General features: G+C 51.5%; 2 protein-coding genes across 3 annotated transcripts; one reads left to right on the top strand and one right to left on the bottom strand.

Moving 5' to 3' along the window:
• The first annotated feature begins 36,336 nt into the window (after positions 1-36,336).
• On the top strand, positions 36,337-42,114 carry gpr34l (G protein-coupled receptor 34 like). Its single transcript, XM_072507698.1, has 2 exons — positions 36,337-36,446; positions 39,927-42,114. The coding sequence occupies exon 2, from the start codon at positions 39,943-39,945 to the stop codon at positions 40,984-40,986; it is 1,044 nt and encodes a 347-aa protein (XP_072363799.1). The 5' UTR covers positions 36,337-36,446; positions 39,927-39,942; the 3' UTR covers positions 40,987-42,114.
• A 40,340-nt stretch (positions 42,115-82,454) lies between these two features.
• On the bottom strand, positions 82,455-213,576 carry LOC140421010 (amine oxidase [flavin-containing]-like). 2 transcript variants are annotated; one of them, XM_072505280.1, is made up of 15 exons: positions 213,508-213,576; positions 204,484-204,578; positions 198,572-198,709; positions 160,069-160,173; positions 154,588-154,679; positions 145,261-145,402; positions 142,960-143,109; positions 133,835-133,994; positions 120,232-120,328; positions 113,630-113,683; positions 111,743-111,800; positions 95,499-95,596; positions 94,649-94,760; positions 93,837-93,899; positions 82,455-83,170 (listed from the first exon to the last, which is right to left on the bottom strand). In XM_072505280.1, exons 2-15 carry the CDS (start codon positions 204,532-204,534, stop codon positions 83,024-83,026), a joined length of 1,467 nt encoding a protein of 488 aa, XP_072361381.1. In that variant the 5' UTR covers positions 204,535-204,578; positions 213,508-213,576; the 3' UTR covers positions 82,455-83,023. The 2 variants fall into 2 exon arrangements, with proteins under 2 accessions (XP_072361381.1, XP_072361382.1); XM_072505281.1 differs by lacking the exons at positions 204,484-204,578; positions 213,508-213,576 and adding an exon at positions 168,634-168,754 and having other exon boundaries at positions 198,572-198,701.
• Between the last annotated feature and the right edge of the window lie 3,950 nt (positions 213,577-217,526).

The following is a 217,526-nucleotide window of genomic DNA, read 5'->3' as shown; positions in this document are numbered from 1 at the left end:
TAGATGTAAATGGCCCAGCATTCTGCTTACCTGGATTGCAAGCAATTCCCAGCCCCGTTGGTGTATGATTCTTGTGCAGATGTTTGCGAGGTCCCACATAGATCCCCGCTCGAGCTTTGGATTGAAGCCAGAGGCTCATGGTGACCATCACCTTGAAGGCCACCATATCACCGCGGTGCCAGGTGAGCCACAACTGTGTGGTGGGGATGGTCAACGTGTGCTGTCAGTCACCCCCATGTTAAGAGGCTGGTCCTACAGCTGGGGGTGAGCGAGGGAGGTTTGTGTTTGCTGGGAGCTTAGTGCAGTGTGATGTGGTGCTTGGGTGTTACACACTGGCTGTGAATGAGAATTGGTCAGGTTTCCTGACAGAGGGCAGGATGGATGGGTTCAGGGCATGGTGGGTAGGCAAGGCTTGGAGACAGCTCATTATCCTGAGGGGTGGGCTAGCTGATAGTGTCACTGGTAAGGCCTCTACTCTGAGAGGGGCAGTGTGCCAGGGAGGGCCCGAAAGGCCACGGTGCAGGTGTCCTTTAGATTATGTGAGCTCTGCTATTCCCCTTCTTCCTCTGCAGTTGGGCTGTGCTTCTGAGGAGTGCACCGAGGAGTGCCAACACCTGGTGGGCCTGCGATTGGGCATGGCCACATCCATTGATGATACTGCTGTGATCTGAGGGTTCCAGAGGGGTGGGCTTGGTGGGTTCTCTGAACACTTACAGGACATAATCAGCGATCGGCAGCGTGTACAGCCGGGAGCCTGCACGTTGCATCAAAGGAGTGCATTTAAATGCAGCAATGGTTGTCTGAGCCAGGCCATCTCGATCCCGAAGGAGATACCCCGAGTGCATGGACCTGACACCAAGTTGTTCCCCTAATCGCTGTGGCCCAGGCAGCCAACACCAGCAAGCCCGACAAACGTCGAGAGTTTTCTAACCTTCTCACCCCCACTCAATGGCCATGGCACCCTGGCCCCACTTAGAAATACTTCCACCAAATTGTGCCTTTGTGACTCCAGCCTGAGAGGAGGTAGCAGAGCGCGGAGGGGTGGAGCATGTGGTGTAAAACCCATTCATTGCATTCAAATCCATGCAAATGACAGATTTGCACAGGGGACGCCAGTGTGAGCCTCAGTGCCACCACCTGCGGGGACCGGTGCATTGCATCGGAATTGGCGGCAGGCACAAATATTTGCCTACTCAAGATTCTCCGCCCGGTCACGATTCTAGCTTTGTGGCTGCCGGAATCAATCTGAGGTAAAAGCCTGCGCTTGCTGGGGTGAACCCGCACCCTGGTCGCCTTATTGGTTTTCCGAGTCATGTCACCCTATCAACCAATCATCCTTTAAAGATTCCAGACACATTCCCTAAGTCCTTTTATACAATGATAACAGTTAGACTATACAGTTCCCAATAAATTTAACATTTAACCCATTCAACTAGTCCATCATAGATTTAGGGAGCATTCGAACCGAATTACAACAAACTGCCGTGTCGAGCATTTATAGCCGGGTGTTTCCTGGCGCTCAGAGAGCCGAGAAAGACAACGCTAATGAATGAGACTTCGTGACAATCTGCAGCCTCAGGGGAGAACGCCCCCCTGAGGCTGCACTTAGGCCAGTTTCCTGCACTGAAGAGCTCCTCCTGCACTGAGAACTCCTCAGACCATGAGGAAATCGGGATGCCATTTTTAATGGCGCCCCGAACTCCCGACCCCCCCCCCCCCCCCCCCAATGTGCCAACTCACCCATAAGGTTGGCTCGATACTTCACTACTCAGACAACCAACTGGCAATACAATTTCAGGCTGTAGTACCGTCTGCTGGGAATTCTCTTGTCCACATAAGTGGTCCACATGTTTCCTGACAATTCTACCTTGTGCAGTCATTTTGTAAGATAGTGGTCCTGTCTTGGGTACAACAAGTCCTGGGACCTGGCTTGGTCCACTTCTAAAATTTCTGACATACACTGCTTCATCTATTGCAAACAACTTTGCTGCTTTGCCGGAATCCTGGTTTTCCTTCTGATTTCTCTGACTAGCCTCTATCCTCCCCAGCAAATTCAGAAATACCACGCTTAGGCTGGTCCTAGAATGCCAGCCCATTAATAATTCTGCTGGTGGCGGTCCTGTCATAGAATGCGTCTGAGAGCGTTTGGAGACATATCCTAGAGGTCCCAACATCCATTATATGAGAGAAAATGGCACCAGCGCCAGAAGTTAACACCAATTTTCTGGATGAATCAATGTGCACCAATAAAAAGACAAATGCACTTACTGCTTTGCCTTGTTAACAGATTCTCCCGGAGGTGTCCTCCAAAACCAACTCTGGGCAGCACGGTAGCATTGTGGATAGCACAATTGCTTCACAGCTCCAGGGTCCCAGGTTCGATTCCGGCTTGGGTCACTGTCTGTGCGGAGTCTGCACATCCTCCCCGTGTGTGCGTGGGTTTCCTCCGGGTGCTCCGGTTTCCTCCCACAGTCCAAAGATGTGCAGGTTAGGTGGATTGGCCATGATAAATTGCCCTTAGTGTCCAAAATTGCCCTTAATGTTGGGTGGGGTTACTGGGTTATGGGGATAGGGTGGAGGTGTTAACCTTGGGTAGGGTGCTCTTTCCAAGAGCCGGTGCAGACTCGATGGGCCTCCTTCTACACTGTAAAATCTATGATCTATGATCTGGTGCTTATTTAGCAACGCAAGTGTGGGGGCCAACAATGTTGACAAATTCGGCAGAAAACACACATAATAATTCACCATTCCTAAGAAGGACTCAAGCTTAAATGTGTCTCTGGGGACCAGGGCCTATTTTTTTGCTCTAACCTTATCTTCCGTGGGGTGCAACCCATGTGCATCTATCCGGTAACCCAGGTAAGCTCCTTCATTGGTCTGAAAATAAGTTTCTGCTTCTTGAGGCAAATATCAGCCTCATGAAATCTTCTTCGCACCTCTTCCAAGTTAGCTAGGTGTTCAGCTTCTGTCGAAATCATTATCAATACATCACCCAGGTATACGATTATATAGGGGAATCCTTGCGACAAACTTTCCATCGTTCTCTGGAATATGGCACAAGCTAATGGGAAGGTCCCCATAGTCCCAGATGACCATAGGCTGCTTTTCCCTAGGGGAGAGCTGACTGGTGGTGGTGTAACCTGAGGATCACCTCGGCGAGAGGCCAGGTTGAGAAGATGGACCTTCAGGAATAAACTTCATGAATAACAAGCTGATGACATGCCCAAAGGCAGGCGCATATACTGGTTACAAAAGCCTTGTGTGGGTTAATTGTAGCATGACTTCGGGAAGCATCTTGCAACTCAAGCTGCTGATAAGCATGGTGATGCACGATCAATTTAACAGAGACTAAAGTTGGGTACAACTGTGGCTTTATTACAGTCAGATGTGTGGCCTCCTGCTGCAGCTGGCGAAATGGCAGTGCACTGGAGGTCATGCATATTTATACAGTTCTCCGTGGGCCGAGCCAGCCGGCAGGAGCTACCGGCGAACCTGTAGTGCAGGTCCTACCTTACATCTCCTATTACAGTGGTTCACCACATTCGCCCCCTGTTAAAAATGAGTCTGGCGGGGGTGACGTGAAACTATATACAATTAGTGCAATTATGTACAGTGGTAAGGAAAGAAAAGTCCATGTTGACGGTCCGGAGTCCGTCAAAGGGTCAGCCGGTCCGGTGCTTTGGTGCTTCGTTGGGAGCGGCGTAACGGTGGCGGCGAAGTCAGTGCTGACGGTGGTGGAGGTGGCACCGATGGCGGTGGTGGCGGTGCTGATGCTGGCCAGTCATCGGGGAACTCCGGGAGCGTGCCAAAGTCCTCTTCGTCCTCTTGTGCGGAAAAGGGGAGGAGTGGTCTGGTGGGGTCAATATTGGCGGCACGGTGGGAGGCCACATTGGTGGGGGGGGGGGGGGGGGGTGTTGGGGTGGAACCTGACAGTGCTAGGTCCCTGAGTGAGACAGTATCTTGGCGGCCATCGGGGAACTCAACGTAGGCATATTGAGGGTTGGCGTGGAGCAGGTGAACCCTGTCCACCAAGGGGTCCGCCTTGTTAAAGTTAAGGGGTAACCTGTTAAAACACTGTCACGGCTACGGCAGGACCACAATTATTTAAGGCAGCTGCAAAAGTGAAGAAGGAAACTTATCTCAGACTATATAGAGCTATTTAAATGATTAGATCAGTAGAATGCAAAGTTTCACCAAGATAGCTTAATTTCATCACAGGGACAGCGCAAAATGTACATTAACTTTAAATCGAGAGGGTTACAAGGAACAAAGAACAAAGAAATGTACAGCACAGGAACAGGCCCTTCAGCCCTCCAAGCCGTGCCAACCATGCTGCCCGGTTCTGTTTTGAATATCCATGTAATGTCCATTTCTCAACTGTAACTAAACCTAAACCCAACAGTAGCAGGGTATATAGAAGTGATCATAATGTTAGCAGTGTGGGGGATGTGGTTGATGTTAAGTGTTAGTTTGAATGTTTTGAATTTTAAAGTGGTTATGTTCTCGATTCTTTCTCCCTTTGCCTTTTCCACAGGCCACAGCAGTAACAGTAGGCCACTGACAAGCCTGAGTCAGAGCTGTGCGTGTGCCAGGTTCTTGGAGAGAATGTATCTGGAGTAGCCCAGACTGGCCTGTATTGCAAAGTTAGCAACCCTTAATGTGCCAAAGAAAATACACCCATTTTTAAAATGGCGTAGCATTTAGCAGTGAAGCAGCAATACTGGACTTACAAGGCATATGTAATTTTCACAAAGCAGCTTTTAATGTGAGGTTACAAGTTCAATGGTGGCTTGGCAGGATGTGGGCTCATACTTGTGCTAATTCCAACTCAGTTTGGCCATTCGGGAAGTGGTAAGTGGGCACAAGAGAAATATTCACTCTGTAAAAGTTAAAGACCAGTTTCAATCAGGCAGAGAATGCGGAGAAATCAACTTTTTGGAGCAGCTAATATTATCTTCCTAAACGCAGATATGGATCAGGCACGATCAGAGGGAGATGTTTTAAAGCTATATTCCTTGATATTCCTTCAGGCGGCGTCTGTGGCCCAGGACATGGCTGCCCTCTCACAGGAGGCCATGAGCCAGTGCCAGTGGCAGATGGCAGAGGGGCTCAACTCCATGGCGCAGTCTCTGAAGGCCATGGCCCAGTCTCAGCAGTCCATAGCCCAGTCTCTGCAGGCCATGGCACAGTCTCTGAAGGCCATGGCCCAGTCTCAGCAGGCCATGGCCCAGTCTCAGCAGGCTATGGCCCAGTCTCAGCAGGCCATGGCCCAGTCTCTGCAGGCCATGGCCCAGTCTCAGCAGACCATCGCTGAGGGCATCGGCGCCATTGCCCATGTGCGAGCCGGCGTCGCACAGTCACAGACAGGGATTGCCAAACCCCTGAGCTCCATGGCTGCAAATCTGCAGACCTCTGTCGATACCAGCACAGGCATCCAGGACTGGCAGCGCCAGATATCGGGGGGCATTGGATGGCCAGTCCATTCGCATCCCCCACCCATGTAGAGGCCTGGGGGCCATCGGGCACCCCGAGGGAGGAGGAGGTGCTGAGGCCCGTTCCGGGTCCCATTGTAGGGGAGGTCCCGGAACACCTCAACACCTCGGGCTGCCCCCCCTTCCGTCCCAGGTGCATCGGGTGGGCAACGGGCAGGACAGGCTGGCAGCTCACCATCCCAGTCGCCCGGGCCACAGCCTGGCCCATCTAGGCCAGGACGTCCCAGGAAACGGCCGCCAAAGGGATCCCGTGTCAGAGGGCAGGAATTGCAGGAGTCCACCTCCAGTTCTGCTGTACCGTCTGGGGAACCACCTAGGCATAGTCAAAGGGCCCGTAAGGCCAAACAATTAGTCACTGAGTAAGTTGGCACGGGTGCAGGGCACAGATGAGTTTTAGGGGCTAGGGCACGTGCATGAACTCCTTTGGTTATTAAAGTCAATGTTACACCTACAGAAGCTGCCTTTGTGCTCTGTCCAAAGCGTGCGGGGGTGTCATGTACGTTGAGCGCAAGTGGTCTTATATGAGGGGTGGTCTTACCTCAGCCCCAGGTGAGTCTGCCCCCTTCCCCCTGGGCCTCCCTCACCATCCCCCCGGGCAGAGGACGGGACCGTGTGCTGCAGTGTCACAGCCGCATGCAGGGATGGTCTGGGTGGATGGTGGTACTGTGGCCATGGGTCAGACATAGTCCAATGATGTGGAGCCAGGAGCTCATCGCAGAGTGGGTTGTCATCATCCTCCATGGCCTGCGATAGACACGCGTCCACCCGCAACTGTGTAAGCCCGGCCGTTGTGCCGCAGGTGGATCGGCAATGGGGGGGTGGTGTGCATGCGGGTGGGGTGGGTGAGGTTGGGGAGGGGGGTGAGGGTGCTGGATGGGTGGATGGGTGGGGGGTGTGGGTGGACGGGTGTTGCCATGGTGTGCGGTCTGTGGCCATACTACCCGATTCCCACGCCCATCTAGTCAGTGAAGCGGGCGTCTATCAGCCTGTCCCTTGCCCGCTGGCCCAGCCGGTAGCGGTGGACAGCCACCCGCCCATGTCTAGCCCGTCTGCCCTGACCATTGCCCCCATCCCCCTCATCTGGGAGGACTGCGCCTCTTTCTGCTGCTCCTCCACTCCGCCGTCCTCTGCCTGCGGCACATTGCCCCTCTGCTGGGCTATATTGTGCAGGACGCAGCACACTACAATGATGTGGCCGACCCTATCTGACCGATACTGGAGGGCGCCCCCAGAGAGGTCCAGGCACCTGACACGCATCTTCAGCACGCCAAAGCACCTCTCTATCACTCTCCTTGTCGCTACATGGGCATCATTGTAGCGGTTCTCCGCCTCATTGCGTGGCCTCCGTATAGGCGTCATCAGCCACGATCGCAATGGGTAGCCCCTGTCGCCCAGCAACCAGCCCCTCAGCCGGGGATGGCGTCCCTCGTACATGCCGGGGATGTATGACCGCGACAACATGTATGAGTCGTGTACACTGCCCGGGTAACAGGTGCAGACGTGCAGGATCATCATGCGGTGGTCGCAGACCACCTGTATGTTCATCGAATAGGTCCCCTTCCTATTGGTGAACACGGCCCTGTTATCTGCAGGTGGCCGCGCGGCGACGTGCATCCCATCAATCGCGCCCTGGACAATGGGGAACCCGGCCACAGCAGAGAAGCCCACGGCCCGGGCATCTTGGCTGGCCTGGTCCACAGGGAAGCGGATGTAGCGGTGCGCAATGGCATATAGGGCGTCTGTCACTGCCCGGATGCACCGGTGCACCGATGTCTGCGATATGCCGGACAGGTCCCCACTCGGTGCCTGGAATGACCCCGTTGCATAAAAGATCAGGGCCACCGTAACCTTGACGGACACGGGGAGAGGGTGTCCCCCGCCAGTGCCACGCGGTGGCAGGTGCGCCAGCAGGTGGCAGATGTGTGCCACGGTTTCCCGGCTCATCCGGAGTCTCCTCCTGCATTTCCGGTCCGTGAGGTCCTGGTATGACAGCCAGGGCCGGTACACACGGGGCGTCCTCGGGTGCCTCCGTTGCCGTGGGTCCGTGACGTCCTCCCCCCCCTCCTCGTCCTGTCGGTCAGGTGTCCCTCCAGCCTGGGCGGCTGCCGCCTGCCCCTCTGCGGCAGCCTGCGGTGCCTCTCTGGCATGCTCCTCATCCTCCTCCTCACCCAGGGCAACATGGACATTAGCGGCTGCCGCCACAGCGACCAACATCGCTGGCTGACCGGAAAACATGACGGCCTGTGCGGGGGGGGACATGTCATCATTGCCAATACCCCCTCCTCCCCCCCAGCCAGGTGGTATGGACCGCATGGGTCCGACTGTTGGAGGCTGGCACCTGGCCAGTTGGACCAACTCACTTGCCCTCGCACCCCCCCTCCCCGGCACGGATCCACCCCCCCGTTCCCCCCCCCCCGGCACGGACCCCCCGTCCCCCGTCCCCCTCCCCGGCAGTCATCCTCCCGCCCCGGCACTCACCCCCCCTCCCCGGCACGGACCCCCGTCCCCCTCCCCGGCACGGACCCCCCCCATCCACCTCCCCGGCACGGACCCCCCCCCTCCCTGGCATGGACACCCCCCCGTCCCCCTCCCCGGCACGGACCCCCCCACATCCCCCTCTCCGGCATGGACCCCCCCCGTCCCCCTTCCCGGCACACCCGTCCCCCGTCCCCCTCCCCGGCACGGACCATCACCCGTCCCCCTCCCCGGCACGGACCCCCCCCCCCGTCCCCCTCCCCGGCACGGACCCCCCGTCCCCCCTCCCCGGCAGTCACCCTCCCGTCCCCGGCACTCACCCCCCCTCCCGGCACTCCCCCGGAGCCCAGCCCACTCTAACCCCACCCCACCCCCCCCCGCGCCACACACACACACACAACCCTACACACACCTCTCCCCCACACATACAGACTGCGGCCACGCCATCACCTCTCCAGCGGCCAACCCCCCAGGCCGTCACCCACCTCCACGCTGGTCGGCGTAAACCTTGAGCGCAGGTTGACGCCGATTGAAAGGTGGTTTGATTTACGCCGACGTGACCCGTCATCACATCGACGGGTCTTCGGCCCATCCGGACGGGAGAATATCGGCAGTCCCAAAATCGATTGCCTTGCGCCCACCCGTGCCATTCTCTGAGGTGTGCGGCGCGATTGACGCCCCGCCGACATTTCTCCCTTCGGAGAATTCGGCGGGCGGCAGGGGGGGGATTCACGACTGCCAACGGCCATTCTCCGACCCGGTGGGGGATCGGAGAATCTCGCCCCCGATGTTGCATAATACTTGAAAGTAAGATTCCTCTCTCTCAGTCACTGCTGTCGCTGTCGGGTCTCTTATACCTAACTCAATTCTATCTTTAATGAGATCATCTTTTAGTTGCCCAAACTCACATGTTTTTTCTGCAAGCTGTGTTACTGCAGTCACATACTGATCAACGGGCCCTTTTTCACCTTGCGCTCTGGGGTGCAATCTAACAGAAATATTTCGAAGTGCCATTTGTGGTGGATTTTGCTGGCAGTTTCTTCCTGGCTCTGTGGGCGAGTTCCCCACCACTATCTAACCGCACACAGTCACTTTTCTGGGCCCTGGGGACTTTCTCTCTGGGCTTGCCACACTTTGAATCATTTTCATCACTGGTGAGCTGAACCCGCTGGATCCTGCAGAACCTCCAGCCGATGGCGCCTGTCCATCCGGGGGATATTGGCAAGCCCAGAGACAAAGTTCAGTCCAGGCATCACGGTCTGATTGGGATGCCAAGCAATAACCCCCACATGCTACATGGCATGTCTACTTATGATAATCCACTTGGAAAGAAACATAACTACAATTGCCAATTCCCAATTAGCAATAGCCTTCAGCCTCACGGCCAGAGGCCTCCACGGCCAGTGGTCAGTGGGGCAGGCAGGCAGGGGCTAGGACTGCCCCCAGAACAGGGACACACGATCCAGTGATTGGCATGATGAACCCACGGGCAATTACATCCCTCCACCCCAGCCGATACCATGGGTGGCCACCCCACCTGCTGCACCCACCTCCAACCCCCCAAGGTGGCCTACCTCGAACGGGGCAGGAACTCCAGTGCCTCCAGGCCCTTTGCCTGGGAGCTGTGGTGTTGGGTGCTCTGGTGCACAGATGAGCCAACACAGTTGTATGTGGTACAACTCTATTTTATTATAACTCTTATAATACAGTTCGTTCTGGATACTCTGCACGTGCTGTCTCCCTGAGTGTCCCCGGCTATAGCTGTCTCCTGGTTCTCCCCTGCCGCTCTTTCTGACCACCAGGGGTTGTGTCTGTGCTTTTATATCTTTCTGTCATTGGTTGTGGTGTTGTGTGTTCTGATTTGTCTGTTGGTGTGTCTATCATGATGTGTGTGTTTGAATATCATGACATCCCCCTTTTTTACAAAGACAAGTGCCTACGTGGTTATAAATACAATTGTGTCGTGAGTGCATCTAAGAGTGTGCGTTTGTGTTGTGTACAGCGTGTGTTTATGACGTAACTATTTACATGGGGCGATGTCGGGTGCGTCACACTAACAAGGTTGTACCATAACAAAACTTGGATGCGAGAGAAAAAAAAAACTTGAACATTGGTCCGGTCAGACGATATCTGGAACAATAAACAACAACAGGTTATAATACAGAAGTGTTTGACTTTTTGAACGTATTAACAGCGTTATAAGTCCAGTCTAGTGGGTGACCGCCTCAAGAATGGGCTGGTCCTCAAGCCGGTTCAGCTGTGGAGATTTGGGGTCACACTGGTTCACCTTGGACTGTTGGAGGTGATGCTGTTGCCGAAGTCTCTACTTTACCATTTGTTGTACTTCCTGCAGTGCTTGGTCTTTTTCATTCTTGCAAATATGACATTCAACATCTTTGTTAGTGGTGCCCTGGCTGTGGTTTGGTTCCGGTGGCGATGGAAGGGGCATGATCCGCCACGAAGTCATCCTTGGGAACCAGTGGAGGATCCGGCGTGTGCGTACGGTGCAGTTGCGAGCGTGGAAGGCGGCACAGAGCCCGCTGATTGCGCCTACGCACCAATCCATCCGCCCTGCATGCCAGGAACAAGGTGGAGTCTGTTTTCTTTTTATGTTTGTGGTGGACGGCATCTTGTAGCCGATGGGTCGTTGCCATTGAAGTAGCACCATCACTAATATCATGCAAGGCGATGACTGTGCCAGATGTGGAAGTTGGCCAAGACCGTGTACGCTGGTTCCGGCCACCTGCTGTGCCGGAAGGGCGACTCCGCAGAGAAACGTCGAAGCATGTCGCCTTGGATAGAGAATTGTTGCTCGCATCAACGTCTGGCGAAGGCGCGAGTTGGTGTGTCCATCTTGGACCGCCGGTGCTGGTTGCCACTGCCGACCCAGTGGGACTGCCACGCGATCCATTCCCTGTCGCCGTGGCATCTGCCGTCACCCTGAGCGTGCCATCACCGAGGCCGCGACACCGCCCGTCCGGAGCAAGGTCTGGCGTGCGCAGATCAGAGTCGGCGCTTGGCTGCTCCCCATCTGGAGTCCGGTCTGCCTTCCGTCGATGCCCCCCATCCGGAGTCCCAACAGGTTCACTGGAGGCAGCCGAGATTCCCTGAAGCTGCACTTCTGGAGTCGGAACATGCAGGAATGCACCAACCAGTGGAGAGGCTCGAGCCATCGAGGGTGGAAGCGGTGCGCCGCCACCGCAGTCGTCAGTGGTCCCACCGTGATCGTTGAGTGCCTTGGTACGCACTAGGCGAGGTCTGTCACCTTGCACCTTTTGCATGGGAAGTGGGATGCTGTCGTCACTCGTCTCACATCCCGTGGATAGATCGTCATTAGCAGCTTGCTGTTCACTAGGGTTGGGTAAATTGTCAGAGTTTTCATCTGGTGGTGCACACCATGTCGGTGGACTGTCATTGTCTTGCCATTGTCCTTCATTTGGGCTTTTCTTCTTTGGAACTTTAAATCTTCCCCCAGACATTGCAGAACCTTGTTTATTACCCCCAAATTCTCCCATATGTATGGTCTCGAATATAGTATCCACTGTTTCTATCGACATTGTACCATTTTCCAAAGAACATTCCGTTTCACTTTTCTTCTCAGGTACTTCATATGTAACTTTGTTTGATGTACATGCCTTCATGGTCTCTGGGTCTGATTTTGCTGGGACTGGCATGGTCACAGTCTCTTTTTTACTGTTCTCAATTGCCCACATCATACTCCCCATACATAACTGCTTGAGCACTGGGGTTAGTGTGGTACAATGGATAATCGGTTCGACCTTATCTGCATCTTCATCATTAGTGGAAAGCACACTTGGTTCACTTGAAACTGCTGTGGGTGTTAAATTCGTTATCTGGCTACTCGATGTCGGTGTCCTCAGGATTCTTGCTCCAATGTTCTGCTCAATAATCAGTGGAGTGTGTATAGGTTCAATGCAATTAATGTTCCCTTCCAGGTTTGAAGAGTCATTACTGACTAACTGCTGGTCTCCGAAGTTGGGATTTTGCGGCATTGTGTTGAAGGGAGACATTTGTCCCTGCCGTGGATATGAGTCAGATTGTGTTATTTCCATCACCTGAGGATCAATGTCTTGTCCATTTTTTCGATCCGTACTAAAACACTGGCAATTCTCAGTCTGCTCCTTGCAAGTTAAACATACAATTAATTTCGTTAGGAAATCCTCAGCATCCTTCTGTGGCCGTGCTGCATTATTAATCTCTGTTCGGCTACACTGATCCTGAAGGTCAGCGCATAAACCTTTTTTCTTCGGGCTTGGACGAGGCGATTCCTTTGGCTTGTCTTCAGTTGGGCTTGAACAGTCTTCAGCGCTGTGCCCTTTATTGTAGCATGAGAGACCGTCATGGTCATGCTGCTGTGTAGTGGAGCATGGTAGGCTGTCATAGCCTTCCTGCTGTTCACGGGAGCATGGCAGACCTGCATCGTCTGCCGCTGGTTGGTCAGGAGAGGTTGCTAGACCCTCATGGTCTTGTTCCTGCAAGGACTGCGCTCTGGAGTCCTGCGTTCCTTCCATCGTGGAGTCCGTCCACGAGCTCTCTGTGGAGGCTTGTGACACTGGAGTCACTTCTTGTTCGTGCAAGGACTGCGCTCTGGAGTCTTGCGCCGCCTCCACCGTGGAGGCTGTCCACGAGCTTGCCGTGGAAGCTTGTGACACTGGAGTCACTTCTGGTTCATGCGAGGACTGCACTCTGGAGTCTTGCATGTCTTCTTTCATAGAGTCGGGAACGTTGAGCGGGACGTGGACCACGCTCTGTGTGGCAGCAGGGCACCCTCCGTGTGCTTGCACCGCTCCCCGTCTGGTAATGTCAGGCCGCAGCATCATCCGGTACTGATAAGTTGGAACGTCATATCTGCTGGGTTGAAGATCCTCAAATCCGAAAAATGAATCCGCATCTGCGTCGGATTCAGTATGGGGGCCGCCAATGTGCACCACGAAAGGTTCGTCCGAGTCATAGTCATATAGGACCACGGAGCTATCATTGGGCTCGCGAGGTCCGGAAACACTGTAAAAATCGTCATCGAAGTATTCAAGGTCGGAATCATCGGCTTGTGCGTAGGTAACTGCTTGTCGGAGGGTTCTTCGGAGGTAAAATTCATCTCCTGGGTCAATTTGCGGCACTGCGCTGTCATTCCAGGTGAGGGAAAGTTGTTTTACAGCTTTAACAGATTTTTGTTTTTTTGATTTGGGACGTTTCCCTTTTAAATTGGATTTGGGACATTTCCCTTTTAAATTGGTGCAGTCTGGGGCCTCTGACATCCTGACGCTCGGTATGTAGCACGTAGGAAGCGACTGCGCATGCTCAGATCGCTGTTCCTTTACCGATGGCCGTTTTCTTAACTGCGCATGCGCACCATATTGCGCATGCGCATACGAAACTTCCGGTTCTGCGCACTTCTCGCGCAACTGTGCTAGCGTTATACCTTTAGCAAGATGGCCGCCGACCTCGACCCAGCCTTTTCTCAGGCCCGGGACCTCGGGCTCCGGGATCCCAGCCACGAGGTGAGTACTGCAGCTTTTCTTACCTTTAAGTCCCCATTGGATTGCGTATTCTTCACAGTACTTGGCGAATTTGCCCATGACTGCCTGGTAATCGTACCTTTGGTGCCTCCTAGAGAACCTGAACCTTCTGAACATTGCTCTTGCCCTTGCACCGACGACGATGAGGAGAAATTCAATTTTTTCCCTATCATCCAGGTCTTGGAGTTGAGCTGCCGCCAGGAACAATTCGAAATTTTGCCGGAATCGCCGCCAGTTTTCGTGGAGGTCGCCGTCGCACTGGAGCGCCTGCGGAACCGGGAGCTCGTACATCATGTCTGGGCACTGCTGGTTGTCTCTGTACACTGGATGTATGCCGGCAGGTATCGATCCACTCCTGTACCATGTGGTGTTGGGTGCTCTGGTGCACAGATGAGCCAACACAGTTGTATGTGGTACAACTCTATTTTATTATAACTCTTATAATACAGTTCGTTCTGGATACTCTGCACGTGCTGTCTCCCTGAGTGTCCCCGGCTATAGCTGTCTCCTGGTTCTCCCCTGCCGCTCTTTCTGACCACCAGGGGTTGTGTCTGTGCTTTTATATCTTTCTGTCATTGGTTGTGGTGTTGTGTGTTCTGATTTGTCTGTTGGTGTGTCTATCATGATGTGTGTGTTTGAATATCATGACAGGAGCGAAGGTGGCTACTCACCTCCTTGGGTCAGCACAGCAGCCCCTGCAAGAGCTTCACATTTTTGAAAAGGTGTGCTAATTGGCGCCCGCATGACCATGTGCTGGGGAGGCTGTTAGATCATGGGACGCCATTAAATAGGGGGTCGCTCCTGTTAATTGTATGGAGATTGGGCTTAAGTGGTGTTATTGGTTTCTCGCTACGCCATAGTGGGATCCTGATTTCGCCAAGGGGAATAGGTTAGATAGCAAACAGATCGTCGCCCACCGCAGTTCACCGTATTGGCCTCCCCCCAGAACAAGTGGAGCCCTTTTCAAACTCAGATATATGTTCACTATGGGCTAAAATGGACAACCCTTAAACAGGAGATTTAGAAATTTGGTAGAGGGTGACAAGATTATGATAGCTTTAGATAGATAAGTCAAGGAATGAAATCTCGCCACAGTCCCTGAGGACAGGCTGTTCCCCCCTTTGAGAAAGAGCTGACGTGGTGGTGATTTAACCTGAGAGTCAGCGCACCTCAGGCGAGGGGCAAGCTTGCGAAGGCGGTGCCTTTATGGATCACCTTAGCCAGGACTGGAATTGACCCTGCACTGTTGGCATCCCCCTGCATCATGCACCAGCCATCCAACCAACAGAGCTAACACGATCGTTGCACGATCGCTAGGTGCTCAGGTATACAGGGATGATTTCAGAGTTTCATTAATTACAATCAAGGTGTGTTGCAGACTGGGTGCAACAATAAAAAAAGGGGGAGAAATTCCATTTGTTTGAATCTAGCACTGATATCTCTTAGTTTGATAAACTGAAGAATTTACCCTTCAAAAGAAGTTTCAAAAATCCCGATTTCAAAATCGGGGGAATACCAGCATTGTGACCTGTAGTGACCTTTACTGTATGTCCAGCAATTATGTGCTCTTAGCGCCAACTCACAGAAAAATCCAAACCACATAAATAAATGAATCAGAGTTAAGTAAAAACCTCACTTCCCAATTCCACCAAAAATAAAACATAACCTAATAACTGATACTGGAACCTCAGTTCCAACTGTGGAGAGTCCAGAACTGAGGGTCATAAATATAAAATAGTTACCAATAAATCCAAAAGAAAATTTGGGGAAAATGCCTTTGATCAGAGAATGGACTCAACACCACATGGAGCGATTGAGACGAATAGTGTAAGTGCATTTCAGGGGAAGTACGTACGTATATGAGAAAAAATGGATTAGAAAGATATATCGATAGGTCAAATAAAATAAATCAAGAGGGAGGAGGCCCAGGTAGGGCATAACCATTGAAATAACCTGGTTGTGTGTCATAAATCGGATGCTATTTCACGTATTTCACCACAATTTGCTGAAATAATTCTGAGTAACCTTGCAATATTGGCCATAAAGCCCTTTAGTCATTCATAGAATCAGTACAGTGCAGACAGAGGTCATTCAGCCCATCGAGTCTGCACCGACCTATCCCCACCTAACCTTTGGACAATGAGGGGCAATTTAGCACGTTCAAAGCACCTAACCTGCACATCTTTGGACTGTGGGAGGAATCCAGAGAACCCGGAGGAAACCCATGCAGACACAGGGAGAATGTACGAACTCCACACAGTCACCCAAGGTCGGAATCGAACCCGGGTCCCTGGCGCTGTGATCACGATGGCACCCAGTATATCATCGCCAGTGTATGTTTATTTTTATTAATTCACAGGCTGTAGGCATTGCTGGCCAGGTCAGCATTTATTGCCCTAACTAATTGCCCTTGACAAAGTGATGATGAGCCCTATTCTTGAAATACTGCAATCCATGTGGTGTACAGGAACACCCTCAGTGCTGTTAGGAAAGGAGTTACAGGATTTTAACCCATTGATCATAAAGGAATGGCGATACAGTTCCAAGTCAGGATGGTGTGTGGTGCTTGGAGGGGAATTTGGAGATGATGGTGTTCACATGTATCTGCTGCCCTTGTCCTTCTAGGGGATGGAGGTTGCTTGCTTGGAAAGTGCTGTCGAAGGAGCCTTGGCAAGTTTCAGCAGCACATCTTGTGGATTATACGCACTGCTATTGCTACTGTGCGTTGGTGGTGGAAGGAGAGAATTTTTAAGCTGCTGAATGAAGTGATGATCATGTGGGCTGCTTTGTCTCAAGTTAAAGGACACAAACAATGAGTGGCAAGGTCACCACTGTCCTCAACTGTGATAGCCGAGGCTCAGTCCTGACCAGCTGCACAATATCAGCTAACATACTGCTCATACAGAAGACATGTTGTGGTCTCTATGGTCAGACCTTTCATCCCTTTTCCCAATGAATAGCATGACCAGACGGCTGGGAAAAAGTTACCAGGCGAGTTATTATGATCTGGAATGCCTGAATGGATGATGGAATCAGATTCCAAATCATTTTCAGAAGGGAATTTGATATGTACTTGAAAAAGAAAAAAAATAATTCTGGACCAAGGAGGAAAAGCAACAGAGTTGGAGTATTTGCAAAGTTCTTCCAAAGGGAGAAGAGCAGTCCTATCATTCTATGTTTCTATGACCAGTGTCATTGTACAGCTGCATTTTCCACAGTGCAGGGGCACATTGACGGTTGCCGCAAAGGAAACCACAGTCCATCCTGGATGTCAGTTGGCCATCAGTTCTGTTTTTATTTTTTTTAACATTTTTAATTTTTATTTTTCCAATTAGGGGGCAATTTAGCATGGCCAATCCACCTACCCTGCACATCTTTGGGTTGTGGGGTGAGATCCACGCAGACACGGGGAGAATATGCAAACTCCACACGGACAGTGACTCGGGGCCAGGATCGAACCCTGGTCCTCGGTGCCGTGAGGCAGCAGTGCTAACCACTATGCCACCGTGCCGTCCATGCCATCCGGCTCTTAACTCAAGGCTTTAAAATAGGGATACAATGCAATGACAGGGTTGCTTAGCAGAGTGAACACTTGACATAAGTAAACAGTAAATGGGGAATAGGTTGACAAGCAACAGATGTGACACTGATTTTGAGATCATCTACCTGATACATGATCCAACTGAACGGTCCTATCTTGCAAAATTCCATGGATGGGATTTTCTGGCCCTTCCCACCAGCAAGAACACCTGGTCCTGTCGAAGGTGCCCCCCCAATCCCCATTCCCAGCCCCCTACCCTCACCCACAACGGGTTCCCAGGCAGCAGGATGGGTGAGTGAGGCAAAACGCGGAACCGGTAGTTCCTGCCGGTGACCAATGGCGACCCGCTTCCACTGCAGCAAAACACATTGTGGGAGGGGGGCCGGAAAATCCCAGCCTTTAACTTTGGCAATTCACCTGCATCTGTTGCTATATTCTCATTGTGTTGTAGATAGCACTGAGCGTGACATTGTTGGAGGTTGGAACATCATAGTCAATTAATTCTTTAACCCCTTAGTCTCAAGTTCCAAAACGATTCAAAGTGATAACTCCCTATCGGTGACAATGGTCATATTTTATTCAGTATAAGTAAGACATGACCTAAACTAATGTCTGGGTAGTCATACCACAATACATTACCATACCACAATACATTACCATTATGTCCTGGGTAGAAGAGCTATCTCCACGTAACTACATTCCTAGTCAAGACCCAGGGACTGGTACATCAGGCAATGTGACATGTCATAGTTCTGTGCTCGGGCAATCTCCTCTTATATTTTCTTCACACATCCAAGCCCATGGAGACCAACTTAACCCAAGCACTACCTCAGCAGCCTCAATGTAAAGGATGCCATTTATCCATCTACCTGCACAAGCAAGGTCATCCCCTCAAAATCACTGATTTACCACATGCGGACTCCTTTGAACTCATAAACATTTCAATGCTAGTGTCTAGCCAAAGCAAGCAAGCATTGATAGTTGTCTAAATTGGCTCTAACTGCATCTGGTCTCTGAAATTCTAGGCGTTTATCTTGTGTTCTCACACAGCAGGCTGTCAATTTTCAGACTAGATTTTTTTTGCAGTTTACTTTTTGACCATTTGGTTCCTTCAAAACCTTTCAGACCAATAAAACATTTAGTCAATGGGAACCCAAACCAGTTTGTCATTTAATTCAGCATACGCAGTATCATTTCACAACTAATGAAAATACCGATTTACAATCAGTCAGTCTTAGTATTCCAATTAGCTGTTAGCTGCAAGCAATCCAATGTAGGGATTTCCTCAGTTTGAAAACTCTCAACTTTTGCTCGAGAAGAATGCTGTCGTGCTCTGAAAATGATGCTCTGGAGTAAGGACAGGACAGATGGGCAGTATGGTAGCGCAGTGGTTAGCACTGCTGCCTCACGGCACTGAAGACCCGGGTTCGATCCCAGCCCCGGGTCACTGCCCATGTAGAGTTTGCACATTCTTCCCGTGTCTGCATGGATCTCACCCCCACAACCCAAAAGATGTGCCTGAGGGGTGAGTAGGCCATGGTAAATTGCCCTTTAATCCGGACAAAAAGAATTGGGCACTCTAAATAAAATAAAAGAACAGGACAGACCTCTTCACATCCATCTCATGTAGCAAAATAGTTATTTAGATCAGTGCAAAGTCAGACCATCCTTCAAAATCATTTCCAACTCTTTAAAAGGGCTCCAATAATTTGATCATCCTCTTAAAGGGCCATTTACACTAAGTGATTGCTTCTGTATAAATTTGTGCTGCAGCCCTTTAAGTGAGCTTATGACAATGATACATGTGTGCTGGCTGGATGGTATCTAGCAAGTCAGCTTGCCATTCTACTGGCACATGCTTTAAATCTTGGACAGTGGACCTGCCAACTTTCTAGTTATGCACACTACATCAGCTCTACAGCAGCTATTCTCTCTCCCTTGCCCCTCGCCTGAGGTGTGGTGATCCTCAGGTTAAACCACCACCAGTCAGCTCTTCCCCTCAAAGGGGAAGCAGCCTATGGTCATTTGGGACTATGGCGACTTTACTTTACTTTACAGAGTAGAACATATTTGGAAGCTCTCTGATAATGCTACAACATCCAGACGTTTGTTCAGGTTTTTTGTTGGCTGACATTGTAATAGTGACATCACCACACAGGTCGGAAACAGAGAATTGGAATGCATGACAGCCCATGTAAAGTGGGAATTCAGAAACACAGAGAGCTTTGTATGTACAAACATACGTGCACAACTCCCCAAGTCCCTCATATACACCCCCAAACACATGCAGCAACCCTCAAACACACTGTTCCTCCCACACATAAGAACACGCAATTCTCCCAACCACACACAAACGCACACCTGTCAGCACCACCCCACCTCAACACACAGACATAACCTACATTAACCACCCCCCCCCCCTCCCCCTACACACACACAGGCCATCCCAACATTCAGACATGCGTCAAACACATCAGGTCATTTCAGGGGTGGAGACCCACAGCATGGCATTCCACTCAGTCTGAGACTGTCGCAATGCATACAAAATAGGGACTAGCGCACAAGAGGCACGGAATTTGGATTAGACTATCGCTTCAAAAAATGGGAGCCAGTTGAAAGGAGTATGTGGGAAAATGTTCTTAATAGCATTTAAAATGTGTCTGTGGTTTTCTGGCAACTCGTTTCAAATCTCTGGGCTGATGTCACAGAACAAAGGCTGTGCATGACTGAAAATATCGTGATGTGGTCACGCTGTGGTAAGACAAATAATGAAGTGTGGATTGAAGAGTTTTCTCAGAAAATCCTCCAAGAAACATGAAAAGTCATGCATGCGGGCTGAAGGCCGTGTACTACAGAACAAAGAGAGAAGCACAGCTGAAACATGTTTAGGTGAGAACAAAACTTTGATCATTCCTATTGCAGGACAGTCATCAAGTTATTCACACACATACAGACCTCCACTTTTGTTGCAGACAGTAATGACTCATAACTGTAGAGGCCCAGTCCAGTTAGAATGCATTGTGTGACTAATCAATGCTGGGAACACCACACATCTCTCCCATACGATAATGAAATACCAAATACTGTGAGGTGTTTGAGAAAAAGAAGTGCAATTCAAATTGCGTAATACACTAAAGGCATAGTTGTAGATATTGGGTGTGATTTAATGACCACGCTGCCCCCGAAAAGCAGTTCGCCGTGACGCAGCGTGGTCGATAAAAGTCGGGAGACCCTGCTCTCAGGATCTACCCTGCTTGCAAAGACTTGTGAGATCTAACACGGTCTCAAGAGATGTTGCAATGTGAATCCAGCCCATTGTCAGCGGGATCACTTTTTAGCAAATCTGTATATTAAAGCGAGACAGCTAGTCTCACTTAAATGTGTAGATTACAGAGTTACCTTAAGCATGGGATCAATCTCCCTCACCTCAGAGACCTTGGAGGAGTGCTGTTCAGTACTGGCCACCACAAAATGGGGACCAGATGTAATGCCATTTGTGGGAGTCTCCCAGGGGATCAGAGGCCCCCAGGTGCTTCCCCTTTGGGCAGGGTGGTACCCTAGCACTGCTGGTGCCACCTGGGCACCCTGGCAGTGTCACCTTTGTGGGTGTCAGCCTGGCACTGCCAGGGTTCCAGGCTGGCACTGCTAAGGTGCCAAGCTGATATATTTTGTGTGGGTGTGATTGGGGGTTTGGGGGGTGGCGATTGTGCTGGGTGCCTTTGGGTTTGGGAGGTGGTTGAGGGTCACTTTGGGGGCCTCAGAGATCAGGACACCATTTAAAATGGTGCCCGACCTCTCGCTACGCTGAGGAGTTCAGGCGAGCGGAGCTCCTCAGTGTACAAAATGGGACTCGGCCGCATGCCCCCCATTGAGGCCCATGATCAAACGGGAGTCGCGTTTTATAGCCATGTGTTTTTCGGCGCTGTGAGCGCTGGAAAACACGTGTTTAAGCGTGCTCGCGATGGGACTTTGTTCCTATTTAGTTAAATCGCACCCACTATCTTGGCCATTACTAGTAGCCACAGAATACTGTTGTACTTACATGATACAGAACGTGTTTTGTGCCTGTAAGGCTGATGATTAGGAATTCTACCTACTCTTTAGGATGCATTCAAATCTATTCCCTGCATAAAAGCATCAAAATCAACTACTTCCAATCTAGACTGAATCACAGTTTTAAAATTTAGAGTAGCCAATTTATTTTTTCCAATTAGGGGGCAATTTAGCATGACCAATCCACCTACCCTGCATATCTTTGGGTTGTGGGGGCGAAACCCACGCAAACACAGGGTCAGTGACCCAGGGCCAGGATCAAACCTGGGACCTCAGCGCCGTGAGGCAGCAGTGTTAACCACTGCACCACCGTGCTGCCCCTAATCTAGACTGATTCTTGATGAGAATTTTTTAATATTCTAAAGTAGAGTTTACCTTCATAAGGTGAAAAAATAACTAAAATAATGAAGTACAGCATTTGCTTGTCTAATATTGCTTTTATGTTAAAACGGTGCAACTGACAATGGCCAGAACTGCAGAAGCAAATACTGTAACATAAATTTGAGGGCTACCTCAGAAGGTGGCATTCTCTAAACTACAGGTTGGGAGGCATGGGTAGGCATGAGTTGTCATGCGGGAGTATGTGCAAGGGTGAATGTGAAGGGTGATGGCTAGAGGACTGTTTTATGTTTCACTGTCAATTTTACATTTGGGACTGTGGCTGCCTCCGAACACTTTCCAAGGGTGGCAGGCCTGACTCCTGTTATCACCCACCCTCCCACCCCAGCATGAAAATCCTACATTTGCGAGTACTTTCTTCTCTGAGGCAGGCAGGTCAAGCCGGGAAATTACTCAACTCCTGATACCCGCCTCTGGGATGAATATACAGTCCATGGGTGTTCCTTTCATATCATACTTCACATATGTCAATCACTAAGCAATGTGTTAATGGCAATGCTCCCTCTAAGCTGCACAGCTGCCCAATCCAAAAGCCCCAGTGCATTCCACACAGAAGTCAGCCTCATTAAGTTACAGTGGTTAGCACTGCTGCCTCACAGCACCAGGGACCCCAATTCGATTAAGGCCTTGGGTGACTGTGTGAAGTTTGCACTTTCTCCCTGTGTCTGCGTGGGTTTCCTCTGGATGCTGTGGTTTCCTCCCCACAGTCCAACCATGTGCAGGTTAGGTGGATTGGCCATGCTAAATTGTCCCTTGGTGTCCAAAGATGTGCAGGTTGCATTGTTCTGCGATCAAACCATTGCAAGGATGAACTAAGAACATCTAGTTGTTTAACTGGAACAAATATTTATTGATGAACACGTGGAAAGATAAGACAGAAACTATGAAACAGACTAAGGTTGCTGTATGACTTCTACTGGAACTATTCTAACTGTGACCATCCTACTACCAACTGGCGGGTATCTCAGGTATGTGAAAGATGTCTGGTGTCACCAGCTGGTTGGAGGTCGCGTCATGAGCTATCTACAAAACTGTGCACAGGTATGTCACCACATCCCCTTTCCTTTGGAAATGTTAATGTTAATGGTTAAATGTAAATGTGTGTTACAAAACATGATTTATTTATGGCCATTTTACACATGTTATGGATAAATATATATACAACTATGTTTCAAACAATATGATATGCTTGATGAATGTGTCCCTGGTGCACAGCTTATTGTACATCTACGACAATTGATCTTCTGTACACTTATCATCTTCCCGACGTCGCTTTTACTGCTGGACTACCGGTTTTCTTGTTGGTGTTTTTTTATTTAACACCTCTTGAGTTTAGCCTCTTGACTCTATCTTTTGATGGGTCTTGAAAAACAGTTTCCTTGCTTGCCATGCCTGCATCACCAGCTTCTTTAACTTTTTAATGCAATGCTTTTTTTTGTTGCCGTTGTGCACTTTCACTTTCTGGCCTGTCGGCCACATTGCCGATGTCTTCTTGAGTAGTGCCACAGATGGGATTCACAATATCCCCACTCTCCTTCTCTTCCCCTTCTTTTTTGTGGGAGGGATCCTGTGAGTATGCCTCTTCTTCTGTTTGGCCTTGATTGCAGCTGTCCAGCCACTGGGGAGTGGTTACTTGTGGATCATCTGTGAAGACGTCCAGTGTCGGCATTCTTGTGAGGGAATGTGCAGTCGTGGTCAAGTCTGCATCTTCAGCATCGGGCTGCAGAGCCTCGCACTTCAGTGTCTGAGATTGGCTCCACTTCTCCCATGTTGGGTGTTGCTCATTCATCCTGAGCTTTAACCCCAAGTGATGGCTCATCGTCACTCGAATTGATAATGTATGCATCAGCCTCTGCTGAAGAGGCCATTAATGGCTCACCCTCGTCTGGTTGTATGACGTATGTATCGTCTGCTGTTGTCGAGCTGCATATAGTCATCTGCTCCTCTAGCAATTCTTTTGGTGGAGTGGCCTCAAGTATCAGGGGGTCCACTTCCAGAACCATTTTGTGGGCCTGAGATGATTCACCATTTGCTTCTGGAGCCAGTTTCTCCAGAATTGGGATAATTTCTTCCATTATCAGTCTGTTCGGAGCTGAGTAGCTCTCATCTGAAGTGTCTGCTCCTGCAATCTCACTCTCAGACTTTGCATGTGCCATCGTAGAGGTTCACACTCCTCGGTGTCCTGTGCAGACCAGGCGTCCCTTGTGATCACGATGGTGCATTCAAAGCCTGAGAGTGAGATTGCAGAAACAGACACATCCTGGAGAACCTGGATCCCTGTGCATCCAGTGATTTCTGGTTCGTCAAAGAATGAGAAACTAAACCCGTCAGGTCACGATTCCATCTGGTATACTTTTGTGACTACTTCACTTGTGAAATACTCATTGGGCTCAAACTTAAACTCCAGAGTGAAGCTCATTGGCTGTTCAAGCTTGGAACAGTTAACATTCACACCTTGCAAATGCTTCAATATAGGCTCATCATGCTCCTGTATCAGGCCACTGAGTAAATACGCATTCTTAAAGACTGTCAACCAGATGTTTGGGATTCCCTTCAGCTTTTCCATCTCTTCATCTGATTTGTCGTCCTCCGACTTGACATTCCCTTGCTTCTCATTGTATAACTGTGCTTGCATGTCTCATTGCGAATCACAGTAATCTTCTGTCACCTTGATTTCCGGAACGTACAACAGTCCAACTAGGTCCAGGGCCTCACAGGCATCCGCTCTTTTGAAGGGCTCGCTGGCCGCGTCCACAATGGAAAACGGTAGTATGTGAGTTTTGTCGTGCACAATTCAAGTTCACATACACCCAGCGCCACAATCTCCTTCCCACGTGGTCTATGAGCAGTCCCGGCTTTTTAATTGGTGGAGAGTTCAAATGACTAAAGAGAAAAATGTTTTTATTGTATTTCAGCTTGCTGGTTACTTCCTCAAATTGGAGGATGGCAAAATAAACTTTCCTTCAACAACTGGCACAGTAGCAGAAGCGTTCACCATCCACAAGATGCACTGAAGCAACTCATCAAGGCTCCTTCGACAGCACCTTCTAAATCCATGATCTCTACCTCCCTGAGATAAAGACAGCAAGTGCGTGGGAACATCTTCCGGGAGCAGAGACAGCCGGACCTGCGAGGAACTCATCTACTGGGCAGCGGACTGAGTTTGAAAACAGTAATTTCATTGTTTGGTGAGAAGCTACTGTTAGGAAGTGTGTTTAAATAGCTTTAACTAGAAAAATTGGGGATTTATAATGAAGTAGCTCCTTGAAGGAACACTAGCAATAAGGAAGTAAAGTTAAATCAAGTCGAAGTGAAATAAGATAATTTAGTAAACAAAGTAAGATAAGGTTAGAGAGCAGAACCGGAGAGAAAAAAAAGAGCACAAAAAAGAGCAAGACTGAGAGTGGAACCAGGAGGATAAAAGAGCGTGAGAAAGCATGAGATTCTGAGTGGAGCCGGGAGGATAAAGGAGTGTTGAAAGTGCCAGACTGGCAGCAGGGTGCTAGCTTTGAGTGATGTGGGGCAAGTGGAAACATCTGATTGGATGAGTACGGTAGGGTAAGTATTTACTACTTTATCACTTATAAATAAATAAAATTAAAATAAATAATCGCTTATTGTCACAAGCAGGCTTCAATGAAGTTACTGTGAAAAGCCCGTGTCTGCGTGTGTTTCCTCCGGGTGCTCCGGTTTCCTCCCACCGTCCAAAGACGTGCAGGTTAGGTGGATTGGCCATGATAAATTGCCCTTAGTGACCAAAAAGGTTAGGAGGGGTTATTGGGTTAACTGGGATAGGGTGGAAGTGAGGACTTAAGAGGGTCGGTGCAGACTCGATGGGCAGAATGGCCTCCTTCTGCACTGTATGTTCTATGATCTATGTTCTGCTGGCATTGTTCTGCAATACAAGCCAGCTATTTAGCCCACTGTGTTAAACCAACACATATATTTATCGTGTGTAAGGTCTATATTTTGGGGCAATAGATTGTAAGGGCTAAATTCTGTAGTCATGAGGACCAGGGAAGAAGGATCCAGAGTAATTGATATTATTTGATTTTAAGTATCTTCTAAAAGGTTTAATTTAAAGTGGTAAGTCATGGCAGGAGTGCCCAAAGCCGTGGTGTGCTCCTCCTGCTTTCTGGAAGCCAGGAACGTTTCCATGCCTGGGGCCAGCAAGTGTGCAGAAAGTGTCTCCAGCTGCAGCTCCTGGAAACCTGGGTTTCGGAGCTGGAGTGATGATTGGAGACATTGTGGAGCACCCGCGAGGTGGAGAGTATCATAGGGAGTTAGGAAATAAGTTGAAAAATATGGACCTCAAAGGTAGTGATCTCAGGATTACTCCCAATACCATGTGCTTGTCAGAGCAGAAATAGCAGGAGATATTAAATGAATATGGGGCTGAAGAGATGGTGTGAAGGGAAGGGTTTCAGATTCCTGGGACATTGGGGCTGGTTCTGGGGGAGGTTGGACCAGAACAAACTGTACCGATTCCATCTGGGCAGAACCAGGACTGATGTCCTGGGGGAGTATTTGATTGTGTAGTTGGGGAGGGTTTGAACTAAAATGGCAGGGGAATGGGAACCTAAACAAGGAGTCAGAGGAGGATACACAGACAAGAACAAAAGACAGAAAGGGGAATAAGAAAAGTGATATACAGTGAAATCAAGGATCAGAATCAAACAAGGCGACAGTGAAAAATAGTGGGAAGGAGGCTTTGTGCCTTAATGTGCTGGGCGTTCGCAATAAAGTGGATGAATTAATCGCACAAATAAACATAAACGGGTATGATATGGTCGGGAATATGGAGACATGACTGCAGGGTGACCAGGGATGGGAATTCATTATTTAGGAAGGACAGACAAAAAGGAAAAGGCAATGCCATTGCATTGTTCGTTAAAGAGGAAATTAACGCCATAGTAAGGAAGGATATTAGCTTCAATAAGGTGGAATCTGTATGGTTAGAGCTGAGAAACATCACGGGCCAAAAAATGATAGTAGAGATTGTATATAGACCTCCAAATTGCAGAGGTGATGTTGGGAATGGCATTAAACAGGAAATTAGAGACACATGCAATAAAGGAACATCTGTAATTATGGGTGACTTTAATCTGAATACAGATTAGGCAAATCAACTTAGTAACAATGCCGCAGAGGAGGAATTCCGGTTCTGTATATGGCATGGTTTTCTGGACCAATACGTTGAGGAACTAAGTAGAGAACATTTTAGACTGAGTATTGTGTAATGTGAAAGGAATAATTGGCAATCTATCTGTGTGAGGCCCCTTGGGGATGAGTGTCCAGAATATGATAGAATTCTTCATTAAGATGGAGAGTGACGTAGTTGATTCTGAGGCCAGTGTCCTGAATCTAAATAAATAAAACCGTGATAGTGTGAGGCATGAGTTGGTTCTGATGGATTGGGAAATGTTACTGAAAGGGATGACGGTGGATAGGCAATGGTAAACATTCAAAGAGCACATGGGTGAAGTGCAGCTATTGTTCATTCCTGTCTGACGTAAAAATAAAATGGGAAAGGTGGCCAAACCATGGCGTACAAGGGAAAATAGAGATAGTATTAGATCCAAGGAAGAGGCATACAAATTGGCCAGAAAAAAACAGCAGAGCTGAGGATTGGGAGCAGTTTAGAATTCAACAAAGGAGGACAACGGGATTGATTAACAGGGGAATATAGAGGATGTCATGAACCCCATTGATGTTAAATGTGAGGGTATCCCAAAACCCAGAGGGATAACTTGGAATAGCGATTCTTGGTGTATATTTTCAGTTTGATATCCTGTGAGAAAAGATATGCAAACCAGGGATGAACAGTCAAGGTGTTTTGTGATCAATTAATAAAGAATATTTATTAACTTAAAAGAAAATCACACAACAAGAAGGACTATCACACACTACAACAGTACACTTAACTACACTGATGGCTATACACACATGTATTATATGAAGTTACCCCTTTGTTCCCAACTACCTACATTTGCTGAACTCTGAGATGTCCGTTTTCCCAAACAACATCCAATGTTATATAACTCTACGAGCTAAATAATTATTGTCATGATATGCAAACATGCAACCAATGAACACTCAGAATAGGACACAACCAATGGGCAGTCAGGACACTCAGAGGTGGCATCACCACAAGGGGGCATGACATAAACACGATAAAACGGATGAGGCACTCACACCCTGCCTCTTTCCACAGACAGACATCTAGAGAGTTAGACAGGGTTGATCAGCAGCATCACACCCCAGCACGTGGCTTAGAGCAAGCTGGTACAGTTAGACTGAGTTACTACAGTTAGATTAGCAGAGAGTCAAACTCATTTGAGAACTGTGTTAATCGTTCAATAAACACGTTGAACTCATTTCAGAGCCTGGAGCATCCTTTAGTTAAGACTGCATCAAGTGGCAGCCTGTGTTATTCAAAGCAGCAGAACACAACAATTACCATACGCAGATTATGTGGCCACGTTTGGGAAAACCGTCTTCAGTTTCAGTGAAGGCCTAATTTTCTTGGTTTGAGTTTTGGATTTTAACCTGTTGCCCCTTTTCAATAACTGTTTTTTGGGAGACTGTGGCTGTGATGGTAGCTACTACTACTGTGTCCATTTCTCCAGTTATTGTGCTATGGAATATCATTCTTTCCTTTTGATGCTACCCACCCTGTAGGTCCGGTTTTCAGCATATAAGCACCAGTTTCTTTATTTCTCCACTTTGAAGTTACCTCTTTGATACCCCATTGATTTCCCCTAGTCACAGTGGTAAACACTTGCTTTTCTCACTGGTACGATAATCCACGGGCGGGATTCTCCGATAATCAGCGCGATGGCCAGGACCCCGTGCCAAAAATGGCGCGGATCACTCCGGCGTCGGCTATCCCTAGACGGCGCAAAGTCTCTGGCCCCGAATGGGCAAGTAGCGGCGTGACGCCATTCGCGACAGCGGCACCCGCCGCAGATGCGCGCCGTCACAGCACAAAAGACCCGACTAAGACCCCCCCCCGGAGACCCGACAAGATGGCCGCCCGCCGCGCAGCCCAGAGGTTCCAGGAGCGCGACATCGAGGCTCTCCTGGACGCAGTGGAGCAGAGGAGGGAGGCCCTGTACCCTGGACACTGCCGCAGGGTCGCCCCACGCCTCAGCCGGCGCCTGTGGAGGGAGGTGGCAGAGGCCGTCAGCGCTGTGGCTGTGACACCAAGGACAGGCGCCCAGTGCCACAAGAAGGTGAACAACCTCATCAGGGCAGCCAGGGTGAGTACCCCATCCCGCCCCCCGATGTGCGGCACACCCCCAGGTGCACCTAACCATAACCCGAGTGTGCTGTGCACCTCTGCCAATATACGCACACTGCTGTCCTGCATTTATATCCCTGTCTAACACTGTTGCCCTTTATCCCTGCCACCCACCCGCCCGCCCCCCACAGGAGAAGCGCACACACAACAAAAGGGAGCGTCAAAGGACTGGAGGGGGCCCAGCTGATGAGAGCCCATCACCGTTCATGAGGAGAGGGCCCTGGAACTGGCAGGCGGACCCGAGGACTGGGAGGTTGCCGATACAGAGGTCGGAGGTGCCAAGTGAGACACCCACGGCCCGTCCCCATTCCACTATATCCCCCTCCCCCATATCCCCCTCCCCATATCCCCCATATCCCCCTCCTCATATCCCCCCCATATCCCCGATATCCCCCTCCCCATATCGACCATATCCCCCTCCCCCATATCACCCCTCCCCATATCCCCCATATCCCCCTCCCCATATCCCCCCTCCCCATATCCCCCATATCCCCCTCCCCATAACCCCATATCCCCCCTTCCCCATATCCCCCCTCCCCCATATCCCCCATATGCCCCCTCCCCATAACCCCCATATACCCCCTCCCCCATATCCCCATATCCCCCCTCCCAATATCCCCCATATCCCTCCTCCCCATATCCCCCTCCCCATATCCCCCAAAGCCCCCCTCCCCATATCTCCCCTCCCCCATATCCCCCTCCCCCATATCCCCCAGATCCCCCCTCCCCCATATCTCCCGATCACCGCCTGCATGTCCAACCATGCATGCTGTATTGTGTATTGCAGGACCAAACGTCGAGGCACCCGTCCCTTCAGATGCCGACCGCCCGCAGGACGCCGCAGTGCGGCCACGAGACAGGGACAGGCCCGGCCCCTCCGGCATGCGACACCCACACAACGCCCCAGGCCGGCCACGTGACGGACAGGCCCGGAGAAACAAGGAGACGACGACCCCGTCTCGTGCGAGTGCGGCGACGCAGGCGTGTGACACCCAGCGACGAGGGGGGCAGCCACAGGCCCCGTCGCAGCCGAGCCAGGACAGCCCTACCCAGGACACCACTACCCAGGACACCACTGCCCAGGACACCCCTACCCAGGACACCCCTACCCAGGACACCGACACACATGACACCCCTACCCAGGACACCGACACACATGACACCCCTACCCGGGACACCGACACACATGACACCCCTACCCGGGACACCGACACACATGACACCGAAATACAGGATACTGTCACACAGTGGACGGGTGGACACGAACCGCCACTCCAGGGGACCATGGACCCTGGGTCGGATGATGCTCACGACACAACGCCACTGCTGTCTTCAACACCCTCCACCATCGCAGAGACACGCACCTCGGTTGGGCACTTTAGTGATGAGACGTCTGGTACACTCATTGGTGCGCACAACACAGCCGTCCCGGTACAGCAGGTGGAGGTAGGAGCAGCAGAAGGACCGGGAGGTCGGAGGGCATTCTGGCGCAAGCAAACATCTGCCACCCAGACGGGTCCGGGTTCCTGGAGTTACCACACCCACCCATAGACCCGATGCAGCCACCGAACCTGGGACGAGCGAAGAGGGTGACGGCCGGCTTGCAGCGGCTGCAGTCGCAGGTGGAGGAGTCCACCCGCGTCCAGGAGCTGGGAGTGGTGCCGGTCCTGCGTGCCACCCAGGTTGAAACCGCGCGGGTGGCGTCCGCGGTGGAGGCAATGGGTGCGACGGTGTCAGACATGGGGAACGGTTTGCGAGGCCTGGGGTTTTCCGTGCAAGCGGCGTCTGTGGCCCAGGACATGGCTGCCCTCTCACAGGAGGCCATGAGCCAAAGCCAGCGGCACATGGCAGAGGCGCTCAACGCCGTGGCCCAGTCTCTGCAGGCAGTGGCCCAATCTCAGCAGGCAGTGGCCCAGTCTCAGCAGGCAGTGGCCCAGTCTCAGCAGTCCATCGCTGAGGGCATCGGCACCATTGCCCAGGTGCTGGCCGGCATCGCCCAGACACAGACAGGGATGGCCAACTCCCTGAGTTCCATGGCTGCAAACTTGCAGACCCTTGTTGATACCAGGGTGAGTCTCCAGGTCTGGCAGTGCCAGGTGTCGGGGGGGGCTTCGGATGGCCGGTCCGTTCGCACCCCCGATCCATGTAGAGACCTGTGGGACATCCGTCACCCCGAGGGAAGAGGAGGTGCAGGGTCAGTCCCGGGTCCCCCTGTAGGGGAGGTCCCGGCACACCGCAGCACCTCGGACTCCCCCCCCCCCTTCCGTCCCAGGTGCATCTGGTGGGCAACGGGCAGGACAGGATGGCAGCTCGCCATTCCAATTGCCCGGGCCGCAGCCTGGCCCATCTAGGCCAGGACGCCCCAGGAAACCAAAGGGATCCCGAGTCACAGGGCAGGAATCGCAGGAGTCCACCTCCAGTTCTGCTGTGCCGTCTGGGGAACCACCTAGACGTAGTCAAAGGGCCCGTAAGGCCAAACAATTAGACACTGAGTAAGTTGGCATGGGTGCAGGGCACAGATTAGTTATAGGGGCTAGGGCACGTGGCTGGACTGTTTGTTATTAAAATCACTTTCACACCTACAGAAGCTGCCTTTGTGCTCTGTCCGATGCGTGCGGGGGTGTTGTGTTCATTGCGCGCAAGTGTGTGTGAGGAGTGGTCTTACATCGGCCCCAGGTAAATGTGCACCCCCCCCCCCCCCCCCCCCCCGGGCTGCCCTCGCCATCCCCCCGGGCAGAGGACGGGACCGTGCGCTGCAGTGTCACGGCTGCATGCAGGGATGGTCCGGGTGGAGGGTGGTACCGTGGCCTTGGGTCAGACATTGTCCAACGATGTGGATCCAGGAGCTCATCGCAGAGTGGGTTGTCATCATCCTCCATGGCCTGCAATAGACACGCTTCCACCGGCCACCGTGTGAGCCCGGCCTGTTGTGCCTCAGGTGGATCTACAATGGAGGGGCGGTGTGCATGTGGGTGGGGTGGGTGTGGTTGGTGGGTGGGTGGTGGGGGGCATCTCCGTCGCCGTGGCGCCACAACTTCATCCTCCCCCTCCTCGTGCTCCTCCTCCTCTTCGTGCTCCCCCTGCTCCTCCTCCTCATCCTGTCGGGTGGGCGGCCCTCCAGCCTGGGTGGCTGCCACCTGCCCCTCTGCGGCAGCCTGCGCCGCCTCTCTGGCACGCTCCTTCTCCTCCTCATCTCCAAGGACAACATGAAGAAGTGCGGCTGCCGCCACGGCAGCCAACATCGCTGATCAGCAAACTTGATCAGCAAAAGGGATTATTATTTAAATGATAAAATATTAAAACATGCAGCTGTGCAGAGAGACCTGGGTGTGCTAGTGCATGAGTCGCAAAAAGTTGGTTTACAGGTGCAACAGGTGATTAAGAAGGCAAATGGAATTTTGTCCTTCATTGTTAGAGGGATGGAGTTTAAGACTAGGGAGGTTATGCTGCAATTGTATAAGGTGTTAGTGAGGCCACACCTGGAGTATTGTGTTCAGTTTTGGTCTCCTTACTTGAGAAAGGACGTACTGGCGCAGGAGGGTGTGCAGAGGAGATTCACTAGGTTAATCCCAGAGCTGAAGGGGTTGGATTACGAGGAGAGGTTGAGTAGACTGGGACTGTACTCGTTGGAATTTAGAAGGATGAGGGGGATCTTATAGAAACATATAAAAGTATGAAGGGAATAGATAGGATAGATGCGGGCAGGTTGTTTCCACTGGCGGGTGAAAGCAGAACTAGGGGGCATAGCCTCAAAATAAGGGGAAGTAGATTTAGGACTGAGTTTAGGAGGAACCTCTTCACCCAAAGGGTTGTGAATCTATGGAATTCCTTGCCCAGTGAAGCAGTAGAGGCTACTTCATTAAATGTTTTTAAGATAAAGATAGATAGTTTTTTGAAGAATAAAGGGATTAAGGGTTATGGTGTTCGGGCCGGAAAGTGGAGCTGAGTCCACAAAAGATCAGCCATGATCTCATTGAATGGTGGAGCAGGCTCGAGGGGCTAGATGGCCTACTCCTGCTTCTAGTTCTTATGTTTTTATGACGGCCTGTGGGGGGTGGGGGAGGGGGGGGGGGGGGGGGAGGGAAACAACAACATGTCATCATTGCCCATACCCCCCCTATGCCCCCCCGTCCCCCGCAACCAGGTGCCATGGGCTGCATGGGAGCGACTGTTGGAAGCTGGCACCTGACCAGGCGGACAACCTCCCTTGCCTTCTTCCCCCTCCCTGGCACTCGCCCTCTCCCCCCACCCCGGCACTCACCCTCTCCACCCTCCTCGGCACTCATCCTCTCCCCCTCACCCTGGCACCCGCCCTCACCCCCCCCCGGTACTTGTTCCCCCCCCCCTCCCTGGCACTCGCCCTCACCCCGGCACTCGCCCTCTTCCCCCTCCCCGGCACTCGCCCTCTTCCCCCTCTCCGGCACTCGCCCTCACCCCGGCACTCGCCCTCTTCCCCCTCCCCGACACTCGCCCTCTCCCCCCTCCCCGGCACCCGCCCTCTTCCCCCTCCCCGGCACTCGCCCTCTCGCCCCTCCCCGGCACTTGCCCTCTCGCCCCTCCCCGGCACCCGCCCTCTTCCCCCTCCCCGGCACTCGCCCTCTCGCCCCTCCCCGGCACTTGCCCTCTCGCCCCTCCCCGGCACTCGCCCTCTCCCCCCTCCCCGGCACCCGCCCTCTTCCCCCTCCCCGGCACTCGCCCTCTCGCCCCTCCCCGGCACTTGCCCTCTCGCCCCTCCCCGGCACTCGCCCTCTCCCCCCTCCCCGGCACTCGCCCTCTCCCCCCTCCCCGGCACTTGCCCTCTCGCCCCTCCCCGGCACCCGCCCTCTTCCCCCTCCCCGGCACTCGCCCTCTCCCCCCTCCCCGGCACTCGCCCTCTCCCCCCTCCCCGGTACTTGTTTTCCCCCCCCCCCTCCCCGGCACTCGCCCTCACCCCGGCACTCGCCCTCTCCCCCCTCCCCGGCACCCGCCCTCTTCCCCCTCCCCGGCACTCGCCCTCTCGCCCCTCCCCGGCACTCGCCCTCTCGCCCCTCCCCGGCACTCGCCCTCTCCCCCCTCCCCGGCACTCGCCCTCACCCCGGCACTCGCCCTCTCCCCCCTCCCCGGCACTCGGCCTCTCGCCCCTCCCCAGCACTCGCCCTCTCGCCCCTCCCCGGCACTCGCCCTCTCCCCCCTGCCCGGCACTCGCCCTCTCCCCCCTCCCCGGCACTCGCCCTCACCCCCCTCCACCACCCACTCCTCTCACCCCCCCTCCACCCCCCATCCCTCTCACCCCCCACACACCCTCCCCCCCTCACCCCACACACACACCCACCCCACACACACACAGACTGCGGCCATGCAGTCACTTCTCCTGCAGCCACCCCACGCCGTGACCTACCTCCGCGCTGTACGGTGTCAACCATCAGCACTGGTTGGTGCCGTTATATAGGTGGTTTAATTTATGCCGGCGTGATCCGTGGTCACATCGGCGGGGTTTCGGCCCAAACGGCCGGGAGAATTCGGGCAGCCCCGGGATCCATAGCGTCGCGCCGGTCCCCGCCATTCTCCGAAGCGGGCGGCGCGATTCATGCCTCGGCGACTTTTGTGGGGTCGGAGAACCCCGCCCCACATATCTAAACCCCTTCAAACAGTTGCCCTTTTCAATTCCCCTTTTTACTGTACCCCAAATTCATTTTTAAATCTTAATTTCCCCCATTTCATAACAAATGCGAGAGTAAGTTTGTGGGGAACATAAAAACTGACTGTAAAAACTTCTATAGGTATGTGAAAAGAAAAGAATTGGTGAAGACAAATGTAGGTCCTTTACAGTCAGAAACAGGGGAATTTATAATGGGGGCAAAGAAATGGCTGACCAACTAAATACATACTTTGGTTCTGTCTTCACAAAGGAGAACACAAATAACATACCAGAAATGTTTGGGAACACAGGATTTAGTGAGAGGAAAGAACTGAAGAAAATCAGTAATACCAGGAAAATGGTGTTGGGTAAATTGATAGGATTAAAGGTCGATACATCCCAAGGGCCTGATAATCTGCATCCCAGAATACATAAGGAGGTGGCCTGAGAAATGCTGGATGAACAGTTTCTACAGATTGGAGGATAGTTAATGTAACCCCACTATTTAAGAAGGGAGGTAGAGAGAAAACAAGGAATTATAGACCAGTTAGCCTGAAGTCCATAATGGGGAAGTTACTAGAGTCCATTATAAAAGATTTAATAGCAGAGCACTTTAATAGCAGAGGAATACAGTGGCAGGATGTGACAGAGTCAGCATAGATTTATGGAAGGGAAAACATAGTTGGCAAATCTACTGGTACTTTGTCCAGATCCTCCCTCATGTCTTTGCAGTTACCTTTATTCAATTGTATACCGTTATATCTGATTGCATCTTCTCCCTCTCAAACTGCACGGTAAATTCTATCATATCGTGGTCACTGCTCCCTAAGGGCTCCTTCACCTTAAGTTCCCTAATCAAGTCTGCCTCATTACACATCGCCAAATGCAGAATTGCCTGTTCCATAGGGGCTCTACAATAAGTTGCTCCAAAAAACCATCTCGTTGACATTCCACAACTTCCTTTTCTTGGGATCCGCCACTAACCTGATTTTTCCACGTCCACCTGCATAATAATAATCATCTTTATTAATGTCACAAGTAGGCTTACATTAACACTGCAATGAAGTTACTGTAAAAACCTTCTCGTCGCCACACTCCAGTGCCTGTTCGGGTACACCGAGGGAGAATTCAGAATGTCCAATTCATCTAACAAGCACGTCCTTCGGGAGGAAACCGGAACACCTGGAGGAAACCCACGCAGACACGGGAGAACGTGTAGACTCCGCACAGACAGTGACCCAGCCGGAAGTCGAACCCGGGTCCCTGGCGCTGTGAAGCAACACTACTAACCACTGTACTACCGTGCCACCCATCTTGAAGTCCTCCATTGCCTTTCTTACATGCCTTTTCTATCTCCTTATTTATTTTCTGCCCCACATCCTGACAACTGTCTGCTACTAAGGGGGCTGTACTCTCAGGTACTTTTTAACCTTGCATTTTAAATGATAATCAGGTGTCACAAAGAAAGTCTGTGCGTACAGGATGCCTTTAGGAACATTTTTAATAATGATGCATAGCATCACACAAAGCGTCACAGATGTGGGTTTTAACCTCCCCATTATCATAAGACCGCCCAAGTGTTACTGAGTAAAAGTGTTTTTGGAAGGAGAAAGAAGTCACATGATGGTGACCAGTGTTCACTGCCTCTCAATTTTCCACACTTAAAGCACAATAAATTACTGTTCTGTTGAAGATTTTTGTGGCTTCTAAGGATTTTAAATTGCTTGTATCAAAAGACTTTTGTCTAGTCCCAAGTGACTGCCTGCTCTTGTTTAGTCTGATAAGTTTCTCTTCCAATTTTCATTATGAATAATGAGTCACGGAAGTAGGCGTATGTTTAAAACCACCGAGACAGAAAAAAAGACATGCAGCACAGACTACGTCAGGAAGCACAAGCGCATGCATTGGTATGGGGAGCACAGCCTACGTATTCCTGTCAATGGAACTTCCACTGACTGAGGAATAAAACAAACTGCAGTCAGCTCGTCACACTTTCATTGAAACAGAAGCAAGAAACAGTACAGAACAGGTAAGAGGCTACAATACAATATAACTCATATCTTCAGTTACAGGTCAGAACACAAAACATTTGCTTCACTACATTATTATTGGGTTGTTACAGTAGCTGAAGCACATAGCCCTTCGTTCGTATTTCCTGATTACTTTTTATAGTTCAACCCCTGGGAATTTTCGTGAATGTGAAAAATTTGACAATCTCATATCATATCTGGTTGTATGTGTGATGAGTTATTTGTTGCATTCTCAAATGAAACGTTTTGAAGTTAGTGGAAATGTACCTTTTGCAAAGCGGGTGATGGTACAGCAAGTGAGAGGACACAATTGATGTACAGGTACAGGCAGTAAAAATTCAGCTGGGGTGATGGATGGAGGCAACAAATGTGTGGGTACAGACAGTGCAAAATTGCCACATGTATCAGCAATAAGAGGTCCTTCACTGTGTTTGGTACAGGCCACAATATTGTGTAATAGGTGATGGTCACAGCAAAAGTCTAATCAATGTGGTGGATACTGGCAGCGTGGGTGTACATGCTGTTGGGAAGGGTTTCTGATTTATCGTACTTCTCTCTGTCATATCAATGGTTAAATGTTAATTTATTAAATGTGAGCAACTTATTGCCAATCTTAATGAAGTGCATCTACACTGTGCTTAATTGCTCCATCTGGCTGAATATTTCATGGTCTGCGAAGTTCTGACTAAAATGTTTTTGAAGTCAGTTGTGCAGTTTTTCGGTGTTCAATAATGTGAAGGTAAAATTGAATGAAAATCGTACTCTGTTGCTTATCATGGCTCTCATTTGAAATGACTCTGAAATTTTAGATCTGCTTAGAAGCATGTTTAAATCTTGCTGTCATTAGTAAACAGAAGCAAGCAGTACAGTTTATGAGGAATGATTTGTGTCTCTCTGCGGGTTCCATACACTGTGGGGCAATTTATTTGTGGAGTAATCTTACAGTGGTTTTCATTGTGCATGTAGAGATGTCACTGAATAATGTGCCAAGAAATAGAGGAAGTGTCAGCAAAGGTTCCTCAGGTGTTTGATGATAGTGAGGCTCAAGATTCAATATAACATGCAAGTCAGACGTATCCATTCTGTGTGGGAATCGATACAGCCATATCTGTGCGCACTCTAATTTCAAAGTCTTTGGTCAGAGTTATATATTGCTCAGGTGGGCACGTACCTGGCTCGGAGTGAGTGAAATCGTGCAAAAAGACATTGGGTGTGTGTCCGACGTCATCGCACACTTGAGCAATATTTAGGTAGGCGGGCGTACATGAGAGTTGGATGTGTGCCCGCCCACCAACAATCAAGCAGACAACGTAGCCCATTAAGGAGCCAATTGAATGCAATATTACATGGCCCGTCTGCTTTTACAGTTGGTGGGCTGGCCGATTGGCTAGGCAGCCTTTACATTTTAGCTTCAACCTCAATCCAGGGCGAGATGAACTGACCGGGCTGGAAATAAATTTTAAAAGCTGTCTGGGGGATGAGTTTTGTGTTTGAGTGTACTGCCTAGTCACTCTTTACATAGTTTTTCCATCACTATTAATTTTTTACACTTCTGCAGCTCACTGAGACAGCGCTACAGCAGCTGTCCCCCTGGGGGAACACATTGGAGGCGCCAATTCGCACCCTCCTTTTTTTCAGCGCCTGCCCTCTTCCCGCCTTCGCTGGAAGCACTGATCCTTTCCCAGCGCGTGTTTCATGCTGGCTGCCCATAAATTGGCTAACCCGGGTGAAATCGCATTCTGGGGCCGAGCATGGCTGATAGTGCGTTTTATGCCCCTTTCCAGGCCTGCTGACTGCACCCTCTAGTGAATGAGAAATTCACATCTTTGTCTTTTCTGCCACATCACTCAGTCTCCTGACATTGGGGATCAGCCCCATGACTCCTCTGTGCATTGACTTCAGCTCTTGAGTCTTCATCTTGTTCTTCCAGAACTGGCCAGAACTGGACACGATAGTCAACGTGCAATCTGACCAGAGCATTGTACAATCATACTGCCTTGTATTCTATTGCATTGACTATATATACATGTAGTTCATATAATTCATATATTATGTACATTGTCGATTGCTGGATGGACACGGTAGTGCCAAATCTACTAAGAGGCCGAGATCTATTTCAACCTTGGCTTTCTCAACATCATTCAAACAGTTTATATACTATCATTTTTCCTTCTACATGCAGTTTTACCTGTACTAAACTGTCCAGCCCAACTCATTCTGTAACTTCTGAGCTGCATCCTTCAATTCCACCTCCTCCCAGTTCGATATAATCCTCAAGCTTCCACTGATTTTCTGAACCAAAGTCATGAATATGAATGGGAGACAGTAGGAGTCCCAATGAGTCCTGAGACACCCCACCCAAAACATACCCGCATCTCAGCATAACTCCTTTCTGCTAATTGCGCATTGCATTCCATCTGAGTCCATTTCTTATCCATCCCGAAATTTACCCTGAATTTCAACAGCTTTACTATTTACCTTTCATGCGGAACTTCGTATTTGAGTGTACCATGTGATGAGGATTTCCACAGTGCTTTTCCACTACTTTCAGATGTTGAAGTACGTTGGTCAGACAGAATCTCCCTTTCGAAAGCATGTTTGGTTCCTGTTTTTGACAAAGTGCCATTAATAGAAGTAGTGCAATTGTTCTTAAAATACTTCATCGTAGTTGAACTCAGTTGCAATTACACATTAGCGTTCTATGTACATTTTCTGAATTTCGTTGTTTATTTTTTCCTAATTTTAGTATTTATTTGACCCATTTTTTGTTTGGAGCAAACCCCTTGTGCTTTCCTCCGCCTAACAGATATTCCCCAGCTGTGTAATAGTGTGGTAATGATGGAAGTGCCTGACCTAGGGCATAATTTAAAGGACGAATGGCAACTTTGAGGGGCTCGCAGGCTGTCAAACGTTTGCCACCAGAATCAGTTGTTCATCTGAGCTGGGGATCTGTGCCAGGCAGTTGAACAGACAAAACACCAATCAAAACTTTTCTGTATGAAAGTAGCTGATCCCATTGTTATTTTAAGAGAATACTTTATTTTTAAGGTTTTTAATTGATTGGGGGGGGGGGGGTGGTTGAGGGGCTTGTTACCAGTTTAACCCCCTCCAAAAACCATAGATGCGACATCCTAACTGATGTTAGATATATTTCAATTCAACTGAATTGTCTGATTCGTTGGCGGCTGAAATTTGGATCAATTGTAATCTGAAAAAGCCTTCACACGTGAGGGCCAGATGATGTTGGGTTCCATTTAAAGGAGAGTTTAATATCTGGAAAACAGAGGTCTGCCATTGCTGCAAATGTTAGACAGCAGGGAGACAGATAGACCTTGTCTTAGGAACGTTAGAGATTAATACCTGGGATAGCACATTTGCACCACCGAGAGAGATGGAAATAGGCCTGCCTTAAAAAAATGTGACTGTAATAGAGTGATTTCATTTTCAAATTAGAACTCATGTTTTTCCTTTCTTTCCAGGATTTTATTTGTAACTATGGCTGATTTGTCATCTTCGCCATCTCCCTATGTCAACGTTTCGCAGCCAGTAAAGGACTCCATTGCAATATCCAGAGCCATTAACTGCACCATTTCAGATGGTTTCCTCTCGATGGGTTTGCCTATTTTCTATATTATTATTTGTGTGATTGGGCTCCTGGGTAACTTATTGGCCTTATGGGTGTTTTTCTTCAATCAGCGGAAGCCAACATCTATTTCTATTTACATGAAGCACCTAGCTATGGCCGACCTCCTGTTATTACTCTGTCTTCCATTCAGGATTGCCTACCATATCGGACAATACAAGTGGATGGTTAAGTGCTACTTTTGTAAGATCATTGGGACATTTTTCTACATCAACATGTATGCCAGCATTGTATTCCTTGGATTGATCAGCCTGGACCGCTACCTAAAGATCACAAAACCTCTCCGCAGGTTCAGGATCCACAGTGTGAAATGGAGTTCAGGCATATCCAAGGCTGTGTGGTTTGTCACTGTATTATTCATGTTACCCTTTTTTGTGGTGAGCGGCTTAAAGTCAGATGAGACAAAATGCTTCCACTACAAACATCAGAGCATGTTAGCAGGTGCGATGAACCTAGCAGCTGTCATGTTTATTTTTATTCTCTCCTTTCTCTTCCTGGTGTCCTATGCCAAGATTGCAGTCAAACTCTACAACATGTCGAAAGGGAAGAAAAAGCTGCAGATCAGGAGAGTGAGCACCAGAGCCATCGTAAAGACTTTCATTGTCCTCGCCATCTACGTTGTGTGCTTCATGCCTTATCACATTGTTCGAGTCCCATATGTCCTCTCTCAGATGGAGATAATTTCCAGCTGCCAATGGAAGCAGTTTCTGCACATTGCCAATGAACTGGTTCTGTGCCTCTCTGCTCTAAACAGCTGTCTGGACCCGGTCATCTATTTCTTTCTATCCAATTCTTTTCGCAGGACTATTATTTACACCATTAAAGGCAAGTTCAACAAAACGTTCCCCAAAACCAATGGGGCCAGGAGCAGTTTTAAATCCATCACAGACATCTGAAGTTCAGAGCTGCGAATATTGAGGTCATGGAATAGAAGCAGAATTCGTGGCCATCCGGGGAGCACTATGGCAGTGACCATCTTGGCCTAAGATGATGCTTGGAGTTGCGGTATTTTAGGCAAGGTTTTGCATCATTACATTCCTATGAATAGAAGCAGCCTTCCAAAAGACAGCAGCGATAGCCACCCATATATATAGAATGGCATGTCAAGTACTCAAGATAAATGCCCATGCTATTTGGTCGTGACAAGGAAGCTTGCCAACAAGTGAGTGGAGCTGCAGTTTTATTGAGCTTCATGTATCTTACTGCATTATTGGAACTCACATGGAATCCAGAAAACATAGAATCACAGCAAGAAGTTCTGATACCATCATGGAGCTATTTCCAACTGCTTCCAGTATGTAAGTTTTCCAACATGGACTTTGTAAGATTTTGCAAAGAGGATGCAAAATCTAATTGAACAGTATAGCAACAATTTGAACACTGCACCAGAACATTACAGGTAGGAGCATTTTGAAATGCAGCAAGACACATTTTCTTCCAACACAAGCTCAAAACCATAGTATTAAGACCTGCGTGGGCCTGGTAATTTTCCATCACCAACTTGTGTGGATACCAGGAAATGTTGATCCTCTGGAATAGGCAAGTCTGTATTCCACATTTTTCACTCCCCATCGTGCACAAGAGTTTTATAGAAGAACAAAAGTATAGAGGACACTTTATGAAGAAACAAATTTGTTGTTTTATGAAGAATCAATCTCCTGTACAAGACATTCAAAAATAAAACAACACCGTTGGTCTTGCCAGTTACATCTGAGCAGAATGCTCATCTGACTCTTGTTCTTATAGAGAATGCATTTCTCAATGCATAAAGACTGCATAATTTGTATAAAGCCACAAAATATTGTGCTGAATAAAGGATAAATTAGACCCGATATCTTGTTGTGCAATAAAGAATAGCTGAATATTAGATGTGAAAATTGTTTTAAATGTTTTATAAATAATTGTCCCTTAAATGGGCCCTGTCAGCTGTGGGACATTTGGATTATTACACTGTGACTAAATGTAAAATGTAAACATAAACTTTAAATTACTAAGTATAAATTGTGTGTTCTACCAGCACTTTAGTGAAAAAGGTCTTTTTGTAAAAATTAAATATACTATTTTCATTAACCAATTTGGATTTATTTGTTTATATAAAAGAATCTCTACTCTCTGAGATTGTGCACACTTTACTAAAACATTTTCACAGCATACACACTGAATATTTTCCTTAAAGAAGATTGCTCTTGTAATGAAATTCCACTAGTTCATGACAACACAAACTACCGCATCACACAACCTTCCATAGCCAGTTCCCTCTGGAGTTCAATGTGCTGTGGAGTTCCCAGTACTCTGCGCAGATACCCACAGTGGAGCTCCCAACACACTGCATAATGCCACCTATGGACTTCCCAGTATTCTACACAGTTCCCAGCACACTACTTAGTTTCCCTATGGAGTTCCCAGCTGGGGATTCCATAGTTCCTCTATGGAATCCCCAGCTCACAACAGTTATTCCCACAGGTTGCACAACTCAATGCACTCTCAAGGGTTTCCCAGTTCATGACATATTGTACAGGCTCCACATAATCCTGCAGGAAGTATATGTTGACCCAGTGACCTACTACACACAGGGCAACCTTTCTCCATGTTTACAACTGCAGCAGAGAATATAATTACCTGTGGAGCTATTATTATTATTTCCATTAGACATACGTTGCTAATTTAGATATTATGCCCTGATCCGAACCAAGAGATCCTATAGCTATGCGGCAAGCCTGCACAGTCTTGGCTTACTGCTGTCTTCTCTCCACATTCTCGGACATGATGCTAATTTTATCCACCTCACAGGCACAAAATGTTGAAATTATCATAAAAACAGGCAGGTGCCAGTTGGCTTGAATGCCACCTCTGCTTTAAATTGTATGTAATGAGAGGCAAGATTATTGACTAGCGGCATTAAAACTACAATCCTTTCTTCCAATTTAAAGTACAGATGCCATTCAAACCAACTGGACGAGGCCAATGTTTTTGATAATTGAGCCTACGCTTACCCACTTCATTATAACAACAACCATTATGAGCGCGATTTAACGGAAACATTTCTAAGTGTCATTTTGGGCACGATTGCTGGGGTGTTTCTCGATGGCCATGGTGGCGAGCTTGCGGTCCATATTTAATGGCACTTAGTACCTGAAATGAGCCACCATGCGCTTCACGCTGTTCCTGGCTGTCTCACTGTCTGATTCGCCTGACTCGCACCACAGCGTCTCACCGCTAACAAGGGGGAGCTGCTTTTAAACACTTCCCCGCCTCTCACTCCCAGTTAACACACAATTATGGCAGCGCGCAGACCTGCTCCTCTCTTTGACGAAGCCGACCTGGACAGGCTTCTCGTCACCTGGGCATCCTGTTCCTCGGAGGACCAGCAGCAGGGCCACCAATACCGCCTGGGAGGCAGTCAATGTGGGCAGCATGACCAGGAGGACCAGCATCCAATGTCTGAAGAAGACCAATGACCTCCACTGAGCTGCAAGGGTAAATTACCACCTCTCCCCTGGCATCAGTTCTGCCTGCCACCCCTGAAATTACCAACACCGACCCCCTGCCCACAAATCAGTGGCTGCCACTTCACATCCTCCTCACATCCGATCTTTGTGTCCCTCAGCACCCACTAGCACAACTCCCTCATGGGCCCACACATGCCGCCTGCTATAGACGCCCTGATGCATCAAACGGGCGTCTCACAATGCCCTCTCTTTGTCCCCACGGGAGAAGATAGCCCATAATAAACAGGAAAGGGCCAAGATGGGGGATGGAGTACCAGAGATCTGAGTTCTCACCCTCTATGACGAATGGGCCCTGGAGATCACGGGGTTGACCGAGGAGAGTACAGTCATTGGCAGCGAGATTGGTCTGCACCGCAGCGGTGATGATCCACTGTCCCTTCACTCAGACAATCGGACTTACGTGAGTGTTCATGTCAGTGTGGTAGTACCAGGTATTGCGGTACCTAAGAGGCTAATGACCATTGGTTAGACCCAGGAGTCTACCATTGGCTGTTGTACGTAGCTCCGCCCTGACAGGCGGAGTATAAGAAACGGTGCCGCCCCAGCAGCCTTCACTTTCTGTATCGAAGCTGCTTGGGAAAGAGTTCTAATAGATTAAAGCCTTCACTTATGAAATCACTTCATCTTGAGTGTAATTGATTGCGCATCAATTTAATCTACTACAACTTAAGCTGGAAGGATGGATCTCCGAATCAAACCGGAGTGCCTTCAGCTCAGCCCCCACGCGGAGAACTCTGCTGCAATTTTTAAACACTGGCTGGCGTGCTTTAAAGGCTACCTCGAGACGGCCGGAGGCACCCCCACTGAAGGACAGAAAATGCATCTCCTATGCTCACGGGTTAGCCCTGGGTTCTACCCCCTTATCGAGGAGGCGGAGAACTATGCAGCCACGATCGAACTGCTAGAAGGACATTGTATCCGCCCTGTAAACCAGGTCTACGCTCGTCACCTGCTTGCGACTAGATGGCAAAGCCCCGAGGAAACGTTGGAAGATTTCTACCGGGCGCTACTGGTGCTGGGCCGAAACTGTGGCTGCCCGCAAGTTTCGGGGAGCGAGCACACGGAACTTTTAATCAGGGTTGCTTTCGTAGCAGGTATGAGTTCCCTTTGATGTCACTAATGGGGTCTCGGTCTTCCAGCGAGAGATGGACCGAATGGTTGACCGGTACGGCTTACGCGCAACGTTCCCGTATCTGGATAACGTCACCATCTGCGGCCATGACCAGCAGGATAACGTCACCATCTGCGGCCATGACCAGCAGGACCACGACACCAACCTCCGCAAATTTCTCCAGACCGCGAAAATCCTTAATCTGACCTACAATAAGGATAAATGCGTGTTTAGCACTGACTGTCTAGCCATTCCAGGCTACGTAGTGCGAAATGGAGTTATAGGCCCCGACCCTGAGCGCATGCGCCCCCTTATGGAGTTCCCCCTCCCTCACTGCCCCAAGGCCCTGAAGCGCTGACTCGGGTTTTTCAGCTGTTATGCACAGTGGGTATCCAATTACGCAGACAAAGCCTAACCCCCAATCCTGTCCACAACCTTCCCCCAGTCGACGGAGGCCCGCCAAGCCTTCAGCCGCATCAAAGCAGACATTGCAAAAGCCACGATGCGCGCCATCGACGAGTCCCTCCCCTTCCAGGTAGAGAGCGATGCGTCCGACGTAGCTCTGGCGGCCACCCTCAACCAAGTGGGCAGACCCGTGACTTTCTTCTCCCATACCCTCCATGCTTCCAAAATTCGCCATTCCACAGTCAAAAAAGAGGCCCAGGCCATAGTAGAAGCTGTGCGACACTGGAGGCATTACCTGGCCGGCAGGAGATTCACTCTCCTCACGGACCAACGGTCGGTTGCCTTCATGTTCGATAATGCACAGCGGGGCAAGATTAAAAACGACAAGATCTTGTGGTGGAGGATAGAACTCTCCACCTTCAACTATGAGATCTTGTACCGTCCGGGGAAGCTAAACGAGCCTCCTGATGCCCTGTCCCACGGCACTTGTGCCACTGCACAAGTGGACCTCCTCCGATCCCTCCACGAGGACCTCTGCCATCCGGGGGTCACTCGCTTTTTCTATTTTGTCAAGACCCGCAACCTGCCCTACTCCATCGAGGAGGTCAGGTCAGTCACCAGGGACTGCCAAATCTGCGCAGAGTGCAAACCGCACTTCTACCGGCCAGAGAGGGCGCTCCTGATAAAGGCTTCCCGTCCCTTTGAACGCCTCAGCATGGATTTCAAAGGCCCCCTCCCCTCCACCGACCGCAAAACGTATTTCCTGAACGTGATTGACGAGTACTCCCGGTTCCCATTCGCCATCCCCTGCCCCGACATGACCACAACCACTGTCATCAAGGCCCTCCAGGGTGTCTTTACACTGTTCGGTTTCCTCGCGTACATACACAGTGATAGGGACGAACTGCGTCAATTCCTGCTCAGCAAGGGCATCGCCTCGAGCAGGACGACCAGTTACAACCCCCGGGGAAACGGGCAGGTAGAGAGGGAGAACGGAACGGTCTGGAAGACCATGCTACTGGCCCTACCGTCCAGGAACCTCCCAGTCTCCCGCTGGCAAGAAGTCCTCCCGGAGGCCCTCCCGCCATCTGGTCGCTGCTCTGTACAACCACAAATCAGACACCTCATGAACGTCTCCTTGTTTTCCCCAGGAAGACCTCCTCCGGGACCTCGCTCCCAACCTGGCTAGCGACACCCGGACCCATCCTGCTTCGGAAGCACGTGCGGGCGCACAAGTCGGACCCGTTGGTCGAGAGGGTCCACCTGCTGCACGCCAACCCCCAGTACGCCTACGTAGCGTTCCCTGATGGCCGGCAAGACACAGTCTCCCTTCGGGACCTGGCGCCCGCCGGAACCTCACGCGCACCCGAAACATTGTCCCCACCCCCACCTCCCCCACAGCACCTCACTGGAGGGTCAGTACTCCCACTGCTCCTGCCTAGGCCCGACCACCCACCGACGCCCCCTACAGGCGCCCCCCACCCGTGTCAACCTTTTAACCCCACAACGCCGCCTAGGGGTGACAAAGCTGCCAGGGAGGATGAAACCACGCTCCCGGAGTCGCAACCGCCGGTACCCCCATCAGAATCACCGCCGAAACCCAGACACTCCAGAAGGCTGACCAGGCCACCCGATCGACTGATTGCTGCACTGTGAACACTTTGTAAATATCCTCGACATCACGGTACCTCCATATCTGGTCATACCATGCTAAAGGCGACTATTAACGCTGACCACCACCCCTGCCGGGCTCTTTTTTAACAGGGGGTGTATGTGGTAGTACCAGGTATTGCGGTACCTAAGAGGCTGATGACCATTGGTTAGACCCAGGAGTCTACCATTAGCTGTTGTACATAGCTCCGCCCTGACAGGCAGAGTATAAGGAACGGTGCCATCCCAGCAGCCTTCACTTTCTGTATTGAAGCTGCTGGGGAAAGAGTTCTAGTAGATTAAAGCCTTCAGTTATGAAATCACTTCGTCTTGAGTGTAATTGATTGCGCATCAGTCAGGCAAAGTGTTCCTTCCCTCTCACTGACCACATGTCCATTCTCTTGCAGGATCTCCATATGATGGGGCCAGGCCATCCGGAGTTGTCCACCCCACGCCCCGGCCACTCAAGAGGCCACCTTGGAAGAGAGGTTTGAGGAGACCACTGGTGAGGCATCACAACTATCACCCCCACCTTCCACCAGCGCAGAGACACACACCTCGGTGAGCGACATTAATAGACAGGCTTCTGGGGCACAATCTGGTGGGCACTACACAGTTGCTGATACACATCAGGTGGAGAGAAGAATATCCAAGTGATTCAACAGTAGGAGATCTGCTGGATCCCAGAACTCAGCTGAGTACTGGTCAGATACTGAGCAGCTGGACAACGTCTTCCCAGAGCTGGTGGAGATGCCAGGACACAGTCATGAGATTCAGGAGGGGATGTCAGTGACATTCTGATGAGTACATAGCTGATTGGAAGAGTACCAAAAGGTACAGGTGCAGGAGATGATGCCGACAATTTGTGGCACCGATGCTACAAACTGCTAGGGTGGCGACCGCAGTGGAATGTCTGGACCATGAGGTCAGGGTCTTCATAGAATTTACAGTGCAGAAGGAGGCCATTTGGCCCATCGAGGGTGCACCGACCCTTGGAAAGAGTACCCTTAGGCCCACACCTCCACCCTATCCCCGTAACCTCACCCAACCTTTTTGGACACTAAGGGGCAATTTAGCAATGGCCAATCCACCTAACCTGTACATCTGGACTGTGGAGGAAACCGGAGCACCCGGAAGAAACCCACGCAGACACAGGGAGATTGTGCAGTCTCCGCACAGACAGTGACCCAAACCGGGAATTGAACCTGGGACCCTGGAGCTGTGAAGCAACTGTGCTAACCACTATTCTACCGTGCTGCTTGAGTGGTGATGTCTTAGGCATGGCTCAGTCAATGATGACCATAGCTGAGGGCCTCAACATCATTTTCCAGTCGATGAGGGACATGTTCCGGATGCAGGTGGACATTGCCGAAGCACTCAAAAGCATGGCCTTGTCACTGAGGATCATCGTTGTGAGTGTCGATACCATGGCATAGACCAGTGTTCTTCAAAGTCGGGGGGGGGGGTGGGCGACCCGCAGGTTGGTCGCGGGCGGTGTGTCGGGAGGGTCGTGGAGCCGTTTTCCGCTGCGCTCTCGATGACGCACATCCCCGCGCAGCAGCCGGCTTTTCATAACGCCGGCTGCAAGCGGCCGCGAACATGTTTAAAAAATGAAATTTGGCCGCATTGCACATGCGCGCACGATGATCGGTGCGCATTCGCAGTGCAGCCGCTATTTTTTTAAATGGTTGCAGCCTTTTGTTTTACAAGTTCTGTAGTAGTTTTTATTCATTTATTCATTTATTTTATTCATTTTATTTTTTTTACAAGTTCGGGGGGGGGTTTTATTCATTTTTTTCATTTATTTTACTCATTTTTTTTTTACAAGTTTGGGGGGGGTTTTATTTGATAACATTTTACAGGAAAAGAATGCAGAACTTTGGACAGATGGAGACTCCATACTTTCCGACACCAGAAGGCTTCACCTTCATCTAACAGGTTCCATTGGAGGAGCGTGTACGAGGGCCAATGGGACCCAAAACCATTTCCTCCATTTTTGTCAGCAGCAAACAAGGTAAGAGAAAATGGTGGGTCGCGCAGGTCGGCCGGCGTGGGTCGCGAAGGTCGGCCGGCGTGGGTCGCGAAGGTCTGCCGGCGTGGGTCGCGAAGGTCTGCCGGCGTGGGTCGCGAAGGTCGGCCGGCGTGGGTCGCGAAGGTCGGCCGGCGTGGGTCGCGAAGGTCGGCCGGCGTGGGTCGCGAAGGTCTGCCGGCGTGGGTCGCGAAGGTCGGCCGGCGTGGGTCGCGAAGGTCGGCCGGCGTGGGTCGCGAAGGTCGGCCGGCGTGGGTCGCGAAGGTCTGCCGGCGTGGGTCGCGAAGGTCTGCCGGCGTGGGTCGCGAAGGTCTGCCGGCGTGGGTCGCGAAGGTCGGCCGGCGTGGGTCGCGAAGGTCTGCCGGCGTGGGTCGCGAAGGTCTGCCGGCGTGGGTCGCGAAGGTCTGCCGGCGTGGGTCGCGCAGGTCGGCCGGCGTGGGTCGCGAAGGTCGGCCGGCGTGGGTCGCGAAGGTCTGCCGGCGTGGGTCGCGAAGGTCGGCCGGCGTGGGTCGCGAAGGTCTGCCGGCGTGGGTCGCGAAGGTCTGCCGGCGTGGGTCGCGAAGGTCTGCCGGCGTGGGTCGCGAAGGTCTGCCGGCGTGGGTCGCGCAGGTCGGCCGGCGTGGGTCGCGAAGGTCGGCCGGCGTGGGTCGCGAAGGTCGGCCGGCGTGGGTCGCGAAGGTCGGCCGGCGTGGGTCGCGAAGGTCGGCCGGCGTGGGTCGCGAAGGTCTGCCGGCGTGGGTCGCGCAGGTCGGCCGGCGTGGGTCGCGAAGGTCGGCCGGCGTGGGTCGCGCAGGTCGGCCGGCGTGGGTCGCGAAGGTCGGCCGGCGTGGGTCGCGCAGGTCGGCCGGCGTGGGTCGCGCAGGTCGGCCGGCGTGGGTCGCGAAGGTCTGCCGGCGTGGGTCGCGAAGGTCTGCCGGCGTGGGTCGCGAAGGTCTGCCGGCGTGGGTCGCGAAGGTCGGCCGGCGTGGGTCGCGAAGGTCGGCCGGCGGGGGTCGCGAAGGTCTGCCGGCGTGGGTCGCGAAGGTCGGCCGGCGTGGGTCACGAAGGTCGGCCGGCGTGGGTCGCAAAGGTCGGCCGGCGTGGGTCGCAAAGGTCGGCCGGCGTGGGTAGCGAAGGTCGGCCGGCGTGGGTCGCGAAGGTCTGCCGGCGTGGGTCGCGAAGGTCTGCCGGCGTGAGTCACGAAGGTCGGCCGGCGTGAGTCACGAAGGTCGGCCGGCGTGGGTCGCGAAGGTCTGCCGGCGTGGGTCGCGAAGGTCGGCCGGCGTGGGTCGCGAAGGTCTGCCGGCGTGGGTCGCGAAGGTCGGCCGGCGTGGGTCGCGAAGGTCGGCCGGCGTGGGTCGCGAAGGTCGGCCGGCGTGGGTCGCGAAGGTCGGCCGGCGTGGGTCGCGCAGGTCGGCCGGCGTGGGTCGCGAAGGTCGGCCGGCGTGGGTCGCGAAGGTCTGCCGGCGTGGGTCGCGAAGGTCGGCCGGCGTGGGTCGCGAAGGTCTGCCGGCGTGGGTCGCGAAGGTCGGCCGGCGTGGGTCGCGAAGGTCGGCCGGCGTGGGTCGCGAAGGTCGGCCGGCGTGGGTCGCGAAGGTCGGCCGGCGTGGGTCGCGAAGGTCGGCCGCGTGGGTCCCGAAGTTTGGCCGGCGTGGGTCGCGAAGGTTTGCCGGCGTGGGTCGCGAAGGTCGGCCGGCGTGGGTCGCGAAGGTCGGCCGGCGTGGGTCACGCAGGTCGGCCGCGTGGGTCCCGAAGTTTGGCCGGCGTGGGTCGCGAAGGTCTGCCGGCGTGGGTCGCGAAGGTCGGCCGGCGTGGGTCGCAAAGGTCGGCCGGCGTGGGTCGCAAAGGTCGGCTGGGTTGAGTCCCGAAGGTTGGCCGGTTGGCAAAAATGGTACCCGGAAAAAAAGTTTGCAGAACACTGGCATAGACAATGGGGGGGGGCGTCAGGACTGGCAGAGCCAAATAACGCAAGACCTTGGCAACTCACTCCAGCTGCCCTTCCATCCCAAACGCCCCGATGCAGATCTTGTTCAGAGTGTGAGCGTGCTGTCAGGAGTCAGACAGGAGTCAGACTTTGGCATAAACTGAGGAGCACCAGAGCTAAACTTACAGCACGTTATCATCACCATTATGCCCGTGTATAATGACCCCACTGGCAGTGCCAACAGGCCCATTACCCTGGGGTGATGTTACACAGACACTGGGAGGATGGAACAGAGTAGTCTGGAGGGAGGGGAGGTGGAGGGGAATGGGGACGGAAGCAGGGGAATGGGGGTCAGGAGGGGAATGGGGGTAAGGAGGGGAATGGGGTAAGGAGGGGAATGGGGGAAGGAGGGGAATGAGGAAGGAGGGGAATGGGGGAAGGAGGGGAATGGGGGAAGGAGGGGAATGGGGGAAGGAGGGGAATGAGGAAGGAGGGGAATGGGGGAAGGAGGTGAATGGGGATGGAGGGGAATGGGGGAAGGAGGGGAATGGGGGAAGGAGGGGAATGGGGGAAGGGGGGAACGGGGGAAGGAGGGGAATGGGGGAAGGAGGAAGGAGGGAAATGGGGGAAGGAGGGGAATGGGGTAAGGAGGGGAATGGGGAAGGGGGGAACGGGGGAAGGAGGGGAATGGGGGAAGGAGAAATAGGAGGGTGAGCTGACAGACAAAGCATCGTTCTATGAGAATCTGTTGAGGGTGAGGGCCTTCCCGGTCCTCCGCGCATGCTGGACTCTCGCCGTGGTCTGTCCTTCATGCTCTGGCTCCACCTGCGGGTCCTCCCCGGGTTTCCCTCCTTCCACTCTTGGTCTTCCTCCTCCTCCTCAGATGAGGGCACATGTCCTTCCTCCTCCTCCAGCATGCCACCCCGCTGTTGTGCCACGTTGTGCAGGACAGAGCAGACCACCACAAAGCAGGAGACCCGCTGGGGGGTGTGCTACAGGGCACTACTAGAGTGGTCCAGGCATGGGAACCACATTTAGAGCAGTCCAGTGCACCTCTCAATGACAACATGGGTAACAACATGGGCCTTGTTATATTAGGTCTCTGCCTCTGCCCTCTGCACTGGGGCATCAGCCAGGATCTCCAAGAGCCAACCGATCATCTCGAGGTGGTCCTTCTGATGAATGTGATATAAAATAGTTAGTTTAAATATTAGTTACAGTAATGTAGATGTAGGCCCGTTTAATTCTAGTGAGTTCACAAAAGACAAAGCACAAAGGATTTCAGAAAGCATGGCAAGGAAGGGGGGAGGGGTGTCTGGTGGAGGATGGGAAAAGGATGCTGGGTAACAAGAGGCCCAGGGTTAAGGAATGAGAAGTGAGCCAATTAGGATGTATGGCCAGGTCAGGAGGGGTATAAGATGACCTATGGGAATCTGTATGTGAAACTTGATGCCATTTGAATGTATTTGCAGAGATCCCTTTGTCTCGGACCTCATTCAATTCCAAGGGGTCCAGGAGACTGGTTCTGTATTCTGTGTCCCTGAGAAGCGAGTCAGACTTGCAAGTTAGTTAAAAATAAATAATACTATGCCTACAAATCCATTTCGAGTTTTATTGAGGCTAGACTGACGGGTAAAGAATTCAACATTTGTCATTTGGTACCGAAAACCATGGGATTTCTCCAGACGGTTACCGACCAACTGCGAAATCAGAATTAGACTGATTTTGGACAAGGAAAGTGGAAACGTGCCCACAATGTGTGTAGCTGGAAAATGACACACATTGGTTTTCCCCTCTTCTCATGGTCTGATTGGTCTGGTCACTCGCGGTTGGTACGGAAAGATCGTCTCGACGAAATCAAAGGTCAGTCTGGGGATTAGAAAATTTAACTGATAGGATATCATAAATTGATAATTCGGTTTTGGGTTAATTTTGGAATTGATGGGACATCGAATTGATGGTTTAATTCCATATGTGTGTAGTTTTGGAATTGATGGGACATCGAATTGATGGTTTATTTCCATATGTGTGCAGTTTTGGGATTGATGGGACATCGAATTGATGGTTTAATTCCATGTGTGTGTGTTTTGGAATTGATGTGACATCGGATAATGGTTTAATTCCATGTGTGAGTGTTTTTGATGAACTGATGGGACCACAGAAAGGAGGGTTCAGTTCCATGAGTGTTTTTAAATCTATAGTTGATTAAGCTAAAATTGTATCCTTGGACTGTAGTGGTAAGAAACACAGTCTTGAGGACTAGTTAGAGATTATGGGGAAATGTTTGGATAAATTTCAAAACAAAAGAACATCCATAGAACTGGATGCTGCATGTTAGTTAAAGCAGAAGTCTCTAAAAGGGTTAACAGCAGCCAAAGTTAAAGACTACAGACAGTGCTTCTCACATGGGCCTTGAGATAACAGCAGCAGCCTGTGGTGTAATCGGATACCTTTCTTTCGAGTCAGTGAAACTCCAGCAAACTTACGTTTTGAATTAATTAAAGGAAACCAGTGGATTTCTCCACCTCTTTGATAAAAGTTAATTATTTTAGCAAGCAATTGATTGAAATTGCCAGAATCTTAAGTTTGAATCACTTGAAATAATGTTAATTTCATTTTATTTGTGAATTAATAGAAACTTAAAGAAACTCACTGACACATTTAAAAAAGTGTAAATCTGGAGATGACAGTTGACTTTGCTCCGGTATACATCACCGCAGCAAACTGCTCCCTTATTGATAGCAGCCAACATTTTTGTGAATGTAAGAAAAACTTGTTAAAAGAAAAATTGTTAAGATAAAGAATTAATTAAGTTGTAAAAGTTATACAAGTTTGTGTTAAGCAAATCGTAAATTCAGTTCTGAGTTGAGATCAGAGCTAAGCTTGCAGTTTGCAGTAATTCAATTTGAATTTTCAAACATTTTAAGTTTTAAAAGAACACTGTTAAAAGCTTTTAAATAATTTTACCAAGTTGCAAAAATTGCCATTGGTTATAAACAGGCAAATACTTTTTTACTCTTTTTTAAAAAGAGAGCCAAAGTATGAAAGCTAAAGAGTTAATTAGATTATGGAGACAGTATTGTCAACATGAGAGGGATAAGATCATGTTATTAAGTTGGCAAGAAAATGCCCTTAAAATGGGGATTCCAATTAGTGAAAGGGGGAACCAGGAAACTCTGGAGATCTTGAAAAAGGAGTGTGCATTCAAAAAACGCGCAAGTAAAGAAAGGGTGGACTCAAGTAAAAAAAATGAGCTACGTAGTTCAATGGCTGGCCTTGCATTGACAGAAGGAGATGAGGACCCAGAGAATTGGACAATGTCGGCCAGAGTCCCGACTTCACCAGTAACATTGCCTGCACTAATTCCGGAACGACCAGGGTATCATAATTTATATCCCATCACTGCTCCCCAGATTCAAATCATGCCAGCCTTTCCAGCCCCTTCGGTTGATAGCTTGGGTCCTATTTCAGCATCTTCACCATTTGTTAGAGAAGGGGAGCTCTGTTAAACAAGCCCAGTTAGCTCTAGGACCCGATCTTGGACAATGAGAGAGGTGCCTGATCCTATCCAGAAACAATCACGCATACCACCTAGATCCCTTCAGACCGATATGGTAGGACAGAAAAGTATGAGAACAAAGAAAGAGGATGGGAATGGTTCTGAGGAGCTGGAGCTCCCCCTAGTGGAAGAAGGATGTCAAAGTTTTTGAAGAACCAGAGGAATCCGCTAGAGCGCCCCCTAGTGAGACTCTGAGACAGTTGCCGATTAGGAAAATACCAAACCCTGATGCTGTAACGGCAGCCGCCCAGCCCACAATAGACATTTATTTCCCATGGAGACCCAGTGAGATGATGGCTATTCTGGCTCAATCCCAGACAGGAAGAAATCTCCTGCTGTTTTCCTGGATTATCTGACAACTACCATCTCAGTTTATCAAGCTGATTCAAGGGACCTCTGGGCCCTAGTCCAGCAGGTTTTAACCCCAGCAGAGTACCGCAATAATCTCAATCACTTGAATTATGCTAGCCACGCCGCACTTCAGCAAGCCCATGCTTTGGATGATGATAGATGGGCACAAATCCTGAATGTGTTGTATGTCACATTTCAAAAGCCCATAAACATTTCTGCTATCTTAGACCTCAAACCTAAAAAGACTGAAGAGCCAAGGAATTTCTGGAACGTTTTAATGAAATCTACCGTGGGCAGTCAGGCGACTTGCCATACCAAAATGGTCAGAATTCCCCTCAATATTGTGCTATGTTAATGCATTGCCGACCACCTTCCATGGCTACTGCCGTGAAATGTAATAACATGAATTGGACAGAGAACGACCCTTCTCAGATGGCCAGGGCAATCAGATTTTATTGGAAGGAGGGTGTAGGCCAGGAAGGAGGCTCAGTTACAAAGATTAAGACTGAGTATGTAATGAAAAAGGATGATCTGAGACCCCAACCAGCGGCAGATACGGTGGCTTACCAGCTGGAACCCCATTATTGTGACCTTGGGATCAACACAGGGGAGGATATCAAACCCACCCAAATGGACCCTCAGCTCCTCTTTATGGCCCACTGTATGCACCAACAGCTTTACAACTGCCGCCCCCTCTGAGGGGCCATTGGTCGACTGGGAAAAGAGGACGGGGCAGATATAGAGGGAGCAATGCATGTTTTAATTGCGGCCGTGCAGATCACTGGCAACAGGAATGCCCCTTTAAAAGACAGGCAGCAGAAGGAGACTACCCGACCCAAAGGAGGGGGTACCCACCAAGGGGAGGACAGACGAGGTACACCGACCTCTCCCAGGCAAACCCTTTCCCAACACAAGATTGACTAGCTAATTTAGTCATAAGGACTCTCCAATCGGACAGGGAACCTATTATCTCTCTGCAGATAGGGGATCAACATCACCCATTTGTAATCGACACTGGAGCAGCCATGTCTTCGGTACAATCAGAACTTCGACTACCACTATCCGACCACATCCAGCATTTGTCGGGGTTCCAAGGACAGGTGTGTGAGTATCCTATTTCTGAACCTGTGACAGTCACTTATGAGAATAAGTCTGCGGATCATCAGTTTGTGGTGACTACTGGATTGGACTGTAACTTGTTGGCCCGAGATTTACTGTGTATCTTCCAGCTACAGCTAGAGTGCGGAGACGAAGGGGTAACGGTTCAATCATGGAGGATGAGACAACAGTGCTATATTTCTATCACTCCCCAGTGGTGGACGTTGGACATTGAACATTCACTGCATCACGTAACCCTGGCCTATGACAGAACCGGACAAAACAGGGAGTTGGAGGACAAATACCGGCCGTTAATTGGGACCGAATGGCCAGTCAAGGTTACAGTCACGGGAAAAGAAGGTACAGCCGATTTTGTTACAATACCACCACATTTATGGCCACAGTCAGCTTCTGTGAGCCCTCATATTACATGCCAGGTCCACGACCAGTACCATGCCAAGGATCTGGGGCCTATGGTAAGGAGGGCAGTGGATCATTCAGATCCAACAGAGTACGCACTTCAAGTCACGCCAGACGGCACTGCCATAAAATATTTTGAGGTCCCTGAAACGATTAACACTCGACTTCAGCCAACCCACAGCTCTGGAAGAATAGGGGATTCCTTATCTCGGCCGGCACGGAAATATCCCACCAGGGTTTAGTCTAGCTAATTTAGTCATAAGGATTCTTTATGCCCGCGCAGATTTCCGACCCCAGTTGACGTTGGTAACGAACAAGCAGATTGTGCAGCGCGGACAGCAGCTCAAATTCAGCAAGTGATGGTGCCTAAGATGTTAAGTCAGACTAAACGATCTACTATAAATATGTTTGCTTCTGACAAGCCAATGCCAACCATCCAAGACGTCATAAGGTTACAGGAGGACGATCCTGAGAGTGATAAACAAATGTGGAAACGGTTAGGTTGTACATATGATTCTGTTTACTCTTTATGGACCACCCCAGCACATCAGACTTGTATGTCTGATGTGCTGGCTTTATGGGTCATCGAATGTGTACACTTTGCAATTCATTGTGGGGCTCGGGGGACTAGTGATTTGTTGCTGGACACTTGGTGGCACCCTAAAATGCAGGGGTTGGCCCAGAATATCCGTAATCGGTGTTTGATTTGTCAGCAAAATAACACCGGCAAAGGTATCCCTTGTGGTATGAGGCAAACCCCATTGCCCAGTGGTCCCTTTGAGACGCTCCAAATGGATTACATTGAGTTGGAAAGGTGTCAATGTTGTCAATGTTATAAATATGTTTTGGTCATTGTGGATGTGTTCAGCAGATGGGTCGAGGCATATCCGACTACCGATAATAAAGCTGCTACTGTGGTTAAAGTTCTGATGCGGGAAATCATTCCCCGGTACGGTATACCAGCTCAGTTAAGCTCTGATAATGGGCCTCATTTTATTGGACAGATTAATGGAGAGTTCTGCTCCCAGTTGGGCGTACGGCAGCAGTTGCACTGTGCGTACAGACCGCAGGCGGCCGGGTTGGTTGAGAGACACAATCAGACCCTCAAAACTAAATTGGCTAAATTAAGAGCAGACACGGGACTGACATGGCTTAAGTTGCTCCCCGTTGCCCTCTCCCAGCTGCGGGTTACACCTGCGGGACCGGCCCGGCTCTCCTGCTGAGATCCTTTATGGCAGGCCCCTTAGAACTCCCTGGAACCTGCGTGTTCCCAGACTGGTTCAGTTTCACCATATGACTGAAGAAATGACCAGCTATGTTCTAGCCCTCACTAAGGTCCTCAAAGAGCTCAATGGCCAGGTCCGCGCGGCTCACCCGCCACCGCCCCCATTACCTAGCTCACTTTCATTGCAGCCCGGTAGTTATGTCATGGTCAAAAATTGGACTCGGAAAGGGTCGGAGCAGCGATGGGAGGGGCCCTTCCAAGTTCTCCCTACCACCCCCACTGCAGTTAAAGTGGAGGGGCGGAGTGTTTGGGTCCACCTCCACCACTGTAAATTGGGTCCACCTCTACCATTGTAAAAAGGTCGGTTACTAACCTGCCTCCCTTCCCCAACGGGTTGTCTGCTACCCAAACCCCGCAGCGGTGTCTAGGTTATTTTCTGTTTCACCGCTTTGGGGCACTCCCCAAACGGTGGTTCATTGTCAGCATTCCGAGCCACCGCCCGAGCAAGTCATCTTCCTTATGATCCGGGTTCAGCACCACCGGTTATTTGCCTTCCCCTTCCTCGGGATAATTCCCACTCACAGTATGATAGGCTGCAACGGTTGAGGGCGTACATACCTAGCCACTTCACTCCCAATAGAGACTCCCGGTCGTACGAGAATTGTTTCGGCAGTGACGGGTACGGCTGTTTGCTGGTAGAGGTGGAAATGAATATAACATGTCTGTTCCCCACCTGTACGGACAGGAGGTGTCATATCACTCAGGCGCCTGCCACAATGCGTCTGCCACAACACCACCGGCGTTCCATTGAACGCCGGCCTCCAGCTCCTTTGTGGCTAGGTGAATGTCTCTCATATCACTGTTGGGACTAGGACTTTCCGCATTGCTGGGAGGCCCGAATGGGCGTTTCGAAGCTGGCTAAACTGGGAGGTGTGGGGGGTTCCTTGGCGGTCAGCGATAGGAATTATTTTATTTGTGGCCTTACCATCCTGGGAAACAAAACCTTGGGAGCCCTCGGGGCAATAACCAAGGAATTGTCTCAGCTGCGGTTGCTTGCAATGCAGAACCGGTATGCTCTTGTCTATCTTCTGGCCCGTGAGGGTGGGGTATGCGCCATAGTGCAGAGCAAGTGTATCATGGGAGTTCAAGACCTAACCGCTAACATCACTAAATTTATGGATCGCATACGGGATTATCTGGACGGAATGCAGGACCTTGGTCTTGGGTAACTGGGGATTTGGAGGTTGGAAGGACTGGTTGATAAATATGGCCATGTATTTAGCAGTGGCACTCGGCTGCATCTTTGTGGGCCTGGCCATTCTTAAATGCGTGATGGGTAGAATGCGGGGTGCACTGGAACAGTCCGCCTGCGGTCTGTACGCACAGTGTAACTGCTTCCTCTAGTGTCTAGCTAGGTGTAGTGTATGTACATTAACCCTTTGTGTACCTACAGTGATGTATATCACCACACCCGGGATCTCCGAGTGTCCCATGAGCACTCCCTGGGAAGCGCGCACACACGTGCATGATCCAGGGGTGGTTGTCACACATGAGTTGAACAATCAGGGAGTGGAACACCTTTCAGTTAATGAAAGGCATTCCCTGATGCCCCGCTGTGCGCAAGGTGACATGCGTACCCCCTGGACCTGGGGCATCCTGGTGATGGCAGAGAATCCTGCAACCCGGGCATCTTGGTGGGCTTGGTTCAACTCAGATTTGACACAGTCTGCTGCTTGGGCATACAGGGCATCCATGACCTCACGGATGCACTTGTGGGCTGTAGCTTGGGAAATGTCGCACAAGTCCCTGCTCAAGCCCTGGAAGAACCGGTGACATAGAAGGTCAGGGCTGCGGTGACCGTCACAGCCACCAGGAGTGGGTGTCCTCCTCCTCCACAGTGTGCCACGTCTGCAAGGACATGGCACAAGTGCCCTACTGTCTCTTTGTTGAGATGGAGTCTCCTGCGGCACATGCTGTGCATCATATCCTCGAAAGACCAACAACGCCTCTACACCGTGGGCCCTAGCTGGTGTCCCCCTCTGGGTTCTTCCTCGGCCTGATGTGTGGCCGGGCAATAACCATCGCCAGAGACATGGCACGTGTACCCACGAGAGTCCACTTGAGAGTATTTTGCTTATTAAACGATGAACAATACCTTTATACAAAGAGATGAAAACCAACTACTTAACAGTCATATATCACACTAACCATTACTTAATAGGAAAAGGCACCGTGCCATACACACACAAATACCTTTTCGCTATAGAATATCAGTACAAACACAAAACAACAACAGTTGATTCATGTTGTATGATGATACAACACACTGTATCATCCCTCCTCGCAGGTCCTCAACAGAACCGAGGATCCTTGCTGTTCGGTCGTTTTGCGTTTTACGAGTATCAGACTCTGCCCATGAGGGTCAGTGTCCATGAATAGTCATTGTACAGGCCGCCTTAATCAGTCTGCGTTCATCACAACCAAAGCTCAGAATCCACATGTTCCACTGGCTTGCAAGGTGCAATAAAACAGCCTCGCGTCCAATATGTTTGACTCGCAGCGACATGCTAGTCGAAATGCAGCACTCACCACATTCACAGTAAAATCACCAGCAATCTGCAAAAAACATTACCTTCATCAAGTTGCTCATTTGGATCAATGCGACTCTCACTCTCCCTCCTGAAGCTCCCAGCAGTAGACTCCTCAGCAGGGGAAAATTGAACTGATGCAGAACATGCCAGAAGAAGGAAAGAGTTCCCCTTCTCCACCTCTGGCAGCAGGTCATCTTCCATCCTCCATTCCCTTACTCCTGGCTACTGATAAAGAAGGAAACAGGACCAGCAGCCTCCAGGCATTTACAGCCACACGTAGCACCAAGTAACAAACGCAACCTGCAGCCCCACTTGAGTAATATTTTATTGACAAAAACGGTCAACATTAACAAAAATTTGAAAATCAATTACGCAACCTTCCACAGATCACACTAACTATTAATCAACAAGGAAACGTCACCATTCCACAGTGGTACCAACACAAAGCTATATCAGCTAATTTTCACAAACAAAACCCCAACACATGATATCACCCCTCTCAGGTTCCTCAACAGAAATGGAGGATTATCCTGGGAATGCTTTACCATAGAAATGTCTAGACCTTTGTCGTAGAAATGATCTGTTCATCAATGCGTTACTTGTTGGTTGTTCCACGCATTAGTGCCATTCTCCATCCATGAGCCGCAGCTGTGCAGGTCTTCCACACGGTTCAATCTCATCGGAACCAAATCCTGGCATCCACATATTCCACTGGCGGTCAAGGTGAAGTTGAACATCTTTGGCTTCCAGCGTGGTTTGACCCACGGTGACATGCTAGTTACATGCACCATTCACCACACCAGCGACAAAAGTATCAGCAATTTGCAAAAGTATTTCTTCAATACCTTCATCAGGTTGCTCACCTGGATCAATGTCACACCAGATACCGCACACCATCTTGCTTCAAACCTGGTTGCCTTCTGGACTCATACGTCCCCCTGAATCCGATATTCTAGGTTCCAAGCATCTTAGAAAAAATTGTCCTTCGTTTAGGCTACAGAAAAGAAAGGAAACAGCAGCAGCAGCCTCCAGGCATTTGCAGCTACAAGCAGCAGCAAGCAGCAAACTCAATCTTCAGAATCACTTGACAGTCATGACATACTTTCGCAACTAACAAGGCCAATTCCTTCTTAGCAATAGCCTTCAGCTGTGAAGTTAGAGGCTGCTCACAGTCAAAGGGAGGTTAAAGTGACTGTCAGCATATAACCTAGAACAGGGTTCGGTCCTGGAAGTGTTTGGTAGAACTGACAGTCTGCAGCTGTAGTTGCTCTTGTTACAATATTTAAAGATGGTTCAAAGGCCTCATAGACGAAAAGCCACCTCCACCCCACAAGCGACCCCCATCCTGGAATACTTCACCTCCTCTGAACAATCCCAAGCCCCCTGAGTAATGGGTCCTCCCCCCTCCACTGAACACTGGAACAGTAACTCCAGTGCCTTTAAGCTGCATGCCGGAAAATGGAAATGTCTACTCACCTCCTCAGTTCCCCGAGAAGAAATATAGGGACAGGCAATCAATGTTGGTCGAAGAAGTAGGTTTTCACTAATATCTTGAAGGTGGGGTGGGAGAGTGAGAGACGGAGAGGTTTAGGGAGAAAATTCCAGTGCTTATGCGGCTGGGGTTAGTGCCTTATCTGATTTCATCGACAAAGCTATGGGTGTATGGGTGCAAAACCTATGGTAAGATTGTGACTTACAATCAACAATGGGATAAACCTCAAACCTAAAGGAACAAAATGTTATCCTCCAGACACAGCTGAGGGACAGAATTTCATCTTTCGGGCACACAGGGGCCATGAAGTGTGCCTTCCTGCACGGCCATTGAAACATGTATGTTGCAGATAGGGAGTAACAATCTTCACTGAAGGAATTTTCAATTCCTTCCAACCATGTTCAGGAATTTGAACAAATCACCTGCACCTTCCTGATGTCTTAGAGATAAAACCTATAGCCTTATTACGTTGTGCCATCAGCAATATGTCCATTTCCCTCTTGAACATTTAAACCAGACCCACGATAATTTATTGTTCTGGGTGGCAACTTATTCCAGATAAAGTCAGTCACTCCTTTTAGTAGCTCATGCAACCAGGAACCCATTTGCAAGGTGGAACTCAGTCTGCAGCTTGGGTTGGAGTGCTTAAGTCTACGATTTTTGGTCTTTTCTCCATTCTGTGCTCATGTTTGTTTGTTAGTGCTGTTGGTGGGACCCTACGGTGCATAAATTGTCCCACTTTTGCCTATGAAACAATATTGTGTGCACTTAAAAAGCTTGCATTCCCAGCTTGCAATGAGGGCTGGGTCATTGAATATATTCAAAACTGAGTTAGAAAGATTTTTGATTGACAAGGGGGTCAAGGGTTAAAGAGAGGGGAGGGTGTGTGTGTACAATCAATCAATCACTCACGAGGCGAGAAGAAATAAAGTCAACCGATGGCTTTATTACGCAGACTTGTTCCCCAGCAGCTCGGTTACAGAATGCGGCTGCTGGGAGAACCCGGGTTCTTATACTCCACCTTACTGGGTGGAGCCAGCAGGCGGCAGATCCAATCCGGATCCAGTGTGTGTCAACCAATAGTCTCTCGGCATCACTGGGTACCGTACTACCCCTAATACATACCACCACAGTGTGCAGGCAGGCAAGTGCAGTTAAGGCCACAATCAGATCAGCCTTGATGTTGTTGAATGGTGGAGCAGACTCGATAGGCCAAATGGCCTACTCCTGCTCCGATTTCTTATCTCCTTCTGTTCTTTTACTGAATTAAGTCAGCACTTGTGCTAAGATCTCTCTCTCATGTGCAAGTCACTCCTGCCCATTTCTTTGAAAATGTCTAACTTTATTTTAAGAGCTAAATAACCTTTTCCAAACATGACTGTAATAATAACGCACAGACATTCTCTGTTCTGTTCAGCTACTGGACTCATTTCTGTGCCTTCACAGTCTCTAGTTCACCTTCAAATTGCAAATATAATGTCACACATTCAGACTGTAATACAGTAATTAAACTGACATTGAAACTGTAATGCAGCAATTAAACATGTACAGGAGTAAGTATATTAACGGACTTCTCAACAAAATAATATAAAGATCATTGGTCTAAGAATGAAACTAATTGTTTCCAAATGACTTTACAACCCACAAAAGATTCTTCTTTTCACGGTGGGAGTTTATAAAAATCCAAGCTGCGTTTTGGCAACTTCAGACTGATTTGCTTTGTTTCAAGGGTTTCAAACTGACTGGTTCCTTATTTCAACGAAGCACTGGTTTAACTTTCAATTTAAACACACTAGTCCAGGAAAGTGCTACTGGGACTTGCACTGTGGGTTGGCATCCTTCCAACTGTGAGGAATGATGGGCTTGCAGCCGTCGATCTTTGGTCAGGTCAGACACGGTCATCAGCTGCCCTTCATTTGATGGCTGAACAAAGGGATTCGGTCTGTCACAAATGCCACACATGAAGCTGTCCCTAGTCAGTGGTGAGGCTGATCCCACGGGCTGGACTTTCCACACCCCAACCCCCGCGGCGCGTTTTGTGGCGGCAGAGGTGCCCCCGCCATTGGCCAGCAGTGGGATCTTCTGGTCCCGAAATGTCAATGGGGTTCCATGCACCCTCCCGCCGCCGGGAAACGTTCTCAGCGGGGTTCATCCTCAGCAGGACTAGAAGATCCCGTCGGCAAGAGCAGCTGAAAAATTTAGGCCTCTCGGCCTGAATTTCGTACCTGCATTCACGCACGTTCGGCAGGCCCAGAAGCAGATGTCGAATCCGCTCCCGGGCAACATTGCGGGGCAAACGTGATTTCACCCGGGTAGTCAATTAAGGCTTGCTCAGCCTGAACCGCGACCTCTCGTTGGGCTGACAATCCAGGTGCGGTGGGGGCTGATTGGACGCCGGGCCTGAAGGGGAGGGCGTGAGGGGGAAATCAAAAATTGAAGAGGCGGCTCCCTGAGGCTGTTAGGATTTGTGGGGGAGGCTGAGGGAGCTGTCTGCAAGAAATTGAACAACTGTCCTGTTGTACCGTCATGGCCTTCGTATCCGGTGGGCATGGAAGGCAGGAGAGCAAGTCCGATGGGCACTCTGCCCCCGTTTTTGAGATGAGTGCCTAGGCATAGTGAGCAAGGAGTTTAGTGTCAGGCATTATGTTCTGATGCCAAGGCTGGAGGAGGGTACCTCACCTAACAAAGAAAGCCTGGACAGAGGTGGTCGCCCAGGTCAGTGGGCACGATGTGGTGAGCCACACCTGCAGACAGTGCCTCCATAGGTTTAATGATCTTCTGCTGCCATCAAGAGTGAGTATAGAGTTAGCATGGAACCATGTGAAGTTGTGTAATCAGGTGGTCATTCCTCTTGCTGCTCACCGCTTTAAGAATGTGTGTGTCAATTGGCACTGATGCCTGTGCTAGCCAGGGCTGGGAGGTCTATCTGTTTGGCCTGAGTGCATTGAAAGGTGAGGTGTGATATTCTGACACATCCCGCAATCTCCTTCATGGGCAGGCTGGGCCAGGCTGGAATGGTGCTGCAGGGTGAGGGAGCACTAATGATGAATTCTCTTCTGCCCATTCAGAAGAGAAGCCACAATTCAGCTGAGAATACAAGAATGAGCTAAACAGATCAATAGGTCAGTACGGCCCAAGCTCCGCGGGATCCTTGTCCTTTTTCAAGGTCAAGGTGATCGATGCTTGTGCCAGTGTAGCTGGCAACATCCCCCGGGACAGGGAATCGTTGACCATATCCAACATAAGTGGAACCAGCAGCCCAGCAACTTGTTTCTAAAACTGGGCAGTGAATCCACCCGGCCCAGTGCTTCACCTGGCTGCATTAGACAAATACAATTCAAAATCTCCTCCTGTCCAATCGGCGCCTCCAGCTCCAGCCTTCTATCCTGCTCCACCTGCAGAAAGGTTAACCCACTGAAACTTTTAGCATTGTCGACTCCTCCTCCAGAGGCTCAGACATGTATAGCCCACGGTAAAAGCTCACAAATACCGCAGTGACTTTCCCCGGGGCAGAAGTTAACCCATCAGCCGAGTCCCTAATCTGAATCATCTCCCAGGAGGCAGCCTGCAGGCTCAGATGGTGAGATAACAAGTGACTGGCCTTCTCCCCAAACTCATAAACCGTCCCCCTCGAGCGGCAAGGGGAGAGCGAGACCACCCAGTTCTTATTGAACTCCACATACTCCCTATTAATGGAGGATATACGCTCTCAAAATCCCTTAACAGCAAGCGCTGCCATGTTCAACCTCCATTGATATATTCTGATGGGATGGCTCTCCCATCTACACTCTTGATTGTCCTTTGCCCATCTCAGGACCTGCTCCTTACTGAGGTATCTATCGAACTGGACAATAATCGCCCATGGTGGCTCCCCAATCTTGGCTTCTGTCTCAGCGATTAATGGGCCTGGTCCAACTCAGGAGGAGTCGAGAAAACCCCCTCCCCCACCAACTTCCCAAACACCTTACAAACATAATCAGTGGCGTTTGTACCTTCCAGACCCTCCGGCATCCCAACAACTCTTAAATTCTGTCGTCTAGTGCAATTTTCCACATCATCGACTTTGGCCTTTAACGACTTTCTTTCCTCCGCCAACAACGCCATCTTTGCCTCCAACAGATAATCCAATCGCTGTAATCATTCAGCGCCTCCTCCACCTTCTTAATTGTCGTTCCCTTTACCTCCACCCACTGGTCCAACCTTCCCAACGTTGCATGAATAGGTGCCACGGGCCCGTCAATCACCGTCAACAAATCCTCAGCAACCTCTTGTTACTGTTTCCTAAGTTCACCCGACACAAAGTCCACTAACTTCTCCATCAACTGAGGGGGCAACAACTCCACAGAGGCCTCTGCCATTTTTTCCCCTTCTGAGGCTCGAGAGACATCCGAATCAAATGGAGATTCATTACCCAACTTATGCCTTGTGTTGTACCCCCCAAACATCACTCACCAGAGTGGATCTAATTCTGTCCATCTGTAACAATTTCTTCCTAAAAATCACCCATTAATCGGCCAAAAAAATAAATCCCCAGGTGGGAGAATGCTCACTTCATATCAGCCACCACAAAGCCTTGTCAATTATACGGGCAGCACGTTAGCACAGTCGTTAACACTGTTGCATCACAGCTCCAGGATCCCAGGTTCGTATCCCTGCTGGGTCACTGTCTGTGCAGAGTCTGCACGTTCTCCCCGTGTCTGCGTGGGTTTCCTCCGGGTGCTCCGTCCAAAGACATGCAGGTTAGGTGGATTGGCCATGATAAATTGCCCTTAGTGACCAAAAAGGTTGGGTGGAGTTACTGGGTTGCGGGGGTAGAGTGGAGGTGTGGCTTGAATGGCATGCTCTTTCCAGGGGACGGTGCAGACTCAATTTACTCTGACTGTAAATTGTATGATTCTATGATGAAGGAGTGGAATTCTCGTTTGATGAAAACATTTGAAGACATTCTGGATGCTGGAAATCTGGTATGAAAACAGAAAATCCTGGAAATAGTCAGCAGATCTAACAGCTCAAAATTCAGATCAGAAAGGTGATGAAATGTCACAGAGCTCACATTTAACTCTGTTTCTCTCTCTATTGATGCTGCCAGACCTTCTGAGGATTTCCAGGATTTTGAGTGTCTATTTTATATGATGCAATTCAGAAGCATTGGGTATGGAAGGTGGCACCCTCAGGGGCTGGTTTAGCACAGTGGGCTAAACAGCTGACTTATAAAGCAGAACAAGGCCGACAGCGCGGGTTCAATTCTCGTACCAGCCTCCCCGAACAGGCACCGGAATGTGGTGACTAGGGGCTTTTCACAGTAACTTCATTTGAGGCCTACTTGTGACAATAAGCGATTTTCATTTCATTTCATTTAATCAGAACAGATGTGACGGAGACAGAGGAACTGTGAGGATGGAATAGGGGGCGGGATTCTCTGATCCTGAGGCTAAGTGTTGACGCCGTCGTAAACGCCGTCGCGTTTCTCGAAGGCGTCAACATGGCCTCAGGAGCAGCAATTCTCACCCCTACAGGGGGCCAGCACGGCACTGGAGCGACCCACGCCGCTCCAGCTGCCAAACCCCGGCATCAGATGGGCGCCGCGGGTCTGCGCATGCTAAGTGGGACCGTCAGGGTCCCCCGACACAACATGGCCGGCCCGCCGATTGGTAGACCCCGATTGCAGGCCAGGCCACAGCGGAGGTCTCCCCGCGGTCGGTCCCCCCCCCACCAGGCCGCCCCTGGATGCATCCAGGCCGAGGTTCCGCCGGGTAAGAGCAGCTGCTAATGGCGACGGCGGGGCTCGGCTTTTTTAGCGTGGCCGCTCGGCCCATCCCGAGCTGAGAATCGGCGGGGGGTGGGGGGACTCGTAGAGCAGCCCCCGACTGGCGCCGCACCGACCACTCTCCAGAAAATTGACGGACTGGCGTCAGGGCGGCGTGGCGCGTTTCGCGCAGGTCCCGACGATTCTCCGGCCCGGCCCCGGGGTGAGAGAATCCCACCCAGGGGTCTTACAAGAATTTTTTTAAATTTGAAATTTCGAGTACCCAATTCGTTTTTCAAATTATGGGACAATTTAGGATGGCCAACCCACCTACCCTGAAGACCTTTTTGGATGGTGGGGGAGAGACCCACGCAGACACGGGGAGAATGAGTCCTTACAAGAAATGGGAGGCAAGTGTAATCAAGGTAGCTGTGGGAGTCGGAGAGCTTCTCATGGATATAGGTTGATAACCCACCCTCAAAAATGGAGATGCAGAAATTGAGGATGAGAAGAGTTGGACACATGCATTTGCATGAGTGCAGTGACCACACGTGGATAGGATATTCTAATTATCCCATCATTCTCAGCAAAACAAATACCACCAGCAGTTTTTTAACTGGTGCCCACTGATCCTAGGGAATTCAATTTCTGTATTTTCCTGCTTTTACTGAGTTGTAATCATTGGTTTCTGCAATGATAACACATTCATAAGAACATACAAAACAGGAGCACGACTGGACCGTATAGCCCACCAAGACTGCTCCGCCATTCAATATGATCAGGTCTGATCATTGGCTTCAACTCCGCCTGTTCCCCATATCCATTTCAGGAACAGAAGTTAGGACAACAATCACTGTGTGTCATAATTACAGGAAGTCCCCTCAGCAGAAAGCTTGCGAACCACTTATAAACTGCTATTCCACCCAGCGACTTACTATCTATTGTCTCAGGTTAAGGCATTGGCCATTTCACATTGAGATGAGGTACGTTTTCTTCACTCGGAGGATTATCTACCACAGAGGAGTGTGGGTACTCAGTCAATGAAGTTAAAGGTCTGGATTCTCCGCTTCGCGAGACCAAAATTGTGAATCGTGATCGGGCGGAGGATCGGGCGATAGCCGATAATCGAATCTGGCGCCGGGCTCCAGTGACAACGTGCCCGGTACGGTCTAATGCCTCGATCTAGTATGTCTCTCTTGTGGGGACCATGAATTGAATTCAATTTGTTTTTTGGAGCAGGCAAGGAGCTGGATTAGGGATGTGTCCATGTCCACACTCCGAGCTCTGGCTTTGTATCTCTGATAAAGTAATTTAAAAAAAGGTATGGGTGTGTCCGATGCTATTGGGGAAGGTGGCATCGGTTCATTGGCTTCCTGCTCAAAACAAAGTTCATCGGGGAGGGGGGCTCTGTTGCTTTCTATCCCGTTATATTGTTTAAGCTTTGCCACAACCGACGAGAGTTTGTGTCGTTAGTCTGGGTCTCTAGCTTAGTCTGGTATTGTCTCTTGGCATCCCTGATGGTGTTGTGGAGGTCATACTTAGATTTCTTGCATTGGTCAGGGTCATTGTCTTGAACGCCTCAGATCTGGACTTCAGTAGTGAGTGGATCTCTGGGTAAGCCATGGTTTCCGGTTGGAGAACGTACGTACTACCTTCTTTGGAATGCAGTCCTTGACACACTTACTGATGAAGTCTGTGGCGATGCTGGCATACTCATCTGGGTTGGCCGCCGAGTTCTTGGATATGGACCAGTTAACTGACTCAAAGCAGTCGCCCAGGAACTCTTCCGTTGCCTCGGACCAGCATTGCACGACCTTCTTAACTGCGTCCTCCAGCTTGATTTTCTGAAATGCAGTCGGGGGGTGGAGCGGTAGGTGCCCTTGATGGTTGTGTAGCAGTGGTCAAGGATGTTAGGGTCCCTGGTGGGAAAGGAGATGCGTTGGTGGCATTTTGGCAGGACACTCCTGAGGTTGGCCTGCTTGAAGTCCCCAGCTTTGATGAACAAGGCCTCCGGGTATTCCATTTCCAGGTTGTTTATATCGGTGTACAATTTATCAAGCACCTCCTTCACTTCCGCCTGAGGTGGGATGTAGACCGCTGTGATGATGACAGAAGGGAACTCCCGTGGAAGAAAGTATGGGCAGAACTTCACAGACCGGTATTCCAGGTCAGCGGAACAGTAATCCGCCAGGGTCGCCACATCTGAGCACCAGGAGGAGTTGACGAGGAGGCAAACCCCACCACCCTTCGCCTTGCCCGATGACGCCGTGCGGTCCATCCGCTGAATTGAGAAATCATCAGATTTAATGGCACAGCCTGGTGGGGCAGGAGTGAGCTATGTCTCTGTGAGCAGAGCACACAGCCGTCTCTCACTTCACTCTAAGAGTTAAGTCTAGTGTTAAGCTCATCCAGCTTGTTTTTCGATTGCTTGGATGTTTGCTAGGTGTATGCTGGGGAGGGGAGATTTGAAACCTGTTGCTTTAGTCTCACCTGCAGACCGGCTCATTTTCCTCATTTCCTTCGCCGGCAGCTGGTCCCGGGGTCCAATGAGAGGAGTCTGATCCTTCTGGAAGGCAAGTGGTTGAGTCAGGAGGGTTCCTGGGCTCTGGTTACGATTTGGGGGTCGTTGAGGGGTGCATGTTCGTGATCCGGTCGGGCCCCAGGTTTCTACGAAGTTGGGTCTTCCTTAAGGTGTGGTCAGGTCCCCGTGTGGGGTCTTCTCTGTTTTGGGAGTGATTATGTTGCGTTTGGGACGCTGGCAGTGTCTTCCTGGGTCGGTGGGCGGTCCGAGTGCTCTTGCGATCAGGCCTCCAACTCGGCCTGGTCGGGCCTCCACGTCGATTACCTTCCTTCTCTTCTCTGGTGAGTTGGGGCGCTGGGCCTCTCTGGGTCGGGTCAGGCCGGGTGCCTGGTCAGGCACTTCGGTCGCTGGGTAGGGCACTTTGGAAGTTGGGTCGGGCGCTTTGGATGGGGGGACGAGGTCCAGGGCCTCTTCATCGGGTCTCCTCGGCTTCCAGGTCGAAGTCGGGGTCAGGTTGCCATTCGATTCCTGCCGGATCGGGCCAGGTCATGTGGGTCGATCCTCAGGAGTCGGAGAATCTCCAGACATGAAAATAAACATAAATGTATTGATGGGACCTCCCTTTCCAAAAGTCCGAGACCCTTCTGGGCAGCAACTAGTCCCTGAGAACGGGCCACCTCCCGACTGTCTGCCCCTTCGGAGGTTCCTACCTCCACCTGATGAACTACAGCATGTGTGTGTCATGTGCACAAGAGAGTGACCCAGGAGCCTCTTCACTATAATGACCCACCCAGGTGAGACCCTCTGGGGTAGTGGAGGGTGTCAATGAAAGCAGTGATGAGGAATTGGTGTCGTCCCTGGACTGGTGCTGAGGGTTGAGGGGTTGTGGCTGGGGGCGAAGGAACCCGGACAGTCCGGCCTCGTCGGGAAGTGATCCTGCAAGTCAAAAGACAAAACACATGGTAAGATGATGGCTAGGTGTGGTGTGGGATAGAGGCGGGACTCACGTGCCATAAAGACATCACAATTCATTGCAGGCTCACTTAGTGTCCCATCCCGGCCTCCTGTTGGGCGACTGCTTGCTCTCCCACCCCACCCTTCTGCTGCGCAATGGTGAGGATCCCCAGACCTGGCTGGCCCCCTCAGTTCCTCTCCCCCTCCTGGTGGTTGTGGGCCATCTTCGCTTGGGATGACAGATCACACACAATGTGAGACAGTGTGGGACAAGGGCTGCACAGGGGATCCGCACTTGGTAGCCTTTTTGTGCAGGGCACCCAGCCATGGTGGGCAATACAGGCATTGGCATGCAAGGTGGGGTGCGAGGGGACTGCCGGCGGCTGGGGTTCAATCGCCCTCTGGGAGGGGTCCAAATGCCCTCGGGGGGGGGCACGTGTGAGATGCGGGACGGGGGTTCATGCCAGGGCCACATAAGTGGTGACTCACCCGGGCTGCCCTGAGGTTGTGCAGCTTCTTTCGGCACTGCTGCTCGATCCTCGCGGTGGCACCCAGGCCACATCCGCACAGGCCCGGTTGACCTCGGTGGGTGGCAGCCTCCTTCCCACCGGGAACATTCCCGATTTAGTCCCGGCATCAACACTTAGGGCGCGATTCTCCCCAAAAATGTTTAAGTTTATTTCATAGAATCATAGAATTTACAGCGCAGGAGGAGGCCTTTCGAGTCTGCACCAGCCCCTGGAAAGAGCACCCCACTTAAGTGCATGTCTCCGCCCTAACCCTGTAACCCAGTAACCCCTCCTAACCCTTTGGACTCAAGGGCAATTTATCATGGCCAATCCACCTAACCTGCACATCTTTGGACTGTGGGAGGAAACCGGAGCACCCGGTGGAAACCCACGCAGACACAGGGAGAAAGTCAAACTCCACACAGACAATCACCCGAGGCAGGAATTGAACCTGTGACCCTGGAGCTGTGAGGCAGCAGTGCTAACTATTTGTGGTGTGTTTTTAGGGAGTTTCCTCCTGGCTCTGCCGGCGAGTTCCCCACCGCTATTCAATGACACTTAGTCACTTTTGTGGGTCCAGGGGAGTTTCCCACTGACTTCGCCCACAGTTAGAAGTTTAGCACTGGGGAACTGAAATCAGAGGGCATGGTCTTCCTGAAAGGGAACAAAGTCGAGAGATCGGGATGCCATTTTTTTAAAGCGTCCCAATCTCCAAGGCCCCGAACAGAATCCATGACCCCCCCCCCCCCCCCACAGTCTGAACCCAACATGGGAGGGTCCTCGCAACCCCACCCTCCCCAACACCCATTCCGGGCAACCCCAGCCCGATCGCGTGCGCACATGACAGTGCAAACCTGGCAGTGCCCCTGTCATCTGGCAGTGCCACCAGGACACTTTGGCAGTGCCAGGGTACCCAGGTGGCACCAGCAGTGCTGGGGCACCACCCAGTCCAAAGGGCATGCAGCTGGATGCCTCCGATCCCTTTGGGGATCCCCGTTTTTGGGTCCAGTACCAAATGGCGCTCGCCCGAGGTCCCCGCAGTGCCAAAATACGCATGGCTATTCAACGCGACTGACTTTGAATAAGGAGCCTGAACGGGAAAGAGGCAGTGAGCGACCGTGGCTGCACATAGCGAAGGAATAGAATCCCAAGCCCGCAGGTACCTCAGTGATGCTGACCTGGGGCGTCTCCTGGACGCGGTGGAGGCCAGGAGGGATGTCCTGTTCCCCCGAGGGTCCCGGAGGGTGAGCCACAAGGCAGCCAGTGCTGCCTGGGACGAGATGGCGGCAGCAGTCAGCGTGGGCAGTGTGACCAGGAAGACTGGCCTCCAGTCTCGGAAAAAGGTCAACGACCAGGCAGTCAGAGTGAGGCGACATCAACATCCCACCCCCCAACACCCCAAGGGAGCATCCCCCCAGGCGACGCCCAACCCTCCCTCCATCTCCCTCCCCTTCAGCACTCTCTCCACCCACCCCTCCAATCCCCCCCCTCCACCCTAACCCTCCCTTCACCCCCCCCCCCCCCCCCCCCAACGACCACCATCACCAGAACTGTGAACCACGCATGCGGCTAACAATACCTCAGGAAAAGCTTAATCGCCAGGAGAGGGCCCAGACTGGCGGTGGGGTGCCGGGCTTGAGAATCTTCACCTCCTTTGAGGAGCGGGCCCTGAAGGGGACTGGTGTGGCCGAGGACAGGGCGATCACCAACGCGGAGGTTGGCGGACGCCGTGGAGGTGAGGAACCATTGGGCCCCACCGGAGGACCTGTCAAAGGTGAGTAGTGATTGCCTTACTGACTGACCCACCCCTCCCACTGACCACATGTCCATTCTCCCGCAGGTCCAGCAGCTGATGGCACCGGCCCATCCCGGGGGGCATCTTTCCTGACTCCACAGAGAAGAGCTCCAAGGATGCAACTGTTATAGTCGCGGCACAGCTGTCATCCCCACCCTCCACCAGCGCAGATACTCATACCTCGGTGGGGAATGTTAGTGGTCAGGCGTCTGGGGCACAATCTGGTGAGCACCACACTGCTGACAATGTAGATCAGGTGGAGGCAGGAATCCCCAGGCGAGACAGCAGTCGGAGGTCTGCTGGATCCCTGGACCCAGCTGGGTCCCAGCCTGATGCTGAGCCTCTGGAACAGAGTTACCCGGGGCTGAGGGGAACGATAGGGAGCGGCTGGGATGTTCAGAGGGAGATATCAGCATCACTCCCGCAGACCCATAGCCGCTTGGAGGAGTCCCAGAGGCTACGGGCGCAGGAGATGGCAACGGCAGTGAGTGGCATCGAGACAAACACTGCTCGGGTGGCAACTGCCGTGGAGAGCCTGGTGCACGACGTCGGCACCATTAGTGAAGGTGTCCAAGGCGTTGTGCAGTCGGTGACGGCCATGGCTGAGGGCCTTGGCAGTTTGTCTGTCTCACTGGGGGATGTTACACACATCCAGGCCGACCTTAATGGGGTTCTGCGGGACATGTGCCGCTCTCAGGTGGGCATGGCTGAGCGCTGCAGAGCGTGTCCTAGTCGCAGGTGGGCACGGCTGTGGCACAGCAGAGCATGGCCCGGTCACTGGGGATGTGGCCCAGTCACTGAGGAGCATCGCCGAGGACGTCGACACGATGATGCGGACTATGGGGAACCACCAGGACTAGCAGAGCCAGATGAAGCAGTGGCAGCCAGGGCCTGAACCAGCTGCCCCTCTATCCCAAGGTGAACCCCAGGGACCTAAGTGCACTGACTGGGAGGAGGGGGCGCTGAGTGCCAACCCGGACTCGTCCCATGGGGCGGTGACGGTGGCCACTAGCACTCCCGAGTTTCACCCCTCTGATGAGGCTGCGTCTCGCGGTCAGCACACGGGACAGGGCAGCACGGCTGTGCATGTGCTGTCGACAACTGAGCCGGGGCCCTCCGGCCCCAGAGCCCTCAGAGGACGCCCGCCGGGGCATCGAAGGCCATGGGACGAGGTAAGGTGCTGGCTGCCTCCACCTCAGATGTGCATCCTGGGGAAACACCGAGACGTGGTGGTAAAACTAGAAGGGCCAGGTACATTGAGCATCACTGACGGCACACGTGTAGGGGAGGGGTTAGGTAGGGGGTGGGGAGGGGGTGTCGTTGGGGGCCAGAGGGGTTGGGGCAGTGGTACTATCGGGAATGGGGTATTGTACAGCACATTAAACAACTCTTTGCACAACCATTATGATGCTTCTGTCACTTTCGTCCGCAATGCAGGCTGGCCCCCCCGACCCTTTGCCTGTCTCTCCAGGCAATCCCTGTCCCCGTGGCACCCACCCACCCTCCATCCGTGGTCATGTCCAGGGACCTGTGACCCATCCCCTGGGAATTCGGATGTTGGCTGCAGCGTGTGAGGTGTTGCCTCACACATAGTGTGTAGGCATCAAGGTTTGATTGGAATGCTAGGAACTGACTTCCACATGCTACATTGCCCGCCTACGCACAGGAACCCACTTGGTATCTGTCAAGTGCTCGCTTAACCATGATTGCCAATTCCCTATTAGCGATAGCCTTCAACTGCGCAGCCAGATGGCTCAGAGGTCTGTGAGGGTTATGGGTGATCAGTGGGGCAGACGGGCAGGAGCAGGGCTTGCCACTGGCATCGGGTTGGGATCCAAGGGTTGGCACGGTGGTGTAACGAGCATTAGCCTCCCCCAGTTGCTCACCCCACCCCTCCCCCAGCGCATCCCTCCCCACCCACCCATGATGCCGTTTTTTGTATTCTCTGCCCCCTGAAAAGCGTTAACACGGCCTCAGGCCAATGCCTGAGGCCCGCCCGCGATGTTCAGTCCCCGACCGGCCAGGTTTCTGACGGCGTGGGTTACGTGTGCTCACACCGTCCGGGAACCGCGCGTGGCGGCTGCGGACTCAGTCCGGCACCGCCACGGTCGGGGGAAGGGCGATCCGTGGGCAAGGGGGGCTTCATTGTGGGCGGGTGGTCCGGGGCGCGCGAGCTGCCGAAGGGGGCACTACTTTTGCAGTCCGGGCCCGCGGGCTGAGTCCACCATGTTGCCCGGCGCGGCCGCTGCAGGCTGCCGCCATGCGCACGCGCGGCCATGGAACCGGACGTGCTCAGGGTCGTATCGGCAGCTAAAGCTGCGAGCTCTATGCTGCCTCCCTGCCTTCCCCCTGCAAAATGGCCGCCGTCATGGGGACGTAGTCTCCAAAACAGAGAATCCAGCCCAGGGAATCAAGGGAATAGGGCAGGAAAAGTGGAGTTGAGATAGAAGATCGTCATATTGATTGGTGTAACAGGCCCATTCCTGCTCCTATTACGTATTATTTTATTGTTAGCAGCAAGGATAGATGAAACATTACAGAAGATGTGCAAATTTGTGATAATCGGGTCATTATGATTGATTCTGTGACCAAGCTAACCAACTTTCAACACTATGGCTGGATTTCTCCACTGCGGGTCCGCCCTGCTACCGCTGCTAGCGCGGATGGAGTATTTTGGTGCTCGGCCAAGTCTCCCATTCACAACAGCGGGACTGGAGAATCCCGCTGCGTGAAAGGATGGAGAATCCCTCTCTAAACTTCCAGCACCTCCCCTCTTGTACTTTCAGTCCAGTTTCTCCCAGTCGTGTTTAATCAAGCTCTCCTTCAGCTCCCTCCACTGGCTGTAAATGTTAAGGCAGCTGCAGGTTTCCATCCTGCACAGCACCTCAGAACAATGCAATGGAGAGGCTATCTATCATCAGCTACATTTTCCACTGAGCATGGGAATCCTGACTGGTTCCAATGGGCATCTGGCACAAATTTTGATCATCAATGTCTTTTGTGAGCACCGATTTGTTCACTAAACCAATTCTGCTTGCACTCTTGCCGCATTCAGTTAACGCTTGCCCAATATCACATAAATGTAAGAACAAATCTAGGACTTGGAAAGGAAATTCAGCTGATTGAAACTTATCCCTCCTGAACCCTACCTCTCCTGTTACAACAGACAACTGCAATGGTCCCTCCTATCGCATTGCTATTAAACTTGGGATCGGTGTTCGAAGAAATACCTTGAATTCCGTCAATATGACCGACAGTGCTATTGCCAAATTAAGAAAACCATTGTACTTGCCAATGGCCTGTTGAGAGGGTGACATGATGGTTTCCTGAGTTACACGTTTGCAAAGTTATTGGTGCAGGCATTGATGTGAAATAGATGTTAGCAGCTGAAAAGCAGGAACGCTGGTGTAACATTTTAAAGGTGCTGTTGAGCTTGCGTTAGCAGCACTCTGAGGGACAAGCAGGGCCGGGCAGAGGTGAGCTCCACTCTTGTATGTCCCTCTCTGCACGTTTACCAGGATTTGATTGCCGTTGGACAGAATTATGACTATTGCCAGAGGAGTCCAGAGGCTTCATCCAGGGGAGGAATTCAGAAGGTCGGAGGTGCAAACCTTTAAATCCTACTCAGCAAGATTCAAGGCAGGAAGCAGAGTCCAGAATGTGCAACACATTAAGTCTGCCAGCATGGAGGCCACTTATGATGCCCAGAGGGACATGACACTGGCACGGAGTACTACTCCCTCACCACAAACTCTAATCAGTGTTACAAATGTCCAGTGGTTAATAAATACAAAGCCCATACTTTCTTGGGTGGAGATAACATGATAGGTTGTAGCGACAAACCGTACCTTCTTCCACCTGAAAGCTGAGCAGTAGGTAAGTCTTTTTTTTAAATTAAGTAGTGAGAACATAGAACATCCAGTGCAGAAGGAGGGCATTTGGCCCATCGAGTCTGCACCGACCCACTTAAGTCTTCACTTCCACCCTATCCCCATAACCTAACCTTTTTTTTGGACACTAAGGGCAATTTAACATGGCCAATCCACGTAACCTGCAAGTCTTTGGACTGTGGGAGGAAACCGGAGCACCCGGAGGAAACACACGCCGACACGGGGAGAACGTGCAGACTCCACACAGACAGTGACCCAGCGGGGAATCGAACCTGGGACCCTGTGAAGTCACAGTGCTAGCCACTTGTGCTACCCTGCTGCCCTCAAGTCTTATAATCTAATAGATGGAGCACCCCGAGTGTGCACATGCTGTTCCATATGGGAACCTCAGGACATTTCCCTTACCCTGGATAACCATATATGTAGGAAGTGTCAACGGCTGTAACAGCATGAGCTCTGTGTTTCGGAGCTGATGGACAACTAGTGTCACTGCAAAGCATCTGCAAAGTTGAGAGCTTTGTGGATAGCATGTTTATAGATGCAGTCACATCGCAGCCAAAGGGTATGCCGGGGGAGAGGGAATGGGGTGACTACAAGGCAGTCAGGGAAAATGGGCAAGTAATGCAGGAGGCCCCTAAATGCATCTCACTCTCCAATCAGTATTCTGATGAAGTTAATGGATCACCTGGGGAGTGCAGCCAGAGCCAAGTCTGTGGCACCATGACTGACTCAACTGTGCAGAGAAGCGAGAGGACGATAGGAGGTTTGAGGAGCAGACAGCCATTTCTGTAGTCACAGATGTAAATCCAGAATGTTATGTGACCTCCCTGGTGTCAGGGTGAATGGTGTCACTGAATGGCTGCAGCGGCTCGATACAAACAGCATAGATGGAAAGAGGATGTGGTCTGCAGGCATCATTTAGAGAACAGGGTAGGAAATTAGCAAGCAAAATGTCAAAGGTTGTAATCTCCAGATTAGATCCCGATACAACACGCAAACAGAGATAGAAATAGGATAGAGCAGATGAATTTGTAGCTGGAGAGATAGTGCAGGAGGGAGGGCTTTGGGAATTGGGATCAGCTCTGGGGGTTATAAGACCTGTGCAGGTTGCATCTAAGCAGAGCTGGGTGTGTGTTATTCACCCTGGGGTAACACGGACTGCAACAGGATGCAGATGAACTGTAAAGCATACACCAAACGTAGGCGTTGGTTCAATACAATTTATTGAACGTCTGTAACAATGCATGCAGCTGGCTGTGGGTTGACACTCTACTACTCTAAGTGTACTAACTCTAGCTTACTAGACCAGGCTAGCTCTGATCCACGTGTAGAAGGTGCTCACTGATATATACACCCTGAGTTGTCACCAGTGGAAAGAGGCGGAGTGCTGATGCCTCGTGTGCTTTATAGTTGGAAGCCCCTCTCTGGTGTTCTATCTGGTGATTGGTTGTGTTCTGTCCTGTATGTTGATTGGCTAACCTGGGTGTCTGTCACTGCCTGTTTTTACCTCATGATGTGCATGGGTGCATATTATGACACTGGGAGCAATTTCTTTGCAGGGCGAAGGTTTAACCTATTTTGGCAGTGGTGTTGGAACCAGGAGGCAATATTTTAGATGATTTTTTCATTATTAGATGTGGATGCCACTGGCTGGGCCAGCATTGTTGCTCCTCTCTAATTGCCCTTGAACTGAGCATATTGCTAGGCCATTTCAGAGTCAACCATATTGCTGAGGAGAAGCAAAGGGAGAGGGCGCGAATCTCCGGCCTCATTACGCTCTCGCTCAAGCGAAACGAGAGCGGTGAATAGTGGGAGAGGCCAAAAAACGAGGACCACGCCAGGCACCAAAGAGTTTGCAATGCAACCGGCCTGCTTCCGAAGGTGAAATCAGGATCTCTTCGTAGTGTGGTGAGAAACCAATTATCACCACTTAAGCCCCATTTCCATACAATTAAGGAGAGCCACCCCATATCACTGGCCTCCAATCATTCACCGGCCTCCCCAGCAAGTGGTCACGCTGGCACCAATTAGTACTCCTTTTGAAAAACATTAACCTGGCGGAAGGGCTTCTGCGGGGAGCCAAGGAGGGGAGTAGCCATTTTTGTTCACAGGCAAAGAGACCGGGGGTGCTGCGCCTGCCACCCCATTGCTCGGTGGAGGGCGGCGGACACTCGGTTGGGGGTGGGGGACCCTCCACAGGGGTGGGCTGCCATGGGAGGGTGAGAGCGGTGCGCTGGGGGGCAACCGGGCGGCAACTGCGCGCGGCACCACCATGCCAAGCCCTGGATTGTGTGTACCCATTCCTGGGGCCTCCCTTGTCCCTGCCCGTCTGCCCCGCCAATGACCCATAACCCCCACCGACTGCCGATGCCTCTGGCCGTGCGACTGAAGGCTATCGCCAATGGGGAATTGACAATCGTGGTTAAGTGGGCACTTCACACAACCCAAGTGGATTCCTGTGGGTAGCCAGGCCATGTAGCATGTGGGCATCATTGCCTAGCATCCCAATCACACCTTGATACATGGACTCTGTGCTTGAACACAGAGGGAAATGAAATGAAAATTGCTTATTGTCACAAGTAGGCTTCAAATGAAGTTACTGTGAAAAGCCCCTAGTCGCCACATTCCGGCGCCTGTTCGGGGAGGCTGGTACGGGAATTGAACCCGCGCATCTGGCCTGCCATGGTCTGCTTTCAAAGCCAGCTATTTAGCCCTGTGCTAAACCAGGACGCAGTACCACAGACGCAGCAGTCGACATCTGAACACCCAGGGGATGGGACACAGCTGCGGGGACATGTCCACAGTTGGAGGGTGGGTAAGTGCCACGGGGAGGGGAGATGCCTGGAGAGATGGACCAAGGGTTCGGGGGTGGCCCACATAGCGAAAGAAGGTGACAAAAGTGTCATACTGTTTGTGCACAAATGTGTTTATTGTGTTTGACAATGCCCCACTCTCCCGATGGTGTCCCCAAGATGCACAGCTGAGGTGGAGGCAGCCAGCTGCTTACCTCGTCCCGTGGCCGTTGATGCCCCTGGCAGGCATCCTCTGGGGGCTCTGGGGCCACACGGCGGCACATGCACAGCCTGATACCCTGTTTCATGTGCTGGCTGTGAGACACTGCCTCATCAGAGGGGTGGAATGCAGGGGAGCTGGTGGCCACCATTCCCATTCCATGGGACGGGTCCTGCTTGGCACTCGGCGCACCCGACTCTTGGTCGTGCCCATAGGACTCTGGGTTTCAACTTACGATGGGGATACAGTTGGTTCGAGCCCCTGCTGCCCCTGCATCATCTGGCTCTGCTAGCCCTGGCGGTTTCCCATAGTCTGCACCCTCGGCGATGTTCCTCAGTGACTGGGCCATGCTCTGCAGCGCCTCGGCAATGCCCACCTGCGACTGGGACAAGCTTCGCAGCACCTCAGTCATGCCCATCTGAGAGTGGGACATGCCGCACAGAACCTCATCAAGGTCAGCCTGGTACTGGGTGACACCCCCAGTGAGGCAGACATACTACGAGACCCTCAGTCATGGCTGTCACCCATTGCATGACGCCTTGGACACCTTCACTAATGATGCCGACATCGTGCACCAGGCTCTCCACTGCAGTCGGCACCCCAGCAGTGTTGGCCTCGGTGCCACGCATTGCCGGCGACATCTCCTGGCCTGTAGCCTCTGGGACCCCTCCAAGTGGCTATGGACCTGCTGGAGTGCCGCTGACATCAGCTCTGGGTAACCCTGTTCCACAGACTCAGCATCGTACTGGGACCCAGCTGGATACTGGCTTCCAGCAGACCTCCGACTGCTGTCTCGCTTGGGGTTTGCTGCCTCCACCATCAGCAGCTGTGTGGTGCTCACCGGATTGTGCCCCAGAAGCCTGACCACTAATATTTTCCACCAGGGTATGTATCTGCGCTGGTAGAGGATGGGGATGACAGCTGTGCCTGGAGCTCTTCTCCGAGGTGGTCTCCTGGGAGGCTGGAGAAGGGGCCACCCGGGATGGGCCGGCCCTGTCGGCTGGAGGACCTGTGGGAGAATGGACATGTGGGCAGTGGGAGGCATGGGTCAGTCAGTAAGGCAATAACAACTCACGTTTGACAGGTCCTTCGGGTGAGGCCGGTGGGTCTTCACCTCTGCAGCATCGGTCAGCCTCCACGTGGGTAACCGCTCTGTCCACGGCCACATCAGTCACCTCCAGGGCCCGTTCCTCAAAGGTGGGGAGGATTCTTATGCCCGGCATGCCACCGCCAGTCTGGGCAATCTCTCGCCGATTGTGGGACAGCTTTTCCGGACAAGATACAGAGAGAGCATCATTAACCACACGCATGGTTCACAGTGATGGGGTTCACAATGAATGACCTTGGCCTTGGTGTTCAGAGCGCATTTTCAAAGTTTGTGGATGAAATGAAATTTGGAATTATTGTGGAGAAGAATGCAGAATTTCAAAAGGACATGGAAAGGTTGGTCGAATGGGTGGATAAGTAGCAGATAAAGTTCAATGCAGAAAAGTGAGAAGTGATTCAATTTGATAGAAAGAACGCAGCGAGACAACATAAAATCAAAGATGTAATTCTAAAGGGGGTGCAGGAGCAGATGGAACTGGGGATATATGTACATAAATCATTGAAGGGGGCAGGACAGGTTGAGAGAGCGTTTACTAAAGCTTGGGACATCGAGGCTTTATGATTAGGGGCAGAGAATACTAAATCTCAAAGGAAGATATGTTAGACTTGTATAAGACACTTCAACTGAAGCATTCTATCCACACTTTAGGAAGGATGTGAAGGCCCTATAGAGGGTGCAGCAAAGACGCACAAGAATAATTTCATGAATGAGGAACTTCAGTTTAATAGATAAATTGGAGAAGTTGGGACTATTCTCCGTGGAGAAGAGAAGGTTGAGAAGAGATTTGGTAGAGGAATTCAAAATCATGAGTGGTCTGGACAGAGTAGATAGGGAGAAACTGTTCCCACTGGGAAAATGATCAGAAGGGACCTTGGGTAGTGCTCTGGGGATCATGGTTCGATACCTGCCAGGGCGGATGGTGAAATTCAAATACATTAAAAATCTGGAATTAAATGTCTAATGATTACCATGAAACCATTGCTGATGGTTGTAAAAACCCAAATGCCCTTTAGGGAAGGAAATCTGCTGTCCTTACTGGTCTGGCCTATATGTGACCTCAGACCCACAGCAATTTGCTTGACTCTGAAGAGCCACATAGTTCAAGGGCAATTAGGGATGGGCAATAAATGCTAGTCCAACTGGCTACGCCCACATCCCATGAAATAATTTTAAAAAATAAATCAGAGAGCACAAATTTAAGGTAATTTGCAAAGGAAGGAATGGGACACGAAGAGAGTGGTGGAGGCAATGGAAGCTTTCAAAGCAGATTCGGATCATTATCTGAAAAGGAAAGATTTGCAAGGCTATGGGGAACAAGCAGAGGTGTGGCACTAGATGAATTGTTCCTTCCGAGAGCCAACACAGACATGACGGGCCGAATGGCCTCCTTCTGTAATGTAACTATTGTACGATTCTGTGAATCCAAGAACAGGTTACAGTGAGTAGAGCTATGGTGAATCATTGAAACAAGGCACAAAATGGATTGCAATAATACTTTTATTTGAAGATCTCAGCAGTGGTACAATACACACAGTACGTTACAAATTTCTTTTGAAACATGAACAAGCTTTTAGCTAGGAAATGGTTATCACATCAAAATGTATGTATTTTTCAAAAGAGCAACCACCGACAAAAGCTTGAAGTGGGCATGGACAGATACCTTCACTATTGTGAGCCCACCTGGCTTTTTGTTTGAAAACTGTTGGTTTTAAATTTCTTGGGCCAGCAATTCTTGGGCTTGTCTTTTTTGGCGAGGAGCGGGGGGGGGACACAAGATCTGCGATGTGGGTGATTCTTTCACCCAGCCTCTCGCCCTTTTACCCCGTACACCTTAAACTGTACCAAGCTGTTCAGTCTCAGTAAGGGAGCTCCTGAACATTACTGCCTGATATTTTTCTTATCTTTGGGACGATTCATTACAGTCGAGATCTTCAAGACTGTGTTGAGAATAAAACAAATTAAGGGATTTAGTAAACTCCAAGAGCTCCGATGCTTTTAACAGATGATCTTTGCAACAACAGATTTCCATCCACTGCAAAGCAACAAAGCGAGTCCTCAAGCCCTGGGCAGACAGACGTTCCTGGACACGACCACACTAGCAACTGCCATACAAGTGGAAAAGCTGAGCACCATCAGAAATACCGGCACAGAGGGCAGGTGCCGCTCCCAGAATGTCGTGATGATTGGTCGACCTGGAAATTCCTGAGTAGGGGTAAAGAGTAAACGTTAGTATTTCCTGTCCAGCAATACAATGTACTGTTCTTGCATGTCATTCACGGTTTTTATTTTAAGAAGTATATCTCTATCCTTTTTTAAAATGTATTCTTTCAGGATGTGGGTGTCGTTGGCGAGACCAGCATTTATTGCCCATCCCTAATCGCCCTTGAGAAGGTGGTGGTGAGCTGCCTTCTTGAGCCACTGTAGTCTTTGTGGTGCAGGTACACCCACAGGGCTGTTAGGAATGCAGTTCCAGCACTTTTATCCAGTGATAAAGAAGGGATGGCAAAATAGTTCTGAGTCATAAAAGTGAATGGAGGGGACTTGTAGATGGTGATATCCCCATATATCTGCTACCTTTGCCATTCTGGGTGGTGACGGTCATGGTTTTGGAAGGTGCTGTTGAAGGAGTCTTGATGAGTTGCTGCAATGCATCTTGTAGGTGGCACTGCTCCTACTGTGCATTGGTAGTGGAGGGAGTGAATGTTTAATGTGAATGTGGGATGTGTCATGTGAGAGTACCTTTAAGAAATGGGTATTTAAGAAATGTACCTTTAAGAAATGGGTGTGTATCAGTGATGTCAGAGTGTGGGTGGAGCTAGGCTATCTGTCAGATTTTTACTTTTGTTTTAGGCTGTTTGCTGCAGGGTGTGTTTTAGTTTTGATTTCAGTGTTGGAGCTGAAGCCAGACAGAGCAGGTCTACTGTTGATCTCTCTGCCATGAAAAGACTATCTCTTGATCATTTGGTGAATTCAGAATTATAAATGTTCTCAGTAGTGAATGTAAACCTAATGTGCTTCTGTTAAAAGGTGTTTCTTTTGTCTTCTGGATGTTGTTTGGGAATTTATTAAGGATTACTTAGTGTTGTATTCTTTGAGGGTTGTATTTGAATTGATGGTTGCTAAGATGTTCACTGTATGTTTTAAAAAGGTTAACTTGAGTTCATAGAATAAACATTGTTTTGCTTTTAAAAAATACTTTTCCATTTCTGCTGTACCGCACCTGTAGAGTGGGCCGTGTGCTCCCCATACCACAATCTATTAAAAGTTGTGGGTCAGGTGAACTCCATGATACACTTTGGGGTTCTCTAAACCCTGGGCCATAACAGACACCAATCAAAGCAGGCTGCTTTGTCCTGGATGGTGTCATCGAGTGTTTTAGGAGCTTCAGGCCAGAATTGTCTGGCCGTTCGCTGGGCGGGCATTCTCTGGTCCCGTTGGCAGCGCACTCCCACTCACGGCATTCCTAGCCGAATGTAGGTGTCTTCAATGGGGAATTCCATTGACAGTGGCGGGAACAGAGAATCCCACCGCCACCGCCAGCGAACAGCGCGCCGCCTCCTGCCACCAAGAAACACTCGGCGGGGGGACCGGATATTTCAGCCCACAGTCATCGAGCCAAGAGAGTATTCCATCAACCTCCTGACTTGAGACTTGTAAATGGTGGACAGACATTGGGGAATCATGAAGTGAGTTACTCGCTGCAGAATTCCCAGCCTATAAACTGCTCTTGGAGCCACAGAATTTACATGGTTTATATGGTTGGTCCAGTTCAGTTTCTGGACAATCGTAATACCCAGGATGTTGATGGTGGGAATTTAGTGATAGTAATGCCTTTGAATGTCAAGGGGATTGTCATAATATACACATCAGTATATGATGGTGCAGAGACACACACTGACTGACGCACTGCAAGACCAATCAACACACATAACACAGCAGCCAATCACCAGTTAGGGCACGGTCACTATAAAGACAGAGGGCACTAGTTTTCCCGCTCATTCGGGATGCAGCCTCTGAGACAGACAGAGCCCACAGTCAGTAGCACAAACATCCGCCATGTGCTAGCAGTATAGGCTGGTCAGGTTTGGCCACAGGTCTTCAGTCAATCTAACATAGTGTCGACCCACAGTGCAAGTATGTTTAACAGCTCTTAGTTAAATAAAATAGAGTTGTACTATTACAAGTGTTGGTAGCCTGTCTATGTTACTGCTAAGGTAAACGCAGTCTCCACAGATCCAGAGTACCCAACACATCAGGGATATGATTAGATTCTCTCTCATTGGAGGTAGTCATTGACTGGCACTTGAGCGTCGCACATGTTATTTGCACATATTAGCCCAAGCCTAGATGTCTTGTTGCATATGGGACACGGATGGCTTCAGTATCTGAGGAGGTGCTGAACATTATGCAATCAAAAGCAAACGTTCCCGATTTAGACTTTATATTGTGAAAAGGTCAGTGGCGAAGCATTTGAAGATGGTTGAGCCTATGATATTCTCCTGAGGAACACCTCCAGCAATGACCTGAGATTGATTTACAACAAGCACAACCATCTTCCTTTGTGCTAGGTATGACTCCAACCAGTGGAGAGGAGCTCGGGCTCCATGATGCCACGGTCAGTCAAATGCTAACTTGATGTCAAGGGCAGTCACTCACATCTCACCTCTTATGTTTGGCTCTTTTGTCCATGTTTGGACCAACGCTGTACAGAGGTCAGGGCTTAGGGGAATCCAAGTTGAGAATCAGCGAGCAACCTATTATTAAGATAGTGTTGCTTGATAGCTCTATTGACAACCCCTTCTATCATTTTGCTGATGACCGAGAGTAGACTGATGAGGCAGTAATTGGCTGGGTTGAATTTGTCCTGCTATTTGTGAACAGGTCATACCTGGGTAATTTTCCAATTTACCAAGTAGATGCCAATTTTGTAGCTGTACTGCAGCACACACCTTCAGTACTACTGCTGGGATGTTATCAGGGGCCATCGCCTTTACAGTCTCCTGTACTTTCAGCAGTTTCTTGATATCGCGTGGGGTGAATCAAATTGTTTGTAGACTAGCACTGTCTTGCTGGGGACGTCTGGAGGAGGCCAAGATGGACCATCCACTTGGCACTTCTGACTGAAGGTGGTTGCAAATGCTTCAACATGGAGGAGTACTGATTCATCAGCTGAGGGGGCTTGGTAGGTGGTATTCAGCAGGAAATATACCTGCCTACATTTGACCTGGATGAGTTTCGGATTCAATGTCAAGGACTCCCAGGGCAACTCCCTCCCAACTGTATACCATTGTGCTGCCACCTCTGGTGGGTCTGTCCTGCCAGTAGGACTGGACATGCCCAAGGATGATGGTGGTGGTGTCTCAGATATTGGGCGGGATTCTCCGTCCCACCGCACCCGTTTTCTGGTGAGGCACCCCCCGCTGGCAGAGGGATCCTCTGCCCTGGCAGCCGGCCAATGGGGATTCTCATTGTGGACACCCCCACACTGTCGGGAAATCCGCGGGCGTGAGTGTGCTGCCGGCGAAACGAGGAGCCTGCCGATGCGGAATCCAGCCCATTATCTGTAAGGTATGATTCAGTGTATATGACTATATCAGACTGTCTAGGTAAGGATGGCAAATTTCCTCCCCTAAAGGACACTAATGGACCAAGTGGGTTTTTATGACAGTTGATGATGTTTTCATGGTCATCATCACTGAGACTAGTTTTTTAATTCCAGATTTATTAATTGAATTTAAATTCAAACTGCTGCCATGGTAGGATTTGAACCGTTGTCCCCAGATCATTAGTTTGGGCATCCAGTGACCTTACCACTGCCACTATGGCCATCGCCACTCCACAGTTGTGGCTCCGAGCTGGTACGCCAAGATTGTAGATAAATTTATTTCAACAAATGCCAATGACTCCCAAGGACCTTGTAAAGCACTCAAATAAAACAGAAAGAGCTTGAATTTATATAGTGCTTTCACATTTACAGGGCCTCCCAAGGCACAATACAACCAGTAGTAACTTATCTTTTCAGTAAATTTGAGTAAATTCAGTAAGATCCTAAACTGTGACCATAGGGCCATAACTCTCCAATTCGTACTTCCATCTGTTTACTCTCCGTTTTGTGAATACAACCTTTCTGAATTTGCTTTAAGTCTGAAGGTTTCTTATTCGCATCTCACAGCAATAAATGACCAAATAATCAGCCATCCTGCCGCGCACCCCACTGACTGCCCACTGTAGTCCGTGGATGCATAGAACAACCCAACCCAAACCACCCCCTCCATCCCCAACCCCTCCCTCCACCCCACTAAACCCCCCCACCCACAACCGACCCACATGACCTACCCAAGGGCAATGCCCATGGTAGCCGCTACAGTAGGATGCTGGGCTGCAGAGCATACCTCTGGCATGGGTGGTGCCAGCCACCAGTACCCCTGCCGACAGGGACATTTGCCGGGGTCGGAGACCAACGCGTTGCTGGACGCCGACGGGGCCAGGGGTACGGTGCGGAGGACAAAGTGCCAGGGAAACAGCCAGGGGTGGGTGTGAGAATGGTGGAGGAGGGAGATGTGGGGCAGGGGCTGAAATGCAAGCTGGGCCACCATGTAGTCCAGGTGGCTCGGCACATGGGTACACACAATGCTAACTTTTCTGCCAATCACTCCCTGCAGACAATGGATTTTAGAATCCAACCAGGAATGGTTGCCTGCTGCCTAGCCGCCACAGCTCTGGGGATGCGCTGAGGCTGTACCAGCAGGAGCTGCTCGGGAAGGGCCCTGCAGCAGTGGAATATACCCCATGGAAACAGGAGCCAGTCAGTGAGGATGCAGAGCAGGCTGCCCAACAGGCCAAGGAGGATGTGGGAAGGAGCCGCCGCATTAGGCCTCGTGTGTACCCGCAGCACATGTTATTCGAGGACCTGCTAGATCGGTCATGCCATCGAAGAGCCTGGCTGAGCAGAGGGGAACCAGCGCATGAGGGGGTGGTCTTCACAAACCATGAGCGTGCAGTTGGTGTGTGACCAACTGGGCGACACGGGTTATTCGCTGCAGTCGTGGCTGATGACGTCTATCCGTAGGCCACAGACTGCCGTAGAGATCAGCTACAACGATGCCCATGCCGCGGCCAGAGCCGTGATCGAGCATTCATCGGCATCCCGAAGATGCGGTTCAGGTGCCTGGATCGCCCTGGAGGGCCCTCCGGTACAGCGCCAGAAGAGTCTCCCATATTATGGTGGCCTGCTGCATCCTCCACAACATCGCGCAGCAGAGGGTTGACTTGCTGGAGGAGGGGGATGATGCCAGGCCTCACCCGACAAGGAGGATGTGGGGCAGCGGCAGCATGGGCAGGGACAGGAGGCCACACAATGTGTGCATCAGCCCTGGTGCACAGGGACGCTCTTGTCTCCAGGTTCAACGACTAGGGGGCCTGGCCGTCGACAGCACAAACATCCCATCCCACACCCCCACTCGCCAACCAGCCCCTCCCATGGCCAACCTCCCTGAACGCCGCCCCCAACTGCTGCAACACCCCCCCCCCCCCCCCCCCCCCCCTCTGTGATTTCTACCTGCCTCACTATGGGATGCGGACCCTGGGTTGGCAGCAACAATGGGTTTGATCCATAATATGGAGGATGAACAGGACCCGCTATGCGATGACCTCTGGTGCTCTGCCTCATTTGACAACGTCTGATTCCTGCCCACGGTAACACTTTCCACCATCCACCTGGGTGGTCCCTGCTTGCGAGCTGGCCATTCCATCACACAGTCCACTGAACCCTTAGAGTGGCAGAGGTGGGGATGAGGTGATGGGGGTGGGGTGGACTGGTGTGTAGAGGGATGGGGTATGGTGGCTAACCTGGGGGCCGTGGCCTGTGCCTCCCTCTAATGGCTGCCCATCCCACACTCCCCCAGTGCCCCCTCTGCAGCCAGCACAGTCCATCACTCACATCCTTCTGACAGAGCACCGAGACAGGTTGAAATATTTGTGAACAGGTGTTTATTGTGAACATGTATCTATAGGTTTGTTCCCTAGTCCCTAACACTATCCTGTGTGTTGCACCTGTGACAAGTTAACTGCTGTCTAACTTTCTGGCCTTACAGGCCCCAATGCTATGTCTAGGTGGATCTGCAGGCGGTACATCAGGGTTGGAAATGGCCTGCTGGGATTCCCATCCTGTGACCATGATCCCCTTTGGCGGCTGTCCTCTGGAGCGGTCGGGCTTGGACAGTGCCGGCAATCTCTCGGGCGTCCCAGGTGGCATATTGCCACCCTGTTTTTCCCACCACCCATCGGATGAGCCATGGACTGGAGGAGGGAGTCAGAGGCGCGATGGTGTTCTGACACTTTCCCTACGGAGGGTCACCGGCATGGGCCCCATCACCTCCTCTTCTCACGGGGTGCCCGAAGGTCCCCAGGATAATCGATCAGACGGGGGTGCATCCGGAGTGAGCTCCGGGGCCTCCCCCTCCACCTGCCGCTCCCAGTCCTGGAGGCCGCTCCCGTCTCGACCAGTGTCTCAATGCTCGCAGCCATGGAGCTTAGGGACTGGGACTTCCTCTGCGACTGTGCCAGGTCCCTCTGCGACTGTGCAAGGTCCCTTTGTGACTGGCTCAGGTCAGCCAGTGCCCTGTCAATGCTGTCGACGCCCGCAACCATGACCTATTGAGACTGGGCCAAGTTCTGGAGTGCCGCAGTAATGTCCATGTGGCCCTGTCCAGTGCCTCAGCCATCGCCCACAGAATGTCCCAGGCCTTGGATATCCTGACCCATGGCCGATACCTTCATATCCAAGGCCTCCACCGCGGATTCCACCCGTGCGTTGTTGGCCTGGGTGGCATGCATGGTTGGCACCACTTCCTGCTCCTCCTCCAAACGCGCTTGCAGCTGCTGGATGGTTTCTGACAACCCATCATGTAGTCCCTAGCTCTGTGTATGCATCTTCAGCATTGATGGGATGCCCTGTCCAGATGCCCGAGATCTGTTGGACGGCAGCTGGTCCCTGGGATCGGCCCGGCCTCCGATTGTCCGCTCCCTCGCGTGTTATAACCTCCACCCGATGTACCGCGGCACGTGTGTGGTGTGCACTAGTTAGTGCCCCAGGAGCCTCTTCACTAACATGCCCAGCTGAGGTGAGTATCTCTGGGATGGTGGAGGGTGTTGGAGACAGCTGTGACAAAATCTCAGTGTTGTCCCCGGACTGCTGCTCCAGGGTGTCGCAGGCTTAGGGGCTTGCGCCGCTGTCTGGTGCTGCCTCCTCGCTGGTCATGTCCTGTGCTTGTGGCTGGGGCGGGGCACACCAAAAGGACATATGACATGCCATATTGTTGGATCACAGGTTGGAATGGTGGGTGGTGGTGCACGCATGGTGTGAGGAGATGGGGTGCTATGTTCGGGGTGGTGTGGAGGAGGTAGGGTGATGTTGGAGAGATGGAGGGTTGGGGTGGTGGGTGATGTGGGGGTGGTATGAGGAATGTGCCATGCGTGCCATAAGGACACCGCAACTCAGTGGGGGCTCACTTGGTTCCCCAATTGACCTCCACTTCAGCGACTGCTCTCAACTTGGGCCCACCGACGAGGACCAGTGCCAACGCTCTGTGATGGTAAGGGGCTGTGGGTCTAGCGGGCTCATTCCAGTCTTCTCTCTCTGCCTGCGATTGTGCACGCCTTCTCCTGGGGGGGGGGGGGCAGAGTGTTAGGCAGTCGGACACATGCAGCACAGGGAGTGGGCAGCTGATGGCCTTTTTGAACAGGACACCACACAACCCTGCCATGGCAACTTCTGCAAGACGTGCCAGATCGTCGACATGGATACCACCATTACACGTGAGAACACCACCCACCAGGTACGTGGTACAAACTCGTGCGACTCGGCCAACGTTGTCTACCTCATATGCTGCAGGAAAGGATGTCCCGATGTGGTACATTGGCGAGACCATGCAGATGCTGCAACAATGGATGAACGGACATCGTGCGACAATCACCAGGTAGGAATGTTCCCTTCCAGTCGGGGAACACTTCAGCAGTCAAGTCATTCAGCCTCTGATCTTCAGGTAAGCGTTCTCCAAGACATCCTTCAGGATGCATGACAACGCAGAATCGCCGAGCAGAAACTGATAGCCAAGTTCTGCACGCATGAGTATGGCCTCAATTGGAACCTTAGACTCATGGCTCATTACATTCACCCCCACCATCTGGCCTGGGCTTGCGAAATCCTACCAAATGTCCTGGTGTGAGACAATTCACACCTCTTTAATCTGTGATTATCAATCTCTGCAGTCACTCTGTCTGCACCTGTAAAGACTTAATTACCGGCAAAGACTCGCATTCAAAGTATCATCTTACATCATTGACTTTGTCCATTTATGAGTTTGTGGAACCCACCTCTTCACTCACCTGATGAAGGAGCTGCGCTCTGAAAGCTAGTGACTCCAAACAAACCTGTTGGGATTTTAATCTGCCATTTTAAGACTTCTTACTGTGCCCACCCCAATCCAACACCGACATCTCCACATCAGGGATAAGGGAGGGGAATGGGGAGCAGGAAGGAGGGGGGAGAGCAGGGAGGGGGGCACGAAACAGACAAAAGAGGAAGAAAAGAGGAAGGGGGTAGGAAAAGGTGGAGTGGCGACACCACCCAGAGTACAGGGGAAGAAGGGCAGAGGAACCAAAGGGTACCAAGAGGAAGAAAAAACCATGGGTACAGCCACAGCAAACATCAACATTGGTCGCCTCAAACACGACCCTGGTATGTTTTAATACCATGGGACAACATGTAGATAGTTAAACAGTATGGTTGTGGTAACTGATTACTGAGAGCCCAATGTTAATAAGCCTCCTATATGTATATATGTTTCCTATGTATTCATACCTGTTTATTTTTTCTCTTTTTCCTTTTTGTCCCTTGCAATGTTGTTACAAATAAATGCAAAAACCAATAAAATATATTTTTTTAAAGTTCTCCGCCAAGTCGCTCACCATCCGGACTCGGAAATATATCACCGTTCCTTCACTGTCACTAGATCAAAATCCTGGAACTCCCTCCCTAACAGCAGAGTGGGTGTACCTACACCGCATGGACTGCAGCAGGTCACCACCACCCTCTCAAGGGCAATTAGGGATGGACAATGAATGAATAAAAAACAAATTGTGTAGCCACATGGCCAATGCTAAGCAGCAAATTCAGTGAGGTTTCACTCCCGAACTAGAGTTGAAATAGGTTGGAGTATGTGTATAACAGTGCCATGTTTCTTTGACCTTTGCCCCCTTCTAGGGATGCTGGGGCCACTAAATCTTTTTCAAATCAAGGGACTGTTTATCATTCAAATTCCAGAGGTATAGCTGTGATGATCTGAATCCATTTCCAGACCCAGCATTCAAAATCAGTTCACCTTGGAGAAGCAAAAGGAGTCAACAGCAATAATAACATGTATATAGGGCATTGTTTGAATGCTGTTGAAGGTTGCAGACAGATTGGGAAGGATGAGAGAGGATTTGTTTACCATGGTCACAGTCACAGAGCAACACTTTCCAAGGCATGTTTTCCGGCAGGGGAGGGAGCTCGTCATTGGCTGCTGGCAAGATCTTCCGGTCCCACTGATGTCTATGGCGTTTTGTGTGCCTCACCCGTCCCGTCACCAGGGAACTCGCTGGGGGGGGGGGGGGGGGGGGGGGGGGGGGCATTGGCAGGACCGGAAGGTCCCGCCTGCAGGAATGGCCAGAAAATCCCACCCACAGTGTCATCTGTGACTTTGCTAATAGCAGTTTCAGTATTGTGGCAGGATGGAAATCTAATTAGAGGGAATCAAGATTTGTGGGCAGGATAGGCATTGATTTAGCAGGCGACAACACGTTCAAGGACTTTGGATTGGAGAGAAATGGGCGATTGGGGAGGGGGGTCATAGTTTGCAAGGAGAGAGGGCTCTAGTTTGGGTTTTTTTAATGTTGAAGAGGGGGGCAACAAAGAGAGAGAAAACAGCTAACAACGTCCACTAACATGGGAACCGCAAATATAAGTTGGGTGGTCAGCAGCTGAAGAGCAATAGGGTCAAAGGGAGCCAGTGGAGGGTGTCATGGAGATAAGTACAGGGAAGGCAAGAGAGGAGGTCAAAAAGAATCTAGAGATGAGGATTGGAGCACGTCTGAACCTTAGGGGAATTTGGGCCAGATGGATCAATGGATGGGAGGGTAGTATGGGGCAGCTGAATGGGATGGTATCAATCTTTATAACAAAAATGTCCATGAGCTCCTCGCACTTACTTGTCAAAGCTGAGGTTAGAGGAAGCAGGGGAGGGTGGTTTAAGGTGATGGTTTGCAGTAGAGAAGGGAGCCAAAGTTATCTTTGATGATCCTTGAATACTCAGCAGATCTGGCAAAGAAGAGCAGGGCTTGCTAGTGCTTTACTTGGTCTGAGCAGATCTGACAGCAACTCCAATTCAATGATCGTGATTTGAGAACAGAGTTCCCACACAATGATCTATAGCCCTTTATTCCCATTATATAAAACAGTTAAAAGTTCCTGATCTACACAAAATGTAAACATGAAATACTGCACTCCAGCAGATTGATCACATTCAACCTGGGTCCATTCAAACATTACTTTCCTGGTTCAATACACCATCAATTTCAATTCCGTCCTGTGGAAGTGATTAACCAGGCTGAGTATCAATATAACAGATTGATTTTTATTCTATTCATAAACACTGATGATCACATTATATATTTGCTTTTGTGAACATATCCTCCAGTGTCACTTCAAATTTACTAATGGATCTCACAAGGTTTGATTATTCACCATTCACCATCTGATTACTCAATTTTCAAGTTGCCATTTTGATGGGTAGCTTTACGATTTTAACTTAATCTGTTCACCGCTTACCTCAACCTCAGGCTCAAGGGTCCAGATTGCTGTCTCTGGAATAATTCCTATGGCACACATCACCTAAAGAAAGAACAGAGGTTACAGCATTGGACAATTACTCATGCACACATCAAACAGATCAAACAGACCTGACAAATGAAGAGAGTTTTGACTTTGATGCTGAGTGAGAATGTAAAATAGGAGATAACAAATCAGCCACTCTTTAAACATCCTTCCCAATTTCCAATTCCACTGACTTCATTTCTCATGTTACGCCATCACCAAATGCCTAAATTACGCCCAACCAATTACACACACTGCACAGTTTTTAGTTCAGGAGCAAGTGTTGCCTTATAGCACCACGTGCATCTAGGCACTTAGAAAGTAAGGTTTTAAAGTGTCTATTTTCATGTTGCAACTCCAATCGTAACTTCAATACCCGCCGTAACATTTTACTTAACAGAACATTGATGATTATATGAACACCCGCGAATAGAACATGGTAAAATACTCAGCAGGTGAGATAGCATCTGTCGAAAGAGAAGCAGAGCTAATGTTTCAGGTCTGTGGCGTTTCCTCACAAACCTGAAACCTCATCTCATTTACTCTCCCCACAGATGTTGCCTGGACCTTTCCACCATTTTCCATTTATATTTCAAATTTCCAGCATCTGCAGTATTTGACCTTTTACGTTGATGATTATCAGTCTCTCGTCACCAGCATAATCATCTAGTATGTCACTCCAACATCTACCTGGGTCTAATCAGTGTGGCCTGGGAGCGGGGGGGGGGGGGGGGGGGGATTCAATTAACATTTTGCTCCAGTGGTACCTCTCTGGCAGCACGTTCTCCAGCCTGTACTGCTCCATCCATATATCCACTCCACTTGGTAGCTGTCTCGGTCCCAGCAAAATATATTCTCCCAAAGGGCTCTCGCAGAACTCTGCACAAAAATTAAAATCAACTTGTGTGAGTTAATCCCTTCAAATAAAATCACTTTATCCAAAACAAATTAAAAAAAGGCTGCAAATACGCAGTAGGCCAGACATCATCAATAGAGACAGAAACAAATTTAACATTTCAGATTGATGAATTTTCATTAAAACTGGAAATATATAACAGATTTTAACCAAAGGCAGAGAAAGGAGGGAAGACAAAAAGAAAAGGTTTACGATAGGGTCGCGTTGTATTAAAGAATATCAGCATGACATCACTAGAAGGGAAGTGTTTTATGTGATCCAGCCATAGTTTTACTTTTGCATTGAGCTTTTAAATATATACCTATGTAAAACTGTACCAAGTCTTAATAAATGAGCCCACAACATATTTACCCTATCCCTTAAGAGTGGTTGCTGTCTTGTGTCTTGCACAGTAAATAAGCCCAAGGTATTATATCATTATGATGGAAGGCATCAGACATTAAATTAAGGGATGATGGTGCAAGGGTTATAGGGCTGACAGTATGAGCTTTACGCTCCATCTCAGCTGTAGCTGATAATTAAGCATACTCAGGTTATACCATTTACCAAAATCTAGTGAGGTGGAAGCAGGGTATTGACCCAATTAGCGGGCACTGTAGCGTATGTGAGAAAGCAGAGACAAAATTCAGCACTCCACTTTGAGCAAGAAACACCGTGTGCTATGGTGCAGGTATCTGGAGCGAATATTCACAGGCACGTACCTGCCAAACTGAACAAACATCCCTGGTGGGAAGAATGCAGAATAGCAGCCACCCGAGTACTGCTCCTCACACCAATCTTTCTCTTCATAATGAACAGCCTGGCAACAAGGAAGGTTTGTGTTTTAATGACAAGAGATGATGAAAACCATAATTTATCACTAGTTATAACAGATAAATCTGTAAGCATTGTCAACTACCTTTCCAAGGCCATGGGACACAGGGGCATGAATGGGTGGCTCCCAAAATCAGGCACAGGAATTAGCAAATGCAATTAAATTCTGCCCATTCAAAGTAATGCAAACACCTCACAAACTTTGTCCTGCCTGCTAATGATAATGATTGTGGTGTTCAGCCCAGCACTATAGGCACGTTTGAGTGGCCGTCTACTTCAGTAGAGGGCCCAAGGTCAGCACCACTTAAAGCTAGCCTGCACTACTTAACGCCAAACTGCTTCTCTCCCGCCCCTCCCATTTCCCTCAACTCAACCCAAAACAAGAGCTGCCACTTGGCCAGGCAGCAGGGCAGGCAGTTGGAGCCCTCAAAAAATAAGAGACCGATAAAGAAGAATTACCATCACTTGATGTCAAACATGCAGCCACCAGTTCTGATACAGACTCTGTGTGAGCATTAGAGTGTAGCTTAGAGGTGGCATCTACACATGGTGAGTCACTGGGCACTCGCGGCTACACCCAAATCAGAGGGAAAGGATAGCTGCATAAGCGGAGCTTGGGAGTTAGGTAAGTGGGGAAGTTTGGAGAAGTGGGGGAGGGAGGTATTGCTGTGTCTTGTTTTTTTAATTATGTCCACAGGTCAGTGGGGCATGAGCAGAACCAAGCCAGAGAGCTGGGAGATAAGTAGCAGCAGTCCCACAACATCAAGTGAACACACCCGTGTGATATCACAGGTAAGTGATTAGTAGGTGAATATCTCTCTCTTCTACCTTTTCTGACTTGTTTTGTGATTGAAGGTTAAGGAAGGGAAAAGGAGAGTGAAAGCTAAAGATCAGGAATAAAATTAAAAACAAATTGAAAATCTAATTAAACAAAAGAGGGATGCAGGGCCAGGCGATGTGTTGTGGCTGCAGCATGTGGGAGCTGGTCGATCCCATTGTGGTTCACAGTGACCACATCTTTTCCTTGGAGCAGAGGAGACTGATGAGGGACGTGATTGAGATGTATAAAATTATGAGGGGCATAGATAGTGTAGACAGGAAGAAACCTTTCCCCTTGGTGGAGGGCTCAATGACCAGGAGGCATAGATTTAAGGTAAGGGGCAGGAGCTTTCGCAGGATTGTGAGCAGAATCTCTTTCACCCAGAAGGTGGTGAGAATCTGGAACTCGCTGGCTGAAAGGGTGGGCGAGGCAGAGACTCTCTCAACATTGAAGAAGAATTTAAATGCCGACTTGCTATGCCAAGGCGTACAAGGCTAAGTGCTGGAAAATGGGATTAGAATAGTTAGGTGGTTGTTTTTGACCGGCATAGACCTGATGGGCCGAAGAGCTTTTTCTGCGCTGTAGACGTCTATGGCTCTATCTGCAGCACATGCTGATTGCTTGAGGAAATTTGGCTCAGAGTTAATGAGATGGGGCCCGAGTTTCAGACATTTTGACACACCAGGGAGGAGGAGAGTTACCTGGACGCTGTGTATCAAGAGGCAGTCACACCCCACCCCTCAGATTAACTACCTTTAATTCAGTCGATGGACAGGGCAGGAGGGTGTGACTACCAGTGAGGCAGGTAGAGAGATCCAAGAGGTAGCACTGCAGGAGCCTCAGCCCCTGCCCTTGTCCAACAGGTTCAAGATTCTTGCTCCCTGTGTGGATGAGAGCAGAGGTTGTCGGGAGGATGAGCAAACTGACCATAGGGCTGGCTTAGCTCAGTGGGCTAGACAGCTGGTTTGTGATGCAGAACACGCCCAGCAGCGTGGGTTCAATTCCCATACCAGTTTACCCGAACAGGCGCCAGAATGTGGCGACTAGGAGCTTTTCACAGTAACGTCATAGTTGTGACAATAAAAGGTTATTATTATTAATAGTAGTACTGTGGTACAGGGAGCCATTCAAGTGGAAGGAGAAAAGAGAAATGTTGTCGTAATTGGGGATAGTATAGCGAGGGGAATAGACACTGCTCTCTGTAGCCAGGATCGAGAGTCCCAAAGGCTGATTGGTGCCAGAGTAAAGGCACTATCCTCTGGGCTGCAAAACAACGTGGAGTGGGAAAAAAGAGAGAGATCTCACTTTCAATGATTCACAGTGGGGGCACGGTGACACAGTGGTTAGCACTGCTGCCTCACAGCACCAGTGATCTGGGTTCAATTCAGCCTTGGCCGATCGTGTAGACTTTACACTTTCTCCCCGTGTCTGCGTGGGTTTCCTCCTGGTGCTCCGGTTTCCTGCCACAGTCCAAAGGTGGCGCATGCTATGCGGGATGACAATGCGGTCCAGTTTTAGAAGAACCCCGTCTATTACCGCCAGATCATCTCTGACATTATAGAATTGAGGGCATTGGCCCTTGAGCCACCCGTCCGTTAGGTGGCGCATGACACGCTGTAGCAAGGGGTCAGCCGCCGTCTCGCGGCGAATTTGGACGAGGCGTTCATCCGAGGCAGGTAGATTGGATGCCACGAATGCCACATGGGCGTCAAACTGGCAGACAAATCCCGCCGGGTCACATGGAGTGTTGACTGCCCTGGAGAGAGCGTCAGCAATGATGAGGTCTTTGCCTGGTGTGTATACCAGCTGGAAGTCGTATCGCCGGAGCTTGAGAAGAATACGCTGGAGTCGAGGCGTCATGTCATTCAAGTCTTTCTGTATTATATTGACCAGCGGGCGATGGTCGGTCTCGACGGTGAATTGAGGAAGTCCGTTGACATAATCGTGAAACTTAACAACACTGGTCAGAAGGCCCAGACACTCCTTTTCTATCTGCGCGTAGCGCTGCCCGTGGGGGTCATCACACGTGACGCATATGCAACGGGGGCCCATGATGAGGCCTCATCACGTTGAAGGAGCACTGCCCCAATGCCGGATTGACTGGCATCGGTCGAAATTTTGGTCTCCTTTGCTGGATCAAAGAAGGCTAAGACCGGAGCTGTGGTCAGTTTTGTCTTGAGTTCCCTCCATTCGCGCTCGTGGGCAGGGAGCCATTGGAAGTCTGTCATCTTCCTGACCAGGTTCCTGAGAGCCGTGGTATGAGAGGCGAGGTTAGGGATGAATTTCCCTAAAAAATTGACCATGCCCAGAAATCGGAGGAACGCCTTCTTGTCCTCTGGTGTTTTCATAGCTGTGATGGCAGCTACCTTGTCCGCATCCAGCTGCACACCCAATTGGGAGATGTGGTCCCCGAGGAACTTAAGTTATGTCTGACCAAAAGAGCATTTGGCCCTGTTGAGGCGGAGGCCATGCTCATGTAGTCTGAATACGCGCTGGAGGCGACTAACATGCTCCTGCGGGGTGGTGGACCAAATGATTATGTCATCGACATAGACGCGAACACCTTCAATACCTTCCATCATTATGGAACACTTCTGATGCAGAGATGATCCCAAACGGCATCCTGTTGCAACACTATCTTCCAAAGTGTATGTTAAACGTGCAGAGTTTCCTGCTGGATTTATCGAGCTGGATTGGCCAGGATCCTTTTGCGGCGTCGAGTTTGGTAAAGAGCTTGGCGCGAGCCATCTCACATGTGAGCTCTTCGCGCTTGGGAATTGGATTGTGCGCTCTCATAATATTGCGATTTAGATCCTTGGGATCAATGCAAATTCTCAATTCGCCGGAAGACTTTTTTACACATACCATGTGTAGCGCACAAAGACTCCGTGAGACGAATAGAGTGAAGTCGATGAGGCTTTATTAAGCGTGTCTGTTCCCCCGCAGCTCGATAGTAGAATGGCCTGCGGGGGAGGACTCCGGCTTCTTATACTCCGCCTTCAGGGCGGAGCTAGAGGTCAACGGCCAACCAGGACCCGGGATCTGTCAGCCAATGACATTAAGGCTTCCAGTCCCACATGACCCCTAATACATACTACCACATTCACCCCTTGTCAAAAATGAACCCAGTGGGGTGATGCTTCGTATGGTGGTAAGGGTTTACAGGGCTGGTCCTGGGAGGAAAAAACATTCACATGGCAATACAGTATTGTACAATTTTGTCCTGTTTCAACTATTTACAGAAGGTATCGGGAGAAAAGCAAAATGTTCTTGTGAAAAGTCCATATATTGATTTAGATCGACGCCACGAGTCGGTCGGGCGGTCTGGTCGTCCGTGTCGATCGCCTCGGCCCCGGTGGTGGTGGTGGTGGTGCTTGTACCGGTGTTGTCGTCTCCGGGAGCCTTACGGTTTCCGCTTGGGCTTTATTCTTGGTCGGGCCTGAGGGGAGGGGAACCGATCCTCCTGGGAAGGGGGCGGTCGCGGGGTGCGGCGGTGGCAGGAAGGGGGGGGGGGTTGGGTGAATGGTGTCGGGGGGGTGTGTGTGTTGCCGGCGGGCGCCAGATCCCGCAGGGAGACCGTGTCCTGTCGGCCGTCGGGGTACTCCACGTAAGCGTACTGCGGGTTCGCGTGGAGGAGGTGAACCCTTTCGACCAACGGGTCCGCCTTATGTGCCCGCACATGCTTTCGGAGCAAGATGGGTTCTGGGGCCGCCAGCCAGGTCGGCAGCGACGTTCCAGAGGAGGACCTCTTAGGGAAGACAAGGAGACGCTCATGAGGCGTTTGATTAGTGCTCGTACATAATAGCGACCGGATGGAGTGTAGAGCGTCCGGGAGGACCTCCTGCCACCGTGAAACTGGGAGGTCCCTGGACCGTAGGGCCAGTAGGACGGTCTTCCAGACCGTGCCGTTCTCCCTCTCTACTTGCCCATTCCCCCGGGGGTTGTAGCTGGTCGTCCTGCTCGAGGCTATGCCCTTGCTGAGCAGGAACTGGCGCAGCTCGTCACTCATGAAAGAGGACCCCCTGTCGCTGTGGACGTATGCGGGGCAACCGAACAGTGTGAAGATGGTGTTCAGGGCTTTAATGACTGTGGCCGCGGTCATGTCAGAGCAGGGAATGGCGAATGGGAAGCGGGAGTATTCGTCCACCACATTAAGAAAGTATGTGTTGAGGTCGGTGGAGGGGAGGGGCCCTTTGAAATCGAGACTAAGGCGTTCAAAGGGGCGGGAAGCCTTAATCAGGTGCGCACCATCCGGCCTGAAAAATTGCGGTTTGCATTTCGCGCAGATGTGGCAGTCCCTTGTGACTGTACGGACCTCCTCTAAAGAGTATGGGAGGTTGCGGGACTTGATAAAGTGGAAAAACCGAGTGACCCCCGGGTGGCAGAGGTCCTCGTGGAGGGTTTGGAGGCGGTTAATTTGTGCGTTGGCACATGGGCCGCGGGATAGGGCATCGGACGGCTCGTTAGCTTTCCGGGACGATACAAAATCTCGTAGTTGAAGGTGGAGAGCTCGATCCTCCACCTTAAGATCTTGTCGTTTTTGATTTTGCCCCGCAGTGCATTATCGAACATGAAGGCTACCGACCGTTGGTCAGTGAGGAGAGTGAATCTCCTGCCGGCCAAGTAATGCCGCCAATGTCGCACAGCTTCCACTATGGCTTGCGCTTCCTTTTCCACTGAGGAGTGGCGGATTTCTGAGGCGTGGAGGGTCCGGGAGAAAAAGGCCACGGGTCTGCCCGCTTGGTTAAGGGTGGCCGCTAGAGCTACGTCTGAGGCGTCGCTCTCGACCTGGAAGGGGAGGGACTCGTCGATGGCACGCATCATGGCCTTTGCGATATCCGCTTTGATGTGGCTGAAGGCCTGGCAAGCCTCTGTCGACAGAGGGAAGGTCGTGGTCTGTATTAGGGGGCGGGCCTTGTCTGCGTACTGGGGGACCCACTGGGCGTAGTATGAAACAAACCCCAGGCAGCATTTCAGGGCTTTGGAGCAGTGCGGGAGGGGAAATTCCATGAGGGCGCGCATACGTTCGGGGTCGGGGCCTATTATCCCATTGCGCACTACGTAGCCCAGAATGGCTAGCCGATTGGTGCTAAAAACGCACTTGTCCTCGTTGTACGTGAGGTTCAAGGCTTTGGCGGTCTGGAGGAATTTTTGGAGGTTGGCGTCGTGGTCCTGCTGGCCGTGGCCGCAGATGGTTACATTGTCGAGATACGGGAACATGGCCCGCAACCCATGTTGATCAACCATTCAGTCCATCTCCCGTTGGAAGACCGAGACCCCGTTTGTGACGCCAAATGGGACCTTTAGGAAATGGTATAATCGCCCGTCTTCCTCGAAGGCTGTGTACTTGCGGTCACTTGGGCGGATGGGGAGCTGATGGTAGGCGGACTTGAGGTCCACGGTGGAGAAGACTTTATATTGGGCAATCCGATTGACCATGTTGGATATGCGGGGGAGAGGGTACGCGTCTAATTGTGTGTACCTATTGATGGTCTGGCTATAGTCTATGACCATCCTTTGTTTCTCCCCTGTCTTCACTACTACCACCTGCGCTCTCCAGGGACTATTGCTGGCCTGGATTATGCCTTCCTTTAGTAGCCGCTGGACTTCGGACCGAATGAAGGTCCGGTCCTGGGCGCTGTACCGTCTGCTCCTAGTGGCGACGGGTTTGCAATCCGGGGTGAGGTTCGCAAACAAGGACGGGGGTTGCACCTTGAGGGTTGCGAGGCCGCAGATAGTGAGTGGGGGTATTGGGCCGCCGAATTTGAACATAAGGCTCTGTAGATTTCATTGGAAATCTAATCGCAGTAAGGTGGGGGCGCAGAGTTGGGGAAGGACGTTTAGTTTGTAGTTTTTGAACTCCCTCCCCTGCACCGTTAGGGTAACTATGCAGAATCCTTGGATCTGTACGGAGTGGGATCCTGCAGCTAGGGAAATCTTTTGTGCGCTGGGATAGGTGGTCAAGGAACAGCGTCTTACCGTGTCGGGGTGGATGAAGCTCTCCGTGCTCCCGGAGTCGACTAGGCATGGTGTCTCGTGGCCGTTTATTAGCACCGTTGCCGTCGTCGTCTGGAGTGACCGGGGCCGAGCTTGATCGAGCGTAATTGAAGCGGGTCGTGGTTGTAGTAGCGGAGTGGGGTCCGTTGTTGCCGTCCAAGATGGCGTCAGGGATGAACAAAATGGCCGCCCCCATACATCGCACATGGCTGGGGGGTCACAAGTTGGCGGCGGGGGTGGACAAAATGGCCGCCCCCATGCGTCGTAGAGGTTTGGGGTGGTCCAAGATGGCGGCGCCCTTCCTCCCCTCGTCGTGGCCGGGACCCAAAATGGCGGCTCCTGCAGGTCGCACATGGGGCGCTGGGGGGGTTGGGAGCGTTAGGACTGCGCGGGGCTCCCTCATCTCCGGGGACAGCGGTGTTCGGGACCCAAGTTGGTAGCGCCGGCGGGTCAGACGTGGGGCGTGGGGGGGGGGGGGGTTAGGGGGGCGTTAGAGACGCCCAGAACTCCCTCTTCTCCGTGGGGAGTGGTGGTCGGGACCCAAAGTGGTAGCGCCGGCGGGTCATACATGTGGTGCGGGGGGGGGTTGGGGAGCGTAAGCGGCGTGCAGGGCTCCCTGTTCTCCCGGGACGGCGGTGGTCGGGACCCAGAGCGGCTGCGCCTGCGGGTCATACATGGGGCGCTGGGGTGGTTGGGGAGCGTAAACGGCCGGCACACAACCGCGAAATGGCCCTTTTTCCCGCAGCTCTTGCAGATTGCTGCGCGGGCCGGGCAGCGCTGTTGGGGGTGTTTCGCCTGGCCGCAGAAATAGCAGCGGGCGCCCCCGGTGCGACTTGGCGTTTGGACCGTGCAAGCCTGTGGGGTGTCCGCGGGGGGGGGTGGGGGGGGGGGGACTGCTAGGGCCCGGGCCTCTGAGAGTCCTAGCGACTCTCTTTCTAGAAGTCTTTGGCGGATTTGGGAGGAATTCATACCTGCCACAAAAGCATCGCGCATTAACATGTCCGTGTGTTCATTTGCGTTCACCGAAGGGCAGCTGCAGGCTCGTCCCAAAATCAGCAGCGCGGCGTAGAACTCGTCCATCGATTCTCCGGGACCTTGCCGTCTCGTCGCGAGCTGGTAGCGAGCGTAGATTTGGTTAACTGGGCGGACATAGAGACTTTTCAGTGCTGTGAACGCCGTCTGGAAATCCTCCGAGTCTTCGATGAGGGAGAAGACCTCCGTGCTTACCCTCGAGTGCAGGACCTATAGTTTTTGGTCTTCTGTGACCCGGCCGGTGGCCGTTCTGAGGTAGGCCTCGCAACAAGTCTGACAGTGCTTGAAGGCTGCTGCCGCGTTCACTGCGTGGGGGCTGATCCTCAGGCATTCCGGAATGATCCTGAGCTCCATAGTCCTTTTTAGGCACGCTTAATAAATTGTAGCGCACAAAGACTCCGTGAGACGAATAGAGTGAAGTCGATGAGGCTTTATTAAGCGTGTCTGTTCCCCCGCAGCTTGATAGTAGAATGGCCTGCGGGGAAGGACTCCGGCTTCTTATACTCCGCCTTCAGGGCGGAGCTAGAGGTCAACGGCCAACCAGGACCCGGGTTCTGTCAGCCAATGACATTAAGGCTTCCAGTCCCACATGACCCCTAATACATACTACCACACCATGGAACTGACCCAGTCGGTCGGTTCCATGACTTTGGAAATCACTCCTTGGTTCTGGAGGTCCTGCAGCTGCTGCTTGAGGCGGTCCTTAAGGGGTGCTGGGACCCTGCGAGGTGCGTGCACCACAGGCGTGGCATTTGGTTTTAATAAAATCTTGTAGGTGTACAGGAACGTGCCCATGCCCTCGAAGACGTTATGGTACTGCTTGTTAATGGCGTCGAGCTGCGCCCTGAAGTCAGTGTCCTGAAAGGCAGACGCGTCAGCAGGAGAGAGAGAATGAACTCTCTGAACTAGGTTCAACAGCTTGCATGCCTGCGCGCCAAGCAGGGAGGCTTTCGAGGAGCCCACGATTTCAAAGGGAAGGATAGCTTTGCGTGACCTGTGTGTGGTGAATGGAACTACTGTTAATTCACCAGCGCACTGTGATATCATGTTACTGCTGTATCGTGTTACGTTATGTGTTTAGCCCTGTGGGCTCCACCTGTGGGCCATTGTACGGCTTCACCCACAGGGGGATATGTCAGGGCATGTACGGGCTCGCCCATGGCTCCACCCCTTACAGGAAGTATAAAGGCAGCTGACCTGCGGGGCCGCATTCATTGTTGTACCGGTCACTGGCAGGCTCAGTTGTAAGCTGATTAAAACCACGGTTTACTTCTCAACGTGTCTCTCAGTGAATTGATGGTCGCATCACTGTGCATCACTTCAAGTTGGCATGAGCCGCTGGCAGCAATGGCATTGCCATTATAATCTAATAGCTGGCAGGCTGATGGCAGGATGGCTGGTTTGACACGAAGGCTTTGGAGGTCAGACCGCGCAATGAGATTGGCGGAGGCACCAGTGTCCAGGCGGAATCGTATTTGGGACCGGTTGGCCGTAAGGGTGGCACACCACTCATCATCTGGATCGATGCTGTATACCTATAGAGGCTGGATTCTTTGCTTCGGGGACACCCTGTTTTTTGTAATGATACCGACTCGAAAAGGCGCCTTCGGGTCCTCGGTGTCAATATCGGGTAGCAGGTCCGAATCGGGCTCGGTGACCGTGGGTTGAATGGCCCGGACATTCCTGCGAGGCTCGCTGGAGCGACGAGAGTTGGCAGGCTGAGCTGATCTGCATAAAGCAGCATAGTGGCCAAGTTTGCCACATCGCAGGCATCGTCGGGATTTGGCAGGACATTGCCGCTTTAAATGGGCGGAGCCACAGTTGCCGCATGTTGTAGCATCAGTACGCTCGCTGCACCACCACGCATGCGCGGGGCGGCCGTACGTGGTGCGCGCCTGCGCAGTACGTTCGTTGACGTCGCCGTCCCGTCGTTCGGTGCACACATGCGCGGGAGTCCGCGAAAAGCACGTGAAATGGCCGCCCTCATCCAGGCTGAGGCCCTGGAGTTGCTCGATTGCTTGGACACGTTCTGCCACGTGGGGACCTTGCCGCGCCATTTCAGCCGCTTGGATGTGGGAATACCGACTAGTGGCGTGTTCATGTAGCACGAAGATCTCGATGGCAATCGCTAGGGTGAGCTGCTTTACCTTGAGGAGCTGCTGGCGTAGGGCGTCCGACTGAACACTGAAAACGATCTTGTCGCGTATCATGTCGGATGTGGACACGTAATTACAGGACTGCGCAAGGATGCGGAGGTAGGTGAGAAAGGACTGGAAAGGTTCATCCTTACCCTGCAAACACTGTTGGAATACATAGCGCTCGAAACTTTCATTCACCTCGATGTCGCAGTGACTGTCAAACTTAAGGAGGACCATCTTGAATTTTGATTTATCTTCACCATCAGCAAAGGTGAGAGAATTGAAAATGTGGATGGCATGGTCCCTGGCCGTGGATAGGAAGAGAGCGATCTTCCTGGTGTCTGAGCCAGCTTCCGGTCTGCGGCTTCAAGGTAGAGCTTTGTTTGAATATCTTCCAGTTGGCCCCTAGGTTACCGGTGATGTGGAGCGGCGGCAGCGGGCGGACGCTGTCTATTTTGCAGGATGGCTGTATGCTGGTGGAAGGCAGATCACTTGCAGGTAGGTCTAACAAGTTCTAACATCCCTCAACTACTGGTACCATGATGTGTTGGGTGCTCTGGATCCGTGGAACACATACAGGCCACTGTTAAGTAATGGGTTAAGAGACATTGCAATTAGTTGTCTCATTTATGTTTAGTATCCATTAATTGACACTGATATGTAAAGAAGCTTCAGGTGGCCTCTGTCAGGTGATGTGTAGTTAGAGTTTTGTGCAAAGGCTGTTGGAATGAAATAAATCGGTGTTTGTGAAAAAGGAACAGAACTTTAGACTCTTCATATCACAGCAACTAAAACGTCTAACAATTGGCAGCAGAGGATGGTTGCTGTGTAAATGTGAAGGGTTGAAAGATACAACTTTTCCAGATCAAACCAAGGAGTGAGTGAGAAAAGAAGAAAAAAAAAAGGGATATATGGCTGAACCGAGGATAAAGATGGCTGGATATGACTATTCTCCATTATTTTCTGAAAGGGAATCATTCGACCAATGGAGAAGTGCAGTAGTTATGTGTACTAAGGTAACTGCTTTGGGAAAGAGAAAAAAGGTATGGCATTGGCTCTTTCTCTACCATATGGCAGTAAAATCCGAAGCAAAGTGCTTTCTGAGCTGGAATTGGAAGAGTTAGGCTCAGAAGGAGGTCTGGATACTTTAGTACATTATATGGATAAGATTTATAAGAAATGTGACTTGTTAAGTGAGTATGAAGCATGGTCTGATTTTGATAAGTTCCAGAAAATGGAGGATATCTCCATGGAAGACTATATAATGGAATTTGGCAGACTATATAAAAGGCTACAGAAACACAACCTGGAATTTCCACAGTCTGTGTTGGCCTTTAAATTACTTGACTGTGCTAGAGTGAGCAACATGGATAGGCTCCTGGTTTTGACAGGAGTTCAGTTTACTGATAAGGATACCTTATTCGAACAGATGACAAAAGCTTTACAAAAGTTTCTGGGGAAACATTCGATTCCGATGGCTCTGATGACCCAAATAGGTCAGCCTGCAATAAGGCAGAATATGGAAGATACACTACTAACAGGATTGCAAAATTGTATGGCTACGAACAGGGCTCAAGACTATAGACGGAGAACGAGACAAGGAAATTATGAAGACAGAAACCCAGTTAGAACCTACAATAGGAAGATGAACCCCAGAAATGCACGGGGCATGATAAATCGATGTTTTCGATGTGACTCTCAATACCATTAAGCTTTCAACTGTCCAACTCGTTATGATGGAGTATTTGAAGCGACACATGACACGGAAGAGTCAGAAGAGGAAAAAGATAGTGACCAGAAAGAAGGCATTGTCCTATTGACAAGCAGTTTTACGCCGGTAATGAGGGTGTTGGTTGCAGAATCCTTCAACTGTGCTGTATTGGACAGTAGCTGCACATCTACTGTGTGTGGAATTGACTGGTTAAAATGTTACCTGGACACTTTGAATGCTGAAAATCGTAACTAGGTTAAGGAATTTGAAAGTTCCACAAGTTTCAGATTTGGGGATGATAATACTCTGAAGTCGCTGAAAAGAGTGGTGATCCCCTGCAATATTGCCGGAGTGGATCATTTCATTAGCATGGATGTTGTATCAAGTGAGATACCTTTGCTTCTGAGCAGACCGTCGATGAAGAAAGCACACATGAAACTGGATATGGAACAGGATAAGGCAACCGTTTTTGGAAAGCCGGTGGACTTACAATTTACACAGTCGGGACACTATTGTATTCCATTACTGACAAATAGTATTTCAAGTAGAGTGGTTAAGGATGTGTTAATGACAGTTGAAAATGGGACTTTAGCTGATAAAAAGCTTGTGGTATTAAAACTGCATAGGCAATTTGCACATCCGTCTCCTCGGAGGCTGAAAAATGTATTAAAGGATGCAGGGGTAAGGGATGACGACTATACTAAACTGATAGAACAGGTTAGTGACCACTGTGAAGTTTGTAGGAAGTACAGAAGGACACCAGCACGACCGATAGTAACCCTACCTTTGGCCAGGGATTTTAACGACATTGTGGCCATGGACCTTAAGATCTGGGACAAAGCAAATAATATATTTATTTAGCATTTTGTAGATTTGGCAACCAGATTTAGTCAATCAACGATTGTACAAAGTAAAGAAAAGAGAGTAATTCTGGATCAAATCGTGGAAAAATGGATAGGGACGGGAATGGGTCCACCGGCAAAATTCCTTATGGACAATGGGGGAGAATTTGCTAATGATGAGTTTAGGGATATGTGTGAAAACATGAATATCAGAGTTATGAATACGGCTGCAGAAAGCCCATTTAGTAATGGTGTCTGTGAAAGAAATCAGGCTGTCATCGATGACATGGTTCAGAAAATTTTGGCAGATCGACCAAATTGCAGGCTAAATTCAGCTTTAGCATGGGCAGTACATGCAAAGAATTCATTGCAGATGGTTGGGGGCTATAGTCCTTATCAATTAGTGTTTGGTAGAAATCCTAAAATTCCGTCCATTTTGGATGACCAGCCTCCAGCTTGGGAGGGGACTACAATTATCTCTGGTTTTGCTGAACATTTAAATGCATCACATAGCAGTAGAAAAGCTTTTTTGGAAGCAGAAGTCACTGAAAGAATTTGCAGAGCTTTAAGACATAATGTACGGCCATCAGATTCCGTTTTTCAGCAAGGAGGCATGGTATACTATAAGAGAGACAATTTTAATGAATGGAAAGGCCCAGGGAAGATCATAGGCATAGATGGCAAAACAATTATTTTGCAACATGGTAATCAAACTCTTAGGGTACATTCATCAAGGATAATGGGTACAGATTACAAATTTTCTAATTTAGACAGAGCGGACAGACATGACGAGGAACCAGAGTCATCTGGTACGCATGTGTTACAGAACTATGAGGACCAATTAACTGATATAGACAGGGTTTCTGTGGAGGAACACAACATTTCTGATGAATTAGAACAGGCCATTTTTCCAAAAGGGCAATGCCAAAAGTTGGTACAAAAGTGACATACTTGCCTGAAGGGTCTAGTCAATGGAAGGATGCAACTGTTATTAGTAGAGCAGGGAAGGCCACTGGAAAGTATAAATATTGGTTGAATGTACAGCATTCAGGGGAAGGAGTCAAGACAATGGATTGGGAAAACGAAGTTCAAAAATGGAGGGCACAGAAACGCAGTGCCAGTTCAGATAGTACATCAGATAGTGAACAGGTCCACAGGAAAAGGTCGAGAACTATTGAAAGGACATCCCACAGCAGAAGGAAAAGATCAAGCAGTAGCAGTACAGAACAAGATACCAGGCGGGAGAGGGGACTTAGTTTATCAAGATCTCGGAACATGAGTAAGACTACGAATACTGATAGGAGTAGAAGCCCACATGCATGTGAGATTTTGGTGGCTTCAAATAAATTAGATGAAAAAGTTATCAAAGAGGCTAAACAGCAAGAATTGCATAGTTGGAGTGAATTTGAGGTATACAAATAGGGGACAATAGGGGACAAAGAGCTCTATCCCACAGATGGATTTGCACGGAAAAGGTTCTTCCAGATAGGGCAGCACGGTAGCATGGTGGTTAGCACAATTGCTTCACAGCTCCAGGGTCCCAGGTTCGATTCCCGGCTTGGTCACTCTGTGCGGAGTCTGCACGTTCTCCCCGTGTGTGCGTGGGTTTCCTCCGGGTGCTCCGGTTTCCTCCCACAGTCCAAAGATGTGCAGGTTAGGTGGATTGGCCGTGCTAAATTGCCCTTAGTGTTGGGTGGGGTTACTGGGTTATGGGGATAGGGTGGAGGTGTGGGCTTAGGTAGGGTGCTTTTTCCAGGAGCTGGTGCAGACCCGATGGGCCGAATGGCCTCCTTCTGCACTGTAAATTCTATGATTATAAGGCAAAGGCCAGGCTCGTGGTAAGGGGATTTGAAGAAAACTTAGAAGATCAGTATTTAAGGGTAGATTCACCTGCAGCAGGAAAGGTTATTTTAAAGATCTTCTTGGCTCTATTAGCCACAAAGGCATGGGAATGCAAATCTATAGATATAAAAGCTGCCTTTTTGCAGGGGCATCAGCTCCAGAGAGACATTTTTCTCCGTCCTCCTAAAGAAGCAGCTAACACAGAAGGGGTACTCTGGAAGTTGAACAAATATGTATATGGATTAAATGATGCATCTAGAGTCTGGTATTTTTCAGTAAGGTCAGTTTTGTTAAAGTTAGGCTGTTGCCAGTTGAAAGCAGATCCTGCAATGTTTTACTGGCACTATAAAGGAAATCTTTCTGGCATTTTTATGATGCATGTCGATTATTTTTTGTGGGGTTGGACTAGTGATTTTGAAGCTATTGTAATCTCTGGTTTGAGGAAAGAATTCAGGGTTGGAAGTCAGGCTTCCGGTGCATTTAAATATATTGGACTGGAAATTGGATAGACTAAGTTAGGGGCAACTTTACGTCAGCAATCTTATTTGGAAAGCATCAGCCCAATAGCAATTAGTCGTGGCCGAGTTTCACAAAAAGACGCAATGGTTTCAAAGTAGAAAAAGAGCAACTGCGAAGTTTAATTGGGCAACTGAACTGGCTAGGTAGACAGACTGGACCGGACGTGAGTTTTGATGTCTTAGAGTTGAGTACAAAAATGAATGATCCCAAAGTGGAAGACATAAGAAGAGCAAATAAAGCGTTGGCCAAACTAAAAATGCAGGGTCTAACAGCCACCAACACTTAAAATAGTACAACACTATTTTATTAAGCTAGAAACTGTTGAACATACTTTCACTGTGGGTTAACACGTGTTAGATTAGACTAAAGACCTATGCCTGTCCTAACCAGTCTATGCGCTCAGCACATGGTGAAGATCTGTGCTGTAAGCTGTAAGCTCTGTCCTTCTGAGAGGCTGCATCCCGAATGAGCGGGAAAACTGATGCCCTCTATCTTTATAGTGAGTGTACTCTAACTGGTGATTGGCTGCGGTGTTGTGAGTGTTGATTGGTCTTGCTGTGTGTCCATCAGTGTGTGTGTGTCTGCACCATGATATACTGGTGTATATTATGACAACTGGGTTATGCGGATGTGGTGGGGCAGTGGGCCTAGGTAGGGTGCTCTTTCAGAGGGTTGGTACAGACTCGATGGGTCGAATGGCCTCCTTCTGCGCTGTAGGAATTCTATGTGTCTAAGACATCTTTCCCCTTCATAATTGCATATATTGCATGCAACGAAGTGACACATTTCCTTCTTCCTTCCCATAATGACAGGCCCAATGCCCATTATAGAATCACTCTGCCATGTGTGAAGTAGGCATTTTACCCGATCTGCTCACGTATTCCAGGGTTGGATACAACCTGACCAGCAGCCGCCGCCAAAAGAGTCAATACATTTTGAAAAATAATTCAAGTGGAACCAGGAGGAGGAGTCCACTCCTCAGCTACACGACACTCCTGAAGGCTGCTGCCAGCTGCTGACGCCTTTGCCCTCTCCCCTCCTACCACCATTCCCACCAGGCACCTGAGAACCACTGCCAATGAGGCAAACAGCCCAAATTTGCTTTCACGTTGCCTGTGACAGGCTCTTGCAGCGTTCCCAAATTAATAAAGTAATTTTACTCCATTAACTCACATCCTCACAAATGGATGATAATTGATTGTCGTGATGTCTTATATTAAAAGATACCTACATATAGGGCTTCTTCTGTCTCCAGCACCCGTGCATAAATCTGGCAAATTCGTTGCTGTCTGAAAAACAAGATTTTTTTCATTATCTCCAGAAATGTGGCTATATTGACATTGAGGCACACAATGTGCCAGTATAGTCTCCTGCATCTGTAGTGTCACAAGTTCCAGCAGACAGAAGTATTATCGATTAGTTGCAGATTAAGCTTTATTTATGCTTCTCTATCAACCACTCTCTTTACATAGAGAGTAGTGGGAGTATGGAACTCCATTGTCACACTGAGTGGTTGAAACATTTAAGGTAGATAGATGCATACATGAGGGAGAAAGGACAGATGGAGGAGGGTGGGGTAGGACACGGCAATTAGAGTGGGAGGAAGCTTATAGAGAGTACAAATAGTGTCCAAAAGCCTATGCTGCAGATTCGACGGAATTCGATGTGGGAGGGTCACCAAGTTGGGTGTTGGCAAGTGGGAGAGAGGTAGTGAGTGGGAGGGTCAGCGAGCAGGAGAGAGGTGGTAAGCAGGAGAATCTGAAAGTTCTGGGGGGTGGTGGTGGTTTGCAAGCAGGAGAAGATAAGCGAGCAGGAGGGTTGGCAAGTGGGAGAGAGGTTGCATGCAGGAGGGTCAATGCACAGGTCGCAATTGATGCATTATCAATGACCACAAAGACGAGAGTAGTGGAATAATCGAGGCTTTATTGAGCAAAGATGTTGTGCCTCCTGTAGCTGGAACCAGAATGGCTGCAGCACCAGCGAGCACACTCATTTATATACCGCCTACTGGGCGGAGCCAGCAGGCAGGGATTTATCCATGTACCTCTACTATACATGTCTTACCGTAATACATAGAATACTGCTAGTGGTGACTACCACACAAAAACACAAATGTGGGCCACGTAGTGAATACCATTGAGTTAAAGCACATTATAGTTCCCTCTAATCTCAACAAATTAAAGCACTGTCATGTTTCCATTTCCCACATTAGCCATTCTCAATGTCCCTTTTGGGCGAGGCAGACAACTTTGTGACAATTTACACCGGACAATTCTGTATGTGAATGTACATTTTGCACATCAGTTGTAAGCTCATATTACAGGGATGAAAGGACAATGGGGTAGATCTTGACTTTGGGACATAGTGTAAAATAGGGAAGGGTGGACCAGCAGCCTGATTTCGATCTCTCTCGATTTTGATTTCCATTGAGTTGGCTGAGTGACAGAAACAGAAAATAGAGGTGAACAATTGTTCTCAGACTGGAGGTAGGTGCGTTGTTGGGTTCCTAAGGAGTGGTATCAAGACCACTAGTGGAGGCAGACTCAACTGTGGCTTTAAAAAGGGTATTGGATAATGATCTTGAAGATAGAAATGTGTGGGGTTACAGGGAAGCAAAGGGTGAGTGGGACTAGCTGAGTTGCTCTTGCAGAGAGCTGGCATGGACACTTGGGCCGAATGGCCACCTTCTGTGCTGAAGCTGTTCTAAGATTGACTTCAGGTTTTATGGGGTAACTCTTGAACATTGCAGCCCCAGTGGATGACACTCTCATCACAGCGTTATCTGGTGGATCGATGCAATTCACCATTTCTTCTTTCGCAGAATTAACTCTGCACCAATGTGAAAACATAACCATTTCAAAATAGCAGCCGTTTAGGAAAAGGGTTGGAAGCAAACAGCATGATGGATCAGTGATGTTTAATGTTTCCCATATCTAACTCTCAGTTCAATTTAAATACAGAGTCTTGTCAGAAATGGTAAAGAATGCTGAAGGTACAGGTTTATATTAAACAGCAATGCTGTCGGAAAATTGCAAACTCACTCCCACCTTTACATGTCAGGCAGTTTTGAAAGCTATCGTAGCTTCACATAGTGTCAGCCAAACATCACAATACCCACCTCTCTGCTTTGCTGAGATTAACTAAAAGTCGAGCCTTCCTTGCCAATATAAACCTAGAAAGAAATAACAGTACTCAATTAAACCGTAGATCATTTAATTTGTGGTAATTTAGTAATTTAGTTACTGATCGATTGGACATGTGTGCCATCTGGGATTATCCCTATTTAAAATTTGGGGGCAAAATGTTACATTTAACAGTTAAAAAGATTTGCACGCTGTGGTAGTATGTATTGGGGGTCATGTGGGACTGGAAGCCCTAATGTCATTGGCTGACAGATCCCGGGTCCTGGTTGGCCGTTGACCTCATACTCGCCCTGAAGGCGAAGTATAAGAAGTCGGTGCCTTCCCCCGCAGGCCAGTTTACTATCAGGCTGCTGGGGAACAGACACGCTTAATAAAGCCTCATCGACTTCACTCTATTCGTCTCACGGAGTCTTTGGGCGCCACAATTTATTAAGCGTGCCTAAAAAGGACTATGGAGCTCAGGATCATTCCAGAATGCCCGAGGATCAGCCCCCACGCAGTGAATGCGGCAGCAGCCTTCAAACACTGGCAGACTTGCTTTGAGGCCTACATCACATCGACCACAGGCCGCGTCTCAGACGAACAAAAACTGCAGGTCCTGCACTCGAGGGTGAGCACGGAGATTTTCACCCTCATTGAAGACACCCGCGATTTCCAGACGGCGTTCACAGCACTGAGAAGTCTCTACGTTCGCCCAGTTAACCAAATCTACGCTCGCTACCAGCTCGCGACAAGACGGCAAGCTCCCGGAGAATCAATGGACGAGTTCTACGCCGCGCTGCTGATTTTGGGAAGAGCCTGCAGCTGCCCGTCGGTGAATGCAAACGAACATACGGACATGTTAATGCGCGATGCTTTTGTGGCAGGTATGCAATCCTCCCAAATCCGCCAAAGACTTCTAGAAAAAGAGTCGCTAGGACTCTCAGAGGCACGGGCCCTGGCAGCCTCGCTGGACGTAGCCGCGCGTAATACCCGCGCCTACGGCCCCGACCGCGCGGCAGGCCATTGGGCCCCGTACGTGCCCGCCGCGGCAAACCCCCTTCCCCCCCCCCCCCCCGGACACCCCTCATGCTTGCGCAGTCCAAACGCCGAGTCGCACCGGGGGTGCCCGCTGTTATTTCTGCGGCCAGGCGAAGCACCCCCGACAACGCAGTCCGGCCCGCGCAGCCATCTGCAAAAGCTGCGGGAAAAAGGGCCACTATGCGGTGGTGTGCCGATCCCGCGTGGTCGCCGCCGTCCTGGGGCAACAGGGAGCCCTACAGGCAGCCTATGCGTCCCAACCCCCCCAGCACGCCATGTGCGACCCGCAGGCGCCGCCATTTTGGGTCCCGACCACCGCGGTCCCGGGAGAACTGGGAGCCCTGCACGCCGCCTACGCTCCCCAACCCCCCTCCCCGCAGTCCATGTACAACCCGTCGCCGGCGCTCCCGATTTGGGTGCCGGCCAACACTCTCCACGGAGAGGAGGGGGTTTTTCGCATCCCGAACGCCACCCTCACCCCCGTCCCGCGCCCCACGCCTGACCCGCCGGCCTGGGCCCCGACCACCGCTGTCCCCGCCAAGGGAGCTCCGCGCGGTCCCAGCGCTCGCGGCCCCACGACTGACCCGCCGGCGCCGCCAACCTGGGCCCTCACCCCCATCCCGCGCCCCACGCCTGACCCGCCGGCCTGGGCCCCGACCACCGCTGTCCCCGCCGAGGGAGCTCCGCGCGGTCCCAGCGCTCGCGGCCCCACGACTGACCCGCCGGCGCCGCCGACCTGGGCCCTCACCCCCGTCCCGCGCCCCACGCCTGACCCGCCGGCGCAACTTACCTGGACCCCGATCACCGCTGTCCCCGGCGAGGGAGCTCCGCACGGTCCCAGCGCTCGCGGTACTGACCCGCCGGCCTGGGCCCCGACCACCGCTATCCCCGGCGAGGGAGCTCCGCGCGGTCCTAGCGCCCGCGGCCCTGGCGCTCGCAGTCAAGGAACTCCGCGCGGTCCTAGCGCCCGCGGATCGGGTGCTCGCAATGCAGGAACTCCGCGCGGTCCTAGCGCCCCCCAGCACACCATGTGCGACCCGCAGACGCCGCCATTTTGGGTCCCGACCACCACGAGGGGAGGAGGGGCGCCGCCATCTTGGACCGCCCCCGACCTGTACGACGCATGGGGCGGCCATTTTGTCCACCCCCGACGCCATCTTGTGACCCCTCAGCCACGGGCGATGTATGGGGGTGGCCATTTTGTCCATCCCCGACGCCATCTTGGACGGCAACAACGGACCCCACCCCACTACTACAACCACGGCTCGCTTCGGTTACACTCGATCAGGCTCGGCCCCGGACTCTCCAGACGACGACGACAACGGTCCTACTTAACGGCCACGAGACGCCATGCCTAGTCGACTCCGGGAGCACGGAAAGTTTTATACATCCCGACACGGTAAGACGCTGTTCCTTAACTACCTTCCCCAGCGCACAAAAGATTTGCCTAGCTGCAGGATCCCACTCCGTACAGATCCTGGGATTCTGCATAGTTACCCTAACGGTACAAGGGAGGGAATTCAAAAACTACAAACTTAACGTCCTTCCCCAACTCTGTGCCCCCACCTTGCTGGGCTTAGAGTTTCAATGTAACCTACAGAGCCTTACGTTTAAATTCGGCGGCCCAATACCCCCACTCACTATCTGCGGCCTTGCCACCCTCAAGGTGCAACCCCCGTCCTTGTTTGCGAACCTCACCCCGGATTGCAAACCCGTCGCCACTAGGAGCAGACGGTACAGCACCCAGGACCGGACCTTCATTCGCTCTGAAGTCCAGCGGCTACTAAAGGAGGGCATAATCCAGGCCAGCAATAGTCCCTGGAGAGCGCAGGTGGTAGTAGTGAAGACAGGGGAGAAACAAAGGATGGTCATTGACTATAGCCAGACCATCAACAGGTACACTAAACTAGACGCGTACCCTCTCCCCCGCATATCCGACATGGTCAATCGGATTGCCCAGTATAAAGTCTTCTCCACCGTGGACCTCAAGTCCGCCTACCATCAGCTCCCCATCCGCCCAAGTGACCGCAAGTACACAGCCTTCGAGGCAGACGGGCGGTTATACCATTTCCTACGGGTCCCTTTTGGCGTCACAAACGGCGTCTCGGTCTTCCAACGGGAAATGGACCGAATGGTTGATCAACATGGGTTACGGGCCACCTTCCCGTACCTCGACAATGTAACCATCTGCGGCTACGATCAGCAGGACCACGACGCCAACCTCCAAAAATTCCTCCAGACTGCCAAAGCCTTGAACCTCACGTACAACGAGGACAAGTGCGTTTTTAGCACCGATCGGCTAGCCATTCTGGGCTACATAGTGCGCAATGGGATAATAGGCCCCGACCCCGAACGTATGCGCGCACTCATGGAATTTCCCCTCCCGCACTGCCCAGAAGCCCTGAAACGCTGCCTGGGGTTCTTTTCATACTATGCCCAGTGGGTCCCCCAGTACGCAGACAAGGCCCGCCCCCTAATACAGACCACGACTTTCCCGCTGTCGACAGAGGCTTGCCAGGCTTTCAGCCGCATCAAAGCGGACATCGCAAAGGCCACGATGCGCGCCATCGACGAGTCCCTCCCCTTCCAGGTCGAGAGCGACGCCTCTGACGTAGCTCTAGCGGCTACCCTTAACCAAGCGGGCAGACCCGTGGCCTTCTTCTCCCGAACCCTCCACGCCTCAGAAATCCGCCACTCCTCAGTGGAAAAGGAAGCCCAAGCCATAGTGGAAGCTGTGCGACATTGGAGGCATTACCTAGCCGGCAGGAGATTCACTCTCCTCACTGACCAACGGTCGGTAGCCTTCATGTTCGATAATGCACAGCGGGGCAAGATCAAGAACGACAAGATCTTGCGGTGGAGGATCAAACTCTCCACCTTCAACTATGAGATCTTGTACCGGCCCGGAAAGCTGAACGAGCCGTCCGATGCCCTATCCCGCAGGACATGTGCCAACGCACAAATTGACCGCCTCCAAGCCCTCCACGAGGACCTCTGCCACCCGGGGGTCACTCGGTTTTACCACTTCATCAAGTCCCGCAATCTCCCATACTCCTTAGAGGAGGTCCGTACAGTCACAAGGGACTGCCACATCTGCGCAGAATGCAAACCACATTTTTTCAGGCCAGATGGAGCGCACCTGATTAAGGCTTCCCGCCCCTTTGAACGCCTCAGTCTCGATTTCAAAGGGCCCCTCCCCTCCACCGACCGCAACGCGTATTTCCTTAATGTAGTGGACGAATACTCCCGCTTCCCTTTTGCCATTCCCTGCTCCGACATGACCGCGGCCACAGTCATTAAAGCCCTGAACAGCATCTTCACGCTGTTCGGTTACCCCGCATACGTCCACAGCGACAGGGGGTCCTCTTTCATGAGTGACGAGCTGCGCCAGTTCCTGCTCAGCAAGGGCATAGCTTCAAGCAGGACGACCAGCTACAACCCCCGGGGGAACGGGCAAGTAGAAAGGGAGAAGGGCACGGTCTGGAAGGCCGTCCTACTGGCCCTACGGTCCAGGTATCTCCCAGTTTCACGGTGGCAGGAGGTCCTCCCGGACGCTCTCCATTCCATCCGGTCGTTATTATGTACGAGCACTAATCAAACGCCTCACGAGCGTCTCCTTGTCTTCCCTAGGAGGTCCTCCTCTGGAACGTCGCTGCCGACCTGGCTGGCGGCCCCAGGACCCATCCTGCTCCGAAAGCACGTGCGGGCACATAAGGCGGACCCGTTGGTCGAAAGGGTTCACCTCCTCCACGCAAACCCCCAGTACGCCTACGTGGAGTACCCCGACGGCCGACAGGACACGGTCTCCCTGCGGGATCTGGCGCCCGCCGGCACCACGCACACCCCCCCCGACACCATCAACCCAACCGCCCCCCTTCCTGCCACCGCCGCACCCCGCGACCGCCCCCTTCCCAGGAGGATCAGTCCCCCTCCCCTTTGCACCGACAGCTGAAACCGTGCGGCTCCCGGAGGCGACAACACTGGTACAAGCACCACCACCACCGCCGGGGCCGAGGCGATCGACACGGACGACCAGACCGCCCGACCGACTCGTGGCGTCGATGTAAAACAAAGATGGACTGTCCAATGAACATTTTGTTTTTCCTATACCCTCTGTAAATAGTTGTAACAGGACGATACTGTCCAATACTGTACTACCATGTAACTGTTCTATCCTCCCAGGACCAGCCCTGTAAACCCTTACCACCATACGAAGCATCACCCCGCCGGGTTCATTTTTGACAAGGGGTGAATGTGGTAGTATGTATTGGGGGTCATGTGGGACTGGAAGCCCTAATGTCATTGGCTGACAGATCCCGGGTCCTGGTTGGCCGTTGACCTCATACTCCGCCCTGAAGGCGAAGTATAAGAAGCCGGTGCCTTCCCCCGCAGGCCAGTTTACTATCGGGCTGCTGGGGAACAGACACGCTTAATAAAGCCTCATCGACTTCACTCTATTCGTCTCACGGAGTCTTTGTGCGCCACACACGCATATGAAAAAAAAGATCAAAGGTGGTTAAATGCTAATCAGTGAGGTTTTGAAGTTGCTTCACTAAAGCTTATGATCAATAAACAATTAATTAGCTTGTCTTAGTCGAGGGTAAACACATCACACCATTGTTTTGGGAGGTTTACAACGGTTAGCAGGATTCTCTGTTGTAGGCCTTTTCCTAGGGTTGAGAATGCAAAAAATAAATGTTGGAGACAAAAATACACGATGTGAATAAGGTTTATAAACGTGGGCTAGCCAATCAAGCCCTCACCAAGCTCAGAAGGTTACAATGTAGGGCGGTAGAATTGAAGCAAGGCAGTTCACTCATTTGAGAAAGTATAGCGACTTTACTATTTTGTATTATTATATGAAGATAAATTGTACCCAAATAAATAAGGGAGTAGAAGCAGAATTGTTTTTTTTGTAAAATTAAACAGCTTCATGATATGTATATCCTTGCAACACATGGTACATTTTCTCTGTCACTATTTGAAAAGATTAAACAAGCATGTTTGTGGGCACATGTTATAATGTCCAGTTTGTATGTCAAGGGAGATGTTCTATTATTTTCCCAGTGTAATGCTATTGTACAAGTGGACCTTGGGCAATGTGAGCTAGCACTGAAGGGACACAGGGTTCACATACAAGAGCAACTGAATTAATAACAGGTGAATAACTATTACCTCCATGTGAAGCCTAGCTTTAGTATCTCGTCTACCCTTTTTATATAGCCATTCATGTTAGATGAAAAATTGCTCTTGTTGCAATCTGTCCAAAACATGTATGTTTCTGTTGAAGTGTGACAACCAGAATTGAACTCCACATTGAAAGTAGGATCTATCCTGTGTGTTATAAATGTTTTGCATAATTTCTAAAGATTTAAACTCCACAGCTTTGACAATGTATCCCAGCATTTTATCTGCTCTTGGACTTACTTCTCCATATTGTCTTGATATTTAAGCCTCCAGGTGTGTTTCAAAATTTATCTGTGCTAATTTTGATCTCTTAAACATAATGTAAGATATTGGTGGTGTGCGGTTATTTCTTCAGCCCTGTGAACTTTACCCCATGATTGCAGGGTAGGAACCATCAGGCTTGGTGTCATCCAATGTCAGGGAAATAGGCGACTCTTCATCTTCGATCATCATGGTCCCGCAATACCCTATCAACAGAAAGATGCTTTTAGTCTCACCTATTCATTCTTTACCCATAACCCTGCAAAGTTCTTCTCACCTAGAGTATTTATCAATTCCCTTTTGAAAAAAACTATTAAATCTGTACCCACCATTCTATTCCAAATCCTAACTCATTCCACATAAAAGGTTCCCCTTGTATCATCTTTCGTTCTTTCGTCAATGACTCTGCAGTTGATCATTCTCTGTGCCCTCATTGTTACTGATGTAGAAAGTTATTATTATTTTTTTAAAATATCTTTATTAATGTAGTTACATTAAACACAATCAAAACCAGAGTGAGACCACAGAAAACCTCATAACAAATAAATAACTACCCAACTGCCCCCACCTCCCTGCCGTTCCCCTCCACCCATCCTGCCTTGCCCATTTTAACCCCTTTACCCCCGCCTCCCTACCCGCTCCCGGCTGACATCTTAATTTTCCTTGAAGATGTCGATAAACGGCTTCCATCTCTGGACAAACCCAGTCACTGACCCTCTCAAGGCAAACTTAATTTTCTCCAACATTAGGAACTCCATCAGGTCTCTCACCCACACCCCCGGCTTTGGTGGCCCCGGGTTTCTCCACTCCAACAAAATTTGTCTCCGGGCTACCAGGGAGAAAAGGGGCAAAATGTCGGCCTCTCTTGTCCCCTGGACTCCCAGGTCTTCTGACTCTCCGAATATCGCCCTTTCTGGACTCGGGTCCACCTTCACTTACAGCACCTCAGACATTACATCCGCGAATGCTGCGTGTAGGGGGCCATTGACAGAGGCTCCCACCGCGGGCAACTGGCCGAGTTCCCGACAGCATGGTTCTAATCACGTATTGGCCGACGGGAACAATCATTGATAGTCCAGTCATCGTCTTTGTATTTAAATAGTTGTATTGAGTACAGCTCAGTGAAATGATACATTCTGGGCTGGATTCTCTAACAATAGGGCTATGTCCCCACCCCAGCGTCAAAACGCTGGCGTTTCACTCTGGACTTTCCTTAAGAAAGTCCTGAGTGATTCTCCCATCTGCAGAGGGCTAGCAGGGCCCCGGAGTGCTTCTCGCAGCTCTGGCTGCGGATACGGGCCCCCGCACGGTCGGGAGTCCACACATGCGCAGAGCGGCGACCTGCGGCGGCCGCCCCGTGCGACATGGCAGACACAGCCGGCAGACCTGGACCAGGAAAGAAGGTCCTAACGATCGGTCCCATGCCGCTCCATGTTACCCGCCCGATCTGCGGACTAAGTCCACGGCCGCCCTGGTGAGGGGCAGGGGATCAAGTCCCAGGGGGAGACCTTATGGGCGGCCGGTGGGGCGATCGGGCGGGTAACATGGAGCGGCATGGGACCGATCGTTAGGACCTTCTTTCCTGGTCCAGGTCTGCCGGCTGTGTCTGCCATGTCGCACGGGACGGCCGCCGCAGGTCGCCGCCCTGCGCATGTGTGGACTCCCGACCGTGCGGGGGCCCGTATCCGCAGCCAGAGCTGCGAGAAGCACTCCGGGGCCCTGCTAGCCCTCTGCAGATGGGAGAATCACTCAGGACTTTCTTAAGGAAAGTCCAGAGTGAAACGCCAGCGTTTTGACGCTGGGGTGGGGACATAGCCCTATTGTTGGAGAATCCAGCCCAGAATGTATCATTTCACTGAGCTGCACTCAATACAACTATTTAAATACAAAGACGATGACTGGACTATCAATGATTGTCCTGAAAATTAGTACTTCTCTCCCATGAACTATTTTCTTTCCTTTAGCCAAAGGGGTAAACAGGATGCCTGGCCCTAAAGCATTCAGCAATACAGAGTTCCTAACCATGACGAGATTGATGTGAATGATCTAACATGACAAATGCGTGCTTGCTACCGTTCCTATTTTCTAGTATTTTCGTATTTGTTATGTGAGGTTGATGAGGGCAGAGCCATTTTCTGCTACAGCGGAAGGTGGATGGTGCGACGTAAAATCAATGTGGAGCTGGGTCATTCAGACTGGAAGACCCAGCTTTAATCCTGAGTTTGATCTGAGTTAGCTGACCTTAGTCAGAGTGTCAGTGGTGAAGCTACAATTGCTCACCAGGTCTGGCAGCTTCTGTGGAGACAGAAACAGAGGGCAAATTTCTCCAGCCCTTCCAGCCAGAGGGGTCGTCTGGTCGATTCCCACTGCCGGTTCCCTGACAGTGGCACAAGCACGGAATGTGAATCGCCATCTGTGCCGGATCCCGCCGACGGGCAATGGAGAGCTGCGTACGCTGCGGGAAAACCAGTCGTGAGGGGGCTGCCAAATTTCGCCCAGAGTTAACGTTTCGAGTCCACATGACTTCTTTAGAACCCGAATCAAACTTCAGATTCCAAAGAAGAGCCATTAGACTCGAAACGTTAACTCTGTTTCTCTCTCCAAAGATGCTGCCAGACTTGCTGAGTTTTTCCAGCACTTGCTGTTTTTATTTCGGATTTCCAGCATCCACAGTATTTTGCTTTTATTTTATAATTGCTCACTGTGCCCCTGGGTGAAGAAGGAGAAAAAACATCAGCCAGGATCCTGTTCCTGATTGTTATCCAGTCACTCCTGCTGCAAACTGGCAGACTGAGAAGTGATTGGCCCAACTCTGATTCCTCCTGCAGTTGAATAACCTGCTTCCACTATCTAGGCAGGTACAAGAAAAGTAGCCAGGTGGGTAAGTTTTGTAAGGGCCACGAAGAATCCAGCACGAGTTTTAAGGATACAAAATAATAAAGTTTATTTACTATAACAATATATACATAACAGTAGCAGTAACTTCCCTTGCTACCTTCCCCTTCCTGCTGGTTCCTGAACTGGCCAGCTTATTTATACTAGGAGTTTCTCCGCCCCCCCCTCATTGGGGAAGTTCATACTCCCATAGGATTGTGGGATAGTCATTAGTCCCCAGCCAATCGTAAGTAGGCAGGTTATAACATCCCTCCCCCCCAAAGTCCAAGGAATCTACCGAAGACCCTGGCGAAGGAAGGCGTCAAACTCGTTTGGCCGCAGGCCGGACGCCATTTGCACGCGGCGGTGGTCAGGCGGCGTGTAACGAGACGGAGACCGGCGCTTCCGTGATGAACGGTGCGGTTGTACATCCACGGCCTGTGGACCCGAGGATTCCCCCTCTGATTCATCCTGTGTCTCCATCTCGGAGTCAGAGTCTGCTGCCTCCGTCATGTCAGCGTCTCTGTCTCCATTCGGTCCCGTAACGACCTGTGCAGGCTTCGAGTGAGGCACCAGTGGAAGATTTGGAGGACTACCTTCTCTTGTCTCTGGTCTTTGCGGCTGTTGAAATGAGCTCCGGGGGCGGGGAATCTTTTGAGGGGATGATCTTCTGGACCGGACGTGGTCTACATGTTTTCACTGGAGACGACCCTGGGCTTGCACTTGGTAAGATATAGGGCCAGTTTGGCGAAAGATTACACCAGGAACCCATTGGGCACCACCAGCAAAATTCCGCACGAATACTGGGTCACCGGGCGCAAACTGCCGAATCGGACGATGCCGAGACAATCCCTGTCCCTGCCGTTCTTGTGTGCGGCGTACTTTTGCGCCAATGTCCGGGAATACCATACTAAGGCGGGTGCGAAGTCTTCGGCCCATTAGGAGTTCTGCGGGAGCTGCCCCAGTCACTGCATGGGGGGTGGTCCTGTACGTAAACAAAAAGCGAGCCGGTCTCGTGTCCATAGATCCGGAAGACTGCTTCTTTAGGCCTCTTTTGAATGTTTGCACTGCAAACTCTGCCAACCCATTTGAAGCCGGGTGGTAAGGGGCAGTGCAGATATGGCGGATGCCGTTCATCTTTGTAAACCTAGCAAACTCCTCACTCGTGAATGGAGTGCCATTATCCGTGACCAGCACCTCGGGGAGGCCATGCGTACTAAATGATAAATGCATCTTTTCAATTGTTGCGCAGGACGTTGTCCCCTGCATCTTATGCACCTCCAGCCATTTGGACTGGGCGTCAATTAGTAGAAGGAACATGGATCCCTGAAAAGGGCCTGCGAAATCTGCATGTAAGCGTGCCCAAGGCCGCCCTGGCAATTCCCAGTGATGTAGGGGCGCGGCCGGCGGAAGCTTCTGATGCTCCTGGCAAATGGAGCAGTTTTGGGCCACCTTCTCAATGTCGGTGTCGAGGCCTGGCCACCAGACATAACTCCGGGCCAACATTTTCACCTTGGTCACGCCCGGATGCCCATTGTGCAAGTCTGATAATATCAGCTCCTGGCCTTTTTCTGGGACAATCACACGCGTCCCCCACAAGAGGATGCCGTCTTCCACGCTGAACTCTGACAGCTTGGAGGAAAGTGCCCGCAACTCGCCTGGGAGCTATCTATGCTGCCCACCATACAGGACTATGTGCCGAACCTTTGACAAGACTGGCTCCGTCTGGGTCCACTCACGGATCTGTGATGCCGTGACAGGCAAGGTGTCCATAAAATTTAGGGTTGCAACCACCTCACCGGTCGTGGGGGTCGACATGGGGCCGGTCGATAAAGGCAATCGGCTCAGTGCGTCGGCATTTGCTATCTGCGTACCTGGTTTGTGCTCCAGAGAATACTCATATGCAGCAAGCAACAAAGCCCAGCGCTGGATCCGTGCAGAAGCAATGGGCGGTATTGTCTTATCCTCTCTGAAGAGTCCCAGCAGGGGCTTATGATCAGTCACGATAGTGAAATGGCGGCCGTACACATACTGGTGGAAGCGTTTCACCGCGAAAACCACTGCCAGGCCCTCCTTCTCGATCTGCGCGTACTTTTTCTCCGCTGCAGTCAATGTGCGGGAGGCGAAAGCTATCGGTCGCTCGGCCCCGTTCTCCATCTTGTGGGACAGGACAGCCCCAATACCATACGGGGATGCATCACATGTGACGAACAAAGGCTTGCCCGGATCATAGTGGGTTAGTAACCCAGACGACGACAATTGTTGCTTTACCCGCTGGAAAGCGGTTTCTTGCGGCTGACCCCAAACCCAGGTGTGATTTTTCTTTAGCAGCAGGTGCAAGGGGGCCAGCGTAGTTGCCAGATTGGGGAGGAACTTCCCGTAATAGTTTATGAGACCGAGAAAAGAACGAAGATGCGAAGTGTCAGTCGGGGTGGAGGCATGTTGAATTGCACGCACCTTCTCTGCGACGGGGTGCAGACCCTCGCGGTCCACCCGATAACCTAGGTAGACTACTTCTTTTGCCTGAAATACGCACTTTGTGTGACGTAAACGGACTCCAGCCTCCGAAAGGCGTCTAAGGACAGCCTCCAGATTTTCCAAATGCTCTTGCTCCGACGTCCCTGTAATCAACACGTCATCTAGGTAGACAGCCACACGTGGTAAACCTCTCAAAATGCCCTCCATAACACGTTGAAAAATTGCGCAGGCAGAGGATACTCCAAAGGGCAACCGTGTATATTCATACAGGCCCCGGTGTGTGTTAATTGTTACTTATGGTCGGGAGGCAGGGTCCAGCTCCAACTGCAGGTAGGCGTGACTCATATCTAATTTTGTGAATGAGAGTCCACCTGCAAGTTTCGCGTAGAGATCCTCTATGCGAGGCATTGGGTATCGGTCGAGTCGGGAAACTGTATTCGCTGTAAGTTTATAGTCGCCACACAAGCGAACTGTGGCATCTGGCTTCATTACTGGTACAATTGGTGCTGCCCAGTCAGCAAAACGGACGGGCCTGATAATACCCAAACTCTCCAAACGAGTGAGCTCCCCTTCTACCTTCTCGAGCAAAGCGTAAGGCACTGGGCGCGCCCGGAAATAGCGCGGCGTGGCTCCTGGTTCAACTTGGATACGGGCTACGGCCCCTTTTATTTTCCCCAAACCAGGCTGGAATACCTCTGGGTATCGTCCTAGCACTTCAGTCAACCCTCCAGAAACTGTTTGGAGGATGTGCTGCCATTGCAACCGCAAATGGCGCAACCAGTCCCGACCCAACAGGCTGGGCCCATGGCCACGCACTACGATAAGTGGGAAACGCCCCTCCTGGCGTCCATAGACAACAGGGGTCATTGTAGTTCCTGCAATGTCCAGTGGTTCCCCCGTGTAGGTGGCCAACCTGGCCTGTGAGTCAGTTAATGTAAGGGTCTGTATACCCTGCTTGATGCGGTCGAATGTCCTCTGGGCAATCACGGAGACCGCTGCGCCAGTATCCAACTCCATCTCCAGCGGGTGGCCATTGACCCGTACTGTCACCTTAATGGGGGCCACACGGGGAGCTGCCACACATTGCAGCTGTAGGCAGTCGTCCTCCGTCTCCACGTCCTCAGGAGTGGTCGCCACAGGTTCATCCACATGGAAGGTACGGCCTCTGGGCTGGTCCCAGTTACGGCCCCTGGGCTGGTCCCAGTTTCGGTCGGAACGACGGCGCCTCTGGCGTCCCCAGGACCGCCGTCCACGACGGGGTCGGCGCCTACAAGTCTGACACGGACATGGCTCCTCATCCATTGGCTCTGGAGAAGGCTCCCTTCGGGGAGGAATGTCCGATGGCCACTGGCATCGGTCCGGTCGTTGCCTCGCCCAAGGTACCGCAGGAGTGCGGGGGGACGTTTTTGGGCGGAAAGGGTTGCGCCCCAAGGCATGCACTTCCATTCCCTGTAGCTCCTGTACTCCTCGCTCTGCGCTCTCTCGGGACAAGACTATTTGTATTGCCTGTTGAAAAGTCAATGTTGGCTCCGCTAACAGCTTTCTCTGGGTGGCCGCATTGTTAATACCGCAAACCAAACGGTCGCGTAACATTTCTGACAAGGTCTCACCATAGTCACAGTATTCCGCAATCCTGCGGAGCCTGGATAAAAAAAATCGGCAAGGGATTCTCCAGGGGTCCTCTCAGCGGTATTAAACCGGTAACGCTGGACTATCGTGGACGGGGTTGGGTTAAAGTGTTGCCCCACTATATTCACAAGTTCGTCAAACGTTTTGGTGTCCGGCACAGCTGGGTACGTAAGGCTCCTAATCACCCCAAACGTATGCAGCCCGCAGGCGGTGAGCAATATGACCACCTGGCGCTCGTTTTCAGTGATATTGTTTGCCCGGAAATAGTAACGCATCCGTTGTGTGTACTGGTTCCAGCTTTCCAGCGCAGCATCAAAAACTTCCAAACGTCCATACAGAGGCATGGTATCATAGAAAACAACTTCCAACCTGTATCCAACAAAATCCAGGGAGGTGGCCTCAGCAGTGTAGATAGCTATTCACTTTTACCTTCGTCGCCAGTTTTGTAAGGGCCACGAAGAATCCAGCACGAGTTTTAAGGATACAAAATAATAAAGTTTATTTACTATAACAATATATACATAACAGTAGCAGTAACTTCCCTTGCTACCTTCTCCTTCCTGCTGGTTCCTGAACTGGCCAGCTTATTTATACTAGGAGTTTCTCCGCCCCCCTCATTGGGGAAGTTCATACTCCCATAGGATTGTGGGATAGTCATTAGTCCCCAGCCAATCGTAAGTAGGCAGGTTATAACAGTAAGATAAGGGAAATGGGGGGGTCTAGGCCCGCTCAGCACTACCACAGCATGCATCAAGTGTCTTAGGAAAGAAAGGCTAGATTATTGAAATTAAGAAGGCTTGTTGATTCACCTGATAATGACTGGTGCTGAGCTTCCAAAGGTTCAGCACTTCAGTGTGCCTAATAGGGTCAAATCAATAAGTCCATCACAGACATAAATTTTCAAAATATGCACACATTCTGGGATGCCACTGATAGCCTGTCCCTTCCACAGCTGAAAAACTAATAGCCACAATGCTGGCAAATGCCACATCGGTTAGACTGGTACAGACACAATCATACAATTGTGGACTGTTTTATCCCATATCCAGTGGATGGCGCTATTAGTCAACCAGTCCGAGACCAAGTCAGGTTAGACTGCTGACTTGTGAAGATGAAAATCCCAGAACGTGAGTTTTTGTTCTGCAAACATCAAAATGACATTGGAACTTTTAGAGAGTTCATATTGTCTTTGGCTATGTTGGGCGCAATCTAACCAAAGAAAACCAGAGCCCGTTCCAGGTGGGATCTGACGGCACCTTTTTTTCCGGGCCTCAAATGAGGAATGCCCAGCCCAGGCTGCACTGAGCTGCATTTCCTGCACTGAGGAGCTCCGATCTCTCGAGTCTGATGCGACACCTGAACGCCTCCTCAATGCCTCAATTCACCTATTGGGGCGTCCTTGAGCCCTCCGTACCACACCTCACATGGGCAAGGCAACCCGGGCCAGATCCCTGGTGTGAGCAAAATGCTACTTGGGCACCTTGGCATTGCCAACCTGGCACCCCGGTAGTGCCCCTGCTAGCCTGGCAGTGTCACCCGCGCACTGGCTGCCATTTGGGTGGCACTGCCAGGGGATCAACGTGGCACTGCCAGGGAGCCAGGCTGGCAGTGCCAAGGTGCCTGGGTGGCATCAGCAGCACCAGGGTACCACCCGGTCCAGATTCCAGTCACCATCCTCCGGTCACCTGGGAGACCCCCCACCCCCCAAATTGCCAGTACACCTGGTCCCCGTTTGTTGGGGACCAATAATAACCGGTGCCCGGCTGGGGTCTCCTTGGTAGACCCCAGGAGCCGGTTCAATCTGGCGAAGGCAGAGTTAAATGAGTTTTTGAATGGGTCCTGCCCATTGTGGGCGGGATCCAGATCACAACGTCTCGCAAGATCTCATTAGACCTCATGAGGCGCAACGAGCATCGCGAATCCTGGGAGAGGCCTCTTCTGGGGTCTACCGGCCGTGCCCTGTTCTGATTCAGGCAGAATGTGGTCAGTAAATCATGCCTGATGTTACCCTTTCTCTGTCCAGGATGTTATTTTTTGGACAGGAATCCACCTGAGCAGCAAGAGGTTTTTAAAAAATTAATTTACGGGATGTGGGCTTCGCTGGTTAGGCCAGCATTTATTGCCCATCCCTCGTTGCCCTTCAGAAAGTGCTGGTTATAATGATATGTATATTGACTGGGATGTAAAGAGTTAACAAGTTAATGATAATGTTTCTTACCACCAGAGGGAACTATAGAGCATTCATATATATATATATCGTCTGACTTTGGGGATTCTGGGAATTAAGTGTTAGGAGAGAGCTGGAAGAGTATCAGGCATGGGAGCAGTTGTATACTTGAGAGTTCTGTAAGTTAGAGAGAGCATAGTTTTATATACTAACCTTCTACTTTAGGATTGTGGTCGAATCTTAGTTAGTAGTGTAATAAATTTATAGTTTTGTTCATTAACAAATCTTTGTGTTCTTTATTCAACAGTACACATCCAAGCCAACCAGGGACAGCAGAATTGAGAACATAACATTGGTGAGCTGCCGTCTTGAACTGCTGCAGTCCCTGAGGTGTAAGTACACCCACTGTGCTGTTAGGAAGGGATTTGTAGGATTTTGACCCAGAGACATGAAGGAACGGCGAAATATTTCCAAGTCAGCATGGTAAGTGACATGGAAGAACACCTCCAGATGGTGGTGATCCCATCTATCTGTTACTATTGTCCTATAAGATGGAAGTGGTCGTGGGTTTGTAGGTGCTCCCTAAGGAATCATGATGAGTTCCTACAGTGCATTTTGTACATAGTACACATAACTGCCACTGTTTGTTGGTGGTGGAGGGATTGAATGTTTGTGGAAGGAGTAGCAATCAAGCGGATTGCTTTGTGCTGGATGGTGTTGAGCTTATTGAGTGTTGTTGGAGTTGCACTCATCCAGGTAAGTGTATTCTATCACACTCCTCACTTGTACCTTGTACATCAGTCATTTTCAAAAGTAGGATCGTGCCCCGTGGGTGGGTCGCGGGCAGGTGCCATGTGTCCCGCTGTTCCTGATCGCAGGGCCATGCATCAGCGTTCTCGACAGCGGGAAGAGTGCCTAATGGCGCAACCAGCTTTTTAAAATGCCGGATGCAACTGGCATTCAAAATGCTGGCCATTCCACGCATACATGCTCCTTCAGCAGTGCACAGGCCTGGAGCCCAATGGGGCAGAACGCCTTCTGCTGGCGCGCTGACCCAGGAACAGATTTTTTAAAAATTCGGTGGAGTCTTCCTTTCTGAAGCGGCAACAGAGAGCAGGTCACGCATTCTGGCTGGGAGAGGGATTCCTCCATTTTGCAGCTCCAAGGATCTCTGGTGAATAACCCATTAAGAAGAAGCTGAAAACAGGAACAAAGCAGCGTAACGATGATTACTTGAGGTAAGGGTTATTAATTGTTCTACTGCAAATCAGGATTTAAAGTTCATGTGTTATATGCAGGGAAGCACTGACAAATAAAAGTTAAAACTCTCAAAACTTCAAAGATATTTGAAGACTAAGTATGGTAAGTTCGAGGACAAACCTCTTTATTTTTTCAATGGACGCAGTGAGATCTTCAATTATCAGCTGAAGTCATTATCAGAAATGTAACCTCGAATAACAAAGCAAGTGAGATCGCGAGGACCAAGCAGGCTCACCTGTCACATTGAAGGTAAGTGAAAATGGTGGGCCACGAAATTCCAGGCGGTGTGGGTCACGAAGGTCGGCTGGCATGTGTCGCAAATGTCAGCCAGCTTGGGTCACGAAGGTCGACCAGCGTGGGTTGCAAATGTCGGCCGGCGTGAGTCACAAAGGATGACCCGCTTGGGTCCCGAAGGATGACCCGCTTGGGTCCCAAAGGATGACCAGCGTGGGTCCCAAAGGATGACCAGCGTGGGTCCCAAAGGATGACCGGCATGGATCCCGAAGGATGGCCGGCATGGGTCGCAAAGGTCAGCCGGTGTGAGTCACAAAGATCGGCCGACATGGGTCCTGAAGGATGGCCGGTTGGTAAAAACAGGTCCCGGGCAAAAAAAGTTTGAAAGGCACTACTGTAGACGATGTCAGGGGAATTCAGCGACGGTAATGCTATCGAATGTCAAGGGGTGATGGTTAGATCCTCTCTTGTTGGAGGTGATCATTGCCTGGCACTAGTGAGGCGCAAGTGTTATTTGTCACTTGTCAGTCCAAGCCTGGATATTGTCCACGTCTTGCTGCATTTGGACATGGACTGCTTCACTACCTGAAAGTCACGAACGGCACCGAATATTGTGCAATCATCAATGAACATCCCCACTTCTGACCTTATGATGGAAGAAAGGTCATTGATGAAGCATCTGAAGATGGTTGGGCCTACGACATAACCCTGAGGAACTCCTGCATGATGTCTTGGAGCTGAGATGATTGACCTCCAACCACCACAAGCATCTTCCTTTTGCCAGGTATGCCTAAATCACCTACGGCTTTGCCCTATGATTCCCATTGACTCCAGTTTTACTAGGGCTCCTTGATGCCATACTCGGTCAAATACTGGCTTGATGACAAGGGCAGTCACTCTCACCTCACCTCTGGAGTTCAGCTCTTTTATCCAAGTTTGAATCAAGGCTGTAATGAGGCCAAGAGCTGAGTGACCCTGGCAGAACCCAAACTGAGAGTCCGTGAGCATGTTATTGCTAAGCAAGTGCCACTTGATAGCACCGTTGATGACCCCTTCCACCAATTTACAGATGATCGAGAGTAGACTGGTAGTGCAGTAATTGGCTGGGTTGGAATTGTTCGTGTTTCTTGTGTACAGGACATACCTGGACAATTTCCACATTGTCAGGTCGATGAGTGTTTTTACTGTTCTGGAACTACTTGGCTAAGGGCGCATGTCTTCAGTACTATTGCTGAGATATAGTCAGGGCCCATAGACTTTGCAGCGTCCAGTGCCTTCAGCCATTTCTTGATATCACATGGAGTGAACCGAATTGGCCGAAGATTGACATCTGTGACACCGAGGACCTCCGAAGGAGGCTGAGATGGATATTCCATTCGGCACTTCTGACTGAAGAGTATTGCGAATGTTTCAGCCTTACCTTTTGCACTGATGTGCTGGGCCTCTCCGTTATTGGCGATGGGAATATTTGTGAAGCCCAGGTCTCCAGTGAGTTTTTTAAATGTCCACCTCCATTCACTGCTGGAAGTGGCAGGGCTGCGGAGCTTAGAATTGATCGAATGATTGTGGAATTGCTTAGCTCTGTCCATTCCATGCTGTTTATTTTGTTTGGCACACAAGTAGTCCTGTGTTGTAGCTTCACCAGGTTGATACCGCATTTTACGGGATGTCTGGTGTTGCTCCTGGCATGCCCTCCATTGCGCTATTCATTGCGGCCACATGAAGCTAAACTTGGATGCTGTTGCCCCTTATTTCTGATTGCAAAAATTGTTGTAATGTTAAGTCCTTTAAAAATCCATTAATGGCATATTGTTCAGTCCATTTGCTTTAGAAACAAAGTCTTCAGCATGGAAATCTAGCCATCTGTGGTCAGGGCAATTAGGTTTGTGGGGGGGGGTTTGCAGTTAATAAAGGTACCTGTGAAGTTACCTTGCCTTCTTCTTGTCCTCCATCTTCACACATCTTGGGTGGGATTCTCCGACCCCCCGCCAAGTCGGAGAATCCCCGGGGGGGCGGCGCGAATCCCGGCCCACCGCCCCAAATCTGGCTGCCGGATTCTCCAGCGCCGTTTTTCGGGCGGGAGTGGGATTCACGCCACGCCAGTCGGGTGCCATTGGCAACGGCCCCCCGCCAATTCACCGGGCCCCGATGAGCCGAGCGGCCGTCCGTTTTGGGCCAGTCCTGCCGGCGTGGGTTACGCATGGTCCCACACGGCAGGACCTGGCAGGTAAGTTGGCGGGGGTGGTCCTCGGGGGTGGCGCGGGGGGATCCGACCCCGGGTGAGGCCCCCACGGAGGCCAGGCCCGCGATCGGGGCCCACTGATCTGCGGGCGGGCCTGTTCCGTGGGGGCACTTCTTCCTTCCGCGCCGGTCCCTGTAGGGCACCCCATGCCTGGCACGGAGAGGAGAACCCCCCGCGCATGCGCCAAAATACATCGGCCGGTCTGCGCATGCGCGGAACCACAAACTCACGCAGTCCCTTCGGCACCGGCGGAGCGGCGGCAACCCCTCCGGCATCCACCGAGCCCTAGAAACTGCGGAGAATCCCGCACCTTCGGGGGCTGTTGACGCTGGAGTGGTTGGCGCCGGTTCTCCCGCCGGGGGGGGGGGGGGGGGGGGGGGGGGGGACTTAGTTCCGCAGAAGGGAGAATCCCGCTGCAGGTATTTAAAAGGTGATGTATTGCCACGAAAAATATTAGACTATTCGAGTAGGTTTTTTGAACTAGGAACTAGTCAATGTGCAAACAATGATTACTTTCTGTCTGAAATGTATCAATTTCATACCAAGCTGTAACACCATCTGCTGCGCAGGTGAATCGAAAAGATCCGCTAGCAGTTTTCAATGAAGAGCAGAGATCTCCCAGTGCACTGATCAACATTGCCCCCCTTAATCTACAGCACCGAAAACATATTGGTTAATTATTCAGTTGCTATTTGTAATATGTGTGATTACATTTCAAAAATAATATCCCACGGATGTGAATAAAGGCAAGTTATTTTTTAATCTCAGTACATGCTTTGGGTTTGAAATCTGCCTCAGATTATTGAGCATTCCTCAACAGATACAGACCTTTCTCTCTCCAGAAAGCCCGGCTGTAGTAAACAATACACTTAATGACGGATCCCATTGGCACACGCTGTATCAACTGGTTTCGCAACGGAGGCAGTGGAGGACTGTAGTGAATTTGCTGAGTGAGGGTAGGTGGGATAGCACTGATGACATAATCAGCCTAGAAATAGCACAAAGGAAATTAATCATAGAATTTACAGTGCGGAAGGAGGCCGATCGGACCATCGAGTCTGCACCGACCCACTTAAGCCCTCACTTCAACCCTATCCTCGTAACCCAATAACCCCTCCTAAACCTTTTGGTCACTACGGTCAATTTAACCTCCTTCTGAGGGCATCATAATAACATTCAAAAGCCTTCGAACATCGGCCTTGAGCTGCCTGCACTTTACAAATCCCATCTGGTCTTCCCCTATCACCCCCGGGCCACAATCCTCTATCCTAGTGGCCACACATTCAGTAGAGAAATTGGCCTGTATGACCCACATTGCTCCAGATCCTTCTCCCGTTTTAGGATCAATGAAATCGAGGCCTACGACATTGTTGGGGGGACGACTCCCTTCTCTCTTGCTTCATTAAATGTCCTCACCAGCAGTGGGCTCAATATCTCTGAAAATTTCTTATAGAATTCCACCGGATAGCCGTCAGGCCCCGGGTCTTTGCCCGACTGCATGCCCTCCAGCCCCTCGATTATTTCCTCAATCTCAATTGGGGCTCTCAGCCCTTCCACCAGGTCCTCATCTACTCTCGGAAACCTCAACTGATCCAAAAACGTCCCCTCCACCCCAGCCAGGGGTTCCGATTCATATAATTTACTGTAAAAGTCCTTAAACACTGCATTCACCCCCACTGGGTCCAGGACAGTATTCCCGCCTCTACTCTTTACTTTACCTATCTCCCTGGCCACCTTCCTTTTCCTGAGCTGATGCGCTAACATTCTGCTTGCCTTTTCCCCGTACTCATAAATTGCCCCCCTTGCCTTCCTCAACTGTTCCACCGCTTTCCCGGTGGTCAGCAGCCCAACTCCGCCTGTAACCTCTGCTCTTCCATCAGTAGCCCCACGTGGGGGCCTCTGAATATCTTCTGTCCACCTGGAGTATCTCCTCCACTAACCTATCCCTCTCAGCCCGTTCCACCTTTTCTCTGTGGGCCCGTATCAAGATTAATTCCCCTCTGACCACTGCCTTCAAAGCTTCCCACACCGTCGCTTCAGGATCATTTGTTTCCAGGTAGTTTTGGATGGACTTGTTAACCCGCCCACAGATCGCTTTGTCCGCTAGCAACCCCACATCCAGTCTCCACAGCCCGGCGGGCATTGCCCTCTCTCCACACTAACCCGTAGATCCACCCAATGTGGGGCTTGATCCGACACTGCGATTGCCGAGTACTCAGTGTCCACCACCCCCGATATTAACGCCTGGCTCAAAACAAAAAAGTTGATGCGAGAGTATACCTTGTGGACATGTGAGAAAAAAGAAAACTCCTTCGCCCTTGGCTGTGCAAACCTCCATAGGTCTACTCCCCCCATCTGTTCCATAAACCCCTTCAATTCTTTTGCCGTGGCCGGCCTCCTCCCTGTCCTGGATTTTGACCGGTCGAATTCCGAATCAATGACTGTGTTAAAATCTCCTCCCATAACCAGGTTATGTGACTCTTACCTAACACCCGCCTCATAAATTCCACATTGTCCCAATTCGGAGCATAGATGTTCACAAGTACCACCCGCACCCCCTCCAGCTTCCCACTCACCATTATGTACCTACCCCCCTTGCCTGACAAGATTCTCCCTGCCTCGAATGCCACTCGTTTGTTGAGCAAACCCCCCTGGTCTTTGAGTCCAGCCCTGAGTGGAATACTTGGCTAACCCACCCCTTTCTCAATCTCGTCTGGTCTGTAACCTTTAGAGATGTCTCTTGTAGCATTGCCACGTCCGCCTTCAGCCCCCTCAAATGCGCAAACACGCGAGCCCTCCTAACCGGCCCATTCAATTCTCTGATGTTCCATGTAATCAGCCTGGTCGGGGGGCTTCCCCTAACATCAGAAAAAACAATGAAAAAACAGCCACTTAAGAAAAAAAAACACCCAAAAACAGAACGAGCCCCAAAGACCAAATGCTCCGTTCCTTCTTGGCCCACGGCAGAACCTGTTCCTTGTCCAGGAATCGGTGTAAACGTGCCACCATCGCCCTTGGCGGCTCGTTCGCTCGAGGTTTCTTCGCGAGGGCTCTGTGCGCTCTATCCACTTCCAGGGGCCGAAGGAACGCCTCAGCCCCCATCAACTTCTCCAGCATGTTGATACATAGGCCCTCGCATTCGATCACTCTCTGCCTTTAGGCAGGCCGACAATTCTAAGATTCTGCCTCCTGGACCTGTTCTCCAGGTCCTCCAGCTTCTCCTACATTCTTTTCTGGCGGTCGTTCATTATCCCCACCTTGGTCTCCAGCACGGTTATGTATTCGGACACCTTTTTCTCCACCTCCTGGATCGCTGTTTCGTCGGTTTCTTGATTCTGCACAACTTGATCAATCGAAGCCTTAATCATGTCCATCTTGGCGAAGCAATCGTCGAAAAACTTCACCAGCTGCTCCGTCGACCACTGTGCCGTCTCCCCGCCAGCCCTTGCTCTCCGCCATGCTTTCCCGCGTTACCGGCTCTGCTCGCGTCTTCTTTATAGGACTTTGTCTTCTCACACGGCCACTTCTGGTCCAATTCTCCATACACCGGAGGGGGATTTCTCCTTACTGTCTCACTCTTCACTGATTTATCCCATAAAATCCGGAAAAAAACAGTGGAAAAAGGTCCAAAAGTCAGTCACAGGCGGGAGCTATCAAATATGCGACCTACTCCTCCATGGCCGCCACCGGAAGTCCCTGCAGAATTGTATTCAACCACAATCTGCAACCTCAAGGCCTGGCATATTCCCCAACTCTACCATTACCATCAAGCCAGGGGATCAACCCTGGTTCAATGAAGAATGCCGAGAGAGCATGCCAGGAGCAACCGAAAAATGAGGTTTCAACCTGGTGAAGCTACAACACAGGACTACTTGTGTGCCAAACAGTAAGCAATAGACAGAGCTGAGCGATTCCACAATGAACACATCAGATCTAAGCTCTGTAGTCCTGTCACATCCAGCCGTGAATGGTGGTGGACAATTAAACAACTCACCGGAGGAGGAGGCTCCACAAATATTCCCATCCTGAATGATGGAGGAGCCTAGCACATATGTGCTAAAGACAAGGCTGAGGCATTCGCAACAATCTTCAACCAGAAGTGCCAAGTGGTCTCCATCCTGGTCTCCTCCAGACGTCCCCAGCATCACAGATGTCAGTCTTCAGCCAATACAATTCACTCCAAGTGATAGCAAGAAATGGCTGAAGGCCCTGGATACTGCAAAGGCGATGTGCCCTGACACTATCCCGGCAATAGTACTGAAGACTTGTGCTCCAGAACCTGCTGCACCCCTAGTTAAGCTGTTCCAGTACAGCTGCAGCAATGGCATCTACCCAGCAATGTGGCAAATTGCCCAGGTGTGTCTTGTACAAAAAAAAGGACAAATCCAAACCAGCCAATTACCACCTTATCAGTCTGCTCCCCACCATCAGCAAAGTGATGGAAGGAGTCATCATCAGTGCTATCAAGTGGCACTTACTCAGCAATAACCTGCGCAGTTTGGGTTCCAGGGTCACTCAGCTCCTGACCTCATTACAGCCTTGGTCCAAGCATTAACAAAAAAGCTGAATGCCAGAGGTGAGCATTTGACCGAGTATGGAGCCCTAGCTAAACTGGAATAAATGGGAATCGGGGGGGAAATCTCTCCGCTGGTTGGAGTCATACCTGGCACAAAGGAAGATGGTTGTGGTGGTTGGAGGTCAATCATCTCAACTCCAGGACATCACTGCAGGAGTTCCTCAGGGTAGTGTCCTAGGCCCAACCATCTTCAGCTGCTTCATCAATGATCTCCCTTCCATTTTAAGGTCAGAAGTGGGGATGTTTGTGGATGATTGCGCAATGTTCAGCACCATTCATGACGCCTCAGATAATGAAGCAGTCCATGTCCAAATGCAGCAAGACCTAGACAATATCCAGGCTTGTGCTGACAAGTGGCAAGTTACATTCGCGCCACACGTGTACCAGGCAGTGACATCTCCTACAAGAAAGGATCTAACCATCACCCCTTGATATTCAATGGCATTACCATCGCTGAATCCCCCACAATCAAGATCCTGGTGGTTACCATTGATCAGAAACGGCGCGATGTCCGCCGACTGGCGCCCAAAACGGCGCAAATCAGTCGGGCATCGTGCTGCCCCAAAGGTGCGGAATGCTCCACATCTTTGGGGGCCGAGCCCCAACCTTAAGGGGCTAGGCCCGCGCCGGACGAATTTCCGCCCCGCCAGCTGGCGGAAAAGGCCTGTGGTGCCCCGCCAGCTGGCGCGGAAATTACATCTCCGGGCGGCGCATGCGCGGGTGTGTCAGCGGCCGCTGACGGCATTCCCGCACATGCGCAGTGGAGGGAGTCTCTTCCGCCTCCGCCATGGTGGAGACCGTGGCGAAGGCGGAAGGGAAAGAGTGCCCCCACGGCACAGGCCTGCCCGCGGATCGGTGGGCCCCGATCGCGGGCCAGGCCACCGTGGGGGCACCCCCCGGGGCCAGATCGCCCTGCGTCCCCCCCCAGGACCCCGGAGCCCACCCACGCCGCCTTGTCCCGCCGGTAAGGTAGGTGGTTTAATCTACGCCGGCGGGACAGGCATTTTAGCGGCGGGACTTCGGCCCATCCGAGCCGGAGAATTGCGGGTGGGGGGGCCCGCCAACCAGCGCAGCGCGATTCCTGCCCCCGCCGAATCTCCGGTGCCGGAGAATTCGGCAACCGGCGGGGGCGGGATGCACGCCAGCCCTCGGCGATTCTCCGACCCGGCGGGGGGTCGGACAATCTCGTCCCTGAACTGGACTAGCTCTATTAATATTGTGGCTACCAGGGTAGGTCAAAGACTAGGAATCCTACAGCGAGTAACTCACCTCCTGACCCCCAAAAGCCTGTCCACCATCTACCAGGCACAAATCAGGAGTGTAGTGGAATATTCTCCACTTGCCTGGATGAGTGCAGCTCCAACAACACTCAAGTAACACTCCAACATCATCCAGGACAAAGCAGCCTGCTTGATAGCTCCTCCTTCTGATGGAAATGAGGCTATGACAAATGAGGACTTTGAGATGATTGTTATTACTAAGGAGGGACTGATGGGCAAGCTAATGGGGCTAAAGGTAGACAAGTCTCCTCGCCCTGATGGAATGCATCCCAGAGTGCTAAAAGAGATGGCTAGGGAAATTGCAAATGCACTAGTGATAATATACCAAAATTCACTAGACTCTGGGGTGGTCCCGGCAGATTGGAAATTAGCAAACGTGACACCACTGTTTAAAAAAGGAGGTAGGCAGAATGCGGGTAATTATAGGCCAGTGAGCTTAACTTCGGTAGTAGGGAAGATGCTGTAATCTATCATCAAGGAAGAAATAGCGAGGCATCTGGATGGAAATTGTCCCATTGGGCAGATGCAGCATGGGTTCATAAAGGGCAGGCCGTGCCTAACTAATTTAGTGGAATTTTCTGAGGACATTACCAGTGTGGTAGATAACGGGGAGCCAATGGATGTGGTATATCTGGATTTCCAGAAAGCTTTTGACAAGGTGGCACACAAAAGGTTGCTGCATAAGATAAAGATGCATGGCATTAAGGGTAAAGTAGTAGCATGGATAGAGGATTGGTTAATTAATAGAAAGCAAAGAGTGGGGATTAATGGGTGTTTCTCTGGTTGGCAATTAGTAGCTAGTGGTGTCCCTCAGGGATCAGTGTTGGGCCCACAACTGTTCACAATTTACATAGATGATTTGGAGTTGGGGACCAAGGGCAATGTGTCCAAGTTTGCAGACGACACTAAGATGAGTGGTAAAGCAAAAGGTGCAGAGGATGCCGGAAGTTTGCAGAGGGATTTGGATAGGTTAAGTGAATGGGATAGGGTCTGGCAGATGGAATACAATGTTGACAAAATATGTGGTTATCCATTTTGGTAGGAATAACAGCAAAAGGGATTATTATTTAAATCATAAAATATTAAAACATGCTGCTGTGCAGAGAGACCTGGGTGTGCTAGGGCATGAGTTGCAAAAAGTTGGTTTACAGGTGCAACAGGTGATTACGAAGGAAAATGGAGTTTTGTCCTTCATTGCTAGAGGGATGGAGTTTAAGACTAGGGAGGTTAAACAGCAATTGTATATGGTGTTAGTGAGGCCACACCTGGAGTCTTGTGTTCAGTTTTGGACGTACTGGCACTGGAGGGTGTGCAGAGGAGATTCACTAGGTTAATCCCAGAGCTGAAGGGGTTGGATTATGAGGAGAGGTTGAGTAGACTGGGACTGTACTCATTGGAATTTAGAAGGATGCAGGGGGGATCTTATAGAAACATATAAAATTATGAAGGGAATAGATAGGATAGATGCGGGAAGGTTGTTTCCACTGGCGGGTGAAAGCAGAACTAGGGGGCATAGCCTCAAAATAAGGGGAAGTAGATTTAGGACTGAGCTTAGGAGGAACTTCTTCACCCAAAGGGTTGTGAATCTATGGAATTCCTTGCCCAGTGAGGCAGTTGAGGCTCCTTCATTAAATGCTTTTAAGATGAAGATAATAGTTTTTTGACGAGTAAAGGGATTAAGGGTTCTGGTGTTCAGGCCGGAAAGTGGAGCTGAGTCCATAAAAGATCAGCCATGTTCTCATTGAATGGCGGAGCAGACTCGAGGGGCCAGATGGCCTACTCCTGCTCCTAGTTCTTATGTTCCACAAACATGAACCCCTTCTACCACCGCCGAACAGTTGCAGCCATGTGTATCATCTACAAGATGCATTGCAGTAACTCACCAAGGTTCCTGAGACAGCACCTTCCAAACCCACGACCACTACCATCTAGAAGGACAAGAGCAGCAGATAACTGGGATCCCCACCATCTGGAGGTTCCTCGCCAAGTCAGTCACCACCTGACTTGGAAAGATATCGCTATCCCTTCACTGTCGCTGGGGCAACATCCTGGAACTCCCTCCCTAACAGCACAGTGAGTGCTCAAAGACTGCAGTGGTTCAAGAAGGCAACTTACCACCACCTTCTGAAGGGCAACTAGGGATGGGCGATAAATGCTGGCTTAACCAGCGACGCCCACATCTCGTAAATGATTTTTTTTTAAATGAAGGGTTCACTGTGCCATTTTCAGGATAAATATGATTCTGGCCTAATTGCACCATCCTATAACTATACCTCACTAGACCAATAAAAACTACATGGTCATGCCAAGGTGTCCAAAATGATACAGGTGCAGCATTTGCTGTATTGCCAATAACATCATTGTATTTGAACACTAAGGTGCCATTTCCTTAATGGGCCTCGGTAGTAAGTTGATAGAGCAGCACTTCACCATAAGTTTGCATTTATGTTGCACCCTGGGTGTAACAAACGACCCAAGGAGCTTTAGATGGATGTGTGGCGAATGGATGCTGAGCTGAAAAAGAATCATTTATGAGTGGTGACCAAAATCTGGTTGAAATGCAGTTTTGAGGAGTTTGAGGTTTTTGTTTAAAGAAGCTGAGGGAGCTGGAAAGGCAGAAAGGGTTTTAAAGAGGGAATTCAGACACTACGACCCAGATATCTGAATATTTTGTTCTCAATGATGAGGCAAAAAGACCAGAATCTGAGAAACAAAGTGCACAGAGGAAGTATAGGTTTGGTGGAATTTTCAACGCTCAGGAATAGATAGCAGAGCTTTGAACCAATTCGGACTGATGGAGGGTGAAGGATGGGAGTGCAGGAACAAGAGTGTTAGAGTAGTCAACTCTAGAAGTGACTGAAGCACCGTTAAGGTTTTCAGTAGTGGAGGGGTTGAAGTAGGATGAGCAGGAAATATTGTGGAGGCAGAAGGAAACAGTCTTTGTGATGACAAGAATGTAGTGGTGCCTGAAGCTCAACTTCAGGGTTGACTGAGAGTAAGCAGAGAAGGGAGCAGAATCAGTAGAAATGGAGCAGAGTTTGTGATGAGTGCTGAAGACAATAGCTGGTCTTCTAAATGCTGTAGTAGCTAGAACGCTCTAGAAGGGCAGTGATGTCCAAACTCAGAATGCTCAAGTCTTAGACCCTTTCGATCCCTGCCTCAAACCTTCGCTTAACTTCACTGTCCTTCTTAAAGAAAAGCTCTCATGGTCAGGAACGTTAATAAAATCACTTTATATCATTTTCCATCCAATTATGTTGACTATTTTTCACGACAGTGTTTTATTAAGGAGACTGGGTAGCTTGGTGCACTGTCCTGCCAACTGAGTTTCCAATGAACTGTTGAAACTTTCTGTGTCAGCTGACTGTGAAATGGAGAGCTGGTGCAGACATGATGGGTAAATTGACCTCCTTCTCAATTTATTGCTGAATGAGTCTAAACACACAACACAAATCACCTTTAATTTGGCACCAACATCACCAAACTAAGAGAGGCCACAAGAAAACTCATAAGGAAAGTAATGCATTTCTGGAGTGGGGGCTACGCCTGATTGTTGGTTATTTGTTGTCCAAGTTGAGAAAAAGTGTTGTTTGCTCCCCCACAATTTGATTTTTAAAAATCATTACTTAAAAAAGCTCATCAGTACGTTTCTCAAAAACTTCTCAAATATTTTACAAACAGTGAGTTATTTGTTGCATAGGCAAATTCAGCAGCTCTGTTTCATTTAACACGTTCTTACAAGGTAGTGCCATAAATAATCTGTTAATATCATTTGTCAGTATGAGTTAAAGGATGAATCTTGGTCAGGAAATTGGGGACCCTCCATTTTCTTTTTTGAATAGTACCAAGAGATTTGCTCTTCAACTACTGGAAGGAGCATTGATTTTAGAGCTCAGTGAAAATGTGGGATGTCATTATTTAAACAATGATTTTGTGTTTAAGAATATTAATGGACAAATCCTGTCTTTAATAAAACAAATAAAGTTGGCACATTGAGTGTGACGTTAGCACATTTTACAACTTGACAAAGGATATTGGGCTAGTTAGACACAACTGACATTTAGTATGGCATTCACAGTAATCTGTTGCCCACACACCTCATATTCTTCTCCATGCAATGTCTCCACACGGATAGTCCCCTCAGTTTGTTCCAATCGCACCACTGGACTGTTTAACTTCACACGATCCTTCATTCGCTCAGCCAAACGCTCACTGATTTGCCCCGAACCGCCAATAAATTTCCTTTCCTGATGAGATGAAAGGTTAAACTCAATGTGCTGCATCTTCAAAGGAAAATCAAGGTAAGTAGCATTGAATACAAACAAAACAACTATGGCAATATTCGGCATCTGGGACAAAGAACAGGGGAAACATTTTTCACATAGAGAGTTGTGAGGCTGTGGATTGCACTACTGGAATTGGTGATGGAAGCAGAGACCATGTCAACACGTACCAACCACTTTGGGCGCGATCTAACAGGATCTCGCAAGACATTGCGATCTGGAGTGGGCGGGACCTAGATTTGCACATTAAAGTATGCAGTAAGCAGCATTTTAATATGCATACGCCGGAGTTACCCAATACACGGGATCTAACCCCAACGCCTCGGAGGTTCCGAGTGAGCGCCGGTTAGCACTGGTCTCCACAAACATGGACCAGACGTACCGACACTTGGGAGGGGGTGGTCTCTCAGGCTACTGGAGCAGCTGGGCAGTCGGGCTCTGGACAGGGTGGTAACCTGACACCCCTGGTGCCACCCTGGCACCCTAGCACTGCCAGGGTTCCAAGGTGGCACAGCCTCTCTCAGACTGGCAGGACCAAGGTGACCAGGTGGTATTTCTCCCGCACTGGGGATTGGGCCTCGGGTGCTCTGCCCTTATGAGGAGGGGTACAGGAGGCTCGATGACCCCCTTGTAGGTGAGTTGGGAGGTTCAGGAGACTGTCATGGTGCCCCGATCTCACTCGTCAGTGTAGGAAATGGGACTGTGCGAACTCGGTGGGGTGTTCGCCGCTGAGTCCCAGGAATGAAGCAGAGTTCAGTTTGATAGCGGGATTGTTCTCGGCGCTGCCAGCACCGGGAAACACCCGGCTAAATCCACTCGACACTGTTGCCTTTTCTTTCTACTTGGTTTCTTCTGTGGCTCTGTTCCAATTGTGGCAATCAGTGAGTTTGCCCTTCTTTCTGTGTTATCTATGTCTTAATGCTTAGAGTCGCCAGGTATCAAGGGATACCACCACAAGTTTCAACCGGCTATCGATCAAAGAGCCAAACACCAGTTAGTTAGTTCAAGGTCAAGGGTACTTTATTTACACACAATTAGTCATGCAACATAAACACTACTAGTTAACTACACCTATCGACTAAGACAACCTGTACTTAACTTCGGGCACCCGGCTTAGGTCAGAAAACAGTGGCCGCTGTTCAATTTTGGATCTCTCAGGTTCGAAGGAGTAACTGCTGCTCAGCTGGGCTCATCCATCTGGTAGCAAGTGTTGAACTTGGACTCAGTTCTGGTGTTGCTGCACTTGGCGATGGCCGTGACCGGGCAGTCCTTCGATTTGGGCCTTACTAATTGGGTGATCCCTGATCACTCTGTTCAATTCCTTAACCAATAAGTGGGTGCGGATTGGATGGCTGGGCATGTCCCAAGTGGTCACTGACCCCGTTGTTTGCGTTTCCCTTGAACAGGGAGTGGCGCTGAAATGTCTGGGACTGTCCCGGCTGCTTGAGTACCAGTCCTTTGTTTTGGTGAAGGTGGGCCATCAAATGCTAATCAGCCCCATTAAAATGCTAATTGGACAGAGTTTCGATACCGTCTGGATTTCTGGCTTACGAATATGCATTTCAGGCTCTGAGGCTGCCTGAGTCTTGGCTTGTCCATTTTACCTGCCAGGCTTTGCGAGTTTCACTGTACCTAGTTGGAAGTGCCCATCCCAGATGGCGACAACACGGGACTCTGTTTAATTTCCCTTAAATCACACCCTTTATGTTAGTTATTGAGAGGAAAGATGAAAAAGGGATGGAAGCAGGATAGATAGAATTAGGACTACACCTTGTCTGGACAATAAATACCCCGGAGGTTAGTGTCAGTGCAAAATCAAACCAGCTTATGTTGCTAAATATGGAGCATAAATCAGATATGAACACCTGAATGAACACTAAAGTGATGTGGAGTTATAACGTGATTACATTGTTTTTCATTCTTGATAAGATATTTATAGTTTGAAGCTAGGAAATTGTCACAATTCCATTTTGAAAGTGGCCATCAAGTATCATCATTGGATGGAAAGTGCCAATTGATATAATGAATGAAATGAATCTGACTGGATTTTCTGAGCTGTATTTTCTTGAGTGACAGCTGAAATTCGAAGGCCTAAGAAATATCAAGCTCTCAAACCTGGCCTCCATTGGTGGTAGAAAATATCCGCCTTGTCCCTCCGCACTGTCTCACATACCACAGAAACCAAAGAGCAGAGACTTCGTACGGCTCCGAAGTGACATTAACGTTGACAAAGAGTGTTGCAAAGTCTCTGGCCACCCTGCAATTAAACATATAGGGTAAGGTTCCTGGTTAAAGTATGCAATAACCCTTCACAGCACTTTACTGTTTACTTTCTCCCATTTTAAATAGGACCAAATGTTTGGCAGAAATAAAAGGAGGTCCTTGAAGATGGCAAGACAGATGGATAAGGTGGTCAAGGAAGCATATGGAATGATTTCTTTCATTGGGCGATGTATTGAATACAAAAGCAGAGATGTAATATAGAACTGTATAACACGCTAGTTAGGCCACAGCTGGAATTTTGTGTTCGGTTCTAGTCACCATATTACAGGAAGGACATAATTGCTTTGGAGAGAGTGCAGAGGAGATTTACAAGAATGTTGCCAGGGCTTGAAAGTTGCAGCCATGAGGAGAGATTGGATAGGCTACAGTTGCTTTCCTCAGAATCCGGGCGAAAGACAGGACGAACGGCTGAAGCAGAGGTGATTGCAAGACGACAACGGCAGCGAAAACCATCCGGGAGAAGCAAGTGACAACACCAGCACCAGATCCATTCGTGTATTGCCCTCTGTAATTGTTCTGTAATTGTTTCTCCGGCACCCAAATGTATATGTACCGTCCCAGTTTCCCACCCCCCACAAACAGATGCCTACTTATGTGTTAAAAATAATATTACCAATTGTACAGAGTTGCTGTTGTTGAGCTAGTGCATAATATCCTACGGTAAATATACTTTGTTCAAAAACCCAATTAAAAACATTGATAAAAAAAAGAACAGAGAGGGCCAAGGGGTGATCTAATTGAGGTGTACAAAATTATGAGGGGCCTTTATAGGGTAGAGGGGAAAGACCTGTCTCCCTGAGCTGAGGGGTCAATCACCAAAGATTTACCAGATTCAAGGTGATTGGTACAAAGATTAGAGGGGACATGAGGAAAAACATTTTCACCCAGGGGGGTCTCGATTCCCCAGCCGCATGTTTCTCGGCCATGTGCCATTCTCTGGCTGCGGGATTCTCTCTTCTCACCGCTTGTCAGCGAGATATCCCGCTGAAGCCATCCCCTGCCGCAAAACCCACGGTGGGGGGGTGGGGGGGGGTGCCCTGCTGGGAACAGAGAATCCCAATGGCCGGAGAATTCCGGCCAAGGTGTTGGCCATCAGGAATTCACTGCTTAAGTTGATGGTTGAGGCTGAAATGCTCAATGCCTTTAAAAGGTCCCCCCCCCCCTTTTTGGCTGGCACAGACATGCTGGGCTGAATGGCCTCTTTCTCCACTATAACATTTCTGTGGTTCTAAGGGATTCCCTCCTTTTTATTTTTTTTAACCGAGTTTCACCTGTAAATAAATCTCCTACATCTTCAGACAAGACTATTATTATCACCCCCACACCAAGAGCATTTTGTCTCAATTGGAAAGTCCAAATTACAGTCCAGCCTGTGTAAAGAATATGGATTGGTGTCTTTTTCCCTTCTGGAGACTTATTGGAATAACTAATCTGGGAATAATTCATGAAAATAGTTTTGAAGCAGCGTCACTAGATTGGTTGCTGGGATGAGAGGTTTGTCCTGTGGTAAGAGACTGAGTAAATTGGCATTCTACTCTCTGGAATTTAGAAGAATAAGAGAAGAGCCAATCTCTTTGAAGCATACGAGGTTCTGAAGGGACCTGACCGGGCAGACTTTGAGTAGTTGATTCCCCCTGGTTGGGGAATCTGGAACATGGGGACACAGTCTCAGGATAAGGGGGTCAATTGTTTAGGATTGAGATTAGGGGAAATTTTGTCATTCGAAGGGATGTGAATCTTTGGATTTCTTCTACCTCAGATGGTTGCGGATGCTCCATTGTTGAATCTATTCCAGGCCCAGGGATAGATGGATTTTCAATTTCTAAGTGTATCAAAGGATATGGGGAGCAGGACTAGATGTGGGTGAGACTCGACAGGCCACACAGTCTACTCCTGTTCCTATTGTCTAAGTTTTTATAAAATCCATGTTATTCCTGGTAATATGATTCCATGACCCTGATTGGCACACACACCTCAACAGGTTACAAAAAAAATCAGATTCATACCGTAGTCCTCAAACATACGACAAAATTGGTTCCTCAAAATTGTGTCTTAAGGACTTCCGGTTGCGGCGATGCACTGCTAAGCCGCACGTTTTGGCAGCTCCCGTTCTAACGGACTTTTGGGCTCTTTTTGGGAGCCCCAACGGAATTTCTTTTGGACCAAACCCAGTGTGGGGTAACGAAGGAAGGAGTCCCCCCGGGTGTGTATGGAAAAGATCGGTGGTAGTGGCCAGATTGCGAAGGATCCTTTGGAGCAGCGGCAGAGAAGAGAAGGAAGAAGCAAGATGGCGACGGATGGAGCCCAGACGACATGGGGCCCGGACCAGCAGGAATTCCTCCGACGGTGTGTGGAGGAATTAAAGAAGGAGGTGCTGGCACCGATGTTATTGGCAATCGAAGGGCTAAAAGAAACGCAAAAGGCCCAGGCGATAGAGCTCCATGGGGTGAAGGCGAAGGCATCTGAGAACGAGGATGAGATTCTGGGCCTAGCGGTAAAAATGGAGACGCATGAGGCGCTACACAAAAGGTATATCGAAAGGCTCGAAGTCCTGGAGAACAGCTCGAGGAGAAAGAACCTCCGGATTCTGGGTCTCCCCGAGGGAGTGGAGGGAGCTGACCTTGGGGCTTATGTGAGCACGATGCTCCATTCGCTAATGGGCGCTGAGGCCCCCTCGGGCCCCCTAGAGGTGGAAGGGGCTCACCGGGTCCTTGTGAGGAGACCAAAGGCTGGAGAACCACCAAGGGCAATAGTGGTGAGATTTCACCGCTTCACCGACAGAGAGGCGGTTTTGAGCTGGGCCAAGAAGGTACGGAGTAGCAGGTGGGAGAATGCGGTGATACGAGTGTATCAGGACTGGAGCGCGGAGGTGGCGAGAAGGAGAGCGAGTTTTAATCCGGCCAAGGCGGTGCTTCACAAGAAGAAAATAAAGTTTGGGATGCTGCAGCCGGCGCGATTGTGGGGCACGCACCAAGGCAAACATTACTACTTTGAAACGTCGGATGAGGCATGGACCTTCATCCAAGAAGAGAAATTGGACCAGAACTGAGGGACTGATGCTGTGGGGGAGACGACAATGTTGATGTATAGAAATGTAAATTGGGGAATGGGAGGTTCACAGTATCGGGATGATAGACGGGGTTTTTTTCTCTTCTTGACGGGGGGACACTGAGAAATGTGGGGGCCGGTGGAAAAAGGGACTGAGGTGGGGGATGGGGAATGGGGGAGCTGCGCCATGGGGGGCGGGGCCGATCCAGGAAAGCGTGGGGTTTTTCCCGCGCTAGGGAGATGACGGCGGGAAGATAGGCGCAAGAAGGATGAGAGTTCCACACACGGGGGGGTCAAGGAGAGAGCGGGGGAAGCCGGGGTCAGTTGGAGTCAGCTGACTTTTGGAAACATCATGGGGGGAGTAACCATGCTAGATGGGGATCTAGCGGGGGGGTGGGTGGGGGGTCAACTGGGTTGCAGCTGCTGGGAACGAGAGGGAGTTGGCAAGGGAAGAGGTGGTCGGGACGGGAGTGTGCCGCCTGGGGGACGGGTGGGTGCGCGGGACCTGGACGGGGGACTGGCCTAGAATAGGGGATGGCTAATCGGCGGGGGGGGGGGGGCAATCCGGCTGATCATGTGGAATGTGAGAGGCCTAAATGGGCCGATTAAGAGGCCCGAGTGTTCGCGCACTTAAAAGGACTGAAGGCAGACGTGGCCATGCTTCAGGAGACGCATCTGAAAGTGGCGGATCAGGTTAGGTTAAGGAAAGGATGGGTGTGACAGGTGTTCCACTCAGGGTTGGACGCGAAAAATAGAGGGGTGGCGATATTGGTGGGGAAACGGGTGTCGTTCGAGGCTCGGAATATAGTGGTGGACAACGGTGGTAGATATGTGATGGTGAGTGGTAGATTGCAGGAAAAGGAGGTCGTGCTGGTAAATGTATATGCCCCGAACTGGGACGACACGGGATTTATGAAGCGGATGCTGGGACGTATCCTGGACCTGGAGGAGGGAAGCCTGGTAATGGGGGGGGGGGGGGGGGGGGGGGGGGGGGGGATTTCAATACTGTGCTGGATCCAGGGTTAGATCGGTCTAGATCCAGGACTGGAAGAAGGCCGGCAGCGGCCAAGGTGCTCAGGGGGTTCATGGAGCAAATGGGGGGAGTGGATCCGTGGAGATTTGCCAGGCCGTTGGCCAAAGAGTTCTCCTTTTTCTCCCATGTCCATAAGGTATACTCCCGGATAGATTTCTTTGTTTTGAGCAGGGCACTGATTTCGAGGTTGGCAGGAACGGAGTATTCGGCCATAGCCGTTTCAGACCATGCCCCGCACTGGGTGGATCTGGAACTAGGAGAGGAGAGGGAACAGCGCCCACTCTGGCGACTGAATGTGGGACTATTGGCGGTTGACGGGGTCTGTGGAAGGGTGCGGGGATGTATTGAGAGGTACCTGGAGGCCAATGATGACGGTGAGATCCAGGTGGGGGTAGTATGGGAAGCGCTGAAGGCGGTGGTTAGGGGAGAGTTGATCTCCATTAGGGCTTACAAGGAGAAAAAAGAGGGCAAAGAAAGGGAGAGATTAGTGGGGGAGATTTTGAGTGGATAAAAGATATGCGGAGGCCCCGGACGAAGGACTATATAGAGAGAGGCGAAGACTTCAGACGGAGTTTGACCTGCTGACCACAGGGAAGGCAGAGGCACAGTGGAGGAAGGCACAGGGGATGAGATATGAATATGGGGAAAAGGCGAGCCGGCTGCTGGCCCACCAGCTTCGTAAGAGGATAGCGGCGAGGGAAATAGGGGGAGTCAAGGATGAAGCGGGAACTACGGAGCGGAGAGCAGGGAAGGTAAATGAGGTGTTTAAGACCTTTTATGAGAGGCTATATAGGTCCCAACCCCCGGAGGGAAAAGAGGAGATGCAACAGTTTCTGGACCAACTAAGGTTCCCGAGGGTGGAGGAGCAGGAAGTGGCAGGTCTGGGGGCGCCAATTGGGGTGGATGAGGTGACGAAAGGGCTGGGGAACATGCAGGCAGGGAAGGCCCCGGGACCAGACGGGTTCCCGGTGGAATTTTACAGGAAATATGTGGACTTGTTGGCCCCGCTGCTGGCGAGAACCTTTAACGAGGCCAGAGAAGGGGGGACTCTACCCCCGACAATGTCAGAGGCGACGATATCACTAATCCTGAAGCGGGATAAAGATCTGCTGCAATGCGGGTCATATAGGCCTATCTCGCTCCTGAATGTAGACGCCAAGTTGCTGGCAGAAGTGCTAGCGATGAGGATCGAGGATTGTGTCCCGGGGTGGTGCATGAAGACCAGACAGGGTTTGTAAAGGGGAGACAACTGAATGTCAACTTGCGACGGCTGTTGGGGGTGATAATGATGCCCCCAGCGGAGGGGGAGGCAGAGATAGTGGTAGCGATAGATGCAGAGAAGGCATTCGATAGCGTAGAGTGGGAGTATTTATGGGAGGGTTGAGGAAGTTTGGGTTCAGGGAGGGGTTTGTCAGTTGGGTCAAACTCCTCTATGGGGCCCCAGTGGCAAGTGTAGTCATAAATCGGCAGAGATCGGAGTATTTTCGGTTACATGGGGAACAAGGCAGGGGTGCCCCCTGTCCCCATTACTGTTCGAGCTGGCAACTGAACCACTGGCCATAGCGTTGAGGGACTCTAGGAAATGGAGGGGGGTGGTTAGAGGGGGAGATGAACATCGAGTGTCACTCTACGCAGATGACCTACTGCTGTATGTGGCGGATCCTGTGGAGGGGATGACAGAGGTTATGCAGATATTGAGGAAGTTTGGAGATTTTTCGGGATATAGGCTTAATATGGGGAAGAGTGAGCTTTTCGTAGTACACCCCGGGGATCAGGGAAGAGGGATAGACGGCCTGCCGTTAATGAGAGTGGAAAGGAGCTTCCGATATTTGGGGATTCAAGTAGCCAGGAGCTGGGGAACTTTACACAAACTCAATCTGACGTGGCTGGTGGAGCAGATGGAGGAGGATTTCGAGAGGTGGGATATGCTGCCGCTCTCACTGGCAGGCAGAGTGCAGGCGGTAAAGATGATGGTCCTCCCAAGGTTTCTTTTTGTGTTTCAATGTCTCCCCATTTTGATCACTAAGGCCTTTTTTAAGAAAATAGATAGGAGTGTTATGAGTTTCGTGTGGGCAGGGAAGACCCCGAGGGTAAGGAGGGGGGGTTCCTGCAGCGCAGCAGGGACAGAGGGGACTGGCGTTGCCAAATCTGGACGACTATTACTGGGCCGCCAATATGGCGATGGTTTGCAAGTGGATGAGGGAGAGAGAGGGGGGGCGTGGAAGAGGCTGGAGATGGCGTCCTGTAAAGGAACGAGCCTAAAGGCGCTGGTGACGGCGCCGCTACCGTTTTCCCCGAAAAGGTATACCGCAAACCCAGTGGTGGTGGCAACCTTAAGGATCTGGGGGCAATGGAGGCGACATAGGGGGGTGACGGGTGCCTCGGTGTGGTCCCCGATCAGGAATAACCATAGGTTTGTCCCAGGAAGGATGGACGGAGGGTTCCAGAGCTGGCATCGGGCTGGAATTAGGGGATTGAGAGACTTGTTTATTGACGGGGAGTTTGCGAGCCTGGGAGCGCTGGAGGAAAAGTATGAGTTGCCCCCGGGGAATATCTTTAGATATATGCAAGTGAGGGCGTTTACGAGGCAATAGGTGAGGGAATTTCCGCTGCTTCCGACACAGGGGATCCAGGATAGAGTGATTTTGGGGGTATGTGTCGGGGAGGGCAAAGTATCCGAAATATATCAGGAGATGAGAGACGAGGGGGAGACACTGGTAGAGGAGCTAAAAGGAAAATGGGAAGAAGAGCTGGGGGAGGAGATTGAGGAGGGTCTGTGGGCTGATGCCCTAAGTAGGGTAAATTCCTCTTCCTCGTGTGCCAGGCTTAGCCTGATATAATTCAAGGTTCTACACAGAGCACACATGACGGGAGCAAGACTGAGCAGGTTCTTCGGAGTGGAGGACAAGTGTGGGAGGTGCGGGGGAAGCCCGGCGAACCACACACATATGTTCTGGTCGTGTCCGGCACTGGATGAGTACTGGAGGGGAGTGGCAAGAGTGATTTCAAAGGTGGTGAAGGTCCGGGTCAAGCCAGGTTGGGGGTTAGCGATATTTGGGGTAGCGGAAGAGCCGGGAGTGCAGGAGGCGAAAGAGGCCGATATTCTGGCCTTTGCGTCCCTGGTAGCCCGGCGAAGGATCTTACTTATGTGGAAGGAAGCGAAACCCCCCGGCGTGGGGGCCTGGATAAACAACATGGCAGGGTTCATAAAACTGGAACGGATGAAGTTTGCGTTGAGAGGTTCGGTTCAGGGGTTCTCCAGGCGGTGGCAACCGTTCCTTGACTATCTCGCGGAACGTTAAGGGAAAATAGATCGTCAGCAGCAGCAGCCCAGAGGGGGGGGAGAGGGGGCGGGGGGGAGGACTATTTCTTGTTACTTTGCTAGTTTATTTAAATAATGTTACTTATTAGTTATTGTGTTATCTCTTATGTTGATTTGTAAAGAGGAAAAATTGTGTTTGAAAACTTTAACAAAATATATATTTTTTTAAATAAAAAAATTGTGTCTTAAGGCAAAACATCGTAAATTGGAACTGATTTTCCCATAAGAACAAGGTTATAAATCGGGGATTGGTTCCTGAACCAAGGCCCGATACCCAATTTCAGCAAAATAACTCAGAATTTTGGAATTAATCAATTGTAAAAAATGTACTATAGCAATAAATTAATGTTATGAAATATACATTTTAAGAAAAAGTTTGGAATCACAAGATTCACCAAGTAAAAGTGTGACGGAACAGCAACTGAGCGTCTTGAGTCAGGGAGAAGGGTGACACAGAATGTCAATGCACATGTATGAACGTTTGAAGTTGTTCACTGGCGTGGCATTGTAAAGCTGAAACCGACATTGTAAAGTCGAAGCTGGGTGTCAATTTATAAACGTCATGAGTGCCATTCATCGTAACTCAGAAGTCGTAAAGTCGAGGCTGCATATAGGAGGCTGGATTCTCCATCCGTGGATCCTCCGTTTCGCCGACAGCGCATTCACCTCCCCAGATTTCCCGACGGCGTGGGGATGCCCACAGTGGAAAACCCCATTGGCCAGCTGTTGGGATGGAGAGTCTCACTGCTGGCAGGGGTGTGCCGCACCAGAATATGGGTGCAGCGGGACGGCGAATCCCACCCAGGATGTTTACAAAACGTAATTAGAATTTAGGCCAGTTCAAAGTCTCGGAGATCTACAAAGAGTTATTGGACTGGAAGGGGGCCCCAATAGGAGTAGTCAAGCACAAGTGGGAGGAAGAGCTGGGTAGGGAGTTGGAGGCGGTGGGGGAGGCTCTGAGGAGAGTGAACGCATCGTCTTAGTGTGTGACGATTATTCAGTTCAAGGTAGTCCACAGGGCAGTTATGACAGTGGCCACAATGAGTAGATTTTCGAGCGGTTAGAGGATAGATGTGGGGGTGCGCGGGTGGCCCTGCGAACCATGTCCACATGTTTTGGGCCTGTCCGAACCTGGAGGAATTCTGGCAGGGGTTTACTGACGTGATGTCTGAGGTGTTGAGGGTGAAAGTGGTCCCGAGTCCAGAAGTGGCAATCTTTTGAGTATCAGAAGACTCAGGAGTCCAGGGGACGAGAGAGGCCGATGTCTTGGCCTTTTCCTTCCTGGTAACCTGGAGACGGATCTTGTTAGAATGGAGGGACTTGGGGCCCCGAAACCAGGGATTTGGGGGAGCGACCTTGCGGAATTCCTCAGATTGGAAAAGATCAAGTTCGCCTTGAGAGCAACTGTGGAGAGGTTTTCCCGGAGATTGAAGCCATTCGTCGACTACTTCGAAAACAGTTAAGATGTCAGCAGTGAGGTGGGGTTGGTTGGGGGTTAAAAAAGAAGGTAGGGGAGGTGGAGAGTAGCGGCAGGGAGGGGGACGATAGAGTGTTAGATATTTATTTGTTATTTGAATTCCTGTTTGCTTTCTTTTTGGTGTGGTTTTGTTTGATGTGTATATATATATATAAATGCCTTAATAAAAATATTTCAAAAATACGAATTCGGGACAGTTACACTTGGCTGTCTTCAGCCCCTGAGGGATCTAGGGGCTATTGTCACTGTTAACTGTCACGGCCAACAAGAGCAACCTACCTCGTCCAGCAAAGTTTGTCAATTAACTCTTTCATGGTCATGTTATCCCACTCAATTGCATGTTCAGCACTCCATGGTGCATCTGCAGGAATCTAAAAATATTAAATTAATGATCGTTACAATAATGCGGACAATATGGGGCTGAGTTAGCTACTGCCTCTCCACGTCTAAGATTTGGTTAGAGAGAGAGATGAACAAAGGTTTCCTAATTTTCATATATTATCTGTATTATAACATTCTTCTCAATGATATAAATCTTGCCAAGACAAAAAGCAACTGGCCCCCAAATTGCAGCAGGGCAGGAGGGCAAAATCAGAAATCAAGCTTTTGTGGGGCCAGGAATTTCTGGTAGGACCAAGATTCAGCTGGAGAAGTGAATTGGTTCAGTTTCAGAGAGGCTGAAGTGCCTGTCATCACAGTAGCAACCACAGGAAAATGATGAAGCTAGGACAAGATTGTATAACCTTTGCATATCCATTTCCCTTTGAGAATGTATGCAACTGCTTAAAAGGCACAATTTGGCAGGCCATTGCATCAAGGCAGTTGTGGTAGATCAAAGGGAACAAAGATTGTTTATGGCCATATCTTGGGACCCACAGCAAGCTTTGGAAAAATTGACTCACTTCATACGCAGGAAGCCTTCATTACTCTTGGAAATTATTCAATTTCAACACAGTCATTGAGCTAGGACTGACTTCTCAGTGGGAATCATATTTTATATGATCTATATCAGGATTGCCAACTGTGATTAAATGCATTCGTGGAGATATCCCGCATGCCCCAGCCATTAGTCACCCAACACATCTAATTTGTGACTCACTGCCTTCCGATGCCACATGGAATGCAAAAAGATGCATTACCCATTTGGCTGGTGCTTGACACTAAACACCCTTCCCCTTCCCCTCCAATTTTCCATTGACAACCTCATACCTACCTCCCGGATCGCACACAATGATCCCTACTTCGAAAGCCACTCTCTTATTATCCAACACCATCTTCATGTCCAGCCCCGGGTGGAACACCTGCCCCACCAATCCCTTGCTCAGCCTCTTCTGGGGTGGGAGAATCCCTGGGGGCGGCGCGACTCCTGCCCCGCCGCTCCGACGCTGGCTGCCCTATTCTCCGGCTCCGGTTTTCGGGTGGGGGCAGGGTTTACGCCGCGCTGGTCGGGGGCCATATGCAGCGGCCACCCGGCAATTCTCCGGTCGCTGATGGGCCAAGTGGCCATCAGTTCCTGGCCAGTCCCGCCGGCGTGAAATGGACATGGTCCATCACGGTGGGACCTGGCTTGTATGCCGGCTAGGTGAGTCCTCGGGGGTGGGCGCGGGGGGATCCGGCGCCGGCCTAGCCCCGGGAAGTGCGGAGGATTCCGCACCTTCTGGTCGGCCCGACGCTGGAGTGGTTCGCGCCGCTCTTGGCCCCAGCGTCCAAACAGCGTCCAAACACTACCAAACAAAAAACCCAACTCTTCCCCCACGCCTTCCTCCTGGCAGCCCCCCACTTCACTCCCGTTAACTAACCCACCCAGCTAGCCTAGTGGCCCTCCCCAAGGTCTCTGACTTCCCCTCATGCCTCCAATGCACCTCTAACCCCCCAATCCTCCCAACCACCAATAAACAGAGAAACAAAAGGCACACTCACCAAGACCGCTCCCCCTTCGAAATCCACCCAAATTGCACACCCCATGTACCTTACAATAAAGCTCCTTTCCAAAGTTCAATGTCCTCACACTCCTCCCAGTCCATGGTCCCTCATAAAGTCTATCGCCTCCTTGACGAGTCAAACTAAAACTCCTGCTCTTAGCGTGTCAGCCAAAAACAGGCAGGGTACAAAACCCTGAACTTCACCCCTTCTTAAAGAGAGCAGCCGTTTATCTGGTTAAATCCAGCCCTCCGCTTTGCCAGTTCTTCTCCCAGGGTCCTAATTAATCCACAGCTCACTCCCATCCCAGGTGCATTTCCAGATCTGCCTCGCCCACCAGAATTTTTCCTTGTCCAAAAATCGTTGCAGCTTCACCACCATCACACTCGGCGGTTCCCCCACCTGCGGCCTCCTCCTCAGCACCCTGTGCACCGAATCTACCTCAAGGGGCAGGTCGAAAGCCCCCACCCCCCCATCAACCTCTCCAGCACGTTAGCCACTTGGCAGCCTCCGCTCCCTCGGTGCCCTCAGGCATCCCGACAATCCTCAAATTCTGCCTCCTGGAGCGGTTCTCAAGGTCCTCCAATTTCTCTCGTAACCTCTTCTGGCTATTCAACCCCATCCCCAGCTCCGTCTCCAGTCAGGCCAGCCGTTCCTCATGCTCCCTCACCGTCTCCTCCACCTTCTAATATAACAACAATAGTAGCTTATTGTCACAATTATTGGCTCCAATGAAGTTACTGTGAAAAGCCCCTAGTCGCCACATTCCTCCGCCTGTTCAGGGAGGCTGGTACAGGAATTGAACCGGCGCTGCTGGTCTTCTTCTGCATTACAAGCTGTTTAGCCCAGATCGGCAGGCCCTGAGCCTCCTGCCTTTGGTCCACTCTCTCAATCGTCGCCCTGGGCGGCTCCACCACCTTGGTCAAATCCTCCAAAGCCTCTTACCTCGGCTGCTGGAATTTGTTATTCAAAAACTCCACCAGCTGATCCGTTGACCACTGGGCGGGCAGCACTGCCTCCTTGCCCCCCGCCATCTTCACCTGCGGCGCTCCACAAAACTTTCCGGCTCCAGCTGCTCTCTCCTTCTCATGGCACTTCTCACCCGCTGATCCATACACTAGCTTCGCCAGAGCAGTATTACCTTCTCTGGACACTCACACACCGTTTGCCCTTAAATACCATGCCATTTGGGTGGGGTAGGGCCGAAAATATCCAACTTGAGCGGGAGCCACCAAACCCTAACTGGTTGTCAGTCTCTCTCTTTCCCCAATTCCTTAAAGATACCAAAATGAATGGCGGTGCCAGTCCCGCAGAGGACGCCCTCACAGTGCTGGTGGCGGCCTAGGCAGCCAGATGCCGGAGAAGGCAGCAGGGTTGATGCAGGTTGAAGGCGGTACCCCATGTGCAGGGGGCGGCCACACACATTGAAGTTCCGGCCGCCCATCAGACCGAGGAGGAACCCAGAGTGGGACGCCAGCAATGACCCAAGGCGTACAGGCGTTGTTGGGCTTTTGAGATGACGGACAGCATGTGCTGCAAGAGACCCCGTCTCAACCACTGCTTCAAAGGCACCAACAAAGAGATGGTGCTTTTCCTGTGCCATGTCCTCATGGACTTGGCACCCCATGGAGGAAGAGGACACCAGTTAAGATCACTGCAGCCCTGAACATCTAGGCCACCAGTTCATTCCAGGGCTCAAGCGTAGACTTGTGTGGCATTTCACAACCTACAGCCCACAAGTGCATCCGTCAGGTCATGGATGCCCTGTGTGCCAAGGCAGCTGATTGTATAAACATTGAGCTTGACCAAGCCCATCAAGATGCCTAGGCTGCAGGTCTCTCCTCCATAGCTGGAATTCCTCAGGTCCAGTGGGTAATTGATGGCATGCATGTCACTTTGTGTACACCAGGGCATCAGGGAGTACCCTTAATTAACAGGAAGGGGTTCCATTCCCTGAATGTTAACGCGTCTAAGACCCCCACCTCCGGGTGCATGTGTGCACACTTCCCAGGGAGCGTGCATGACAGCTACATACTGGGACACTCGGAGATCCCCAGGATGACAGCTTGGCTCTTGCAGCATAAGGGGTACCCGCTGAGGTCCTGGCTGATGATTTAAGACGCCAGTGCAGAGGCTGAAGACCAAGGCGGAGACCCGAGATAATGAGGCCCATTTTGCCACACGTGCTGTCATTGAGCGGTGCATCAGACTGCTCAAAATGTGGTTCCAATGCCTGGAACGCTCTGGTGGTCCACTACAGTCACCACCCCAGCAGTGTTGGCTTTGGTGCCACGCGTTGTTGGCATTATCTCCTGCGCCCGGAGCCTTTTGGGCTCCTCCAATCAGCTATGCACTCGCTGGAATGTCACTGACATCTTCTCCTGAATCTCATGGCCGTGTCCTGGCATCTGCATCAGCTCTGGGATAACCTTGTCCAGAGGCTCAGCATCTGGCCGGGTCTCAGCAGAGTCCTGGAATCCAGCAGAGCTCCGACTGCGGACTCCCTTGGATGTTCCTGCCTCCACCTGATGTTCATCAACAACTGTGTGGTGTCCACCAGATTGTGCCCCAGAAGCCTGTCCACTAATGACGCCCACCAAGGTGTGTGTTTCTGTGCTGGTGGAAGGTGGGGATGACAGCCGTGAGGCCTCGATGGTAGTCTCCTTGGAGCTCGGGTCCGAGGTGTTCTCTGGATGGCCGAGCCCCATCAGATGGAGATCCTGAGAGACAATGGACATGTGGTCAGTAAGAGGGAAGGATCATTTTGTCTGACATGAACTACTCACTTGAGAAAAGTGATCTGGGTGAAGGGACAGTAGATCTGCACCTCTGCGGCACAGGCCAACATCCCAGTTGGTGACTGCTCTCTCTCCTCAGTCAACCCCACAATCTCCAGGGTCCGTTCCTCATGGAGGGTGAGGACTCGGATCCATTTATTATGGGCTATCTTCTCCTGTGGGGACAAAGAGAGGGCTTTGTGAGCCGTGCGCGGAATGGATCAAGGAGTTTATCGCAGGTGTGGGCAGTGCAACAGGACGTGAAAGGGTTGTGCTGGTGGATGCCAGAGGCTGCTGAGTAACAACACAAAGGTCAGATGTGGGAATGGTGCACGGTGGGGGAGGGGGGGATGGTTGGGAATTTGAGGGTTGGCAGGTGGAATAAATGCCAGGAGAGAGGTGGTAACTTAACCTTGCAGCTCAATGATGGTCATTGTTCTTCTTCCTACATTGTACGGCGGTCCTGCCCACACTGACAGCCGCTATCACTATCGCTCAGGCAGTATTGGTGACCCTGCTGCTGGTCTTCCGACCCCCTCATGGGAACAGGCTGGCCCATCTCTCATCAACGGTGTCAGGAAGCCTGGCCAGGTCAGCATTGTCAAAGCGAGGGGCAGGTCTGTGTGCTGACATACTTGTGTGTTGACGAGGAGTGAGTGGTGAGGGAGTGCTGTAAAGCAGCTCCCCCTTGTTAGTGGTGAGCTGCTGAGACGTGAGTCAGGTGAATCAGACAGCGGATAATGGCGAGAAGCTCATGGGGTTCATTTCCAGTACTAAGTGTCATTAACTATGGGCTGTGGTCTCACCAATCATTCCCAAAATGACACTTAGAAATTTTCCAGTTAAATTGTGCCCCAGATGTCAACCCCAGATCTATGTCAACCAGGTGGCTCTTGGTGAGCCCAGCTCCTAGTTAGTGGGCAGCACAGGTTAGAAGAGCACACCTTTTTATCTTACTGACTACATATCTACAAGAGAGACACAAAATGGAAATATAGACAGGAAAATAAACATATGCGACCTTTCCAACTCAGAATACTCTGGAAAGCAGCTAGCTTGTCACCTTCTTTCCCATTTCATCCAAAGTTCTCCAGAGGTTGTTGTAATCCAAGTACGCAATAGGGTTCCACACAGGAGGAAATGGCCCATTAAACGGGCAAGACCTTCCCTGTAAAAGACAAGAGTAAATGCAACAGAAACTCCTGGATACGTATTCAATACTCAGAGATTGTATTGCACTGGATATGTATCTATTACTCAGACATACCAGTTACTACATTAAATATGTTTATGATACTCAGGGATATACAGTCCTGTGCTGGTTACATACCATTTTACTCAAAGTTACCCATTACTGTGTTGAATAGGTTCTTGTTACTCAAGGATACACCTTGAAGGACTGATTATGTGCCCTACCTTCAGACAGCACCATGCATGTCCATCATGCAAGAGATACACAGCACTCTGCTGGATACATAATTGTTACAAGGGTTGTATATTGATATTGTCACTGGACTAGTAACCTAGAGACCCAGCGTACTGTTCTGGGGACTCGGGTTCAAATCCTACTGTGGTATTTGTTGTCATGCACTTCTTAGCGAACAAAAAGGGATTTATTTAGTGATCTTCAAGAGCAGCAGCATGTTTGCAGCTAGCTCTAAAATATCTCTGCCTCGTAAGGCTCCTCTCTCCGGAGTGGATTCCCCACTCTGAGTCCTGATTGGTCTACCAGGTCCGATGACTCTTACTCTGCTGTGATGCCCTTAAAGGGACAATCACCACACCCACCATGGCAGAATGTGGAATTTGAATCCAATAAATATCTAGAATTAATAATTCTACTGATGATCGTGAAACCATTGCCGATTGTTGTAAAAGCACATCTGGATCATTAATGTCCTCACCTGCTCTGGCCTACACGTGACTCCAGACCCACAGCAAGATGTTTGGATCATAAGTGCCCTCTGAAATGGCCGAGCAAGGCATTCAGTTTAAATCACTCAGGACTGCAGATATATCTACATCACATGAAGTGTATTAGTTCAAGAAGGCAGCTCACCACTATCTTCTCAAGGGCAATTAGGTATGGGCAATAAATTGCAACCTAGCCAGTGATGTCCTCATTCCTTGAATCACTCAAAGAAAAACACTCAGTACAGAATATATTTATTATTCAGAGGTTCTCAAGACATGTAATTGCTATCCAGAGATACATCAGTGGCTGGATTCTCCAGTCCCCCCAGCTGCATGGGCGAAATTCTCCGTTATCGGCGGAAAGTCCGCCGATCGGCGCAAAAAACGGCGCAAATCCCACTTGCGTCACGTCATAAAAATGGGCCGATAGTCTCCGGCCCGAAATGGGCTAGCAGCGACGTGACGGGATCCGCGCTTGCGCAATGGTTCACGCCGTGCAGCGTCATACGCGCTGCACGGCGTGACGGCTCATAAGGCCGCGCAGCTCCCCCCCACCCGACCGGAACACCCGACCGCAACACCCGACTGGATGGCTAGCCGTCGCTCAGCCCCGAGGTTCGAGTCACGCGATGTGGAGGCGCTCCTGGACGCGGTGGAGCAGAGGAGGGACGCCCTGTATCCCGGGCACGGCCGCAGAGTTGCCCCACGCCACAGCCGGCGTCTGTGGAGGGAAGTGGCAGAGGCCGTCACCGCTGTGGCCCTAACACCACGGACAGGCACCCAGTGCCACAAGGTGAACGACCTCGTCAGAGCAGGCAGGGTGAGCCTGCCCGATATCCCCCATATCCCCCCCTCCCCATATCCCCCCTCCCCCATATCCCCCCTCCCCCATATCCCCCCTCCCTCATACCCCCCTCCCCCATATCCCCCTCCCCCATATCCCCCTCCCCCATATCCCCCCTCCCCATACCCCCCTCCCCCATATCCTCCCCTCCCCCATATACCCCCCTCCCCATATACCCCCTCCCCCATATTCCCCTCCCCCATACCCCCCTCCCCCATATCCCCCATATCCCCCCGCCCCCATATCCCCCCCTCCCCCATATCCCCCCCTCCCCCATATCCCCCCTCCCCCATATCCCCCCTCCCCCATATCCCCCATATCCCCCCTCCCCCATATCCCCCCCTCCCCCATATCCCCCCCTCCCCCATATCCCCAAGTGAATCCAGCCCTAACCTTAACCTCTGCAATGCACGCGCAACCGATGGCGTGCATTCCTGCCTAACACTGTTGCCTTTTATCCCTGCCACCACCCCCCCCCCCACAGGAGAAGCGCGCACACAACAATAGGGAGCACGTGAGGACTGGAGGAGGGCCCGCTGATGAGAGGCCACTGACCGTACACGAGGAAAGGGCCCTGGAACTGGCTGGCGGACCTGAGGACCGGGAGGTTGCTGATGCAGAGGTCGGGGCCCCACGAGCAAGTGAGCCACCAACAGCCCGTCCCCATATCCCCCGTCCCCATATCCCCCCTCCCCTATATCCCCCTCCCCCGTATCACCTGATCCCTGCCTGATGTCTAACCATGCATGCTTCATTGTGTATCGCAGGACCAAACGTCCAGGCACCCATCCCCACAGATGCACACCGCCCGCAGGATGCCCCTCGCACACCACGGGAGACGGAGAGACCCGCACCCTCCAGCATGCGACGCCCGCAGGATGCCCCTCGCACACCACGGGAGACGGAGAGACCAGGACCCTCCAGCATGCGACGCCCGCAGGATGCCCCTCGGAGACCACGGGAGACGGAGAGACCCGGACCCTCCAGCATGCGACGCCCGTAAGGATGCCCCTCGCACACCACGGGAGACGGAGAGACCTGGAGCAACAGGGAGATGACACCCCCGTCACGTGCGGGAGCGACCACCCAGCGATGAGGGGGGCAGCCACAGGCCCCCGTCACATCCGAGCCAGGACACCACTACCCAGGACACCACTACCCAGGACACCCCTACCCGGGACACCACTACCCAGGACACCCCTACCCGGGACACCACTACCCAGGACACCCCTACCCGGGACAGCACTACCCGGGACAGCACTACCCGGGACAGCACTACCCGGGACAGCACTACCCAGGACACCCCTACCCGGGAAGACGAAATACCGGACAGTGACACAGAGTGGATGGGTGGAGACGAACCCCCACCCCAAAGTGCCATGGACTCAGAGTGGGACGAAGAGCACGACACAACGCCACTGCTGTCACCAACACGCTCCACCATCGCAGAAACACTCACCACGGTTGGGCACTTTAGTGATGAGGCGTCTGGTACACTCACTGGTGCGCACAACACAGCCGTCCCGGTACAGCAGGTGGAGGTAGGAGCAGCAGAGGGACCGGGCGGTCGGAGGGCAGCCCAGGCCAAGCGAACATTTGCCGCCCAGATGGATCCCGGGTTCCTGCAGTTACCACACCCACACATAGATCCGGTGCAACCACCGACACGGAGACGAGCGAATAGGGTGACGGGTGGCTTACGGCGGCTGCGGTCGCAGGTGGAGGAGTCCACCCGCGTCCAGGAGCTGGGAGTGGTCCCGGTCATGCGTGCCACCCAGGCTGACACCGCACGGGTGGCGTCCGCGGTGGAGGCAATGGGTGCGACGGTGTCAGACATGGGGAACGGTTTGCGAGGCCTGGGGCCTTCCGTGCAGGCGGCGTCTGTGGCCCAGGAAATGGCTGCCCTCTCACAGGAGGCCATGAGCCAGTGCCAGCGCCAGATGGCAGAGGCGCTCAACGCCATAGCCCAGTCTCAGCAGGCCATGGCCCAGTCTCAGCAGGCCATAGCCCAGTCTCTGCAGGCCATGGCCCAGTCTCAGCAGGCCATCGCTGAGGGCATCGGCGCCAGTGGCCATGTGCGAGCCGGCGTCGCACTGTCACAGACAGGGTTCGACAACCCCCTGGGCTCCATGGCTGCAAACCTGCAGACCCCTGTCGATACCAGCACGGGCCTCCAGGACTGGCAGCGCCAGATGTCGGGGGCGCGTCGGATGGCCAGTCCGTTCGCATCCCCCACCCATGTAGAGGCCTGGGGGCCATCGGGCACCCCGAGGGAGGAGGGGGTGGTGTGGTCCGTCCCGGCTCCCTCTGTAGGGGAGGTCCCGGTACACCGCGACACCTCGGACTCCCCCCTTCCGTCCCAGGTGCATCGGGTGGGCAACGGGCAGGACAGGCTGGCAGCTCGCCATCCCAGTCGCCCGGGCCGCAGCCTGGCCCATCTAGGCCAGGACGCCCCAGGAAACGGCCGCCAAAGGGATCCAGTGTCAGAGGGCAGGAATCACAGGAGTCCACCTCCAGTTCTGCTGTACCGTCTGGGAAACCACGTAGACGTAGTCAAAGGGCCCGTAAGGCCAAACAATTAGACACTGAGTAAGTTGGCACGGGTGCAGGGCACAGATGAGTTTTAGGGGCTAGGGCACGTGCATGAACTCCTTTGGTTATTAAAGTCAATGTTACACCTACCGAAGCTGCCTTTGTGCTCTGTCCAAAGTGTGCGGGCGTGTCATGTACGTTGAGCGCAAGTGTGTGTGTGACGGGTGGTCTTACCTCAGCCCCAGGTGAGTCTGCCCCCTTCCCCCTGGGCCGCCATCAACATCCCCCGGGCAGAGGACGGGACCGTGCGCTGCAGTGTCACAGCCGCATGCAGGGATGGTCCGGGTGGATGGTGGTACTGTGGCCATGGTTCAGACATAGTCCAACGATGTAGAGCCAGGAGCTCATCGGAGGCGGGTTGTCATCATCCTCCATGGCCTGCGATAGACACGCGTCCACCCGCAACTGGGTGAGCCCGGCCCGTTGTGCCGCCGGTGGATCGGCAATTGGGGGGGGGTGGTGTGCATGCGGGTGGGATGTCTGGGGTTGGGGAGGGGGGTGAGGGTGCTGGGTGGGTGGATGGGTGGGGGGTGTGGGTGGTCGGCTGTTGTCATGGTGTGCGGTCTGTGGCCATACTACCCGATTCCCACGCCCATCTAGTCAGTGAAGCGGGCGTCTATCAGTCTGTCCCGTGCCCGCTGGGCCAGCCGGTAACGGTGGACAGCCACCCGCCTGTGTCTACCCCGTCTGCCCTGACCATTGCCCCCATCCCCCTCATCTGGGGAGGACTGGGCCTCTTCCTGCTGCTCCTCCACTCCGCCCTCTGCTGGGCTATGTTGTGCAGGACGCAGCACACCACAATGATGCGGCCGACCCTATCTGACCGATACTGGAGGGCGCCCCCAGAGAGGTCCAGGCACCTGAAACGCATCTTCAGCACGCCAAAACACCTCTCGATCACTCCCCTTGTCGCTACATGGGCATCATTGTAGCGGTTCTCCGCCTCATTGCGTGGCCTCCGTATAGGCGTCATCAGCCACGATCGCAATGGGTAGCACCTGTCGCCCAGCAACCAGCCCCTCAGCCGGGGATGGCGTCCCTCGTACATGCCGGGGATGGATGACCGCGACAACACGAATGAGTCGTGTACACTGCCTGGGTGACGGGCGTAGACGTGCAGGATCATCATGCGGTGGTCGCAGACCACCTGTACGTTCATTGAATAGGTCCCCTTCCTATTAGTGAACACGGCCCTGTTATCTGCAGGTGGCCGCACGGCGACGTGCATCCCATCGATCGCGCCCTGGACCATGGGGAACCCGGCAACGGCAGAGAAGCCCACGGCCCGGGCATCTTGGCTGGCCCGGTCTACAGGGAAGCGGATGTAGTGGTGCGCCATGGCATAAAGGGCATCTGTCACTGCCCGGATGCACCGATGCACCGATGTCTGCGATATGCCGGACAGGTCCCCACTCGGTGCCTGGAATGACCCCGTTGCATAAAAGTTCAGGGCCACCGTAACCTTGACGGACACGGGGAGAGGGTGTCCCCCGCCAGTGCCACGCGGTGACAGGTGTGCCAGCAGGTGGCAGATGTGTGCCACGGTTTCCCGGCTCATCCGGAGTCTCCTCCTGCATTCCCGGTCCGTGAGGTCCTGGTATGACTGCCGGGGCCGGTACACACGGGGCGCCCTCGGGTGCCTCCGTTGCCGTGGGGCCGCGACGTCCTCCTCCCCCTCCTCATCCTGTCGGTCAGGTGTCCCTCCAGCCTGGGCGGCTGCCGCCTTCCCCTCTGCGGCAGCCTGCGCCGCCTCTCTGGCACGCTCCTCCTCCTCCTCCTCATCCAGGGCAACATAGACATGAGCGGCTGCCACCACGGCGGCCAACATCGCTGGATGGTCTGAAAACATGACGGCCAGGTGGGGGGGAGGGGAACGACGACATGTCATCATTGCCCATATCCCCTCCTCCCCCCAGCCAGGTGGCATGGACCGCATGGGTCCAACTGTTGGAGGCTGGCACCTGGCCAGGTGGACCAACTCATTTGCCCTCCCATCACCCACCCCAGCACGGACCCCCTCCCAAACCCCCAACCTCCACCCCAGCACGGACCCCCCCCCACCAACCTCCACCCCAGCACGGACCCCCCCCCAACCTCCACCCCGGCACGGACCCCCTCCCCAACCTCCACCCCAGCACGGACCCCCCCCAACCTCCACCCCGGCCGGACCCCCCCCCAACCTCCACCCCAGCACGGACCACCCCCAACCCCCAACCTCCACCCCAGCACGGACCCCCCCCCAACCTCCACCCCAGCACGGACCCCCCCCCCCCCAACCTCCACCCCGGCACGGACCCCCTCCCCAACCTCCACCCCAGCACGGACCCCCCCCAACCCCCAACCTCCACCCCAGCACGGACCCCCCCTCCCAACCTCCACCCCAGCATGGACCCCCCCTCCCAACCTCCACCCCAGCACGGACCCCCCCCCAACCTCCACCCCAGCACGGACCCCCCCCAACCTCCACCCCGGCACGGACCCCCTCCCCAACCGCCACCCCAGCACGGACCCCCCCCAACCCCCAACCTCCACCCCAGCACAGACCCCCCCCAACCTCCACCCCAGCACGGACCCCCCCCAACCTCCACCCCGGCACGGACCCCCTCCCCAACCTCCACCCCAGCACGGACCCCCCCCCCAACCTCCACCCCAGCACGGACCCCCCCCCCCAACCTCTACCCCGGCACGGACCCCCTCCCCAACCTCCACCCCAGCACGGACCCCCCCCAACCCCCAACCTCCACCCCAGCACGGACCTCCCCCAACCCCCAACCTCCACCCCAGCACGGACCCCCCCCAACCTCCACCCCAGCACGGACCCCCCCCCAACCTCCACCCCAGCACGGACCCCCCCCAACCTCCACCCCGGCACGGACCCCCTCCCCAACCTCCACCCCAGCACGGACCCCCCCCAACCCCCAACCTCCACCCCAGCACGGACCCCCCCCCCAACCTCCACCCCAGCACGGACCCCCCCCCGAAACCTCCACCCCAGCACGGACCCCCCCAACCCCCAACCTCCACCCCAGCACGGACCCCCCCCAACCCCCAACCTCCACCCCGGCACGGACCCCCTCCCGGCACTCCCCCGGAGTCCAGCCTTCTCTAACCACCCCCCCCCCCCGCCGCACACACACACAAGCCGAGACACACCTCTCCTCACGCAATCAGTCTGCGGCCACGCCATTTCCTGCCCAGAGCCAACCCCCCAGGCCGTCACTCACCTCCTCGCTGGTCGGCGTGAGCCTGGAGCACCGGGTCACGCCGATGAAAAGGAGGTTTGATTGACGTCGACGTGAACGGTCATCACGTCGACGGGACTTCGGCCCATCCGGAAGTGAGAATATCGGCAGGCCGAAAATCGGCTGCCTTGCGCAGACCCGTGACATTCTCCGCGGCAGCGGCGCCATTAACGTCCCGCCGACTTTTCTCCCTTCGGAGACTTCGGCGGGGGCGGGGGCGGGATTCACGGCAGCCAACGGCCATTCTCCGACCCGGCGGGGGGTCGGAGAATGACGCCCATCATGTTTCTCAGTGGCGCGCCATTCACTGGTGGCAGTATTCTCTACTCCTGCTGCTTGTTAAGGGATTTCCCATTGAAGGCACCCACGCCACTGGGAAACCCACGGGCAGGGGTGCATTGTTGGCAGCAACAGAGAATCCCAACGGCTGGAGAGGTCCCGCTCAGCTATCTACCTGTTACTCAGGTATACAGAATGTAGAACTGAACATGTACCTATAGTTCAGAGAATCGCACTACAGCAATGGATACGGATCCATTATTCCGAGATACAGTATTTTTCTGTTTCCCATTCATATCAACTTTAAACAGTTTCTGATCAATGCTAAAATGGAACTCCCATTCCTCCAAAGGCTGAATGGGTAAATTGAATAGAGGGGGGTGGATTCTCCGATTCTGAGGCTATGTCCCCACACCGGTGTGGGAACGGTGGCGTTTTATGACTGAAAAAATGGCTTAAAAGGGCCACCGATTCTCCGTTTGGCTGGGGGCTAGCATGCCAGCAGCATAGAGCACCCGACACTGCCGATGTGGCCCGGAGAATTGCCAGGCCCATGGCTGCGCAAGCGCACGGTGGCAGAGGTCGCTCGCGGACCCGGCCCGAGAAATAGTACCCCCTCCTTTAGCTGGCTCACGCGCCCGGACCACCCTCCCCACAGTGTCCCCAGCCCCTGATAAACTCCCCCCCAGCCCGCGGATTAGCCCAGCCGCCTGTCATGTGAGAGTGCCTTTAAGAATTGGATGTTGAAAAAATGTACCTTTAACAAATGAAGCTGATCATATTACTGAAGTGATGTCACAGGGGGGGAGCTGAGCTCACTTCTGCTTTTAGTTTCAGTTTGATGAGAATCTGGGAGTGTCTGTGTGTTTTGCTGAGAGCTGCAAGAAGAAAACACAGAACTGGTCTGTTGATGTCTGCAAATCCAAAGACTATAAATATATTGAATGTAACCTCATGTCTGTTGTTACAGGTGAAGTCTTTTGGATGTTTAAAGGAACATTTTGAGGGATTATTTAGTGTTGTATTATTTTCGGGGTTATCTTTGAAGTGAGGCGTGCTAAGTGATCCAATGTTTATTTAAAAGGTTAAGTTGAGTTCATGGAATAAACATTGTTTTGTGTTAAAAACCACGTGTCCATAATTGTAATACCACACCTGGGGAATAAGCCGTGTGCTTCAAAAGCAGCAATCCATTAAAGAGGGAGATTGGTTGAACTCCATGATAGATTTTGGGGTTCTGAAAACACCTCTCCCATAACACGCCTTGCCAAGTTCACGATGGATGAGACCACACACAACTGACGCCGTCAGGAACTTGGCCGGTCGGGGGCTGAGCATCGGGCGGGGGAGCTCAGGCAATGTACTGAGGCCATTGATACGCTGCTTTGGAGGGGGCGGACCATCGCGGTTTGGTCAGGAACTTTGATTCTCCGGCCGATCACCGAACGCGATTTCGGCGTGGGTGACCGCAGAATCCAGCCCAGGGTATATTACAAAGCCACAAAGATCAGAAAGTCCCAGGTTTTATTTACAATCTGTGTTGAACTACCAGATCTTGAGGACAATGGTGAACTGTAATTCACTTTGACGTCCTTGAATTAAGGAGGGGGTGGTGTAAAGTCAACATTCCCATTCATTATAGCTAGTGGCAACAGTCTAACTATTGGATTGCTCCTGTTTTTGGGCAAAGGATCAGGATTTGCAATTATCCCACACTCATTGCCAATGAGGCAGGCAGCATGCAAATTTCATGTTTCTTCATCTTCTGCTACTTCTGGTGGGGTTTGATGGTCATATTCATGCCAGGGGACTAGTGAATAGCTAAAGTAATTCTCATACTTAAGAACAGGGAGACAACATGCCCATTGAGTTATCGATGGGACAGCTGATTGAAAAATCCTTATTATAGGAGAGAATAGAAGAACATCTAGAAATGACAAATATAATAACGGAGAGTCAGCATGCATTGCAAAAGTGAAAACTTTGCTTGACAAACCTTATTCAATTTGTTGAGCAGGTAACAAAGATGGATGTAAATTATATGGATTTTGAAAACACCCTTGATAAGGTGTCCCATTATATACTAATGAATAAGGTCAGAGAATGTGATATCAGAGGACAACCGGCAAAGTAGATTGCTAGATGGCTTCAAGAAAAAAAAGGAGTAAGGTGGTTAGTCATACTGGCAGAAAAGAGGAAGTGGTGTTCCATCAGAATATGTGCTGGGGAATTCTGGTGGCAGCTATGAGGTGAGCAGTCACACATGTGGTGGCTCCCACCTGGGGATTTGATTTTTTGGTCCTTTCTGTCCGTTTAACGGGTGATCTTTAGGAAGAAATTGGTAGAGTGTGGCAGAATTAGGGTTAGGGTGGTATAAGTGGTATAATACAAGGCATAAATCAGGCAAGGGATCTGCGTCCAATTCGGAAGTCTCTCGAGCATCAGAAGGGGAGAAAATGGTGGAGGTCTCTGTGGCATCATTGCTCCCTCAGTGGATGACCAAGAAGTTGGTGGACTTCTTGTCAGGTGAATTTAAGAAACAGCGGCAAGCAATTGTTGAGGATCTAATGAAGGTGCTTGAGGGGGCGGTGACATCTATTCGTGAGACCTTGGACAGGTTAGATCAGCAGGTGGAGGTACAGGGGACAACAATTAAGTCGGTGGAGGAGGTACTGAATGATTACAGCAATTAGATTGTCTCTGGAGGCAGAGATGGCGTTGTTGGCGGAGGAGAGAAAGGCGATGAAGGCCAAAGTCGATGATCTGGACAATCGATCCAGACGACAGAATTAAAGAATTATTGGGCCGCTAGAGGGCCTGGAAGGTACAAGCACCACTGATTACGTTTCTAAGATGTTAGGGAAGTTGGTGGGGGAGGGGGTCTTTTCAAACTCTCCTGAGTTGGTCCGGGCCCACTGATCGCTGAGACAGAAGCCGAAATTGGGGGAGCGATCACGGCGATTATTGTCCGGTTCCATCGGTAGCGGGATAAGGAGCGGGTCCTGAGATGGGCGCAGGACAATTGAGAGTGTAGATGGAAGGGTCATTCCATCAGAATATATCAGGATGAAGGGGCAGAGTTGGAAAGAAGGCAAGCGCTGTTTAATAAGGTTAAGGTGGCCCTCTACAAGAGCACTCTGCATTTTGGGATGGTGTACCCGTCTCATCTTTGTGTTACCTTCAGAGACAGAGATCATTGTTTCGACGCACCGTAGGAAGCAAATTACTTTGTTAAGAAACACAGATTGGGGGGAACTGAAGGGTTTGAGGACTATGATCCTTTTTGTTTGGTCATTTTTGAGTTCTCCTATATTTGTAATTTTTGTGTGGGATGGTTGTAAAGTGGGGTGGGTGCATTGTTGTTATGGGGTTTGCTGGTGGTGGTTGTATCTGGGAGAATTTGGGGGTTGTTTATTGTATTGTTGGAACAGTTTGAGGGAGGGCATTTGGGTGTGGTTCTCTCCGTTTCCTTCCTATAATGCTGGTATTAAAGTTGGGTATGGGCTTGGGGGCTGTTTATTGATCCACTGTGCAAAACACTTTAATTTTTACTCAAGGTGGTGGTCATCCTGCTGGCAGGTTTGCTAGTTAGGAGCGGAGTAGGGGAGATGGCTGCAGCTGGTTACCTTGGGGAGGGGGGTCTTTTCTTTCTTAAGATAACGAGCTTAGGTTTTGGGTGTTTGTTTTGTTGGGGGTGGGGGTGGTTTGGTTTTCAGTGGATTGTTTGTGATCTTTCTACAGGGGACACATTTGAGTGTTAGGGATCAAACAAGGTTGCGGAAAGGATGGGTTGGACAAGTGTTTCACTCGAGCTTTGATGCCAGGACACAGGTTACCGCAGCAGAACCATGAGATTTAAGCATCCGAGTGTAGAGGAGTTTTCTTTCTTTTCCCATGCTCGTCGGGTTTATTCCCAGATTGTTTTTTTTTGTGTTGGGTGGGTCTTTGCTCCCTGGGGTTGGTGGGTAATTGCGGGGGGCACTCGGCGATCATGTCCCACATTATGTGGCTCTGTTGTTGGAGCCGGGCTGCTCTCAGTGTCCCCCGTCACCATCTGAGGTGACAGTAACTCCCGGGATATCGTTCAGATCTGGGTCGCAGGTGGTGGGTTGGCTTCTGCCCCAGAGAAGGCCAATGAGATGTTTGTGACCTTTTACTGTGGGCTATACAAGTCTAAGCCTCTGGAGGAGGAGTTGACAATGGTACAATATTTAGATGGGTTGATCGTTCTGGAGGTGGAGCAGGATAGAAGGCAGGAGCTGGAGGCGCCGATTGGACAGGAGGAGATTTTGAATTGTATTTGTCTAATGCAGCCAGGTGAAGCACTGGTCCGGGTGGATTCACTGCCCAGTTTTATAAACAGTTTGCCGGGCTGCTGGTTCCACTTATGTTGGATATGGTCAACGATTCTTTGTCTCAGGAGGTACTGTCAGCCACGCTGACTCAGGCATCTTATCTTCTCCTTGATTTTGAAAAAGGAGAAAGATCCCATGGAGTGTGAGTTGTAACGACCTATTGCTCTGTTAAATGCTGAAGCTAAACTGATAGCTAAGGTGTTGGCAACTGATTTGGAGCCTTGCCTGCCGGGGGTGTCACAATATGTGGATATTGTAAAGCACATAAAGGGTTAATGTAATGTTACGACTCTAGTCACTAGATGGTGCTATAGAGCAACCATATAAATATCCTTAACTTCTGGGATATAGATGGAGAGAGTGGAAGAGAGCAAGACAGAGTAGTTATGAGATAGTTGAACTAATAGTATAGTTGATAGTATAGATGTGTAGTGTAATCTTTACTTAACTAATTCTGTAGTAATATGTTCAAATCTAATTCAGTGTAGTATAATAAATTAGCTTTGTTTATTAAACATAGCTTGCTGTTCTTTGTTAGCACTACAACCTTCACCATCCTGAAAGAACTAAAACAAAGAGCACAACAGGGGGTGGGTTCGGAGGAGCAGACAGGGTTTGTTAAGGGCCGGCAGTTGTCAGCCAACATTAGGAGAATGTCATGCTGTCGGCCTCCTCAGTGACCGGGCCAGAGGCGGTTATCCCAATGGACGCGAAGAAGGCGTTTGATCGGGCTGATTGGAGGTACCTTTTCGAGATTATGGAGCGATTTGGCTATGGGCCAAAATTTATATCCTGGGTTAAGCTTTTGTATAATGCTCCCACTCCGAGTGTCCATTCCAATGCCCTGAGTTCGGGGCGTTTTCAATTGAACAGGGGTACAAAGCAGGGGTGCCCATTATCCCTGTTGCTGTTTGCTTTAGCAATTGAGCTGCTGGCTATTCTGCTTTGATCATCTTCTAAGTGGAGGGGATAGACCGGGGAAGGAGGGAGCATAAGGTGTCCCTGTATGCAGGCGATTTGTTGTTGTACATTACAGATCCTCTCTCCAATGTGCGGGAGATAAAGGAGGTTCCCAGGAAGTTTGGTCCCTCTCGGGGTATAAGTTAAACCTTGGCAAGAGTGAATTTTTCCGGGTTAACCCCCCAGGAGAGGAGCTGATCTGGGGAGGCTCCTAGTTTCTGGTATTTGGGAATTTCGGTAGCTCATTGATAGGGCCACGCTCCACAAACCTAACTTGGCCAGTCTGGTTGATGGGGTGAAGGTTGATTTGAAGAGGTGGGATGCCCTTCTTTTGACCTTGGCAAGAAGAGTCCAGATGGTGAAGATGAATATGCTCCCAAGGGTTTTGTTTTTGTTTTAGTGTCTTCCAGTCTTTCTTTCTAACGCTTTTTTTGGCAGGGTCAATAGGTTAATATTTCATTTAGATTGGTTGGGCAAGACCCCTTGGGTTTGTAGGGCTTTTTTACAGAGGGATAGACAGTTTGGAGGGGTGGCACTACCTAATCTGCTGTGTTATTACTGGGCAGCAAACATTGATAAGGTACGGGGATGGTTTAAGGATCCGGACTCCATATGGGGGTGGATGGAGGAAGCTTCTTCTTTGGATCGAGCTTGAGGGCTCTAGTTACCATTCTTCTCCTGTTCTTACAGAAAGATTATGATCAAGCCCAGTGGTAATAGCTTCTTTGAGAATTTGGAGCCAATTTAGGCAGCATTTAAAATTAGGCTCCATGTTGCTGTTGACGCCGATCTCCAGGAATCATAGGCTTGTGATATCAGGTCTAGATTCAACATCCAGGGCATGAGAGAGGTTGGAGGGCTAGAGAGATTTAGAGACGTGTTTTTGGAGGGTAGATTTGCTGGGCTAGTAGAGATTACAGAGAGGTTCCAGCTTCCAAGAGGGAATGTATTTAGATATCTGCAGATGCGGGATTGTGTGCATAAAGTGCTTCCTTAATTTCCCCTGGTGCAGGCACCTTCGCCTTTGGGTAGGTTTCTGTTCTTGGACGAGCTAGGGCAGGGAAGGATCTCAGACATTTATAGGCGGATGTTGGTGACAGAGAAAACTTCTTTGGAAGAAGTAAAGAGGAAGTGGGAGGACGAGTTGGGGTGGTCTGGGGGTGGGGGGCGGGGGGGGGGGGGGGGGTATAGAGTGAAATTCTTCATTGGGTCAACTCCACCACCTCTTGTGCGGGGTTAAGTTTTAAACAGTTGAACGTGGTGCATAGGGCACACTTGAATCGGGCATGTATGAGTGGGTTCTTTTTGGGTTGAAGGATAGATGTGAGAGGTGGTCGAGGGGGCCGGAAAACCATATGCACATGTTTTGGTCTTCTCCCAGGCTTGTTGAGTTTTGTATCTCCTTTTTTGAAACAGTTTCAGGGATTCTAGGTGTTACGGTGGAGCCATGCCTGAAGATGGCATCTTAGGAATTTTCGACTTGCCGGAGCTACAGGAGGGGAAGAAGGCGGGTGTCTTGGCCTTCGCCTCTCTAATAGCCCAGAGGCATCTTGCTCAGATGGAAGTCCCTGGTACCACCTATGACGTCAGCTTGGTTAGGGGACGAGGTGGATTTTCTGCATCTGGAGAAGATAAAATATGCTACGAGAAGATCGATAGATGTGTTTTACTCGAGGTGGCAGCCATTCATTACATTTTGAAAGAGCTGGTTAACTGTTGGGGGGGTGCGGGGGCGGGGGGGGGGGGGGGGGGGGGGCGGGTTGGTCAATTTGGTAAGGCTTTCTTTGTGGGCTGGGTGGTTTCGGGGGGGGGGGGGGGGGGGAATGTTGGGGGACGTTATTCTTGGTCCGAAGCTGGGTTAGGATGGACGGGATTGTGTTGGGGATATTTGTTTTGTGAAGTTTGTTTGAATATTTTGTATGCTGTAAACAAAAATTTCGGAGCTGGGAATAGGATTTCACTTGGCAAAAGGCTGTTTCCTGGGATCTGATTGAATGGTTTCCAACAGTAAATGTTTGGGATGTTGTTTCAATGTGGAGGGAAGACTGGGGCAGGGGAGGCTTCAAGTTTTCTTGTGAAATCCAGAAAAACATTCACGTTCCTCTTGGCCAAAAATAAACCAATTGTTTTTATTTTTTTACCGTTTTGGGTCTCTTCTGGCCCAGGCTTTATTTCCGAAAAGGTTTGGCCTGGTTTTCGCTGGGTGGGAAAAGTTGCAATTCACATCTCATATGTAAAAACATTGGAAATATAAACATTTTTTTTTGTCACATTACTGTACAAATTATAAAATGGTAAGAAAATGCCAGGATGACATTTATTGTTTGTGAAATGATTCTTTGATAGTCTTGGAACACTGGTCAAAGAAATCTGTGCTTGTGCTCTCCCTCAAACAGGAACATAGGCCGATTCCAAAGGCAACAGGATACAGAAGCTAATCTATCAGAAATTTCAACAATGTTATCATCAGAAATGTCATCATACATGACATGGTATCAGCAGCAACATCTTATCAGTGGATACAGTGAGCAGGAAGTCTCCAACTCCTTGGCGAACACACTATGCACTTGCCTGGAAACATGAGACTTTGTAATTACACAGCAGGGAAACAGCAGCTCTGAAAGGAGATCACCTTCTGGTGATATTACTGCTGGAATATAACTCTGCATCCCAATTTAGCAATTGTCCATGGTTTACAGCCTAACTATTCATCACGGAGGGGCGTTCGTGTCACTTAGTTTTATTTCTCTATTGTGTTTCTTATTCATGCCCATACACAGGAAATATATGAACAAGTTTTCCCTGATGTCACACCATTATGGATGTAATTGATCATTTTGAACTGTTCAATCAGCCACACAACAGGGTCTCAATACTATCTGATTCAGTTCATCGATCACACAATGACGGGGCTTCACTATCGTGGAGATTAGTCAGACAATCACACATGGACTGACTTTTTATAGGGTTCAGACAGTCAGCCACAGACTATTGTAGATTTTTAGTTTAACAGCAGTGGTGTAAACTAGAACACAGGCAGGAGCTGACATAAGCAGGAGCTAGGTGTGGTGATACACCACTGTACTTCCCTAGCATTGTACATAGTTATATAATAGTTGTGTGTAACGTGGCCCTGTAATCCTGTGTATTGTACTGTGTATTGTACTGTAGCTCTGTAGAGGTTCGGTCACCTGTATGTAACCTGACCTGGCCACGGAGAGCTCCGCCTTGGCCACTCCCCCGGGAGTTAGGTATAGGACCCAGCTTCTGAGACCTGACCCATTTTGTCTGGGGTCGTCTGTGTCGGGTAAGCTTCCTATGTAGTGTATTAAAGCCTTGGTTAAAGTCTCACATGTCTTTGTGGTTCTTGACGCTTAGTGCATCACTGGGGCAGCACGGTGGCACAGTGGTTAGCACTGCTGCCTCACAGCTCCAGGGACCCGTGTTCAATTCTGGCTTTGGGGGACTGTCTGCGTGGAGTTTGCACTTTCTCTCTGTGTCTGTGTGGGTTTCCTCCGGGTGCTCCGGTTTCCTCCCACAGTCCAAAGATGCGCAGGGTTAGGTGGTTTGGCCATGATAAATTGCTCCTTAGTGTCCAAAAAAAGTTAGGTGGGGGTACCGGGTTACTGGGATAGGGTGGAGGCATGGGCTTAAGTAGAGTGCTCTTTCCAAGGGCCAGTGCAGACTCGATGGGCAGAATGACCTCCTTCTGCAGTGTAATTTCTATGATTCTATGATAAAAAAAGAACTGATAAGTCAAGAATAGCTTGACATGCTTGTGAAAACCAAATTACACGGGTTTTAAAATGGAAGTCATTGAGTCATAGAGGTTTACAGCATGGAGAAAGGCCCTTCGGGCCATCTTTTCTATGCCGCCCAGTTTTTACCACTAAGCTAGTCCAATTTTCCCACATTTGGCCCATATCTCTCTACACCCATCTTACCCATATAACTGTCTAAATGCTTCTTACAATTATACCTGCCTCTACTACTGCCTCTGGCAGCTCGTTCCAGACACTCGCCACCCTCTGTGAGAAACAATTGCCCGTCTGGACCCTGTTGTATCTCTCCCTTTCTCACCTTAAACCTGTGCCCTTGAGTTTTAGACTCCCCTACGTTTGGGAAAAGATGTTGACTAACTTATCTATACCCCTGGTTATTTTATAGACCTCTATAAGATCACCCCTAAGCTTCCTACACTCCAGGGTAAAAAGTCCCAGTCTCTTCATTCTCTCCTTATCACTCAAACCATCAAGTCCCAGTCGCATCCTAGTAATTCTTTTCTGCACTCTTTCGAGTTTAATAATCTCCTTTCTATAATAAGGTGAACAGAACTGTACACAGTATTCCGAGTGTGGACCTACTAATGTCTTGCACAACTTTTGTATTTAATGTTCTGACCAATGAAACCAAGCATGCTGAATGCCTTCTTCACCACCCTGTCCACCTGTGGTTCCACTTTCAAGGAGCTATGAATCTGTACTCCTACATCTCTTTGTTCTATAACTCTCCCCAACTCCCTACCATTAACTGAGTAGGTCCTGCCCCAGTTTGATCTACCAATATGCATCACCTCACATTTATGCAAATTAAACTCCATCTGCCATTCATCGGCCCTCTGGCCCAATTGATCAAGATCCCGTTGCAATCCTAGATAACCTTCTTCACTGTCCACTATGCCACTAACCTTGGTGTCATCTGCCAACTTACTAATCGTGCCTCATGAATTCTCATCCAAATCATTAACATAAATAACAAATAACAGTGGACCCAGCACTGCTCCCTGAGGCACATCGCTGGTCACAGGCCTCCAGTTTGAAAAACAACCCTCCACAATCACCCTTTGTCTTCTGTCGTCCAGCCAGTTTTGTATCCAGTTGGCTACCTCACCCTTAATCCCGTGAGATTTAACGTTATGCAACAACCTACCATGCGGTATCTTGCCAAAGGCCTTGCTAAAGTTCATGTACACAATGTCGACTGCACCACCTTCTTGGTTACCCCTTTAAAAAACTCAATCAAATTTGTGAGACATGGGGCGAAATTCTCCGTTATCGGTGCAAAATCCGCCGATCGGCGCAAAAAACGGCGCAAATCCGACTTGCGTCACGTCAGAAAAATGGGTCGAAAGTCTCCGGCCCGAAATGGGCTAGCAGCGACGTAACGGGATCCGCGCTTGTGCAGTGGTTGACGCCGTGCAGCGTCATACGCGCTGCACGGCGTGACGGCTCATAAGGCCGCGCTGCTCCCCCCCACCCGACCGGAACACCCGACCGGAACACCCGACTGGATGGCTGGCCGCCGCTCAGCCCCGAGGTTCGAGTCACGGGATGTGGAGGCGCTCCTGGATGCAGTGGAGCAGAGGAGGGAGGCCCTGTATCCCGGGCACGGCCGCAGAGTTTCCCCACGCCACAGCTGGCGTCTGTGGAGGGAAGTGGCAGAGGCCGTCACCGCTGTGGCCCTGACACCACGGACAGGCACCCAGTGCCACAAGAAGGTGAACGACCTCATCAGAGCAGGCAGGGTGAGCCTCCCCCATATCCCCCATATCCCCCCCTCCCCATATCCCCCATATTCCCCCCTCCCCCATATCCCCCCTCCCCATATCCCCCTCCCCATATCCCCCTCCCCATATCCCCCCTCCCCCATATCCCCCTCCCCCATATCCCCCCTCCCCCATATCCCCCCTCCCCATATCCCCCCTCCCCCATATACCCCCTCCCCCATATCCCCCCTCCCCCATATCCCCTCCCCATATCCCCCCTCCCCATATCCCCCCTCCCCCATATACCCCCTCCCCCACATCCCCCCTCCCCCATATCCCCCCTCCCCCATATCCCCCATATCCCCAAGTGAATCCAGCCCTAACCTTAACCTCTGCAATGCACGCGCAACCGATGGCGTGCATTCAAATACCTGCCTAACAGTGTTGCCTTTTACCCCTGCCACCACCCCCACCCAGCCCCCCCCCCTCACAGGAGAAGCGCGCACACAACAATAGGGAGCATGTAAGGACTGGAGGAGGCCCCGCTGATGGGAGGCCACTGACCGAACACGAGGAAAGAGCCCTGGAACTGGCTGGCGGACCTGAGGACCGGGAGGTTGCTGATGCAGATGTCGGGGGCGTACTAGCAAGTGAGCCACCGACAGCCCGTCCCCATATCCCCCCTCCCCTATATCCCCCTCCCCCATATCACCTGATCACTGCCTGTGTGTCTAACCATGCATGCTTCATTGTGTATCGCAGGACCAAACGTCCAGGCACCCATCCCCGCAGATGCAGACCGCCCGCAGGATGCCCCTCGGAGGCCACGGGAGACAGAGAGACCCGGACCCTCTAGCATGCGACGCCCACAGGATGCCCCTCGGAGGCCTGGGGAGACAGAGAGACCCGGACCCTCTAGCATGCGACGCCCGCAGGATGCCCCTCGCACACCACGGGAGACGGAGAGACCTGGAGGAACAGGGAGACGACACCCCCGTCACGTGCGGGAGCGACCACCCAGCGATGAGGGGGGCAGCCACAGGCCACCGGCGCAACCGAGCCAGGACACCACTACCCAGGACACCACTATCCAGGACACCACTACCCAGGACAGCACTACCCAGGAAGACGAAATACCGGACAGTGACTCAGAGTGGATGGGTGGAGACGAACCCCCACCCCAAAGTGCCATGGACTCAGAGTGGGACGAAGTGCACGACACAACGCCACTGCTGTCACCAACACCCTCCACCATCGCAGAAACACTCACCTCGGTTGGGCACTTTAGCGATGAGACGTCTGGTACACTCACTGGTGCGCACAACACAGCTGTCCCGGTACAGCAGGTGGAGGTCGGAGCAGCAGAGGGGCCGGGCGGTCGGAGGGCAGCCCAGCCCAAGCGAACATCTGCCGCCCAGATGGATCCCGGGTTCCTGGAGTTTCCACACCCACACATAGATCCGATGCAACCACCGACCCGGAGACGAGCGAAGAGGGTGACGGCCGGCTTGCGGCGGCTGCAGTCGCAGGTGGAGGAGTCCACCCGCGTCCAGGAGCTGGAAGTGGTGCCAGTCATACGTGCCACCCAGGCCGACACCGCATGGGTGGCGTCCGCGGTGGAGGCAATGGGTGCGACGGTGTCAGACATGGGAAACAGTTTGCGAGGCCTGGGGCTTTCCGTGCAGGCGGCGTCTGTGGCCCAGGACATGGCTGCCCTCTCACAGGAGGCCATGAGCCAGTGCCAGCGCCAGATGGCAGAGGCGCTCAACACCATAGCCCAGTCTCTGCAGGCCATGGCCCAGTCTCTGCAGGCCATCGCTGAGGGCATCGGCGCCAGTGGCCATGTGCGAGCCGGCGTCGCACTGTCACAGACAGGGTTTGCCAACCCCCTGGGCTCCATGGCTGCAAACCTGCAGACCCCTGTCGATACCAGCACGGGCCTCCAGGACTGGCAGCGCCAGATGTCAGGGGGGCGCCGGATGGCCAGTCCGTTCACATCCCCCACCCATGTAGAGGCCTGGGGGCCATCGGGCACCCCGAGGGAGGAGGAGGTGGTGTGGTCCGTCCCGGCTCCCCCTGTAGGGGAGGTCCGGGAACACCGCGATACCTCCGACTCCCCCCCCTTCCGTCGCCGGTGCATCGGGTGGGCAACGGGCAGGACAGGCTGGCAGCTCGCCATCCCAGCCGCCCGGGCCGCAGCCTGGCCCATCGAGGCCAGGATGCCCCAGGAACCGGCCGCCAAAGGGATCCAGTGACAGAGGGCAGGAATCACAGGAGTCCACCTCCAGTTCTGCTGTACCGTCTGGGGAACCACGTAGACGTAGTCAAAGGGCCCGTAAGGCCCAACAATTAGACACTGAGTAAGTTGGCACGGGTGCAGGGCACAGATGAGTTTTAGGCGCTAGGGCACGTGCATGAACTCCTTTGGTTATTAAAGTCAATGTTACACCTACAGAAGCTGCCTTTGTGCTCTGTCCAAAGCGTGCGGGGGTGTCATGTACGTTGAGCGCAAGTGTGTGTGTGAGGGGTGGTCTTACCTCAGCCCCAGGTGAGTCTGCCCCGTTCCCCCTGGGCCGCCATCAACATCCCCCCGGGCAGAGGACGGGACCGTGCGCTGCAGTGTCACAGCCACATGCAGGGATGGTCCGGGTGGATGGTGGTACTGTGGCCATGGGTCAGACATAGTCCAACGATGTGGAGCCAGGAGCTCACCGCAGGGCGGGTTGTGATCCTCCTCCATGGCCTGCAATAGACACGCGTCCACCCGCAACAGTGTGAGCCCGGCCCGTTGTGCCGCAGGTGGATCGGCAATGGGGGGGGGGTGGTGTGCATGCGGGTGGGGTGGGTGGGGTTGGGGAGGGGGGTGAGGGTGCTAGGTGAGTGGATGGGTGGGGCGTGGGGGTGGTCGGCTGTTGCCATGGTGTGCGGTCTGTGGCCATACTACCCGATTCCCATGCCCATCTAGTCAGTGAAGCGGGCGGCTATCAGTCTGTCCCGTGCCCGCTGGGCCAGCCAGTAACGGTGGACAGCCACCCGCCTGTGTCTACCCCGTCTGCCCTGACCATTACCCCCAGCCCCCTCACCTGGGGAGGACTGCGCCTCTTCCTGCTGCTCTTCCACTCCGCCCTCCTCTGCCTGCGGCACATCGCCCCTCTGCTGGGCTATGTTGTGCAGGACGCAGCACACCACAATGATGCGGCCGACCCTATCTGACCGATACTGGAGGGCGCCCCCAGAGAGGTCCAGGCACCTGAAACGCATCTTCAGCACGCCAAAGCACCTCTCTATCACTCCCCTTGTCGCTACATGGGCATCATTGTAGCGGTTCTCCGCCTCATTGCGTGGCCTCCGTATAGGCGTCATCAGCCACGATAGCAATGGGTAACCCCTGTCGCCCAGCAACCAGCCCCTCAGCCGGGGATGGCGTCCCTCGTACATGCTGGGGATGGATGACCGCGACAACACGTATGAGTCGTGTACACTGCCTGGGTAACGGGCGCAGACCTGCAGGATCATCATGCGGTGGTCGCAGACCACCTGTATGTTCATCGAATAGGTCCCCTTCCTATTGGTGAGCACGGCCCTGTTATCTGCAGGTGGCCGCACGGCGACGTGCATCCCATCAATCGCGCCCTGGACCATGGGGAACCCGGCCACGGCAGAGAAGCCCACGGCCCGGGCATCTTGGCTGGCCCGGTCCACAGGGAAGCGGATGTAGCGGTGCGCCATGGCATAAAAGGCGTCTGTCACTGCCCGGATGCACCGATGCACCGATGGCTGCGATATGCCGGACAGGTCCCACTCGGTGCCTGGAATGACCCCGTTGCATAAAAGTTCAGGGCCACCGTAACCTTGACGGACACGGGGAGAGGGTGTCCCCCGCCAGTGCCACGCGGTGACAGGTGTGCCAGCAGGTGGCAGATGTGTGCCACGGTTTCCCGCCACATCCGAAGTCTCCTCCTGCATTCCCGGTCCGCGACGTCCTGGTATGACTGCCGGGGCCGGTACACACGGGGCGCCCTCGGGTCCCTCCGTTGCCGTGGGGCCGCGACGTCCTCCTCCCCCTCCTCGTCCTGTCGGTCAGGTGTCCCTCCAGCCTGGGCGGCTGCCACCTGCCCCTCTGCGGCAGCCTGCGCCGCCTCTCTGGCACGCTCCTCCTCCTCATCCTCATCCAGGGCAACATGGACATTAGCGGCCGCCGCCACGGCGGCCAACATCGCTGGATGATCGGAAAACATGACGGCCTGGTTGGGGGGGGGGGGGGAACGACGACATGTCATCATTGCCCATATCCCCTCCTCCCCCCAGCCAGGTGGCATGGACCGCATGGGTCCGACTGTTGGAGGCTGGCACCCGGCCAGGTGGACCAACTCACTTGCCCTCGCACCCCCCCTCCCCGGCACGAACCCCCCCCCCCCCCCATCCCCCTCCCCGGCACGGACACCCCATCCCCCTCCCCGGCCCGGACCCCCCATCCCCCTCCCCGGCACGGACCCCAACCTCCTCCCCGGCATGGACCCCCCATCCCCCTCCCCGGCCCGGACCCCCCACCCCCTCCCCAGCACGGACCCCCCATTCCCCTCCCCGGCATGGACCCCCCCCATCCCCCTCCCGGGCACGGACCCCACGTCCCCCTCCCCGGCACGGACCCCAACCTCCTCCCCGGCACGGACCCCCCATCCCCCTCCCCGGCCCGGACCCCCCACCCCTTCCCCAGCACGGACCCCCCATTCCCCTCCCCGGCATGGACCCCCCGCATCCCCCTCCCGGGCACGGACCCCACGTCCCCCTCCCCGGCACGGACCCCAACCTCCTCCCCGGCACGGACCCCCCATTCCCCTCCCCGGCACGGACCCCCCCATCCCCCTCCCCGGCACGGACCTCAACCTCCTCCCCGGCATGGACCCCCCATCCCCCTCCCCGGCACGGACCCCACCCAACCTCCTCCCCGGCACGGACCCCCCATCCCCCTCCCCGGCACGGACCCCACCAACCTCCTCCCCGGCACGGACCCCAACCTCCTCCCCGGCACGGACCCCCCATTCCCCTCCCCGGCACGGACCCCCCCAACCTCCTCCCCGGCACGGACCCCCCTCCCGGCACTCCCCCGGAGCCCAGCACACTCTAACCACCCCCCCCCCCCCGCCGCACACACACACACACACAACCCGAGACACACCTCTCCCCACACATTCAGACTGCGGCCACGCCATCGCCTGCCCAGCGGCCAACCCCCCAGGCCGTCACTCACCTCCACGCTGGTCGGCGTGAGCCTGGAGCACAGGTTCATGCCGATGAAAAGGAGGTTTGATTCACGTCGACGTGAACGGTCATCACGTCGACGGGACTTCGGCCCATCCGGAAGGGAGAATATCGGCAGGCCGAAAATCGGCTGCCTTGCGCAGACCCGTGACATTCTCCGCGGCAGCGGCGCCATTAACGCCCCGCCGACTTTTCTCTCTTCGGAGACTTCGGCAACCGGCGGGGGCGGGATTCACGGCGGCCAACGGCCATTCTCCGACCCTCTGGGGGGTCGGAGAATGACGCCCATGATTTTCAACTCACAAAGCCATGCTGACTGTCCCTAATCAGTTCTTGCCTCTCTAAATGCCTGTAGATCCTGTCTCTCAGAATACCTTCTGACAACTTACCCACCACAAACATTAGGCTCATCGTTCTGCAGTTCCCAGGCTTCTCCCTGCGGCCCTTCTTAAACAAAGGCACAACATTCGCAACCCTACAATTTTCAGGCACCTCACGTGTGGCTGTCGACGATTCAAATATCTCTGCTACGGGACCCAAAATTTCCTCCCTAGCCTCCCACAATGTCCTGGGATACATTTCATCAGGTCCCAGGGATTTATCTACCTTGATGCTCTTTAAGACCTCCAGGACCTCCTTCTCTGTAATTTGTGCACTCCTCAAGACATCACTATTTATTTCCCCAAGTTCCCTAATATCCATGCCTTTCTCAACAGGAAATACCGATGAGAATACAAGGATCTCACCTACCTTGTAGATCCTTAGGAGGTCCTACTCTCCCCCTAGTTACTCTTTTGCCCTTTATGTATTTATAGAAGCTCTTTGGATTCTTATTTGCCTTATCTGCCAAAGCAATCTCATGTCCACTTTTTGCCCTCTTGATTTCTTTCTTAACTCTATTCTGGCAACCTCTATACTCTTCAAGGGATCCACTTGATCCCAGCTGCCTATGCATGTCATATGCTTCCTTCTTCTTTTTGAGCAGGGCCTCAATGTCCCGAGTCATCCAGGGTTCCCTACTTCTACCAGCCTGGTGAATGTTCATTTGTATCAGGAAGAAAAAACATATTAGTACTTGAAAGATTGAAGGGAGTTTTAAATATTGAAGACATGGAATCGGTGCTGCATTTCTAGTAGTGTTTGGGCACATATTATCCGCAGAAAATCTCATTCTATAACATTAATGAATGCTTTCGAGTACATATTAAGCACTTATAATTCACACTTAATATATTTTTCATAAGTAAAGGTATCAGTTGGATTTTTAGCAGATCACATGGGTCATAGTTAGCACCCTGTAACAAGTAACCTACAACCTCCCCTCTCCACTGCCAGTGCTGGTGGTCAGATTTAGAGTCCCTGTACATTGTCGGTCTATATTCAGTATAAAGAGGTCACAACCCTGGCCTTTAACATTGTGCACGGCACGTAGCGAAGACAGGAACACACTCTGGTATCATAATCACAGAATTTGTTTCACTGGGTGACTTGGGTATAGGAGGAAGGGAGAGAGGTGCACTAATTCTTGTCAGCAAATACTGATGTATGGGCCAATCCTTCAAAAGGCTGCACAAAACTTTGTTAGTAGGCATATATGCAATTGGATGGTACCATCATGGCATGCAGTGAATAATTTACACAACAAACTACACTATCATAAGGTTCAGTCACAGAAACAAACTTGAGTAATGTAGGATTCAATCAATCAATCAAACCATGTCAAACTGTTATCATAAAGAGCTGGTCAGTCACACAGCAATAGAACTAATAATAATAATTGCTTATTGTCACAAGTAGGCTTCAATGAAGTTACTGTGAAAAGCCCCTAGTCGCCACATTCCGGCGCCTGTTCGGGGAGGCCGGTACGGGAATTGAACCTGCGCTGCTGGTCTTGTTCTGCATTACAAGCCTACTGTGCTAAACCAACCCCAACTATGTTGCATAAAACCTAAACACCTTGCTTTAAAAATAGTCCAATACACTGGGTGTTCATTAAAAGGCAGATACAAGGGACTTCCGGGTGCGACGATGACTAGCTAAGTCGCATGTTTCGGCACCTCCCGTTTCAACGGACTTTTGGGCTCTTATCGGGAGCCCCAACGGAAATTTTCAAAGGCTAAACCCAGTGTGAGGCGACATAGGAAGGAGTCCCCCCGGGTGTGGATGAAAAGAAGTGATAGTAGTGGCCAGATTGTGGAGGATCCTCTGGAGCAGTGGCAGAGAAGGGAAGGGAGAAGCAAGATGGCGGCTGAGGGAGCCCAGTTGGTATGGGGCCTGGAACAGCAGGAGTTCCTCCGGCGATGTGTGGAGGAGCTCAAGAAGGAGGTGCTGGCGCCGATGCTGCAGGCGATTGAGGGGCTGAAGGAGACGCAAAAGACCCAAGAGATGGAGCTCCGTGGAGTGAAGGCAAAAGCTGCCGAAAATGAGGACGAGATACAGGGCTTGGTGGTGAAGACGGAGACGCACGAGGCGCTACACAAGAGGTGTATGGAGAGATTGGAAGCCCTGGAAAATAGCTCGAGGAGGAAGAACTTAAGGATTTTGGGTCTTCCCGAAGGGGCAGAGGGAGCGGACGTTGGGGCGTACGTGAGCGTAATGCTCCATACCTTAATGGGAGCTGAGGCCCCGACGGGCCCCCTGGAAGTGGAGGGAGCGTACCGGGTCCTCGTGAGAAGACCAAAGGCAGGGGAAACACCGCGAGCAATAGTGGTGAGATTCCACCACTACAAGGACAGGGAGATGGTCCTGAGATGGGCTAAGACGACACGGAGCAGCAGATGGGAGAACGCGGTGATCCGGGTCTACCAAGATTGGAGTGCGGAGGTGGCGAGAAGGAGGGCGAGTTTCAATCGGGCCAAGGCGGTGCTCCACAGGAAGAAAGTAAAATTTGGAATGCTGCAGCCGGCAAGACTGTGGGTTACACACCAGGGCAAACACCACTACTTCGAGACGGCAGAGGAGGCGTGGACATTTATTCAAGAGGAGAAGTCGGACTAGATTTGGGAAAGGATGTTTGGAATGAAGTAGTGAGGTGGTGGCAAGAAATTGTAAATCAGATGGGGGAATTTTTTCCCCTCGAAGGAGGGGGACACGAAGAAATGTGGGCGCCGGTGGGGAAGGGGATGGGGAAGGAGAGAGGGAGCTGCGCCATTAGGGGCGGGGCCGAGAGGGAAGCGTGGGCTCTGTTCCCGCGATATGGAAAGTGTGGCGGGAAAAGCGGGCTTAGGAACGAGGGGGCCTCACACACAGGGACGCTAAGAATAAACGGGGGAAGCCGAGGTCAGCCAGAGTTTGCTGACTCCGGGAAGCAATATGGGGGTGCAATCAAGCTAGAGCGGGATCTGGGGGGGGGGGGGGATTAACTGGGTTGCTGCTGATAAGGGGAAGGGGGAGCTGTTACGGGATGGGATGGTCAGGACGGGAGGGTGCTGTCTGGGGGACAAGCAGTTGCGTGGGAACCGGGTGAGGAGCTGGTTTAAAAAAGGGGATGGCTAGTCGACGAGGGGGGGGGGGGGGGTAAAGAGCCCCCCAACCCGGTTGATCACGTGGAACGTGAGAGGGTTGAATGGGCCGAATAAGAGGGCAAGGGTATTTGCGCACCTAAAGAAGCTAAAGGCAGACGTGGTCATGCTTCAGGAGACGCATCTGAAACTGGCGGATCAGGTCAGATTAAGAAAAGGATGGGTGGGACAGGTATTCCACTCGGGCTTGGATGTGAAAAATAGAGGGGTGGCAATATTGGTGGGGAAACGGGTATCGTTTGAGGTGAAGACCATAGTGGCGGACAGTGGGGGTAGGTACGTGATGGTGAGTGGCAGATTGCAAGGTGAGGCGGTGGTGCTGGTGAACGTATATGCCCCGAACTGGGATGATGCGAACTTTATGAAGCGTATGTTGGGGCGCATCCCGGACCTGGAGATGGGAAAGTTGGTAATGGGGGGGGAAATTCAACACGGTGCTGGACCCAGGGCTGGACCGGTCCAGATCTAGGACCGGGAGGAGGCCGGCAGCGGCCAAGGTGCTTAAGGGCTTTATGGAGCAGATGGGAGGAGTGGATCCCTGGAGATTTACTAGACCGAGGAGTAAAGAGTTTTCCTTCTACTCTCACGTTATAGAGTGTACTCCCAGATAGATTTCTTTGTCCTGGGAAGGGCGCTGATCCCGAAGGTGGCAGGAACGGAGTATTCGGCTATAGCCATCTCAGATCATGCCCCACATTGGGTAGATCTGGAACTAGGGGAGGAAAAGGAGCAACGCCCACTTTGGAGATTGGACATGGGACTGTTGGCGGACGAGGGGGTATGTGGAAGGGTGAGGGGATGTATTGAAAGATACCTAGAGGTCAATGATGACGGAGAGGTCCAGGTGGGAGTAGTCTGGGAGGCGCTGAAGGCGGTGGTGAGAGGGGAGCTGATCTCCATAAGGGCCCATAAGGGGAAACAAGAGGGTAAAGAAAGGCAGAGACTGATTGAGGAGATTCTGAGAGTGGATAGGCAATATGCGGAGGCTCCGGACGAAGGGCTACACAGGGAAAGACGGAGACTACACACGGACTTTGACTTGTTGACCACGGGTAAGGCGGAGACGCAGTGGAGGAAGGCACAGGGAGTACAGTATGAATACGGAGAGAAGGCGAGCCGACTGCTGGCCCAACAACTTAGGAAGAGGGGGCGGCGAGAGAGATCGGAGGAGTTAGAGACGAGGAGGGAAGGATGGAACAGAGAGCGGAGAGGGTGAACGGGGTATTTAAGGTATTCTACGAGAGGTTGTATAAGGCCCAACCCCCGGAAGGGAAAGAGGGAATGATGCATTTCCTAGACCAGTTGGAGTTCCCGAAGGTTGAGGAGCAGGAGAGGACAGGACTGGGAGCGCAGATTGAGGTAGAGGAGGTGGTAAAAGGAATCGGGAACATGCAGGCAGGGAAGGCCCCGGGACCAGATGGGTTCCCGGTGGAATTCTATAGGAAATATGTGGACCTGCTGGCCCCACTCTTGACGAGAACCTTCAATGAGGCTAGGGAAAGGGGGACACTACCCCCGACGATGTCGGAGGCGACGATATCGCTGATCCTGAAAAGAGACAAAGACCCGCTGCAATGCGGGTCATACAGGCCCATCTCCCTCCTGAACGTAGATGCCAAGAGATTGGCCAAAGTGATGGCGACAAGGATAGAGGACTGTGTCCCTGGGGTGGTGCATGGTGACCAAACAGGATTTGTTAAAGGGAGGCAATTGAATACCAATATACGGAGGCTGTTGGGGGTGATGATGATGCCCCCACCGGAGGGGGAGGCGGAGATAGTGGTGGCTATGGATGCAGAGAAGGCATTTGATAGAGTAGAGTGGGACTATCTGTGGGAGGTACTGAAGAGATTTGGATTTGGAGAGGGGTTCATTAGATGGGATCGGCTCCTATACGGGGCCCCGGTGGCAAGTGTGATTACGAACAGGCAACAATCCGACTACATCCGACTATATAGGGGCACAAGACAGGGGTGCCCCTGTCCCCGTTACTGTTTGCGTTGGCAATTGAGCCATTGGCCATAGCGCTGAGGGGCTCTAGGAAGTGGAGAGGGGTACTTAGAGGAGGAGAAGAACATCGGGTGTCATTATACACGGATGATCTGCTGTTATATGTGGCGGACCCAGTGGAAGGGATGCCTGAGATAATGCAGACACTCAGGGAGTTTGGAGAGTTTTGGGGATACAAACTGAATATGGGGAAGAGTGAACTGTTTGTGATGCACCCCGGGGAACAGGGCAGGGGAATAGACGAGCTGCCGCTGAGGAGGGTAACAAGAGATTTCCGGTATTTAGGGATCCAGGTGGCCAGGGACTGGGGAACCTTGCATAAGCTTAACTTGACACGACTGGTAGTGCAGATGGAGGAGGACTTTAAGAGGTGGGATATGGTGCCCCTGTCATTGGCGGGCAGGGTGCAGGCGGTTAAAATGGTGGTCCTCCCGAGGTTTCTTTTTGTGTTTCAGTGCCTCCCCATACTGATTACAAAGACCTTTTTTAAGAAGGTGGACAGGAGCATCATGAGCTTTGTGTGGGCCGGAAAGACCCCAAGGGTAAAGAGGGGGTTCCTGCAGCGCAGTAGAGATAGAGGGGGATTGGCACTGCCGAGTCTGAGTGATTATTATTGGGCCGCTAACGTGTCTATGATATGTAAGTGGATGAGGGAAGAAGAAGGAGCGGCGTGGAAAAGGCTGGAGATGGCGTCCTGTCGGGGAACTAGCTTAAAAGCACTGGCAACGGCGCCGCTGCCGTTCTCCCCGAAAAGGTACACCACGAACCCAGTGGTGGTGGCGACGCTGAAGATTTGGGGGCAGTGGCGACGACATAGGAGAGTGACGGGGGCCTCAGTGTGGTCCCCGATAAGGAACAACCACAGGTTCGTCCCGGGAAGGATAGACGGGGGATTTCAATCTTGGCAGCGAGCAGGAATTGCGCAACTGAAGGACTTCGCGAGTCTGGGAGCACTGACAGAAAAATAAGGGTTGCCACCTGGGAATGCATTTCGTTATATGCAAGTGAGGGCATTTGTGAGGCAACAGATGAGGGAATTTCCGCAGCTCCTGGCGCAAGGGATCCAGGACAGAGTGATTTCGGGGGCATGGGTGGGTGACGGTAAGGTGTCCAATATATACAGGGAAATGAGAGACGAGGGGGAGACGATGATAGAGGAACTGAAAGGAAAATGGGAGGAGGAGCTGGGGGAAGAGATTGAGGAAGGGCTGTGGGCAGATGCCCTAAGTAGGGTAAATTCCTCGTCCTCGTGTGCCAGGCTCAGCCTGATCCAATTCAAGGTACTACACAGGGCGCATATGACGGGAGCAAGATTGAGCAGCTTTTTTGGGGTGGAGGATAGGTGCGGGAGGTGCGCGGGACGCCCTGCGAACCACACCCACGTGTTTTGGTCATGCCCGGTATTGCACGGGTTCTGGGTGGGTGTGGCAAAAGTGATTTCAAAGGTGGTGGGGGTCCGGGTCGAACCAAACTGGGGGTTGGCTATATTCGGGGTTGCAGATGAGCCGGGAGTGCAGGAGGCGAGAGAGGCCGACGTGTTGGCCTTTGCGTCCCTAGTAGCCCGGCGAAGGATTCTACTTCTGTGGAAAGAAGCTAAACCCCCGGGCGTGGAGGCCTGGATCAACGACATGGCAGGGTTTATAAAATTGGAGCGGATAAAGTACGCACTAAGAGGTTCGGCTCAGGGGTTCACCAGGCGGTGGCAACCGTTCCTCGATTATCTCGCAGAGCGATAAGGGAAAATAGGAAAGACAACAGCAGCAACCCAGGGGGGGGGGGGGGGGGGGGGGGGGGGAGGGTGCATTCGGGTCTTTGGGTTTTTTTTGTGTGTTGTTACATATTTGTTGTTCATAGTTATCTTGTCAATGTTACTATTACTTTTCGTTTTTCTTTTTATTTGTGTTGGCACTTGCCGTTAGTTAATATATTATTTTTAAAACGATCAATGTATATATTGTTACAATGTTGTAAAAATGGAAAAATTCTTGGTTGATCGAAAAACTTTAATAAAATGTATTATTTTTAAAAAAGGCAGATACAAGATCAATTATATGGAGAACACAGAAAAACATGCAATACGCGTAAGAAAGTAGCAATTGACAGGATATCCACAGAAGTCAAATAACTGCCCATCAATTCCAAGAAATTTCTACTTTTGCATCAGCACATTGTCAAATGGCATGTGTGAGATCAGCTGGTGTTATATGATCATCTCTTGTGTACTGCTATTAACTCAGGCCTGGATGTCGTTTGAGGCAGGTTTTACTCAAGTAGGTAATCCTGTCAGAGACAGTAAGTACAATGACGGAATTAGCTGTGACTCAGTAACTCCTAAAGGTTATTGCCAGATATCAGTATGCACACAAAGATGCATTAAAGATGACAGCCTACCTTCAGGAGCTTTACTTTAACGATGTATCCATGACAACAAAAACAAAATAGAAGCCAGAAACAGTGATAGAAGCACATTGCCATTTATATTAAAAAACAGATGAAAATACGAGACATTTTACTTATAGATAAAGCGAAGAAAAGTAAACACAGGCAAAAGGAGGATACAAGAAATGTTTTTTTAATCTAATAGGCTGGTAACTGTTGGGACTTTAACAATCTATCACTGATACTGTTTAACATAAAGATTAACATTTTGTCCATTCTGCAAAATTTCGGGCCTGGCTTTCTGTCCGTCAGTTAATTCCCGGCTCCGCAAACCTGACTTTGAGAGCCAGTGTTTCACCGAGTGGGATGACTCGGAGGCCCTTTAAATAAAGCGGACAGCGCTCAATTCTCAACCCAATCCCTGCAGTTTCTGACCTTCAAGAAGTTGTTTAAGGTGCAGGCTGGTTTGGGTCAAAGGCCCCCAACCTGCATTCCCGACCTGGCCGTCTTCATTTGAAGATAGGCATGACCGAGTCCTCTACAATTTTCATGGAGTCACGCCAGTTTTTGCTGTTGATGCTGTAAACTGTCTGAATGATTGACACTTTTATTGGGTTGCAGTAAAACTGAGGTTTTAAGAAAGTGGAAAGTTATCAATAAATTACAGTTTTTAAAGTTTGTTTTTACATATCCTACTGTCACTATGGGGATAATTGCTTCTTTACAGTGTATAGTGGATGAATTGGCATGGAAATGCCATTACTTTGCATGGGGGGGGGGTATGAGGGACCATCGGGACAATTTGGGAGCATAGCCAGGCATGATGGGGCATGAAGGATTATAGCGGGTTGGTGGGGGTCATATCTTGGCATGGGGGTATGAGAGGCAATGGAGGTGAATGGAACACATAGCTTGGCAGGGGTAAAATGAGGGGCCATAGGAGGCAGTTAGGGGCATAAGATGGCACGGATAGGGCTTGGAGAGTATTTGGGGGCGGGGTGAGAGAATGTGAGTGATGGAGGGCCTTTCTGTTTTTATATTGATACACGATCAATTGCACAAAGACTAAGGTTGGGTACAACTGTGGCTTTATTGCAGTCAGATGCGTGGCCTCCTGCTGCAGCTGGCGAAATGGCAGCTGAATGAAGGACACGCATATTTATACTCCTCCTACTGGGCGGAGCCAGCCGGCAGAGCATACCGGCGAACCTGTTACAGGTCCTATCTTATATCCCCTAATACAGGTACACAGTGGTTCACCACATTCACACCCTGTTAAAAATGAGACCGGCAGGGGTGGTGTGGAACTATATACAGCGTTGAACATTATTTACAGTGTCGTAGAAACAACATGGAGAGAGAAAATAAATTGTCCATTTTGAAGGTCCAGTTAAAGGTTGAGTCTGTCTGGAGCCTTGACGTTCCGCTGGGAGCGGCGTAACGGTTGTGGCGACGGCGGTGCTGGCCTGCTGTTAGATGACTCCGGGAGCATGCCGAAATCTTCTTCGTCCTCTTGCGTGGGCAAGGGAAGGAGGGATGGGCCTGGTGGGGACAATGATGGAAGCGCCGGGGAAGGGGGGGATGGAGCCGGGGCGGGGCAGGGTGTTCTGTTGGAACCTGACGGTGCCAGGTCCCTGAGGGAGACAGTATTTTGGCGGCCGTCGGGGTATGCAATGTAGGCATACTGGGGGTTGGCGTGGAGCAAGAGTACCCTATCCACCAACAGGTCCACCTTGTGGAGTCGGGCGTGCCTACGGAGCAGGACCGGTCCTGGAGCTGCGAGCAAAGTCGGGAGCAACACCCCGGATGTGGACTTCCTGGGGAAGGTAAAAAGACGTTCATGGGGTGTGTTATTCGTAGCGGTGCACGGTAGTGACCGGATGGAGTGCAGTGCATCAGGGAGGACCTCCTGTCAGCGAGAGGCTGGAAGGTTCCTGGACCGCAGGGCCAGCTGGATGGCTCTTCAAACCGTCCCATTCTCCCTTTCTACCTGCCCGTTTCCCCGGGGGTTGTAGCTGGTCGTTCTGCTGGAGGCGATACCCCTGCTGATCAGGAACTGACGCAGCTTATCACTCATGAATGAGGATCCCCTGTCACTGTAGATGTAGGCGGGGAAACTGAACAGAGCGAAGATTGTGTTGAGGGACTTGATGACGGTGGCAGACGTCATATCCGGGCATGGGATGGCGAAGGGGAACCTGGAGTACTCATCGACAACACTGCGAATATACGTGTTATGGTCGGTGGAGGGAAGGGGCCTTTTAAAATCCACGCTGAGGCGTTCAAAGGCGCGGGAGGCCTTCACCAGGCGCGCACGGTCCTGCCGGTAGAAGTGCGGCTTGCACTCCGCACAGACCTGGCAGTCCCTGGTGACTGTCCGTACTTCTTCGACGGAGTAGGGCAGGTTGCGAGCCTGGATGAGATGGTACAGTCGTGTGACCTCTGATGACAAAGGCTGCCATGTAGGGCCCGGAGTTGGTCTACTTGTGCGCTGGCACATGTACCTCGGGAGAGGGCGTCTGGGGGCTCGTTGAGTTTGCCGGGGCGATACAAAATCTCGTAATTATAGGTGGAGAGCTCGATTCTCCACCGCAAGATTTTATTATTTTTGATCTTGCCCCGCTGCGTGTTGTTGAACATGAAGGCTACCGACCGTTGGTCAGTGAGGAGAGTGAATCTCCTGCCGGCCAGGTAATGCCTCCAATGTCGCACAGCTTCAACGATAGCTTGGGCCTCTTTTTCGACGGATGAGTGCTGAATTTCAGAGGCATGAAGGGTGCGGAAAAAGAACGCCATGGGTCTGCCTGCCTGATTGAGGGTGGCGGCAAGGGCAACATCTGATGCGTCGCTTTCTACTTGAAAGGGCAGTGTCTCATCTACTGCGTGCATCCCTGCCTTGGCTATATCAGCTCTGATCCGGGTGAAGGCCTGTTGTGCCTCGGCCGTGAGGGGGCACTGGGTGGACTGTATGAATGGGCGGGCCTTGTCCGCATAGTTTGGGACCCACTGAGCGTAGTACGAAAAGAACCCCAAGCAGCGTTTGAGGGCCTTGGGGCAGTGGGGAGGGGAAGCTTCATGAGGGGGCGCATGCGGTCGGGATCGGCCCCAGAACTCCATTCTGGACCACATAGCCAAGGATGGTTTGTGCTGAATACACACTTCTCTTTGTTATAAGTAAGATTGAGGAGAGTGGCGGTGCGGAGAAATTTAGCGAGGTTGGCATCATGGTCCTGCTGATCATGGCCGCAGATGGTGACATTGTCTAGGTATGGGAACGTGGCCCGCAAACCATACCGGTCGACCATTCGGTCCATCTCCCTTTGGAAGACCGAGACCCCCATTAGTGACGCCAAAGGGAATCCTAAGAAAATGGTAGAGACGACTGTCTGCCTCGAAGACAGTGTATGGACGGTCGGATTTACGGATGGGGAGCTGGTGATAGGCGGATTTTAGGTCAATCGTTGAGAAGACCTGGTACTGCGCAATCTGTTTGACCATATCAGATATGCGTGGGAGGGGGTACGCGTCGAGCTGCGTGTACCAATTGATGGTCTGGCTGTAGTCCATGACCATTCGGTGTTTCTCCCCAGTTTTAAGGACTCACACTTGGGCTCTCCAGGGGCTGTTGCTGGCCTCAATGACACCCTCCCGAAGCAGCCGCTGGACCTCGGACCTGATGAAGGTCTTGTCCTGGGTGCTGTACCGTCTGCTCCTGGTGGCGACGGGCTTGCAATCTGAAGTAAGATTGGCAAACGGGGCGGGGGGGGTCGATCTTTAGGGTCGTGAGACCGCACACAGTGAGGGGTGGAAGGGGCCTGCCGAATTTGAGGGTGAGGCTCTGGAGATTGCACTGAAAATCCAGGCCTAGCAATAGTGCAGCGCAGAGGTTAGGAAGGACGTAGAGGCGAAAGCCACTGAACTCTATGCCCTGGACTGTGAGAGTGACTGTGCAGAACCCTTGGATCGGGACAGAGTGGGACCTGGAGGCCAGGGAGATCCGTTGATTGGCGGGGTGGACCGCGAGGGAGCAGCGCCTCACCGTATCCGGGTGTATGAAACTTTCGGTGCTCCCAGAGTCCAGCAGGCAAGAGATCACGTGGCCGTTGATTTTCACCGTTGTCGAAGCAGTGGCCAGGTTGTGTGGACGAGACTGATCCAGCGTCATCGAAGCGAGCTGCGGGTGATCATCACTGGTTTCAGGCGAAGAGCATTGGGGGCCCAGGTCGTGGAAGGGCGTTGGCGTCCATGATCCGTGGGGAAGGCAGATGGCGGAGGCTGGAGATCCTGCGGGGAACAAAATGGCGGTGCCAGTGGGGCGCACGTTGTGGGGGCGGGACAAAATGGCGGCACCCATGGGCTGCACGTTGGTGGAGCAGGACAAGATGGCGGCGCCCATGGGCCGTACGTGGACTGAGGGGGAGAAGATGGCGGCACCCATTGTGCGTTTGGCAGGGGGGAGGGGGCAATAGCGGCGACTGCGCGGGCCTGGCACACTACGGCGAAGTGGCCGTTTTTGCCGCAAGCCTTGCAAATGGCGGCGCGGGCCGGGCAGCGTTGGCGAGGGTGCTTCTGCTGACCGCAAAAATAGCATCAGGGACCCCCGGGGTGCGCGGTTTTGCATGTGGTGCAGGCTTATTGGCTAGGCAGGGCCTCAGCTGAGGCGGTTGTTTGCGGGGTCCAGGAGGGATAGGAGGGGTGGGCCGCGCGGCTGGAGGGGTAGGCCTGAACATTACGGGAGGCGACCGTCATGGAGAGCGCTAATTTGTTTGTCTCCGCTACGTCGAGTGTGGCCCCTTCCAGCAATTTTTGCCGGATGAGGTCCGACCCAATCCCCGTTACGAAAGCATCGCGCATGAGGAGATTAGAATGTTCGGCGGCCCTAACAGCCTGACAGTCACAGTCCCAGACGAGTGGGATTAGGGCCCACCAGAAGTCTTCGATGGACTCACCAGGGAGTTGAGAGCGAGTGGCGAATACGTGCCTAGCGAAGAGTGTGTTCCCTTTCTGCGCGTAGTTCTCTTTGAGGAGTGCCATGGCTTTCGCTTAAGTCGGGGTGTCCTGGATCAGCGGGAACATGCTTGAGCTCAACCTGCAGTGGGCAGGCAAGGCCTGGGGTTTTCCCAACTCTCGCTACTCAACCCAAAGATGAAAGTCAAGCCCTTAAAATTGGCTGCCCAGATATCAAATTTTTGGTTCAGGAGGACGGGTTATAATAGACATCCAGGTGGCTGTCTCCAGAAGTAGTGAGGAGGATGTGGTGGTGGGCCGGGTGGAAAGCCTACCTCGGGGCTAAGGCACTCCTACCTCGGGGCTAAGGCTGTCCTAACTTGGGGCTAAGGCTCTGTGTTCAAATGTTATTTAAAAAGAATAAAACATAAACCACCCCTCCAGCCCTCACATCTCCACAACCCTCATATGCACCCCTTGCTACTTCATGCTCTATGTCCACATGGGAATCGTCTTAGGATGACTCTGCCGTCTGGGAAATTTTAGCCTGGAGTGAAATGTGTTGATGATGTTGCGGACTCCTCAGGCAACTCCCTCCCGACTGTATACAACTGTGCCGCCACCTCTGTTGGGTCTGTCCTGCCAGTGGGACAGGACATACCCATGGATGGTTATAGTGGCGATTGATTGGTTGATTGTCACATGTACTAAAGTACAATGAAAAGTATTTTTTTGCGGCCAAGGGAACGTAGACAGTACGTACACAGTAGACAAAAAGAATAATCGAGTACATTGACAAATAGTACATCGACAAATAGTGCAGAACAAGGGCAAAACAAAGCAAATACATGAGCAAGAGCAGCATACGGAGTCGTGAATAGTGTCTTACAGGGAACAGATCAGTCCGAGGGAGAGTCGTTGAGGAGTCTAGTAGCTGTGGGGAAGGAGATGTTCCTATGTTTGGATGTGCGGGACTTAAGTCTTCTGTATCTTCTGCCTGATGGAAGGGTCTGGAAGAGGGCAACGCTTGGGTGGGAGGGGGGCTCTGACAATGGTGTCTGGGATGTTAGCCGTGAGGTATGATTCTGTGAGTATGACTATGTCAGGCTGTTGCTTGACTGGTCTGTGAGCCAGCTCTCCCAATTTTGGCACAAACCCACAGAGTAAGGAAGAGTTTCCGGGTTAACAGGGCTGAGTTTGCTTTTGCCGTTTCCAGTGCCTAGGTGAATGCTGGGTGGTCCGTCAGGTTTCTTTCCTTTTTACTGACTTTGTAGCGATTTGAGACAACTGACTGTCTTACTAGGCCATTTCAAAGGGCATTTAAGAATCAACCACATTGCTGTTGGTCTGGAATCACATATAGGCCAGACCAGCTGAGGACTGCAGATTTCCTTCCCAAAAAGATACCAGTGAACCAGCTGTATTTTACAACAATCGACAATGGCTTCATATAGACTTTTAATTCTGGATATTTATTCAATTCAATTCAATCTGCATACAAATGCTCTGCGATTGATGCCTCTATGGCTTCGGTGAAGGCAAACAAGAGCAGAGGAATTCTGCAGTGAGTAACTCACCTCCTGACTCCCCAAAGCTGTGAAGCTGTGAAGGCACACAGTGTGGAAGATTGAAAAGTTCACAATCTGCTATACTTAACGTCTGTATGGAGTAGCGTCAGAGACAAAAAAACATGCTAAACAACTTCACTCTCCAGAACTACATCCCTCCATTTTAATATTGTATTTATAAAATTTTGCTTGAAGTAGAATATTTTACCTTCACAAAGTGAATCAGTTGTTCTTTTTCATTTACTTGGTATGTGTTTATCCCCAGTTCCTTTGCTAACTGCAAAATCCGATTCTGAGTGGGTCCAACATATGCTCCTCCTAAGTCAACATACTGGAACTCCGGACCCTATGAGAAATAATTATATCAGCAGCATTATTATCTGTAAGATTTTTCTTCTTAATTTTTTGTCTGTTACTCTGATTGCAATGATTCCTGCTGGTCTGGGTGCCAGCCTCTCTCTGTGATACTGAATTGCTCTTCTTCAAGTGCAAGTCCAGGCAATATTTGCTGACAAACCATCCTACAGTGTGGGCAATCACAGACAGGATGATTCTGAAATTGTATGATATTTGCACAATCTGCTTTCCAGGTGGAATCAATTGGGACCGATCAGAAAGCAGGAATCAGGGGCGAAATTCTCCCCCAACGGCGGGATGTCCGCCGACTGGCGCCAAAGCCGGCGCCAATCAGACGGGCATCGCGCCGGCCCAAAGGTGCGGAAGGCTCCGCATCTTTGGCGGCCTAGCCCCAACATTGAGGGGCTAGGCCGACGCCGGAGGGATTTCCGCCCCGCCAGCTGGCGGAAATGGCGTTTGTTTCCCCGCCAGCTGGCGCGGAAATGCGGCGCATGCGCGGGAGCGTCAGCGGCCGCTGTCAGTTTCCCAGCGCATGAGCGTCAGCGGCCGCTGTCAGTTTCCCGCACATGCGCAGTGGGGAGAGTCTCTTCCGCCTCCGCCATGGTGGAGGCCGTAGCGGAGGCGGAAGGGAAAGAGTGCCCCCACGGCACAGGCCCGCCCGCGGATCGGTGGGCTCCGATCGCGGGCCAGGCCACCGTGGGGGCACCCCCCGGGGCCAGATCGCCCCGCGCCCCCCCCCCAGGACCCCGGAGCCCGCCCACGCCGCCTGGTCCCGCCGGTAAATACCAGGTTTGATTTACGTCGGCGGGACAGGCAATTCCTGGGCGGGACTTCAGCCCATCCGGGCCGGAGAATCCAGCGGGGGGTCCCGCCAACCGGCGCGGCCCGATTCCCGCCCCCGCCCAATCTCCGGGAGCGGAGACTTCGGCGGGGCGGGGGCGGGATTCACGGCGGACAACGGCCATTCTCCAACCCGGCGGGGGGTCGGAGAATGACGCCCCTTATTCAGTTCAATGACAATGGGGCCAATTTGAAAAGCTGCAACTCAGCTGATGCAACAATAATAATTTGCAATCCCATTTCTCTCCTTAGGTGTTGGAAATATTTCAAAGCACTTTACATTGAGGAGGCAAAACTACAGTGGGCCTTAGTCGGAGGGAGAAAGGGGGAATAAAGAGAATTTGGTTGAAAATTAATTCTTGGTAAGGTTTATTAAACTAGGGAGCGAGATGACAAGAAAGAAATCAAGGGAGGGAGGCCTAGAGCACAGGAGTATAATGGCAGTCCTAGCACATTGAGAATAGAAGTTTTTTTTATTCGTTCATGAGATGTCGGCCTCACCGGCAGGACCAGCATTTATTACCCATCCCTAATTGCCTTTGAGAAGTTGGTGGTGGGCTGCCTGCATGAATCATTGCAGTTCATGTGGTGCAGGTAAACCCACTGTGCTTTCAGGGAGTAAATTACACAATCTTAATCCAGCGACTGTGAAGGAATGGCGATATAGTTCTAAGTCAAGTGATGTGTGGTTTGCAGGGGAATTTGCAGATGGTGAGGCTCACATGCTACTTCTGCCCTTGTCCTTTTGGTGGTGGAAGTCATGGGTTTGAAGGTGCTGTTGAGAAGCGTTGGTGAGTTGCTATAGTGCATCTTATAGATGGAGGGAGTAAATGTTTAAAGTGGTGTGGAAGGGGTGGCAATCAAGTGAGCTGCTTTGTCCTGGATGGTGTCGAGTTTCTTCAGTGTTGTTGGAGCTGCACTCATCCAGGAAAGTGGGGAGCATTCCATCATGCCCCTGATTTGTGTCTTGTCCGTGATTCACAAACTTTGGGGAGTCCGGAGGCGAGTTACCTGCTACTGAATTCCTCGTCGCTAACTTGCTCTTGTAGCCACAGTATATATAGAATTTTTTTTAAGAATTTTTACAGTGCAGAAGGAGGCCATTCGGCCCATCGAGTCTGCACCGGCTCTTGGAAAGAGCACCCTACCCAAGGTCAACACCTCCACCCTATCCCCATAACCCAGTAACCCCACCTAATCCCCATAACCCAGTAACCCCACCCAACACTAAGGGCAATTTTTGGTCACTATGGGCAATTTAGCATGGCCAATCCACCTAACCCGCACATCTTTGGACTGTGGGAGGAAACCGGAGCACCCGGAGGAAACCCACGCACACACGAGGAGAATGTGCAGACTCCGTACAGACAGTGACCCAAGCCGGGAATCGAACCTGGGACCCTGGAGCTGTGAAGCAATTGTGCTATCCACAATGCTACTGTGCTGCCCCTTATATGGCTTATCCAATTCAGTTTCTGGTCAATAGCCATCCCAGGATGTTAATAGTGGGAGTTTCAGTGAAGGTAATGCCATTGAATATCAAGGGAGATAGTCAGATTCTCTCTTTTTAGAGGTGGCCATTGCCTGACACTTGTGTTATAAATTCCTAGTTCATGGTTCAACGTATTATGTTAGAGGTAATTTTTAACTCTTGGAAAATTAGTTTAGTAGGCCTGATATTTGAAAGTGAAAAGTTTCGAATCCTTTGTCAGGGACACAGAGACTGGAATTCTCCGGCCATTGGGATTCTCTTTTCCAGCTGGCAACACTCCCACCCATGGGTTTCCTGGAGGCGTGAGGCGGGCATCAATGGGAAAGCCCATTGAAAGGGGCAGGAAGAGCGAATCCCACCACCAACGAACGGCGCCCCGCCGAGAAACATGTGGCTGGGGGACCGGAGTTTCAACAAGATTGACTCAGTGGGCACAATTCTCTCAAAGAATTACACAGTGTCATCTCGGCAGGAAACACTGTGCAATTCCCGCTGGGTGGGTCAGCACATCCCTGATTACAATCCACCCACACTCAGTCGTTTATGGCGGGGGGCATGTTTTGCACTGGCATTGAGGGGAGGGGGCAGGGGGGGAGACGGTTAATCATGCCAGCAGATCCAGACCCTCTAAAGGGCACCCCAATCTCAAACTTAAGTGACAGGCCCACCAGGGGCATCACAACTTCCCGCAGACAAGGGGAACGGCCCGAACCCTTGAATGAAAATGAAATGAAATGAAAATGAATGAAAATCGCTTATTGTCACAAGTAGGCTTCAAATGAAGTTACTGTGAAAAGCCCCTAGTCGCCACATTCCGGCGCCTGTTCGGGGAGGCTGTTACGGGAATCGAACCGTGCTGCTGGCCTGCCTTGGTCTGCTTTCAAAGCCAGCGATGTTGCCCTGTGCTAAACAGCCTACAGAAGGTCAACATCCCCCCATCACTAATATTTGGGTCACCACCACCTCCCCCTCGACAACACTACCCATCCTCGCTGACATCAGTCCCCCCTCCCCCTATCCTTACCTGCATCAGTCCCCTCCCCATCCAGTCCAGCATCAGTCCACTCCCCCATCTTCACCATCAATTCCTTCGCCATTCTCACTGGCATCAGTCAACCGCACCACGCATTCCTCGCCAGCAGCAGTCCTCTTCCCCCTTTCTCATTGGCATCAGCCCAACCTCCCCCATCCTTGCCGGCATCAGATTCCCCCCATCCTCGATGGCATCAGTCCCCTCCCCCCATCCTCACCGACATAGGTCCATCCCCCTCCATCCCCACCAACATCAGTTCCCCAACCCCCATCCTCATTGGCATCAGTCCAGGTTGGCACTGCCAGGGTGCAGTGCCAGCACACTGCCTTGTCATGTCCCCAACCACCCGGGGACTACTATGGCCTACAAGCACCCCGGCATGGGTTTAACATTTAGTTTCCGTTTGTGGAGCTCAGTAGTGATGCCCGCCGATGCCACGTCACGCACTTTCCCAGAGGTTAAGCAGATTTTGTATATGTGAATCCATTTAAATTAATGTAATCAGGTTCACGCTGTCGCTGGGCATCAACCTGATTTCGTCTGCTGGGAGGGCCTGGGAAGATCGCAAACTTTTTGTCGGCAGGCGCAAATCCCGTTTCAGGCCTCTCCCGCAATTCTCCCGACATATTGGGATTTACGCTGGGCACAACATAGCCAGAAATTGATGGCTGGGCGGATTAATGAGAAATCTCTTGGATCTATCTTTGCTATTAGTGTGCAGCGTAGTGTGTTCGACAACCGTTTGCATGTGCCTCACATGTACCTCATATTAGCCCTCAATGTTAAAGTTTAAGATAGATATTGAAAATTGTTCAATCTTTCTGACCTTGAATAGTAAAGTTTATTTTTGTTTGTTCAATTTATTCTCTTAGCAAGTGTCTTGAATCTTGTAGCTGGGAAAATTGGAGCTTGGTGAAATTCAGGGGCAGTGCGAGCCCAGTTGACTTTAAACAAAATGTTATTGGTCCCTAACCAAACCTTACAAAAACATGGGGGTCTGCTCGAGGATCATAACGCTTGTGTGGCACAAATGTTACTTGCCACTTATCAGCCCAAGCCTGAATATTGCCCGTGCTCCATGTGAACACAAACTGCTTCATTGTCTGAGAAGTCACAGATCTGAGAAGTCACAAATGCTGAACATTGTGCATACATCCCCACTTCTGACCTTATGATTGAGGGAAGATCATTGATGAAGCAGTTGAAGATGGTTGAGCCTAGGACACTACCTTGAGGAACTCCTGCAGCAATGAGCTGGGGACTGAGATGATTGACCTCCAACAACCACGACTGTCTTTGTTTATGCCAGGAATGACTAACCAGCGGAGCATTTTCCCCCTGATTCCCATTGACTTCAGTTTTGCTAGGGCTCCTTTATATCGCACTCGGTCAAATGGGGGCTGGTTTAGCACACTGGGCTAAATAGCTGGCTTTTAAAGCAGACCAAGGCAGGCCAGCAGCACGGTTCAATTCCCATACCAGCCTCCCCGAACAAGCGCCGGAATGTGGCGACTAGGAGCTTTTCACAGTAACTTCATTTGAAGCCTACTTGTGACAATAAGCAATTTTCATTTTCATGGTACCTTGGTGTCAAGGGCAGTCACTCTCACCTCAGAGAGAGCCCTGAGTTTATGAGGGTGGGAGTATGGGCAGTTGAATAAACCATTCCTTTCTCAGAGGGAAGGGAAAGACATTGACATTAACAGTGCACTGGCTTTTTGAGCAAAAGGTTACGCCAGGTAACATAATGGAGTGACTGGCCAGCCAGAATTTATTTTCCAAAATATCAAGTGGCCCCTCCTTGTGACAGGTGGTTTTTATTATGGTATGTATTCAATTACAATGCATTGCTGATCCTTTCATGCACAGGGTCATCGTCAACATATTTTATAGGCCAGCATAGGTGCGTAATAGGTCTCTGTGCACAATAATGTGAGGCTCTGTTGTACAAAGCACTACAATACTTCAGGAGCCACTGATCATATTATCAGTCCTAATGAATCACTAGGGGGGACAAATATAATGCTTAACTTTCAAATATTGCTTTTCAGGAAATGCTTAATTACTGCTTGCATGGCTGACAAACTGGGCAAATAGGTTGTGTGATTGTTCAAATATGCAAATGAATGCACACTCCGCGTTTGAATACTCGCTCCCCTTTACTTCCAACCACAACCTTGTATGAAAAATGTTGGAATTTTCATCAGTCCTTCTGGAGCACGTGTCACCAGTACTCTTCTTAGAGCACAGTGTCAACGAAACAGCCTTCGCATTAGCCAGAGTATAACCAGCTCATGGCCCTGATCCTGAAGCACTCTTCCACAGAATGTGCCCTGGTTTCCTGTTTGATTCCTGTACCATCTGAATTATAGAAGTTGGAGTCATTTTCATGACTTACTTGAACAGTGTATGTTCTTCCACCAACACGATCTCTAGCCTCCAAAACCATCACTTTCAGGCCCCTCTCTGTTAAGAGTTTGGCAGCGGACAGACCTAGAGAATGAAGACAACAGGATAAGATAGGAACCAGGAGGATGTGCATGCCAAGGAAAAGCCTGGACCTAGACCAGAAAATGAAGTTGCATCAAAGATAAGTAACTTTGCATTAAAACTCACCTCATGTTAATTCTTCAGATCTTCTGTATGATAGTTACAAAAATATAAAATGCTGTTGATCAGTTTAAAATGGGCACACTTAGAATCAGGTTCAGGGCATCTGTGATCCTTTGCAGTAACCCTAGAACTACATCGGAACGTTTTTTTAATGAAAACTGGCTGGGAAAATCTGGTCAATGGACATCATCTAGAAAGTGCATAGCGTGGAAGATAGCTAGTGATTATTGGTCTTCCGGAAGCTTAATCGACTAATGTCAGCATATTCTTACGAAAATAGGACAACTTAGATACAGGGTGAGGTCTAATGGTCATGTTGCGCTCAACATGGATCCATGCAATCTGGTTAGATCGTGATGGAGGTCTATATCGGGATCTGCGGCGGGCGCTGACTGGTTTCTGATCTAACTGGCCTGCTCTCGTTGGTGGGTACCCGATCCCACCTGGATGTGGCAAGGTGCCAAGTAGCACCAACTAAGGCCAACCTCCGTATCGTTAACGGTACGGACCCCCTATCTAACAGCCTCCTGTGATCTGACCGGCTTCCCAGCAAGCGGTCACATGGGCGTGAGGGGATCGGAGAAGGTGAGCTGCCATCTTCAAAATCGGGGATACAGCCCAGGGAGACTGGAGCTGCTGTCCCAGTGCTTGGGGGCCGGGGGGGGGGGGGGGGGGGGTGCCATCGGTGGGGGTCCGCTCCTGGGCTAGGGGGTGAGGGGCTCGGCACCTGCAGGTCTAACAGGCCACCTCTCGGATTGTGTAAATCCATAACCAGGGCAACCTCAGCCGCTGCCTGTCTGTCCCACCGAACACCCCCAAGACAGAGCCCTGACCATGGTAATATGGCGAAGGTCACCTGAACTCTCTCTGACCGTGGCAGCCTCCGACTGCACAGCTGAACGCTATTGCTACGAAGGAATTAGCATTGTTAGTTACACGAGCACTTGGCAGCTCTCAAGTGGAGTCCTGTGGGTCGATGTGCCATGTCGCAGGTGATTGTCACTGCCCAACATCCCAATCAGACTGTAAGGACTGGACACTTTGCCTGAACACTGAAGGTATCAACACCACAGAGGCAGCAGCCACAATCGAATGTCTGGAGCTGGGCTTCAGCACTGGGGATGTCCCCGTGACCAGAGGGTGATAGGTGGATTGGGGAGGGAACCGAGCCACGGTCCAAGTTATCTTCCGGCAGGAGTCTCAGGTCCAGCTCCCAAGGGCCCTGCTATGGTCAGGGGTGTGTATGCAGGACACGTCCCCCAGCACAACTGACTCTTTGAATGCCATAACTGATTGTCAGTATCTCGCCTTCTCAAATCCCTGACAGATATTGTGGATCCTAAAGAGGCTGCTCTCGCGGTGCTGGTGGCAGTCCAGACGGCCAGACATCAGAGAAGGCAGTGGCAGCAGTGTCGACAGAGCCACAAGGTGACAGCCGATGTGCAGGGGCCACCCCACAGTCTGAGGACCCAGCCACCCATAAAGCCAGGGAGGGACCCAGAGGGCTGGCCAGTGACGGCTGAAGGTGTACAGGCGTCATGATCGTTCGAGGAGATGTTGGACAGCATGTTGGCTCCATCTCAACAAGGGACTGGTGCAGCATCTGTGCTATGTCCTTGCGGACTTGGCACCACGTGAGGAGGAGGCTACCCGCTCCCGGTGGCCATCAAGGTCAGCAAAGCCCAGAACCTCTGTGCATCGGGTTCACTCCAGGGCTCGAGCAGGGACCTCTGTGGCATTTCACAACCCAAGCCCACTAGTGCATCCGTGAAGTCACAGATGCCCTGTTTGCCCAGGCAGCTGTCTACATAAATTTTAACCTGGACCAGGCCCAACAAGATGCCCGGTCAGTAGGATTCTCTGCCATTAGCAGGATGCCCCTGGTCCAGGGGGGTAACAGATGGCAGGCATGTCACCCTACGTGCAGTGAGGGGTCCGGGAGTGCCCTTCACCAACTGGAAGGAGTTCCACTCCCTGAACATTCATAGATTCATAGAATTCATAGAAGTTACAGTGCAGAATGAGGCCATTCAGCCCATCGAGTCTGCACCGGCCCTTGGACAGAGAACCCTACTCACGCCCATGCCTCCACCCTATCCCCGCAACCCAGTAACCACACTTACTCTTTTTGGATACTAAGGGCAGTTTAGCATGGCCAATCCATCTAACCCGTACATCTTTGGACTGTGGGAGGAAACCGGAGCACCCAGAGGAAACCCACGCAGACACAGGGAGAATGTGCAGACTCTGCACAGACAGTGACCCAAGCCGGGAATCGAACCTGGGACCCTGGAGCTGTGAAGCAACTGTGCTATCCACTGTGCTACTGTGCTCCCAATTCATGTGTGACCACCACCTCTGGATCATGCACGTTTGTGCATGCTTTTCCGGGGGTGCGTACAACAGTTACATCCTGGGGCAGTCGAAAATCCCCGGCATCTTGAAGGACCATGCCAAGATGATGGGTTGGCTCTTGGGGGATAAGGAGTACCCACTGAGGTCCTGGCCAGTGCAGAGGCCAGAGACCGATGCGGAGACCTGATACAATGAGGTCCATGTGGCCACGCGTGCTGTCATTGAGCGGGGCATTGGACTGCACAAAATGTGGTTCCAATGCCTAGATCACTCTGGTGGTGCACTACAGTACACCCCCCAGAGGATCGTCCACTTCGTGGTGGTCTGCTGTGCCCTCCACAACCTGGCACAACAGTAGGGTGGTGTGCTGGAGGTGGAGGAGGAGGCACATGCAGCCTCATCTAAGGAGGAGGAAGAGGAGGGGCCGGACCAGGAAGGGTGGGCAGAGGAGCCCGTTAAGAACCTGGGGGAGCAGCCAATGGATCAGGTATACTCGGAGGACCAAGGAGGCCCTCATCCTCACCCGCTTCTCATAGGATGTGATGTGTTGGGTGTTCTGCTACACAGATGAACCAACACGGTTGCAAATGGTACAACTCAGTTTTATTACTAACATTTATTTACAGTGGTAAACTGGTTACTGAGGTTCGATCATAACCCTTGAATCTGTGGACCTATTCCTAAAACTATCTTGGAGTGGCACTCAGCACATGGTGGATGTCTGAGTGGCTTGCTGTGAGCTCTGTGCCCTGAGCTCTCTCCTATTGGAATGAATGGGAAGTGTCGTGTTCCCTGTTTTGTAGTGTGTATGCTCTTGCCTGTGATTGGCTGTGGTGTTGTGTGTGTGTTGATTGGTCCGTAGTTCTGTCCATCAGTTATGTATGTCTGTTTGCACCATGATGTTTACCTGAATATCATGACATCCCCCTTTTTTACAAGAACATGTGCCTATGTGGTTATAAATAGAGATGTGTACTGAGTGCAGCTGAATGTGTGTGTGTGCAATATCTACAGCATGTACATGGGGCTAAACTATATACAAGGGGCGATGTCGGGTGGGACATAGCAACGAGGTTGTACCATAAACAAAGGACGGGGAAATGTTGAACGACAAAACAAACTCCTGTAACGACAAGGAAGAACAGAAACATATTAACACAGTGGTATTATGAGTTCAATGTACAAACAGGCTCGGAAGTCCAGTCTAGTAGGTGGGCGACGAATTCGGGTTGACCGCCTCAAGGGTGGGTCAGGATCCACCGGCTGAGGAATGGGCCTGGCCACGTGCGACGACGGAAGGGGCATGGTGGCAGGAAGCTCCACGAAGTCGACATCAGGGACAACAGGAGGGCGTGGTACCGGTGTAAGTTCCCATAGCAAGCGTGGAAGTAGGCGAAGAGCCTGGCGATTGCGCCTGCAAATGGATCCATCAGGCATGCGAACCAGGAACGAGCGGGGAGCCACGCGTCGGAGAACTTCGACAGGTGCTGACCAGCCACCTTCTGGTAGGTGGATGCGGACGTCATCTCCAGGCGCCAGGGCGGGAAGATCAGTTGCCCGTGTGTCATATGCCATCTTCTGGCGAACGCGCTGCTGTTGCATTCTGTGTAGTACCGGAGCATGGTTGGTTGTGGGTACCAGAATGGATGGCACAGTGGTCCTGAGGGCGCGACCCATCAACAGCTGGGCTGGTGAGAGACCAGTGGCTAGTGGGGCCGAGCGATAGGCCAGCAGGGCTAAACAGAAATCCGATCCGGCAGCAGCAGCCTTGCAGAGGAGCCGCTTGACGATGTGAACGCCCTTCTCCGCCTTTCCATTGGACTGGGGATGCAGAGGGCTGGACGTCACGTGTGTGAAGTCATACGACGCAGCAAAGGACGACCATTCCTGGCTGGCAAAACAGGGCCCATTGTCCGACATGACAGTAATCGGAATGCCGTGGCGAGCGAAGGTGTCTTTGCAGGCCCTTATGACAGCGGACGATGTCAAATCGTGCAGGCGTATGACCTCTGGATAGTTTGAAAAGTAATCACTGACGATTACATAGTCCCTGCCGAGTGCATGATAAAGGTCCACACCCACCTTCGCCCAGGGGGACGTCACCAGCTCATGGGGCAGAAGCGTCTGACCATGCCTAGGAAGCGTAGCACTGCTTTCTTGTCTGCCGGCTTTGGCATGGCTGTAATGGCACTCACCTTGGCTGCATCCGGACGGACCCCTGACCGGGATATGTGGTCCCCCAGAAACTTCAGCTCGGTTTGGCTGAAAGAACACTTGGCTCGGTTGAGGCGCAGGCCGTTTTCCCGTATGCGTGCAAAGACGCGCTGGAGACGATTGATGTGCTCCTGTGGTGTGGTGGCGTCGTCCACGTAGACGCGCACCCCTTCGATGCCCTCCATCATCTGTTCCATGATCCTGTGAAAGACCTCGGATGCCGAGATGATGCCAAATGGCATTCTGTTATAGCAGAACCTGCCGAAAGGGGTGTTGAAGGTGCACAGCTTTCGGCTGGACTGATCCAGTTGGATCTGCCAAAAACCCTTTGGGGTATCCAGTTTTGTGAAGATTTTAGCCCAGGCCATTTCGCTCGTGATCTGTTCCTGTTTGGGTATGGGGTAGTGTTCCCTCATTATGTTGTTGTTGAGGTCTTTTGGATCAATGCAGATCCGGAGCTCGCCGGAGGGCTTCTAAAAACACACCATGGAGCTGACCCATGGCGTGGGCTCCGTGACCCATGATAGCACCCTTTGGTCCTGGCGATCCTGCAGCTGCTGCTTGAAGCGGTCTTTGAGTGGCGCTGGGACCTTGCGAGGTGCGTGAATTACCGGGGTGGCGTCCGGTTTGAGCCGTATTCTGTAGGTGTAGGGCAGTGTTCCCATGCCCTTGAATGCCTCCTGGTTGTGGGCGAAGAGCAATTGGAGCTGTGCCCTGAATTCTGCATCCGGGAAGTCAGATGTGCCTTCTGGAGACAGAGCGTGGACCCGCACCTCGTGCAGCGGGTCCACGCTCTGTCTCCAGAAGGCACATCTGACTTCCCGGATGCAGAATTCAGGGCACAGCTCCAATTGCTCTTCGCCCACAACCAGGAGGCATTCAAGGGCATGGGAACACTGCCCTACACCTACAGAATACGGCTCAAACCGGACGCCACCCCGGTAATTCACGCCTGTGCGCCTAGCAAGGAGTCCTTTCACGATCCGACTATTTCGAATGAGAGTGTGGCCGTGTGTGTGTTGTGTGTCACCTGGAACTGGCAGGATCCCATAGCCGGGATAACGTTTCCATTGTAGTCGACCATCTTGCAACGGGATGGCGAATTGGTGGTCTGACCTTCATGGCGTAGAAGGCTGACCATGCTATGAGGTTAGCTGAGGCGCCAGTGTCCAGACGGAATGTTATCGGTGATCGGTTGACCGTTAGGGTGGCACACCATTCATCACCCGTGTTCAATTGCAACGGCTGGTGGGTCCTGGCTGGAGACATCCGGTTCCCATCAATGACCGCAACATGGAAGGAGTCCCGGTCGTCTGTGTCACTGGTCTGGATATCGTCTGGGCACGACTCGTAGTAAGGAGGCTGAATGGCCCGCACGTCCCTGCGAGGTTGTCGGAATTGGGGAACATTGGCAGGTTGACCTGCTCGACAGCAGGCAGCGTAGTGGCCCATCTTGCCACAGCGGAGGCATTGTCGGTTTCTTGCCGGACATTGCCGCTTTAAATGTGCGGCTCCGCAATTGCCGCACGTCGTGACGTCATGGTGTTCGTTGCGCCACCGCGCATGCGCAGTTCGGTCTTGCGTCGAGCGCGCCTGCGCATCACATCCCTCTGTGTCGACGTCTTTTTTGGCGCGCACAAACGCGGGAGGCCTCGGAAAGCGCGCGAAATGGCCGCCCTCGTCCGGGCCGCGGGCCGGGAGGAACTCGATCGCCTGGACCCGTTTGGCCTCGTAGGACGCCTGCCTTGCCGATCCGGCCGAGTAGGACCCCTGCCGCGCCGATTCGGCCGCTTGAAATTGGGAGTAGCGGCTAGTCGCGTTTTCATACAGGACACAGGCTTCGATTGTGAGGCCTTTAATTTTTAGGAGCTGCTGGCGTAGGGTGCCCGAGGTGACCCCAAAAACAATCCGGTCCCGAATCATTGAATCGGAGGTGGTGTCATAACCGCAGGACTGCGCGAGGATACGGAGGTGCGTAAGGAAGGATTCAAAGGGCTCATCCTTACCCTGCAGGCGCTGCTGGAAGAGATACCTTTCAAAACTCTCGTTGACCCCGACGTTGAAGTGTTGGTCGAGTTTGAGAAGGACCGTCTTGTACTTGGTCTTGTCCTCACCTTCCGCGAACACCAGGGAGTTGTAGACATGGATGGCGTGTTGACCTGCCGTGGAGCGGAGAACGGCGATCTTTCTGGTGTCCGAAGCGCTCTCCTTTTCGTTGGCTTCCAGGAAGAGCTGGAAGCGCTATTTGAACAGCTTCCAGTTGACGCCGAGGTTTCCAGCGACTTGTAGCGGCTGCGGCGTGCTGACGGTGTCCATGGCGCAAGGTGGCAGATTCCTGAGGATTCATAGGTAGGTCCCACAGTTACCGGGTTCCAATCCTGGTACTATGATGTGTTGGGTGCTCTGCTACACAGACGAACCAACACGAATGGTACAACTCAGTTTTATTACTAACATATATTTACAGTGGTAAACTGGTTACTGAGGTTCGATCATAAGCCTTGAATCTATGGACCTATTCCTAACACTATCTTGGAGTGGCACTCAGCACATGGTGGATGTCTGAGTGGCTTGCTGTGAGCTCTGTGCCCTGAGCTGTCACCTGCTGGAATGAACGGGAAGTGTTGTGTTCACTGTTTTATAGTGTGTATGCTCTTGCCTGTGATTGGCTGTGGTGTTGTGTGTGTGTTGATTGGTCTGTTGATCTGTCCATCAGTATGTATGTCTGTTTGCACCATGATGTTTACCTGAATATCATGACAGGATGATTCTTCGTCCATCAGCTCATCGCCCCCTCTCCCCTTCCCACCCATTCCCCCTCATCCACCGCACACCCACCCATTTCCCCCCCCCCCTACCCCACACACACAATAACACTTTTCCACCCTCCCATCGTGTGTGTAACATCACTCCAAGATGATGGGCCTGTGTCATCACTGTCAATAGGCCATTATACAAGGCGGGAGGGTGCTCATATTCTGCTGTGAGGAAAGCTCTGGTGCTCCTCAAAATATGCCATAGTCTGACTCCTGTCTTTCTGCTGACAGTGCGCACACACCCACCACCTGCACTCGCTATGCCAGATCTAGGACCACCGTGCCCAGGAAGCTGGGGCTGGGGGAGAGTGGAGGGCTCCACGGGGTGGGGCTGCAGGCTGGCCCGCAGTGTAGAATAACTTGACAGCGGCTTCACATGTCTCACATGTTAGGTGTTTTAACGGTGTACAATCCAAACCCTAACCCTAGCTACCGATGATGCCATTCCCCTCCCCCCATTGCCCTCTCAACGATCCTTTCCTTAGCCCTCTGTGCTCTGCCACATCCAGGTGTAGCTCCAGGATGCTCATCAGAGGTGGAGGCAGCCTGCTGCTTTCCACACCTTGTGGCCTTTGATGCCCCTAGCATGCATTCTCTGGAGGACCTGGAGTCGGAGTGTCACGGCCGACATGCCTCACCATTGCACCCTGTTCCGCCTGCTTACCTCGAGGTGCGTCATTGTCGGGGTGGGTGTGGGGGGGGGGCTGCCCGGAAGGTGCGGAATCCTCCGCACCTTCGGGAGCTGGATCGGCGCTGGACTGGTTGGCGCTGCACCAAGCGGCACCAAAGGGCTTCGGCCAGCCGGCGCGAGTTGGCGCATGCGCAGGAGCGCCACCATGTTCCCAGAACCGCTGGTGTGATTCCTGCGCATGCGCAGGGGGTTTCTTCACCCCGACAGCCATGGCAGAGCTTTACAGCGGCTGGCACGGAGGGAAAGAGTGCCCCCACGGCACAGGCCCGCCCGCAGATCGATGGGCCCCGATCACGGGCCAGGCCACCGTGCCTCCCCCCCCCGGGGCCAGATCACCCAGTGCAGGGCGCCCGCAGAGCCAGGTCCCGCCGGTACAAACCTTGTGTAATTTACGCCGGCGGACTGGCCGAAAACGGGCTGCCGTTCGGCCCATCGTGGAGCGGAGAATCGCCGGAGGGGCCGCTGCCAATAGCCCCCAACCGGCGTGGCGCGATTCCCGTCCTCGCCAAAACCCCGGCGCTGGAGAATTCGGCAGCCGGATGGGGGCGGGATTCACCCCCCCCCCCCCCCCCCCCCCCCCCCCCCCGGCGATTCTCCGACCTGGCGGGGCGTTGGAGAATCCCACCCCAGATTCTGGTCGCAGTCTCGCCAGGTCGACCGTCGGGAAGCACTCGGCAAGTCTCGCTGTCTCGCTACCGCACTTACTGCTTTTCCCTTTAGATCGCGCCCATACCTTTGAGATGAAAAAAATAGTGTGGGCATCCTGCCGCTCTGTGACTTCACGCACTGACCCTGCTAACTCTCACTCCTTTTGAAACGCTAGATGTTAAAATGTTTTTCTTTCAAAACACCAGCAAATCCAGTTCCAAAAATGTCAAAATAAATCTGTCTGCCTGGCCAGAACCTTTCACTTCCACTACCAGTAAACCTTAGAGTTTAATGATCTTTCACTGATATAAATCAATTCAAAGTCATTCATCTGCATTCAGTATAACACTTGCCTCCCACTCATTTCCGACGCACTGACAGTACAATAAAGGTTTTGAGATGATTTGTTCAAGCTATTGAGGTGTAAATCAATACACGTCAAAGTACAGCAGCAGGACAGGAAATTACACGCCTCAGAGAGAGGGTTGTAAACAACTAAACAGGAATGATTTCAGAACACCAGCTGCTGCTGCTGCTGGTCGAATCTACACATCATACAACTTGCTTCATCTGATTCATTTTACGGATGCAATATCCTGTTTCAGTAGCTCGATTCTAATTAAAAATATCAAAAGTAAATTTGCTTTTGCTTTGTAGAAGGCTGGTATTGTCATTTGGTAAAATGCAAGTGAAGTTAACAAAAATGTACAATATCATTAAATAGTTTTTGTACCTAAGTGCTGAAGGGCTTTGAACCATGCTCTAATACCATAGCATGTTGTTTTACATGTCCACACTACCACATTCACTGCAAAGAAACATTCTCACTAAAGTAGCTGTACCTACCTCAAGGTGATCGTGACATGAGCATGATGTTTTGCATGTTTTCTTTCTCATTTCTGATGATGCTCCAGACTTATGAACTCTAGATACAGATGATGTATCACAACAGTCAACAACAACTTGTATTTATATAACACCTCTAAAGTAGTAAAATGTCCCACGGCACTTGACAGGAACTATAAAAGCTCAGGAGATCCGAGAAGGTGATTCATACGGAAGTTTATTTATAACTGAAAGAAAAGGCCGTTACACGGTTTACAGCACATAGGTCCCATCCGGGACTATTGATCATGTTCGTCCCAATCTGGGCCGGCTTTTAAGGGTTGATTCAATGCGGCCCAGCTGATTGGCCTCAGTCCTCGTATGCGTGAGCCCCATGGGGTGATCAATCCGATCATCCACGTGGGTCTCGTGAGGGTTATTACAGGAATATAATCAGACAAAAATTAACGCCAAGCCAAAGAAGGCGATATGGTGGATCTCAGTTAAAGAGATAGGTTTTAAGACACATCTTACAAGGAGAGATGGGCAGGTGAAAGGTTGCAGGAAAGCTAGATGCAGATTTGGCATTCGCTCTTGTACTGGACGTTTGTGGATTTTGAGAAGTTCAAATTTAGTGTACTTGCTGGTGTGTGGGGTTCAATATCTTTGCCAGCTCTTCAAAACTTGTGCTTCCTTTTACTCCAAATGTTTCCAAACCCTTCCTTTAAAGTTTTTGTTGCAGAAGTTTTAAAATTGGCCACCCTGATGGAATTGTTGAGCTGCCTCAGGGGACGCATGCCGGACTAACAGTTATCTGGGGAAATGTAAATGAGGCCAGGCCACAATAATGAAATTGATGCTGATTCACTCAGGTGGACACATCACATAGTCTGCCCATCACATGCCTGATATGCCCCCAAGCAAAATAATTTACCTCAGATCTTCCCAATCTCATCTATGCTGTACATGGCCATGTAATATGTTACACTGTGCTAGAGAGTAGCAAGATATATTTTGGCACGTGCACGTTCTCAGTGTTCGACTGGTCATTGGGGCAAAGGCCCCAAATGTTCAGTCAAATGGATGAAGGCAAGCTGGCAGGAAGCTTAATGTCTTTCTTGTGCACATTTTGTGACATTTTAGGACAATGCCTGTAAATTCTCCTCTGAGATTTTCTCGCAGGTCTGTGGAATTGGTTAAAAAATTCTCCTCATCGAGGAGGGAAACATGGGGTGGAATTTTCCATTCCTGGACTAAGTCCAGTGGCAGGGGCGGAACGGGGAGAACCCTGCTGGAGAGGACGCTGGGAATTTGCACCGTGTGCAGAACGCTAACCTAATTAATTATGCAGTGAGGAATTTCCTGAAGTTCAGCACAGCGGGGCAGGCTAGATGGCTCGCACCCAACCGTCATATCCAGTTCCATATTTAACAGGACATCAACTGCAGTCAGAAGAGCCACCTTCTGGAAGATCCTGAAGATAATAGATCCATTTCATATCTGCTTCACCCCATCCACTACTGCACGTGGTGTTCCAGGATCCCATTGTTGGAGGCCTCCACCTTCACTTCCAATCTCAGTGAGTTGCCCCAGGCCTTCTTGAAAGGAAGTCTGACATTTGCACGTGGCACCACGTTGGTCCAAAAACCCTCGAAAAAGCTGCTGTCAGAAACGCTTGAAAAAGTTATATTTTGTTGAATAAGGTGAAACTAGGTTTTTAACAAGTCCACTAAGATTATGATTGGTGCTGAACAACCTCTCTGACTCGAGAAAACTAACTTTATATTTGTGGAATGTCATATTTCTTCACTGTAATAAATTTCACATTTTTAAAATTATTTTTTGTAGAGATTTGTATATGATAGTTCAGCTTTATCCTGTGAATATCCAAATCATTTGTTTTACATTCTGTAAAATGTAATTAAAAGTGAAGCATAATCAGTGCATATTAGTCCCTGGCAAGTTGTCTGTGCGAATACTTCAATGTGATTGGCTACTTATCTTGCTTCATGACATCACTGTTGTTGAATGCCCAAAGATCGCCTCTCGACTTAGCTTGAATCAAACTGATGTCAGAAAAGGGGTATCCACATCACAGATTCCTTGATTTTGCAAGCAGCTTTCTTCAAGAACAAGCAATGACTCTTTGTTGCTGACCACAAAATCAGAGTTAATCTTTTATGTTGGTCTGGGAGTTTAATGGTGGCAGACTCGCAGCTAAGTCAGAAAGCTGTAGATTTAAGCCCCATTCCACAGATTTGAGCCTATAATCTAGCCTGACACTTCCATGCAATGCTCATAGGATGCTGCAGTGTCGGAGGTGCAGTATTTCAGCTGCACTGTTAAAGATAAGCCTGTTCTGCTGTCTCAGGATTGTAAAAGTCCCAATGCTCTATTCATAAGAAGTATCAGGGTTGTCATTTATCTTTCAACCAACATAGAATTTGAATTTCTACAATCCAGAAGGAGGCCATTCAGCCCATCGAGTCTGCACCGACCTTCTGAAAGAGCACCGTACCTAGGTCCATTCCCCTGCCCTAATCCTGTAACCCCAACTAACCTGTACACCCCTGGACACTAAGGGGCAGTTTTATCATGGCGAATCCACCTAACCTGCACACCTTTGGACTGTGGGAGGAAACAGGAGCACCCGGAGGAAACCCAAGCAGACACGGCGAGAACGTGCAAACTCCACACAGACAGACCAACCAAGCCAGAATTGAACCCGGGTCCCTGGTGCAGTGAGGCAGAAGTGCTAACCACTGTGCCACCATGCTGCCCATCAGACATTTTCTGATCATTTTTTCTTGCTGTTTATGGGACCTTGCAGTTTGCACATTCCCTGCTCTTTCCCTACATTGTAAGGATCCTTTCTGTTCCTTCTTGTTTGGGGGCTCAGATATGGGATTTTTGGAACGGCGATCGCAAAGTTTGGGTTAAAGTGTAAATTAAAAGAGACACCAAGTTTCTAGTGATAACAGGATGGCTCTGGAAGCTGCGAAGAGTTTTCTTAAAGTGGACAACTGGGGCATCATTCTCCGCCCCCCCAGAGGGTCGGAGAATGGCCGTTGGCCGCCGTGAATCCCGCCCCCGCCCCCGCCGAAGTCTCCGAAGGGAGAAAAGTCGGCGGGGCGTTAATGGCGCCGCTGCCGCGGAGAATATCACGGGTCTGCGCAAGGCAGCCGATTTTCGGCCTGCCAATATTCTCCCTTCCGGATGGGCCGAAGTCCCGTCGACGTGATGACCGTTCACGTCGACGTGAATCAAACCTCCTTTTCA

The sequence above is a fragment of the Scyliorhinus torazame genome, chromosome 5 (assembly GCF_047496885.1).
Source record: "Scyliorhinus torazame isolate Kashiwa2021f chromosome 5, sScyTor2.1, whole genome shotgun sequence".
NCBI classification, from domain to species: domain Eukaryota; kingdom Metazoa; phylum Chordata; class Chondrichthyes; order Carcharhiniformes; family Scyliorhinidae; genus Scyliorhinus; species Scyliorhinus torazame.
This window is presented reverse-complemented; position numbering and strand designations above follow the sequence as displayed.

What these genes read in the sequence shown, in the direction of transcription:
- gpr34l (XM_072507698.1), top strand. Translation starts at nt 39,943, where the DNA reads ATGGCTGATTTGTCATCTTCGCCATCTCCCTATGTCAACGTTTCGCAG.
- LOC140421010 (XM_072505280.1), bottom strand. Translation starts at nt 204,534, where the DNA reads ATGGTTTTGGAGGCTAGAGATCGTGTTGGTGGAAGAACATACACTGTT. An exon ending in AGACAGAAGAAGCCCTATAT is followed by an intron (nt 95,597 to 111,742) that starts GTAGGTATCTTT and finishes CCTTGTTGCCAG; the next exon opens with GCTGTTCATTATGAAGAGAA. An exon ending in ATGTTTGTTCAGTTTGGCAG is followed by an intron (nt 94,761 to 95,498) that starts GTACGTGCCTGT and finishes ATTTTTGTGCAG; the next exon opens with AGTTCTGCGAGAGCCCTTTG.